At 37.9% G+C, this 257,332-nt stretch overlaps 1 protein-coding gene and 4 long non-coding RNA genes across 10 annotated transcripts; 2 read left to right on the forward strand and 3 right to left on the reverse strand.

Moving 5' to 3' along the window:
* Positions 1-13,399: 13,399 nt before the first annotated feature.
* Positions 13,400-16,649, reverse strand: LOC134756621 (uncharacterized). Its single transcript, XR_010129506.1, has 3 exons — positions 16,560-16,649; positions 15,831-15,884; positions 13,400-13,445 (listed from the first exon to the last, which is right to left on the reverse strand). It is a non-coding gene; the product is annotated as an uncharacterized lncRNA (long non-coding RNA).
* Positions 16,650-43,280: 26,631 nt separating this feature from the next.
* LOC134756647 (uncharacterized) lies at positions 43,281-65,037 on the forward strand. Its single transcript, XR_010129595.1, has 4 exons — positions 43,281-43,480; positions 62,936-63,082; positions 63,703-63,801; positions 64,566-65,037. It is a non-coding gene; the product is annotated as an uncharacterized lncRNA (long non-coding RNA).
* LOC134756648 (uncharacterized) lies at positions 44,892-109,109 on the reverse strand. Its single transcript, XR_010129596.1, has 3 exons — positions 108,952-109,109; positions 107,985-108,056; positions 44,892-45,368 (listed from the first exon to the last, which is right to left on the reverse strand). It is a non-coding gene; the product is annotated as an uncharacterized lncRNA (long non-coding RNA).
* Positions 85,696-184,748, forward strand: TANK (TRAF family member associated NFKB activator). Of its 5 annotated transcripts, XM_063694929.1 has the most exons (10): positions 85,730-85,862; positions 108,810-108,886; positions 109,245-109,349; positions 128,509-128,656; positions 152,084-152,192; positions 153,281-153,399; positions 172,514-172,590; positions 173,226-173,341; positions 179,558-180,138; positions 183,917-184,748. In XM_063694929.1, the coding sequence occupies exons 4-10, from the start codon at positions 128,558-128,560 to the stop codon at positions 184,091-184,093; spliced, it is 1,278 nt and encodes a 425-aa protein (XP_063550999.1). In that variant the 5' UTR covers positions 85,730-85,862; positions 108,810-108,886; positions 109,245-109,349; positions 128,509-128,557; the 3' UTR covers positions 184,094-184,748. The 5 variants fall into 5 exon arrangements, with proteins under 5 accessions (XP_063551001.1, XP_063550999.1, XP_063550998.1 ...); XM_063694928.1 differs by lacking the exon at positions 85,730-85,862 and having other exon boundaries at positions 108,814-108,886; positions 109,245-109,347; XM_063694931.1 differs by lacking the exons at positions 108,810-108,886; positions 109,245-109,349 and having other exon boundaries at positions 85,696-85,862.
* Positions 171,857-218,424, reverse strand: LOC115933772 (uncharacterized). Of its 2 annotated transcripts, none has more exons than XR_008677329.2 (4): positions 218,359-218,424; positions 199,555-199,781; positions 197,076-197,137; positions 171,857-172,082 (listed from the first exon to the last, which is right to left on the reverse strand). It is a non-coding gene; the product is annotated as an uncharacterized lncRNA (long non-coding RNA). The 2 variants fall into 2 exon arrangements; XR_008677330.2 differs by lacking the exon at positions 218,359-218,424 and adding an exon at positions 211,673-211,771.
* Positions 218,425-257,332: the final 38,908 nt, after the last annotated feature.

Genomic DNA, 257,332 nt, shown 5'->3' on the forward strand with positions numbered 1-257,332 from the left:
GACAGAGGTTGCAGTAAGCTGAGATCGTGCCACTGCACTCCAGCCTGGGCAACAGCTGTCTCAAAAAAACAAAAAGAGTAATTGGTAGTAAATACAAATGTTTCAAGAAGTCTGAGGATAAAAGCCAGAAGCCAATATCACAGGAGGAAACAGAGTCAAAAGAAAGATGACATGTTTAGGTGTTTGGTGCGGTTTTCTTTTCAGAATAAATGGTTATATTCCAATCAACATTTATTTAGTGCCTACGTTGTGCTGGCTGGCAAGATCCAGAGATGATTAGAACTTGATCCTTACTCTCAAGCAGTATACAATTTAGTGGAGAAAACAGAAATGTAACTACATTGTTCAACCTGAAGCCAGGTAACCAGCAGGCTACGGAAGCACTGAACAAGAGCATTTATTAGCCTGGTGGCCTGGTCTGGGGAAAGGGGAGGTGATGGGGCTGAAGGGCCTCCTAAACAGATGATACCTGTTAACTCTGAAGGGAGAACTAGAAGCTGGGCTGGCATATTCAAACAAAGGCATAGGGAAGAAAAGTACCACACGTGTTTTCTGCAAAGACAAAGAATCTCACCGAGGGAAAACATTGATTAGAGAGAAAGTAAGCAATGGCAGCTTGTTTCTGAGTGAGGTGGGAAAGGATGAAATCAGACAGACCAGTAAAGGTATTAGCCATTTTTAGGAGGATACAAGAGAGGAGACAAAAATTGAAGAAACAGGGCAGCAGTCAAGTAGCAAAGAAAATGGTTGAAGGAACAAGGTGTTTTGCCTCTTTCCTTTTTATAAAATGGAAGGTCAACCATCTGCTTAGAGCAGAGTCAGGGCCAGGAAGGGCAGGGAAGCAATGATTACTAGATTAACAGTCTTTCATTCTTTGAAAATAGAAGCATTTATTTAAATCATAGTTAGTCTGGGGCTCCGTCTCTTTCTAATGTATCCAGTGTGAGAGCCAGGAGGTGCAGAGCTTGGGCTCTGGAGACAGATTGCCTGTGATTGTCTTGTTTGTGTCACATATTAAGGATGTGATGCATGTGGTTTTATGATGTAAATAAGCTCTCTGTGCCTGTGTCTGCTCATCTATAAATCAGACAAATAGTATCTAACTCCTAGGTTTGCTATAAGGAATAAGAGAATTCACACATGTAGAATGCTGCAAACAGTGGCCAGCACATAAGAGGTACTCAAAAAGCTTTAGCTCTTAGCATTACTAGGCCACTGCTGGCCACTAGAATTTTCTGAGATGATGGACATTCCACTGTGTTGTCTAATACAGCAGTCACTAGTCACATGTGGCTATCGAGCACAGGAACTGTGGTTAGCGTAACTGAAATTTTCATTTTTATTCATTTAAATTCAAAAAGCCATATACAGCTGGGCAGAAGACAGAGCAACCATTTTTTCTTTTAAGTTCCGGGATACAAGTGCAGGACGTGCAGGTTTGTTACAGAGGTAAACATGTGCCATGGTGGCTTGCTGCACCTATCAACCCATCACCTAGGTATTAAGCCCTGCATGAATTAGCTATTTATCGTGATACTCTTCCTCTCCCCCCAGCCCCTACAACAGGCCCCAGTGTGTATTTTTCCCCTCCCTGTGTCTATGCGTTCTCATTGTTCAGCTCCTGCTTATAAGTGAGAATGTGTGGTTTTGGTGTTCTGTTCCTGTATTAGTTTGCTGAGGATAATGGCTTCCAGCTTCTTCTTTGCAGAAAGTAAAAGTTCCTTTTTACTGTTTCTCTTCTTAAGAAGTCATAAGTGTTAGAAATAATAGTTTCTTTTAAAGACTAACTTTATGCTAGACATGCTCACAGGCACATAGTACATTCTATGACCTTGTACTTTAACCAAGATATCTGTGCTAGACGTGCTCACAAGCATGTCCCAGCCCGCAGCCTATGCCCCTTCCTTATTTGGGAATGTTATTACTTTTCTAAGTCTTTTCATAAGAAACTTTCTCCTTTCCTTTGTTCTTCTCTGCCATTATCTCTTTAGGAAAAGTTTTAAACCTTTAGCCAATCGGGAGCAGCCTAGACTGTGAGGTCCAATTCCAGCCAATGGAATCAGGACACAGCAGTAGGGTACGGATGTGTCAGATATAAATATTTTTATGCCTTTGTTCAGTGTGCTCTCGTGGCAAGACTGCTGGCAAGCAGCACCCTTTCTGCAGAAAGTAAAGGTTGCCTTGCTGAGAGATCCTTTGTCTCCATGCTGACTTTTCTTGGTGACACTGATTATCTGCTTCTAACATCCATGTTTCTGCAAAAGACATGATCTCATTCCTTTTTGTGGCTGCATAGTATTCCATGGTGAATAAGTAACACATTTTCTTTATCCAGTCTATCATTGATGGGCATTTGGGTTGATTCCATGTCTTTGCTATTGTGAATAGTACTGCAGTGAACATATGTGTCCATGTATCTTTATAATAGAATGATTTATATTCCTTTGGGTATATACCCAATAATGGGATTGCTGGGTCAAATGGTATTTCTGGTTCTAGATCCTTGAGGAATCGCCACACTGTCTTTCACAATGGTTGAACTAATTTAAACTCCCACCAACAGTGTGAAAGCATTCCTATTACTTCACAGTCTCACCAGCATCTGTTTCTTGACTGTTTAGTAATTTCCGTTCTGACTGGCATGAGATGGTATCTCACTGTAGTTTTGATTTGCATTTCTCTAATGATCAGTGATGTTGAGCTCTTTTCATATGTTTGTCAGAGCAACCACTTTAAACAGGGTTTTATTGGTATACAAAAAGGCACAGAGTTCTATCCCCCAAAGACCCTGGTCCTGAAGTGCTGTAGAATAGGCCCAACCAATTAAAGATAGAGCTATAGCTCTTAGGACACAGCTTTATTTTGTTGGTGTTGATGATCAAAGATAACATGGAGAAAAAATGTGATCACAACTCCTGTACCTCCAGAGGAGGTTTCAGTAGCTGGTAGGATATTTGTTAGATACACAAGAAGCAAGTGGCATCTCCCCAAGAGAATAGAATGGAGATTCGACCAACTTTCTGCTGAAGTGGGCCAATTGAGAGATTAGGAAGGATGGCTGGAGTCCTAAGTGAAACAAGGAGCTGCTACCCAAATGTTTTCTTGAACCCTGTTAATGTCTGATGACAATGGAGTAATTTCACAACAGAGACACTGAAACAGCCAATATCACAGTCTGTGCAACAATATGAAATTCAGATGGTCTAGAGTATTGATAAAACACAAAGGGAGAGGGGAGAAAGGTTATCCATGAATAATACATTTCCTTTTGTGGAAGCAGGAGGAGAAGAAACAAATGGATCATTAATGGGCTTAACGCAATTAGGCTTCATGGTGGGGCGGGGGCCAGCAGAAGCTCTTGCCAGCAATGCCACCAGCAGAGGAGGCTGCTGTGAAGTAGAGGAGGAGGGCAAGAGTTGGTGGTAACATTATTTTGGAGTTGCTGCTTTTTCTTCCCAGTATCCAAAGCCTCTTCTTGAATTGAAGATTAGTTGTGTTATCTCTGTTTTTGTGGGGTGTTTTTTTTTTTTTTTTTTTGAGATGGAGTTTCACTCTTGTTGCCCAGGCTGGAGTGCAATGGTGCGATCTCGGCTCACCACAACCTCCGCATCCTGGGTTCAAGCGATTCTCCTGCCTCTGCCTCCCGAGTAGCTGGAATTACAGGCATGCACCACCACTCCCAGCTGATTTTGTATTTTTAGTAGAAACAAGGTTTCTCCATGTTGGTTAGGCTGGTCTCAAACTCCTAACCTCAGGTAATTCACCTGCCTCAGCCTCCCAAAGTGCTGGGATTACAGGCGTGAACCACTGTGCCCAGCCTGTTATCTCTGTTTCTAGAGCAAAATAGCCCAGTGGTGAAAACAGCATTTCCTTGAGAATATATGAAAAGGTATTATCACATTTGAAAAGCTTAATTAATATGATAATGTGGAGAAATTAAGGATAAAGCAACCTAAAAAAAAGGAAGTAATTAAGTGAAGAATAAAACATTATTGAACATTGCCAAGAAAACAGACATACAAAAGTTGCAAGTTGTAGCTTGCTTTATGCAATAATGCACTTTGCTGTAAAGTAGCATACCTTGATCTTTTCAAAATCAGACATTTGAAACTTACTAATAGATTTCACTATTTAGAGGCATTCTGTGTGTATATATGAAAAAAAAGTCCTTTATGGTATAAATAATCTATCTAATCATGATCCCATTGCAGGAATTTCTCTTTCTGTTCCATGGAGTAGTTGCAGACTTTGCAGTCCAGCAGACCTAGGTTCAAGCCAAGCTCTGCTTCATATTGATTATGTGGCTTTGGGGGAGTTACTTTACCTTGATGAGCCTCAATTTCCATAACAGTAAAATGGCAACAATATATACAGAATGTCATAGAATTCTATGCCTACAGAAAATACTTAAGAATGCCTAGATCATAGTAAAGGCTTAAAAAATGTTACTGACTCCTTCAGGAAGGGGTCAGGGTGTGCATTCTCCTAAGAGGAGTCAGATTCCACAGACGTTCAACATGCCAAGGGCGGACTTGACTCTGGTTTAGACACAGAAACCAAGAACACTTAGCTCTAGGAATCCTTCTCCCAGGGAACAACACTTATCTTGGTGGCTCTTTTAGGTATTAAGGATAAATCAGAGAACACTTGGGTGACCAGGAATAAAGAAGCAGCTACTACATCAGTCTCCAGATAAAACCCTAACTCCAAGGAATTTTCCATGAGGCTATTATGACCCGGGCTCCAGCTGGCACTGAACTGTGACCCACCCTGACTCCATCTACCATCCCAACCTCCAGCACCAGGCTACTGCCACAGGCCTTGCATCCTCACCTGGTCAGCTAAGCTTATTGTTCCCATCTAGAACAAGGAATGCTGCCTAGTCCATCGGATGTGAGGGTTTGATTTTCAAATATCATCTTTCTTAACATTGAACAACATGTGTTTGTACTATAGCAAAAGAAATATGAGTGTGTTCTGGAAAAGCAAACTGCTAGCCTCATCTGAGGCAGGCAATGGGGACAGACATAGTCAGTGTTGGCAATGAGTGGCACAGGGGTTTGGCAGAGGTCAGAGAAGGTTGGACACAGCGTGGAACAAGAAGTTGCCTTGTAGTCAAGCCAAGTTAGAATGGCCTGACACCAGAGCAGACAGAGGCCAGAGATCAGGCACTGGTTCATCAAGGAGGGAGAGCTCCAGGCAGAGACAGTCCTGTTTGTGTTCTAGATTTTTATTAGCAAAATTGACCTAGAAGCTTGTAACTTCTAGACTTCTAACTTCAGAGCTTTATAATTCCAGCATTAGCTCAGACTCCTCTTGGAGGAGAATCTCTAGATTCTAGAGAAACCATAGTCTTTGTATGCCAGCTGTAGAACTCATGAAATTGGAAAGCATCCTTATGCCCCTATGAATATCTGGTTCCATTTAGTAGGAAGAACAATTGTCTAGCCTGACTGAAGCCCCCAAAGAAACACTGTATCTTCATGAAATCATAACCTCATTATCCTTAGAAAATTTAAGAGAATTCAAATTTTCCCCTTCTATTCTTTTCCCCTTTCTCCTCTTCTAAGGCAGGAAGTTAGCATCAGGCTAAAATCCTAAAATATTTAGAGAATAGGCTATTAGAAGGGTGCTGCAAACTGGATTATTGATGCAAACTCATGGTCAGGATAAATACGGGGAATGTTTGAAAAAGATACAGATCTTGAACATACAAGACCTCTGTAACTCAGCCCTCAACACGTATCTGTGGCCATGACACACATGCCTCAATGGCATGTCCAGATTTTAGGATCTGGCCTTGACAAATAAGCACAATGTCAGTGGTGTGGATGCAGGGGAGAAATTCTACTGTCCACTCTCTTGATCCTTGAGGATAAAATGTAGTGTTCTCATGAGTTTCACTAAGGACAGCTCTATTGTAGTAAAGTAAATCATGTCACTTTCAGGCCTTGGAATTCACTTAGGGACAAAAATATATATTTACAATAATCTAGGAACTGTATCCCATTTCTACTCAGTGCTTCAGTACCCTTCATAAGCATCCACAGAAGTCCCTATCTCCTGCACAAAACCAATGAACAATACACTAAACATTCTAAGCCTCCTCTCACTCTCCACTTTTATCTAGAAAACTAACAAGAATTTAAGTCCTATGTTGACCCAACAATGAGTTATATGATGGGGCAGAACACACTTGTATCTCCTTTTCTTGAAATCCTTGTGGAAAATGCATATAATGTCACAGATGGCTTAACAACCTCATAAACAAGACCTGAGAATTTCTAAAACTCTTTAGTTCCTTGTAAGAAAGCCCACATTCCTGTGAAATACAAATAGCTACACAGACATGCCCTGAACCAAAACTTTATTTCCATTTCAAGGAAACTGACACAAAATATCACTCTGAAATGTAGACCTAAGAAAAATTGCAACCCAGATGTTCCATTTTCCTCTCAGCTGTGAATTCTTGCAGCAGGTCTTGCTAATCCTGAGTGCAGGTGAGAACCGAATTATAATAATGGAAAACACCTGTTGACTCAAACCTCCTCTACTCTAACTTTGACACACTGGCCCCAGGTGGGCCTTTATCAGAAAGCACTGGCTCTTCTTCTTTGCTAATAGAACAGCATCATGAACAGATATGGTCAGAGTAATCTCCAAGAAAGGATTACAATTAAAGCCTCTGGACTATTCCAAGGGTGTCTGTAATAGTTAATATTGAGTGTCAACTTGATTGGATTGAAGGATGCAAAGTATTGTTCCTCATTGTGTCTGTGAGGGTATTGCAAAGGAGATTAACATTTGAGTCAGTGGACTAGAAGAAGGAGACCCACCTTCATTCTGGGAGGGCATCATCTAATCAGCTGCCAGATCAGCCAGAATAAAGCAGACCAGAGAACATGGAAGGACCAGATTTGCTGTGTCTTCCGGCCTTCATCTTTCTCCCATGCTGGATGCTTCCTGCCCTCAGTCATCAGACTCCAAGTTCTTCAGCTTTTGGACTCTTGGACTTGGACCAGTGTTTGCCAGGGGCTCTTGGACCTTTGGCCACAGACTGAAGGCTGCACTGTCAGCTTCCCTACTTTTAAGGTTTTGGGATTTGGATTGATCAACCACTGGCTTCCTTGCTCCTCAACTTGCAGATGGCCTATTGTGTGACTTTACCTTGTGATCGTGTGAGTCAATTCTCCTCAATAAACTCCCTCTCATATATACATCTATCTTATTAGTTCTGTCCCTCTAGAGAACCCTAATACAATGTCTCTCTGATATCCCACCATCTCTGTTCCCTGATAAATTCTCCTTTCCACTTCTTGCAAAGCTTATCTCTGGCTTATTGATGCAAGCCGATGGTCAGGATAAATACGGGGAATGTTTGAAAAAGATACAGATCTTGAACATACAAGACCTCTGTAACTCAGCCCTCAACACGTATCTGTTTTTCTCTTATTTTGTCTAGGAATTAAAGTGAAATTTGTGGGGAAGAGGAAGCTACGGCCCATATTTCAAGGACTTGCAGCCGGAAGAAGACATCCACTGTTTTCCACCCTTTTCCCCAGCAGAAACCATCTCTATCTACCTCCCAGACCCTATTTATTGTATTTATTATCTGTGATGCACTTCACGCACTATATGTAGTAGAGTTCCCTAAGATTCCCTTTAATTCATTGTTTCAATAACACATTTATTGAGCACTTATTATGACAAATCAATATATTAAAATGTTTCTCTTCACATGTGGTTTTGTGGAACACACACAAAATATGAAAGACCTCTTATCTGAATATTCTCATCTCTGGGCCATAAGAACTCAAACAGCCACAAGAGCAATCAACGATTCCTTGTTCACTACTCACTTGCAAAATCTGTTTTAGAAATGAAACAGGATAATCTATCCAGCTGATAATCTAAAGTGAGTTATGTACCTTTTAGCAAAGTCTGGCCCAATGTCCCCCTTCTTATATTTCTTGGCTTTGGTTGGTTTTGTTTGTTTCTTGTGGGGTTTTTTTTTTTTTTGCCGTTTTCTTTTCTCCTTTAAAATAACAGACATGGTAATTCATTTGTGATGCACTGAGAATCTTAATCTGGCACCAGCATTACTGGTAAGTTGTTTGCTTTCAGCATGAGATAGGACAGCTTACACTTGCTACAATGTATAAGACAGCCATTTTCGTGCCTATACACAATAACAAGCTAAAGCTCACATTTTTTAATGTAACATCCGTGTTGCTTTCTCAGAAAAACAAGTAAAAACATGATGGTTTATTTTGGATGTGGAGGAGAAAGAATTCCAACAAACCACCATAGCAAAACACCCCAGTTAGCTTAAATGTTTTGGAGGATTTGGGGTGGGGAGAGGGGAGTACAGAAGAGAAATAATTACCTGTTTATTATCTCAGTGTCAAATTATAACAATTCACTAACTGAATCCAAGGATCACTGAATTCTAATTGACCTAGGATGCTGGGCAATGAAAAAAGGCTGGGACTGCTAAATTCAATGTTATGAGAGTATATCGTAATTTGTCATATTGTCCTTTTTCTTCCTTAATTTTCTAATAAGAACCCCTCTAGTTGAGCAATTTCTTTAGGGCCACTTAATGTTCTCATATAGGGGGCTTGGCTGTTGCAGAGTTTCTTGGTCAATGGGAGATTGATTGTACAAGCCAGCCCCAGAAGTCTGGACCTTCGTTGCTCTGCACTCATTTGCCATGTGGTGTTACACAAGCGAAAGAGCAGCCAAGTCTCTCATTTAGAGCTAGCTTTCATAGCCAAACAAAAGACAAATCTCCTATTAATCAAGAGCTGCACAGTGTTGAAGATGGTAACAGCTGTGCCAATACAAAGGAAAATATTTTCTGCATTATCTGCTTAATGTAAAGGCTGTGTAACATCTGTTCACAGGGCCGATTGCTAGAGTGCACTGCATTTTTAGCAAGGCAGCCAGAACTTCCAACAGGAATATGCCATTCAACCGGCAAATGCAGCAGAGCTCTTACATCATCTCGAATTTTCCCAAGAAGCTGACATTTTCAAATATGTAAGAGGCGCACCTTCAGCCCTTTCTACTTGTCACTTTTGATGTTTTGATTCTGGCTACCAAATCCACAATTAGACCAGCAAAAATCACAATTGCTATGATCTCCCTTCACTTTGGCTTGCCTGTTCTCAGCATTACTAGCTTTAAGGCTGCCAGACAGAAAGCTGTTGACTTTCCCTCTGAGATAGACAATGGCTTAACATGTAATCACTGGCCCCTCTTCTTCCCAATTCGATGTTTATTGCTAGCCTGTTGGCACACCCGCCAGACTGACTGTACCGGTTCTTAGTCTGAAAAGCATTCATCAGTCTTCACATTTCCAAGAGAAATGCCCCCTCTTGTGGTGTTTGCTGAATACTGCAGTCCTCGCTTCCAGCAAGAGAGCTGTGACACCCCACTTCCCACACATAGACATGTGAGGGGACTAGGAACTCCAGTCCACCCAGTATTGAAAATTTTTAGCTTTTTGCTGTGACAGCTGAATCCTCTCTAACTGCATCAGGCTTTCAGATATAGATTGAACCGTATGAAAGTGCCAACAGTCAACCATTTTTGAGCAATAAAGCAGCAAATTTCATATAGTTCAATGTAAGCTAGGGAGGGAACTTCTTAGCTGAGCCCTGTGAATGGCAGCCGAGAGTGGAAATCTTTTCTACTCTAGTAACTACATTGAGGCACAATAAGGTAGAAAGGCAGTTCAGCATATTATCTCTATAATAAATAAACGTTTTCCAAGCCCTATATGCTAGACACTTTGCCAAGTTATGAACATAACCTTGTTAAGTTTCTTGTTCAATTGGCAGTTGATCATAAGGGCAAACTTAGAAATTTGGACGTTCTAGATTTGTCATTTGTTTATTAGGGACCATTGGTAAAATAAATGGCAAAATTATTTCTACCCCAGCACAAGCAGCTAGTTCTCTGAGCAGTTTACTTATCTCAATGCAAATAAATGTAAAATGGGGTGCTGTAGTTCCATCTGTAGATGTAATTATTTTGTAAGTATCCTATTTGTTTTTAATATGAGACAATAAATAGTGTGATTATGTCAAGTAATCTTTTTCAGCAATGTCAATTCATCATGCTAGCAAATTCTAAAAATAAAATTTTAATTATGTAATATTTAATATCATTGATGTCAAATGGGAACATCTGTAACCTCATATCGGAGACTCTTTATAATAAATAAATAGTTCCTAGAAATCAATAAGAAAAATCAACAACTCAGTATTGCAAAGAATGTTATTAGATGATTCACACATTTTTAAAAAAATGGTTTTAAACACAGGAAAGATGGTTGACTTCACCCAAAATCAGAGCTATGAAAACTAAACTGACATCAAAATATTATATTTACCTTTCAGTCTGGCAAAATTTAAAACTTTGTTCACATCCTCTTGGCAAGGTTATGAAGAAACAGGCACTCATAACATTTCTACTGTAAGTATAAATTGACACACTTCCTAGAAAGTACAATTTAACAAACTAACCACATCACACATACATATACTACCAATGCAGAGCATTTCCAAGATAAAATATTTGGAGAAAAAAATAAAGGTATGGAACCATATGCATAATATGGTACTTTTTAGTTACAGCGAAGAGAGGATAACTTTTTTTTTTTTTTTTTTTTTTTTTTTTGACAGAGTCTCATTCTGTCGCCCAGGCTGGAGTGCAGTTGTGCGATCTCGGCTCACTGCAACATCCACCTCCTAGGTTCAAGCGATTCTTGTGCCTCAGCCTCCCTAAAAGCTAGGATTATACGCACGCACCACCACGCTCAGCTAATTTTTGTATTTTTTAGTAGAGACGGGGTTTCACCAAGTTGGCCAGGCTGCTCTCGAACTCCTGACCTCAGGTGATCTGCCTGCCTCGGCCTCCCAAAGTGCTGGGATTACAGGCATGAGCCACCAAACCCAGCCTAATATATCTATTACTATCTATTATCTAATAGTAATATACCTGTTATCTAAGAATAACATAATATGCTTTATAAACATAAAGAAACTTTAGAAAAATGCCCATGAAAGTAATAACATTGGTCCATGGAAATAGACTAGGCAGATTGTGGAAAGAAAACATATTACTGCATTCTTATGTGGGGCTGGAGGTGGGGAGAAATACATGGAAATAGCACATATACATTAAATGTAATAGAATCATTTATGTCAGTAGGTTAAAAAAAAATCCCTCTTCTATCTTCAACAGATTTAATGATTGTGTGTTGATGCGTAGGAAGAGTGTAAGTAAAACTGTTTAAGGGCTTCCTTAACATTATTCCTTCATGATGAAATTTTGTCTGGCCCCAAATAAGCTAAGGGTGTCACTTCTCAGCTCACTAGCAATAACAGAACTCAAGATCTAGTGGAGTACCTGACCCCAAGATAAGAGCTCTGCTTAGTGCCCAACTTTTCTTCAAGACCTCAGGCCACTTTTAGCTCAACAGCAGATGTCCGACAGCCAGCAAATGAGCCAGTGTTGCTTGCTGCCATGTGAAATAAATTTAACTAATACTTAAATAATTTAAAAGACAAGCAGTTCTCAGTCCTTCTGAGCCCTTTTCTTTCTGCTACTGTCAATATTCACACATTAATTCATAACTCTGAGCACCTACTATATGTTGCTTGCTGCTCTAGAAGCACCAGGTGGACCGCTCAAGAGTGACCCCAAAACACCGCAGCTTAAATGACATATTCCAGGGTCAAGACTTAGCGGTGGGACTATTTCACTCCTTGTTGTTGACGTCCAGGAAGTTGAAATTTAGTGATTCACAGCTTAAGGGGGAGAGCATAAATAAGCCCACGCACAAACCCAGAAAGAAATCGAGTTAAAGGAGAGGACAAGATTGTTGAGCTTGGCATAGTGATAAGTGGTGCATGAGCCTTTTGCCCCTAGAAACAGTGGATTTATTTTTAAGTACACACATGCATATACATCACTGACTAGACGTGTGACTGGGGCAGTCATTTCACTCTCCAACATTCCACATCTGTTCCCTAAAAAGTGAAAGAGCTTGAGTTAGATCAATGCTTCCTAACCTTTTTCCGTGATCACACCCCTACAGAACCTTTTTAGACTCTTTTCCCATGTCACCCTCCATCATAAAATATCAATGCCACAGTTAAACTGTACAGCTGAATATGCACTGTACGTATGTCTGCACTTTATACATAAAGAGTATTTTTTTTACCTCCCAAGAGAATGCATGAATTATATCCACAAGAAGGATCTACAAGATTCCTTCTTACTTTAAAACTAGGAGGATGGTGCAGTGTTGTGAAGAATAAGTGCATGTACTTTGGTAACAGATGGATTTAAGTTCAAATCCTAACTCCACCTCTTGCTTATCACATGACCTTGAATATGCTATTTAACTTCTCTGATACTAAGTATCTTCATGTGTAAAACTGGTGGAATGATACCTTTCACAGAGGGTTGTCATAAACATCAACTGAGGCAAAGTGGGTAAAGCCTGGCACACTGAACCCAGCACACTAAGCAATCAGTAATTGGTAACTTTTCACTTGGTTTATTTAAAATAAATCTGTACCTTACATCTGTATATCTAAAAAGTTAAGCACTGATCACAATATATGCAATAACTATAATCAATAAGTCAACAACCTATAATGTACTTTCATTTGTGCCTGTAATGTAGCCCCAAATGTCAGCTTCTATCATGACTTCAAAATTCCATTCAACTTTCAAGACCAAAATTAAATGTCACCTGCTTCAATGAATCTTTCCTCAGTTTCATTAAATGTAGATCTCCCCATCCTTTCAGCTCCCATGGTATACTCTGTTTACATCACTAGGGAGTCAAACATATTCCACTTTATAATTTATATTGATCTTAAGTGCCTTAAAGATAGGAAATCTGTTTTACTCCTCTTTGCTGCACACATGCACACACATACATACACACACACACAAACTCAACATAATAGATTTTCAGAAAATGTTTGCTAGACCAATGAATTAGTGCTGCAAATTTGGATCCCAAAGATCAAATGTCACATTAGTACGTTAACAACAGAAGGAAAAAGATAGTCTTAAATTAACATCTGTGTTAATATAATGACCTGTAAGAGAAATTAAAATATAGGTAGAAGCTTTTTAATTTTAAATCCTGAACACAAATCCCAAGTAAAAGCTCATCTTCCCATATTGTAGAGGTTGATGTAAAATCCTTCTGATAATAGTCAATTTATGAGACATATAAAATTTTTAAGAGGCTATTCCAGGGAAGGTAAGGATGCCCCTAATACATATCAAACTTGAGTTCTATGAAAAGTGTACAGCATGTCTGTGTATCAGCCAGAAGAGTATTCTAGATCTCTGCTCTATCACTGTTACCGCTGGTCATTTTTTGTCACGCTCTTGTCTCAGCTGGGGAAATTCTGTGATAAGAGAAACACATACGTCAAATGTAACAGCAGAAAGCAAAGAGAAGCCGGAGAGAGTAACTATGTGAAGCATTTGTTTTTTAGACCCTATGATGTTTTAAGCATATACCTAATGCTTTTTACACATGCTGAATAACCAGGCTAATTAAAAAGCCCATACAGCTCTTGTTAAAATCTGTTCAAATTTTTTTGGAGCACCTGTTATAACAGAATGCCCACAGACTTGATAGTTTAGAGCCAAGACACCTGCTACCTTATGTCTCACAGTATGTTCAGTTTTATACTGTTAGCAAAAAAATAAACACTTTTTGACATTTAGCAATCTTATACAAGAGATATGAAATTATCAGGAAGGAATGATAGTTTAACCCCTCCTGTGCTGCTCTGGGAAACCACACCCTTTCTTCTCTAGAAGGAAATGGATGTCTAATTTTGTCCCATGAAGTTACTATGGCTTCTCTAATCATCTGTAATTATGCAAGATTTTCTAAAGAGTACAAGTATCTTCTTGGAAGCTTAAAGCAGGGGATTTTCTAGTCTAAAGAAGTTCTCAGTGAGCTAACTTAGATACATGCATTTAAGTGATGGCCAATTTACAAATTAGCTTTTCAGTGAGCCCTTTAACAAAGCACATCACTGTTTTGACTTTGTCAACTGTTTATGAAACCCCAAGACAGGTTTGATGTGATTAATCCTGGTGATGTTTTTAACAGAACTTTACTTGAAAATGCATTCATTTTTGAAGAACTATTATTATAATGTTCTATAGTTAGGAGTTTTCAGAGTCCAGATGTATAAGTAGGAACATTTGAATATCTCTTTTAGATTCAATTATATGGTTAATAAACAAGTCTTTTAAGAATGACATTAAAATGGTTTTCAAGATATGTACTTTCTAAACAGCTGCCATTTTACCCATAGTATTTCAGTCCCTTGAGGTCTGAAATGATGACTCATTTGACTGTGTTAGCCCAAAGTTGGACAATTAAGGGAACAAATATTTCACAAATACTTCACCTTGGTTAAAAAAAAAAAGTCTTTAATTTTATTGTCACAGTTTAAAATTTAATTTATGCTAATGACATTTCTATAACAAAATCTGCCTTTGATCTAGCCATTCCACATCTAGGATTATGTCTACTGTAAAGTCACACATATATAGAAATAAATGTAAGAATATAATTTTCAGGATTGTCTATATAGAAAAAGATTTGAAACAACATAAATATCTATTGATAGGGACCTGGGTAAATAAATTATAATAGATTAAAATGATAGAATATATGTTGTTGTTAGGTGAATAAAGCAGCTTTGTATATAGTGACATGAAACAATCTCCAAGACATACTGTTAAATGAAAAACATAAAGTATAAGAGCAAACAAATAACCAAACCAAACACACACACACTTGAAAATTATAGCGGCCAGGCACAGTGGCTCATGTATGTAATCCCAGCACTTTGGGAGGTCGAGGCGGGTGGATCACTTGAGGTCAGGAGTTCAAGACCATCTTGGCCAACATGGTGAAACCCCGTCTCTACTAAAAATACAAAAATTAGCCAGGCATGGTTGGGTGCACCTGTAGTCCCAGCTACTCCAGGGGCTGAGGCAGGAGAACTTCTTGAACCCGGGAGGCAGAAGTTGCAGTGCACAAAGATTGCGCCACTGCACTCTAGCCTAGGTGACAGAGTGAGACTCTGTCTCAAAAACAAAACAAAACAAAACAAAACAAAAAACAGAAAAGAAAAGAAAATCATAGCAACATTGACTATCTTTGGAAGGAAACACAATAAATTGATAACAGTGGTTATATCTGAAGGGGAAATTTGAGGATTAGGGGACAGGGATAGGAAAAATACCTGTTTTTCACTGAAAAACTATTTTGTAACTTTAGCCATTTGTATTATGTATACATATTACCTACCCAAAATATTTTAAGATGTGAATTATAATAATGCATTAAATTTGGGAGGAAAGAAAAAAATGTGATGTATTATGGGCATAGTTTAATATAACATAATATTCTAAAAGTACTTCAAAATTTCCAGACTGCTACTTGGTTAACTCTAAATCAGTATTTAACAATATAAATCACAATTTAATGTCTAATTATCATGATGAAAACAGCTTTTAAATGTTGAATGTGTATAGCTGTATTCAAATACAAGCTGTTTTGACTTTTAACCAACATACCAGAACTGGGAGTGATTTTATTGCATAATTAGAAAACAAACTGCAATATATTTTAAGATGTTTTTAAAGATAATGGGAAGCATTTTTAAGTGTTCAAGAGAAATGATGTTTCAATTCCTGTACATTTATCAGAAGGGAAATTCTATTTGTGTTGGGCACCAGAGAATGTATAGTTCAGCATGTACCTTGTCATTTTGTGCTGCAAGCATCCCAAACCTGATATTCCTGGGGCCTATTTCCTAAAATGGAAAAGAATCGATTATGTGACTGCTCCAGGGCTTGCAACTGAGGAACAATATATGGTGCATAGCCCTATAAATCCCCACCCTGGTGGTCAGGACCTATTCTGGGAAATAATTTGAAGCAGATAACTTACTTTCAGACATCCTTTCTCCCCTTCTTCAGAGGAGATTCTAGTCTTTCCAAACTAACTTTTCCATCCTCAAGAACTCTGCATCAGCCAGCTCCCCAAAACCATCAGATGAACAGACTAAATTATGCTATACTTAATGTTTATATGCATTTTAAAAGAGAGCAAAATTATGCCTAGAATTCACATAAGGAGTAAATTCTGACAAAGAAATAACAGGCTTCAGTAGGAAATATTGTGGAGAGTGGATAAGGGAGATTGACACTGAGGCAGACTGAGACCGACAATCACACCACATCAGCCTGCTGGCCTTCTTGGGCAATGCTGGATTCACTTTAGAAACCCACATTACTGCTTTGTGCAAGCAGTAATGGCATGCCAGTCATTAGTAATGCTTACCATATAGTTCTAGTTCTCCCCTTTCTGGACCATGATAGGGTTCTATTTCCTGGCTCCTTTGTCAGGTGGGGCCACTTGACTATCTCAGCCAGTGTCTGGGGAAATGAGTGGTGTACAACACTTCTGAGCCAGAGCATTTACTTACTCTAGGCCAGTGTGAGAGCCTGCAGAGCTATCTTTCCTCTGCCATGAAGACCAGCAAGAGTCCATAGCAGGTGCTCTGTTGAGAGCATCCTGGAGGAGGAAATAAACCTATGTGAGCAAGAAATAAACCTTTGTTTTTTTTAAGTTATTAACACTTGGGGGTTATTTGTTACCACAATATAAACCAGCCTCTCCTTCCTGATACATATGGGAGATACAGTATACATGCACAAGTGACTAAGAACAGCCTTCAGGGTTACAAATGTAGTGATGACTGCTAAGTTATCACAACTGTAAGTTTGACCTTAATTTTATAAAAACATTTTCCACTTGCTCATTAAGGCCTTTTCCCAAGTACGAATTTTGAGTACCTGCCTGGAAGGTGGTAAATTACACAATTTGGAGACTGAGGAAATGAGACGCAATGTCTCTCTTTCTTTCTCTTTCTCCCTCCCTCCCTCTTACAGTTTGATGAGGAATTATCAATAAGAAAAAAACCCCTGAAAAGTGGATATCTAAACAACTTAGCACAAGATATTTTATTAAACTGCTATATAAAAAACAGTCTATTCATGAGAAAAGTTTATATAATTCCATGGCACTTTAAATTCCTCAGTTTGTCGCATTGACACTACAGAGGAGGTCACATAGTAAATTGTTATAGTCGGAGAAAATCTCAGAAAAACCGAACTTGATTCTTAGAATATCACCATCCCATATTTCAATAGCACTTTTGAATTTGAAGAGTACTTTCTTGAATATCACCTTTCCCAGGCTCATTGTTTATCTGGCATGTGGCTCCTCTTCATGTGTATATACCCATACAACAACACTCTACATTTTCTGGGACAAGTTCTCTTACCTCCATACTACTGGAATGAAAACTGAAGTTCAGTAAGTCCAAGTGATTAACTAACCCAAGACCTTATGATCAGTAAGTGAAAAGGTCTAGATTCACAATCAGATTTTCTTACCAAGTTCAGGGAATTCACTCACTGTTCCACGGAAATAGAAACCATTGAAGGAAAAGACCCAGAAGAGTATCAGCCTATGGTCAGGGAAAGCTTCTGGGAAAAAGTGATACCTGTGTACAAGCCTGTCACTGCCCTGCCAGGTGTCTGTCTTTGTAATAGTCAGTGATTATCTTTGTATCTTCAGTGTGGTGCTTAACGCATGTTGAATGAATGAGCAAATGTATTGAATGAGTAAAGATGTCATTTTAATGTTTTTATTTAAGTTCGGGGATACATGTGCAGAACGTGCAGATTTGTTACATAGGTACATCTGTGTCATGGTGGTTTGCTGCACCTATCAATCCATCATCTTGGCTTTAAGCCCCACATGCATTAGGTATTTGTCCTAAATGTTCTCCCTCCCCTTACCCCCCAGTCCCCAACAGGCCTCAGTTGTTGTTCCTCTCCCTGTGTCCATGTGTTTTCATTGTTCAACTCCCACTTATGAGTGAGAACATACAGTGTTTGGTTTTCTGTTCCTGTGTTAGTTTGCTGAGGATTACAGCTTCCAGCTTCATACATGTCCCTGCAAAAGACATGATCTCATTCCTTTTTACGGCTGCATGGTATTCCATGGTGTATATGTACCACATTTTCTTTATCCAGTCTATCATTGATGGGCATTTGGGTTGGTTCCAAGTCTTTGCTATTGAAAATAGTGCTGCAGTAAACATACGTGTGCATGTGTCTTTAAAGTAATATGATTTATATTTCTCTGGGTATATACCCAGTAATGGGATTGCTGGGTCAAATGGTATTTCTGGTTCTAGATCCTTGAGGAATCACCACACTCTCTTCAACAATGGTTGAACTAATTTACATTCCCACCTACAGTGTAAAAGCATTCCTATTTCTCCACAGCCTCGCCAGCATCTATTTTTTCTTGACATTTTAGTAATCACCATTCTGACTGGCAGGAGATGGTATCTCATTGTGGTTTTGATTTGCATTTCTCTAATGATCAATGATGTTGAGCTTTTATTCACGTTTCTTGGCTACATAAATGTCTTCGTTTGAGAAGTGTCTGTTCATATCCTTTGCCCACTTTTTGGTGGGGTTGTTTGTTTTTTCCTTGTAAACTTGTTTAAATTACTTGTAGATTCTGGATATTAGCCCTTTGTCAGATGCGTAGATTGCAAAAATTTTCTCCCATTCTGTCGGTTGCCTTTTCACTCTGATGATAGTTTCTTTTGCTGTGCAGAAGCTCTTTAGTTTAATTAGATCCTATTTGTCAATTTTGGCTTTTGTTGCAATTGCTCTCGACATTTTCATCATGAAGTCCTTGCCCATGCCTATGTCCTGAATGGTATTGCCTAAGTTTTCTTCTAGGGTTTTTATGGTTTTGGTTTTACATTTAAGTCTTTAATCCATCTTGAGTTAATTTTTGTATAAGGTATAGGGAAGGGGTCCAGTTTCAGCTTTCCACATATAGCTAGCCAGTTTTCCCAGCACCATTTATTAAGTAGGGAGTCCTTTCCCCAGTGCTTGTTTTTGTCAGGTTTGTCAAAGGTTTGCACAAAATCAATGTGCAAAAATCACAAGCATTCCTATATACCAACAATAGACAAGCAGGGAGTGAAATTATGAATGAAATCCCATTCACAATTGCTAGAAAGAGAATAAAATACCTAGGAATACAGTTAACAAGGGATGTGAAGGACCTTTTTAAGAAGAACTACAAACCACTGCTCAAGGAAATGAGAGAGGCCCCAACAAATGAGAAAAATTCCATGCTCGTGGATAGGAAGAATCAATATCGTGAAAATGGCCATACTGCCCAAAGTAATTTATAGATTCAGTGCTATTCCCATCAAACCACTATTGAAATTCTTCACAGAATTAGAAAAACTACTTTAAATTTCATATGGAACCAAAAAAGACCACGTATAGCCAAGACAACCCTAAGCAAAAAAACAAAGCTGGAGGCATCACACTACCTGACTTCAAACTATACTATGAGGATACAGTAACCAAAACAGAATGGTACTAGTACCTAAATAGACATATAGACCAATGGAACAGAACAGAGACCTCAGAAATAACACCACACATCTACAAGATGATATTTTTAGATATGCAGTCATCCTTGTTATCTGCAGGAGACTGGTTCTATGCCCACTCCCACCCCCTCCCCAGGATACCAAAATCCACAGATGCTGAAGTTCCTTATATAACAGAGTGTAGTATTTGCATATAACCTACCTACATCCCTCTGTATACTTTAAATCATCTCCAGATTACTTGTAATACATAATACAATGTAAATGCATTATAAATAGTTACACTGTATTCTCTTTTAATTTGTTTTATTATTTTTTTAACATATTTTCAACCTGTGGCTGGTTGAATCCATGGATGTGGAACCAACACACACACAGGGGGCTGACTGTATATTGAACTTTCATTCTCAAGAGAACGCACATTAAATTCCCGAACTCACAATCCCAGGTCTTGACCTCTGACATTTGCAGGACCCAGGGCAACAGTACAAATAGGAGTCCACATACCATATGTCCAATTGTTTCAAAAGTAGAAAGCAAGCTGCTGGTGATTAGATAAAAGATATTCTATTCTCCTACCCTGATAAACACATCTTTATAATGATAAAAAATTAAAGTGTGTGAAAAGCTATGATTTTTATATATAGTAATTGAAATTAAGCAAAATATCAAAAAGGAATAAATTGAATTTTATCATGCATGTCTGTTCATAGGTTAGTAATGTTTTGATGACAAGTACAATACATATAATTCAAAATTATATATTATTCCATAAAATGTTTCTATCTTGCTTTAATTTCCATAGCATCACACATGTTGTTATAATCAAGATTTTCACATTATTTGTGCTTTATTGATAGTAATGCCAAATTAGACAAACTTTCTTGAGTCACTGTTGTTTTTAAATAAATTTTTATTAATTCCTGTTTAAAGAAACTTGGCTCTGCTGAGGCAATAGGGGCAGGAATTGTCAAGTTATTAATTCAATAGTTAGATTTAGAAATGAGTAAGATATACTTGTCTTGCTCAGATATTGTAAAAGTGATATATTGATAAATTATTACAGAAAATATTGCAAAATATTTTTAACTTCACCATATGTATAGCTATTGCCTATATTGCAACTTTTATCATCTCTTAAAGCAATATGTAGATCTACTCATAACATAAAAAATCAATATCTTTTACATGCTTCAAAAATTTTAAGCTTAAACCTATATATATACATATATATACACTAATTTGAGTAATATAAACTAATCCTACAGAATTTCTACAGCTTTGTGCAACTGTTTCAAATATCGCACTAATTTATGAGTACCTCTAGAACCACAAATTGGAACAAGAAGTGAAGCAAGAAAATAGACATTCAGCACTGGGATACTTCACCATAACAAGAATCTATTTCATGCATGTTAATTAAGAGGGAGAATTTAACAAGTTAGACATTTATATTTTCATGTAGCTCAGTGTTTCCACTGCTCCTGGATTCCAAGTAGTGTGTGTCTTCCATACCAATAGTATTTCAACCCATACACTTTCATGCCATTTGAACGGGTGACTTTTGTTTTGAGGCCATCGAGCAGACTTGAAGAAGGATTTCTCTGTGGCCTGAATGGTGTTTGTCCTGAGACTGAATTTTTAGGATTACCAAGTGACAGAGGCACCCATGCATTCTTTAATGAATTCATTTTATGTGTGATACAAGGGGCCCTCTAAATTGTAGGACCTGGACAGAGACTCCTCTTTCCTGGGCTAAGAGCTATACTCATTGCAGCAATGCAGAGGGACATTCCAAAAGGAATTAAGTCACTTATGTAAATTCTTCAGGAGAGATTTTGCCAGCCTCCTTTTCACCTTACCTCCTGTTCATCATTAATTATGCATGGTTGAGAAGATGTAAGAAAAACAAAATAGTATGATTTAGCACAAGCTTGTCCAACCCACAGCCTTGATCCCACGTGCAGCCCAGGACGGCTTTGAATGTGGCCCAACACAAATTCATACTTTCTTAAAACATAATGTGATTTTGGGGGATTTTTGTTGTCGTTGTTCTCAGCTATCATTACTATTAGTGTATTTTTTGTATGGCCCAAGACAATTCTTCCAATGTGACCCAGGAAAGCCAAAATATTGGACACCCCTGATTTAGTACATCTTACATTCTTAAGCATTGATATAAGCACTTTATGTGCATTAACATATTTTTATCTTCACAACCAAAGAAATAAATAATCTTATTATTCCTTTTTTTTTAATGAGAAAATTGAGACACAAAGGTTACACAACTTGCCTCAGGTCACAGAGCTGGGAAGCAGTGGAGCTGGTAGGACAGAAATTAGTCAATGATTCTTTTATTCCGTGACTTCTTCCTTCTTCAGGTCTTCCTTTTGATTTGCTTTTTGATTAAAGATTTTCTCAAAACAGTGCTAACACATTTAACAATGTGTTAAAACTGCTTGGGTTCTAATCCTGACTCTACCACTTGCCAACTGGGTATCCTTAGAAGTCACACTCTGTAAAGCAGAGACGGTCATAGTACCAATCTCATAGTGTTAATGTGAGAAATAAATCATGTAATAATGTACAGCACTTTTAATATTAGGTGCCATGTAAATGTTTGCTTTTGTTATTGTTCTGTTATTATGTATGGTTTGTTTTCTAAGCTGCCCAATATGGAAAAAATTGTGCCTTTCTTAGAGCTCTGTTGTGTGGTAGTTGAGTTAAAATATGAAAGACACTTAAAACAATGCCAGGCCAGGCGTGGTCATTCCTGCCTGTAATCCCAGCACTTTAGGAGGCTGAGGCGATCACCTGAAGTCAGGAGTTTGAGTCCAGCCTGGGCAACATGGCAAAATCCCATCTCTACTAAAAATACAAAAATTAGCCGGGCATGGTGGCAGCCGTCTGTAATCCCAGGTACTCGGGAGGCTGAGGCAGGAGAGTCGCTTTGACTCGGGAGGCAGAGGTTGCAGTGAGCCAAGATCGCGCCACTACACTCCAGCCTGGGTGATAGAGCTCCATCTCAAAACAAACAAACAAACTTTGTATGTCCGTGTGCCAGTGGGGCTCATTCCAACATTTTGCCCCAGCACACTGAGGCGTGAGGCACGCTTCCAGAAGTAGCAGGGGCTACCGGGATATTTTGAGAGTATTTAAATAGTGAGCAGAAGGAACAGATAAGGGGAGAAAGTAGAGAATTAAACATGAGAGAGAACAAAAGAACAATGAAAAGTGTGAGGCCTCGGAAGAACTGTGAGAAATGGAATTCAAAGGGTTATTAAGGAATTAACCTCAGGAAGGAAAAGGAGCACATATTCGTGTGTAATACAGGGTAACAAAGAATGACTAGTGAGAATGAAGATGTTTACAGATTAGTTGGCAGAACTGGGGGAAATTTCTCTCTGGTGACCTCAATTTTCCCTATAAAATAGGAAGTGAAGTCATCTGTTGGACATAGTGAGAGCCAAATTTTGAAGAGAGAATAGAGGAAGTTTGAAATAGTAGCTGCAGAGAAGGGAAGAGATAATGGGACAGGCTTGAAGACCTAAATGACTTTACAATGGTTCAGAACACATGATGTGGCTGTGCGGTTTCCTTTAACACTGCTCAGAAATACTGTATGAGTTCAGGGAAAACAGCTGGGTTGGGGTTTTGCGAGGCTGTCACTATGGAAGGAAATACAGGTTTAAAGATACTGACAAAACAAAGGATGAAGTGATAAACCACAATGTCTAGACTCAGTTGAGAAGGAAGACGACGGGGGAGTTGGAAGCAAGAAGTGGGGTTTATTTGGGGACACGGGTGACACTGAAGGATTGGGTGGCAGTAGCCAAATGTGAAGGTCACAAGGCAATATAACTATGGTCAGAGATTTCCCAACAGTACAGATTTGAATGTAATATTTCAGAAGGTTCTGGATCATGACAGCATCAGGGTGCTGCCCTGGGAGGAGGGGCTGAAGAGAAACACAGTAAAAGTCCCTAGAGATGAGAAAATAAAGAAACTGAGAGGCCAAGCAATTGGATGGTATATTAGTTTGCTAGGGCTTCCCAAGTGCCACAGACTGGGTGGCTTAAACAACAGAAATTCACTTCCTCACAGTTGTGGAGGCTGGCACTCTGAGATCAAGGCGTGAGCAGGGTCTTTCTTCAGAGGCTTGTCTTGGCTTGTAGGTAGCCGTATTCTCCCTGTGCCTTTAAGTGTTCTTTCTTCTCTGTCTGTGAACTAATCTTCCCTTACAAGGACATGGGTCATATTGGATTGAGGCCAATCTCCAAAGACTTCATTTAACCTTCATTAACTCTTTAAAGACCCCATTTCCAAATATAGTCATATCCTGGGGCACTAGAACTTAGGACTTCAACATATGAATGGGGATGGAGCTGAAAACACAATTTTGCCCACAACAGAATGGTCATTCAGGAAGAGACAGAGGGCACCCAGAATGGTGGTAAAATGGGTAGAGATGATGAGGGGAAATGAGGTACCCAACTCTTCAGTGTTTAAGGTGGCTAATTAGCTTGTTGCTGTTTCATAGAGTTTGTGTATTCTTGCATATTATTTAGGATTCCAAGCCATTTTTTTGTGCAGTATTTTTTTCATAGACCCATAACCCATGTCAGTTTTTTTGTTGTAGTGTCAATTTTTGTCTTTTACCAAAGACAGGGATTGTGGCTTGTACAACCCTATCCATTCAGCTAAGTGTGAGCCCCTCATTGACTGTGTAGCTGGAAATCTGGCTAAAATGAAGAGTCCCTGGACAAACATTCGTCATATATGACAGCATAAGACTAACAGAGAATCCACTCTCACTCTACCCCACTCTCACTCCATGGCTAGATTCTCTGACACACTGAACATAGAGCATAAAACAAAGCCTCAACCTACAATGCACACACATACTCCTAGAACTCTTAGAACTTTCCCATTTTCTACCCTTGTCATAATAAAAATGCCTACCATTTATTGAACAAAGCATTGTACAAGGTACTATGCTTTGTGCTGTACATTCACTATCTCATTTAATACTAACAGCAACCCTAGATGAGGAAATTGAGTAGAGAGAGGTTAAATAACCCACTTAGAGTCACCTAGCTAGTAAGTGGCAAGTCTGTCTGACTCTTCAAGTACTACATTCAACTACAGTGCTTTATTTGTGGGGACCAAATCTCCCCAGATGCAATGGCATGCCACCAACCCCATTCCCTTCCAGGGTGTTTATGAATTGATGTGGAAAGTGGGAGTGAAGAACAGTATACCTCAAAAAGTACTTCTTTTGTCATCCATTTTTTTTCTTGATTGTTCTAAACCCTGGACCAATCAGCAGGGCTCATGGAGAAATACTTGGCTTTTTACCTTCTTTCAGCTTAGCTGTCCTGTTATATTTCAGGAGGCAATTATTAGCTAACTTAAAAATTGTTTTTCCTCAATCTGCTTTTATTTCCTTGAGGAAATGGATACAAATTTTTATAGGTTTTAGCAATAGATTATCTGTCAGTTTTGGTTTCAGCATGAGGTAATGTGAGGTTTGCCTTTTACCAGTATTTCATAAACATTTTAGTGGGCAAGTGGGAGAAATTGAATCAGTGGCTGCCAATTGCATGCCATTTTATTATAGGATTTTCTCCCTTTGTGTTTTTTATACCTCTTTCTCTCATGATGGTACTTTCTATTATCTCAGAAAACCATTAGGGTCATTGACAATTTAGTGTTTGAAGTTGCTGAGCTGAGAGGGACATTAACGTCGAGTCATAATGAGAATCCACCTACCCATTTATCAAGTAGGTTTTTCCTCTTTGTAGACCCTTTGGGCTTTGGCGGTTGAGACTAGAAGGACTAAGTTAGAATACAGAGGATAATTTATTGCTATGAAAATTTTCCAACTCTGCTCAACTTGGGTTCAGATTAATAATCAACTCATGAGACACAGAAGACTTCACTTAACTCCAAATTTACTTTGTTTTTAGAAAGAATCAAAAAGTAACAGCACAGTATGTAAAGCAACAGTGTAGTAGAGGTCTCGCAACTCCTAGGCACAGCTTCCAATGTCCAAATCCCACACACTTGGGAAATGTATGGTCATAATGACAGATGAAGCTGAGTAGACACAGCATCTCTAAGCTCAAGGAAGCCATATGTCTCAGTCTGTTTTTTGCTGCTGTTATACCACAAACTGGGTAATTTAAAAAGAAGTTTACTTGGTTCATGGTTCTGGAGACCAGGAAGTCCAAGACTGAGGGGCCATATCTGGTGAAGGTCTTCTTGCTGCATTATAACAGCAGAAAGCATCATATAGTGAGAAGAGTGACAGCACTCAAGACAGAGAAAAAGGGGGGCAGACTCTCACAATCACAAACCTATTCCTGAAATAATGTTGTTAATCCATTCATGAGGGCAGAGCCCCATGACCTAATCACCTGTTTTTTTTTCTTTTGAGACACAGTCTCATTCCCTCACCCAGGCTGGAGTGCAGTGGCACGATCTCAGCTCACTGTAACCTCCACCTCCCGAGTTCAAGCAATTATCGTGACTCAACGTCCCAAGTAGCTGGGATTATAGGTGCATGCCACCACGCCCTGTTAATTTTTTTGTATTTTTAGTAGAGACAGGGTTTCACCATGCTGATCAGGCTGGTCTTGAACTCCTGACCTCAAATTCCTGATCCGCTCTCCTAAGTTTCCCAAAGTGCTGGGAATATAGATGTCAGCCACCACGCTCGGCCCTAATCACCTCTTAACACCATCACAATGACAACTGAATATCAGTATTAGTTTTAGAGGGGACATTCAAACCATAGCACCATCAGTTCTGGCGTATCTTCACCTTTCATACCTCGCTAGCTGTGCAGCTGCATCTCATCAATACTGGTTACTCGCTACTTGATAAACAACGTTAACAGTAAGGTACAGGTGCTAGGTTTCATAGACAATAGAACTTGCATTTATTTTAGATCTGGCATAGGGAAACTTTTTTTCTGATGAAAAATATATTTTTATTTATAATACTTTAACATGTAGGGAATTGGATAAGTTTTTTTTGTTGTTTTCTTTTTAATTTTACTTTAAGTTCTGGGATACATGTGCAGAACGTGCAGGTTTGTTACACAGGTACACATGTGCCATGGTGATTTGCTGCACCTATCAACTGTCACCTAGGTTTTAAATCCCGCATGCATTAGGTATTTGTCCTAATGCTCTCCACACCGTCTTCCACAATAGTTGAACTAATTTACATTCCCACCAACAGTGTAAAAATGTTCCTATTTCTCCACATGCTTACCAGCATCTATTGTTTCCTGACTTTTTCTTAGATTTCTTTTTAATTACACTTTTAAGTTCTGGGATACATGTGCAGAACATGCAGGTTTGTTACATAGGTATACACATGCCATGGTGGTTTGCTGCACCCATCAACCCATCATCTACATTAGGTATTTCTCCTAATGCTATCTCTCCCCTAGCCGCCCCCACCCCTGACAGGCCTCAGTGTGTGATGTTCCCCTCCCTGTGTCCATGTATTCTCATTTTTCAGCTCCCACTTATGAGTGAGAACATGCAGTGTTTGGTTTTCTGTTCTTGTGATAGTTTGCTGAGAATGATGGTTTCCAGCTTCATCCATACCCTTGCAAAGGACATGAACTCATCGTTTTTTATGGCTGCATAGTATTCCATGGTGTATATGTGCCACATTTTCTTTATCCAGCCCATCATTAATGGACATTTGGGTTGGTTCCAAGTCTTTGCTATTGTGAAGAGTGCTGCAATAAACATATGTGTGCATGTGTCTTCATAGTAGAATGATTTATAATCCTTTGGATATATACTCAGTAATGGGATGGCTGGGTCAAATGGTATTTCTAGTTCTAGATCCTTGAGGAATCATCACACTGTCTTCCACAGTGGTTGAACTAATTTACACTACCACCAACACTGTAAAAGTGTTCCTATTTCTCCACATCCTCTCCAGCAGTTGTTGTTTCCTGACTTTTTAATGATTGCCATTCTAACTGGTATGAGATAGTAGCTCATCATGGTTTTGATTTCCATTTCTCTAATGGCCAGTGATGATGAGCTTTTTCCTGTTTGTTGGCTGCATAAATGTCTTTTTTGAGAAGTGTCTGTTCATATCCTTTGCCCACTTTTTGATGGGGTTGTTTTTTTCTTGTCAATTCATTTAAGTTCCTTGTAGATTCTGGATATTAGCCCCTTGTCAGATGGATAGAGTGCAAAAGTTTTCTCACATTCTGTAGGTTTTCATAGGGAAACTTTTAACAGTTCCTTGAGTTGTGTTGTAAGCAGCATAAGAACAAGGGCCAAACCCTCAGGCTTCCTGAGGCAAAAGAAGCAGATTTTAACCCTTTCTTTCAGCCTGCAAAGCCAACTATAAAAATGAACTAAAAAAAGGAATAAGTTCATTTAATTTACAAGGAGAACTTTTAATTTTTCAAAAGACAGGTGCACCTTTTTTAAAAACAGGAGGAAAGGGGAATTTCAATTCCTGAAATTTCATTTTCTTTTCTGTAAAAGCAAATAAGTATTTCTCTCTAACTCAAAACACTGTTGCATTTTACCTACTGTTCTATCCAGTGAACTTACAGAAATGTAATAATTTGAATAATGTTTGGGGGATCTAATTGATCCAGGAAACCTATCAAAAATCAGATACATACATTCATTGATAACTCATTTCTGCTATTTCATTGATACTATACAAAGGAAGATATTGCCCATGATATGGATTCTTTTATTTCCATATGCATGTAATGTGGGTATGTGCAATGTACATTATGTTGTACAATCTATAAAGTATGTAATAGCTTTATTTTATATTAATTAAAAATGTATGCACATATATAAACAAATCTATAACCTAAATTTAAAAAATCATTGGTAAAACTTTATTATGCCCTTTAAAATCCTTAGTATTTTGACACATTTCATTGCTAAAATAAAACTGTTTTAATTTAAGCTAAGAAAACTAATTGGTATCAGATACTAAAAGTTCTTGTAAGTTGCTGAAACTGTTAGTTCTGGGAATAGCATTTTTACATTTTTTTGTATTGATTTGCCTTTGAGACAAACTGCAACAAGAAAGCAGGTGATAAGCCTTTGTTAATGCCTCTGAGAGAAAATGCTGTAGCTACAGACTACTGTTGATAAACAGAATTTGAATTAATTAGTTCTACATAATTATGTGAGCCATCAAGTCTTTGAAACCAAATGTACTTGGTCTTATATTGCTTTATATATAAAGAAGAAAAGGAAAAATTTTGTTTTAAAATTTACCTCTTCCAGGGTATAATTTTTTACAGGTTTAATTTTTTAAAGCAATGATTGAAAGATTTAAATGGCATATGTTCAAGGCATATTAAATATTTATTCTTAGATTTATAAAATGAGATAAGAGGTTTGCTTTTTATAAATTGTTACCATTAGTGACAGAACTGGGACTCAGAGCATGTGACTATTCCTGCCTCATACTTCATGAAAGTCATATTTTGTTGCCAGAAGATGCCAATGTGAACATCTTCAAAAAAAACAGCCTGATGCTAAAAGGTCAGGCTTTCAATAAGATACTTTTAATAGTTTTGCCCAAACATTTACAATAGCAACAACAAAAAAAAATTTAAAGAAAAGCAGAAAAAAAAATCTTAAAAAGAAATTGGGAAAAACTAAAAATATTTTTGAGTGACATAAAAGAAGCCTTAATAAATGGAGTGATATATAAATAAACATAAGAAGATTCAATATTATAGAATTGTGAATTATTACCAAGTCAATATATATGTTTAATACAATTGAATCAAAAGCTCAATTAGTTTTTTTTGGAGTTTGGGACAATTTTTAAAGAAATTATCTAGGGAAAAAACATGAGGACAATTATTCAAAAGAAAATTTATGTGGAACAACTTGCTGTATTAGAAATTGACATATTATAAAGCTATTATAGTTTTCAAAAAGTGATACCAATGTAAGAATGGGCAGAAAGATGAAACAGAATAGATAGCCCAAAGACCAGCATAAATTAAAATTTACCCTAAGGATATAATCCAAGTTTTGTACCCAGAAATATTCATCTTAATATTGCCTTATGATAAAAATGTTAAGAAACCCCTAAAAGAGTCAACCAAGGTGAGTGGTTAAACGATGACACATTTATGTAGGGGATGGAATATTATACAATTATTTAAAAGCACAGTTTGGAAAAATAATTGCATGGAAATATGTTTATGAAAAAATATTAAGTGAAAAACACATGAGTCAAAGCTATGCATATACTTATATATTTTTATAATGTGTATCTTTATATTTTTATTTTTAAAAGATTGAAAGGAAATACATCAAAGTATTAAAATTAGTTATCAGTGTATAATAAAACTATGCATTACTTTTTACATTTTTTACATTTGTTTGTATTTTCTAATTTTTCTATAATTGTTAGCATCTGAGAGACTTTATGTCTACCCATACCTCAATAATTTATTTTTTTAAAAATAATTTTAAAAATTATTTTTAAAAAATTAATTATTTTTTTAAAAAATATTTTAAAAAATTTAAAGCTGGTTTTTTTTTCGTAGTTAATTTATGGGTTATCTAACTTTGTTGATACTGACTTCAGCAACTTAAAATGCAGTGAGGTTTCTCTGTTGCCTCAAATTCCAAAATATCAAATGTCATTTTTCCTTTGGGTACTGTATAAGCCACCAAACAACCCAACGAGAGCATATAAATAAGTTATATGTGAATGTAAGGCAAGAATAACTTGCTGTTCCAAGTTATTGGAACCTCAATTGCTAGGTCTGTTGTACAATTATATTATGCCTAGTGTTATACTTCCCAGTGGAAGAAAGCCTACTTTCTTATACCAGGAGAATAATTATCAATAGAACAAGGCCTATTTCTAATATATATTTTTATCATTTTATAGGTATTTGGCTACAATTAAAGGAGATCCCCAATTCAAATTTACTTCAACAATGGGAAAATTGATTATCCTACATAAGAAGTCTGGAGCTTGGGTGGGCTCCAAGAAGTATAATCAATGTTTATGCCGAAAGGGGCCCAAGTCCTTTCCACCTCTCCATTCAGCCATTGTTCATGTGTTGGCTTTATTCCCAGGCTGGTTCCCTTCATGGGAACAAAAATTCTACAGTGGTTTTTGTCATAAAAATGCCAAGAGAAAACAAACCGTCTCTTCCTGTGTCTCTTTCTTAGAAGCAAGGAAACCTTTCACAGAAACCCCCATCAGACTACTCCTCAAACCTCCTTGGCCAGAGCTGAGTCATGTGACCCTTCTTAAACCAACTGCAGGCAAGGGGGAGGAGATTAACATAATCGTCATAGACAAATCAGCCTTGTGGTCAGCTTCCCCTGAAACACTTGGAGGATGGATATATGAACACAATCTGGTTCTGCTGTGAAAAAGGACTGGCAGGCTGGGGTGGGGTGGGGCAGTACATATGGCGTGAATGTTGGGTAAGCAATCCTTTCTGTTCCAGTCCTCCATGTTGTTAATGATATGGAAAGAGGAAAGATTCTTTTTAAAGTAGTAACACCCCTCTCCCTCTCCCTCTCCCTCTCCCTCTCCCTCTCCCCTCTTTCCACGGTCTCCCTCTGATGCCGAGCCGAAGCTGGACGGTACTGCTGCCATCTCAGCTCACTGCAACCTCCCTGCCTGATTCTCCTGCCTCAGCCTGCCGAGTGCCTGCGATTGCAGGCGCGCACCGCCCTGCCTGACTGGTTTTCGTATTTTTTTGGTGGAGACGGGGTTTCGCTGTGTTGGCTGGGCTGGTCTCCAGCTCCTAACCGCGAGTGATCAGCCAGCCTCGGCCTCCCGAGGTGCCGGGATTGCAGACAGAGTCTGGTTAACTCAGTGCTCAATGGTGCCCAGGCTGGAGTGCAGTGGCGTGATCTTGGCCCACTACAACCACCTCCCAGCCGCCTGCCTTGGCCTCCAAAAGTGCCGAGATTGCAGCCTCTGCCCGGCTGCCGCCCCGTCTGGGAAGTGAGGAGCGTCTCCGCCTGGCCGCCCATCGTCCGGGATGTGAGGAGCCCCTCTGCCTGGCTGCCCAGTCTGGAAAGTGAGGAGCGTCTCTGCCCGGCCGCCATCCCATCTAGGAAACAAGGAGCGCCTCTTCCCAGCCGCCATCACATCTGGGAAGTGAGGAGCCTCTCTGCCCGGCCGCCCATCGTCTGAGATGTGGGGAGCACCTCTGCCCTGCCGCCCAGTCCGGGATGTGAGGAGCGTCTCTGCCCGGCCGCCCCGTCTGAGAAGTGAGGAGACCCGCTGCCTGGCAACCGCCCCGTCTGAGAAGTGAGGAGCCCCTCCGCCCGGCAGCCACCCCGCCCGAGAAGTGAGGAGCCCCTCCGCCCAGCAGCCACCCCGTCTGGGAAGTGAGGAGCGTCTCCGCCCGGCAGCCACCTCGTCCGGGAGGGAGGTGGAGGGATCAGCCCCCCGCCCGGCCAGCCACCCTGTCCGGGAGGTGAGGGGCGCCTCTGCCCGGCCACCCCTACTGGGAAGTGAGGAGCCCCTCTGCCCGGCCAGCCGCTCCGTCCGGGAGGGAGGTGGGGGGGCCAGCCCCCCGCCCGGCGAGCCGCCCCGTCCGGAAGGGAGGTGGGGGGGTTAGCCCACCGCCCAGCCTGCCGCCCTGTCCAGGAGGGAGGTGGGGGTTCGGCCCCCCGCCTGGCCGGCCACCCGGTCCGAGAGGTGAGGGGCGCCTCTGCCCGGCCGCCCCTACTGGGAAGTGAGGAGCCCCTCTGCCCGGCCAGCCGCCCCGTCCGGAAGGGAGGTGGGGGGGTCAGCCCCCCGCCCGGCCAGCCACCCCGTCCGGAAGGGAGGTGGGGGGGTCAACCCCCCGCCTGGCCAGCCGCCCCGTCCGGGAGGTGAGGGGCACCTCTGCCCGGCCGCCCCTACTGGGAAGTGAGGAGCCCCCCCCGCCCGGCCAGCCGCCCCGTCCGGGAGGGAGGTGGGGGGGTCAGCCCCCCGCCAAGCAAGCCGCCCCGTCTGGGAGGTGAGGGGCGCCTCTGCCCGGCCGCCCCTACTGGGAAGTGAGGAGCCCCTCAGCCCGGCCAGCCGCCCCGTCCGGGAGGGAGGTGGGGGGGTCAGCCCACCGCCCAGCCTGCCACCCTGTCCGGGAGGGAAGTGGGGGGGTCAGCCCCCCGCCGGGCCAGCCAACCCGTCCAGGAGGGAGGTGAGGGGGGGGTCAGTCCCCCGCCCGGCCAGCCGCCCCGTCCGGGAGGGAGGTGGGGGGGCCAGCCCCCCGCCCGGCGAGCCGCCCCGTCCGGAAGGGAGGTGGGGGGGTTAGCCCACCGCCCAGCCTGCCGCCCTGTCCAGGAGGGAGGTGGGGGTTCGGCCCCCCGCCTGGCTGGCCACCCGGTCCGAGAGGTGAGGGGCGCCTCTGCCCGGCCGCCCCTACTGGGAAGTGAGGAGCCCCTCTGCCCGGCCAGCCGCTCTGTCCGGGAGGGAGGTGGGGGGGTCAGCCCCCCGCCCGGCCAGCCACCCCGTCCGGAAGGGAGGTGGGGGGGTCAACCCCCCGCCTGGCCAGCCGCCCCGTCCGGGAGGTGAGGGGCACCTCTGCCCGGCCGCCCCTACTGGGAAGTGAGGAGCCCCCCCCCGCCCGGCCAGCCGCCCCGTCCGGGAGGGAGGTGGGGGGGTCAGCCCCCCGCCAAGCAAGCCGCCCCGTCCGGGAGGTGAGGGGCGCCTCTGCCCGGCCGCCCCTACTGGGAAGTGAGGAGCCCCTCAGCCCGGCCAGCCGCCCCGTCCGGGAGGGAGGTGGGGGGGTCAGCCCACCGCCCAGCCTGCCACCCTGTCCGGGAGGGAGGTGGGGGGTCAGCCCTCCGCCTGGCCAGCCGCCCCGTCCGGGAGGGAGGTGGGGGGGTCAGCCCACTGCCCAGCCTGCCGCCCTGTCCGGGAGGGAGGTGGGGGTTCGGCCCCCCGCCTGGCCAGCCGCCCCATCCGGGAGGTGAGGGGCGCCTCTGCCCGGCCGCCCCTACTGGGAAGTGAGGAGCCCCTCTGCCCGGCCACCACCCCGGCTTGGAGGTGTACCCAACAGCTCATTGAGAACGGGTCATGATGACAATGGCGGTTTTGTGGAATGGAAAGGGGGGAAAGGTGGGGAAAAGATTGAGAAATCGGATGGTTGCCGTGTCTGTGTAGAAAGAGGTAGACATGGGAGACTTTTCATTTTGTTCTGTACTAAGAAAAAATTCTTCTGCCTTGGGATCCTGTTGATCTGTGACCCTACCCCCAACCCTGTGCTCTCTGAAACATGTGCTGTATCCACTCAGGGTTGAATGGATTAAGGGCGGTGCAAGATGTGCTTTGTTAAACAGTTGCTTGAAGGCAGCATGCTCGTTAAGAGCCATCACCACTCCCTAATCTCAAGTACCCAGGGACACAAACACTGCGGAAGGCCGCAGGGTCCTCTGCCTAGGGAAACCAGAGAACTTTGTTCACTTGCTTATCTGCTGACCTTCCCTCCACTATTGTCCTGTAACCCTACCAAATCCCCCTCTGCGAGAAACACCCAAGAATGATCAATAAAAAAAAAAAAAAAAAAAGAAACTCATGGTGAAAAAAATAAATAAATAAAAAAATAAAGTAGTAACACACTGTGATAGATGCTAATGACATCAGAGTGGACAGAACTAAATCTCTCTCCTCCAGGAGCTGACAGTTTTAAGAGAGAAGATACACAAGTAAACATGCAACTACAACATAAAATGTTACATCCTGGTCCCAGGGAAGTTCCTTGAATGGGGCACTTAATTGGCCTTGATTCCCAAAGGAGGCAACATACAACTGGGGCCCAGAAAGATGAGGAGTCAGCAATTGAGAGGCGAGCATATCTGGAGAACCAGCAAGCTTTCAGTCTGGAGGTGAAAACATGATGGAGATCATGGCCTGAAGGCCATGCCAAGGAGTTTATATTATCCCGAAGGCAATGGGACTCCAATAAAGGTTTATAAACAAGGAAGTAACATAATCTGATTTCCTTTTCAGAGCATTTCTTCTATCTTCAGAGTGGAGAATGGATTGGAGGGGGTCAAGCCTAGATTTAGAGAGAAGACTTAGATGTTTTCACAGTAATCCAGGCTAAAAATACACAAATTAGAAGATGATTCAAAGTTCATGACTTAGGCAACTAAATGGATACTGGTACTATACACAAAGTTTAGTTTGGGACATTGTGAGTTTGAATTGCTTATGGGATACCTAAGTGGAAATATGCAGTAAATAGAACTCTTTGATTAGGCTTCTTATGATTATAACCATTATTAAATTGCTGCTAAACATCCTCCAGAAAATCTCAGCAAATAATATTAGTCATTGCCAGATTATCCAAGCAGTTTTTTCTTTCTAGCTCTGACATGATTTGAGTGATACGATGAGAAAAATCATAGCAAATGTTTTACATGCTGACAAGTTAAACTAATAGATATTTTTAGATGTTGTGTAAGAAAAGAGCTCTTGGTTAAAAATGATGCTGACATTTAAAGGCTCTCCATAAACTTCAGAAATGTGTAGCCTTAGACACGAAGCCTAGTAGTTTAGAAGTAATGCTTAGCATCTAACCCATGCTTTTTCAACTTTGCTTTCTGTCATGAATTGCCATTTCTTATGACCATCTTTCAATATCTTCAAATAGGCTTCAAGAACATGGTTTTTAATGGTTGAATTATTTTCTATCATATTGTATAATGGAAATGGTATTTTACCAAGCAACCTTCCTTTCTGTGACAGTTCAGGCAATTTCTAATTTTTTATAATATAAATAAATGCTGATTTAACATCACTAAACATAAATACTATACAAACATGTTTTCTTTAATATTTTCATTTTTCCCAATCAGCTTTGTTAAACTGTGGGATTGACTAAGAGGTTCTTTCTCTTATTCTGAAACTGCAACCATCTCAGAGGAAACAGCCTTGGATTTGGTACTAGAGAACCAGCTTCTAGTCTTAGCTTTTTTTTAAAAAAAAAAAACAAAAAAAACAAAAACTCACGGTATTGATTATGGCCAATTTAACTTCCCTAGCCATTGGTTTTCTCTGTCCAAATAACAAGGTTTTACTAAATAGATCTCTATAGGTCCATTTACTAAGTAGAACGGCAACAACAAACATTTTGCAAACAGTCTAATGATCTCAGCAAATAAGGTTGTAAAATCTGATCTCAGAATATGTCTTGGTGGTCTTCTCAAAGCTTGCTTTCTTTGACAAGCTAGCATCCTTCCCATCCATGCAGATAGATTCTGAGGCTTAGACAGGGTGGACCCTGGAGGTAGTGGGGTGGTGAGGTGGACCCTGGAGGTAGTGGGGTGGTGAGCTACCTAGGTGATCAGGTATAAATAGACCCCTAATTCTCTACCCCCACCTCATTTATTCCACCATTATAGCTTTATTGCTTACATCTTGACTTGCTAATAATTCTAGAAGAAAAATCATAATCACAGCCTTCAAGAGGTTAGTCCTCTAGTTGGAGTAGGAATCCTGGGTCCACATATACTACTCTGGATGTAAAAAGGCAAGAACCCCTTGGAAATCATCACAAGACAAGGTCTGTCAAGATGCAAGAAAATTAGATGGTACAACCATAAGTCACTTGACTTCATTTATTCCCCCTTTCCTTCACCATCACTCAGGGGCAATCAAAAGTGAGTTTTAGCCATTTTTCTTAATGCCAGATTTTCAAAACCTTTCGTTAATCCCCCATTTAAATCATAAGAGGCAATATATCTGTTGAGCAAAATACCTCAGCTATGTTTGATTGACAAATTTTGTATAAGACATCTTTTTCATCTGGAAAAAGCAAAGCAAAGTATTAATAACACACACACAAATGATTCAATGAAGTCCAAAATTATCTTACAGATAATAGGGTACCATAGGTATCTTCGATTCCTAAGGACCTTTGCTTTGCCCACTATTTACTTATTATAAGCCAGCAGATTTGCAATCACCAAGTATCTTGTGACTCTCATGACAGAACACAGCACTGCAGCAAGGATTTGAGGTGAAGGGCAGGCAAGCACCATCATGCTGAGGCTAGCCAGGGTAGGTCCCAGGGGAACCTGACCCTGGGATATTACTACATCTCAAATGTATACTACTCAACTCTTAAACCTTGAAAGGTTGTTGAAATATTTGAAATATTAGTGCAAGGTTAAAACCAAGTATTTTTACTTTTTTAGAGAAGGTGAATTGCAACATATTTACCCAAACAGACTCAATTTAGGTCATACGCAGTGGTTCACAGCCTTGGCTGTCCATTAGAATCACCTGGAGAGCTTTTAAAACTCCCAAAGCCTACACAGCATTCCTAACCAATTAAATCAGTATTTCTAAGAGTAGGAACCAGGCATCAGTATTTTTTAAGGCTCCCCAGGAGATTCCAATATATAGCCAAGACTGAGATTCACCGATGTAAGATTTAACTCAGGTAATATACCTTTGGGCTTATTGTGCTTATTTGACCAACACTGGGGCTCATTGTGTTTATCTGACCAATATAGAGCCAGAACTTATAGAAACCATTGACGAAATGACTCTCCCCAGAGACACCTAACTCTTTTTGGCTCTCACTTTCTTCCTAGGCTATCAGGCATGGTGTTTGTCATATCCCAACCTGAATCCGCAACTCCCTGCTTGACAGTCCTGAGGCTACCCCAAGGGTTCTGATGCACCTCATAACATCTCTTGTTTTTTCTCAGTCTACTGTCAAACCGCTTAGCTCAGAATTCCCAGAGGCCCCAAAACTCTCACTTCCCTCTGAAACACTAAAGTCAGCTAAGGTTGATGCATGTACGTTGATGTGAATCTTCTGAGTAGTTTTGGTTTTACAAGGCATTTAGGAAAGTCTAGGGCCTGGCAGCATCAAGGCATGGCTATGAGGTGTGGGGAATGGGAAGAATCTCTAGAACTCCCTCAGTTTTTAGCTCCTCTCCTTCCCCTATTCTTTAACATGTATAATTAACACTTTCTGTTTTATATATCTTACACAAGGTGCCATAAAAACAGTTTCAAAATGCTAAAATGATTTCCTGGGCAAAAAGGCAAGCACCCACTCTAACCTCCCCACTTAGTCACCTACACCTTTCTCCTTGGGTGTAGATAGGTGTCACAATTGAAAAATAACACATTTGAATTGTCTTGTTAGGATTTTTTTCATGACCAATTTATAAACATTCAGTATGATTTCGGCACAACTGGCCTCCCAAATTCAAAGCCAGAATTTCTTAAATGTTGCAGGTTGTTTTTAAAGTTAGAATGACTACAGCTACACCTACATATTTAGGAAGAAGATAAATGTTATTTGTGTGCTGCAATTGTGATAAGCATATTGAATACAACGATTGTCAAGCAAAATTTCCATGTGCAATTTCAGACAACAGACTCCAAAATGTGACCAGATATAATCACCCCTTTTCTACTGCATTATGACAAAACAGGTAGTTGAAAATCATGTTTTATTCCTATCTCAGACAATAGGAATCTTAGTAAAAAATCTATTTTGTTTAAAGAACAACTTCAGTTTTCTCAGAGAGTCACTGAACCCAGATTGGTAATTCAAACTCAGCAGCTTTCTATTTCTGTCTGGTCTTTCATTCTCTAGCTTTGTTTACAGGCTAAAGTTGCTGCAATTAGGTCTTCTCACTTCATCCCTTAGTTCTGTATACTGTATGTATCCTGAATCATCTAGCAATATAAGACCACATTGGTCCAGTTCCTGACAATTTACCTATTATGCCTGTGTGCTGAATTTTATTATCTTAGGGAATCCATGAGCTTCCATGATTATGACTTGATAAAATTACAGCTCAGTTCAGATCTCAACAACATGGAAAGAGGTTTGCAGGGTTTGTTTACAAGTGAGGATGCCATATGCTCCTCTAAGAAAAAATATACTAATTACCAAGGAAGAAATGAGGTAAGAACCTGTGCAATTGCTGCAGACCTACTAAGTAAACAAGCAAGATACTTTCTGTGCAATGGAAATAAATGTGGTGAATCCATCCCCTGTGTTTTTATGTTCAGCTGACTCTACACAGAAAATGTTGAAGAGCAAGAAAAGGCATTTTCTCATAATTATGTATTATATGTGTAGATTGACATATTTCATATTTGAGGTTCAAACTGGCCCAAAGCCTTATGTGGGTCCTTGTTTATTTATAAGGTTATAAAGCAAGATATTAAATGTTTAAAGCTGTATACAATAACAACCTGAACTGAGTAATTACAACTACCCAAAGTAGGTTTTTTTCTGCTTTACTTTATGGTTCTTGAACTTGCTGCTCTTCTCCCGGGTTTCATCTTCACACCAGCACTTGTTGCTGGGGGGAAATGTTAAGTTCATTCAACCATTTGTCTTCAAAATAACTGCAGGTGTTTGAACTCAGCTCTTGAGGGTTTTTTCTTCCCTCTAGCTGGTGTGTGAATATAGATAAAGCTTTAAGGAAAGAGAAAAAAATAAAAAAGAAACTATACAGCTTTTTCACCCAACAACACATTGCCAGGAAATGCTGGCTTGGTGAGTGGTGCCTCTAAGCAGAGTTTGCATACCAAGACACCTTCCTCCACACCAAACACGCTACCCGCGGATCCCCGCTTTTCAAACACAGGCATCCACATGGAACTTCCTCAAGAAGAAAACTCAGGCAGGATGTCTAATTACCCATTTATAACTTGATATCCCCACAAGTTAGGATCTTTACTGGCAATCTATAACAAGGGCCAGCCACAGCAACATTGTAAAGTAGGCAAATAGGCAAGTCAATTTTGCCTCTGTTTTCTTGACAGAACTAAAATAAGGAAGAGATAGGCTAGCCTTTAGCAAATGGCCCTTTGATGAGGTCAAAACGTTTGGGAGCCAACTCCACTTCTAGTCATTTTAGTCCAACATTACAAGAACTCCAAAGGGGCAAACACTTGACATTTAGCCATGGGGTACCCAGGAGACAGAGAGCTCTCCCAATCACCTTAGATCTCCATAATTTATCTACCAAGGACTCAGGAAGATGTACAACTTTGGAACCACATAGTTCAAATCCTATTATTACATAGCACATATAGGTCCCAGCCTCAGTTTCTTTGTCTTTAAAATGGAGATGATCATTTTCCAACAGCAGCATAATTATTTGGGGGATATTTTCTTATCATTTATTTACCTCTGCCCAGAGAGAGGATATAATGCTCACTAAGCTCTCTCCTTCCCAGATGGTGAGTGTTGGAAAGAACAAATACTGTCATTATGTTGGCAAATTCAACATGAGCATACGGGGTCTCCGGCACTAAAAATTTTGGTGGGCTCAGTGACACAGTAAAAACAAACAAACAAACAAAAAACACAGAAGTAGATAACTGTGGCAGAACAAGACTCAGTTTTCTATGACAATAGAGTGAAGCCTTAAAGGCTGCCATAAGGCCATCCCTCAATGCTATCTGACGTTAGGACAGATAATTCACAGCTCTGGGCTACTTTGACCTTGTGGGGTCCTCACTCTGCCCAGACGGTGACACCCCCAAGCTTCAGGCACACCTCTATTCTCTGGTTAGACAGTAAAACAAAGCAAAAGTGACCTTAAACAAGTTCAACTTATCACTCATGACAAGCCTCAAATCTGCCTGGATTTTGTGGTCAGATTGACAAGAAATTATACATCACTTTTGAGGCATTAGGTATTCAAACAAAAAAGAAATGTGGAACCAGGGTGTCACTCTCCATGAAACTCTCCATCCTGGTGACTAGGAGAGTGGCTCTATAATTGTCCCTTCTACATATGAAAAATGTGGCAGAAATGAAGAGGTCCAAAAGAGGCTGGATATTCACGAGACTGTAAGTTGTGCTTACTTGTGCTATTTACCACTGTATTTCCTGTGCATACCACAGTGCCTGGCACATAGTAGATGTTCAATAAGTAAGTATTGTTGAATGAACTAATTAACTAATGATTAAATGCACAAGCTGTCATAGTGTCATAGTCTGTTCAGGATGCTGTAACAAAATACTAGGTGGCTTATAAACAACAAATATTTATTCCTCCCAGTCCTGGAGGATGGAAGCCCAAGATTAAGGCACCAACAGGTTCAGTGTCTGGTGAGGGCTGTTCCTCAAAGATGGCACCTTCTTGATTCATCCTCACATGGAGGAAGAGCAAGGCAATTCTCTGGGGCCCCTTTTATAAGGCCACTAATCCTATTATGAGGGCTGTATCCCTAGGACCTGATCACTTCCCAAAGGTCCCACCTCTTAATATTGTCACTTGGGGATTAGGTTTCAATGTATAAATTTTGAAGGGACATAAACATTCAGACCATAGCACATGAGTTTCTCTCTTCTAATCTGGAGGAGGTGGTGGTGGAGTGGGATACTAGTAGCATTGAAACAAGAGTCTAAGGAAAGGATGCTGGACATCCTGGTTCCACATTTCTTTTTCCAGTTTGAATACCTAATGCCTCAAAAATGAGGTACAGTTTTCTTGTCAAGTAAAATATATATCTACATTATGGCCCAGTAATTCCTCTCCTAAGTATTTGCCCAAGCAAAATGAAAATACATGTCCACAAAAAGGCTTCTGCAGGAACGTCCATAGCTGTTTTTGTGCAAAAATGTTCACAGTAATTTTATTAAAGCCCAGGTTTATGTAGCATTTGCCAGTTTCCATGATACAAATACTCCCATCATGCTTAATTTCAAACTACTACTGTGATGTCACTGAATGTAGAGTTGGAAAGAGATATGTGCAATCAGCTGGTGTGAACTACTGCAAATGGACTCTAGCTGGATGGGGCTCAAAATCATTATGCTGAGCAAAAGAAACCAGAGTACACCTTGTATTATTTCATTTGTATAAAATTTAAGACATGATATTGCACATAACAGAAATATGTTCCTATTTTTATTGCTGAGTAGTATTCCTTTGTATGAATATACCACCATATGTTTACTCATTCACCTGCTGATGAACATTTGGCTTCATTCCAGTTTTTAACTATTTTAAATGAAAGTGCTATGAAAAAAAATTCAGAATTGGAGCAAGTAGCACATTTATGTGATGGAGGCAGTAATGGCTTCTCCATACTATAGATTTCGTATGTGAAATTGAAGCCTTCAAGAGTCACTAATGTTGTTAGGAGCTATCACAACGAACCAGGGTTGCCTCCCCCATACTGAGCTGTTTTACTTCAGTTTTGTCATCACAGTGAAACAGAAGTTTTAAGCTAAATGCTTCTATTCTGCCTTAATTTCCCAACACAGATAGTGCTAAGCAGTATTCCAATGAAACCTCATTAAGTTCCAGACCTCTGTCAAAGATGAGATTCTTTGCTGTCTATGATCTTCTGGACTGACATTCTTGGTTTACTCTTCCTACTTGAGGAAGCATTTGCTCCCAGGATACAGCAAGCTTTAAGGTAGCAAGTGGGCAACTGCTTCAAACGGAGAAAGATTCCATCCCCTTTAGTCACCTTCTCTGAAGCAGAAATCAGGAGATTGCAGAGGTCTTATCTTACATTATTTAAGCCAAGATACCTGGGTGTGGTGGTTCACATCTGTAGTCCCAGTCACTGGGGAGCTAAGGCAGGGGGATCGGTTGAGCCCAGGAGTTCTAGAATGCAATGAGCTACGATTGCACCACTGCATTCCAGCCTGGGAAACACAGTGACACCTCCATCTCTAAAAAAATAATAACACCACCAAGATGCATGGTAATATCCAATCTCAAATTTCTTGACTTATTCAATGCACTAAAAATCAACTTTCTCTCTATTCTCTAACAGAATCATTAGAGAGTTAACCAGCATAATTTCTTGATAATGAGGGACTTTTCATGATCCTTTTGCAAGCATTCTGTGATTCTTTCCATTGCTGTCATATGTGTAATTTGTCTTTGGGAAAGAGACTTACAGATACATCCCTGGTACCTCACAGTTATGGTGACAGTTTATTAAGCCCAAAATATGCCAACAGTCTTTAAAATGTACATGACCTATGACCCATTAATTTTACTTTCAGCATTTTATCCAAAGTACAAAATTAGTAAGTCAAAGTAATATATACATACATATATAAATTCTAATAAAAATTGAAAACAATTTAAATGTCCAATAAAAACTAATTTATCCATGTAATTATACAACTGTTGAAGATCATGTTTTCAAAGAACAGTTAATGATATAGGAATATGTGCCAAAATAAATGTATGGTATTTATTTAAATATTTGCAGAGTATTTATAAATGTATAGAATATTAAAAATATCAACATACAAATTCAAATTTCCCCTAGGTCCCATTGGCTTGTTTGTAAGGAAGGCCACTAAATCCAAGGGATCATTGTATCATTAGCTGTTAACTAAAAGGTTACAAACTCGAACTTCCTTCTGCTTGAGTATCTCTTTGGAAGTCCCCAAAAGGTACATGGGTTCTCTAAGATGAAAAATATAGGCAAATCCCAGACTGGGGTAAGGGTATGTGCTATCATACCTTACCCCTGCGATCAGCCTGAACTCCTGCTCCCGTCCAAAGAATCAGGCCCTGTGGGTGGGAAGGAAACAGAGGAACAGGCCAGGACAATCACCTTACAGAAAATGGGCAGAAATTGTACACATGACTTCTGTTTATGTTTCATTGGTGAGAACTTTGTCACGTAACCACAGCAAGCCTCAAGGGAACCTGGGAAATTTAGTTTTCAGTTGAATTGCCATGTGTCCAGGAAGAAAAGAAGAATGAATTTTGGGGACAACCAGTAGTCTGTCACATCTCATTTGGACAGATTTTTTTTTTTTTTAAATGCAGGAAGGAAATACTGTGGCTATCTCTAAGTTAATAGGATTTGTAAAGACTGTTTCCTCTACACTTTCTGAATTACCTAAACTTTGTGCAGTGATCATCTATTTCTTTCATAACAAGGTAAGTTGAAACATTATTAATTTTTTTAAAGACTGGAAATAAATACTCTAAAATGTTATCAGCAGTTATCTTTGGAAGATAAGACTCCATGTAACTTTTTTTTGTTTTCTTTTCTTATATTTGCTGAATTTTTATAATTTATTTGAAATTTTAGAAAGTAGTTCACCAAATGTCTTAGTTCCTGCAGGGACAGGTAGAAATATTGTTATGGCCTATATTTGGGTTTCACACATGGTCACAATTACAGTGTACTTCTGTCAGAGCCCTCTGTTTTCTTTGTTTTAAAATAGAAAGTAAGCCTGTTTATATATGACTCTCAGTAAGATGATGAACGACATAAATTTCTTCAACCTGCCCCCCAACGCAACCATTTTAAGTAACTCATCTGTTCAACTTAAGAATGGAAGCTGTAATCAGCGCTAACTAGTTCTCCTAGCAAGTTACAGCACTCCCTGGCTCCATAAAAGTTTCTCACCTTACTGCTGAGCTGTCCTCTGGGAACACGACTGTCCTCCCATCCTCACATTTAGCCTATATTACATTCAGGGTTTATCTTACTGAAGTGAGCCTACCCCCACCCTGGTTTCAGCCAACGGAAGCTCAAAGTATTAACTTTCCTGGTATATTTACATTTCACTGGGCCATTTTTGAAGACCTGAAGAAATCAATTCTGAATGGTTAAACCATAGAAACTAAAAGAGTGAGAAACTAAAATATCTTGGAAGAAATAGAACTCTCCCAATAACATGTTAATCCTACCATAAATATAACACCTCACTCATAAGGAAAGCTCTGTTGAGAAGCACAGAGAGAAATCAATTAAAGCAAGTTTTTAAAAAAAAAAGGCCTGCGTGGTGGCTTACGCCTGTAATCCCAGCACTTTGGGAGGCTGAGGCGGGCAAATCACGAGGTCAGGAGTTCGAGACCAGCCTGGTCAACATAGTGAAACCCTGTCTCTACTAAAAATACAAAAAATTAGCTGGGCATGGTGGCGGGCGCCTGTAATCCTAACTACTTGGGAGGTTGAGGCAGGAGAATCGCTTGAACCCAGGAGACAGAGGTTGCAGCAAGCCGAGATTGCACCACTGGATACCAGTCCAGGCAACAATGTAAGACTCTGTCTCAAAAAAAAAAAAAAAAATAGGCACCAGTACCTTGGAAATGCTACAAAATGTTTAAATGCTTTTCCTATCTTTCCCTTTTCTTACCTGTCTTTTTGTCTATCTTTCCACCTCTGTGATATTCAGAACCTGAACATCACACAGAATGAAAATAGCATTATAAAAATAAGTAATATAGAAACATCATTTTTCAGTATTTACAAGCACAAAAACTCCACCTTCACTTTTTCAGGGGACCAGTGATATGACTTAGTTCATACTATGGCATTTTACCTATGATTCCCACCAAATTATTTAGTTGAAATGAGAGTGTTTATTTATTTAAGCACATTTATCAAAATCACTCTGAATAAGGGATACTGACATTCCGGATGACTGGTGTACACCTTCGTGAGAAACAGCCCGAATTGACTCTTCTCACTGACCTTCAACATCATGATTTGGTGGGGAGGAAGAAAATGAGAAAGAGAATGACAGGAATACAGGTCTATTTGACTTCTCAGATTACATTAAGATTCCAAAATATCTTGTTTCTCACACACCTACGAATCTTCCCAAAACCTACAGACTGCTTTACTCTCAGTAATTTATTTTCTCGTTCAGTTGTTCTCCTGATACTACAGTTCTTTTAGACTTCAAAATATTCTAATTGCTTAATCACCTCTCCTGGCACAGTCCTTATTTCCTTCAGTGTTCTTTCTTTCTCCCATGAGAAACACAGAGTACACTGATTCCTGCCAGCTGTTCTGCATCTCCCATTGTGAAGACTGAAACAAAGAATGAGCTTGGTCTGATTACATTTGTCAGTCAAATTACCCTGGGATTTTGTATTTATAACCACTATTTTACTTATAATTTAAAAAGAGAAAGCTTTCATTTCCTTACTTTGAGCTTCCATTTTCCTGACATAGACTATCATTTATGAAATACAATAGACAATCAAAACATAGGTAGATAATTCACTTGTTTAAGAAAAAGAGGAGGAAGAGGAGGTGGAGGAGGCACTTTTCTGAAACATGTAGTAACTCAGGGTTTTGTAGAATAATCCAAAGATTATCAATGTCTTTCTGGACATAGCTTTTTTTATATCTATAATCCCCAACCCTTTATAATCCCCAGACCCTAAACCTTTTTGGCATTCTGAATTAATAATTTTTATAATGCTTTTATCCATACCAGTAATGTTGGTCTAGGTAAGGCTACATGTAGTGGTCTCAGCTATTCAGGAGCCTGAGGTGGGAGGATTGCTTAAGCCCAAGAGTTCAAGGCCTGTGAGTAGCCACTGCACTCCAGCCTAGGTGACATAGTGAGATTTGCCTGTTAAAAATAAAAGTAAAAATTCAGCCAGATGTGGTGGCTCACACCTGTAATCCCAGCAGTTTGGGAGGCCTACACAGTAGGATCACTTCAGCCCAGAAGTTCAAGATCAGCCTGGGCAACATAAGGGAGACCCTGTCTCTACAAAAAAAAAAAAAAAAAAAAAAAAAAAAAAAATTTGCCAGACGTGGTGGCACCCACTTGTAAACCCAGCTACTCAGGAGGCTGGGGTGGGAGGATTGCTTAAGCCCAGGAGGTCAAAGCTGCAGTGAGCCCTGATAGTGCCACTGCATTCCAGCCTGGATAGCAGAATGAAACCCTGTCTCAAAAAACGACAGCAACGACAAAACAAACAAAAAAGTAAATATTCAAAGAGCTTTTGTTGCAGTCTATGTGTAGCTTAAACTGACATACCAGGTCACTGCCAATTCTTGACTGAACTAGGCAACCTTTCCTTCTACAAATGGGTCTTCCAGAAGATAATGTCACATCCAGAATGAAGTATCTGATGGTTATAAAGCATATTTCTTTGTTTTAGTAGAGCCAACTTTTATTGTCTACCAAAAAGACAACTGTCCCTACCGGTTCCAAGACTGCAAAATGGCAGAGAATTAAGCCACGGAACAAATCAGCCATTTAAGCGGTGTGCTCCTTTCTAAAATGAAAAAATCACTGCTATTTGTTTTGTCATGGAGAGGAAGAGCATTTTTTAAAAATTATCATTATACTTTAAGTTCTGGGATACATGTACAGAACGTGCAGGTTTGTTACATAGGTATACATGTGCCATGGTGGTTTGCTGCACCCATCAACCCGTCACCTACATTAGGTATTTCTCCTAATGCTATCCCTCACCTAGCCCCTCACTCCCCGACAGGCCCTGGTGTGTGATGTTCTCCTCCCTGTGTCCATGCGTTCTCATTGTTCAACTCCCACTTATGAGTGAGAACATGTGATGTTTGGTTTTCTGTTTCTGTGTTAGTTTGCTGAGAATGATGGTTTCCAGTATCATCCATGTCCCTACAAAGGACATGAACTCATCCTTTTTTATAGTTGTATAGTATTCCATGGTGCATACGTACCACATTTTCTTTATCCAGTCTATCATTGATGGGCATTTGGGTTGGTTCCAAGTCTTTGCTATTGTGAACAGTCCTGCAATAAACATACATGTACACATGTCTTTATAGAATGATTTATAATCATTTGAGTATATACCCAGTAATGGGATTGCTGGGTCAAATGGTATTTCTGGTTCTAGATCCTTGAGGAATCACCACACTGTCTTCCACAATGGTTGAACTAATTTACACTCCCACCAACAGTCTAAAAGCATCCCTATTTCTCCACATCCTCTCCTGCATCTGTTGTTTCCTGATTTTTTAATGATCGCCAATCTAACTGGCATGAGATGGTATCTCATTGTGGTTTTGATTTGCATTTCTCTAATGACCAGTAATGATTAGCTTTTTTTCCTATGTTTGGCCACATAAATGTCTTCTTTTGAGAAGTGTCTGTTCATATCCTTTGCCCACTTTTTGATGGTTTTTTTCCTTGTAAAGTTGTTTAAGTTCTTTGTAGATTCTCCATATTAGCCCTTTGTCAGATGGATAGGTTGCAAAAATTTTCTCCCATTCTGTAGGTTGCCTCTTCACTCTGATGATAGTTTCTTTTGCTGTGCAGAAACTCTTTAGTTTAATTAGATCCCATTTGTCAATTTTGGCTTTTGTTGCCATTGCTCTTGGTGGTTTAGTCATGAAGTCTTTGCTCATGCCTATGTCCTGAATGGTACTGCCTAGGTTTTCTTCAAGGGTTTTTATGGTTTTAGGTGTTACATTTAAGTCTTTAATCCATCTTGAGTTAATTTTTGGATAAGGTGTAAGGAAGGGGTCCAGTTTCAGTTTTCTGCATATGGCTAGTCAGTTTTCCCAACACCATTTATTAAATAGGGAATCCTTTCCCCATTTGCTTTTGTCAGGTTTGTCAAAGATCAGATGGTTGTGCATGTGTGGCATTATTTCTGAGGCCTCTGTTCTGTTCCACTGGTCTATATATCTGTTTTGGTACCAGTACCATGCTGTTTTGGTTACTGTAGGCTTTTAGTATAGTTTGAAGTCAGGTAGCATGATGCCTCCAGCTTTGTTCTTTTTGCTTAGGATTGTCTTGTCTATATGGGCTCTTTTTTTGTTCCATATGAAATTTAAAGTAGTTTTTGCTAATTCTGTGAAAAATGTCAATGGTAGCTTGATGGGGATAGCATTGAATCTATAAATTATTTTGGGCAGTATGGCCATTTTCACGATATTGACTCTTCCTGTCCATGAAGCATGGACTGTTTTTCCATTTGTTTATGTCCTCTCTGATTTCTTTGAGCAGTGGTTTGCAGTTCTCCTTGAAGAGGTCCTTCACATCCCCTGTAAATTGTATCTTAGGTATTTTATTCTCTTTGTAGTACCTGTGAATGGGTGTTCACTCATGATTTGGCTCTCTATTATTGGTGTATAGGAATGCTTGTGACTTTTGCACATTGATTTTGTATCCTGAGACTTTGCTGAAGTTGCTTATCAGCTTAAGGAGATTTGAGGCTGAGATGACAGGGTTTTCTAAATATATAATCATGTCATCTGCAAACAGAGACAATTTGACTTCCTCTCAGAGAGCATTCTTGATGTAATTTTGTAAATCTATTAAACAATGATAAATTGTTCATTAAGGCTGAGATGTTTCCTTTTAAATGAGCTCTATGAAATCAGAATACAGAACATGTAGAGGACATTTAGTTGCTACTGCCATCTGGAAGGCAAACTAGGGAGGTCAAAGACATCTAAGGCCTGGAGAGATGTAGATGAGCTGATAGGATGAATAGCTGCTCCTTTTTCAAAAGTTGATTTTCTTAACAACTAGTAATTCTAGACTTTTTATTGCATGCTTTATTGATTATTGTTTAGAGCAGTATATGATGAAAAAACATAAATATGCAGACAGGTTTTGAACAGTGAATTTTAGAAGGAAATGTCAAATTTTTAAAGTAAATCTAAACAGGGAATATAAATGGGATAATTCATTTTGACATCCAAAAGTAATTTCACATTATGAAATAACATAAAATTTGCATTTGCCTTCATGTAATAAATGCTTCCCAGATTTGCATGGCCCTAATACAATAAGATTAAGAATATTCTATCATTGTTTATCCTTTGTGATCAGTTGTTTATCCTGTGTTAAACAAATATTGTGGGAAGAATAGATTGGAACAGGCTTCAAAACTATTCCTTGGATGCTCATCAACAGAAACACAGAGAGACAGCAGAGCTCAGAACTTGGACAGATAAAATCTAACAGGAAAACCAAAAGTAAACTGACTAGAATTTTAAATCTTCAACAATGAATAGAGTCGTGGGATTACTGGTATAAATGCAAACCTGATGCTGCAGAAAATAACTTTGAATTTTTGTTTCCAAAAAATAAATATATCAACTTGTCTTTCCAAGGAGATCCTTAATGATACATGTGCCAGGGTAATGTATGCATGTATATATATAATGTGTGTATTTTATATATAGTCTTTCTTGAAAAAAGCAAGAGGAAAAAAAAGCATGAAGAACATATAACATATGGCATTCCCTATCGCCTCAGCTGGTGTTTGCCATTTCCTGCTTGTAACTTTCTTAATTTTACATCTCCTCAATTTCAATATACTAGACATTTTAATCAGATTTGCAAGTTGGCCTTCCATTTCTTCACTTGCAGCCCCTGCTCCTATTAATCTTTTCAATTACATGAGTAGGCCTATTCGATTTAAAGAAGAGCTAATAATTACAATGCCTAGGGTGTCTTCATGAATAATCAATAATGTGCTCATTGTGATGTGGCTGTCTGGGTAAGCTATGCTCTGATGCAAGAGGCAATAAAATTCAAAACTATTCTAATATTTTAATCAAATATTATAGGATTGATATATGTGATATTCGGGAGAACAAAAATCAGTGAGTAGCATAGAGGCACCCTATGAGGGGGAAAACAAAAAAACAAAACAACCTTACTTTGAGTCACTCAAGCATTGCCCCTCAAAGCTGGGCCTGTTTTTAACTTCTACGCCCTGCCCAAATCCAGGCTGCATATGAAGCAGTTCTCTTCAGGAAAGTCAGGAAAACAAAACTGGTCATTAACCCTCAGGCAAGTAGATTGAATATCTTTCCTGAAGCAATTAATTAGGATTCCAGCATGTTAGGATCTTATCCTTGGCTGGCAAAACCTTCCTCACTAATTCCAAAGTCGGAAGTGGAAACAAAACAAAACAAAAAAAGTGAAAGCGCCTCCACAGATTCTAAAATAAATGCCTATTTGTTCTCAACTAGAAACCAATTGCTGGGAAATGTTGGCAACTCAAGATGATCTCCCATTCCAAGCTTCTCACTGCCATCCTAAGAATGCTGTGGTCCTAAGAGTTCTTGTAGTTTGCTTCAGCAATTAACTTTGTGCCTTTAGACACCCCAAGGAATTTTCCTGGTAAATGCAAAGAGTAACTTACCCAAAACACATTCTTTCACACTCTGGCAGCAATACCTAAGGTTAGGCAGTACCATTTAAGGAACTAATGCGACAGGCTAGAACTCAATGTTGACATCTGAGATGTTAGGTATGCATGAGGGCTAATTTTCTAAAAGTTTACATACATATGCAGGATTCCATCCATTTTCTCCATCACATTTTCACTAATTAAGATGGTTATTAAAGAGCTGGACTTCATATTATCCTTAATTTCCTGGAACATGTAATTGCAAACTCACTCCAGAAATTTCCTTGTATACCTCCCACAAGGTTGCCTAATGGTGAGTGTTACTGATAGACGTTTCTCACTATGATGGTAATCAGGTTTCAATGAAACTCTTAAAATACTCTAGAAGAATCCATAAAATTTGAGAAGAGGGAGATAAGAGAGAAAATTATACATACTCTAGGCAGCCAGTTTTGATGTGGTATCATTGATAGTCATTTTCTATTCATCACCTAGCTCTTAATATAAAACTTCATAAGTCAAAACATAAGTTCACAAATACAGAACCAGGACCCCAATAAAAAATAAAAATCAAAAGACAATCAGGCAATATAGCCATAGGGAGGAAAAAAACACTATGATCAGAAGCTTAGAACTATAATCTAGTCCCTTCCTTACCCTTGAGCCAATAGCCTAAAATGCACAATCATAGAAGAAATTTTTATTTCATACACATGAAAATGGCTAGTACCTATTGCTCATCCACATTTCCCATGTATCAAACAGCATAGACATACAGGGAAACTAAAACTCTCTTTGATGCTCATAAATATTCAGTTAAAATTTTTAAAAATTTACTTATAAAAAAAGAGCAGTTGTTACCTTATGTCTATGTAAAATTAATTTCTCTACAAAATAAAATCAACAAACTCTAAATTAAAACATCTCAGGATCTCACATGGATCAGAGTTCCAAAACTGGTAGCTGTAGTTAAGACTAGAGGTGTCAGAACAAAATTTTAAGTCAAGAGAATCTTCAAATCTGTATGAAATCATGTCTAAATAATGCTAAATATAAGAATTTACATTAACAAATGAAACAAGCACAAAGATAAAAGTTGCATAGTTAGGGAAGGTCAAAATTTAAGCCTGCCTTCACATAAAGTTTAACATTTTCATTCCTTGCCCTGTGCCTTACCCTAGCCTAGGGAATCAATAGGAAACTAAGGCCTAAGGCAATTAGGTACCACCATCTGTAAATCACCCAGAAAATGATTGAGAGTGTAGTATCAAAAGACTGACAAGAAGTAAACTCTCATGATGATAATTTACAGCATTCCAGAAAAAAAAAAAAAAGCAGTGAAGCCAGATGTCAAAATATGTATTTAGTGACTCATAAAATTTCATTGCCCCAGAGTGAAAAAAAGAAATACCACAGTTAGGCAACATTTTCAGCAGATGCCCCTAAAATACTTCTAACTTTAAAATAGTTCTTCAAATCTTCTTGAAGTGCTTCCTATTCATTTATAGTTCTCTTACTTTATTGATGTCTTTCTTACCACTGTCCTACAAGATTAGGAGTGAATCCAGGAGCAGAAGAAATTGAGAAAAACTGAATGTCAAGTTCACTATGCCCTGCTTAGCCTCATCCAACTCAAACTTGCTATCCATGTAGTCAGATGGGGTAAGCTGGGGGATAAAATGAGAAATAGAAATGGATCCATTTTAATCATATTCCTCTCCTCTACCTTTGTGAAAAGCAGTCTACAAGATACCCCTCTTACATTTAATGTTTTAACATTATTTTTAAAATCTCAAAAGGAAAATAACACTGAGTATTTCACACAGGAGAAACTGAAGAAAACTCCAGGCATGAAGACTTTATACTCAAGTAAAAGAGAAGAACAAAGGCCAAATCTGTCAACAGTGACATTTTGTTAGCTGGCGTGCCTTTCAACAGAGTTTCATTCTCCAGTTTGCCACAATCCCCATCACTACTTATATTGTATAAGCCGCTTCACACTTCACATTCACCTTACCTATTAGTTCCTGTATGCATTGCAGACTTTGACCCCTGCAAGTGAAGATTTATCTTCATCTACTTTTACACACTCAGCTTTGGCAGAGGTCTTTAAAGTCCATCTTCTAGAACAACCGTCCATTTGATAATTAGATCCTCTAATACATTTCTGGCTAGCTTTTTGCATGTCAGAAACACCAGAAGAACTAAAAAAAAAAAAAAAATGCCTGAGCCCCATCCCTGACCTACTGAATTAAAATATCGAAGGATGCAGGGGGTGAGGGTTGGGGAGAGTTCTAAGTATCTATGCAGGTGAATCTGATGAGCAGCTAGGGGTTACAAACTATTTATTATATCTAATCATGAAGAACTCACAGTTTTTAGATAACAATGTAAGAAAGTTCTTTCCTCAGGCAAGTCTTAGTGCTCAGACTAGAGATAGAGAAGAGTTACCCGCCTCTCAGCCCTGGGGTGGTTTGACAGTATATCAGAGAGCCTTGTCAAAACTCAGAGGGGTTTGTTATAGAAACGAGCCTTCACTTCTTCCACTGCCTGCCATATGTTTCATTCCCTGCTGGCTCGAATCTGAGAACATTTTCCATATCTATGTCCATGTGAAAGCTAAAGCTACCTATTCAGGTGTTGCAGCTGTCACCAACAATATCCTGGTGATGGGATGAAATAGATTTTGCTTCAGAAACTATGAAAAGAAAGTCGGTGTGCAGAAATGACACATTATGAAACGATGAAGTATAACATCTGGCTCAGAAGTGAGTCAGACAGGTGCCATTAATGAGACAAACAGGAAGCTTCTTTATTAAAAGCAAAGTTAAATTTTGAGGCTATTTTGGACTCTCTCTATATACAGGTCTATTAACCAATTCAGTTGAAATAGCTTTACTGTGGATTTGACCAGATGTTTGGCTGCATTAGCTGAAATCACTGGTTATTATAATATAGCAAAGATTCATCCCACATAATTGCCCACAGGAATTTAATAGCCATAGGTTAAAAAATACATCATTATTGGGCCGGGCGCAGTGGCTCATGCCTGTAATCCCAGCACTTTGGGAGGCCGAGACGGGTGGATCACGAGGTCAGGAGTTCAAGACCAGCCTGACCAAGATGCTGAAACCCCATCTCTACTAAAAATACAAAAATTAGCTGGTCATGGTGGCACACACCTGTAATCCCAGCTACTCGGGAGGCTGAGGCAGAAGAATCACTTGCACCCGGGCGGCAGAGGTTGAAGTGAGTCAAGATCGTGCCACTGCACTCCAGCCTGGGCGACAGAGCAAGACTCTGTCTCAAAAAAAAAAAAAAAATCATTATTATACCAGGTCAAAATTGTACAACAGTTTACACCTTTCAAAGCACTCGCTCACAAATAATCTCATGGAAACTTTAAAGAAACCCTTTTGTCAGGTGATAATAAACCCATATAACAAATGAAGAAACAGAGACTCCTGTCCCATGACTTGCCCAAACTTATTCAAGTAGGATCACAGCTGCACAGACCCCACATTCTCCAAATCTAAGGTCAAGGCTCAAGCTCTGAGGATCTTCAGGATTTTAAACTACAAGAGGAAGCTTTAAGAAACAAACAAACAAAAACCTTAACCAATATAAACCTAACCATGATTCTGGAAAACCAGGGGCTGAACAGGAAGAAATGTAGGAAAGAAAAATGTGAGAAACATCTAGCCCTGGATGCCAAGGCTGCAGACTTGCTGGTTTTCAGACTGAATCCTAACATACTGCTGGTACATACATGTCTGCAAGCTATTCCCAGGCCCATGAACAGCTCCCTATCAAAGTCACAGGTGTAGGGTAGAAAACAGCAGAATGAAACCACCTTATGGTTGTGCAGCACTTTAATCATCTACACAAAAGAGATAAGACACATTTCCCTGCCACATAAATATTGGCTAAGGAATACTGAGGCACAGGAATATTTTGAGAAAGAACATATGAAATGTAGCTGAAAGGGCTTTCTGAACATCAGCCCCCACGGTGCTTCCTGACGGTCAATCATGATAGGGGATGGAACCGAGAGGTTCAAAATAGGTATTCTACTCAGTAAAATAATAATAATAATAATAATAATAATAATAATAATAATAATAACTTTGAAAACATAGTGCAAAATGCATTATTTGATTCTGCCATATTTGGTTCAGCATGCAAAGTTAAATCATGGTAAAATGAGGAAGAATATCTCTCAAATATCAGGAAGATCTTCATGCCTTAAATAAGTAAACCCCTGAACCATGAGTCTGAAACAAGAAGAAATGGACAGTGAAAATAACAGTGCCTTTTCCATTAAAATGTAGAAGGATGAAATTAAAAGTGGAATGACTCCCTCTTCCTGCATAATTCCTTGCTTATTTAGGACATTTTATTAAAACTCTGCTATGAAGTCATTAGCAGATTGTAAATCTTTTTGGGGCATGAATCGCATAATTTCATTTCTTTTCAGTCTCTAAATTTTATTAGTTTATCAATGTTGATTTTAAGGATGATGGAATTTGACCCAAAATATTATGTATCCCTGTACTTATATGTCTTAATAGGACATATATATGCGTAAGCTGAAATATATATGTATATAATTAATTTGCTTTTCCTAAAGTCACGTATATATATGGCCTTAGAAAATATATAGGATAATATAATATATAAAATAATATAGGATAAAAATATATAGGATAATATGATAGGATATTAATGTGTGTCCATATATAGATACACATACATATCCTATATTATCCTATATACTTTCTAAAGCCATATATATGTGGCTTTAGGAAAACCTAATTTAATTATATACATATATATTCCAGCTTAAGGAAAAGCCAATATAATAGAGTTCAAAATAATAAAATGAACAATTAGGCATAATTATTTACCTTTATTAATTTGGCAAATATTTATCATGTACCTATCTTGCGTCAGAAACTATGTGAGATAAAAGGATGCGAAGATGTTACAGGGCCCTTCCCTCAAGAGGCTGACTATGAGAGGAGGAAGAAGGCTTAAGTACTATGAGGAAAAAAAGGTATTCAGAGTATGGTAGAGACACAAGCTAGTAGTCAAAACTCATATGATAATTAGCCTTATATACTGCACTAAGAAATCTGGACTTTTTATTGTAGGCCACAGGAGCCATTGAAATTTTTAAGCATTGAGTAATTATCAAAATCATATTTTGTAAATAGCAGCACTCTAGCAATAAGGAACAAGATAGCTTGAAAGGATCAAGATCAGACTTGGGGAAACAAAACAGAAGCCTATTGAGAGAGTTCACATGAAAAATGATCAGGGCTTAAACTAGAACTGCAGCAAGAAAAATGGAAGTTAAGTGGGGTTGGAGTGGAGAGCAGGATTGAGTGGATTCATATACTGCTTTGGGAGAATCTCTCTATATAATAAATCCTAAACTAGGGAACTAATCACCTTTTGAGTCAGTAGGACAATAGTCTAAACAAGTTATTTTGATTTGCAAATTCCAGGCTTTACTTGTGAAGCGAAACTTTACTTTTCATGAACTAGGTAGAGAAAACTGAAGCAGAGAGCTTTACAAGGAACTACGGTGCAGGAGAGATAAGACTATTAGCTATAGGAATTTCCTGACCCAAGAAAGGAAGACTTTTTCACAAGGTGGCAGGAGATGTCAGCAAAAGAAGAAAAGAAAAACAGTCAAAGAATTTGAATAGAAATTACTCCAGAGAAGACATACAAATAGCTAACAAGCATATGGAAAGATGTTCAACATTACTACTCAACAGAGAAATGCAAATCAAAAGCACAATGAGATATCATTGTGACTACTTGGGTAGTCACAGAAGATAGCTCAGGGTGTTGACTGTCAAGCTCATGAGAGGTTTACCAAGATCATGGATGAGATAACTCTTCAGCAGAAGACCACAAAGCAAAAGCTAAGTCAGGGATCACAGCCAGACCGCAGAAGATTTATCTCACTGCAACTACTAAAGCGAGGGCCAAGCTAGGAAACAAGAATAGTTTCCATCATAGTTCCCAGGACCAAGGGCACTTCAGAAGCTCATTCAGCAAGAACCCAGGCATCCCTCACAAGAACAGACATCCCTCTCCCATTGCCAAAAGGCTAGTTAGTATCACCTCTCACCTCTAGCTGCCACCTTGAGAAGGAGGGGGAAAGGAAGACACAGAGAAGGGGAAAGGGGGAGAATCCAGGTTTTGCTTTGCCTGAAGTTTATACAATTTATAGAACCCTCTTTAAAAAAAAGAATACAAAATTATAAATAGAAAATTGCTGGGGTCCCTCCCAGGCCTTGAAAGAGTCCTGGGCAAATGAGGGGCCCTGAAGTATAAGATTCCCATAAACTTGCCTCTGAGAAAAGACCCTGGAAAACTGAGTAATTACTGAAAAGAGACTGTTTGAACCTGCAGAGGTGAGGGTGTGCGTCATAGCCAGTGCATACTGCCATCAGTGGGAATGAAGTCTCCAGAGTACAATGAAATTGGTCGTAGAAAATAAAGTGAAAATAGGAGTCATAGTGTGTAAATTCCTACCACCTGCTACATTTTCTATGTTCAGAGATTTAAAAGTCACTTTGCAAATTGCTCAAAAAGGAACAAGCTGCTGGAAGTCAAATTTGAGTTTTATTACTACGTGAGTTTAACCTGATGCATGCCCATAACAACAGGGAGGTAAACCGCTGAAAAGTAATAAATGTGAAGATGATTAGGATCACCAGATATCTGGCTTCCCATGGAGATTTTTCACTTGTCCTGGAATTGCTTTACATACACTGAGTTAAAAGCTACTCTATGACAGTGGGTTCCCAGAGGAACATGAGATCCTCCCTTTTCCAACTATATAGCTGTGTGAGGATGGATTTTTTAAAAATATACACTTCAACCAAAACAACGTTTCATGACAGATTGAATGCAGGAGCAGACATGCAAATCCAGCTGTCTCCTATTAAGCCAGACAGTAAAGAGATTTGCAAAAGTGTAAAACAATGTCACTCTCCTCACTAGTTGGTTCTGTTTTAAAAAATAATTAAATATAAATCTATAATATGTAAATATATAGTTATGTTGCTTATGTTAACAGTAATAAAACATCACATTTTTCAATAAATATGTTAAAATTTCTCTAATTTCAAATACAGTATATCTTAATATAATCCACATAAACAACTGTTAAGAGTGTAAAGGTATCCTGAGACTAGAAAGTTTGAGAACCATGGCTCTATAAGAACCAAGGTGTGTGTTGAATAGCAAGCTTTATTCCAAAGGAATTAATAATTAAATATTGTTCTACTTTTGCAGCATGTGAGACCCAGTACAGATTAAGAAACACATAAATATGACAAATATCATTTTATCAACAACTTTAGGCCCCAGCTTCAAAGTCACCCTCTCAAAAGTCTTCTCTAATCACCTTGTCCAAAAGGACCTTTTTCAGTTCCTCTCTCTCTCTCTCTCCTCCCTAACCCTATTTCCTTAAGAGATTTTTTAAAAATCCCTAATTATCTTCTTTGTTTTTTTATGTGTTTATTTTCTGTAGTCCCATTCTTTTCTTGCTTATTATCTCTCTCTCCCCTTGAATATCGGTTCAATGCAGACAGGGACCTAGGATGTCTTGTTAAATGATCTGCCCCCAGCTCCCAGATAAAGATCTCACACATAGTAAGAGCTTAATTGATATTTGTCGACTGAATGAACTAATTCTATTAAATACTTGTTTCCAAGGTTATAACGATAAGCAAAACTGAGAAATCTAGAAAATACTTTAAAATGTGATATTTGCCCTTCTTTTCTGACATGCTAAACGTTTCTCAAATATGAAAGGACCCACTGTTCTCCCTGTGATTTTTCTTGCGGAACACCATGGTCTTGCCCGCAGCCAATTCTATTTGGACCCCCAACTAGGAATATTTCCATTAGTGGAAGATAATACCCAACTGCAGACTCTGAGGAAACCTGCTGGAGTGCATCTGAGACTGACAGAACTTTGTTACATATTTGTCTCTGACCAGATTTCCTGCTGCTTTTTATCTAAATTTGTTCTAATGACAGTAGCTCAGCCTCAGATTTGGCCAGCATATCAAAAAGTTTCACACATAAACACATACATATCTCCTCACACACATGCACACACACACACATACATATATATACAAATACATACACACACACACATATATTTATGACTGACACTGACTGTGATAAACATATATTTCAATCAAAAGGACAAATGCAGCCAGGCGCAGTGGCTCACGCCTGTAATCTCAGCACTTTGGGAGGCCTTGGCAGGCAGACCATGAGATCAGGAGTTCAAGACCAGCCTGGCCAACATGGTGAAACCCCCATCTCTACTAAAAAATACAAAAATTAGCCAGACGTGGTGGCACATGCCTGTAGTTCCAGCTATTTGGCAGGCTGAGGCAGGAGAATTGCTTGAACCCGGGAGGCGGAGGTTGCAGTGAGCTGGCATCGGGCCACTGCACTCCAGCCTGGGCAACAGAGTGAGACTCCATCTGCGGGGGATGGTGGGGGGAAAGGACAAATGCATGCTGGGGAAAGGACTTTTAAGTGTTTCATCCAGGCAAAGGACATTTGTTATGCATTTATAAAGAACATATATTATCATATATGCAACCAGCATTCCCTTAAAAAGAGGATCTAATCTTTTCCCACAAGTACCTTATGGACAGTGCTGTTTAGGTCATTAAATTACATCTGGGACCATGTCTGCATAGAGCTGAACAATGTAGCTGCTATAATGATGTGCTATAGTTATAGCACTTGGTATACATCTTATATTTCCCCTGGCTAACAGTGTATAACCTCTATAACCTCGCTTAAATAACTAAACTCTGTATCATGGTGTTTCTATTTGTAAAACATAGATAATAATACCTATCCCAGGCACTCACCCTAAAAGGATGTCGTGAGAACAGATGAGATTAGTGATGGCAAAGCTCTTTGTTTGAAATGTACTATTTAAATCTCAAGTACTATTATTAGGGCTCTCTGCAATTTCTCAGCTAATGGATTATGCAACAGATGGGCCCTAGAAGATGTTTGATATTATTGATATTTCCTGTAATTTTTTCTTCTTTTTCCCACCTCTCTTATTTATTATTTATTAAAATTCTAGCTCTGATCTACATAACAAGAAAAAGCAGAAGTCTTCTGTGTTTGGGTTGAATTTGCCAAGATCACCTTATCCAGGCAATTTTTAAATTATTACTTCTATGCATTTGTAAATGCATTGAGGTCTTCCCAGTAGGAACAACTGACACAGTTGGATTGAACAGTTACCCAATGTACCAGGATTTGATGCAGGCTAATAGATGAATTCTAAGTTCCTTTCCTTTCCTTTCTTCTAAAAATGTCCTCTTTTTTGGTGTTCATGAACTAAAACGGAAAGAAAACAATTTGACAGCCTCATCTGTACTAAAAATGTTTATCTGGGAGGTCTAGCATCAACACTATAGACTAAACTAGCAGAGTAGCATTAACTACTGACCAGAGATATACTAGTCATTTACAGTTTGACAGAGGGAAATCAGAAAGGCTCAATAAGGCAGGCACTAGCTGCCAAGAGACAGAAGACTGATGGAGGGTTAGATCTGGAAGGTGGAGGTGTTACAGCAGGGATAGGAAAAGTTTCTAAAAGCCTGATTCATAGACCTAACACATTGACAGTCTCGGGCCCGGCAGCCTCCACCTGCTTGCTTTCTGCTTACAATCACCTCTGGCCAAGCCAATTCCATTTTGAATGTGATTTAATCATCTTCCTTTTAATGCAAGCTATTTCAACAGTTAACTCACTGCCATGATGCAACTTAAAACTGAAAAAATATACCTAAGATTTGAGAGGAATGCCTAGCAAGGTATTTTTCCTGGCTCAAATTTGGTTTAATCCAGTCACCTAGAAGATGCCACTTCTTATGAAGCAACTATCCAATAAGCTATCTGCTCCTAGGCAGAATATGAAAGAAAGGAACAGGTTGTGCCTGTTTATTGCTGCTTGGTGTTGTTCCCAAATAAAGGGATGCTAATTGAGAGGGAGTGTGGCTTCATATTTTATGACACCCTGGGTATATGCTAAGAAGTCTCAGGAGAGCCGCTTTAAATTAAAGCTAATGTTAAACTCTGCTTAATTAGCATTGCTGTAGTGGGTTTCACTTTTCCCTGTGAGAGGAAGAATGTGCTATGTTACAGTTTTCCTGTTGCAAAATACTAAACTATATGATGGAGGTGAAGAAGTGATTTGGGAACTGAATGACTTTCTGGGCAAGGGAGAACCAGACAGGATGGCATTTTACTAATTAAGATGAGTGGTGTATTAACCAGATGGGAAAATACAGAGTGGAACAATGGAGCGAAATCCTCAGAATGACACCATTATTTTGGAAACTATTATAAATCAGCTGGGGTTGGGGTCCTATAATCAACTCCCAGTAAAAAATGAGTCAGTCACTCCTGAATATTCTGTGATAAGAAACACTAAAAATGCTCTGAGCCAAAATGCCTGAATTCCATATAGTTCATCCACATGGAATGGAAGTATAAAAGAATAGCAGAGATGGGGCCGGGCACGGTGGCTCACGCCTGTAATCCCAGCACTTTGGGAGGCCAAGGCAGGTGGATCACCTGAGGTTGGGAGTTCGAGACAGCCTTACCAACATGGACAAACCCCATCTCTACTAACATACAAAATTAGCTGGGTGTGGTTGTGCATGCCTGTAATGCTAGCTACTCAGGAGGCTGAGGCAAGAGAATCGCTTGAACCCAAGAGGGAGAAGTTTTGGTGAGCCAAGATTGTGCCATTGCACTCCAGCCTGGGCAACAACAGCGAAACTCTGTCTCAAAAAAAAAAAAGAAAGAAAGAAAGAAAAGAATAGCAGAGATGTGAATAGCCTCTACTTTTGCCAAATATCATTGTCTATCAGCACACCAATTGCTCTACCATTGGCCTCTTAATCTCGTGCCCCGACGCTTGCTCTTGCTTTCTTCCTATTTATACATAAACTGTGCAGCCTTTATGCAATAGATCACGTTCCTTTCTTGAGTGTCAAAGGAAGAGATGCCATGCTGGCTGCCAGTCACCCAATCTGGTGGCAACTTCATCTACAGCAGACTGGAAGCGTAAGAATATTTGTTTCTGGTGAGGTCACCAAACACACATCTCTAGCCATTGCATAAAGTATAAGAGACCAGAGGAGTTTTCACAGATTGATACAACAACAAGTTGACCAGAGAAATTCGAGCTTGTAGTTATCTTACAAATGGTTTGCTAAGTGAACTGTCCTGCTCACGGTCTCAGGAGAAAAATTCTAAGGTTGAACAGTATTTAGCTACCTACCTCTGCCAAAGAGGGCTATTATCATTTCAGAATAAAGAGATGATTATTCAGCTCTCTGACGCAAGTCAAAACACACTCACATCTCCTGCTCACAGGAGCCAGCATAAAATGGGTACCGAGCTGGGAGAACAGGTGTGTTTGTGCTTGGAGAAAGCAGCGAGGGATATGAAAATGACTTAGCAGCTGGTGGAAAGGAAGATTGAAGTTGTGCCAGGCAAAGGGTGTTTTTTCCCCTAATTATGCAAAAGCCTTAATTTCATTGATCATGTTGTTCTCTTCTTTCTCCATCTAAATAATATGAAATCTGTGTAACAACTCTTTTGGGAAGTCAAAAACATTGCCAGGGATGCTTATTAAGGGAATGAGGGTCAAGAAATACTCTCTAGTGGATAACCTTGCTATTTTCTCAGGGTTTGTGAACCATGGTAACTTTAATTAGAAAAAAGATAAAAGATGTAATAAAATGAGATGTAGTTATTCAAGCTGAAAAAAAATATGTCAATAGAAAGAGTAACCTCTGAAAACAAAACCCAGGAAATCTGAAAGGCTTTTATATTCGTTGTTATTCAATTGTTGGTATTCATTCTCTTATTTGACAAAAATTTATCAAGCACGTATTTTGTGCCAGGCACTGAGCTACGTTTTTAGAATACAAAAATTAAAAATGCAGTTTCTGCCTTCTGCAATGGCTCACAATCTAGGGGCGAAAAATATCTCACCCTAACTCAGTTGAGGCAGCTGCTTGGATAGAACTTTATTCTAACTAAAAAGCTTAATCTGTCCTTTCATTTCAGGTGCAAATTAAATTTTTAAAAGTTGAATCTTAGTTAAATTTTTCTGATGGTATGTGAGAAACTTGGTAAATGATTTGAATTGAGGACAAGAACCTTGCTTACCCATGTATGACCGTGTGTCATGTCCCAGAAGGTCTGTGTCTCCCCTTGCCTTGCTCTGTGATCGTATAAGTGGCCCTACATATAACCCAGATAAGCTCATCTTTCCCAAACCCAAAAGAAGTAAAAGATGGAAAATAACAAAATCAGAATACCCCAACATTCACACAAAAGAGAACAACTGCTTGAAAATGTGTTAGTGACATTACTGTCCTTTGAGTTGGTTCTCTCTCATTCCAGAAAGGAGCACGTGCCAAGCGACCGAAGAGTTGAGGCTACCTTCTGACTCTACAGCTTGTGGTTGTGAACCAACATTACACATCTCCCCATACTGTCAGAAACTGTATCAGCAGTCCTCAGAGCTGGAAACAGCAGTCACAGAATGAGGTTCCATGTCTCTCTGTTTGACTTATAAAATGTCAATCATTGTGTGGTCTCAGATACATTGACTTGCTCACTGTTTGGTAACATTGCAATGACAATGTGTTTTAAATATATGCTGGAAGGACAATTTAAACACTTGACAGCAGTGAGAGTCAAGACAGACCATATTTTCTGTTCTGAATCTAGTATGCAAGAGAATCTGCACATACTGCCAGTGTTTTATTGTCATTTACATAGTCTTCAATTGTAAAAGTGTTGGTTAAGCAGGCATTTTGCTGCTTGGTTTTACCTTGAGAGCCTGATACAGGGAGGAAGTGTTACTAGTTGAAGAGAACTAAGAGCACTAAAGCCTAAGAGACCAACTTAAAGGTTTTCTATTTGTATTGCTCACCCTCTGCATGTACCACCTCTTTCCTTAACTCCCCTCTAACTCCCAGGCTACTGTCCTAGAACTTGTACCTTTAAAACAATCCATGTAACGCTCCAAAAATGGTCACCCATTTTTATTTGGAAAAGGATTCAAGAAGAATATAAAGAAGGAAAAGATATAAAACACAGTTTAGCTGGATGATTTATTGAAATATTTAACTGTGCTTTATTCTCAAATTATTTTTCCTCTTCAGACGCTTTCCAGAAAAAGAGCCAAAACCCTTTGGACTCCTTTGCTCCAGGATGTGTTTCCTTCCTGATTTTGTTTTTCAAAAAGTATAAGCTCCTTGAAGGTATTATGTTATGTGTATAATGAGAATTTGTCCTAACAGAGAGAGAGGGTTTCCCCTCAACTGGAAAGAGAGGAAGGAGCCTGGGAACTCACTTCCCTCTCTGGGTGCAGCCTCAGTAGAGATGCCCGTGCCAAATCAGCACAGAAGCACAGAATCAGCTGCTTCAAGGCACCACACTGGCTTAAAGAGCAGATCAGAAGTGACCATAATGGACCACACTGGCTCTGCCCTCATTTTCGGGGCAAAATGCAAACCTCTAGATTGAAGGAAAAGGAGAACAAGGACAAAAATTAGGTTTCCTGCGAGCTCAGTAACTTTAAGAACATTCCTTATCCACACAAGTTTGTAACACCAAGTTCAATAGTTTCAAATACAATTAGATGAACCACCTTTGTCAGCAGTTATTCTACTCAAAATGGGTTATCTGTTTCTCCCCAGGGCATGTGTGGTTGTTACTACTTCTCTGGCTGCACTTTATCGGGTAGTACAGATTTCTCTAAGCACCCTGAATTTACAGCCAGAAGACTCAGACTCTATTATTTGAGTCTTGTTCATTTTTACAATCTTTAATTGAATACCATTTTGTGATTGTCAAGAACTGTGAAGGCTGTGAGATTTTACCCCATTGATTAGCTAACAAGTTAGCCTGTCATAGATTCATGGATGCTGGCTGATGACATAAGACTCTTGGGTCAAAGACAATGGACTTTATTACTGATGGCACAGCAAGCAGCATGAGTACCATATTTTTCCTTTGTCCCCAGGTCCTACAGAAGCAATGCAGATTGAGATGAAGGCCTGCACGTGCAGTGGTTTGCATTTCAGGAAAAGGACTTTGAATTTAGGGAACTTGAATCTTTTATACTGGACAGCCAGCATGCCCTGCCTTTGCACCAAAGGGAGACACTATCTCTGTCTTCAAAGACTGTTTGCTGTACAAACTTCATCAAAGACATTCTTGGGCAACAGACAGTTGATGTCTCTGCTCCTAAGATAGGCAGAAATGTGACAGATGCGTGGAAAAGTTCTCCCAGCAGTGCTAAGCCTGCTGTAGCACTTTAAAAAGCTAAAGAAGTATGACCTCAGCCCTCCAGAATTCAGTGGAAGATCAACTAGCTGATGTGGAACTACAAGCAAAACATTTCACTTTTCAGTGCTTTTCTTTCTGTGATTACAAAATAGGAATGATATCTGCCCACTCACTGCTTATTTTGAGAAATAAAGGAAAAAGAACAGTCTGACAAATGCTTTGAGTTTCATGATGGACACTAAAATAGGAGAACATCATATAAAAACATACTGGGTCCTAATCACACTTTTATTCTCCATTGACTTTGGGGAAAGTATGACAAATTTACATATATTTTATTCTGATAAGGTGGAAATACTGTGGGTTTTTTTTTTGTAAGTGCTGAACTTGAGTTTAAGCCCTTAGTTTTGTCAAACTATAAAGCTGACTAAATATGTTTAAACACTATTTTTATTGAAACTGCTGTTTAGATTTCTTAAGAAATCAAATAGGTTTGCTGTCTCTTTATCACATCACTTTGTAGCTGGAGAAGAGTACGGATCTATGATTCGTGAGTCCTCACATCTTCTCCAGACCTCTCATCATCTCAAACATGCAGCCGGCAAGTCTTCTACCCTTTCTGTCTTCCACCTCAGGGGTAGGAGCTCTCTTCTTCATTCTCCTGGCCTTAACTTCCTCTTTGCTGCCCAGTGAGTTTTGACATAAAGTCAAACTAGACTTTCTGCTTGTAGGCACAAGAATCATTAGATTTTACAAGCTGCCTTAAAAAGTTCTCCTAAATGCAATTAAAGATTTTCCAGCATTCTGTGGTTAATTTGACTAACGTTGTGCTAAATGATATCCTAAATTTCCGTAAAGACAGTGCTTACCTACCTGTGCTATATAACCCCCTACGTGAGAATGCCTCAGCCAGTACCCAAGATCTAGTTAATCAGAACATCTGAAGATAGAGCTCAGAAATATGCATTTTAACAAGTACCACAGGTGATTCTTATAGCCACTAAGGTTTGAGAACAGCTCCTTTGAAATTATCACCAATAGAATTTCAATAATTATGTTATTTTATAAATTGTCCCATAAAATACAAGACACAAGCATAAGCCATTTATTAAAAGGCAAACAAGCAAGAGATATAATATATACTTTTAGTTAAATAGGATAATTTCTAAAGAACAAGTATATCTTAATGATACACATAGTTTAATTTCCTTTATTAAAAGGCAAGAAGTCTAAAAGAATTTTTGAATTAAATATCCAACAATAGAAAAACAGTTAAAGTACAATACATCAACTCAATGGAATATTTTTCAGCTTTTATAAATTATCACTAAAAAAAATTAAGCAATACAAAAATATGCATTAGAAAATAGAAAAAAATGTACAGCACAAAATTGCGTGTACATGATTGCAACTAAATATCTTCTGTATTTGAAAGAAAAACTACAATAGAAAATGTCAGAGTTGTCAGATTATGGGAAAGTCGTCTCCCTCAATTTTTTTAAAGAAATATATTCAACATTGCATTTTTTCTACAATTAAGCTAAATAGATAGACTGTGACAGAGCTTGGAAATCCTAATTGCAGGCTCTGCCTAACAGTTCTACTAATTAAATTAACAACACCTATTTTGCAAGTATTATGAAACAAGAGAATAGGTGAAGGCGACTCATTCTGTTTACCTTGATTTCTCATGGGGCTTAGATTTCACTTTAATACATTATGATCTTTTTGTTTCCCATCATCTTCCCACTAATATGTAACCTCTTTTCATCAAGACTTCTTAATTCACTTCTCAGTCTAGAAATCACGTTCTCTCTCTCTTCCCTTATGGCCTCAGGTACCCTCATTTTCCCTCTCTGGAAATCCACGGGTTACGTGGCCAAACTTAGAATTCACAATACATTTTGCTTTGAGTGCAAAAGTTACCAACTGGCCTATTGGAATTGAATATATTTGTTTATTGTAGTTGTTATTCTTAGGGTTTCAAGTTAGGAAGAGATAATTTTTTCCTTCTACCTTGTAAACATATGATATAGAGGCTCTCAAGATGAAATACTCTTCTTAAACCACACCTTTATTTTATAAACAGCACCATATCTTGTGTCAGGAACATCATGAAATGTTCAGGAGGTGCACTACACAGCAGCTCAGGCAAGAGGTTGAGGACCAGCCAACATTCAGCCCAAACTCTCCTCACCCAGATCTGTTCTTTTGTTAATGTAAAAGCTAGAAGGGAGAACAAATCAGCTATAAGTTTGCCTATTTTAAAGCTCCTTCATTGCATGATTTTCACCTCATCAAAAATGTCCGCCAGGAGATGCTTCAATATAACAGATGACTTGTGGATACAGAATTGTTCCCTTTTCTTGTGCTTTTTTGACTGTACTAAGAAACAAAGGTTCCCTGCCAAGACCCTGCCAAGACCACTGCTAGTATTCAGTTTCTTCAGTGCACACAGACAGCTGAAAAGAGTATGGCTTGTATTTCTGTGACTTACAGAGAACAATCTCCAGCTCTAACATCTGCCCTACCCAAGCACAGCTCCAGGGAAGCTCAGTAACAGTGATGCTGGTGTCTCTGGAAATGGCACAGCATTGGAATAAAAGATGTCAGTTGACACTATTTAGCTACAGTAAGTTCTATTTATGAGCTTTTAACTTCAAAACTAATATATACAGGTATCTAGGACAGTTGTGTGTCTAACAAATCATAAATATTATCATCATTCTCATTACTCTCATGTAAATTCTGAGTAAAGAGGAAATCAGTCAAACATTAAGTTGGAGGTAGGAAGAACTCAAAGTAATGCACTAAGTTTCCAACTAGTTATAAAACTATTTTCCACTTAGCTAATCCTCACCAGATTAATGAGTGCTCACACTATGCTTAGTATTGAAACCATAACTTGTGACAATCACTTGCCCATACAGCTGTCCCAAACCAACACAGGACTGCTTCTGTTGTGGAAATCTCTTACAGCTATTATCAATTCACTGATTTTTTAATAGAATTACTCATTTCTAGGACATTGTCTAGTTCAGTTCCAGCAAAACTACAGCTTTCATTTTGGTTATTCAATATTTAGCACCCATTTTGTGGAGATACCATCAAAAAAAAATTATCCTGAGCTCAGCCTTAGTGATTCAAGTAGTCTTGAATACACCAAATCATATGGAAGAGGAAGCCCCAGAATAAATTTTTGAGAACAGTCTGTTTTATTCAGTCCCATCAATAATTCAGAAATATACAGGGTCTTAGGAATCCATCATGTTAACTATTGAAGACTTAACTAATCTCTAAATTAGAATGTAGTAGCTGTGTGGGTGGGAAGATTTCTTTCCTTGCCCATTGCAAGGTTCATGGCTAACACTTCTATAACAAAAGACAGTTTAACAAGAGAAAAGCATACAATTTATTTTATAAAAGGTTTATGTGACACCAGAGGTTTCAGAAATGAAGAACCAAAGACCTAGGAAAAACTGTGTATTTTTGTGGACAGTCATGCAGAAATGATTGGAGGACAAAAGGGTATGAGCTAATGGTAACAAACTGGGGGAAACTCCACAAGGCCTACTTGTTCAGATTCTTCTTGACCTTTCTGTGTGACATTCCTTCCCTTGGGGTATAGGTCAGGACACCTGTCACATGAGGATCTTATGACCTACTTTCAGGAGAAGGAGGTCAGACTTCTTTGATGGCTAGCTCTCAGGGGAGAAACGTGGAAGGAAGTCAGAGAACTACCTTATTGCTTCAGCTGTTTTCTCAGTTCCCAAGGTACTATGCTTTGGAGTATGTGTTCTGACCCCCAACAGAGCCTACAGTTTTATTCCATTTCTGTACCTGAGTCTAACTCATATCAAGGTTCAAGCACCATGCATCTGTGGCTTTTCTTGGGTACCTTCAGACCTGGGTCAGTCTGACCTTTCTACTATACTTCCAAAGACTGCCAGGCCAGGACCAGCAGCTAAAGGGAATCTGGGAGCTGGGTCAGCATTTGGCTCTTCAGCTCCACAGGGAGAGAAGAAGCATACCACAGGGTGGGAATAGTTGAAGAATTACCAAAAAGAGAATGATAGAAGATGAGGAGAAGTAAAGGGAAATAGAGTTCATGGCCATGGCCCACTGTCATGATGTAAGGCACAGCTGTAGACCTTCAGCTAATATATGTTTCATAAGTAAGTTGTTCCTTCTTAAATAATTAGCAGCCATCTATTTTGTGTGAGACACATCTTTATGGATATAAACATGCTAGGCAAGGCATGGTGGTTCATGCCTATAATCCCACTGCTTTAGGAACCCAAGGTGGAAAGATTGCTCAAGTGCAGGAGTTTGAAACCAGCCTGAGCAACACAGCAAGACTCTATATCAACAAAATGTTGTTTAAAATAGCTGTGCATGGTGGTGCACACTTGTAGTCCCACTTGCCTGGAAAGCTGAGATAGGAGGATGGCTTGAGCCCCGGAGTTCAAGGCTGCAGTGAGCCATGATCATGCCACTGCATTCCAGCCTGGGTGACAGAGTGAGATCCTGCTCAAAAAAAGAAAAAAATAAGAAGAAGGAGAGAAAGAAAGATGCTATAGCAGGCTCCTCTGTTCTCTGGAGAGCACAGCATGTGTGCCATAGAAAGACCATAGGCTCTGAAGACAGGCACACCTGAGTTCAAAAACTGTATCTGTCATTTACTACCTATGTCCAAGTTACTCAGTCTCTGAGCCTGCTTGATCTTCTGAAAAATATCTAAAGGGTAGTTGGGAAAATGACATGAGAAAACCTAGCCTGGCCCAGAATAGGCGCCCAATAAAAGTTAGCTTCTTGCTACTTCCCTTCATAGGAATTTGCAAACTAGGTGTCAAGGTAATAAAAAAGAATCTCCACGCTTCCAAGATTAGCCTTTTGTGGAGCTGCTCCACTTCAAGGCAGTCTAATTAACACTCACTCTTCACCTTCACCCACGCATTCATCAGTTTCAACAACGGTTAATCACTAGCAATAGGTCGCAGAGCAGATCCAGGCCTCCCGAGTCTTAATCCCTATTTATACTTCTGAGTATCTGTTTGCAACAGGAAATTTAAATAAGATGAAAACACAATACTTTGTGGTTTAAAATACCTTCAAATCCAAGCTCCCCCTCATCATTCCAGATTCTAACATGATTAAATAAAATTTCTAATTAAATGCTTACTCCAATTTTTATACTAATTCATATGGCATATATTTATGCTATAGCAGAGTTGCTTTTTTATGGATTGTAAATACTTACTATTTTTCCCTTTCAGGTCTTTAAAGCAATAACGTTTCAGAGTTTACAATGCAGACCACATATAACCATCAACTGAGGACATTTTTAAATTACTGATGCTTGGGACAGACCTCAGTCCAATTAAATCAGAATCTCCATGGGTAGCACCCAGGCACTTGGGGGTGGGGCATTTGTAAAGCTCTCTGGGTGATTTTAATGAACAGCCTGAGGGATGTAGGAGGAGGGAGATTTGACTACATTTTCCCCTCTTATTTACTGTATGTCAGAGTTTCCCATTGTGCTCCCCACTGATTATTCTGAGTCCCAACTCCAGCCAAAACACTGGATGGGATTATGGAAGAACCACATCATCTGTTCCCAAGAAGGAGCCCTGTGAGTTTGCCATGACTTTCCAGGCACATCCCAGCAGCATTTCCTATTAAGCAGCTGTTCCTTTCAACCTTCCTGATGTCTTAACCTGGCCCTGTGTGCCCTACCTGCCCTGGGCTCATCTCCTAATCTTGCCCTTAGATTATTCCCATTGTGGGGTCATAATAGACTTTGTTCTGTTTGCTGGTCCTTTTGGTCCTGGTTTTCCTCCACAAAACAAACAGATGTCCATAAGAATCACCTGAGGATCTTGCTAAAATGTAGGTTCTGATTCAGAAATGCAGGGGCAGGGCCCTGAGAGTCTGCATTTCTAACAATTGCCCAGATGATGCTGATGTCACTCACCAACCAGCTGACCACACTTAAATAGCAAGGATATCCATGGTCTTTTTCACCTCTAATTGTGGGCAGAACATAATTCAACTGTTTGCAGTTCTTTTTTCTTTTGTGAGACATTGTTTACCATTTCTGATATATTTGATGTTGAGTCTTTGGATAAAAGTATGTCCCATAATTAAAGCATTGCTCCTATGGAAAAACACAATCCACTTATGATAACCCACTTTTATATTCAGTGCATAGGAAGCACCACAGTGAAGAGAGAAACTTTCTGGATAAACTGAGTCTGGGGTTTGATGCCATTTTTGCCCCACCCTCTATTTGCCATCATTCAAAGAACATGGTCTCTTGCTAATTAGGTTTCCTTTTCCTTTCTCCATTGTTATATCACCGGATAGTGTGTGGCTTCAATCAGAACTTCCAAAATATTTGGATTTTATGAACTAGGTAATATTTTCAAAAACAATTTGGGGACTGATATAAGATTGCTAATCTTTAATTAGCTAAGCAAAGATATAAAAACAAATAACTACCATCCATTAACAGTGTTGTTTTATTTTTTAAAAGCACATGTTAATACCAAAACATAACTAGGAGGGAACTCATCTCATAATAAAAAGCAGTTCCTTAAAAGTGAATAAATTTAGCTTTATAGGAAAAATCACTACACTAGCCTTATCCTTCTCATTTCACCTGGTCTGATAAAAACTTCATCATAAACAATAGTCCATACACTCCACTTTAGGTACTACTGTAGGCTTAAGTAACAGGAGGAACTTTTGATAGCAAGTAATATTTTCTTCATCAATAACTAAGACTAGGGTCTTTGTGCAGAGAATGAATCTGGTTTGAAAATCAGTACCAACCTAAACCACTTCCAGGTTTATCATCCTTTCCATGCTCTCTGCAGTTGACACGAGCTGTTCCTAGAAGGCTGATATCTATTTGCCCCATCCCAGCTTCCTTCTCCTACCTGCTGGTCCATATTGATAGGTTCTATGATATCCTAGTTATGACAGTCCTCTTTCCTCTGTATTGAGGAAATGCCAGCCCTAAACAAGAGAACTTTGTTTTATCAGTTTTTCCAGAATATGAATGTTTGATTCCCACCAAGTTGCCACTGATTACTTTACATGGTATGGGCTGCATTTATGAGCAGCCCACACAGGATAAGTATCCAGAAGAGAAACAAGTTCCTGAGTCGCTGTCAGGATTTAATTCTGTAATCACTTTTAAGAAGTTGTATTGGATTTGTAGGGAAGGCAAAACTCTGTTTTCCTATGCTTTGAAACTGGCTTCAATGACAATAAAGAAGAAACCAAAGAAAATGCTTTTGAAATTAGAGAAATAAAAACTTCTGAAATCTTTACGAGTAGGCAAGCTGTGAAAGCAGTGGCAGGGTGCTTCCTGCTGAGTCATGAAATGGAATGATTCATAGTCAAGCAATTCAAGGCCACAGACAACAGAACTCAAGCAAGGGAGTAGCAGGAATCAAGCCCAGATTGTAAATCCAGGATTGGAAACATAATTGAAATCAGGAGTAAAGCAGAAATATCACAGGAACACAGGCTGTTTGAGTCTGGTGGACATGCCAAAATTAGGAACATGGTAGAACAGAATTAGGTCATTATTTGAGGATCAGGAACACAGACCAGAGATAGATGCATGCTAAGTGAAGCCCCTTGATTCAGGCTTCCTGGGAAAGAAGGCCTAAGAGACCTTAAGTAGATCTCTTGGAAATCTTCTTTGTCAGCCCTACCTACAAAATTACTCCCATTTACCCAGTCTATCCACTCACCTGTCTGGGAGCCACCCTGAAAGAATGATGAATGTCTCTGAGAATAATTCTACACACCAAACTGGTCCAACCACATTGACTGAAGCAATACTTTGAGAAAACAAGTCCACAAATCAAACCTTCTTGTTCTGTCTATAGATATAACCTGAATCTAAACTTTGAGTTTAAATTGTCTCAGTAGTAAAATTACTGATGCATATAGCAGTATATATAGGCTTTTCTCTGTTGCTTCTGATTTTCATCAGAAACCCTAGAACAGAGAAGATTAAGAACACACATTATGAATTTAAGAAGCCACCCAAACAGCCGATCTAGAAATTCAAATAGCACAGATAAAAGGCAGTGGTGAGAAAAGAAATTTAGTGCTTTCTGCATATATCATGCTTAGTTCATCCAATGTTATGGGCTAAAGTGAGTCCCACCAAATTCGTGTGTTCCATCCCTAACCCCCCTAACCTCAGAAAATGTTTTGGGAGATAGAACTTTTAAAGAGATGATCAAGTTAAAATGGGGCCACTAGGGTAGGCTATAATCTAATCAGACTGGTGTGCTTATAAGAGGAAATTTAGCCACACACAGTCACAAGGGACCTGCCTGTACAGGGGAACCACCCTGTGAAGGAGCAGAAGAGAATAGCTAACTGCAGGCCAAGGAGACAGGCCCGGAATGGGTTCGTTCCTCAAGGCCTTTAGAGGGAATCAACCTTGCCAGCAATTTAATTTTGAACCTCCAGCCTCTAGAACTGTGAGAAAATAAATTTCTGTTGTTTAGGCCCGCTGATCAGTGGTATTTTGTTATGGCAGCTCTAGCAGATAGCACATCAAATAAACTGGTTAATGGAAGGGGAAAAAAAATCTGCTACTTATAAGTTTAAGTGTTCTATATCTTATAGCTGCACAAACTTTCTGAACCATACCCCTAACAAATTTTAAATTAACCTAAAAAGTCAATTTAGAATTCTGTGTCTTTTATAAAGTTTTAACATCTTTCAAGAAGAGGAAATAAACTTTCATTATCTTCAAATGTTCTATCACATAAAGTCTGAAGTTTGTAGCCTGTTCCTACATCTTATCATGTCAGAAATAGAAACAATTTTTCTTCCTACATAAAGTAAACTTTCCTCATTAACATAAACATATGTTCAGACAAGAGCATATTCAGGGTTTTACCATGTTTCAGTGGATAGAAAATAAGAGAATACTCAGAGCTCATGAAGATGATTTGATACCATTTGTCAAAAGTTTCAAGAGAGAATGTTGATTAAAATACAGGGAGTCAGTTAAAGTCCTCTCCTCAGCCTCTTGGGGTAATTTATCACCTTCAATCATTTTAAAGTTTAATAGCCAATAACAGTATAATAGTTCTCATTCATGAGGTAGTTATATTTTAACTGGGGTCAAAGTATTATATTACAAATAAAGATCTAACCTATTTCAGACATCATTCAAGGAAGATTTGAGGAGCCCCAAGATGTTGGTGGGGACTACACCTGTAAAGACATTTTATAGTTAACATCTGCTTCACTGACCTTCATATAATGTAAGTAATATACTTAAACAAAGCTACTGCTGAATGTTGACATAACAGGGTATAATGAAAACTTATCCCCTGCATTCAAAAGTGTGCCAGCTAAGTATGTATTGCATCCCAGCTTCAAAGCCACCTTTTATTGACTGCTTGGCAAAAATGAAGCTGGAATGTTGAAATATTTCTTCTTTGCAGTGACAACAGTGTCAAGCTTTGTCTGTATAGGGAGGTGGAGAAACACGACAAGAGGAATAGGGCTTCTCTTCCTGGTGCTGGTGTTTTCTATTTTGTTCTTGTTCCTATCTCATGGCTACCAACTGTGCATGTAAGGTTGCTCTAGTGACACCCCATCAAGTTGCAGTGGCATACATACTGATGGCTCCTCATCGAGTTGCAGTGGCATTCCTATTGACAGCTTCCCGATGAATCTCACAGGTGTCCCGAAAGTCAGCTTCCCAGCCTTGGCCCACGTGCACTTTGGAGGGGTGGTTTACTCATTGCCCAGCATCTGTGGACCGGTTCTGGCCTGGGCAACCAAGCACACTTCTCTGGAATTTCCTGGTCTACAACCACACCTTTTCCACTGTGGTCTGAATTCCGGCCTTAGGAAAGAGGTTCTCTTTCCCACATTTGTTCCTTCTTTAGATACCCTCCCTAAGCCCCAGATATCCTTTTGAGTATCTTTACTCCTTTATAGATCAGCACCTGGTATAGTTAATAGTTATTTATACTAAACTTTCCCTGTTCTAATTACTATCTGATTTTGTCTCCTGATTGAACCTTGACTGGTGTAAGAGGGGTTGGGGAAAAAGGCCTTCATTCCTAAGGAATAAACTTTCCAAGCACTTATTTAAAAAACCCAAAGTATGCAAAGAACCAGAAGATAGTTTGCCCTTCTGCCAGAGTAGTCTATTTCAAATGACTCTAATATCCTGACTATAACAAATGACATAGAAAAAAACCAGTGAGCATTCAAATCCAAGAAAGATAGTTTCTCATATTAAACCCTCAACCAAAAAATCAAATAAAACAAAACCCTTAAACAAAAAATTCAAACTGAAATATACAAGGGACTTAATCAACTGTTAATTTGCGGTATGGTACCCAAATGAATATGTTCTGTGTTCAGTTTAAAAATTATCTGGAGGAAGCAGGGAAAAGGAGCCTGACTAGCTAGACTTTATACATCTGTTCTCTGCAAAAATATTATCTCAAACTAAGCCAGGTGCAGTGATGCATGCCTGTAGTCCCATCTACCCAGGAGGCTAAATAGGGGATTGCTTGAGTCCAGGAGCTCAAGGCTGCAGTAAGCTATGATCATACTTGATAATGGTCACTGCACAGCAGCCCAGAGTTTATAGATTATCCTTTCCATCTCTCCCTCTATTCCTTTCTCCTCTCTTATTTCTTTCTCACTGTCATTGGGTCTTAGACGTTAGATAGGTTAACATTTGTTATCTTCCTCATTTATAGAGAATTACAAGTATGAACTATTAATCCTATTAGAAATTGTATCAGTACTAATAGAGAGACCTCCATCTCAAAAAGCCACACACACACACACACACACACACACACACACACACACACACACACACGTAATCACAAAATAGGCCAAAACAGGTCATGTTGGAAATGCAAGATCTGCAGCCATGATACTTTGCATATGTTATGCAGAGTCCCACACTTAGAGTGCTAATGATTGAGAGTCATGATACCTGTCTCACAGGCTTGTTGTAAAGATTAATACTGACAGCAGTGTTTGACGCAGAGCAAATCTCCATAAAGGCTATTTGTTGTGGTTATTGTTGTATTCACGACTCCTTTTTGACCATATAGAGTATCATAGCAAGAAGATTTCAATTGCTAGTAACAGAAAATCTAACTCAAACTAGCTTAAACAATACGAGGGAACCTTGGGGATTACATAACTCAAAAGTCAAGAGGTAGAGGGAGCTTTAAAGTTGTTTGAGTCAGTGGTTCAGCAATATTATTAAAGACCCATGTTTTGACCAGTCACAGTGCCTCACACCTGTAATCCCAGCACTTTGGGAGGCCGAGGTAGATGGATCATTTGAGGCCAGGAGTTCAAGACCAGCCTGGGCAACATGGTGAAACCCCATCTCTACTAAAAATACAAACATTAGCCGGGCACAGTGGCATGCACCTGTATCCCAGTTACTCAGGAGGTGGAGGCATGAGAATTGCTTGGACCCAGGAGGCAGAGGTTGCAGTGAGCTGAGATCATGCCACTGCCCTCCAGTCTGGGTGACAGAGCGAGACTACATCTCAAAAGTAAATAAATTAATTAAAATTTTTAAAACACCAATTTTTTCCCCATCTCTCTTTTTGGCCATCTCGTGATGATGGTTTTATTCTGTAGTTGAAGATCCTTACAGCTTTAGGCTGTTTGTCAGCCTAAATAATGAAGGCTGTGCTTCACTTTTACTTTCAGCTCTGTAATCCAAGCAAGAGTCCTGGTATTCACCAAGGTTAGACTGGCTCGTATCATGCACTCCACCCTCAGCCAATAACAAAAGTAGGAGAAATATAATGTACTGACTGGTTTGAGCCAGTCCTAGCCTACTCATGGACAGTGGGTGGAGTTTGCTTCCCAAACAGTACATAGGCTACAAGGGGAAAAAGGAAAAGGCAATATAGAAGTTGCATAGACAAACAAAAATGATCTTGCTTAAATAATTTAATTTCTCGCCATCTAGTTTTCCTGCAAAACTTGTATGAATTCACAATTTTTTTTTTTTTTTTTTGAGACGGAGTCTTGCTCTGTCACCTAGGCTGGAGTGCAATGGTGTGATCTTGGCTCACTGCAACCTCCACCCTCCAGGTTCAAGCAATTCTCCTGCCTCAGCCTCCAGAGTAGCTGGGATTACAGGTGCCTGCCAGCATGCTCGGCTAATTTTTGTATTTTTTAGTAGAGACAGGGTTTCACCATGTTGGTCAGGCTGGTCTCGAACTCCTGACCTCAGGTGATCCACCTACCTCGACCTCCCAAAGTGCTGGGATTACAGGCATGAGCAACCATACCCAGCCAATTCACATTTTAATTCTACAGAGACAGTGAAGAAAAATACATCAATGAATAAAAAACAACAAAGAAACTGTCTTACGTAGTCTTACCATGTGCTCAGGGTTTTAAATCCTTTACATGTACTAATTCATTCAATTCTCAAAACTACCATAAGTTTTAGGCAAGACATTTGCCAAAGGTGAAGTCAGGATTTGGAATGTAGGCATTATGGCTCCAGCACCTATTTGCCTAACTCCTCTGCAGAGAGATGGGTGTTACTTCTGACGTGCTCCAGAAAGTGCCACTGGGCTTGGTTCTATGGCTCCCTCTCCCAAGAGCTGATCAGCATATTGCAATTGATGAATGAAGGGTTAAAGAATAAATAAATGAGACATGAGAAAGAGGTGTTTCTACAAAGTTTTTTTCCATCCAAACAATATTTTAAAATCTGAAACCCAATGATAAGAGAAGAATAAAACACACAGTTCTTTCACCAATTGAGTAATTAGAAAAAGTTCACCAATTCCATCCCACTCAGCTTCCAAACCATAACAGCATCTTCAAATTATAATGCCAAAGGTGATCAAGTACTTTGAAGCCAGGATCTCTAATGCCAGTGAAAAACTGTCAAAATTATGAGTCAGCTGTTTGATATTTAGAAAATCAATTAATCTCTTTGGGTCCGTTTCCTGCTCTTTGAAGTGATTTAACTTATAAAAACTTTTAAAAATAGCATGTCTACGCACAGAATTACCTCTACACTTTTAGAACTACCTCAATCTTTCCTCCTCAAACAATAGCTTGTGATTTTACTTGAAACCCGTGTTTATTGGATATTTTATCATGGCTCTGGCATCCCACCAAATATGATCAAATTAAAAAGGAACTGAACTGGTAAACCAAGGAATAAATAACACACAAGGAACTTTGAAATCTCTCTGCAAGCTTCAGCTAGTTAATCCTCCCAACATTCCCCTGGAGTCATGCTAAACAGTTTTCAAAGGTCAGATCTCATTGAGAATTTGACTTATTTTATTGAAGTAATAGAAAAACCCAGAGTTTATGGATTATTCTTTCCATCTCTCCCTCTATTCTCTTCTTCTCTTTGATTTCTTTCTCACCACCATTGTGTCTTAGAGGTTACAGACAGGCTGACATTTTTTATCTTTCTCATTTATAGATAATTACAAGTATGAACTATTATTATTAATCCTACTAATATTAGTAATTGTATCAATAAATTACTGTGTTCTCACATAGAAAATTATTGATGACAGGCATCTCATAGCAATTTCAATTTCATGAATTTATAATTCCAAAAGAAATATATTTCAGGTAATGCAAATTTGTTTTCTACAATTTATATATTCCTTACCTCTTTGAGGGGAGTTCAGTAATTTCTATTTTATCCTAATATCAAAACCACTTTTCTGGGTTTCTCAGTTTAGAAAGAAAATGCCTGTGAGGCTCATTCTTTTGGCTGGTGTTTCTCATCAACTTTAGAAAAGAGAAATCCCAGTGCATAGATCAAAATAGAAAGGTTAATTGGTAATAAACTAAATGTATTGCTATCTTGGCCAATAAAACAGAAAGTAGAATGTATAATATCTAAAACAAATTCTTCAATGGTGAGATGTCTCATTTTCTGATTAAATTCTGTCAGCTTACAGAGACTTTTTATGGAAACTTAAATAGTTCACCTTGTACCCTGTAGAAAGTATCATGTATTTTTTATGAGACATATTAAGCTATACATAACAGATTAGAAAGGAAAAATGGAAGGATGAGTAAAACTGCAGAAACAAATGTGCATTATCATCTTCCTTGACTAATTGCATTGAATCTGCTCCCAGGTTGCCCTATTTTTCTAAATTGGCATTTGAAAAGAGACAGCAAGTCTAATTTGCTCCTCCACTTCTCAACAAGAGCACCTGTGTTAGTCCGTTTGCGTACTGCATGAACAACTGCCCAAGACTGGGTAATTTATAAAGGAAAGAGGTTTAATTGACTTACGGTTCAGTATGGTTGGGGAGGCCTCATAAAATGTACAGTCATGGTAGAAGGTGAAGGGGAAAACAAAGCGCCTTCTTCGCCAGGGGGCAGGAAGGTGGCGTGCCAAGCGAAGAGGGAAGAGTCCCTTATAAAACCATTAGATCTCGTGAGAACTGACTAGCACGAGAACAGCATGGGGGAAACCCCCACCCACCATGATTCAATTACCTCCACCTGGTCTCTTCCTTGACACGTGGGGATTATGGGGACACAAAGCCAATCATATCAGCACCTCTTCTGCATCACCCTCCTTTTACCTTCCCATCCTCCTGCCATCTTCAATTATGCTATTCTTAACATGCCCATCCCAAGACCAAGGTAGCTATTAAGCAGGAATTGAAGGTGGTATATTCTCAGTTCATTAAGTTCTTCTCAGCCTGGAAGCTTCCACAACTAGGCATAAGAAGAAATCAGCCCGGGCGCAGTGGCTCACGGCTGTAATCCCAGCACTTTGGGAGGCCGAGGCGGGCGGATCATGAGATTAGGAGATTGAGACCACCCTGGCTAACACGGTAAAACCCCGTCTCTACTAAAAATACAAAAAATTAGACGGGCATGGTGGCTGAGGCAGGAGGATCACTTGAACCCGCGAGGTGGAGTTGCAGTAAGCCGAGATCTCGCCATTGCACTTCAGCCTGGTGACAGAGCGAGACTCCATCTAAAAAAAAAAAAAAAGGAAGAAATTGAAAGTGGTAGAGAATGCATCTGAATTTTTTTCCACCTCCGTTAAAATTTCATGTATCAATGAATGAGAGAATCTTCACTAGATAAAGTGCACTGTATTGGGCAATCCCAGATGCTTTAAAAGTTGTTAAGAGGATGGACTTTGGAGACAGACACTTCAGTTTCCACTTACATTTAATAGCTATGTTTACTTGGTCAAGCCACTTTACTTCCTTATGCCTCAGTTTTGAATCTATAAAAGAGTACCTCCTTTATAGGGTATTATAAGGATTAAATAAAGTGATACATGTAACGTACTTAGAACTGTGCCAGGACCATAGCAAATTATATACAGGTATTTGTCATTATTAACCCATCTGAGATTTTAATCTCTTCTACATTCCCAAACAATGGTCATTCATCATATGTTTCCTTTCTCCCGGGGAAGAAGGAACTCATTACCTCTTAAAGTGGCCTATCTCATTTTCTGACTATTGGAACGTTGATCTTCCCGTAACAAGCCAATTTTTTTTCCCTTATAGTTCTGGCTCACTGTCTGAGGCCTTTCTTGGAGCTGCATAAATGAATTTGATATTTGAATACAGTTCTCTCCTTCCCAGTTTCTCTAAGCTAAACATTCTCCATTCCTGCAATCATACACATGTAATATGGATGAGTATTTGATAACTAGTTTGTCTGTGGTCTTAAAGAGTGGTACCCAGAAAGATGGGTCAGAAAGCAGGACTAATGCGTCCCTCATTCTAGAGGGAATTCTAAGGTCCTACTACTTTGGGGATATTTTTAGAATCCCCATATTATCACCTCAAATAAAACTCAAGTCAGTTTTGTGTGACTGCTACTAACTTGCATCTCATCAACCCTTTCCGTGATTATGCAATTCCTTTCTGGTTTTTGTTCATTTGTGGGATGGTGGTAGGGAGGGGAGTAGTAACTGACAATTTCATAATTATTCCTATTGAATTTCATTTTGGCATCAGCCTATTACTTGAGTTTGTCAAGAGCTTTTTAAATTTTTAGTCTATCAATCTTTGTTTTATCACATATTAGTAAGTTTCCTCTTTCTTTTGATAGCCAAAAATACATACCTATCATATAAAGGAGAGGACAAGGTGCTGGGGAATCCAGGGTCCCACTTTTATTCTTGTTCTCAAAAATAATGTGCCTAAGTTGCAGAGAAAAAGAAACACTTATACACTGTTGGTGGGAGTGTAAATTAGTTCATCCATCGTGGAAAGCAGTGTGATGATTCCTCAAAGACCTAAAAACAGAACTACCATTTGACCCAGCAATCCCAACACTAGGTATGTACACAAAGGAATATAAATTGCTCTATCAATAAAGATACATGCACGTGTATGTTCACTGCAGTACTGTTCACATAGTAAAGACATGGAATCAACCTAAATGCCCATGAATGGTAGACTGGATAAAGAAAATGTGGCACATATACACCATGGAATATTATGCAACCATGAAAAAGAACGAGATCATGTATTTGCAGAAACATGGATGGAGCTAGAGGCCGTTATCCTTAGCAAACTAACGCAGAAACAGAAAAGCAAATACCGCATGTTCTCACTTATAAGTGGGAGCTAAATGATAACACGTGGACATATAGAGGGGAACAACACACACTGGAGGGAGAAGATCAGGAAAAATAACTAATGGATACTAGGCTTAATACCTGGGTGAAAAAATAATCTGTTCGACAAGCCTGCATTACACAAGTTTACCCTGAACTTAAAAGTTAAAAAAATTAAAAAGAATATGCTCAAGCTACTTCTTAACTACTTAGTCTGTGTACCTCACAGATTTATTTTTTAAGGCTAGATGCTAAGAACACTCAAATTGTGTCTAACTATCATCAAGACTATATGCTGGGTACAGTCACTTATACCTGTAATCTCAACCTTTTGGGAGGCCAAGGTTGATTGCTTGAGCCCAGAAGTTCAAGACCAGTCTGGGCAGCATGATGAGATCTCAACTCTACAAAGAAATTTAAAAAGAAAATTAGCTGGGAGTGGTGGTGCCCACCTGTAGTCCCAGCTACTCAGGAGGCTGAGGTGGGAGGATTGCTTGAGCCCAGAAGTTCAAGGCTGCAGCGGGCTATGATTGTAACACTGCACTCCAGCCAGGAGCAACAGAGTGAGACCCTGTCTCAAAAAAAAAAAAAAAAAAAAAAAAAAAAAAAAAAGAAAAGAAAAGAAAAGAAAAAAGAAAAAGTAAAGATTATAAATAATCCCCTACAATGTTAAAAAGATAAGATTTTTACAATTATTTTACTAATAAAGCTATGGAAACAAGCAGAAAACCACAAGCTTAGTCTAAAAAAAATCAGAGTGGATTTATTGAGAATACGGAGAAGGGTATAAAATAAATTTTTAACCCTTGATCCTTTCACTTGTTTAATCCGTGGGTATCTAGGCATCTCTTCATGCGTAGCTCGAGCTCTGAGAACTGCCTCTCTGCCCACACAGCCAGTACTTTGTATGCCTCACCACTCTTAACTTTGTCAATGAGCAGAGTTAAACGTTTGCACGTCTATCTCTTGCTTAAGAACATGAGCTCCTCAAGAGCAAAAAAACCATTTTAAGAACTTCTGCACCCAGCATGGAGCCTAACACATGGTAGATAATAAATGTTTATTGAATAAATACAGTTGATCCTTGAACAACATGAGTTTGAATTGTGTGGGTCCACTTACATGTGAATATATTTCAGTAAAAGTTAGACCAAGTGGGCCCACCTCCCCTGCCTCCCCTTTCACCTTCTCCTTCTCTTTGACTCCTCAAACCACTGATACAGCAAGACCTTCTCATCTTCCTCCTTCTCCTCAGCCTACTTAATGTGAAGACAACAAGGATGAAGACCTTCATGATGATCCACTTCCACTTAATGAATAGCAAATATATTTTATCTTCTTTATGATTTTTAAATACATTTTCTTTCCTCTAGTTTATTGTTAGAATATAGTATATAACATATATACAAAATATTCATTAATTGATTTTATATTATAGGTAAGATGTATTAGTAGTTAAGTTTTGGAGGAGTCAAAAGTTATACGAGGGGGATTGATGCAACTGTAACTGACCAAGCATGCTAACTAAATGTCCCTACAGGTATAAGGCCAATCATTAACTTAGGTAACAGCTTAAGTATATGAATTGTAAAGAGTAAGGACATTTTCCCTGCACCACCCCACTCCCTACATCCACTATATCCCTTTCATCCATTCAGTGTGACCAGAAGTTTCATTAAATGGGGATACCTTTAATTCCACAACTCGAACTAAAATGCAAATATCCCCTCTGGAGAAGCAAAACTTTGGCATAAATTTTTGTTGAGTTGCAAATAAGTCATATAGGTTACTCTGCCCAGTGCACAATTTATAGAGGTTGGGGTGGTCGTGGAAAAAGAGCATCTATCATCCCTGCAGGTCTCAATTCCCCTTAGCATCAGCCCTGCTGTGGCCACGGGCCAATAAAATCCTGAAGCATCAGCCCACCAGCAAGTAGAGCCTGGAAAACACGCTGTTTTCACAAATACTGTGCCTAGAGCATGAATCCTGTAGGTGTCCATGTGATCATCTGAACCAAGTTTCTCAATCAAACACCCACCCCATGCAGCCTGGCTACCTAACTAGCTACTTGGCCAGAGTCGCAGGCACCTGGGTCTCCCTCTGAAGGAGGGAGCCTATTTCTAAATCCTAGTTAGCAATTAAGAGACCTGGCTTTCTTGCTCTCCACTTTCACTTAAAAAAAAATTTCCAGGATTCTTCTTAGGGAGGCCTTTCGACCAGACCTGCCCTGAGAATCCTGCTGCCCCCGGGCAGTGATGTCCGCATTCTTTGACTAGTAACTCCCCTCAGCCATTCTTCTCTCCCTGAATAGGAACCTGACTTTTGCCTCCCACCCTCTAACTTGGGCTTGGAGCTGCTCATCCCACTCCTGCCCTGGTCATTATACCCTAACCCTTGCCAATCCTGGCTTAGTACCAGTTTGCTTCCTCCTCTGAAGGAATTTCTGCATTTTTGTCAGCCCTAGTCACTTGATTTATGACTCCGAGAGAAGGAAAAAGGTGGGGAGTAGGGAAATAGGAAAAGGAACTACTAGAGACGACAAAAATTAAAACTTCCATCTGCCTCACATATTTTGCCTAGTCTAGAACTGGTTAGTGGCATAGGTTTTAAATTTCATGTACTCAGAATTTCTTCAAAAAGCTTCTCTAACTGTAACTTCTCTGTCTTGGCTGTAGGACCCTCTCTCAAACAATGCCCCACCAGATTGAGGCCAACATACCCAGGAGTAGCCAGTTCTGCAGGAGCCTGGGTGTCAGCCAAGCTCAAATGCCAAAGTAAATAGAGGAGGGAGGGGGCACAGGATGAAGAGACCAAAGAAAGGGGCATTTCCCAGTCTAGACAGGAGCACTGCTTTTTTTAAAAGCTGTGTTTTTAAAACTCTGCTCATTCAAAACTGTAAATTCTTAAGAAGTAAGTTTTCCTTTCACTAGTGGCTATCTCACTTTTTTGTTGGTTTGTTTTGCTATATTTACAGCACGGGATAGGTTGGTTTTATTTTTCCATTGCACACAATAGCATTTAATATTTAGCATTTCATCAGTAAGATAGTTATAAAACCCATAGTTCCAAAAGAAATGTAATGCTTCATTGTATGTTAGATGAGTACGTAGAAGCCTTTAATCATAAGTTTATTCAGCATTTTAGATACTTTTGAAATTATTTTTTATAGAATAATTTCATCATAAGTAGCAATATCTCAGATTTATTTAACATATAAGAGAGGGCAGTGTTTCAAAGTGGAAAACAAACTAGACTAAGAATCAGAAGTTCTAAATTCTAGACCTTTTAATAACTGTTGAAGTTTAGGTAAAGCCTCATACTTCTCATCTGTAAAATGCAGGAGCTGAAAAAGGAGACTGCTTAATTCAGTTTTTATCCAGCTCAGTAACTTTATATGCCAAGAGTGTAGTGCAGTAAAAAAAAGAAATGCACTTGGATTCAAAAGACTCAGATTTTAATCTAAGCGCTGCTTCTAACTTTACTTGTGACATTGAGCATTTACCTTCTCCTGTTTCCCTCATCTGTAATAAAAAGGAAATGGAACAGATGTTGTCTAAGGACATTTCCAGCTCTAAAATTTTATATCAAAGAAAAATGTCTGTGGTGCACATGCTGTCTTCCGTTTGCATGTAAAATGTGATGTTTTGCTCTAAGCAACCTAAGAGAAATATATGTATTTGTAAAGCATTTCCCGAGTTTGCTGGAACACACTTTTATCCCACGAACAGTGAACCTTAAGTTCTCAAGGCAGAAAAGCTGTCTTAAGAGCCTTGTTTGCTTCACCTGTCTTCTGAGTACCTAAGCTCAGGCTCTGCAATTGAGCTTAAACCTTATTACTACAAAGCTTCTTCCAAGTGACTTCTGTAGGCCATAAAGACAACTATAATCAAATTTGGTTTTTACCTCCTGTTTATAAACATGCTTCTTAGGTCAAAAAGTGACTTCTTAAAGGTTAAAAAGCCACTTATCAAATAAACTGAACTTTTAAATTTTCTTACATAAAATGCTTAATCCAAAAATATTTTTGTGTTTACAATTCCTGGGGTTTTTGTTGTTGTTGTTGTTGTTGTTAAAATGCCTTAACTATTCACATAAAGTATCTTGCTTCAAAAGGAAGTCAGAGCTACAGTCACGAGTGGTTTACAGAATATTTTCTGATAGTCTTTGCTTCATTTCAGTATCGTGCCATGATTGGCTGTTGCTAGCTACAAATAAGGAAGTCTTCAAGTTGGGGGATTTCTCAGTGGAAGTTCCCACTTCAACATAAGGGAGAGCTCTGGACAGTTTGAGCAGCATTGTTAGAGCCTGTGGAAAACACTTTACAACTGTGTAACTGTCTTCATCTTTACAGAGGAATAGTCTACAAAGGAAGACTTGTAACCTGGAGAAGAGGTAATCTAATTTCAATAGTTCCTACTGATTCTTAACCTAGGAAAGTGGCCTGGATGTCTTAAACTGAAGTGTTGCAGATGTGTTACCCTCTTACTCTTGCTATGTGAGTAATTTATGACATGATTCAATACTGCCTTTGTAGTCAACATCATAGTTAGAAATTTGGCCTTTAAAAAATGGCTGGACGTGGTGGGTCATGCCTATAATCCTAGCACTTTGGGAGGCCAAGGTAAGAGGATCACTTGAGCCCAGGAGTTTGAGGCCAGCCTGGGCAACATAGTGAGACCCCATCTCTATTTAATAAATAAATAAATAAATAAATAAATAAATAAATAAATAAATAAATAAATAATGGGGTCCCTAGCCAAGACCAAGGAAAATTTTAAATTTTTTTTAATTTTCTTTCTAAATTTTAAGATAGAATTTATGTCTCTACCTCAATGATTTTTTTAAGTTTATATCTGGAATGAGAGCCTTCTCCAATGAATGATTTTTATAACATAATGTTGACATTATGCTGAAAGATATTTGGCTTAAGTTGTTCATAACTTACTAGGCTGAAAAGTAAATTAAAGTAAAAGTGTATTCATACTTTTTTGGTTATATTTTTAAAAATCGATCCTGGCCTGATCCAGTGTGTCTATACAAACATTAACTCAAGGCTGGGCACGGTGGCTCACTCCTGTAATCCCAGCACTTTGGGAGGCTGAGGCCGGCAGATCACCTGAGATCAGTAGTTGGAGACCAGCCTGGCCAACATGATGAAACCCCATCTCTACTAAAAATACAAAAATTAGCTGGCCATGGTGGCACATGTCTGTAATCCCAGCTACTCAGGAGGCTGAGGCAGGAGAATCGCTTGAACCCAGGAGGCAGAGGTTGCAGTGAGCCAAGACAGCACCATTGCCTAGGCAACAAGAGCAAAACTCCGTCTCAAAAAAATAATAATAATAGTGATTAACTCAAGTTTAGTATTTTTCTCATCTCATAAAAAGCACATGATAGTGAATATTTCATTACACTAAAGTGTTAATCTTATAGACAATGCTGCATCTCCTTGGACCATTTAAACTTACACAGTTATAGTAATCTAGTCTTATTCTATTATCAATTAGCCCTCATATTTTCACAACCAAAAATAAACATTAAATATCATGTAATATTTCATTAAGTTATTTTCTTAAGAATAATCATAGGAAAAATGACAGCTCAAAAAGATTAAAAGTCAAGAATTATTATCACTATTGTTACATTATTATAATAGCTGTCATATTCAAGCTTGTAAGTGGCAGAACCAGGGCTTAAACATAAATTCATATCACCTCTTTATCCAGGGCTTTCTGTTACTACTGCCCTGCATTCTTATAAGATTAAAATAATATTTGAGAGATGTCATATTCCAAAAGATGGAGATTCTTATGATAGAAAAAGGAAGATGACTTGGCCATGTTCACGCAACAACCAAGTCATTTTTAGAAGCTAGGTCTTTCTTCTCACTCACCCACTCCCATCTCTTCACTCCCTCCAGGATACACTTCCACATGCATACAGGTGGGAGCATTAGTGTGCCTCCAAGCAGTTAGCTTCAGAGCCGGAAGATGTGCGGTTGTATACCCAGTCTAACCTGCCTTGAGGTTCTGCCCAGCAGCCAACTGGGGACCTAGAGCAATGTCTAGTTACTTCTTTTAAACACTTATGACATTGAGTCATAGAGATAACTAACTAGATGATTAAAAATAAATAAAGCTCCCCTGAAAAAGTTCTGATTAGAATTTCATGAAACTTATGCACTAATTTTAGGAAAGTGATCATCCTTATAGCATAGAAACTTCCTGCCTGAATATTCTATTAATATGTCTCTAACGTATTAAGGCCTCAGTAGACATAAAAGTTCTTTATTTATCATTAAATGTATTCCAATATATTTTGTTTTGTCTTCTTGTGTGTGTAGTAAAGGTACTTGATAGGGATATTCTTTCCACTATATTTTCTAACTAATTATTGCTGGCTTCTTAATTTCACAATTTTATCTTTCATCTAGCAATTTTATTGATCCCTCATTTTTTCTAAATTACCTTAGGTAATTAATATGTGATGCCTAGACAGAAAAAAATACAATTATGTATTATCCCTTTTTTTCCTCACCACATTGGCCAGAATTTCTGGAACAGTGTTTAATAACAGAGAAGACAGCAGTCAACCTTGTCTTGTTTCTGATCTCAGTGGGAATTTCCCTAGTGGTTAACATTAAGAATGAGGTTGGCTGTTGGTTTGAGATAAGTACATTTATCATAAAAACCAAATAATTGCCAAGTACCTTGTTTACTAGAGGCTTATTTAAATAAAAACAAAATAGAGACTTCATGTTAAACTATACTCAATGTCTTTTTGATATCATTAGAGACAACTGTATGGTTTTTCTACTTCAAACTGTGTAGTGGTCTGCTGTTACACAAGACAGTCATTGCATTTTTAAAAACTCCATGTCATCAAATATTGTGATATGAAAATGATTGCTTTGGTAATAAAGGTAGATTTATAGTTATGAGCTATGATTTATTGTTGCTCCAATTAAAATAATAAATTGGTAGTTCAAAATAAACCAACCAAACCTACACATTTCCTCTTTTTCTCTCCAATCCACACGCTTAGACACCTCTTCTCTATTATTTTGGCTTCATAATTCTGTTCCCAACTCAAACTAACAGAAAAAGAATGAAAACAATGTGACATAAGCCAAGTAACCCTATCCAGGCAGAGCAGCCAAATAAACAAAGCAGCTATTCCTACGCTTTGTGCAAAAAGCCTTCTTCCTATTATGACAGTGCTAGCTGCAGACCGCAATTCAGTTACAACTGTGGTAAGCAAAATGTGTGTCCAAATTGATTAATCTTATATCCAACTTATATTAAGAAAATGTATGCTAAAGAGAAATGTTTGAAATTTGCTAAGAATTTTTAATATTCATATTCAAAACTAGAAGGTTAGTGTGTATTTTTGTTTTTATGTTCATAAGTCTGTAAAAATTAGTCTGTATTTTTATTTTCTAGAACATATCACTGATAGGTTTCAGTTTTAAAATGAGACTAGCTTAATAAAGTAAAATGATAAAAATACCAAAATGTTCCAAGTTCTAAAGAAAATTCAATAGGAGTTATCTGTTCCTTGAAATGTTTAAAGAAGAATCCATAATACTCTTGGGCCTTGGCATCCCCTTTTGAAAATAATTCTTTAAATGCTTACAATGTCTTCCATTGTTATTGATCTATTTGGGGTTTATGCTATTTTTCATGCAGCTTAGTTTACTTGCTTTTGCTTAGAAATTACTCTTTTTAAAAATTTTTCAAATATATTGGCATACATGGTATTCCCTTGAACTTTTTAAAATCATCTCCATAACTATGTGGATAACCCTTTTTCATGATGCATTTTGTCCATTTGTCTTTTCTCTCTTTTTTTTTCTGATTGGATGTCACAGAACTAATTTCTTGGATCTATTCCTTCTATAGTTAGCTCTTTGTAAAATTGTTTTTGCTTTATCTTTGTTAATATTTTCTCAATGCCTTTTTTAGACTATTTTAGTTTTCTAAGTTTGTGAGTTGAATTCTTAGTTCATGTATTGTTATTCTTTCTTCTTTTATAATGAAAATATTTAAGGCTAGGAGTTTTTTAGTACTATTTTAACATCTTACAACTTCTGATACATTGCTTTCACATTTCACTGTCTTAAAGTTTTTAATTGAAGTTTTATTTCCTCTTTGATCAGATTTATTTAGGATAGTAAGGGTTTTTTTTAATGAATAGTCTGTCTTTTTTAAAACCATTTTAGATTTAGAGAAAAATTCAGCGAACACTGCAGAGAATTCACATATTCCACCCTTCCTACCCCCACCACTCACAGCATCCCCTATTATTAACAACTTGCATTAGTATGGCACATTTGTAACAATTTATGAACCAATATGGGTACATTATTATTAACTCAAGTCCATAGTTTATTCGGGTTTTCTTATTTTTTCCCTTTTTAAAACTGAGGTGAAATTCATATAACACAAAACTAATCATTTAAAAATGAACAATTCAGTGGCATTCAGTACACTGACAATGTTGTGTAAGCACCACCTCTATCTAGTTTCAAAACATTTTTACCACCCCAAAAGGAAACAGTGTACTATTAAGCAGTTGTTCTGCATTTCTGACTCCCCTCAGCCCCTGACAACCACAAATCCGCATTCTGTCTCTGGATGCAAATATTCTGAATGTTTCATATAAGTGAAACCAGACAGTGTGACTTTCTTTTTTATTATTATTTTACTTTAAGTTCTGGGATACAAGTGCAGAACGTGTAGGTTTGTTACATAAGTATACGTGTGCCATGGTGGTTTGTTGCACCTATCAACCTGTCATCTAGGTTTTAAGCGCTGCATGCATTAGCTATTTATCCCTCCTTCCTCTTGCCCCTCAACCCTGACTGGCCCCAGTGTATGTTGTTCCCCTCCCTGTGTCCATGTGTTCTCATTGTTCAACTCACGCTTATGAGTTAGAACATGTGATGTTTGGTTTTCTGTTCCTGTGTTAGTTTGCTCAGGATGATGGCTTCCAGCTTCATCCATGACACTGCAAAGGACATTATCTCATTCTTTTTTATGGCTGCATAGTATTCCAGGTGTATAAGTGCACATTTTCTTTATCCTGTCTATCACTGATGGGCATTTGGATTGGTTCCATGTCTTTGCTATTGTAAATAGTGCTGCACGAAACATATGTGTGCATGTGTCTTTATAGTATAATGATGTATATTCCTTTGGGTATATACCCATTAATAGGATTGCTGGGTCAAATGGTATTTCTGGTTCTATATCCTTGAGGAATTGCCACACTGTCTTCCACAATAGTTGAACTAATTTACATTTCCACCAACAGTGTAAAAGCATTCCTATTTCTCCAAAGCCTCGTCAGCATCTATTGCTTCTTGTTTGTAATAATCACCTTTCTGACTGGCATGAGATGGTATCTCATTGCGGGTTTGATTTGCATTTCTCTAATGATCAATGATGTTGAGCTTTTTTCCATGTTTGTTGGCTGCATAAATGTCTTCTTTTGAGAAGTGTCTATTCATATCCTGTGCCCACTCTTTGATGGGGTTTTTTTTTCTTTTAAATTTGTTTAAGTTCCTTGTAGATTCTGGATATTAGACCTTTTTCAGATGGGTAGATTGCAAAAATTTTCTCCCATTCTGTAGGTTGATGCTCACTCTAATGATAATTTCTTTTGCTGTGCAGAAACTCTAGTTTAATTAGATCTGATTTGTCAATTTTGGCTTTTGTTGCATTGCTTTTGGCATTTTCGTCATGAAGTCTTTGCCCATGCCTATGTCCTGAATGGTCTTACCTAGGTTTTCTTCCAAGGATTTTATGGTTTTAGGTCTTATGTTTAAGTCTTTAATCCATCTTGAGTTAATTTTTGTATAAGGTGTAAGGAAGGGGTCCAGTTTCAGTTTTCTGAATATGGCTAGCCACTTTTCCCGACACCATTTATTAAATGGGGAATCCTTTCCCCATTGCTTGTTTTTGTCCCATTTGTCAAAGATCAGATGGTTGTAGATGTGTGGTGTTATTTCTGAGGTCTCTGTTCTGCTCCATTGGTCTATATGTCTGTTTTGGTACCAGTACCATGCTCTTTTGGTTACTGTAGCCTTATAGTATATTTTGAAGTCAGGTAGCATGATGCCTCCAGCTTTGTTCTTTTTGCTTAGGATTGTCTTGGCTATATGGACTCTTTTGGGGTTTCCATATGAAATATAAAGTGTTTTTTTCTAATTCTGTGAAAAATGTCAGTGGTAGTTTGATGGAAATAGCATTGAGTCTATAAATTACTTTAGGCGATATGGCCATCTTCATGATGTTGATTCTTCCTATCCATGAGCATGGAATGTTTTTCCATTTGTTTGTATCCTCTCTTATTTCCTTGAGCAGTAGTTTATAGTTCTCTGAAGAGGTCCTTCACATCCCTAGTTAACTGTATTCCTAGGTATTTTATTCTCTTTGTAGCAATTGTGAATGAGACTTCATTCATGCTTTGGCTCTATGCTTGTCTATTATTGGTGTATAGGAATGCTTGTGATTTTTGCACACTGATTTTGTATCCTGAGACTTTGCTGAAGTTGCTTATTAGCTTAAGGAGGTTTGGGGCTGAGATTATGGGGTTTTCTAAATATAGACTCATATCATCTGCAAACAGAGACAATTGACTTCTTCTCTTCCTATCTGAATACGCTTTATTTCTTTCTCTTGCCTGATTGCCCTGGCCAGAACTTCCAATACTATGTTGAATAGGAATGGTGAGAGAGGGCATCCTTGTCTTGTGATGGTTTTCAAAGGAAATGCTTACAGCTTTTGCCCATTTAGTATGATATTAGCTGTCATAAATAGCTCTTTTTATTTTGAGATATGTTCCATCAATGCCTAGTTTATTGAGAGATTTTAACATGAAGGGATGTTGAATTTTATTGAAGGCCTATTCTGCTTCTATTGAGATAACCATGTGGTTTTTGTCATTGGTTCTGTTTATGTGACGGATTACGTTTATTGATTTGTGTATGTTGAACCAACCTTGCGTCCCAGGGATGAAGCCGACTTGATCTTGGTGGATAAGCTTTTTGATGTGCTTTTGGATAAGGTTTGCCAGTACTTTATTGAGGATTTTTGCATTGATGTTCATCAGAGATATTGGCCTGAAGTTTCTTTTTTTGTTGTGTCTCTGCCAGGTTTTGGTATCAGGATGATGCTGGCCTCATAAAATGAGTTAGGGAGGAGTCCCTCCTTTTCAATTGTTTGAATAGTTTCAGAAGGAATGGTACAAGCTCCTCTTTGTACCTCTGGTAGAATTCATCCATGAATCCATCTGGTCCTGGGCTTTTGTTGGTTGGTAGGGTATTAATTACTGCCCCAATTTCAGAACTTGTTATTGGTCTATTCAAGTATCACTTCTTTCTGGTTTAGTCTTGGGAGGGTGTATGTGTCCAGGAATTTAACCATTTCTTCTAGATTTTCTAGCTTATTTGCATAGAGGTGTTTATAGTATTTGCTGATAGTAGTTTGTATTTCTGTGAGGTCAGAGGTGATATTCCCTTTATCATTTTTATTGTGTCTATTTGAGTCTTCTCTCATTTCTTTTTTATTAGTCTAGGTAGCCATCTATTTTGTAAACTTTTTCAAAAAAACAGCTCCTGGATTCATTGAATTTTTGAAGGGTTTTTTGGTGTCTCTATCTCCTTCAGTTCTGTTCTGAACTTAGTTATTTCTTGTCTTCTGCTAGGTTTTGGATTTGTTTGCTCTTGCTTCTCTAGCTCTTTTAATTGTGATGTTAGGTTGTCAATTTCAGTTCTAGCTTTCTGATGTGGGCATTTAGTGCTATAAACTTCCCTCTTAACACTGCTTTAGCTGTGTCCCAGAGATTCTGGTACATCATCTGATTTTCATTGGTTTCAAAGAACTTCTTGATTTCTGCCTTAATTTCATTATTTACCTAGGACTCATTCAGGAGCACATTGTTCAATTTCCATGTAGTTGTGTCATTTTGAGTGAGTTTCTTAATCCTGATTTCTAATTTGATTGCACTCTGGTCTGACAGACTGTTATAATTTCAGTTCTTTTGCATTTGCTGAGGAGTGTTTTACTTCCAATTATGTGGTCTATTTTAGAGTAAGTGCCATGTGGTACTAAGAAGAATGTATATTCTGTTGATTTGGGGTGGACAGTTTTGTAGATTTCTATTAGGTCCACTTGATCCAGAGCTGAGTTCAAATCCTGAATATCCTTGTTAATTTTCTGTCTCGTTGATCTGTCTAATATTGACAGTAGGGTGTTAAAGTCTCCCACTATTATTGTGTGGGAGTCTAAGTCACTTTGTAGGTCTCTAAGAACTTGCTTTATGAATCTGGGTGCTCCTGTATTGGGTGCATATATATTTAGGATGGCTAGCTCTTCTTGTTGCATTGATCCCTTTACCATTATGTAATGCTCTTCTTTGTCTTTTTTGATCTTTGTTGGTTTAATGTCTGTTTTGTTAGAGAGTAGGAGACTAGGACTGCAACCCCTGCTTTTTTTTTTTTTTTTTTTTTTTTTTTGCTTTCCATTTGCTTGGTAAATGTTCCTCCATCCCTTTATTTTGAGCCTATGTGTGTCTTTGCATGTGAGATAGGTCTCCCAAATACAGCACACTGATGAGTCTTGACTCTTTATCCAATTTGCCAGTCTGTGTCTTTTAGTTGGGGCATTTAGCCCATTTACATTTAAGGTTAATAATGTTATATGTGAATTTGATCCTGTCATCATGATGCTATCTGGTTATTTTGCACACTAGTTGATGCAGTTTTTTCATAGTGTCATTGGTCTTTGTTGATGTTGATATTTTGGTGTGTTTTTGCAGTGGCTGGTACCAGTTTTTCCTTTCCATAGTTAGTGCTTCCTTCAGGAACTCTTGCAAGACAGGCCAGGTAGTAATGAAATCCCTCAGCATTTAGTTGTCTGGAAAGGATTTTATTTCTCCTTCTCTTACGTAGTTTGGCTGGATATGAAATTTTGGGTTGAAAATTCTTTTCTTTAAAATATTGGCCCCACTCTCTTCTGGCTTGTAGAGTTTCTGCTGAGAGGTCCACTGTTACTCTGATGGGCTTCCCTTTGTAGTTTACCTGGCCTTACTCCCCAGCTGCCCTTAACATTTTTTCCTTCATTTCAACCTTGGAGAATCTGATGATTATGTGTCTTGGGGTTGATCTTCTAGTGGAGTATCTTAGTGGTGTTCTCTGTATTTCCTGAATTTGAATGTTGGCCTGTCTTGCTAGGTTGGGGAAGTTCTCCTGGATAATATCCTGAAGTGTGTTTTCCAACTTGGTTCCATTCTCCCTGTCTTTTTCAGGTACTCCAATCAATCGTAGGTTAGGTCTTTTTACATAGTCCCATATTTCTCAGAGGTGTTGTTCATTCCTTTTCATTCTTTGTTCTCTAATCTTGTCTTCATGCCTGATTTCAGCAAGGTGATCTTCAAACTCTGATATACTTTATTCTGCTTGGTCAATTCGGCTATTGATACTTGTGTATGCTTCACAAAGTTCTCGTGCTGTGTTTTTCAGCTCCATCAGGTAATTTGTGTTCCTCTCTAAACTGGTTATTCTATTTAGTAGCTCCTATAGCCTCTTATCAAGCTTCTTAGCTTCTTTGCATTGGGTTAGAACATGCTCCTTTAGCTCAGTGGAGTTTATTACCCACCTTCTGAAGCCTACTTCTGTCAATTTGTCCATCTCATCCTCCGTCCAGTTCTGCGTCCTTGCTGGAAAGGCATTGTGATCATTTGGAGGAGAAGAGACACTCTGACCTTTTGGGTTTTCAGAGTTTTTTTGTTCTTTCTCATCTTCACAAGTTTGTCTAGTTTTGATCTTTGAGGTTGCTGACCCTTGGATGGGGTTTTTGTGGGGAATTTTTTTGTTGATGCTGTTGTTGTTGCTGTCTGTTTGTTTGTTTTTCTTTCAAAGGTCAGGTCCCTCTTCTGTAGGACTGCTGAGGTTTGCTAGGGATGCACTACAGGCCTTATTCATCTGGTGTTTGCTCTTGCACCTGGAGACATCACTCAAGGAGGCTGGAGAACAGAAAAGATGGATGCCTGCTCCTTCCTCTGGGATCTCTGACCTTGAGGGGTATCAACCAGATGGCAGTAGGAATGCTCCTATATAGGGTGTCTGACAACCCCTGTTGGAGGGTCTCACCCAGTTGGGTGGCATGGGGAGCAAGACTTGTTTAATGAAACACTTTGACTATCCCTTGGTGGAGGGGGTGTGCTTTGCTGGGGGGAACCCACTCATCTGGGCTGCCTAGATTCCTCAGAACTAGCAGAAGGAAAGACTAAGTCTCCTGGTCCATAGAGACCGCAGCACCCCTCCCCCTAGGGGCTCAGCCCCAGGGGGATCAGAGTTCTGTCCCTGAGTCCCTGGCTGGAGTCCCTCCTTGTTGGAGTTCCTGCAGGGAGGCCCCGCCCAATAAGGAGGGATGAGTCAGGGTCAGGCTTGAAGAGGGTCTGGCCGCAGTTTGCCACAGCTGGTGTGTTGGGGTGGGGGTGTGGGAGTTACTGCTTGGGACCAAGCCATCCAGCCTCCCTGGCTCCAGCAGGGAAAAAGCGCAGCCTGGAGCTACAGAGATGGCTGTCGCCCTTCCCCCACCCTGGGAACTTAGTGTGTTAGGTGGCTATCAGTCCCAGTGTTGGCTACCATCTCTCCCCCAAGGAGCTCAAACAGCTTGGACAGCAGAGAGCTGCAGCTGTGGTGCTGACTGCCCCTGCCCCTGGGAACTTAGCAGGCTTAAGCAGATTCTAGCTGAGTGGCTGTTGAGAATCAGTGCAACTCCGTGCTTGGGAGGCTAGGCCCTGGTGGTGTGGGCTCACTAGTGGGATCTTCTGACCTGTGGGTTGCACAGTTCCATGAAAAAAGCATGGTTTCCCAGGCTGGGTAGCACACTCACTCACTGCCTCCCTTGGCTGTGGGCTGGGGGCTTCCCTGCCCCATGTGGCTCTCAGGTGGGCCACCGCACCATAATGGTCTTCCTTCCTCTCCGAGGGTCACGCCAGCTGCCTGGTCAGTTCTGATGACAGAACCTGGATACCTCCGTTGCCAGTGAAGGATTTGCACGCTGTTATAGTTCTTTTTGATGGGAGCCTCCAATCGCTGCTCCTTCTAGTCGGCCATCATGGCCTCACCTGTGACTTTCTTAAACTGTCTTTTTTTACTTAGCACAATGGTTTTGAGTTTCATCCATGTTGTAGCATGTATCAGTACTTCATTTCTTTTTGTGGCTGAATAATATTCTATTATATGTATATACCGCTAATTATTTATCCATTCGTCTGTTGATGGATAGGGTATTTGGTCTGTCTTCACTTTTGGACTATTGTAAATCATGCTGTTATGAACATGTATTTACATGTATTTGTTTCAGTACCTGTTTTCAGTTCTTTTGGGTATATACCTATCAGTGGAATTCTGGGGTCATTTGGTAATTCTATGTTTAGCATTTTAAGGAACTGGCAAATTATTTTCCACAGTGGTTGAACTATTTTACACTCCAACCAGCAATATATAAGGCTTCCAATTTTTCCACATCCTCCTCCACACTTGTTATTTTCTATTTGGGTTCTTATTACAGCCATCCTAGTGAATGTGAAGTGGTAATTCATTGTAGTCCTGATTTTCATTTCCCTGAAGACTAATAATGTCAAGCATTTTTTCATGTGTTTGTTGACCATGTGTAGATCCTCTTTAGATAAATGTCTATTCAAGTCAGTTACCCACGTTTTAATTGGATTGTTTGTCTTTTTGTTGTTGAGTCATAAGAGTTTTTTATATATTCTAGATTCTAGCCCCTTATCAGATATGTGATTTGCAAATATTTTCTCCTTTTCTATAGACTGTCTTTTCAGTGTCTTGACATCTTTCAATGTTTAAAGTTTTAAAAAATTATTAGGTCAAATTGGTTTGTTTTCTTGTTTGTTATTTTGGTATCATATCTAAAATCCATTGCCAAATCCAATGTCATGATGACTTACCCACTTGTGTTTGTCTAAGTGTGCTATTATGGTTTTATCTCTTATATTTAGGTAATTGATCGATTGGGAGTTAATTTTTGTATGTGGTGTGAGGTAGGGGTCCACCTTCTTTCTTTTGCATGTGGTTATCACTTGTCCCAGCATCATTTGTTGAAGAGACTACTTTTTCTCCATTAAACGGTCTTGGCACACTTATAAGGGTTTATTTTTGTACTCTCAGTTCTATTCCTTTGGTCCATATGTGTATCTTTATGCTAGTGCCATGCTGTTTTGATTACTGTAGCTTTGTAGTCAGTGTTGAAATTGGGAAGCGTGAGTCTTCCAACTTTGTTTTTCCTTTGCAATATTCTTCTGGCTACACTTGCAATTTAATATGAATTTCAGAATCAGCTTTTCGATTTCTGCAAAAAAAAATAGGCTATTGAAATTTCAATAGCAATTGCATTGAATCTGGAGATCAATTTGTGGAGTACTGCCATCTTAATAATATTAAGTCTTCCAATCCATGGACATAGGATGTCTTTCTACTTACTTAGGTCTTCTATAATTTCTTTCAGAAATGTTTTGTAGTTTTCAGTCTATAACTATTTTACCTCTTTGGTTAAGTTTATTCCTAGGCATTTTTTTTTTTGGATGCCACTGTAAATAGAATTTTCTTAATTTCCTTTTAAGAGGGTTCATTGGCAATGTATAGAAAAAACTGATTTTTGAGTGTTTATATCATACCCTGTAACTTTGCTAAATTCATTTATTAGCTCTAATAGCTTTCTTGTGAATACTTTGGGAGTTTTCATATATAGGATAATATCATCTATGGATAGAAATAGTTTTACCTCTTCCTTTCCAATTTGGATGGCTTTTATTTCTTTTTCTTGTCTAATTGCACTTGCTACTATTTCCTGGACAGTGTTAAATAGCAGTGGTGAAAGAAAGTGTCCTTGTCTTGTTCCTAATCCTAGGAAGAAAGCTTTTAGTATTTCACCATTTGATATGTTGTTACCTGAGGGTTTTTCATAAATGCTCTTTATTATGTTAAGGAAGTTCCCTTCTAATCCTAGTTTTCTGAGGAATCATGGAAGGGTGTTGGTTTTTTTCAAATGCCTTTTTGCGTCAGTGGAGATAATCATGTGGGGTTTTTTTTCCATTTTTCTATGATGTGGTGCATTGCCCGGAGTGATTTTCTTATGTTGAACCACCCTTGCGTTACAGGGATAAATCACACTTGATCATGATGTATAATACACTTAATAGGCTGTTGGATTTAGTTTGCTAGTATTTTGTGGAGAATTTTTGCATCTATATTCACAAGGAATATTGGTTTTTAGCTTTCTTTTTTATCACGTCTCTGTCTGGCTTCGGTATAATGTCAAGGCTAGCCCCACAGAACGAGTTAGTAAGCATCCTTTCCACCCATTTTCTTTTCTAGCAGTTTGAAAATTTGGTGTTATTTAAGTGCATGGTAGAATTCACCAGCGAAGCCATCTGGTCCTGATGGCTTCTTTGTGGGGAGATTTTTGGTTACTGATTCAATCTCTGTATTATTATCAGTCTGTTCAGATTTCCTATTTCCTTTTTACTTAGACTTAGTAGTCTGTGTGTTTTTAGGAATTTGTACAGTTCATCTAGGTTATCTAATTGGTTGATCTACAACTGTTCCATAACATAATATTTATAATACTTTGTATTTCTATTTGGTTGGTGGTAATGTCCTCACTTTCATTTTTGATTTTAGTTATTTATTTCTTCTTCCTCTTTTTCTTATCAATTTAAAGTTTTGTCAATTTTCTTGATCTTTTCCAAGAACCAACTTCTAGTTTCATTGATTCTCTCAACTGTGTTTCTATTCTCTATTTCATTTATCTCTTTTCTAATCTTTATTAGTTTCATCCTTGCTAGCTTTCAATTTAGTTTGCTCTTCCTTTTCCAGTTCCTTGAGGTATAAAGTTAGATTATTGATTTCAAATCTTCTTCTTCTTTTTTTTTTTTTTTTTTTTTTGAGATGGAGTCTTACTCTGTCTGCCAGGCTGGTGCAATCTTGGCTCACTGCAATCTCTGCCTGCCAGGTTCAAGCGATTCTCCTGCCTCAGTCTCCCAAATAGCCAGGGTTACAGGCACACGCATACCACCACACCGAGCTAATTTTTGTATTTTTAGTAGAGCCGAGGTTTCACCATGTTGGCCAGGCTGGTCTCAAACTCCTGACCTCAAGTGATCTGCTTGTCTCAACCTCCCAAAGTCCTGGGATTACAGGCGTGAGCCAGCATGCCCAACTCTCAGATCTTTTTTAATATGAACATTTACTGCTATTAATTTTCCTCTGAGCACTGTTTTTACTGCATCCCATATATTTTGATACATTGTAATTTTGTTTTTATTCTTCTCCAAGTAAATCTAATTTTCATATGATTTATCCTTGTGACTCATTGGTTGTTTAAGAATGTGTTGCTTAATTTGCACATTTTTGTAAATTTTTTAGTTTTCCTTGTATTAACTTCTAGTTTCATTCCATTTTGGTTGGAGAAGATACTTTGTATGATTTCAATCTTTTTAAATATATTAAGACTTTTTGTGGCCTAACATTTGATCTATCCTGGGGAAGATTCCATATCCACTTGAGAAGAATGTATATTCAGCTTTTCTGGGGTGGAATGCTCTACATGTCTGCTAGGTCTAGTTGGTTTATACTATTTTTCAAGTTGTCTATTTTCTTTTGGATCTTCTGTTTTTCTATTTATTATTAAAAGTGACATAATGTAGTCTCCAGTGACTATTGTAGTACTGTCTATTTCTCCCTTCAAGTCTGCCAATGTCTCATTCATATATTTTTGGGCCCTGTTATTTGATGGATATACGTGTATAATTGCTATATCTTCTTGATGAATTATCTTTTTGTCAATACATAATATCCTTCTTTGTCTCCTGTAACAGTTTTTTACTAAAAGTCTATTTCTCTAATATTAGTTTAGCCACGCCATCTCTCTTTTGGTTACTGTTTGCATGAAAATCTTCTTCTATAATTTCACTTTAATCTATTGGTCTTTGCATCTAAACTAAGTCCTTTGCAGATAACATATGATTTGATCATTTGATCATGTTGTATTATCCATTCTGCCAAGCTCTGCCTCTTGATTGAAGAGGTTAATCCATCTACATTTAAAGTAATTATTGATAAGGAAGGTCTTACTGCTGCCATTTTGCTATTTGATTTCTGTATGTTCTATACCATTTTTCTATTTCTCACTTCTTCCAATACTGTCTTATTTTGTATTTTAGCTTATTCTTAGTGGTATACCATTTTATTCCCTTCTCATTTTCTTTTGTGATTTTTAAAAAATATTTTCTTAGTCATTACCATGTGAATTACAATTAACAACCTAAATTTAAAACAACCTAATTTTAACTGATACCAACTTAGTTTCAGTAACATACAAACACTCTGCTACTAAGCAGCTTAATCACCCCTTATGTGTTGTTGTCACAAATTATATCTTTATAAGTTGTGTGCCAGATTGATAATTATTTTTAAGGATTTGTCTTTTAAATCATATAGGAAATAAAAAGAGGAGTTACAAACCAAAATACAATTATCCTAGCTTTAATATATTTACCTATGTAGTTGTCTTTACTGAAGTTCTTTATTTCTTTGTATGGCCTCAAATTATCTCCTAGTAGTCAGCCTGAGGTACTCCCTTTATCATTTCTTTAGGGTAAGTCTACTAACACCAAGCTCCTTCTGCTTTCATTTATCTCAAAATGTCTTAATTTCTTCTTTATTTTTGAAGGATACTCTTGCCATTTATAGAATTGTTGGTTTACACTTTTTTCTAGCACTTTATATATGTCATTCTACTATTTTCTGGCCTTCATAGTTTCAAAGCAAAATTGGCTGTTAATCTTATTGATGATCCCTTGCACATAATGTGTCACTTCTTTCTTGCTGCTTTCAATATTCTCTCTTTGTCCTCAGTTCAAAAATTGCCTCAAAAATTGAGAGTATCTGTACAATGAAATAATATATGAACAGGACCTGGCCTACAGAAGGAACTCAATAAATACTGGGTAATATAAATGATTCCTGTTATTTAGTGGGTGATTCTACATGCATTTGATTTTTAATTTAAATAATTAGCCATAATTATAACTTAAAATGTCTAAAAATTCACACTGAGAAGGTCTAGATATTGGACTTACTAGAAATAGACTTTCAGTCAATTGTCTTAAATATGCCCAAAGAGCTAAAGGATAATTTGATTATAATGCCTCAGTGTGGATTTTTTTGAGTTCATTCTACTTAGAGTTCATTGAGCAACTTGAATAAGCTGGTTCAGACTTTTAGCAAATTGGGAAGTTTTCAGCCATTATTTCTTGAAATATTTTTTCTGCTTCATTTCTCTCATTTCTCCTTCAAGACTCCCACAATGCATAGAAGGTAAGCTTGATGTTAACTATCTTATCACATTCTCTGACTCTTTCTTCTGCTTGCTGAAATCTGCTATTGAACCCCTATAATTAATTTTCCATTTGTTATTGTGCCATTCAGCTCCAGAATTACTATTTGGTTCTGTTTTATAATTTATATCATGTTTTTATATTCTCCTTTTGTTCATATTTCTTTTAGTTCTTTGTCCATGGTTTTCTTTAGTTCTTCGGGCATATTTAAGGCAACTGATTGAAAGTCTTTTTCTATTAAGTCCAATATAGAGGCCTTCTCAGTATGAACTTTTAAAGACATTTTAAGTGATAATTATGACTTTTTATTTAAATTAAAAATCAGGCTGGGTGTGATCCCAATTCACACCTGTAATCCCAGCACTTTGGGAAGCAGAGGCAGATGGATCTCTTGAGCTCAGGAGTTTAATACCAGCCTGGGCAACATGGTGAAACCCTGTCTCCACAAAAAATACAAAAATTAGCCAGGCATGATGGTGCATGTCTGTAGTCCCAGCTACTCAGGAGCATAAGGTGGTAGAATCACATGAGCCCAGGAAGTCAAGGCTGCAATGAGCCAAGATCCTGCCCTGCACTCCAGCCTGGGTGACAACAGTGAGACCCTGTCTCAAAAAAAAAAAATCAACTGCATGTAGAACCACCTACTAAGTTACAGGAATTTTCTATATTACCCAATATTTACTGCAGTCCTCCTGTAGGCCAGGTCTTGTTCATACATTATTTTGTTGGACAAGTACACTCGACCTTTGACAGGAAAAGAAACTGAGGCACAGGATTAGTAAAGTCATATGATTAGTAAATGGCAATACCAACATATGAACGAGGCAACTTTAACACAGAACTCTCACTTACAGTCATCATGCTTTAGCTTCTCTCAGCTGTAGTTTGCCTTCGTGGGGGCAATGATAACCTAGGACCCTGCCTAGTGAGTATAAGTTTCTCTGACATCAGTCATAATGGCCATCCTAAGCTTAAAAACATTCAAATATGTATCTTGAAATTTCAAGCATAATGCATGTCATAAAGAGGAAAGGACAGGGTAAAATAGGAGCCCACAGCTGAGCCCACAGTCTTAACCTAGAAAGGAAATCAAGTGTGGCCTAGCTTAGAATCAGATCATTCAGTAGAGGACTCAACAGACTAGGTAAAATATGAGGAAAACATGTTCTAGGCTGAGGAAAGCAGCAAATACCTGAAAAGGACAAAAGAGTGATCACTTAAGGTATTAAAAGAAGCCCAAAATCACCAGGAAGAAGAAGCAGGACATAAGTCTGGAGAGTTAGGGGGATGCCTCATTCCAGGATTAAGATTTTGGATTTTATCCTAAAGGCGAGGGGAAGACATTTAACAGTTGTAGGTGGTAAAGAAACATAACAACACAGAATCTGACAAGGGAGAAAGTGAGGCAAACAATTAGGAGGTTAGCATTGTAACTGTGAGTTGATGGTGGCTTGAACAACGGGTAGGAATGGAGATAGATAGTAGCAATGGGGATACAGAGTGTAAGCATGCAAGAAATACTGCAGAGGAGTACTCACATGATGTACCTGATTGGGTGACTGATTGAATGTTGGGAATTAAGATATTTACATCTTTATTATGTGGACAATGTTTTAATTTCTTTCTTCCTCTATTAACATAAAAATTAAGCATACACTTTTTTTTTTTTTTTTTTGAGACAGAGTCTCACTCTGTTGCCCAGGCTGGAGTACAGTGGTGCCATCTCAGGTCACTGCAACCTCCGCCTCCCAGGTGCAAATGATTCTTGTGCCTCAGCCTCCTGAGTAGCTGGGATTACAGACGTGTACCACAACACCTGGCTAATTTTTGTACTTTTAGTAGAGACGAATTTTCTCCATGTTGGCCAGGCTGGTCTCGAACTCCTGGCCTCAAGTGATCTGCCTGCCTTGGCCTCTCAAAGTGATGAGATTACAGGTGTGAGCTACGATGTGCAGCCAAAAACAAGCATACACTTTTAAATTCTACTTGTAGTTATTTATCTTCATATTAAAAAAACTAAAATGATACATCTTCAATTATTATACTTAGAATGAGATCCTGTAATTTTCTTATTTCTATATACAGATTAGAAAATGAGTAAAATAGCAGAACACATTTACTTCCTGCCACCTCTCTCACACCCACTTGCATATTTGTTGCTGTAATCAGAAAGTTGTAACCATATTATTATTATTAAATATTTATTAGGTAATGATTTGTATCTTATGTGTCGAAAATTACATTTTTCCATTGCTTTGTAGTTGCAACATGTTTTTAATTTATGTTTAAATTATTTCAAATGTTTTCTAATATTTATTTTATATCAAAATTTCACCTTTCTTGAGTTTTTAATTTTGACTCCTTCTCGAATAAGGGAAGCATATCTTCAATTGTTTCAGAAAATGGGTGGTATGATGTTTGAACCTTGAGGTATCTGAGAATGTCTTTGTTTTCCTTTTCTTGAATAAATGATAACTTGAGTAGGCAGACACTATAGGTCAAATCTTTCCCAGGCAACTGTAGATGTTATTCTATTCAGCTTTTGAAGTTTAATGCTGAAGACAAGTTTTTCTTCCTTTGCAATTAATTTTTTTTCCACCTGGATTCTTGTCGAACTTTTTCCATAACTTAGATACCAGAAGCCTTCCTTCACCCTCTCAAGGCTGGACGATGGACTTTCCAATGTGTTTTCAGAGTACCATATATTACCCCTAATGTAAAATCATAATACCACATTGTATAATAATTGCCTGATTCTTGCATGTATGTCACCCAGTATAGACACCAAGTTCTTTAAAGGTAGGACAGTGTCTTAGTGATCTTTCTATCCCTAATTCTTAGCACATAGCAAATATTCCCAAAATATTCACTGATTAAATTAATGACTTGATAGGGCATTTAATATTGAAATTTTTAACAAGATAGGTCATTAATATATTTCAAAACACATTGAGTCCTTTTCATTTTTATGAAGTATTGTATTGGTTCAAAGTATTACTTCAGATAGCTTCTGATATATCTGTGGTTGCCGTCTCTGTTCTATGTACCCCAATTTCTTCTTCAGGAAGAAGTTGGGGCATAATCTTTCTACCATTTCCTTTAATGGTTGTCACCTATTTGTACTTTCCAGTCATATTTTGGAAGAGTTTTTCAAGCTTTTACTCTAATCATTGATTTATTATTCTGCAATACTGATTCCATCTTTGATTATGTCCAAATTATATGTGAATTTTGCCATTGCATGTTGTTCTGTGTCCTTACAGACTTAACTTATCCAACTTTCGTTTTATTTCACCTTGTCTCTAGTTCCCTCCTTATCTTAGTCTAATAGCTTATCATGTATTTCATCTATTTTTGCATAGAAAATACAAAGCAGATTCTCTCCATATACTTCTGCTTCTGGTAAATAATTTTCCAAAGTATTCACTTTCTTTGTATTTTGAAGACTCTCTTTCAGATAGCATAATCTTTTCAAAGGGATGCTTTCTCTTGTAATTACTCGTTCCAAGCCTTGTGTCAACCTTACTACCTGAATGTGTGGATTTTGGTTCTTGGCTCCTCTCATTATCTCTCTGATGCTATTAGTTCTTCAGCATAGATGTTGAGCTGGAAGACATATAGACATGCACAGTCAACAGCTAACTTTTTGGCTTGAAGCTGACATTTATCAACTTTGTCACTGCGGGTGTTGGGCTGAGGTGAGATTCCTTACCTTTAATAGCTAGTTATTTTACTATAAAGAGAAGAATTCCTGGTTAATCAGAAACAATGATTTGTCTTTTTCTTGATAAGAACCATATATGAAAAAGTAAACCCCCAGAGAAACAAACACCCAGTTCTGTCTGCCCAACCCCTTTCATTATTAGTTTCCTAAGCTTGGACACAGAGCATTACACCTATCCACTCCCTTTGGGTTATTGCTGGTATTCCCTAGGCCGTAGCTCCAAAATGGGTCATAGAGTGGAGAAACTAATGGGAGAGATTAGGGCAAAGAGGTGTAAAATACTTCTTAGCCATCACACATAGTAGTGGAATTACTAGTAGGGGCCGTGAGGCAGGTGGCTTCCTTACTATCCTTCCATACCAACACCTTTGATTGCCTTCCAACAAAAAAGTACATGTCCATTTCAGCTTCACAGTTCTTGCAATAAGTCCAGTATCCTATCAAATTCTGGAACTAGGGTGCTTGTCAACAGGGTTATAGCTGCTCTTACGGTACTTTTCTGTGAGTTAGAAAAAGCACCTCTCTGAGAAGACACAGGCTGAAGGAGGCAAGGCTTTGCAACTGAGCACAGCCTGCTCAACCATACACAGTGGCCCTGGTTGTCAGTCTGCCTTCCAAGGCCATTGCGAGTTCTCATGTTTTTCTGATTGTTCATAGGCATTTTAGTTGGAGAGTCTGCAATATAATCAGCCAGTCCAGATGTCATCGTAAATCAGAAGTCAACCAGATTCCATTAATAGTGATATTGCACATCAAAGATTTGACTGAGAACATAACTGACATTCCAAGTCATAGTAAGTGTTTATATTGCCAGGTTTCCTTGTCCTTAGGTTTATATTCAGAATTCTCAATAAATTATTAAGCAGTTTTAAAACTAGGATTCAAAATATTTTTGAGACAGAGTCTCTCTCTGTTGCCCAGGCTGGAGTGCAGTGGCGTGATCTTGGCTCACTGAAATTTCTGCCTTCCAGGTTCAAGTGATCCTCCTGCCTCAGCCTCCCATATAGCTGGGATTACAGGTGTGCACCATCAAACCTGGCTAATTTTTGTATTTTCAGCAGAAACGGGTTTTCACCATGTTGGCCAGGCTGGTCTCAAACTCCTGACCTCAAGTGATCAGCCCGCCTTGGCCTCCCGAAGTGCTGGGATTACAGGCGTGAGCCACTGCACCCGTCCAGGTTCCCAAATATCTTTTAAAGGCCTGCAATTCCCTCATTTTCTTTTAATAATAATTAATTAATTAATTATTATTAGAGACGTGGTCTCACTATGTTGCCCAGGCTGGTCTGAAACTCCTGTGCTCAAGTGATCCTCTGCCCTTGGCCTCCCAAAGTGTTAGGATTATATGTGTGAGCACCACACCTGGTCAGTTCCCCATTTTCATGCCACCATACCCAACCTCCAATGCCACATCACTGCTCACTAACTTGAGGTATATAATAATATGAGTGAAGGAAAACTGGAATAAAATTATGTCATTATTTTAAAAGATTATTCCTCAAATAAATGTCAACTCAATTTCTAACCTTTGTAAAACATACTGTATGTGAATTCTTAAAAAATCATCATTATAGGAAAAGGAAAATGTTTGATGCCATTTTAGCATTGATTAGAAAATAATTCTACCAGCATTTATGCATATTTCACATACAGGGGAATTATGCAGCCACTTCTCTTCAAGACTACAACATCATGGAAGTGGAAAGAGAAAAATACATATTTAAGAAATGTGTATATCTAGCTTATTTCCTTATTCAAAGTTTTTAGCACCTCCATATTTCAAAATGCCTATGCATTCAGCTTTAGACTCTGAGTATATTACTAAATTCCACTATTTCAATCAGAAATCTTCAAATCAGCTTATTTAATTTGCTCAAGCAGTGCTGAATAAACTGGACTTCATCAAAATTAAGAATTTCTGCTTTGCAATAGATATTGTCAAGAGAGTAAAAAGACAAGCCACAGAGAAGGAGAAAATTTTTTGCAAAAGACATATCTGATAAAGGACTGTTATCAAAAATACAAAGAACACTTAAAACTCAACATTTGGAAAACAACCTGATTAAAAAATGGGCCAAAGGCCTTTACCCCCCCAAAGAAGTTAACCAGATGGTAAATAAATAGCCATATGAAAAGATCCTCCACGTCATATGTCATCAGGGAAATGCAAATTAAAACAACAATAAAATATGACACACATCTATTAGAATGGCCAAAATCCAGAACACTTACAACACCAAATGCTGACAAGGATTTGGAGCAACAGGAACTCTTATTCATTCCTGGTGGGAATGCAAAATGGTAGCCACTTTGGAAGACAATTTGGCAATTGCTTACAAAACTAAACATTCTCTTACCTTATGATCCAGCAATCACACTACTTGGTATTTATCCAAAGGAGATGAAAACTTATGTCCGCACAAAAAAACCTGCACGCAGATATTTATAACAGCTTTTTTTCATCACACTGGGGTGAGGGATGTTGATAATGGGGAAGGGCTATGCTTGTGTCGGGGCAGAACGTATATGGAAAATCTCTGGACATTCCTTTCCATTTTGCTGTGAATCTAAAACTGCCCTCAAAAAAAGTTTAAATAATTTTTTTAAAGCAGTACTGTATTGTGATGTTTAACTCAATTACTTATTACAAGAAAACTATTCAACTAGTCAAAACGTTATATATAAGAAGTTTCTGTTTGTTAAAAACATTATTTCAAATATATTTAGGCTTTGACTTTTAAAAGTATACAGCAACACTCAAGATAACTAGACAGAATGCACTGCAACTTGGCAGGTTTTTAAATCCTTGGACTTACTGGCCTAAGGAAAGATGTGTAAACATCCATGATTCAGAAATACAGGGAGAAATTGGGGCAGCCAGACCTCATCCTCTTGCCCTAAAGGGAAAAGATATCTTTCTTGCGGTATCTAAGATATGAATCTTAGAGAATATTCATGCATGGTTAGGAATTGGAATAATGGGAAAGTCTTAATTCATGGGAAATTTTCTAATAAAGTTCCACCTCCATTTCCAGCCATTCCTCTTTAACAAATACATTTACTGAAAAATACTACTAGTTGGGGAGAAACCAAATGGGTATGTGTATATGCAGTGTTTCTCAGAGTGTGGACTTTAACCACGTTTAATTACATAAATTTACGAGGATCTGTTGAAAATGCAGGTTCCTGGGCTTCACTCCAGTTGCTCTGAAATGAAAGCTGTAGGAGTCGGCTGGTGAAACTACATTTTGTTTCTCAGGTGATTCTTGTGTACTCTAACTCATATATAGGGTGATGTTATTTATTTACTGGTTATTTATTTACCGGTTATTTATCGTTTGGCAAAAAAATCCAGCAAAGACTCACAAGCGACCTTTACACTTGACATAGGATTCTCTTCCGCTGCTGACGCTTTTTCTTTCTAAGAGGCGGGGACTTGGCTGGGCAGGGCTGGGGGAGGGCGCTGGGCGGGGCGGGGAGGGCGCTGGGCGGGGCGGGGAGGGCGCTGGGCGGGGCGGGGAGGGGCGGGGCAGAAGAGCCTTGGGCTGGGTGGGGCAGGGCGGAAGGGCCCTGGCCTTGTTGGGTGGAAGGTGAAGAGTTAATGGCTCTGCGCGCAGGCACTGCCCTCTGAACTGGAACAAAAAGCAACTTCCGGTTGGAGTCACTCGGCCAGGCGCCGGCGACCTGAGGGGAGAGGGAGCGCAGCTGAAAGCGTGAACTGTGTGAGTAAGAAACTTTGTGAATTGGCGTGTCCGAATCCGTCAAGCACGACGTCGGAGAATTTGTATGCGTGAGCGAGAGGGACGCGCTGACAGTAGGCGCGCCGCAGGGAGAGAAGCCGAGGAGCAGCGGAGACAACCAATTTGCAGTTTGGGGAGGGATTTTGTGCGGGAGAAACCACGCGAGTCCTTCCCCCGGAGCGGACTCCTTGTGGGTTGGTTTCTGGGCCCGCGATGTCAGCATAGCATCGTCGGCGTCTGCCCCCACGGCTTCAAGGGAGGGACTCGTCCCGGCTGCTTTGCCCGGGAAATGGGGGTGGAAGGGCCTGCGGTGTCGAGATGAGCAGTGGACCCGCCAGGAACATTCCCGACTTCCCTTCGGGAGAGAGACTGCCTCCTAGAATCAAGTAGTATCGTGGTTACTCTTTCGGAAACTTAATTGGTTCTTTCTGTTGTTTTCCCAAGGTGGTTGCACAGTTCCCCTCTGCCTTCCTGTGGGGTGTCATCATAGCCTGGTCAATGAGAAGTTGGGTAACTTCCCAGAGGGTCACGGAGGGAGTGGGTGGCCAAGGCAGGAAGAACAGAAGCCAACCCCGCCCACAGTGGGAACCCAGGCGTTAGGTAGAGTCCTCACGCCGGTGTAAACTGACTAGCAACGAGTTACAGGCAAAAAAGCTGTGCTTTTCTAGAAGTAGAGAGGGGGAGGATAATCAAAGAAGAGCTGTGCCTTTATTGTTATGCTATAACGAGCAAAAGTAAAGCAGCCTTGCTATGTAAAGTGGTGTTTATCTCACCTCACAGGAGATGCTTTTGACAAGTTATAATAAGGGAGAGATGGTAGTAAAGGAAGTGCAGAAGCGACGTGAAATTGAAGGAAAAGAAAATGACCTGCCTCCTTACCGCTGTTGGAATACACACCCAAACGAGAGGTTGCAGAGAAGCAAGCAGTGCATTCTGTTAAAAATTATTGTGTCCTCGTTTGAGAGAGGAGGGATCCTCAAATAATACAACTATGTGCAAAGCAGGAAGTGAAATCCTTCTCAGTCCTCTCCCCAGTTGTAATCCAAGCCTTCCACATCTTTCCTGTATGTGCATAACCATGTTATTTTGCTTTCTTATGAAAATGAGATTATGCATACTGTTCGATAATCTGTTTCAGATTAAGTATATATATATATATATATATGGTGAAAGTCTTGCCATATGTAGCTCTATTTTATTGTAATGTTGGCGTGGTACTGCATTGTGTAGATGTACCAAATTATAGTTAACTATCACTGAATATGTACTGTCCGTATATATTGCCCAGTATTCTTCAAAATTATCTGTTTCTCATTAGACTACAGATTTCATTAATCCTTTGTGAAATATATGGCAAATATTTTCGAGAATTATCAATGCTTTGGTTTAAAATGCCCAGGCTTTTTATCTCAGGTAAGAAGGTAGTCCCCACTCAAAAATTCTTAAGATCTTCTCCTATATTGCCTGTTAATTCTCTTTTTATGATTTACTCATTAAAACATCTGAAAATGATTTTTGTATGCTAAGATAAGGATTTAATTTTTTTTCTTCGTTTTTATGACTGGGCAGCCATTTTTCCTGAAATCATTTGTTGAAATCATTTCTCTCCCAACTGACTAGAAATACCTCCTTAATATAGTAAATTCTCATGTGTACATGCATCTTTTCTTTAGACTCATCTGTTGCTTTGATCTTTTTGTCTCTTCCTTTAAAAGTACCAATCTGCTTTGATACTACGTTTTCTAGTAATTCATAGGACAAGTCCCTCTTCATTTTTCCTTCTCAAAATTTTCTTGAATATAATTGCATTATCTTTGAGATAAAATTTAACATAAACTGTTCGTGCTTCATTAAAGTACTCTTTTTGGGATTTAACCATTATATTTTCTTATATTTTGTGACTGGTATGTAGATGAGTGTTTATGTATCTGGCCAACTTTCTAAATTTATTAATTTTAATAAATTGTTTCACTTGAATTTTCTAGGAAAACAATCATCTAATTATAATTCATCTTATCTCTTTCTTTCTTTGCTTTAGTGAATTGCTGGCTTCCCCAGAATAGTGGTAAATAAAACAGTGATTCTGGCCATCCTTTATCTTGTTTCTTAGTTTGGGGATTTTTTTTTATGTCATCATTAAATATGAAGTTACTATTAATATCTAATAAATTATATTTATCAGGGAAGTTTCCTTTAATATTTCTAGCTCATTGTGATTTTTGCAGAGAACTGTTTGGATTGCATCCAAAGTCATTTTTGCAACTGGGGATGGGGAGTGTCTATTGTATTAGATAGCACTTTGAGAACAATTTTAAATAATAGATATTGGATGTTCATTTGGTGTGTATATTTCTTGTTGTGTTAAAATAATGTCTCTTCATTACTTCTTAACATTTTTATCAGGAATGGAAGTTGGATTTTGTCAAATGGCTTTTTGACATCTATCATAACCTTTCATAGGTACTTTTCATCTTTGACCTAACAGGATAGTGAATTACTTTAGTATATTTCCAGTTTGTGAACCAATCTTACGCTTGGTCATGGTGTAATATTTAAGTATATATTGGTTCCTTTGGTAGCATTTTTATTTAAAATCAATGATTGAGATTCATTTTATACTCACCTTTTTCTGTTATTTTTGCTAGGTTTTGGTATCAAGGTTATGCTGGTTCCTAAAAAGAACTGGGCAGAGTTCCTCTTCCTCTGCTCTGATGTAGTTTAAATAGCCTAAGAACTCTGCTCTTTGAAGATCTGAAAGAATTCACTCATGAAACCATGTGGGTCTGGGAGTTCATTGTCCTTAAGACAGCAACAATACTCAGCAAAATGGTTCAGAACAAACAAAAACTCCTTGGAGTAAATACAATTGAATGAAAGAGTCTGGGACACAGTAATGTCAAGAACTAAGAACAGCTGCTGTACTGATGCTGGTTATTTCCCCCGTACACACAACTTTTTTTTCATGGACAAGGAAAAATGCTGTCGGTAGGCTGAGGCTGTTAAGTAAAATGTCTTGCTATTCTTTCTCTTCTCTTCTTCAGTTATGTTACAGAAGCAAGGGTATTGCTTCTACATGGGCAAGTTTGTCTATGCCCTGAAAGAAACCAAGAGTGAAACTCAACTGGGAAAGCGTCAGTTTCACTTTATTGTCACTAGCTTCCCAATTTTGCCGGGAAATTTCTTACTTTAAAGGTAATAACCAAGCTGACATTTTACTGTAGCCAAATCCTACAGAGGGTTTCAAAATGAGTGGGTGAAAAAATATACAAGCTTAACATGCTTATGCTTATTTAACATGAAGTGAAAATCATTAGCATAGTTCAGGTATGTGCATGGTATGTGCACGCACATGGGGCAGTGCTGTCATCTAACAGAAGCCCACCTTTTTACTTGACTAATGGTTTACTGTTAATACCTCGATAATAGTGTAATCTTTGATAGACTTTTATAAATGATTATTTCAAATGCTTTTTGATCACCTTCAAGAACATGACCTGAGACAGGTAATGTAATTTAGCAGTTTGCATCTATGAACTGTGGAGGATACCTACAGACACTGAAGTGTTACTAACAGTAGGATGCAGGCATTATGTGAATGCGTGGGTATTTTATTTCCATTTATGGGCTACTATAGCAAAAATAATTGGGGAGTTGCCCTATGATGAAAGAAGACTGCATGTTTTTTAAAACCATACCTTTGTCCAAAAGGAAATGGTAAATAAAAATAGCCTGTTGACATAAAGCTTCGCTATTTCGATGCTATGCATTAGCTGATTGACTGTTACTGTTTATCCTTTTTGTTTTCTAACACCTTATAAGCATAAAATATTACTGTTTAATTGCAGTTCGTTTGTGTTCAGTTACGTAAAGCCTAGTTTTAGTTTCTATTTCCTGTAGGATTTATGCTGTGGCTGCCATTTCCCACCTGTTATCTCCTATGCTTGCTGCCATGGTTTTGAATCATAAATACAGGGAAAGAGGAGGCTATTATTTAGATATGTAACAAAAATCGCTTTATAGTTCAGAACCAAGATTATGATTATCTTCAGGAAGGGATAACAGAATATGAAATGAACTACCTTTTCAGTGAGTTGTTAATTAATTTTCAAAGTCTTTTGAACTAAGTGCAGTATTTGGTCACTGTTCAAATAAGTTGAGGGTAACTGGTACCAAGCCCTATGCAACTGAAAACAGGCTTTGGGACTTATGTAGTACATGTGTCACATTTTCCAATTCCTAATCTATAAAAGCTTGTTAAATTGTGGTAAAATTCACATAACGTAAAATTTACCATCTTAACCTTTTTTTAAAGTATATGGTTCAATAATGGTAAGTGCATTCACATTGCTGTGCAACCAAGAAAAACATTTTTAAAGGGACGTATTTTTCTTAAGGAAAAGAGTTTGGGAAGTAAATGATGGCAGTTGTTTGTCTCATGGAAAATTTCCTGGACAGTAACTTTTTACCTTCAGAGATATATTCTCTATAAATGGTAATTATCAGTAGTAAGTTATGAGAGTAAACAGTTTGAGTACTAGTGATCTATAATAGCTTTTACTTAACACCAATACTTTTTTTTTTTTTTTTTTTTGCAAAAGGAAGGGTCTACTGAAAATAGGTTGCTAACATCGAAAACGAAGTATTTTAAGTCATTGCAGTAAGGAATTACTGGAAATTGAGTAGACAAAGAAAATTAATATGAGTTCCATTTTGATGGTTACTTAGCAAGTTGAAGTTATGAGAGTCTTTGAAATAGTTGCAGTATGAGAATTGTTCTATTGAACAGCAAAACAACCCAATCAGGTAATAGTTTTTCCAGAGAGTGACTTGCTATAAGGGACAGAAGTTAGAGACTTAGATTCTTTCAAAATAAAGGATTTTTTTTTTAATTGCTTGAAGAAGGATTTTTGGAATCAGCAAATCAACTGTTATTGTGAGAGATTTAAGTGGTTTTACTATTCATAACCATTTATTATGTGGCATTTACAGGAATGTGGTTTCATAACCTCAAGTATTTGAAATCCCAAAAGTAGAAGTGCCTTTCCCTTGATATTGTTGTTTCTCAACCTTTAAAAATCCATATTTCCTTTCTGATAAACATTAAAATCTCACAAATCCTAGAGGATTGTAATACATGTTCCTTCCCATACAGTCCTACTCCTCCTCTACACCTCACCATACTGACTACAGACTTTCTCTTCTAGTTCCCTCATCTGTGAATATTATGCAAAGTCCTTTATATGATTTATGTAATAGATTTTTAATATTAACTATTTTAAAATTGTATATCCTTCCTCCCCCATCTTCAGATTTTAACATTGCCCGTACTCACAGGAGAGGATACCCCTTAAAGATTACTCAGTTCAGCACAGCCAACTGAGCAGTGCCATGTTTATGTTCACCTCAGAGGAGTAGAACATCACATGCCTGCTTTCCCTTTTGGTGTTATACTGTTTAGTTGTGCACTTAAACCCATAACATTTGATAAATAGTCTCAGAGAAAGAAGTATTACTGGAGAAAAAAAGGAAGTAAGGCAAAACTGAGACTCATGGGTGTGGTCTTTGACAGTGAAATCTTTTAGCTCTTGCAAGATCGCATAGAAAATTTCACCAAGTTCTAACATCCAGCAAAATGGAGAACATGTACTGGGGACCTTTGGGTTTAACCAGTGAGATTGTCTTGTTTATCCTGTTGCATTTAGCCTTCCAGCTTATGGAAAAATACAAAATTCAAATTCTAACTGCTGGATTTATGATATTTAAGGTTTCTATTATATCAGCTGCCTGGATGGAGCACAGAAACAGTGTAGTACAATATGCTATGGGTATATTCATGACCAAAGTTTACAATGTGGAAGGAGAATAGAAATGCAAGAGGTCAGTTGGGGAATTAGCTGCTTGTGTTATATAACTCCTTAAAAGTGGAAAATGATCACAAGTAAATTTGAGTAGTGACAGTTCTCTTCCATTTCCTTTCTTCAGGTAGGGAAAACACACTTAATATTTTTGAGTGTCTTTAAAGATCTTCCTAACCATCCAAAAGAGAAGATGTCTTATTTATGTGTATATGCCGTGTTGTTGACTGATTTTTTTGCTTTTTACTCCTGATGTGTTTTGTGGGTGAGAAGGCAAACATGTAACTAAGATACAGAAAAGACCAAGATGTAGCGGGGCACAGTGGCTTGACGCCTATCATCTCAACTACTCAGAAGGCTGAGGTGGAAGGATTGCTTGAGGCGAGGAGTCCAGGCTGCAGTGGGCTATGATTGCACCGCCACACTTGCTGCACTCTACCCTTGGGGGACAGAGTGAAGCTCTGTCTCAAAAAAAAACAAAAAACAAAACAAAACAAAAACACAGAATGTGTCTTTCATTCACTGATTCACCTCTTTATGTACTATAGTGGCAACTTTTCTGAAATAGAATATGAACTCCTCTTATTCATAGCCCAAGGGGTTGGGAAAGGCTGGTGGCTTTCTTTTCTAGGGCAAAGTGGAAGGAGTAGCAGTTATTCAAGGTGATTTCCTTTCCCCATCCTGAAACTGCTTTAGATTTGAGTTGGTCTCTCACCACAAGTGTGAACTCTGGCAGAACATTTACCCAGAAACAGAATAGGCTCAGCAGTTGGGGAAACCCAGCAGAGGGGCCTTGCCTGCCTCCCAAATTACTCACACTTGTCTCAACCACCTACAAAAAAGTAGACCTTACTAAAGAATGACTAATCATCCTGGGGTCAAGATGGTGAAAATCCTACCTTTAAGCCTTTGATTCTCTTCAAACGTGGAATTCCAATGTATATATACATAACTGATCAAAGCTCAGATGTTCTGGTTTAACAGGCAGTTAGAGGTGGAACATGATTTGGCTCATACACTGTCAGCCTCAGTGCAGCTCCAGAGGCACCACTACTTACCCTTGATTACTACTTTCTTTATCCAGGATTGGTTGGCTGTCATTTGGCAGGATAATGGCTGCCAAAGACAACAGACTTAAGATATTGTATCTATTGTCAACCTAAAGAAACGGAGGCATAATTAATATAGGGAATTTATTTGGGTAAAGGTTGATGACAGCTGCCTTGGACACACTTCCAGGTTGCCTTGGGGGGTTGCTCCATTCGGCCTTTGTTGCAACCAGGTTTTTTTTTGTTTCTTTGTTTTTGTTTTTTGAGATGGAGTCGCTCTCTGTCACCCAGGCTGGAGTGCAGTGGCGCGATCTGGTCTCACTGCAAGCTCCGCTTCCCGGGTTCACGCCATTCTTCTGCCTCAGCCTCCCAAGTAGCTGGGACTACAAGTGCCTGCCACCACGCCCGGCTAATTTTTTTGTATTTTTTAATAGAGACAGGGTTTCACCGTGTTAGCCAGGATGGTCTCGATCTCCTGACCTTGTGATACACTCGCCTCGGCCTCCCAAAGTGCTGGGATTACAGGTGTGAGCCACTGTGCCCGGCCGCAACCAGGTTTTTAAAGGCAAAAGAGAGCAAAGAATGGGCTGATACTAAGTTATTTGATAGGAATTCTCATTGGTTTACAGAAATAACATTGATTAGTGATTATACATTGTTGAACTATAGGGCATGAGTTTTGGTATCTAATGTATGGCATATTATGGCTACTTGGCATCACATAGTAGGTAGCTTCAAGAGGGTCATTTAGTTCACAGGGGAGAGTGAGGTGTGACTGCTGTCACACACATACATTTCAGTGCCTCTCTGGGCCTGATAATTAAAATGGGTTTGCACTCCTCACATTAAAAGTTTTTATTTCTCACTATGAAATAAGGAGGGAAGTTCATTTTAAAAGGAGTGGCAGAATAAGGAGAATTGGAGAACCAGTACAGAAGATTCAAAACCCAGATAGTAGAAGTCCCAGAAAGGAATACAAAAGGAAAGAAATTGCCCCAAAAAATTTTCAAGAAAACTTCTAAGAACTGAAGGAGGAATTTCCAGATTGAAAAGGCCCACCAAACACCTATTGCTATGATATAGTCCATGGCCAGGTATGGTCTTGAAATTTCAGAATCCTAGGGACAAAAAGAAAAAAAATCCTAATTGTTTTCAAAGAGAAAAAAATCGGTTTAAGGCCAGGCACAGTGGCTTATGCCTATAATCCAAGCACTTTGGGAGGCCGAGGCAGGCAGATCACCTGAGGCTGGGAGTTCAAGACCATCCTGGCTAACATGGTGAAACCCCGTCTCTACTAAAAATACAAAAATTAGCTGGGTGTGGTGGCGTGCGCCTGTAATCCCAGCTACTGGGGAGGCTGAGGCACAAGAATCGCTTGAATCCCGGAGGTGGAGGTTGCAATGAGCTGAGATCACACCATTGTACTCCAGCCTCGAGCAACAGAGTGAGAATTGTACAAGATCAGGAATCAAAATGGATCTGATCCTCAAAAAAAATAAACAGAAGCTAGAAGATAGCATAGCAAAGCTTTCAGAATTCTGAGGAAAAATTACTTCCAACCTAGAACTCTTAATCTAGCCAAAGGATCAGTTAAGTCAGAGGGTAAAGGTATTTTTAGTTATGCAAAGCCTCAAAAAATTTACTTCCCAAACACGTTCTTAGGAAGCTGCTAGAAGATTTGCGTCACCACGTGGGGATATAAAACAAGATTTAGGAGACTGAAAATGAGGGATTCAATTAAAGAAAGAGATGGACAAAGGGTATCCCCAAATTCAAGGTAAAGAAGGTCCCAAGATGAAGGCTTTCCATCAGGCATAGAGAGCAACTAGTCTAGATTGGAGCAAGCCAGAAAGCTTACAGAGTGATTCTTCTAAAGAGATAGAATACCTGACGTGTCTGAGTATATTGAGGAGTTGTATTAGTGATAATAGGAAACAAAGCAAACAAGAATTTTCAGGGAAAAAAATTTTCAGAAAAGGAAAAGTATCCATGGTATTGTTCAGCAGTGAATAGCATTACATAGTAATAAGAAAGTAAAAGCTGAATGCTAATCTAATGAAAAATTAGATATAACTGTATTGGGGAAATGGGGGAGAATAGGAGGTAGGGGATGTTTAAAGAGAGCTGAATCCTAATTTTCCATAATGAGACAAAAACTGAAAAATCAGTAGTGGCAGTATTACATGTTATTTAGGGATACAGAGATAAATACAAAAAAGAATTAGTCAAAAGAATTTGTTGCGAAGGTGAAGCAGGAAATAGGAAGGGGAAAGCAGAGGACTACTGTTTTTCTTATTTTGTAGAACTACACAACTCATTAAGATATAGGTACGTATAGCTCTGATTAAAATAAAAACTAAATTAGAGGGGAGAGAGCTAGAGATTGTGCTTTAGCAACAGAGACCTAGGTTTATCTGGTTCTTCCATTTTCTAATTCTGTGCTTTATGCAACTTATTTACCCTTTTGAAGCTCAGTTTTGAAGTTCAGTTTCCTCCTCTGTAAAGGGAAGACAATATATGCTTCTGCAGAGGGAAGATTAAAAATGAGGTAGTTTATGTAAAGCACCTGCAAATAGATCTTTGTTCCGACCCCAACCCCAGTGCTTCCCATGATCAAATAGGGAACCACCTTCTTCATTGTTGGGATGATTGCCATTCAAACAGAAGACTGAGATTGTCCTTCTTATCCATGACTCTTTGTGCCTCTTTGAATTAAAGGCATGTCTTTGAGGCATCTATCTTGTCTCTCAACTATCTGTAGATAGTTTGAGAATTTAAATAGAATTAAGATGATTAGAGTATTGATAGGGGGAACATCAAGTTAAAAGTGTCATTGCTACTTAGTGGGAGATGGGCTATGGTCAGTCAAATTTCTCAACAAGAACTTCAACAAATGCCATTAATAGAGAAAACATTTGTTTTCTCTATTAATTAATTAAGTTGATGAGTTGTGGAAGTTTTATGGAAGCAAGATCAACAAAGTGCTGTTGCTCTGGGCCATCTGCCAAAGTATCAAAATACCTTTATTTATTTATTTGAGAAAGTCTTCTACCTTAGCAACTGCTATTATTGTTCCTAAATTGTATATACTTCTTGTAGAATAATTAAAAAGCAGATCACTATGGGAAAAAAGGCAACTTTATGAAAGCCTGTTTCCCTGCATTGGTGCATATTTGTATAATAGTGCTTTCCAAGCTATGACTCGACCCCCTATGGCAGTAATTTTAAATCCATCTTACATCTCCCCCCTGTACAAAATTAGATCCAGGAGTCTTGGACAGGGTTTGGTAATGTATTTTTTAAAACCACCGTGGATGATTCTAATTTACTGACAGGTTGCGAACCAATGTCCTACAGCCTGACTCTACGCCAAGATTCTAAATTGGGAGAAATGGGGGAACAGAGGTCCATAGAAAGGTTAAATGATTTGTTTACTCTCACCCATCACCAAGCCTGTCTAGACTGGACATGTATTGTATACTTCAACTCTGATTTTATCTTCAGTTGACTAGGCTTTTTAATTTAGAGTATCTAATCTAAATTGCCTTAGCAGAGAAATTAGTACATTTTACACAAGATGTGGTATAGTTAAAAATATCATTTGCAATCTTTATTTTATAGTGTCTTTTTATTTTTTTCCAGAGACAAAAGGAAGTGAAACAGCAAATCTGAGTTTCTAATCAACTATTACTTCCCCACAGTAGGGTGGCACAGCAAGTGTTAAGATTTACTAGGTCTGAATATTCATATTTGAGGTAAACTGGTGTGGCCTTGAAAAGGGTAGAAAGTTGGGTAATTTTGGCACAGATGCAAGTTTGAAAGGTTAGTCTGTTGGGCTGCCCAGGGATTTTTGTAGCCTTCTCTTTAGGAATATTCAACAGTCTGAAGGAGAGAACTTGTTGCATGGTACTGGATTAAAAATATTAGATCTGGTTTTAAGCTAATATGTTAAAGTCATACCCTAAACATCTTCAGAATGGCTGAAAATGGAGATCCGGAAATCTCTGAAACCTTATTTATTTTTTCATTAGAGTTCTCACAATTACTTCTAATAAAACAAGTTGTGACTTGCAAATCCAGCAGCCTATGGATGTCCTCAGGGAAATTAAAAACAAGGGATATGAAGAGCTGTAGAGTCCTGTGCCAGTGGTTAAGAGCACAGAGTAAAGCTTTATAATTATGTAGGTTTTTGCCTGTTCCTATTTATCATTGGTAATGTTCTCAAGGCTAAATAGCTGCTCAGCTATTTTAAATTGTGATTTAAAGAGAAATTAGGCCCTTTTGTGAAAAGGTCCTCTATCTCTTGAAATTTCAACTCTTTTTTCATAGAAGAGCTCTCTTCCTCCATGGTGGTTTTTTCTGATACAGTAAATGACTCAGGGATACTCGAGGGGCAGCCAACCCGTTAACTCATAAGATTTTAACTACTTCTCTTTCGAAACAACTTTACCATTTATGAATCTTGTGTAGCCTGTGACTTCTCTTATGTTATTGTCTTGTGTTTTGGGGGACCTTTTTGAGATTACTGAAAATACTTTTTTTCAAACTTTTCTGGTTAAGACCAGAGGATAGATACAAACTGTACCACTCTTTTGAAAAATCATTAGTACTACCTTATTATTTATTTATAAATCTGGTAGAGTAGAAGATACTTAAGGAAAATCTTGCATTCAAATACTCTGCCAGAGTTATTTAACAGCATAGAAAGGTTAACAAAGCAGAGCATTAGATAACATTTCTACATATTGGATTAATAGTCTTTTTACATAAAATAACAGACACAAAATGTCATACACTATTTTATGCATTTCCTAGTTTTCCTTCTGGCCTCCTTCAAATAAATAATAAGTGGGCCTGTCCTCTTTTTTGGTTTATATTTGGTAGGAAAGACATGTACATCTTGTGCTATAAGGTGGTACAATAATGTGTATTGCTTTTCTCTATTGTTTTCTTTTCAAAAATGTAGCTTTTTTTGGCTTTTTTTTTTTTTGGGTAAAACGATTTTGGCCTAATTGGCCATCCAAGGATGTACTAGTATCAGGAGACATTAAAAACAGGACTTCAAGAATACAAACAGTAGTGAAGGCATAGTTGCCTTCATTTTTTTCCTATAGATAATTATGCAGGTGATGCTTTCTTCCTCTTTATTATGATGTCTTTTCTAGCACTGTTGTCCAAAATTGGATTCAGTATCTTCCCTCTCCTCCTGAAAATTTTCTTTCTGTCACTTTATGTCTGGCTATCACCACTTTCTACTGGGTGTTTTGAAAACCAGTGGCTGGTGAACCATCTGCAACAAAATCACCTGAGGCACTTTGCTAACTAGAATGTAGATTCTGAGGTCCCATTTCAGGCCAACTGATTTGCAGTCACAGGTACCTGAATTGCTGCCCTCTTGTCTATTGTGCACATCCAGTCGGCCACCAAATCCTGTTAATTCTACTCTTGAAATGCCTCTTGAATCCACTCATCTTTATTTCCCCTGCTCTAGTTCAAGCCCTCATCTTTTACCTAGAATACAGCATTAGTTGCCTGTGGTATAGCCTCACTTTGTCTCCCTCGCTAGTTTGTAGTCCATGCTGTTATCTCTTCTGTCTAAAATATGTCCATCATCTCCTTGAAAATCTCTCATTACTCCTTGTGTCAACATGTTAAAGTCTAAATTTCTTAGAGTGACATTCGAGATCTACTATAGTCTAGCCATAACTGAGTCTGCTGCATGTGGTTTATGCAGCCAGTGTACTCTACAGCTCTATGGGATGTCATTCCAATCATGGTCTTTATGTATGGTCTTCCCTAGGATTTTTGTAGTACAGCACAGTCAGACATGCTGACCCTGACCATAGCTTATCATGGCACCCTCACCTCGCTATCATCTCTGCACACATGCTAGACTTGCATAAACAGAATACTCACTCCCTTCACTAAAATGCACCATATTAATGACTTTTCAGGGCCTCTGCTCTTTCAGAATCAATGTACTTTGCCCACTCATTCTCTACTTGTTGAAACTCTTCTCATCTTTCGGGACTCTGTTTAAGTGTCAGATCCTCTGTGAAGCCTTCCACAATCCTTCTTATTTTGATTGTTCCTTCTATTGAGCCTTTATCTTGTTTATACCTTTTACTTAACAGTTTTCTTCTTCTTCTTTTTAGGTAAAACTGTGAATGAAATGCGTAAATCTCTAGTGAACCATTGGTTGAGGTCTACAAATGCTTATACCTGTGCTACCCAGACCTCTGTGAAGATGTGCCCAGACCTTTTTTTTTAAGCACTTATAATTGACCTTTTGGCTAATTATTTTCATGTGTGTCTGCCTCACTCAATTATAAGCTCTAATTGGAGAAAAAGGCAAAGACCATGACTGTTTTTCACTTTCCCAGGGAGAAAAGGAGTGCCTACTGTGTGTTCAACACTGAACCAGTCTTGAACATTGTACCAATCAGGATACAGCTCAGTTCCTCCTTTAGAAACCCACAAAACAGTGGTTAAACAAGGGTTGCCTGCATCACAGTGTTCTAGGTGGCTTGTCACTGTAACATTCCATCCAGCTGGGAAAAAAGGTGAAAGGGAAAACTTGTTATGGAAGTTACACCCATTTGCCAATGACTAGCACATAGTCACATGACCACACCAACTAAAAATCAGAAGTATTAGTACTGTAAGAGAAGGAGAGAATAGATATTGAGGAACAAATAACATATTTTATATATGGTCTCACTGAAGTTTTACTTAATTTTTACTGTATATATGGTCTCAATTTTTATTGTAACCCTACAACTATGTATGATATGAAAAGTGATGTTCAGAGTTCAGTAAATGGCTAGGAAATTGCAGATCTGGGGTCTGAATTTAAAGGCTGTATTTTTTTTCAGTCTATTTAGTAAAGTGTTTAGGAGGGAATATATAAATGTTATTGAATAAACAAAAGTCACAGTAATTTTCACAGTATTACTTGTAATCACATATTTTTCATATCACATATTTTTACAGTATCATATCATCTCTTTACTTCCAGGACACTTTATATATAAAGTTTACTCCTTGCTTCTCACCATTGTGAAATGAAATGCCCTAGCAACTGGTTTGCAATCAAGGCTTAATTTGTAACATAAATTAAGACAAAGCAGCTACTGTTTTTAAATATATGATATCATTTATGAGGAAAAATAAGTCACCATATTTGCTGAGCAAAAGTTTTTATGTTGTGTATAGTTTGGTAATGTTATACAATTATAAAGTTAAAGGAGATTCTATTATCCAAACTCTTTGTCTTAATAACAAAGAAAATCAAGGCTGCAGAACTTGCCTTTTCTTTCATTTCCACCTCTACTTGCTTTCAGGCATCATGGGAAAAGCTTTAGTGTAATCCGTCATGTTTATAGTAACCATCATTGTTATGCTTAAGAATTGTCTCAGGTTTGCATGGTTGTCCTGATCAGGAAAATCAAACTGAGCAGTGCATAAGAAATGCATATAATCCTGGCCTGTTTTAGTAAAGAATTGATATTATTTAATATTAAAAACATCCTTATCACAGTGGGAAACCTGTTTGAAAAAGGATGACTGCCGTTTGATAATTAAATAAAAGGAATGGGTAAGATCATTCCCACCTATATCTCAACACCCTATTCAAATGCCACCTACCTCTCAAAGCCTTTCCTAAACTTCATAAATAGATTAACTTTCCTCTCCAAACTCTAGCCTTTTGGATATCTTAGGATGCTCATATACTATATACTTCAAGTTACAGTTAATGGTACCTTCATGGGAGGAGATGTCATGTCTGTTTCATTCTCACTGCATCAGTGGTACCCAGCACACTTCTGCTCATAGTTGGCACTAAATATTTTATCAAATAAGCATATTTACCATAACACCCTGGGAGAGCACTTTGCAGCTGACTCTAATGAACAATCCTTGAACTAAGAATTTTAAAGATTTAATCTAGTTCATAACACAGCTTTATAGCTATAGATAAGGCATTTAGGCCTTCTGAGCCTTATCAGTCAAAGAGGAATGTTAATATGTAATAGGAAATGAAGAATTGGTGAAAATACTTTGTGAAAGAAACATAACTTTAAGATAGTACTATATCTGAATCCCTTGCTGTTCCCCATATGGTGCCTTACACATAATAAGCCAGCAAATACCTTGTTCTGACTGAATGGTAATGGGATATATTTTATTAAAATCAAAGTTTTGCTAGGGCTGGGAAGCTTTACCAAAGGAAGGGAAAATTATCTTTCTTGCTCATGCTGCCTCTCTTACTCCAGGACAGTTTCATTATTGAACCAAGGGATCAATGAAAGAGGAAGCAGGGATTTTCTTGGTGTTTCTTCATGGACAGGCACACCATGGGCAATCACTGGGCTGGAGAGGTGGGACAAGAACCGACTGCCCTCAGTTTTGCTTGTCTGAACCACTGGTCTGGGTAGGAAAAAAGGAATTACTGCTAGATTGACAACAGTGGGTAGATGAGAGTATCCAGGCTCCAGAAGAACTGCAGGGGACAAGATTGGGTTGGTGATTTGCATTGAGCTAGCCCTGCTACCTTCAGGGATTTCAGAATTTTTTTCTCATGTAATGGAAGGAAACCAGCAAACCAAATCCAGAAATAAAGCAAAACCCTAACTAGGAGAGTGTTTTCAAGGGAGAGATTGCTATAGCATCAGCCTCCTGGGTTTGGAGAATGAGCTTAACCATGAGATTTAGGTTTGAGCATGTTTACTATAAATGAAAAGCATTTTCCTGGAGTCTGGCAAATATTGCAGAAGGTGTACCGAAATGTGATTGAAATGTAGCTGCCTCTTAATTTTATACTTAACAAATGCTAAAAATAAATAAATAAACAAGTGGCTTTAAAGTTCAGGGTGTTAATATTTGAAATCTGTCCAGTTTAATTAGCTGAGTCCCAGAGACTTTCCCTTTTCTCTGGTCAGTGTCGCTGATCTAACACCTAATTATCTTCTTGGTTGTGAAATAGGAATTAAAAGTATCATTTACTTATTTGTATCAACCTGGAACTTATTTCTTCAGCATACATTCTTATTTCAGGAAATAGGATGCATCCGTGTGGAATTTACTCAGTAGCTCCTCTCTTAGTGACATTTGTGTGATCTAATTCAAGGACCTGAAGGGATGGCTCCACATGATTTACTTGCATATGATGCAGCTATTTTTAGTGCTGCATTTACATTTTTAAAAACAAGAAGGCACCTTCTCGATGGAACAGACATGCATTTTTAACTCACAAACTCAAGAACTGTAGAAAAAGGAAGTTTCTTAGAAATTGGGTCCAAACACCTTTTTGTACTGAAGAAAAAGAAACTTTGGTCCCAAAAGATTTAGTGGCCCTTAACTAAGGGTCAGTCAGTAATAGAACAAAGCAAGGGACTAGATGGATTTCCAGTTCGAGGCTCTTATTTGTCTCAGATCTAAAGGTACAGGTGTGGTTTATATTGACAATTTTTCACGACATGCAGCTTTTTAAGGCAGTGATAGATAACTTAGCCACTTAGCTACTTAAAACCTCTAACTTCTGTATTAGTTTATTATAGTATATTATAGTCCCTGTGACTACCTATACTTACTTTTTCTTTCCTCTTTGCGTATTTATTTTTAATCTCATGTATTTTTTGTAAGTAGCCTTAGTATGTTTTCGAATGAAGCACTGTCTAAAATACTCAAAATGATGCTTTATATTAATGCTAACTGCTTATGTTTCCATAGTGTCTATGTCTGGGCCAAGATCCTAGCAACATTAATTATCGTAACAGGATTTCAACTTTTTCATCTATCAGAGGTAGCAGTAGAAACTAACTTCCTAAGTGGAATGCATAAAAAGAATTGCCATTTCTTCAGTTTTTCAGAAAGTAATGACGTTGTTATCCAAAACCCTGGAATTGTTTTTATTGAGCCTGGTAAATTACTTAAAATATATTTAGTATCTTAAAATGAAAGACTTTGGCTGAAAGATTACTTGCATGTGGGTATTAAAAAAAAGTTGTGATTTATGATCAGTTGATTTTTGGCAAGGGTGCCAGGGCTATTCAGTGGGAAAAGAATAGCCCTTTCAACAAATAATGCCAGGACAATTGGCTAACCTCATGCAAAAGAATGAATCTGGACCCCTACCTCACAACTTATACAACATTAACTCAGTATGGATCAAAGACTTTAATATAAATTATAAACTTCTTAAAAAGAAACAATTGAAAATCTTCATGACCCTGGATTAGGCAACAGTCCTTAGATATGACAGCAATAGTACAAACAACAAAAGAAAAAATAGGTAAATTGGACTATATTAAAATTAAAGACATTGTGTGTCAGAGGACACTATCAAGAAGTGAAAAGGCATCTACAGAATGGGAGAAAATACTTACAAATCATATATTGGATAAGAGTCTAGTTTCTAGAATATATAAAGAACTTTTAAAATTTAACAATAAAAAGAGAAATAACCCATTTATTACAAGTGGACACAGGATTTGAATGGATAAATTGCCAGAGTTACAGAGATGGCCAATAAGCTCATGGAAACATGCTCATCATTAGGGAACTGCAAGTCAAAACCTTGATAGGGTATCCTTTCACACCCACTAGGATGGCTGTAATTTTTTAGGTGGACTATAAGAAGTATTGGTGTGGATGTGGAGAAATTGGAACCCTTATACAATGCTAGTGGAAATGTAGAATGGTACAGCTTCTATGGAAACTGGCAGTTCCTCAAAAAGTTAAAGATAGAATTACCATATGACTCAGCAGTTCCACTTCTAGGTGTATATCTGAAAATATTGAAAACGTGTTCACACAAAAATGTATACACAAATGTGCACAGTAGCTTTATTCATAACAGCCAAAAGGTGGAAACAACTCAAATGTCCATCAACTGAGGAATAAACAGCATGTTGCATATCTTACAATGGAATATTATTTAGCCATAAAAAGGAGTCAAGTACTGTTACATGCTACATCATGGATGAACCTCAGAAATATCTTTCTGAAAGAAGCCAGACACAAAAACCATGTATTGTATTATTCCATTTATATGCAGTGTCAAAAATAGACAAATTCATAGAGACAAAAAAAAAAAAAAAGATTAACGGTTACCAGGAGATGGGGGAAGAGGAGGATTGGGACTAACTTAATAGGTATGGACTGTTTTAGGGAGGGTGATTAAAATGTTCCAGAATTAGATGATGGTGATGCTTGCACAACATAATGAATATTCTAAAAAATACCAAAGTGTACACTTTAAAATAGTGGATTTTATACTATATGAATTGTATCTCAATTGAAAATGTGAAAATTAAAAAAGTGTGCCTGAAGATATAACAAAAGATGTTATGACAGATTAGAGACTGAAATTTTGAAGAATTTTCACAAACATGAAATAACTCGGTACCCAATATAACTGATAGAGAACTTTGTCTAGTCTGTGGCTTTTAGAGAATTAAGAGAAAGGTCCTGTGTTGTGATTTTTACAGTTGGACAGGAAGAATCAGAGTCATTAGTTAGCCTTCTGCTCAGAGCCAAGGAATGTCATTAAGAGATGTTGTGCAAACTGAGGTTATAAAACCAAATTACCTCCACTGAGCAAATCACCTGTATTCAGAAACAGCAGGGAAGTTGGAAAACTGGTCGGTAGTGGGGTTAGGACTGAAGGGATGTGATTTTTCTTTTTTAACGTACCATGCAACGGCGGCTCTCCCTAGATTTTGTGCTAAAATAAGAGCATTTTCACACATTTTAATTGCTCTGTGGTAACAACAGTGCGAACTCCATCCACAAACATTTATTATCTATTTAATTTTGCTCTAATTTCAGTGTAGCAAGAATTCACCTCATAAGTGGGAGTAAGAGTCCATTTAATAAAATGAAATCCCTTCCCACATTGCTGATCCTATTGTACCTTTCCATAATAAAGAATTTAAAATGGCCTTTTATATTTTCTCATTTTTAGGTTAAGTTTATAGATTAGTATTCCCAAAGTAGCATCTTCCTGAACCGGAACCCCACTTGCTCCTTGAACATTAGAATAAGAATATTTTAAAATTGTGGAACTTAAGGTTTCATACGATTTCTAGTCAGGATTTTAGATGAGACTTATGTTTATAGTACTTGGTGGTATAATGTTTGTGGTAAACCTTATAGAACTATCTTTAAGATGCATTTTTAAAATGAGGTTTATGTAACTTAGTAATTATCTAAATTGATCTCATTATTTTGCAGACCTGTCATTTACTCCATCCTTTATAGTGATGCTACAGGACGAAGAGGAATGGATAAAAACATTGGCGAGCAACTCAATAAAGCGTATGAAGCCTTCCGGCAGGCATGCATGGATAGAGATTCTGCAGTAAAAGAATTACAGCAAAAGGTGTGTGGTTCTGGTTTTGAAAGTTATTTCTTTATCTTGGTACATGGAATTTTAGAGCCTTTTGCATCTGAAAAATGTTATATTGTTAGAAATTGCCCTGAAGAACTATAATTACAGAAATGCAGGTATATATTAATGGATGAAATTTGAAGTTTTTGTTTGTTGTTTTTTTAAAAAATATTGCAACCCATAGGAAGAGTTGATTTGATGGGCTCCTTTTCAGGTGATTGTGAAAGATTGTGAATGTTGTCTTCCATAAATAATTTTAAAATATCAGTATTTATAAATGAGGAAATAACTATAAAAACAGTTTTATGACACAGAAGTATCACTGTCTCCGTTTGTTTGGTTTTGGTGTTTTTTATGTTGTTATTTGGCTGACAGGAAAACTTTTCAAATCTTAAAATATTTAAGAACTAAATTTGTTATTAATTTATAATACTCTTCCATTCTTTATAACAATTCAAAGTAGACTATTTCAATGAAATCTTTAATCACTTACTAAAGTTTCAGCTTTTACAATTATCCCTGTACACATAACATTTATTTTTAGTACTTTTAGTTTCAGAAGAAAGTAAATTGGAGGAAAGGCATATCCAGGCAAAAATTACTTAACCTCATAGTTCTTAAGCACATGTCTGTTACTGGTTCATGATGAGATTTTCACTGATCTGCAGCAAAATGAGAAAAATAAGGCTAATTATTAAACTTCTCATAATGCTACATTTATTTCATTTAAAATTCTGCCTTCTATTCTGATGTTATGTTCCATGTTTCCATACGATCAAAGTAAAGAGCAGAATTTTATTAACATACACTTTTGTGAAATGACGATGATAGGATTCTCTCCTTTTTATTATGTTTACATAGTAGTGTTTCAGAAGTCTCCAATTTCACCTACACGTTCTGTGATTCCCCAGAAGGATTCATACAACTCAACATTGGATCATACTCATAGCTAAGATTTATTACAGTGACATAGTAAAGATATATAGCCAGATTATTAATGGAAAAAGACATCAGGAGGAGTCTAGAGGAATCCATGTTGTTCAGCCTTCCTATACACCTTTCCTTCAACTTTAAAATTCAGTAACGTGTGCAGTACATCAGGAACTCCATTTTAGTTTCAGAGTTCAGGGTTTTTTTTTTTTTTTTTTTTTTGAGGATTGATCACATAGGCACCCTCTTGTCAACCAAAATTCCAGACTCTCTCAAAAGGAAAGGTGTTCATCGTAAATCTTATTGTATAGTCTTAAGTGGGCTGGCACAGCAGGCACAACATTATCATTTAGGAAAGGTTTTCAAAAGCCAGTTTCCCAAATGCCAGCTGTATTAGTCCATTCTCACACTGCTATACACTGCTATAAAGAACTACTTGACGGCCATGCATGGTGGCTTGCGCCTGTAATCCCAGCACTTTGGGAGGCTGAGGTAGGTGGATCACCTGAGATCAGGGGTTTGAGACCAGCCTGACCAACATGGTGAAACCCCGTCTCTACTGAAAATACAAAATTAGCCAGGCATGGTGGCACATGCCTTTAATCCCAGCTACTTGGGAAGCTAAGGCAAGAGAATCACTTGAACCTAGGAGGTGGAAGTTGCAGTGAGCTGAGATTGCACCATTGCACACCAGCCTGGGTAATAAGAACGAAACTCCATCTCAAAAAACAACAACAACAACAAAAAAAACTACCTGAGACTGGGTAATTTATGAAGAAAAGAGGTTTAATTGACTTACAGTTCCACAAGCTTAACAGGCAGCATGACTGGGAGGCCTCAGGAAACTTACAATCATGGCGGAAGGCAAAGCAGAACCAAGTACCTTCTTCAAAGGTGGCAGGAGAGAGAGAGAGCAAGGAGGGGGGGATGTGCCACACACTTTTAGCATCAAATCTCATGAGAACTCATTCACTATCACGAGAATAGCATGGGGAAAATCCGCCTCCATGATCCAGTCACTTCCCACCAGGTTCCTCCCCCAACATTGGGAATTAAAATTCAGCATGAGATTTGGGTGGGTACACAGAGGCAAACCACATCACTAGCCAAGGGAAAACTTGCACCTAAACCTTTCTGAAGATAACAGCCTCAGGCCTGCTGTGTTAAATTACTTCTGCACAGGCAGTTGAAAGTGAGAGATCTTATGTTGGTTTTCCTAATTAAAAAAAAAATTACTAGCCTGGAAACTCTGAAGTCTAATATGCTAATATTTTGGAAAAATTCTCGAACCTTGTTTTTCCTCTAATCTCACACAACAATAATCAACAACATAGAAGAGGAGAACAGGAGAACGTCAGAGAATTGAAGTTTAGAATTTGAATTTTTTTTTTTCCATTCAGGTTTAAGGCATAACCATTTTTATTAAAAAAAAAAAAATCTCAGAGTTTATTCTTATTTTGTGATTAGGTTCATTAAGAAAACTTGACAATTGTGACCAAATGTGTGTGGGTTTCTCCCCACATATTAAGCAGTGGACACCAGCTAGATGTCTTCCAATTCAGTTCCAACACCATCTACTCAGAGATAGCATCAGATCCCACAAGTAAAGGGCTCAGTCCCACAAGACCACCCTCTCCCCTCCCCAAGTTGCAAGTCCCAGCCTCCAGAACTTCTAACCAATTAGTTTCCAGTTGGAGTTCCCACAGTCCCCTCTTTGGGTTTGATTAATTTGCTAGAGTGGCTCACAGAGCTCAGGGGAACCAATACTTACTTGTACCAGTTTATTTTGAAGGATATTTTACAGGATATTAACATCCAAATGAAGAGACTTATAAGGTGAGGTCTGAAAGTGTCCCGGATACAGGAGCTTCTGTCTTTGGGGAGTTGGGGTGCACTACCCTCCCAACGTGGATGAGTTCTTCATCTTTCTGTCAACCTTCATATGTTCAGCTCCCCAGAAGTTCCCTGAACCCTGTCCTTTGGGGCTTCTGTGGAGACTTCATTGATTGTCCATGATTGAAGAATGGACAACCAGTTCAAAATGTGATTGCACAAAAAGGGTGTGATCTAAACCCAGCAGTTCCTGTCTATTCAGATTCTTCTTGGTCATTCTGTGCAGCATTCCTTCCTCCAGAGTATGCAGCAGGACCCTCTCTGGAATGAAGGTCTGATAACCCATAGTCATATTAGAGTCCTGTCTTCAGCAAGTGAGAGGAGGGCAGGAGAAGGTTAGAGAGAGAGACTGTTTCCTGAGGCGTGCTTCCAAGGCCTGAAGCACCTCAGCATTGTAACAAAAGACTATAACAAGAGTTGTGAGAGTTACGAGCTAGGAACCATGGACAAAAACCTAATCATAATGCCACAGCTAGCCATGCAATTATTAGCTTCTTCCTTAAATACAGGAGCTACACAATTTCCTTCTCCTTTCTAATTGATAAATCTATAAAACTAGCTGTCATTCATAACTCCCTCCATTCTTCAGAAATCATTGTTATTCTTTGTGAGTCTCCTCTTGGTTTACAAAAGAATACTCCATTATGGAATACCTATGAATACTTATGGACTGTAAGTCTTCATTAGGGGCAGATAGGAGGAAAGAGCGCACAGTATGAGAGAGGGCTTTCTAAGATTATTGAAATGAAGTTTAGAATTTGAATTTTTTTTTTTCAGTTCAGGTTTAAGACATAACTACTTTTGTAGAAAGCAAAAAACTCAACGTTCTTCTTAGATTCATTAAGAAACTGTGACAATTCTATATTTCTTCTAGAGGAGTATTAAGATATCTTTTGGATAAGACAGAAACAGGAATTCCTGTTAACTCCTATTCTTTTTGCACTAGCCATTGGTAAGCAATTGGGAGTTTAACCCCTTATCTGCTGTGGAAGAAGCCTTTGCTCACATTAGCATATATTCCAAAGAAGGAAATGGGAAAATTTTTTTACATTTAGTTTTCAAAGCTAATATTTGTTGAGTACTCAAGAATGGATGAAGAAAAAATGTATAATATATATTCTTATATGTTAAATTCAAAATATTCTGGTAGATTTATTTAAGAAACATTTATTGAGTACCTCCTAAGTACTGGGCCCTTCATGAAGTTTTGAGAATACTGAAATAAATAAAATATCATTTATATCATTAAGAAACTTTAAAAAGTTCAAATAAATCATAAATAAAATAGATATTTTACTATATAGTAGACTAAAAAAAGACAGTAGTTATTACTATAGTGTATTTTGTACTACAATAGAGATCAGTATAGGATAATACATGAGCACAGAGAAGAGACACTTGGTCTGTGAGAATCAGTTAATAAGCTCAATGTGAGTCAATACTTGAGCTAAGGTTAGGAAGAGTTTAGCAAACTGGGGAAGAAGCAGGAGGAGCACTATATATTAAAAAAAACTCAAAAGTGAGAGAGTATGTGATACATTTCATGTACCACAAGGAATCATATAGCTTCAAAGAGAATGATGGGACATTCCAGGAAAAGAACCTGTAAAGGTAGATTAGTATGGCTAAGTAGTTTGTACTATATCCTTTTCAATCAAAAGTTATTGAAGGATTAATTTGTGCTTTGGAGCAGTCTTCCTGACAGTGGGATAGAGATAGATAGGATACGGAACAATGTGAAATTGAGCTCAACAAATATATATTAAGAACCTATTTCATACTAAGCAATGTTCTAAGAGCAAGCAATATAAAATAACTGGCAACTATCCAGTTGCACTTTATGCACTTTAATATATGTATTGATATAAAATTATGTAGTTATATGATACATAAAATATCTATTAATATACATACTAAATGTATGCACATATATATTATACCTCAATTTTTTAAAAAAGTGAATGGCAATCATTTCAAGCCATCAAAATGAGGACATAAATTAAGCATTAGAGATGAGTTGGGGAAAAGATTTAAGGTTTATTTAGGAGATAAAATGGAAAGCGGGGGCGCCTGAATGCAGGCCACATCTGAGGCCTGGTGCCCTCTCAGATGGTATCCTGGTATCTGGAATAAATTACTGGATTAATGGTGGTGCTGATGACTGAAACCAAGGATGGATAAGAGGGTACAAATTTGGGGTAGGGAAATAAGATCTATAATTAGGTTTTAGTTAATAGTTGTAGTTACCTGTGAGGCTTATAGGTGAAAATGCCAATGGATGGTTGTAAATTTGGATCTAGGCCTAGAAGAAGTTCTGAATTGGAAAGTATAGATATGGAAGTAATGGATTTTATTGTATCCTTAAATGTGGATAACATCTCCCAGTTAAGAGTGTATAGGTTGAAGGAATATTTGAAGGACAGAAGTGGGAGACGGAGCAGGAAGGGAAGAAGATCAGTCACTTGGCCTCTGGAGATTCAGAACATAGGTTAAGCAATTTGAGACGCATAGGAAGAGAACTTGGAGAATACCAATATTTTACAGAATAGGCATAGAGAGGGAAAAATCATTAAGGAAACTAATAAAAACTACTCTACAAGGTAAGAAACAAATTATAGAAAAAGAGTGTAGTATCATAGAAGGCATTAGAAAAGAGCTTCAAGAAGGAAGCACTGGTTAGCAGTACCAGATATCCAAGAAATCTAGTAAGATGACAACTGAGAAGCCAATTGCATTTGGCTATGTGGAGGTTACTGACATTTATGAAGGCAGTTAAGTTGAGTGGGAAGGGCAGATTGTAGTAGGCTGAGGAGAATTAGGGAATGAAGAAGTAAAGACAATATAAACCACATGGTTAAAAGCTCGACTGTGCAGAAGATAAATAGAGTGATAACTAGTGAGGTTTTTGGTTTTTTGTTTTTTTCTTTTTTTGGATGAATGAAACAATGTGGAAGAATAAATAACATAGCAGAGAGAGAGAGGAGAAAGCCTGAACATAGAGTGAAAAAATAATTCATGCCTTTTTACAATCACATTACACAACAGCCAGAGTGATCCTTTTAAAAAGAAATATTTAAATGTTAATTATATCAGTCTCCTACTCAAAATTTTTCAGTGATTTCTATAAAATAAAAGCCAAAATTATGAACAAAATTAGCTGGACATGGTGGTATGTGCCTGTAGTCCCAGCTACCCAGGAGGCTGAGGTGGGAGGATTGCTTGAGCCCAGTGATCCTGGGAGGTTGAGGGAGTTTGAGGCTGCAGTGAGCTGAGATCACACCACTGCACTCCACCCTGGGTGACAGAGCGAGACCCTGGCTCAAAAAAAGTAAAACAACGAAAGTCCTTCCCATGGCCTACTAAGGCAGAGCCTAATCTGGCCCTTACCAGACAGTCCATTTATCTTCTACCACTCTATTCTCTCTCAGCCTTTCTACCACATGGGCTTCCTGTTGTTTTTCAAATATACTCCTATTTCAGAACCTTTGCATTTACTATCCCATTTGGTTGGAGTGGTTTTTCTTTGGATATTTTCATGGTTTTCTCCCTTATTGTTTTCCTCCTTTATTGCTTTCAAGGGCAGTCTCTTCAATAAACAGTGCTAGGAAAACTAGATAACCAGATACAGAAGAATGAAAGTAGACCCTCATTTCTCACCATGTATAAAAATCAAATCAAAATGTATTAAAGATTATATATAAGACCTGAAACTATGAAACTACTAGAAGAAAACATCGGGGAAATGCTTTAGGACATCTGTCTGGGCAATGATATTTTGGGTAAGATCTCAAAGGCACAGGCAACAAAATTAGACAAATGGGATTACATCAAGCTAAAATTACACAACAAAAGAAACAATCAACAAAGTACAGAGACAACCTACAGAATGGGAGAAAATATTTGCAAACTATCTGACAAGGGATTAATAAGCAGGCTGTATAAGAAAATTCAATAGCAAAACAACAAAAATCAATTTTGAAATGGGCAAAAGATCTGAATAGACATTTCTCAAAAGAAGACATGCAAATGGCCAACAGGCATTTTAAAAAATGCTTACCATACTAATCATTAGGAAAATGGAAATCAAAACCACAATTTGATATCATCTCACCTGAGTTAAAATAGTTTTCTTGATTAAAAAATTTGACAAAAAAAAACAGATGCTGGCAAAGAGGTGGAAAAGGGAGAACACTCATACAGTTGTTAATAACCAAAAGAGAGCAAGAGTGAATATATTAAATCAGAGAAAACAGACTTTAAATCAAAAATTGTTCCAAGCTGGGTATGGTGGCTCACACCTGTAATCCCATCACTTTGGGAGGCTGAGGCAGGTGGGTCGTTTGAGCACAGGAGTTTAAGACCAGCCTGGGCCAACATGACAAAATCCCATCTGTACAAAAAAACAAAAACAAAAAACACCAGGTATGGTGGTGTGCTCCTGTAGTCCCAGCTACTCAGGAGACAGGCAGGTGGATTGGTTGAGCCCCAGAAGTGGAGGCTGCAGTGAGCCATGTTCGCACCACTGCGCTCCAGCCTGGATGACAGAGCAAGAGCCTGTCTCAAAGATAAAAGAACAAAACAACAAAAACTACTACAAGAGACAGGAAAGGGACATTATATAATGATAATGGGTCAGTTTATCAAGCAAATATTAACAGTTATATATGCATCATATGCCAGAGCTCCAAAGTATATGAAGCAAGCATTGACACTATTGAAGGAAGAAACATTACAGCTCTATGATAATAGTAGGAGAATTAAAGTATTATACTTTAAACACTTTAAATAACGGATAGAGCAACTAGACAAAAGATCTATATGGAAATAGAGGATTTGAACAACATTGTAGAGCAGTTGGACCTAACAGACATATGTAAAAACCCCAGCAACAACAGAATACACATTTGCTCAAGGGCATATGGAGCATTCTCTGGGAGAGGCCATTAAAAATGACTTAATAAATTTAAAAAGATTAAAATCATGCTAAGTATATTTTCTAATCACAATGAAATGAAACTAGAAATCAGCAAAAGAAAAAGTGGGAAATTCACAACTATGTACAAATTAAATAGCACTCTTAAACAACCAGTGGGTCAAAAAAGAAATCACAAGGGAAATTAGAATGAATATATATTGAGACAAATGAAAATGTAGATACAAAGTACCAAAACTTCTAGGATGCAGCAAAAGCAGTGAATAGAGAAATGTTTAGCTGTAAATGCATGTATTGAAGAAGAGAGATCTCAAATCAGTAACTTAACTTTATGCCTGAAGAAACTAGAGAAAGAACTAAACCCAAAACTAGCATAAAGAAGAAAATAATAAAAATGGAAACAAATATAAATAAAAAATAGAAAAACAATAGAGAAAAACAACGAAAACAAGTGTTGACTATTTGAAAAGATCAAGAAATGTGACAAACCTTTAGTTAGCTTGACTAAAAAAGGAGGGAAGACAAATAACTAAAATAAGAAAATGAGGACATTATTACCTACTTTACAAAAGTTAAAAATATCATAAAAGAGTGCTATGAACAATTGTATGCCAACAGATTGGATAAGCTAGTAAAACATCCTAGGAACACACTAACTAGTAAGAATGAATCATGAAGAAAATGAAAATCTGAATAGACCTTTACCTAGTAAGGAGATTGAATCAGTAATCAAAAACTTCCCAACAACGAAAAGCCTAGGATGAGATAGCTTCACCAGTGAATTCTGCCAAACATTTAAAGCAGAATTAATACCAATCCTCTCAGTCTCTTCCAAAAACTTGAACAGTATGTAACACTTCCTTACCCATTCTATGAGGCCAGCATTACCCTGATACCAAAGACACTATTAGAAAAGAAAACTACAGACTAGTATCACTTATGAATATTTGCTATGGTTTGAATGTTTGTCGCCTCCAAAACTCATGTTGAAATTTAATTGCCAGTATAACAATATTAAGAAGTGGGACCTTTAAGAGATGATTAGGCCATGAGGTCTCTGCCCCCATGGGCATAATTAATGCTGCTCCAAAACTGTCAGTTTGGCTGCTGCTGCCCTTTCTCTTTGCTCTTCAGCCACATGATACCTTCCACTATGTGGAAGATGCTAGTGTCTTGGTTTTGGACTTGCCAGATACTGGTGTCTTAGTTTTGGACTTCCTAGCCTCCAGAACTGTGAAGAAATAAATTTCTGTTCTTTATAATTTATCCAACCTCAGGTATTCTGCTATAGCAGCACAAAACAGACTAAGACAATATTGATGCAAAAAATCCTCAACAAAACACTAGCAAATCAAATCCAACAGCGTATTAAAAGAATTACATACCATGACAAAGTGAGACTTATTCCTATAATGCAGTAATGGTTCAGCATACAAAACTAGTCATGATATACCATGTAATATACCACGTTAACAGGATTAAAAAGAAATAACATGATCCTCTCAACTGATTCAGAAAAAGCATTTGATAAAATTCAACACTGTTTTAGGATTTTAAGAAACACTCAACAAACTAAGAATAGAAGGAAACGAACTCAACAAAATAAAGATCATCCAACATAGGAAAAACCCACAACTAGCATCATACTCCAGAGTGAAAGACTGAAATCTTTTTGTCTACCATTGAAATAAGTCAAGGATATACTTCTATTCACCATAGTCCTGAAAGTCCTAGACAGAGCAGTTAAGGAAGAAAAAGAAATAAAAGGCATCAAATTGGATACGAAGAAATAAAATTATCTCTGTTTGTAAACAACATGATCTTAAGTATAGAAAGCCCTAAAGATTCCACACCCAAAAAAAACCCACCTGTTAGAACTAATAAACAAATTCAGTAAAGTTACAAAATCAACATGCAAAAATCAGTTGTGTTTCTATACATTAACAACAAACCATTTAAAGAAGACACAAATATATGGAAAGAAATCACATTTTCATTAATTGGACCCTTGCCTTTCTCCATATACAAAAATTAAAACAGATCAAAGACCAAATGCAAGAGGTAAAAACCATGAAAGACTTAGAAGAAATCTTAGGGGGAAAGGTTTATGACATTGGATTTGGCAGTGACTTCTTGCGTATGACACCGAAAACAGGCAACTAAGGAAAAAATAGTTAAGTTGGACTTCGTCAAAATTAAAACTTTTGTGCGTCAAAGGACACTATCAACAGAGTGAAAAGGCAACCCACAGAATAAAAGAAAATATTTGCAAGTCATATTTGGTAAGAAATTGATATCTAGAATATATAAAGAACTACAGCTCAACAACAACAAAACCTGGATTTAAAATGGGCAAGGGACTTTAGAGATTTCTCCAAGAAGTTATACAGATGGCCAATAAGCATATGAAAAGATGCTCAGCATCCCTATTCATTAGTAAAACCACAGTGAGATGCTACTTCACACCCATTGGTGTGGCTGTTATTCAAAAAAGCAAAATAAGTGTTGGCAAGGATGTGTAGAAATTAGAACCCTTATGCATTGCTAGTAGGAATGTAAAATAATGCAGCCATTGTGGAAAATGGTATGGCAATTCTTAAAAAAATTAAACATAGAATTACCATATGATTCAGCAATCCTACTACTCTTGGTTACATACCCAGAAGAAGTGATAGCAAGGACTCAATTGGATATTTGCACATTCAGGTTCAGAAAAGCATTTTCACATTAGGCAAAAGGTGGAAACAACCCAAGTGTTCATAAGCAGATGAATGGTTAACTGTAAGGTGGTATATACACACAACATAGTAGTATTTAGCCTTAAAATGGAAAGAAAATTGTACACGTGCTACAGAGTAGAACCTTGGACATGTTATGCTAAGTTAAGTCAGTCACAAAAGCAGAAATATTGTATGATTAAATTTATGTGAGACACTAAGAATAGTCAAATTGATAAAGACAGAAAGTAGAAGGGTAGTTGCCAGAGGTTGAGAGGGAGGAAGGAATGAGGAGTTAGTGCGTAATGGACACAGAGTTTTGGTTAAGAAGGTTGAAAAAAGTTTCTGGAGGTAGATGGTGGTGATGGCTGCACAGCAATGTGAATTTTTTATTTGATATATATTTTACCATATTTTTAAAAACTCTATTACAAAAAAAAGAATTGGTCTAGCCTAGATAATCTTAGTAGCCATGTTTTATTGCTATTCAACTGTCACTCATCAATTTATATAAACTCACCAGCCTTTTACCACTTAGCTGTCTATACTCCACATCAGTTCTCTCAGTGTTTCTTCCAGTTCACTGCAATTTGAGACTCAGAAGTTTTTCTTTGAGAAGTCAGTATGCTGTATCCATTAAGGAACATTCTGTTCAGGAAAGACATCTAAGTATTCCAAATTGATAAGGGAGGTAAAGACAAAACAGATAAGTGATTTTTAAAATATTATTGGCTTAAATTACAAAAGCACCACATGCTTATTTTTTTTAAAGTAAACAATTCAAGATGTACAGAATATAAAGTGATAGTCCTCTCCCTCACTCCCCAGGGCTATCCATTGTTAGTAATTGGGTATATATCCTTTCAGAGTATGAGAATCGTATTTTTTCAAAAATGCAAGCATGCTAATCTGAAAAAGGTTTTAAATGTTTTAATGTCATCATCTTCATCACTAAGATTTGTTGAGGTTTGTTTGCCAGAGAGCTTTACAGTTATTTAATCCTTGTATAAATCTTATGAGGAAGTATTTCATTTTTTGGATGAGGAAAATGAAGTGAGAGAGATGAAGTAACTTTCCCACAACCACATAGCTACTAAGTTAGTAGAATTAGTAGAGCTAGAATTTGCAAAAAATGTTTGACCACAAACTTCTTGTCTATAACTTCTCTGCCAAAAATTGTCAATAGTCTTTCAGGTTTGTACATATAAACCTACCTCATATCATGAATACCTGACAATACCTTGTACTACCCTTCCTTCTTAAAACACTATTTTTCTTTTTTTTGAGTTGGAATCTCACTCTGTTGCCCAGGCTGGAGTGCAGTGGCGCTCACTTGGCTCACCTCTGCCTCTTGGGTTCAAATGATACTCCTGCCTAAGCCTCCTGAGTAGCTGGGATTACAGGTGCCCACCACCACACCCAGCTAATTTTTTTATTTTTAATAGAGATGGGGTTTCACCTTGTTGGCCAGGCTGGTCTTGAGCTCCTGACCTCAAGTGATCTGCCCACCTCAGCCTCCCAAAGTGCTGGGATTACAGGTGTGAGCCACCATGCCCAGCCCTTACTTTCTATTCTTACATGAACCTTCTCATTTTTTCCTGTGGCTTGAGATATCTGTGACAATTAACTCATAAATTTATATTCCTAGTCCAGACCTGCCCTCTGAACTGTATACCCATTTGTATCACTGCTACTTGGAAGGCATATTAAACTGAATATCCAGACCTGAACTTACATATTCACAATTTTTTCTCACCTGTACCATTGCAAGAGAGTAATGAGTTTAATAAGCTGCTGCGTGGAATAATACTACCTTTTATTTACCCTAAATTTACTTCACATAAATTTCAAAGGATAATCTCTCCTCTTACCACTACTAGTGTCCTGCTACTGATCACGAAGTATATTTATTTTACCTGGCCCCTAAATTGTGTTTTTCTCTTTTAGTTCTAGACCAAATTTTCCATTGTTATGCCTAAGGCCCTCTTGCCACCATGCTGTTAAATTGTTTTTTTTTAGAACCTCTAGTCTTAAAACATGGCTCTTTTTAGCTTATCCTCTGGTACAGCCCTCATTCTAGACCATACTAAAATACCAGACAATTTCAGATACATGGAAGCAGTGCACTAATCTCAGATACACAGAAGCAATCTTCTTCCCTTCAACATTTAAATTCATATTACTTCATAAATCAGAAAGGAAAATTAACATTTAATGAATGAGCATATTCTACAGGTGTCACAGCCCTACAAAAGTAGACATTGTTAGCTTTATTTTCAAATGAAGAAACCTAGACTCAGAAATGTTGATTTTCCAATCTAAGTTGCAGAATCTGTACTGAAACTAGGTTTATCAGACCGAAGACCATATTCGTTATACTAACCTAGCTAGGTCATAGCTCATTCCAGGTTTTCAAACTGTTTTCTTCCCATTGCTATGAATAACTTAATATAGTCTCCTCTCTTCTTGGATGAATCCTTACTTTGTGATTTATACATCTCTTTTTAGCAAGAGAGGCTAGAGTATAAAGTTTGCTATGAATATTTTCTTTACTCATCCTTCAATTTATCATGTGCCAGTGACATCATATATGCTAGCAATTAAAAGATAGAGCATTCACTTAAAGGGTTCACAGTCAAATACTGCTTATTCCATATCTTGGCATGTGTAAGCATTCATACATACCCACACTAAGAGGTCTTCTGTTCATTCCAAGGTAGAGGAATCTTTTAATCACAATAGCCTCTGACCAGACAATTTTTACTATGCTTACAGAATAAGACAAAAGATTATTATGGAGAGTATAGGGTGGTAGAGTTGGTTTGGCCCCTGAATTGGTTATTATATAGGATAAGCTATTACAGAGAGACTAAGAAATACAGTGCGTAAATATGAAAGTTGACTTTTGTCTCTGCTTGGCACAAAGATTCATGTGAGTAATCCCAGCGCTTTGAGAGGCTAAGGCAGGAGGATTGCTTGAGCCCAAGAGTTCAAGACCAGCCTGGGCAGCATAGCAAGACCCTGTCTTTATTTAAAAATAAATAAATAGATAAATAAGTTCTCTCTTTTGTAGCAGTCCACAGGTGACTAGAACAGGGCTAGTAAGGCAGTTCTACCATTCTTAAAATATGGTTTCCCTCTCAAATCACAATGGCTGCTCTCCTCATTTCCTTGCCAGTGAGAAGGGGAAGAGAAGTGAAGAGCAGGCAGCTTTCTTTTAATGATGTTGTCCAGAATTTGTGCAGATGATTTCTGTTCACACCCTCTAGCCAGAACTTGGTCACATGATCACATCTAGTAGTGAAGAAGGCTGGTAAATATATCCTCTAGCTGGGTGACCATGTGCCGTGTTAAAACTCTTAAGAAAGAAAGAAAATGGATATGGGGAATAATTAGCAGTCCTTGCCACATCTTTTGGCTGACTACACCAAAATTGCCTGGAGAGTTTCAAGTATCACAAGACTCCATAATATGGAATTAAATATTTAATCAGTTTATTACTCATACCAAGTTACTTGTCATCAATTTCTGCCACTGTTCCATGAGAGAAATTTCTATTGCTTCTTTGACCATCTTTCCAAGAGTAGAATCAGTAATAAAATAATTAAAACATCTGAAAATGTTAAAACTGATTGCAATTTACAAGTCAGATTACCATAATCGTAAATGATTAGGTTATAGAAAACCTGCAGCTGGCCTCTCGTGCTTGTCCCAAGATTCTTTGTATTATGTAATTAGAAAATAGAAATCTCTTTGTTGAGAAGAGAAATTTGAAATGAAATTTTTCTCTTCTTGCCCCCTCTTGATTAAAAGAGAAAAACTGACAAAGTCTTACATAGAAAGGAAGCATTCTCCTTAATTCTAAAATTATTCAGATGCTATGATGTATTAACTGCTTTTTCTTTGTACCGAGAAGAAAAGTGAAGGATACATAATATTTAAAACCATGCAATTTGCTAAGCAAAGAGTCTTATTGACTTGCCAGTAAGGCTGAAGAGAAGGCCTAAAATAAGAGTAAATTTGACTGTGCCTTGTCTTTTTATCATAAATTACAGATCTTCTCTAATGTTTTTCTGACAATAAATGTTAAGCGATAAGGACCGTTTTGTTGTCAGATTGCTTTACTCAAGAGCTAGTCTTGACCCATGTGAAATGTAAACCTTTAGCCTAAGGCTTATGTTACCTCTGAAAGCTTGTAAAACATATTTTAAAGGATTGCAAACGGCATAAAATACCTTTATCGTAGGTACTGTGTTAAAAAAAATCCTTCATTTTCACATAAAATGTAAATGGCCTCATTATTGTTTACCACTCTTTTTTTCCCCAACAACATATATACTCTATCCAAAGTGTTGATGGGGTAAAGCAGTTCATTCTGGTTTTTTTTCCTAATGAAGCTACTGGTATTAGAATAAAAGTGCTCCAGGTAGTTTCTGATCAAAGCTTTATTTCTTTGTTGTACATTGTCAGTACTTTGCCAGTAGATTCATTTTCCACGTTATCAGAATGGAAGATACTTGTATCCTTTCTTCCAAGGTTTTACTTCCAGAAATATGTCGTGTTAAAACTTTTAGTCAGGTATGTAGGATATATGTTCAAGGAGATTGGTTAATAAAGAATTAATGATATTCATTCAAAAATATATTGAGCAGCTACTATGTATCCGGAACTGCACTAAGTACTAAATCTACAAGGATAAGCAAACAGACATGCTTGCTTCCTGCTTCATGGAATGGTGGCACAGTCTAGTAAAGCAGAGGCTAATCAAACAATCTCACAAATATAGCTTGAAACTCTGATCAAAGTATCAAGAAGAAAGGTAAATTGCTATTAGAATGTCTGTTGGGGACTTGACCTAATCCAGCAGGTCAGAGAAGATTATCATTATATAATGATTTTTGAAAGGGCAGGTTTGGAGGGCTTTTTAAGTTCAAGGACCTGCATTATAAAAACCATTGGCCCAAAAGAACTTAAAGTATAAGGGAAATAGTGCAATGAGAAGAGTCAGGGGCTCTTAGTAGGGACTTGGAGACCATATTAAGGACTTTCGGTTCTTTATTCTAGGAGCGTAAGGAGCCATTTAAGGTTTTTTGGGGGACAAGGGTGAGGGGTAGGGAAAAAGTATGGAGTAATATGATTACATGTGCATTTTGCAAAGAACACAGTGGCTACTAGAGAGTAGGCTATTGCAGCAGTCCATTAAGGTTGTGGTAATAGATTTAAGAGATATTAATAGTTGAGATTAAACTTGATACTTGGGGCCAGGCGCAGTGGCTCATACCTGTAATACTAGCACTTTTTTTGGGAGGCCCAGGCAGGCAGATCACTTGAGGTCAGGAGTTCAAGACCAGCCTGGCCAACATGGTGAAACCCTGTCTGTACTAAAAATACAAAAATTAGCCAGGCGTGATGGCGGGCACCTGTAATCCCAGCTATTCAGGAGCCTGAGGCAGGAGAATCACTTGAACCCAGGAGGCGGAGGTTGCAGTGAGCCTAGATCACGCCACTACACTCCAGTGAGCAAGACAGAGCTCCGAAAGAGCAAGACTCCATCTCAAAAAGATAAATAAAATTGATACTTGGTAATGGATTGGCTGTACAACAAATAGATGTCAAAGATGGTTATAGCTTTCTGTATAGATAAGAGCACCATATACTGAGAAAAGGAATACTAGCAAAGAACCAGACTTTTGGCAGGGTGGAGAGGAGAGATGAGAGGGAGTGGTAATTGGGGGAAATCATCAGTTTTGAATATTCTAAGTGCTTCCCCAGGAACAGTTGGCCACATAGATCTATAGCTTAGAAGAGAGATCTAAGCTAGAAGAAAAATTTGAGCTACTGGCATGGATGAGATTACCTAGGAAGAGAACTATATAGCAAGAGAGGGCCTCAGGTGAGCTAGAGGTACTAATACGATGTGGCATAGTGGTTAGTTAGGGGCTTGGGCTTTGTATTCAGGCGAGCCTAGATTCAAATCTTAGCTCTACTATCTACTGGGAAATCTTAATAATTAAGATTAAAATTGATACTTGGGGGCCAGGCGCGGTGGCTCACACCTGTAATCCCAGCACTATGGCAGGCCGAGGCAGGCGGATCACTTGAGGTCAGGAGTTCAAGACCAGCCTGGCCAACATGGTGAAATCCTGTCTCTTCTAAAAATACAAAAATTAGCCGGATGTGATGCGGGAGCGCTTGTAATCCCAGCTACTCAGGAGACTGAGGCAGGAGAATCACTTGAACCTGGGAGGTGGAGGTTGCAGTGAGCCTAGGCAGATTATTTTGTACCTCTTTAAGACTCAGTTTCCTCATGTGTAAAATGTGGGAAATAGTCTCCTGGGAAGGTTGGTTTAAGGATTAAATGAGATAAAGAAAATAAAACTGATTTTGGTACATAGTATTAAATGAAATTATCACATGATGATAATGTGTTGCTGAGTTGAAAAATTTGGTTGCAGAATAGTTCTCATTTGTAAAAAAGTGTGATACATATACACACATGTATACAGGAGTTCTGAAAGGGTATATACCAAAATGTCAATAGCAGTTACCCTTGAGGAAAAATGGAAGGCAAAGTAAGGGATGATACTGCCACGTTTTACTTTGTACATATCTGTACGTACTTGTACATTATTTTTGTTCTGTTGGTGGTAGTGGTCATTTTGTTATTTGAATTTTTCAACAAATGTGCGATTTTTATAACTCTTTATAACCATTAATCTTTAATCATTTAGTCCATTTTGTCTCTTTGTAAACTTCGAACAATCAGGTGTTGGTTTTTTGTTTTGTTTTCTTTGCTTGACAGAATGTTTTTGATTCAATGGAGATACCATACTGATTTCTCATGAAGAAACACCTGAATCCTAGGTTACAACGAACTAGAAAAATGACTGAGAGATCTGGCTTCGGTGATAACCAGAGCTTTTGTTCATAAACATGTGCTACATGCTCTGTGTCTTAGTCCATTTGCACTCTATAACAAAATACCTTATACCAGGTAATTTGTAAATAATAGAAATTTATTTCTCACAGTTTTAGAGGCTGAGAAGTCCAAGATCGAGGCTCCAGCAGGCTTGGTGACTGGTGAGGGCCCAGTCCCTGTTTCCAAGATGGCACCTCATTGCTGCATCATCTAGTGGAGATGAACACTGTGTTCTCATATGGCAGAAAGGATGGAGGGCAAAAAGGACTGAACTCCGTGTGAAGCCCCTTTTATAAAGGCCTTAATCTTATTTATGTGGGAGCAGCCCTTATAACTTAATACCTCCTAAAAGGCCCCACTTCTTAATACCATCACAATGGGGATTAAGTTTCAACATGAATTTTGGTGGGGACACACATTCAGATCATAGCATTTCACCCCTGGCTCCCCCAGATTTATATCCTCCACACATACAAAATATATGAGATACATGCACGTGATACACATTTATTCCATCCCAAAAGCCCCCAAGAGACTTACCTTGTTCCAGCATCAACTTTAAAATCTAAAGTTTCATCTTAACACTATCTAAGTCAGATGTGGAGATGAGACTCAAAGTACAATTCATCCAGAGACAAATTCCTCTTCAGCTGTGAGCCTATGAAATTATACAGTTATATGCTTCCAGAAGACAATAGTGGGACAGACATAGGATAGACATTCCCACTCCAAAATGGAGCAACAGGAAAGAACAAAGGGCTAACAGGTTCTAACCAAATCCAAACACTTCAAATAAACAACAAAAAACTCAGTAGGGCAAACATTAAACCCTGAAGCTTGAGTGTAGTCTTTTACTCCCATTTCTCATTTTCTGGACACACTGGGGTGGAAGTTGGGCCCCCAAGGCTCCAGACAACCCTACTTCATCACATTGCTGGCTGCATTTCTTGTGTGTTGGAGTTGCATGCCTTTGGGTCTCCCAGCCTGGAGTTGCACCCTGGTGGCTCTACTGGTCTGGGGCCCTGCCTGGGCAACTCCACTAGGAATTGCCTTGATGGTGACTCTCTGCATTGGCCTCACTCCCACGGTTTTGGATATTATTTAGATACCTTGCTCATTTTTAAAAACAGGAACTAATATTTCCAATGAGCATATCGTGAGACAAATACTTTATATATTCTGTGTCTTTCAATCCTTCAGGTAAGTATAATTTTCATTTACAGAGGAAGAAACCAAAGGCTCAAAGAGGCAAGTAAATTAATCAGGACCGAAACACAGGATTGTAGAATAAAAATAGTTTGTCATAGTTTACCATTTGGCATGCTGAGAAATTGGTGGCAGCACTGTCACCTAAAAGTAGATAATTAGATTGGAAATCTGATCTGTCAAATTGCAGATCTTCTAGATAAATCTTGGTACTGGAGGGTGGGAACGTACAGGGCTTATAACCTAGTAGGCAGAAAATGGTTGAAGAAAGACTTGTGTAAGCCAGGATCTCTGGGTTGCTGATCCTATTTGATCTCATACTATTTAAAGAAAACTCAAAATTGAAGTTGATTCTTAGCTTACCAAAATTTCAAGATGTATTTTAATTAGATTGTGTCTAATTAGTTTCTATCTAAAGTGCTATGTATTAGGATAATTAATATTTAATTATCTTCCTTCATGAACTGTAGAGCTTCCTATGGAGAGCATTTGTGGTAGCCACGCAAATCCTTTAGTAAATCTTTCATTCTCTTTATTAACCTTGGAATAATTTGAAAGGTTTTTAAATTGGGACTATTTCATTTTTTTTTCAATCCACTCAACATTTATTAAATTCCTTAATAAATCATTGGAGGAAAGCAGTGATATTTTTGAGAATATTGCAATTAATTATTGAGGATGAGAAGAAATGTTTGACTTAGGATATTATAGATAACTTAAGGGCACTTAAACTTTTTTTCCCCTATGTAAGAAATAAGTGCCTTGGAAAATACAAAAAAAAAAAATGTTCAATACCAGCAATACGAAACAATTCAATTTATGGAACTCTATTTTAATATTTATGATACTCATGAAAATTTAAACATCTATCTACAGAAAATTATAGGAAATATGCTGCCTTAGTTTTGAAGAGGAAATATTGAAATTTTGCCTGGATAAAAGGGCAATTTTTAAAATAAACTTTTTGCTTTGCTTATCATAATCCAGAGTATGGGCAACCATTTTTGATAAATTTAGGATGTGTGCTATATTTGATCACCAGTGTTTTAAGTTTTACTTTTGAACACTAAGAAAGAATACAAAGTTAACCTTATGGGCCAGGCATGGTGGCTCATGCCTGTAATCCCAGCACTTTGGGAGGCCAAGGTGGGAGGATCACTTGAGCCCAGGAGTTTGAGACCAGCCTGGGCAGCATAGTAAGACCCTGTCTCTATACAAATAACATAATAATAAAATGAAAAGCAAAGTACCTTATAGCACAAGTACCTAAGTACCTGTTTACCTCTTTAGATGCTGGTAGACCACTTGTTTTGCTAGTCTTTGAAATTGGAAGGAGTGTCAAATACACAGAAGCCAGAGTCATCTTGGCCAGATGGTGTTTGATACAGATGGATGGTTAGTTGTCATGCAGATCTCCTAGTTGGTAACTTGTTGCTGCCATCTGACTCAAAGAATCATTCACACACACTGGCTGTCAAAAGCATCTTCTCTTCTGTCTGTTTTAGCTGTCATGTCTGTGCTCTGTACAGAAGTGTTGACAAGACATTGCTGTTGTACATTTTCAATGTGGTTGTTAGTGAGTTTTCTGTTTCATGGGGTCTTTGATAGTGCTAGAATGTACTTGCTTTGTAATTGTATTTTAAAAAAATACTATGACTATGCAACAATAATCTGACCTTGTAAAAGGACTTTTCTGGTTTTAAGTTTAGGCAGATATGTTCTGTGAACAAAAGCATTTAATCAAATGAAGAAAAAAAGACTAGTTTCATTTACTTTCCAAATAGCAAATAAACCAAGTTCTACTGGTTATTTCCCAGTTTGATGTAATATTTCCTTTTGGACTTTCCCTCTCATAGTCTGTGGTCAAAATCTTTATACTTTTTTCTGAATATGCATTTTCTCAAATTACTACCTTTTTTCTAACGGTATAAGCTTCCCTTTTTTAAAAAAAAGAATCTTCAAACATTACCTATCTTTTGCATCCATTTTCTCAAACTTAGTTTCCCTTTGTCGTATTTACCTACTGACCTTGTTTCTGTTTTTAGTGTTTCCCTTAGAGAAATATAAGCAAAAGCATTCCTCCATTCCTTCAGATCATTTCTGAAAGCATATCTGTTCCTCTGATATTTCTTTTTTTTTTTAAGTGAAAGCAAGTTTATTAAGAAAGTAAAGGAATAAAAGAATGGCTACTCCAGAGGCAGAGCAGCAGCATGGGATGCTCAACTCTGATATTTATTTAACAAGTTAATTAGTTTGTTTATTCAACTAATATTTACTGAGCATCCTAATATGTGCCAGGCACTCTGTAATACTCTGGAGATATCAGGAGGAAATACTCTCTACCCTTGAGGAGTTCAGTCTAGAGGGAAATCAGACATTAGACAATTAGACTAGAATATTATAACTGCTAAATACAAGTATGTGAGAAGTGTAGGAGGAAAACGGACTCTTGCTGTTCTGTTTCCCTTACTATACTTCCAGAGTGTTGGTTTTTAAAATTATTGTAGACTTTGCTCGGCCTTTATAATACTTTATTAAGTAGCTTAAGAAGTAGTTAAAACTTCAATTTGAAATAGCCATTGATCCATTAATTTTTCCTAGCTATTGAATACATTTTCAGGATTATTTATTTATTGTAATATCTTATATGCAGATGTGCTAAAGTATGTTTTTTAAGCCAGAGAATAGAAGATAAAAATTAACTGGCAGAAGCTTTCTGAGTTGGTTTCAAAAGAAAATATATGGTTTCTTCATTAAGGTGGGAAAAAAAGACATAGAGACTTGAATAACATAGGCATTTATTCTGCGCCTGTCTCTAACTTGCTAAGTTTTTTGGACTGGTTACTTAATCTCTGGACAATATAATGTATATACCTATCAAAATAAAGTGAAAAAATAGGTACTTATTGATTGATGTTTGTGAAGAACTTTGAGTTCTTGGAGAAAGCTTTAATTAGCGCAGAAATATATAGAGAAGACTGTAACTTGTTTGCTGATTCTTCAGCCCTGGTGGTGCTCTGTAGCCCAAGTAAATCCAAGGTATTTAGAATTTGCTGTAGATTTTTGGATCCTTCATTCAGTCAGCTTACCACACTGTTTCTAGGGGGTTGGGTGTGAATTTATACAGGAATAAGATGTCTTATCCTGGGAAGCCAGGCCCTAGACTAGACTTGGGTATCAGTGATCAGTTCTGAGACGTATTCATTGGACATGCACTTCAGGTAGACCCACATGATTCATTCTTCTGTTCACAATAATAAAATGTAATTGGAATCCGTATTTCCTTTTTTAATTTTTCAGTGAACATATACTGAACATCTCCTATGTATAAGTTACTTAATCCATATGAATTCTGTGGGGAATGTGAAACTATGTAAGACTGCCTTTAGGCAATGTGCAAAGACAGTGTACCACATGGGTTGCTTATCAGCTTTGTCAGTTATTCATATCTGGAGTGTATTACTTATAAAAGTTCACCTTTTATTTGGGAAAATGTAGTATTTAGCTCTAATTTCTTTTTTTTTTTTTTTTTTTTTTTTTTTTGAGACAGAGTCTTGATCTGTTGCCCAGGCTGGAGTGCAGTGGTGTGATCTTGGCTCACTGCAAGCTCCGCCTCCTGGGTTCACATCATTCTCCTGCCTCAGCCTCCCAAGTAGCTGAGACTACAGGTGCCTGCCACCACGCCTGGCTAATTTTTTGTATTTTTAGTGGAGACGGGGTTTCACTGTGTTAACCAGGATGGTCTCAATCTCCTGACCTCGTGATCCACCTACCTCGGCCTCCCAAGCTTTAATTTCTTAAGCTAATTTATATTTGCTAAACTATGAACAGCTATGTAATTTATTAAAATTTTTAAGTTTATTGGTCTCTGAAAATAATAGAGCTTCACTAATTTTGAACTTTAAGAATCAGTTTAAAGTGAAATATCTAGTATCTACTGAAGATCATTCTGAGATTATTAGAACTTCATTTTCATTTTATATTTCAAGGAATTTGCAACTTAGTCATTATTTATTTATCCCTCCAGGGATAGAAATTGGTTAAAAAAAGAGTTCTCTGTTATTGTTTGGTGATACGCTTTTAAGACTGTGCTAATTTGGTAATTGTGATACAACAGTTTCAAATTTGCTTGAATGTTTGCAGCATCTGTATTCCTCAGTACAAACTTGTGTCTTTTTTCATTGCTTTATTCTCACAGTCATTGCAATAACATAGCAAAATGAATGGATTAACAATATAAGGGAAACTGGCATTTAAGACACCAGAGGTCAACTATATTCTCTTAATTTCTTAAAACTTAGTGGAGAAGTTTCTGGTCAGTATAATTTTATAATTTGCATTTGTCCCTTTGATTTGTATCAACACTTCCTTAGTGTTTGTGTACTCTAAAAATAAATTTAGAAGTGTGTTTATTTGAAAGACACAAAATCTTAATTTTTTAAGTTAGTATGTATTTTTAAAGAATCACTTTAATATAGCATCTGTTGTATCATTTGTGCTTTTTTTTTCATTAAGGAATAAATGCTAAATTACAGTTTTGATCCTTACTGAAGGATCAGGAAATCATAGATTGAATCCTTGACTGAAATGTCTTTAAATAAGTTAATCTTTAAAACTTCTACGGTGCTTTAAGTGTCTTAAATCACTGATGTTTGTAACAATTACAAGTACATTCCTGGAGCCAGTTTGTATCTCATAAATCACAATACCTGCAAAATGACAATGTGGGCAGCTCATATCTATTTATATTATCAATGCATGGTAAATATATGTTCATGTCTATCAGTGAATATCAGGCTAACTGGTTTTTATGTCAGCAGACTGAGAACTATGAGCAGAGAATACGTGAACAGCAGGAACAGCTGTCACTTCAACAGACTATTATTGACAAGCTAAAATCTCAGTTACTTCTTGTGAATTCCACTCAAGGTATGTTCATGTTAATTTTTTATGTATTTCTAGAACCTCTTGGTGAAAAGAAAGGTGTAAGTTGAGTTTTTCTATTTTATTCCTTCGTTGTTTCTCAATAGTTTTGATATTATAACTGTGGTACAATTATGTGTTATGTTTATTTAAATGAACACTTGCAGGATATGGGAAAGTGGACTTTCACATATACTATACTATATGGTAGAACTCTAAGTTTATAAAACTTCCTAAAAAGCAATTTGCCAGTAAATAGCAGCAAAAGCTTTTGAAAACATCTATGCCTTTTGAACCAAAAACTCAAGTCCTAAGACTATATCATAAGAAAATATTTGTTCAGGTACTCAAAAACTCAAAAATATATATGCGAGGATGTGTATCACAGTATAATGTCTAATCATGGAAAGCTAGAAACAAATATTCAATAGTTACATTGATCTATACGAATAGCTATGTAGCCAAGAAAAGTGATGATAATAGGTATTAACTTGTAAGAATATGTTGACGATATATAGCAAAATGAACAAAGCAGGATACATAAATAAGTGTTATTTTTCATTTATGCAGAAAAAGGTGATTCTTGTGTGAATTTATATGTATAGGAAAAGAAGAATTCTGATAGAATATATAAACCAAAATATTAACTGGGATAATTCACAGGTGATAAAAATTTGGGTAGCATTTACTTTTTATTCTTTTTGGCTGTCTGCATTTTCTAATTTTCCCATAGTAAGCATGGAGTCATAATACAAATAATTATCTTAAATAAGAAACGCATACCTGAAAATATGAATATAAAAGTTGAATTGTTGCTGACAGATGCAAAGAGCATATTTCTAGTTTTCTAAATTCTGCATATTTTACATACTGCTGGCTTTTGGAGAGCAGGGGTTTTGTGTGTTTGTTTAGTGGGAAGGAAAAAATATAAATGGACAACTTGTCAAAGTAACTATTACCTAAAGAATTTTCTAAAACTCCTACCTTAAAATGTATTCTCTTTATGGTTTTGAGTTTGTATTATTTTTTGCTTTTTCAGGTGGTACCAAAAATAAGGGTTTTCTGCTAATGTCCAAGAGGTTTTTGTCTTGCAGATAACAATTATGGCTGTGTTCCTCTGCTTGAAGACAGTGAAACAAGAAAGAATAATTTGACTGTTGATCAGCCACAAGATAAAGTGATTTCAGGAATAGCAAGAGAAAAACTACCAAAGGTAGACATTGCTTCTGCAGAAAGCAGCATTTAAATGCTGATGCGTAACATAGCTTCCTCATTTTATTTTTCTGAAGTGATCTGCTGGAATTCCAAACAGAAGTTCCATATATACAAATATGTGGCTTAAATATTTCTAAATAGAAGAACTATTTTCAAGTAAAATAAAGGCTGAGGTTTTGTATTTCCTACTGACTGTTTTTCTACATCACAAGCATTTCAACAAAGAAAAGATTTAACAAAGAAATAGGGCTGGGCACAGTGACTCACTCCTGCCATTCAAACACTTTGGGAGGCCAAGGAGGGAGGATCACTTGAGCTCAGCAGTTGGAGACCAGCCTGGGCAACATAGGGGGATCCCTATCTCTATAAAAAATGAAAAAATTAGCCACGCAGAATGGCACACGCCTGCAGTCCCAGTTACTCAGTAGGAGGATTGTTTGTGCCTAAGAAGTCAAGGCTGCTGCAGTGACCCATGATCATGACACTGCATTCCAGTTTGGGTAACAGAGTGAGACCCTATCTCTAAATAAATAAATAAATGAATTAATGAATGAATGCCACATACATATGTACATATATGTGTGTGTGGTGTGTGTATATATATAAACAAACAATGAAATAAAAGATTAAAATCAGGTAAATAATAAGACACAGATTAGATAATAGCTTTCTAGCTTTTTCTTCAATTGTCTGTGCTTAGTTTAAAAGAAAAATACACCCAACTAGCTTAAGCAAGACTCTATTGAAGTAATACAGAAAGAAATAGTACATCTCTGCAAGGAGACATATACAAGGACGTTCATGCCATGGGTTAGAAACAACCTAAATATCCACCAATAATAGAATAGTCCATCTTTAGAAACTCTTTAGAAAAATTAAAATATACTGAATATATATTAATTTGCCTAAATTTCAATAGCAATGTTGAGTAAAGATGGAAATTACAAAATGATAAAATGTGAATACTTTATGTAGTTTGTTGTTGTTGTTGTTGGTTTTGTTTTGTTTTTGGATTTTTTTTGGAAATGAAGTCTTGCTCTGTCACCCAGGCTGGAGTGCAGTGGTGCAATCTCTGCTCACTGCAACCTCCACCTCCTGGGTTCAAGCAATTCTACAGGCGCATGCTGCCACGCCTGGCTAATTAGGATACTTTATGTAGTTTTTAAAACATTAATGTTTGTGAAAACACAAATATGTAATAAAAGTATAAAAACCTGTACAGGAAGGGCACACATCTTCTTTAGAAAAACGATCACCTCTAGAATTGGGGAGAAAAGAGACTGTGATATCTGAGAAAGGAATAATGAGGGCTTCAGCAGTTATATCTGCAACTTTTTTTTTAATAGAAGAGAGCCAAGCAAGTATGCAAAATGTTAACACTTGTTAACTCAGTAGTATATGTATGTATATTATATTGTTCTCCATGTTTTCATAAGTCATTGAAATTTTAAAAGTTTGAAAAGGATATTTTTAATGAGATGAGTTGGCTTTTAGTGGGACGATACATATTTTGAATAAAATACGAACTCCTAGCAAATAAGGTTTCTTAACATCAACAAGAACAATTAAATCAAGAGTGCTATATTTATTTCTTTCCTTCTAAATAAAGTAGGAGATTTTCACTTTGTCAGGGTTATTCAGTTACTGATTGCATAACTAAGACTATCTTACTGTTTAACATCAAATCTGAGAAATCCAATTTTGAGAGCTTTTTTCTATAAATAAAAATTTTAGAATAAGAAGTTCTCTTGGTACCCCTTAGTACATATATTTTTATTTTAAACCATTCTTTGAGTCATTCAGTTTTCTTCACCCCCATTCGAATTTTCATTTATCTAAAAATGCTGATAAACACAGAAACCATGGCACTGAAATATACTAGGTTTATTTTGCAAAAGAGGAAATTGAGAAACAATGATTCTGACTTTTTGGAATGCGATTTTGTTACTAGGCCTATTGTAGTACATTATAAAATTGTTGAATTACTATACTGACATAAATTTAGTGCTTAAATAAACAATATTTCTAATCTTCCTGTTTCAATGTCTTCCAAATGCCATTACTTAACTGCAAATTTAATAATAATTTATAGCATTCCTTTGAAAGTAATAGAATATCTCCAGTTTAAAGTATGTAGAAGGTAGTTTTGAAAATAAAACCTTGGTTAGAACAAAAGGGATGATGTGAAAAGTTCTAAGATGTAGTAATAGTTTTGTTTTTTTAAATTTGGATAATTTGTTATTTATGCAAGTTTTAGAGTTTATTTTCAGTCAATAAGTATCAAAAGCAGACCTTCAGTGGAAGTCTTTTTAAAAATTGTATTTGTTTAAATTCTGTAAGCTAAGTATTTTATCTGTGAAATATATATTTGGATACCTGGGATGAAATTAAGTTTAAGTAACAGAAATCATTTCAGAGATAGCCTGTGTGCAAAGAATGAATAATATTACATCAATTATAACTATATTTTTGGGCAGACGGTAAGAGGAAAAGCTCCAAGTAAGGAATAAATCTAACTTCAGTTAGTTCTCTTAATTATCTTTACTAATAGGGGAAAGGTTTAGTTTTAGCCACATTTTTATACTTTGAATAGCTCATCAACTCAATTTTCTTTGTAACCATTTAATAAAAATAAAAATTAACTGTCTTGCAGTTCAGCTTTCTCTTTTTTTATGTATCTCTAGCCAAAGTGCTAATGAGCACTAAACATATAAGGGATTAAAGAAAAGAGAAAATATATTGTAAAAGAATGGATAAATTAGATTTATTGAATATTTGAGAGTTGGCTGTGTGCTTAGTGTAAAAAATTAGGCCTATGTTAGAAAAAATACTGGCCCATCAAGCAATGGAAATTAAAATATGTTCCATTGGCCTATGTGTTGATCTATACTTAGTGAGTTATAATTCACCTTTAGCTAATACAGGTGAAACCTTTCGTAAAGAACTCTGAATATATGGTTATATTCAAGCTTCTTCCACAATGAAAAAAATCCATGTCTGTTGCAGTTTTTTAAAAGTATGCACCCACATGGATGAGAACTGGAAGGCATTATAGAGAAATGGTTAAGGTGATGGTATGATTCTTTTTTATTCTATTTTTAATATACTTTAATGGTCTTCTGCAAAACTAATCTATTTCTGGAAATCACATTCCCAGTCAATTGGCCTAGCTTCTATAATGAATTAGTAAGTTAATAGAAATGCTTTGAACCAGTAACAGAAGGAAGCCACTACGAGCCACCCACAGTGCTTTCCTCCTTCTGTTTGGTGGGTGGTTTGAGGATTTGTTTTCTTTAGACTATTTGTTTTGTTTAGGATTTTGTTTTGTCAGGATGTTTGAGAAGGGAAAGACTTGTGGACATTTTGGCAAATAGCCACTCTGGCTGCCTTGGAAAAAAGAGACACAAAGTAGAGGCAAGAGGGATATTTGAAGGGGAAAGAGGCCCATTTAGAAAATTTTACTTAAGAAACATGAAATTTATAGTTCAGTCTCTATTCATGTTATTCCTACACAAAAAGAATGCAAAAATCCTTTGACTTCTAAAGGGACAGAAAGAGGTAAAGACAAAGCCTCTATCATTAGATGACCCTTAGTACTCTGCTTGAGACAGTAGGGAAGGAAATACTCAGTTTAATGGAAAACCTTAGTTTTGTCTTTTGTACACCAAAGTAATTTGCACAGTCTTTTGCATTATCTATCATATTATTCCAGACTTACCCCAAAACTTAGAGCTTAGAACAACAAATTTACCTGAGTTTCTATGGGTCAGAAATTCACCCAGTGACTTACCTGGGTGGCCCTGACTCAGGGTCTCTTATGTTGAAGTCAGGATGTGGACAAGGACTGCAGTCATCCAAAGGCTTAACTGGTTGGAGGATCCACTTCCAAGATGAGTCACTCACATGACTGTTGGCAGGAGGCCTTTCCATATGAGCCTCTCTGCACAAACTGATAGCTAACTTCACTCAAAGTAAGGGATCTGAGAGAGAGAAAGGTGCCCTCTGTGACGTAGTCTCAAAGTCACATTCCTTCACTTCCACTTAATTTTGTTCATTAGAAGCAAGTCACTAAGTAGTGGGGCAAGAAATTAAGCTGCACCCCTTGAAGGGAAAAGTATCAAAGTTTCATAGATATATTTTAAAAGCAACACAGGTATTGTAGATTGTGGTGTACAGAAGAGGATGTGAAAGATCAAGAGACAAGGGGGCTGATACTTAATTTACCTTATGACAAATATTGATGAAACGTAAGGGAACTTAATATTCACTTAATAGTGAATTAAATTCCTGAATCGTGTGATTATTAATCCTAAAGGGAAAAAAATCATAGCCTGTCATCTTAAGAACAATTTCAAAAATTCTAGTATGAATATACTTTCCAGAGGAGAATAATAGCAATGCTTAGAGAACTAAGAAATTGTTGCATATTACTAATTCTTTTTTATAATGTTAAAAACTGAAAATGCAGATAGGAAATCAGATAACAAAAATGCACACAATTATTCTTGACAAAGACTATTCATCTCTTGTTTACAGAACACCATTGTCAGACATAGTAACTTATGTCCATGTTAGCAGTTACTATTTAAATAACAAGTTTTGTATTTGTGTAACAAATATAAAGGCATTCTATAAAAATACAAAACTATAAATTGTCAGTTTAATTCACTTTTTTAAAAACCAGGATTGTAATGTACTGTGTCACTTATATAATCTCAGAAATGAGATTTTTATAATTTGCTTCTGGGAAATAGTTTGGTTGCCAAACTAAATACTATCTTGAGTGTCTAGGTTTTGACAGAAATTGTTTGCCCTCATCTTTCTATGCTACTTTTTGTTCCTGTGGAGAATTATACAAAATTCTCCGGTGGTTTGATGCAAGAAAATATGTAGAAAGCAATAATATAGAAGACAAAAAATTTGGTGATATTGGTAAATTATTTTTCTTCATTTATCCAGTAATTCTGAATTCATGATGTATACTTAACACTGCCAACCACTGGAGAGCAAAGAGATGTTGTCCCTGTCTTCTGGCTTAAAGTCTTGATTTAATAATTAACATTATTGAATGTTGAAAAGTTATTTCAGATTCTAGGATCCAAAATATGAAGTGAACATGGTATGAGTTCACTAATTAAATAGAGTTTATGTGTTCTCATGTCTATATATTTCTAATTTATTCTTTAAACATGTCTTTATTTTTCATCTGAGTTAATCAAAAACTCAAGTAAATGACGAGTGCAGTTACTGAAAGATGTCAGTTAAACAGTTTGCAGATTTCAAATATAGCTATCATTGTGATTAGATCAGCAGATATGGTGGCTTTGAGGAACAAGAAAGATTTTTTTAGGTTTAGAATAGTATAAACAGTGATATAGCTGTGGAGCTGGCAATTGCAAGCAGTAAGATGTGCTGTACCTGACAATTGCAAGTAAATATAGAAGCTCTGACATATTTGAAGAAAGCTGTTGTCTAAAAAGTCATTTGTCAGTCACTTACACAAGAAGTAGTTATTGAACTCCTATTTGCCAAGCCTTGCTAGTCATTAACAGAAATACAAAAAAACAAAACACAGCAATAGCAATAGTATTGTAATAGACAACATCTATCCCCTTTAAGGATATAGTCTGGTTGGGGAAATGACGATATGGAGACCTACAGCAATTAGCAAGCGTTATAAAATAATGTAAAGTCCTAATTATATAACAAAATGAAACCCCGTCTCCACTAAAAATACAAAAATTAGCCGGACGTGGTGGCAGGCACCTGTAATCCCAGCCACTTGAGAGGCTGAAGCAGGAGAATTGCTTGAACCCGGGAGGCGGAGGTTGCAGTGAGCTGAGATCACGCCACTGCACTCCAGCCTAGGTGGCAAGAGTGAAACTCCGTCTAAAAAAAAAAAAAAAAAAAGAAATTCTAACTATAATTTTATGGCACAGATAAAACATATAGGACCTTAATTTAAAAATTAAAATTCTCAGTGAGCTTAAGGTAGGCTTGATCAAGGGCCCAAAGTTTAAGTTCAAATACAGAAAAGAAGACAGGTTCTTACTTGCCTTTATCTTGGTTATGTGTGCATAGATAAGTAAAGTTAAATTTTCTACAAGACTTTGATGGAAAAAGGATAATTTCTAGACAAGAGCCAGAATTATTCTAGGTCACTTGGGAGAGAATATTATGTATGTAAACTGAAAGCTAAAACTGAGGGTTTTGAATGAGCCATTTCATTTACCATAACCATTTTTAGTTGACATAATCATGGCTTCAGAGGAGAAAGTGCTTTCTACCTTTTTCTTAACTTTATTCTATAGACAGTCCTTCAGTGAGCGGCATTTACGCATGGTCTGCTCCTTCAATTATGTATAGCAGTTTTGGCAGGCAGTACATGAACTTGAACTCTGTTTTGCTTTCTGATCTTCTGTAGCTAATAAAATCCTAATCTCACAGGTCTAGGTCTTAGATGGCATTCCCATCCTTACACTGTTCATATCTTATATACACTGGACTTCAAGTGCAGTGCCCACTTAGGGATCTTCGTCTGAGTTTTGGGCCCCTGTAGCTTCTCTCAACACTCCAGACACTTTCTGTTGCAAGTCCCTTAATCCACATTTGTTTGTTAAGTTGCTGTATGTTGTCCAGGTACCTGGTTTTATATTCATTGTAAAAGCTTTAAAATGGTTTATAGGTAAATGATAAATATGTTTTTCATCATTTGAACAAAAGCTAAAAATTAGGCCGTTAGTCAACATATTTAACTACTAAGTGATTTCTATGGAAAAGCCAAATCTCATTTACATCATCTAAACACATAGCACCTCTTCTAAGAGAGGAACTTGAAATAAATGTAATTGCATGTGTTTGTTACTCAACTTTTTAAAAAATTGCCCCTGAATTCCTTTAATGTTTAATCTTTTCTTTCCATCTTTTATCATACAGAAATGGTGATTATGCACACTGTACAATGGCACAGGCCAATGTAGGCTGGGGCTTAGAGAACTGGAGAAAAACATGTGTTTGTGTGTAGTACCTCAGGTACTCCTTGCCTTGCAGTCCAAAGCAAATGTGCCGCTTCTCCTGGTTTTCTTTCTAGAAACTGCATTATATATACCCTATTTTTATATATAATGCTTCTATATTACTCCTCTTTGGAGACTAGCCTTTTTTATAGACTTTCTGGTAGAATGTTAATTAGAAAGGAAAATAACTATCTTCAACCAATTTATTCATTAAAAGTTCAGTTTTTTCCAAAGAGTCATAATACATAAACTTTTTTTTTTTTTTTGAGACAGGGTCTCATTCTGTCACCCATACTGGGGTGCAGTGGCACCATCTCGGCTCACTGCAACCTCCACCTCCCAGGCTCAAGTGAATCTCCTGCCTCAGCCTCCCGAATAGCTGGGATTACATGCACGCACCACCACACCTGGCTAATTTTTGTATTTTTAGTAGAGACGGGGTTTCACTATGTTGGCCAGGCTAGTCTCGAATGCCTGACCTGAAATGATCCACCTGCCTCGGCTTCCCATAGTGCTGGGATTACAGGCGTGTGCCACTGTGCCTGGCTGATACACAAACTCTTAAGAAAACAAATATTGATATCCAAAACATTTTAATAATTACATTGAAATTTTCTATTGCAGAAACTGTGTTTCCAAATCTAAATTATTAATTAATCCTAACCCTTTCCTGCTCTGGGTTTGTGTTTTTGAATTCAATACATCATCTTACAGTTTTTGCTTTTGTTAAAATACTGGAAATAATTTTGAGGAAGAAAAGAAAATAAGAAGTGATATGTCACCTTCTAAATTCTCTTTCCTAACTTAGAAGCAAATTCGAATGTCTCTGGTATGGCTTTTCTCTCCTTATTTCCCCTCTCATCCCTTTTCTCACACTTCTCTTTATTTAAAACTTGTCTTCAAAGCACACAAAATAGAGTCGATAAGAGTCTATCCAGCCCTGATTTCTCTTGGCCAAGGAATGAAAGGCTGTTCTCTAAACTTCGATAGGTAAGGAATAGCCCCCTGTCCACCTCCATCTTAGTCTGTATTGCTGTAAAGGAATACCTGAGGCTGGGGATTTATAAAGAAAAAAGGTTTATTTGGCTCATGATTTTGATATCTGTAAAAGTTCAAGATTGGACATTGACATCTGGCAAGGGCCACAGGCTGCTTCCACTCATGGCCGAAGGCAAAGAGGAGCCAGCATTGCAAAGATCCCATGATAAGAGAGGAAGCAAGAGAGAGAGGGGAGGTGGCAGACTCTTTTTAACAACCAGTTTTCTCAGGAGCTAAAAGAGTAAGAACTCACTCACCTGCCATCCTTACCCCCACAGCCCCCAGGATTTCTCTATTCATGAGGGATCTGCCCCCATGACCCAGACCCCTCCCATTAGGCCCCACCTCCAACATTGGGGATCAAATTTTAAAATCAGAGTTGGAGGCGACAAGTATCCAAAGTATAGCACCCACAAACCATCTAGTTTATCTTATTATTATAACCTGTCATCCTAAAAGTTCTCAAAATCTGGCTGGGCGCAGTGGCTCACGCCTGTAATCTCAACATTTTGGGAGGCCAAGGTGGGTGGATCACTTGAGGTCAGGAGTTTGAGACCAGCCTGGCCAACGTGATGAAACCCTGTCTCTACTAAGAATACAAAAATTAGCCAGGCATGATGGTGGGTGCTTGTAATCCCAGCTACTCTGGAGGCTGAGGCAGGAGAATCGCTTGAACCTAGGAGGTGGAGGTTGCATGAGCCAAGATCACACCACTGCACTCCAGCCTGGGCAAGAGTGAGACTCTGTCTCAAAAAAAAAAAGAAAATTTCTCTAAATCTGTTTTGAAGGTTTTTTTTTTTTTTCAGTGTTATGAAATGCTTCTACATTCAACCTGCTGTGATTTTTTTTTTTTGGTTGAATTGTATGATGAAAATTCAGCCTCAAATAGATATTGTATTTGAAAAGGGGAAGAGTATTTTAATAGCTTTTTTAGCGATTGTGGATAGTCTTTGATACTGCACTACAACTTGGTAGTGTCTTAAAATGTTAGCTGCAATATGGAATCTGAAAGCGTATCAATGAACTTTTCTGCTACATTAAAAGCTGTTGGTCTATCTTGTACTTTGAGTATGTCTTTTACTAATGTATGATTCTTTAACATCATGAATCAATCATTTGGAAAATATTGGTTCATTAAGTTGTGTAGATCTTGCAAATGTTGACCTATTATATAATATTTTAAAATCACATTTAACATCATCACTGATTGCATCAGAAAAATCTTTCAAGTATTGGGCATCTGTCAAGCTTACTGTGACAGGTACAGGTCTTCCAAAATTTTAATTTTCACTTGAAAGCTCAAATTTTATCATTGGCAACAAATCTTGTCTGTTGCTTTCCTTAACATGACAGGCTAACTTCATTTGCTTTTGAGAAAATGTCTGAATAACCATAGCTTGTGTGTCAGTCATTCTTTCAAGCAAAAATGGCATTCCATTAGAAAAGTAACCAGTTTACTTGCAACTCAAATAGTTGCACAGGTACTTTTCCCCAAGACAATAATTGTACTTCAGTATGCAGCAGAAGTCCTTTTGTGTATACTTCCCATTTTGTCACACAAAATATTAAAAATATGTTGAGATCAAGTTTCAATAAAAGTAATCACTTTTACTGCCTTATTAAGGACATTCTTAATTGAAACTGCCTTTTTTTGCTGGTTTTTTTTTTTTTTTTTAACTGAGTGTGTGACATTAAAGAATACAGTGACAACAGTTTGATATGGCCTTAGTCATACTCGGGCACCAGCAGTTTTATTCATTGTTTTTGCATCATCAGTCTAAATGCCAACACAGTAAAAAATGCAAATATTAATAATATCTTAATTGTGACAATAGTTGATTTCAATTATGTCAGGCTCTGGGATTTCATTTTATTCTACTTACAAGCTAATAAGTTAGTCAGTTACTGTTTCATGGGTGGGTACTGGAGGAAAACAGAAAAGTGAATCAGAGAAAAAGGACTTTATTATTTACAGCAAAGCTGGTAGCCAAGAACATCTTATTTTCATTGGTCCTGCCTAGGAGGTAACACAGACACAGATGATGCTTATACATGCAATGGTTACATTAAAGGAGAGGCATATTGAGCTTGGGGAACCCACCATTTTATAGCAGGCAGTAAGCATGCCTGCTCTTTGTCCAAGAGGGAGACATTACCTAGTCTTTCAAATTTGCTCTGCAAACACAAGCCTAAGAAAAGGCTCCGGTAAAGAACAGTGAGATTCTTGTATTCCTGACATGAACAGCAAAAATGTGCCAGGATGCTCAGGGGCCATGGCAGATTACCTCTCCCAATAGTGGATCCCTTGAAAGGCTCTTGGGACCTTTAAGGATCCTGGACCGTATTTTGAGAACCACTGGTTTAACCAGATTATAATTTCCTGTTAGAAAAAAATCATATTGCCTTTTTCTTAGTAAGTTACTTTTCATCCTCCTGAAAAAATGTCATGTTCTAAGAATATTCCACCATCTCCTCAGGAACCTTTATTTGTACATGGAGGTCCTAGTGCTTCCTCATCAGTTCTTTTCACATACATTGGATAATCAATTGTCTTACATCTTCATACTTTAAATCGTGATGCTTGTAAATTAATCTATATTAAGTCTAGAGCAGACTCTGAATTTTGACTCTAATTTGTTAAAAGATAGTTTGATAGTAGATATCTGCATTTTCTAGTATGTTCCATAAAACCCTAGGACTATGAAGTGCTGCATACTAGGTACTCTGTTTGGTAATTTTTAAAGGCGCAAGACTGTATCTGGGATCTGAAATCAATACTAAGAAAACCACTTAGCTTTGTTTAAGTACAGGATCTTCAGCTAACACTCTTCCCAGTATTGTATTTTAACATCCTGTAACTGGATTCGTAGTTCCCTCTAAGATACTGCTAGATTTTGAGGGTAGAGGAGGGGGAAGAGTCACCTAATTTTTCATTTGCACCTGTACACTCTTTGAGCTTCTCTGCTGCTTGGTTAAGCAGTGTCTTGCTATGTTACGAAAGCTGATTTATTCCCTGAAAGATTTTCCTTCTTTGCCAGTTAGTCATCTTTCTATGTACTTATGCTCTAAGCTATATATCTTAGAATCCTAATGGAACTATTGTATAGCAGTTTCCACACATTCTGCATTATCATTAACCTGTGGTTTTTGTCTCCCTCCCTGATAAGTCCCTTTTGGAAACAAATAATTCTAAGACGAGCATCTTTTGTTGTCTCTTTCCTGTTATGTTTGTCAATAGTAGTGTGATTTTTGCATTTAAGCTTAGTTTCCTCTAAGTAATTCCATATTTGATGGATTTACTCATTGTTATTTCTACTCCTAATTTCTCTTGACTATTTAACATTAAAGACAGCATGTTTCCCTCTACATTTTATCTTAATAATATTATAAATAGGGAGCCACTGACTTGTCTGTATTCTCTAGAAGTTACATCTGGACCGTATGTCTGCTAGATGGCCAAATGGCCACAGTGAATCTCCTTGCTTTCCTTCTTGCTTCTGCTAATTGAACATTCTCTCCTGCTTTCTCTTTTTTACCTGTGCTGCAGCCTGAGACTCCTCACTTCTGTCCTCAGCTCTTGCTTCTCATCTTATCCTGAGCCGTAAGCATAAAGTGATAATTTTTTGATAAAGCTGAATCTAAAACTCTTCCTCCTACTTTTTTTCTTTTTGATAAATGTTCATTCCCCTTTGACATGAAGAATATACTAGGTCTTGGTAGTTTATTTTTTACTAAGTTCTTTCTTGGCCAAAAAAAAGAGAAAAAAGTTGGTGAGGCCCCCAGTTTGGAATTTTACTACTCAGGAAAGGCCTAGCCTCAGTTTCTTTAGGGTTTCTCCTGCCCTAAGATTTTTTGATGCTAACAGAAAAGAAGACAAGTTCTTATTTGCCTTTATCTTGGTTATGTGTGCATAGATACGTAAAGTTAAATTTTCTACAAGATGTTAATGGAAAAAGGATAATTTCTAGACAAGAGCCACAATTATTCTAGGTCACTTGGGAGAACATTATGTAAACTGAAAGCTAAAACTGAGAGTTTTGAATGAGCCATTTCATTTACCATAACCGTTTTTAGGTGATATAATCATGGCTTCAGAGGAGAAAGTGCTTCCTATCTTTTTCTTACTTTATAGACAGAATGCTGCTGTAAACATTTGTATACAGGTTTCTGTGTGAACATAAATTTTGAAGTGCCCAGGAGTGCATTCATTGGGTCATATAGTACTTACATGTTTGGAGTTTTTTTGTTTGTTTATTTTAAGAAACAGACAAAATGTTTTCTAGAGTGGTGAAGGGTATTGGTAGTTTTGTTTTTACAGGCAGTGAACTTGATTAGCTCAGGGTAAGTGTCACTCCTATGGAGAGGGGCAGCTCCAATCTCCATTCAATCCTTAGAGCTTTAGCTGCAAAGCTTTTAGCCTCGCCCAACCTGGGGACTGCCAGAGACTTGGGCTGAATTTAAACTCGGAATTTAAGGTTCTCAAATTCTCTAGGGCTCCTTTCCTTCACTCTCTGGTGACCATGGTTATGATCTCATTTTCCTTCTTGGTTCTTCCAGCCAGAATGTTAGTGGGCTTTGTTACTGGAATTTCAGCCACTACTGTGCCTCTACTGCAGTGTGGCCATCATCAGGACAAAACCATAGAAAACTGGGAATGCACTCTAAGCCAATTACTTACTACACAATTTTTACTCTCCTCCAATATATGCAAAGTTCGGTCTTCAATGTTTTCAGGTAGTTGGTTTGTGTGTGCGTGTGTGTGTGTGTGTGTGTGTTGTCCAAAGTTTGTAACTGTTATTTGCAGAAGAATGGTTTGTTAGGTGCTCACTCCTCCACAATGGAATCTGAGCTCCTAAAGTCTAGTTTTTTGGTTTTTTTCTGGCTGAGTATGGTCAGGATATGGTCCAAAATCACCCAACATATAAAGAACCCAGAAAATATGAGCCAGTTATAAGAGAACAGACATCAACCCTAAGATGATTCAGACACTGAAATTATCAGACAAGGACTTTATCAGCTGCTATAACTATACCCAGTCTTTTACTAAAAGATAGCTGGGGAGGCAGGAAGGGAGTTAAGCTTTCCAGAGAGGATAGAATTAACCAGTAGGGTACTCCACCCATTGTCATGCTTTGTCAAATGCTTAACTTCTATGCCAAGTTTGAGAAATACTATGAAATTTTGTCAAAGAAAATACTGCCAAATTGCCTATGTTAACAAGTGACTCGTTTGGCAAAACTTGAGTAAATCTATCCTAAGTTATTTTTGGATGTACATTTCTATTTGTACGATACATCCTTGAGAACGCAGCAAAAAAAAGGCTATACCAAAGGTTTCCCCTCCCACCCTGGGCAATATTTAAGCATCAAAACATGGCCTGTAACTGCTTCTCAGTGATAAATATATTTTTTATTGTATGACAGGAAGATTTTAGAATCTTAAAATTAGTTTGCCTTGGTGCAATATGTAAATGTAACCATTCTTTATCTCCAACCCTATGCTGGATAACTGTACCACTTAGCTTCTCCAGCAGCCAAGCATTATGGCTAAGTAGTTAAAGCTACTGGGGCAAAAAGGCTTGTGTTCCAATCACAGCTACTCCGCCTGCCAAACTATACACAAATTATTTGATCTCTTCAAAGCAAATTTAAAAATCATAATTAAATACGTAATTCAGAAGATTTTGTGGCTTGCCAGGTGCAGTGGCGTGCACCTGTAGTCCCAGCTACTTCGGAGGCTGCAGCAGGAAGACTGCTTGAGTCCAGAAATTTGACTCCAGTCTGCTCAACGTTGCAAGACCTCCATCTCAAAATAAGCAGCTTTTGTGATTTCAGTTAAATAAGTAATACATGCAAATTGCTTAAATAATAGCTATTTTCAAGAAGATAGCTTCTGTTCTTCATGGTGTAGTGGCATAACACTAAATTTGTGGTTAAAGGATTTTTCCAAATCAGTTCATTTTTTCTTTTTTGAGATGAGTTCTTGCTGTGTTGCCCAGGCTGGTTTCAAACTCCTCCCTCTCAGCCTCCCTAGTAGTTGGGATTACAGGAGCATACCACCATGCACAGCACAGATGAGTTCATTTTAAATGTAGTGTTTGGGGAAAGAGTGAAAGGAGTGTGAGAAATCTTAATTAAATTGCTCACTGAAGTTATGCAGTTTCTATTTTGCATTAAAAAAGCGTGTCCACAATTAAATATTTCTTCCCTTTAAAGAAATCAGAAAGATATATGCAAAAGGTACCTAATACAAAGTGAAAGACTTAGAAGACAGATAGTAGAAAAGTATTCATCTCATTCTACAAATTAACTTTGATAGAATTGAAATTACAGTAATTGTGGCAGTACTGGCAAAGGATTTTACCTTTTCTGAAACAATATGTTTTATTGTAGCATTGAATCAGTAGAGATTGTGGGGATGGGTTGTGTTAAACCACAACCCAATAAAGAACTTGGAAGTAATTAGGGTGTTTAATTTTATTTTTATATTGTTTATTTTCTTGCCACTTCCTTCAGAACTCTGGGATGGATCCCATTTTGCCCTGGAGTTGTTCCCACACTGGCAGTGGGTTTGCCTAGCACACTGTATCACACAGAACAGACAAGGCTCCTAGGATTTGTGTTTCTCTTGCTTTGCTAGATTTTCAGGAATGTTAATGAGGGTGAGAGAACCATAGATTTTATATGGCCGTAAGTTCTTTTAGATTAAATACAATATTCTATTTTTTTATCTTTTGTCCTCAAACTTTTATGTACTATTCTTTTATGTTTATTCTTATCAAATATCTTTTTGTAATTTTTTTTTTGGTCCTGTTTTATACCTTAATCTTTTTCTGTCTCAGCCCTTTTTTCACTTTCTCCCTGATTCAGCTGTATCCAGTGCTTGACTTCACTATAACATCTTTTGTCTCAGTATATGTAGACTGGTAAGGAAATATTCAACCTCAGCTCCTCCTTTAACATTTCATTCTTAGTTCTCAAAAATGTAAGTGACAAATGAATCTTTATTTTCAGTTTTTTTCCTACTACTTACTTTTCCTTTTTCCGTAGTGAATTTTATCAAGCTAACATTTTTTATACCTATTCCATAGTTTATATTCCCTCTACCAATCCATCCCATCCCACCTTGGCTTATTTCTTGGTTTACATTGATCCAAATAAGGATTCTCGTTTCTGTTTTAAAAGCATATTTCTATTTAGCCTCATCCAGAAACGAAATAAAACATTGACTACACTCAGTTGCCTAAGCTAGCTAAAAATAAATATTCCTTTGCATGCAAGGATCGTAACTAAAGTTTAAAGGGAGTCTTTGATATGAACACTGGAGTAAAGTGAAATATGTATCATTGAAAACTAACCTTCTTTACTTAATAGAAGCCTTTTAAAGTTTAGGTTTCTTACATACATATGAGAGAATATACATCTTGTTAAAGAGTTTAGTCAGAATTATCTTTAAAAATTCCATAACTCAGCTGGGCGCGGTGGCTCACGCCTGTAATCCCAGCACTTTCGGAGGCCGAGGTGGGCAGATTGCCTGAGGTCAGGAGTTCGAAACCAGCCTGACCAACATGTTGAAACCTTGTCTCTACTAAATATACAAAAATTACTCGGGCGTGGTGGCGGGCACCTGTAATCTCAGCTACTTGGGAGGCTGAGGCAGGAGAATCGCTTGAACCCAGGAGATGGAGGTTGCAGTGAGCCAAGATCACGCCACTGCACTCCAGCCAGGGCAACAAAAGCGAGACTCTGTCTCAAAAAAGGAAAAAAAAAAATTCCATAACTCAATTTTATTTTGCTGACTTTAATTGCTTAAAATTTTTAAGAAAAAATATGGTTTTGAATGACAATTTTTATTTCTTTTCTGTATCTTTCAAATTTTTTATAAAAGGAATAAAATAATTTCACTTTTAGTATCAACTATAACAAAAGCAGGTGTTAAGGAAAACGTACATTTCTTTCTTTGAGAGGTTGATATCTAACATATCCTAGAATGGGAAACAAAAACATTTTTGATTATTTTTGCATCAATAATAAAGCCTGATTTGGACTAATGAAATATTAACCACTTTTTTTCTCCTCCTTAAATATCACTGCATATTCAACTGTCCCTTGAACATATATTTTTGATATAATACCCATCTAGGGAGAAGCTTAAATTGACTTACACTAAATCAAAATTCTCCCAATTCACATAGGAAATTTAAGGAAACATTTTACATCTTCCAACTGTTTCAGATGTGTTTATCTTAATGGATTTAGTTGAATGACTTACCCAGCGACATACTGGAAGTGTATATGAAAAGTATGATGTGTAAAACTCTTATTTCAGCATTCATTCCACAAGTTCAGCATTTCCAAACTAGTACTTGGAACAGTTTATGATGTTAAGTATTTTAAGTTTTAGTACCTCAAAATAAATTCATTTTTTGAATGATTTAATGCTTAAAATCTCCTAAAATATAATGTTCAAAATTCCCTTGCTTTCTTATTTGAAGTTACAACTTCATCTTCCTGCAGTACAGAGCCCACTTGGATTATATTTGAGAATAGAAAGAAAAATACAAGTTATCTTACTCTCTGAGATGCTCAACAAACTGATTAATCTTTATTAAGATAATGCATTGAAAAAAAGTCTGAGTTTCTGGGAAAGTGTTGAAGTTGCCATTGATTATACTAATCCTAAATCCTTTGAAAAATTAATGATTGTTTTCAGAAAGTTGTATCAGACTGCTATAATGGAAAATAGCATTAACATGTTATGCCCCATTCTAAATAAACCCGACTTCAAAATGTCTGTCAGAAAACCGTTTACTTTTTTTTTTCCCCCCCAAGTAACATGTTAAGAGGTCCCTTTCTGAAAATTTTTCTTGGGTACTGGGAACTCAGAATTTTCATTTGAAATATATTAACAGCTTTATTTGGCATGAATGATAAAAGGTGCAGTGTATTGCCTAGTACAACCAATAATACTTTTTTCAATAAGAATAAAAACAAAAATAATAGTAAGCAGAGCTGTGTTTCTAACCCCAAAGAAGCTGAAGACCTTAGTTTAGATACGTCATAGGAATTCCTTAAGGAGTCCTCCTTTACCTCCTGCCAATACACCAAAGGAATCTTTTCTTGATAAATTCACCCACACTAGTTATCAAATCCAAACATCACAGAAGTAAGTTAGCATCAATTATTTACCAAGCGAGACAAAGGTTTGTCATTTTTTTCCTATCTTTTCCTTCAGCCCTCTTCATCCCCATTAGTTTTTAATACTTCTTTAATCTCAGAAGCAGTCATTCCTAGTTTATGTCAAAGTCAGGACTTTGGAATTTGGAGCACTATCTTTACCACTTTCTGTAACTATCTCCAGTTTTAGGCTAAAACTACAGGGCATTACTCTTTTTTTTGTTTTGTTTTTTGTTTTTTTGAGACAGTCTTGCTCTGTCGCCCAGGCTGGAGTGCAGTGGTACAATCTTGGCTCACTATAAGGAGGTCATTCCATTTAATATATAATCACTTATTTTATGATTTCTTTGACATATTAAATTATCAAATATAAGTATTCTCTTAATATACCTCTTCTCTGATTTTGTTGATATAGACTTAATGATAAAATCTTTTAAAAGTTTGTTTTCGTATTTGTAGTGTTCTGACTGGCTGGCTAGCTGTAAAATGTTGCCTTTCTTCCTAGTCCACGCTAAAATCCATTGAGTGTTCTAATTGTACAAAACACCATAGAAAAACCTTGTCTACCACTTTTAACTGTGAATGTGAAAATATCTTCTGATGTGACTGCATTGTAACGCTCAATACAGCAGTTTTAATCCAGAAGAATATATGACCTGAATGTTTGTCAAACACATGATATGCAGCAACAAAATAATCTTTATTTTACTTCAGTCTGACAATATAATGTATAAAATCACAAATTGTTTGTATTGGCAAGATTTTATTTTACTAATTCTGAGATTCTATAAAAATAATACTCTATATATTTAAAGTATTTATTTAGAAAAAACTGGGAAATAAATTGGAGAAGATATTAATTTTAAGAAAAACAAACTGAAATCAAGTCTTTGTCTTAGAGAACAAATAAGACTCTGAAGAAATTGAAAGAAATCTTTTGAAAAGCAAGAGTGAAGTACTTCAGTGATAAGACACAATGAAGTAAAATCTTCCATTTATAATAGCTACAATGACCTTAATTGAATAAAATCTAAATGCCACTAAAGACAGATATCCACTGGTTTGGATTTGAAATTTAAGAACTATACAATTTTGGATGAATTATAACTTATGATTCTGTATTAGGATTCTTCAAATCTCTGGGCTTTTCAGTTTATAAGCTTTAGAAAGTACACAACACTTTCTAGGTATGATGTAAAATTTTTTAAATATTTAAACCATAGAATACATTATTACAATATGTTCTTTAATGTTGATTTTTAAATGTCAGAATAGATGTAATACCAGTGTAAGCCACAGGGTGGGAGTGAAAGGCAAGAACTTGTGTTGAAGCAGCTTAAATACATAATTGCACCATCTTTATAAACCTTTTAAATGCTTGTTGAATTATAAGGAGCTGTAGCTTGGTTTTCTTTCTTCCTTTAATACAGCTGCATTCTTCAGCAAAGAATCTATAACAAAAGACAAACACGTTGATTTAAATATATAGGCCATTTTTACTGAATATCAAAAGAAGTAGACACATAGATTTTTTTCCCCCTAAGTTTCTGAGTGTATGAGGTGCTTGGTGAACAGAGCAGCAATTTTGATCAGTAGTTGAATTTGAGAAATTTCTTGAATTACCAGTACCGGAAATAGTAATTGAAGTTACCAGAAATATTTCATCTCTTCAGACTTTCCTTCTTCATTTTCCTTTTTCCTTGATTTTTCTCATTTAAAGAAAAAAATCAATTGTATATTACATATAGGTCTATAAGCTGTCTCAAGTTATTTTTCAGTAGTGAAGGTAAATAAAATTTCCTTTGTGTTTTCTCTTTACTCGACCTCATTTGAATTTGGGAACAATTTAAAGTAGTAATAGTAATCATTTTGTATCTTTAAGGTAAGAAGACAAGAGGTTTCTTCTCCTAGAAAAGAAACTTCAGCAAGGAGTCTTGGCAGTCCTTTGCTCCATGAAAGGTAGTTCTACATCCTTTTTTGCCAACTCTTAAAAATTATCAATACTGAAATATATTTTACATTTTTTTTTAAGCTTTAACAATTGCAAAAAAAATAGCCTTTTAGAATAAGTGGAAGTGACCAACCCCAGAATCCTACATGTTAAAGATGACCTAAACAAGTCATGCAGTTAATAGCAGAGCTGAATCTAAAACTTGAATTCTCTAAAGCTCTACTATTTCAATAGATCAAGTGTTAAGGTCGTATTTCTTTATATGGATGGCTCCTAATGTGAACCTTACCAAAATGAGGAATATTTAATATTCTATTTAAGATATTTGCAGAGAACAAAAGTCAATGCATTGAAATTTCTAATGTGAGAATAAGACAGCCAGCATTAGTGTATATATGAATAAGTAGATATGCTAGACTATACTATATTTATGTATTAAAACTTTTAATTTATCACTTACTTTGTGCCTGGCCCTCTACAAACACAAGCTGATTTTGGGGACATTGTCTAGGAATTTAAAATTTTTTTTTTTACTTTTAAATAATTATTTTGTGGCACATAAAATGGTACTACATAAGTTTGATTATTTAAAAAACTTGGAAGTTATAGCTTTACATTTTAAAATGTTGATTTTTTTTTTTAGGGGTAATATAGAGAAGACTTTCTGGGATCTGAAAGAAGAATTTCATAGAATATGCATGCTAGCAAAAGCACAGAAAGACCACTTAAGCAAACTTAATATACCAGACACTGCAACTGGTAAGATTTAATTTAATTTACAGTAATATTGATTTGCTTGATTGAAATTGATTTCCTTTTGAATGTGAAAATATTCCTGAATGCCTATTAAGTGTGTAGCATCTGTAATTTACCCCTCATCCACGTATGTTTGAATGTGTACATGCTGTGTAAGTTCTGTAATGTATTACATGTGTAATTGTTGGGTTTTTTCTCTTTGTTGTATATGGTACTATATAGATTAAATTGAAACACATAATTACTAATTATCTTAATGAGATATCCCACCTTAAAAAAATACAAAATAAATACAGACTATATCCCTGAAAGTTTTCAGTTGTTTTTTGGGGACCTTATTAAACATTAACTTTTATGTTAATAAGTGACCTTGAAGCCACACTACTATATTATATGAGCTAAGTAAAATTATAACATCAGGTTTGTAACTTCTGCCTGAAAGTTCATTACATACACTATGGATAGATGTTTTTTTCATGTTCTTTTTTTTTTTAATTAAATACAGAATCTTGCTATGTTGCCCAGACTGGAGTGCAGTGGCTATTCACAGGCCTGATGGTGCACTACAGCCTTGAACTCCTGGGCTCAAGAATTCTTTGAACTCATTTGGTTCAAGAATAAAAACGTGGCACTCAAATTTCCTGAGTGCTAGTTGTGTTTAATGCACAAAATACACATTTAGTATAAAATATAATTTAGAAGGAACATTTGTTTTACATGTGTGTTATAGTATGTTTTGTAAATGCCGTACCCTTTCCTAAAACCCCAGACTGGCTTCCTGGTGTTTGCTTCAGTAGTTCTATATGAATAGCAAAATATAAGGGATTAGGTCTGGCAACCAAACACTTCTGCAAACAAAAGGAAGGTAAACTGATCATTTATAATGATAAATTCTCCTTTACCTTTGTGATTTGAGCTATTCTGCAGACAATTCCCAAAGGATGTGATTTACAGTTTTCACTCTGAGAGATGTTGCAGTCTTGCTGACTAACACCCTTTTAATTAAAGATCACTTTCCATTTCTTGCAGCTCTTACATCTAGGCTATTTTAAATCATTTTATAGTGTAAATTCACTTTTTGCTACTACTACCATTTTATTTTCAGAAAAGTTACACAATGTGGTATTACAGAAACAAAATAATCTTTGTAGACAGACATAATTTGGTTCTTTCTCTCCCTTCCCCCACCTCCCCAAAAACAACTCTTTTCTTCACCTTAATTTTTGTCATTTTCATGAGAAATTGATCTTTTGTATGGACTAAAGATACTAGGTACCTCTGAAGTAAATGAATTATTTCTGTTTAAAATATGCTAGCTATGGAGATGTAGTACCTAGAATTCATAAACATGCTTTTTTGAACATCAACATCTTTTCAAGGCATTGTAATGGTGATATATTCTTTGTTACACAGAAAACTTACCTCATTATCAATGGCTTAATACTTTGACCATTTTTAAATTGCACAGGTCTAAATCTGAGTATGTGTCTGTCAGCTAGAACACTGAGTATTTAACTTCAATTTCTTCTCCACTAAAACTGCTTCCTGATGCCTTATTTTTATGCTTTATATTAACAGTGTCACAAATAATAAGTACATTATTCTCAAAATATTTTGTGCTACAGACTCTAGTGAAGTTTTGCTGGGGTCCAAAGAGAAACCAAAAAAAATATTATACTCTGACAGTAGTATATCAAAAGGAGAAAGGAAAAAATATTTTTTGAAAAGATGCCTATTCAGGGTTTCCAAGTATGTATGCTACACTGTATAAAAATATAGAAGAACTGTTTTGAATATGATTTGCACAATATATCTGGGAAGAGTATGTGTATTGTCCCTATGTTATTTTGTATTAAAATTTGATTTTTACTTTTAAATAACCAGATATGATTCATTTGAAAATACTGAGTTAGTAGAATTCTACATTTCCTATTTATTATTACTTTGTTTTTTCTACTCATCTACATATGGCAGTAGACTTAAGAAATGATAAAGATAAAATGTATGTTTATCCATAGGTTCAAATAAAGTACTGTTTGGTTCATAAAGGAGTGTCCAATTTCAGTAGAGATTAGGAAGGAAGAATATAGGATTACGGGTAACAAACATCCATGAGAAGGGTAATAAACAACCATGAGGTCTTTTTCTTTTGTCAATATACAATGTGATTATACTGAGAAGTAACTAAATGGATAGCCTGTATTTAAAATTGGGAAATCTAAAAATATTTCCCATTTTACTTTTTCCTTGCAAAGCTAAGTAGTCTTAAAATAGACAAAATAGAAAAGCTATTTGCTCACCTGATCATGTTTCTCAAATATGGTGTCAGGATGACAAGTGCTTTCATGCATCTCATTTGAGTTTTAAGTTGTCTCAGCTTAGATTTCTAGTAGCATTAGGAATGTAAGGTTTAAATTTTTTTAATAGATATTAACTCTCACTGCTTGAGCAGATTAACTCAGATTATTTTAATGTGGCTGAGTTTTATGCCAGCTAGCTTTGCTGAAAGAAAATATCTGTTTTTTTAGAGCTGTTTGATTTCTCCTCGTTTTGTTCACAGTGGGAATAGATCAACTGCTAGAAAAATAATTCAAAGCACATTTCTGTCAATTAGGGGACTTCTCTCTATATATAGAAACCAACATGTTCAATTTAGCCTAATGGTTCAGAGCACAAATCTACAGTTAGGTTGCCTGGGTTCCAGTGGCAGATCTACCACTTACTATTATAGTTGTGTGGCCTTTGAATTAACCTCTCCAACCAGTTTCTTCACATGTAAAGTGGGGATAATAATAGTGCCTGCCTCAGGATTACTTTGAGTATTATATGAATTAATGTACATACAATTATTATAATAGTACACGCCATTTGGAAGTGCTATTAATGTTAATAGTCATTTCCATTAGCAGCAGCAGCAGATTCTCCAGCATTCACCTTGTTCTCCTTGTGAAGATCATTTGATAAGTCTCTCCTCTTCGGGTGTTACAGAATCTGATTACCTCAACAGTTGGTTTTCCTGATTTGTTATTTGCAAGTAGCAAACGTCATCTACAAAGACAGTACTGTTTCCTAGACTTTCCTACCACTTTCAAGTCTACTGCCAGGGAAAATGACTACTCGAGAGTTAATGGACTTTAAGAACCTCAGAGGCTAAAGAAATCCAGATAAACAATTAAGCTTGGTGACAATTACTATAGCACTCCTAGTCATAGAGTATCTGGTAAATGTTGATTATTATAGTAGGCTTTGTAGGGGAGAGATTACAGATTCATTCAGAATTCATTTGTTAGGGGCATACTATGTGCCAGACACTGGGCAAGGGTCTGGAGTTAGAGGGAAACAAAACAGTTTAAGACCTCAAAAAACCTACTTTAGTGGGAAGAAAGAGAGTTATACTTGGAAATACAGTCATGTGCCAAATGACATTTTCAGTCAACAACAGATTGCATATACAATGATGGCCCCATAAGAGTATAATGGTACTTAAAAGTTCATATCAGCCCAGGCACAGTGGCTCATGCCTGTAATCCCAGCACTTTGGGAAGCTGAGCTGGGCAGATCACCTGAGGTTGGGAGTTCGAGACCACCCTGACCAACATGGAGAAACCCCGTCTCTACTAAAAATACAAAATTAGCCGGGCGTGGTGACGCATGCCCGTAATCCCAGCTACTCTGGAGGCTGAGGCAGGAGAATCACTTGAACCTGGGAGGCAGAGGTTGCGGTGAGCCAAGATCATGCCATTGCACTCTATCCAGCCTGGGCAACAAGAGCGAAGCTCCGTCTCAAAAAAAAAAAAGTTCATATCACCCTAGTGACATTGTAGGTAGCTGTTGTTACATTGTAGCACACTTTGTTTTTTTTGTAAATTTAGTGTAACCTAAGTGTATAGTGTTCATAAAGTCTACAGTGATGTACAGTAATATCCTAGGCCTTCACATTCACTCACCAGTAACTCACTGACTCACCCAGAGCAACCTCCGGTCCTGCAAATTCCATTCATGGTAAGTGCTCTATACAGGCATACCCATTTTTTATCTTTTATGCCATATTTTTACTGTACCTTTTCAGTGTTTAAATACACAGATACCATTGTGTTACCTGCAGTATTCAGTACAGTAACATGTTGTATAGGTTTGTAGCCTAAGAACAATAGGCTGTACCATATAATGTAGGTGTGTAGTAGACTATACTGTCTAGCTTTCTGTAAGTACACTCTATGATGTTTGCACAATGACAAAATTGCCTAAGACTGCATTTCTCAAAATATTCCGTCGTTAAGTGACACATAACTATATAACAGAGTGTTTCAGTTCTCAGGGCATCCAAGAGTCATGGGAGAGTCATCCAGAGAAACTTATGTCCAAGCCAAGATATGAAGGACAAATAAGAGTTGGGCAAAGAGTAATGGGAGGGGACACTTCAGGCAGTCTGCACAGCATGTGCAAAGGTGCAAAGACAAGAGAGTGTGGCTATTTTGGAGAACTATACAAAGTTCATTATAGCCAGAGTATGGAGTGAAAGATGAGCATGGAGAGATGACCAGGGGCCAGTCATGAACAGTCTAATAAGCCTTTTCTGAGATCTGAGGGGCTTGTAGAGCCATCAAAAGATTTTATGAGGAAGGTAACATGGTCAGATTAGTATTTTAGAAAAACTACTCTGAGAATGAGGGATGGAGGGGAAGTTGCAATGAAGAGAACAGATTGGATATGAGACAAATTCAGAGGCAAGGAAGCAGTTTAAAGGCTGTTATAATAATCCAATAAGAAAGGATGGTATGAAGAGAGGTATAAAGAGAGGCAGTAGGTATATAACAAAATGAACCAAAGAAGTTGGTTGCATTGTACTACACATACCCAAACAGAAAAAAATATATTGGAATGTGCTGTGGCAAAAGACAGAGAGGTGTCATGAGACTGCCAAGACCAAAGGAATATAAAGGAACTGACGTTTGTTAAGTGCCTACTAACCTGTACAGATACTTTGTATACCTTGTGTTCTGTATACCCTGTCTACCTAGATTTGCATCATTGGTAATGTCTCCATTTGTGAATGTTCAACAGTGCTGATGACAATCCTTAAAATACATACATTACCAACTTCAGTGCCTTCTTTAAGGGACATTGTGGAGCTTAATTTGGCCTTTCCTAGTGTCTCAGAATCATCAACATGGAGAGTACTTTGATGATTGTTTTTTTGTATTGAGCACTCATTGGCCCTATACTAGACTTTAGTGTTTTCTAAGTTCTTATATCAGCTTCTTTGTCTTTCTTATCTCTTCCTATGCTTTTAGCTCTTGTTGATATCTATGTCTGCCTTTAGCAACTCATACTCCCTTTTAATTTGCTGTTTCAAACCAGCTATGAGCTGTGGAAATACCACCAAGTTTGTTAGAATAAATCTAAAATGACAATAGGAACAAAATTCATCTATCTATGAACCTTGTGGCTCTAATTCTGGCTCCTCAGAAGCTCTGTTTTCTTTCTAGCTTTTGACTGTGTCCTACAAAGCTGAATTTGTTGGATAAGTGGTTCTAGATAAATGAGCTACAGAGGCGCTTTTATCTACCAGATATTTACCTGTTTTTTACAGAGGTCTTTTTTAAAAAAAGATATAAGATGATAAAATAATCTATTCATCCACAGTTTTCTTAATATGCATCACAATATTTCATCCTTCCTTTGCCTTCACTGTCTTCTTTTTCCCAACTCCTGCAACCACCAGTCCCTCACATGGATTATTGAGAGCAGACAGTGGCTAAACTGATTAGTGATATACTTAGTTAGACAGTGACATTAATAATAAATGACCTAATTTTAGATATACCTAGTAAGATTTTCCCTTTTAACAACTTATTTGTCTAAGCAAACTCACAGTTATAGCTTCCGTTACTGACAAAATATTTAAATGTATACACTACAAGCAAATGTTTTTCAAGTGTGGAGCAGTGTAACTGTGAACAAGATGCAAAGCTTACGGCAGAAGACCTAGGAAAAGACAAAGTAGTTAAATTGCAACTAATAAGCTATGTTTCAGTTCACCTGCTGGAGACTGCTAATATTCTGTGTAAGAGGGTAGCAAATTTTAAAATCCCAGTTGTCTTCATTTGCTATAAAAACCAATAGAAAAAATAATAATAATCTCTCCAAAGCTGATTGAACAGATTTTTTTAATGATTTGAATGCGGCTGTTTCTCTTTTGTGTTCTTCTCCCTGCAGAAACACAGTGCTCTGTGCCTATACAGTGTACGGATAAAACAGATAAACAAGAAGTGCTGTTTAAACCTCAGGCTAAAGATGATATAAATAGAGGTGCACCATCCATCACATCTGTCACACCAAGAGGACTGTGCAGAGATGAGGAAGACACCTCTTTTGAATCACTTTCTAAATTCAATGTCAAGTTTCCACCTATGGACAATGACTCAACTTTCTTACATAGCACGCCAGAGAGACCCGGCATCCTTAGTCCTGCCACGTCTGAGGCAATGTGCCAAGAGAAATTTAATATGGAGTTCAGAGACAACCCAGGGAACTTTGTTAAAACAGAAGAAACTTTATTTGAAATTCAGGGAATTGACCCCATAGCTTCAGCTATACAAAACCTTAAAACAACTGACAAAACAAAGCCCTCAAATCTTGTAAACACTTGTATCAGGACAACTCTGGATAGAGCTGCGTGTTTGCCACCTGGAGACCATAATGCATTATATGTAAATACCTTCCCACTTCTGGACCCATCTGATGCACCTTTTCCCTCACTCGATTCCCCGGGAAAAGCTATCCGAGGACCACAGCAGGTAACTGTTTTGCATTAACAAATATATTATTATGTGTGAAAACACATTTTGCCATACATGCACAGATATGCATCTCTTTTACGTTATCAAACATCCTTTTTAAACTACTGACTAGCCAAAGTTAAGGCTTTCAAAAAAACAAGTCCTATAATAAATGACATGAAATTAGAAAAGCTGAATATGGTAAAACTTTATTGGAAAGTACCTTAGAATTTATGTCAGATTTAAAAATACATGTTAAGCCTTATCCATATCTGTCGTGGTGTCACTTTCTTAGTTCCTTATTCAAAGCTTGTTTACTCAGGATTAATAAGATTATTAAATTTCATAGTGTGAAACAAATGCTGTTTTATTTAATAGTTTGTGTATATCATGTTCATCTTTATAAGAATTCATGATCTTTCATAAGTAAATAATTGCATCTTACATTTCTGTTTATCAAAATAAGTGAACTGTCTTTCAATGAATACTTCTACTACATCCTCAGTTATATAGTACACAGATCTGTAGGGTTTAGTTTGGTTTTGGTTGCTAATCTGGAAATGAACATGTAGCCTAGTATATTTTTTAAATAGTCTCTGCATGTGTATGATATCAAATATTTTATTTAATGTTTCTAAAGCTCACAGACTAATATCCCCCAAACCACTCCTGCCCTCCCTTTTAGATTCAAATTCTATCACAGAATGATTCTTTTAGTTAAAAAAAAGTTTAATGTCTGAAAGCAAATGAAAACTATATAATTTTTACAAAAAACAGAAGCTTATGAAAATACAGATTGATGTAAATGTCTATGTAACTTGCAAACATTTGTCTGATTTCTCTTTGCCTTGAGATATTTAATTTTTTAAAAAAGTTATTAATACCCTTTTGCTTTAAGTACACATATAGGTTATAGACTTAAATCAGCATGCAAAGAAGGCAGTTGTCAAGCTGTGGTATATTTTAGTAGTGGGAAGAACTAGGCATGGCTGACAATAAGTTTTAATTATAACCTCACTTATGTTCTTGTTCATTGTACTTTATTTCACGTCATAGTCTCAGTTATAGTTGCTACTAAATGAAACAAATTAAACAATTTCATTTATTGCAAGTAGAATTCCTGTGGAGCTGTGAAGTGCATCAGTTCTAATGCTTGTTACTTTTTTCTCTATTATATGTCTTGCTTGTTCTTTTACTAGTCTGTGCATTCATGTTTCAGTAGATGGCACCCTGCATTGTACATTTGCTTTCTATACTACAGCAAGGGAAACAGCTGGTATGTGATTACAACTTGATGGAAAAGTATTCAGCTTAAAAAATTCAGGAGAATTAGTGTTGAGTTGTCACAAGACATGGGGCATAACGTTAGATAATTGATATTTTGGCAGAAAAAGCAAAGAAATTAGTTTGTTTTGAAGACCATGTTACAGTTTAGGATGGAAAGAATGTTTCTTAAAATGAGTTTTTTAAAAAAAACCTTTTAAGCTATTTTATTAGTATTAATAAAGCTAGTATAAGTACAAAGCTAGTATAAGTACAAAATTCCTGAGTTGGGCCAGGTACGGTGGTTCATGCCTATAATCCCAGCACTTTGGGAGGCTGAGGCAGGAGGATTGATTGAGCCTAGGAATTTGAGACCAGCCTGGGCAACATAGTGAGACCTTGTCTCTACAAATACGTATAAATATGTAGATATATGTAGCTGGGTGTGGTGGCTTGTGCCTGTGGCCCCCAGCTACTTGGGAAGCTGAGGTGGGAGGATTGCTTGAGCTAGGTAGTTCGAGGTTGCAGTGAGCTGTGATGGTGCCACCACACTCCAGCCTGGGTGACAGAGCAAGACCCTGTCTCAAAATAATAATAATAATTTTTTTTTAAAAAAAATCCTGAGTTGTTTGTAGATAGTAGCAAAGACAAGTGAAATTTTTGGCTACATATTTCAAAATTTTACTTTATATCAATCATTACTACTAAACATCTATTTTATATATTCAGCTATCATAACCAAGACTAAAATATATCAGATTATTATTGTTCTATGTGATTTTCTTTTTCACTTCACTGAGTCAGTGAGTGGGATCCCAACTAAATTCTATGAAGAGATCAAATCTGAACTAAAAGTTCTTAATAGAGAAAAATGAATACGGACTTAATAGGTAAATTGGGAGTAGAAGATTGGCTTACCAAATTTAGAAGCTAAATTGCTTCTGATTTAATTTCTTACTATTTTATATAAATAAGAATTATCTTTAATAATCTTTTATTTTTGGCCATATCAATTTCCCATTACAGTGATTTGTACTTTTTTGTTTAAACTGAAAACATTAAAATTAGAATCAAGTTAACTCTAACTAGATTTTTGTTTGTATGCTCACAATTTTTACTACTTTTATCAAAGAAGTTTTTCCAGAGAGTTATTTTACCCTAAATTTTATAACATTTATTTTAAATATTACTATTTTTGTAATAAAATTGACATTTCTTATGAAAGGAATTGAGTCAGCATTATTATAAGTCCTCCATACTGATATTTGAATGTGTCTGGGTGCCTAGACAGACGTTGTATATTTACACCAATTGTACACAGCTGTCCAGTAAACTGTTTATAAGAAGACAGTGATGTCGTGAAACCCAAATGCTTCCATTAGTAATATACTGTTTATGTAAATGATTGCTTAACCAGAATGAAAGAAGTTAGGGGAAATAACAGTAACACTTGTCAGGTGCTAGACTAGGATGTGTGACTTTAAAAACATATTAGTAATAGGAGGATAAGGGGTCTCTTTAAATTTGACGTTATGAGATGATTCGTCTTAAAATATCAGAATTTAGCTGTGTAAGAGGAATTTACCTGTGTCCACATAAGAAAGAAATTTTAAAAAATAATTTGGTTTACACAATTCAGGAAAATATTTTCCAGTTAACAGACATCTATTGTGTAGCTATTATTAAGCTAAATGCTATTTCTTGTCCTTCTAGAAATTTAAAAAAAAGAATAAATGCAGTTATGAAAGGGTATTTATGTGCTGGTTATAGTGGAGGTGGTTCTGTTAGATTATGACTTTCCATAATTCTTTAACCAGGCAACTATTGACGAGTTTCACTTTATTCAGCCACAAGAATGAGTAAGGCCAAACTACCTATTATATAACAGAAGCAAAGTAAGAAGTCAAAACACTGCATGTGTTAGATTTTGTTGAATGATTAAATATTTGTGTTTTTAAAAACAAAAGATAACATCAGTGAAATTTGTTCAGTAGTTTAAAAGGAAAATTTTCTTTTTAAAAATCAAAATAATGCTGATTCATGTATGATGTATTCACTGTATTTGCTTATAAACAGTAGTGAAATTGATTTTGATTAAGATGCAACGCACACACACATCATGTCTTGTGTACTATGTAATTAATAAAGCCCCTATAATTTAAGGTTTTTATTGTAAAAAACAAAAGATAGAATTTAATTTAAAAGACTAGAGTATTAACTGTTGTTCCAAAACTACTGCTATTGTGATCATTGACTATTAAAAATTGCATGCTAAAGCTGCAATCTTTTTAAATATATAAAGATAAAATGCATGACTGTGTCCCAAGTGACTTTTAATCAAAGTTTAGTTGTGCCCTTTATGCAACCAAGAATTGAGTCATGTCATGCTAACTTTACGGAAAAGTAATTTGCTTTTATATTAGTGAATTAAATATATATGCCCATACATAACTCATTCAGAAATTCAAATTTGAAGTCCAGTGCTATTTGAATTTAAACATAAGTAACAGATATTTTTGTTTGTTTCCTGCAGCCCATTTGGAAGCCCTTTCCTAATCAAGACAGTGACTCGGTGGTACTAAGTGGCACAGACTCAGAACTGCATATACCTCGAGTATGTGAATTCTGTCAAGCAGTTTTCCCACCATCCATTACATCCAGGGGGGATTTCCTTCGGCATCTTAATTCACACTTCAATGGAGAGACTTAAGACACATTTGAAAACAGACATATCAAGTTCTATGTGATGATTTTGGGTTTTTAATACTATAAATACTTGATTGTAAACTAAATTCAAGATCATTTATAGGAAAATCTAGTTTCACAGCTATTTGAATTTTTTTCTGGATTTACTATATAACTCTTATTTTTTAAAAGATCATTCTGTTCTTTCAAGGAGAAATAAGCCTAAAAGAAGAAAAACAAAAAAAAATTCTGTATAAAACTGTAATCCTTTGTATTCATGTTTACAGTGCTATTACTATAATTCAAAATTATGTATGTGACTTAGAGTTATATAATCATAATTTATGTTTATTTCAAATATCTAAGTTTATTGCTTGGATTTCTAGTGAGAGCTGTTGAATTTGGTGATGTCAAATGTTTCTAGGGTTTTTTTAGTTTGTTTTTATTGAAAAATTTAATTATTTATGCTATAGGTGATATTCTCTTTGAATAAACCTATAATAGAAAATAGCAGACAACATAAACATCTTTGTAAATATCAAACCTAATACATTTCTTGTCCAGTGATAAAACAACTGGTAGAATTATTTAAACACTTTAGATTTTTAAATAATATACATGGCTTTAATTTTTACTGTGTGTATAGCTACATGATGAAATTAATTAAATATTAAGAGGTACTTATGTTGTGATCATTTGTATGTCCTTTGTTCCTGAGTTAAAAAAAAAAAAGGGAAGGAAGGAATCACATTTTTAGGGAAGTTTATAAAATTCATGTTTTCATTTCAGTAACCTAATAGAATGGTGATGACCAGATTTGGTGGCATTTATTACAATTAGTGAATCACTTTGAATTTTAGAATTATTTTTCAAACTAAACTTTCTAAAGAAACATTTGTTTTTAACGGGAGAAAATCTAAAACCCTGCAAGGACTATCTATATTTGTTAACTTAGATTAGAAATGTTCATATTCTTGTTGAGAAATTTGTTATTCATTGTTAGCAGCCTGATTGATGGCCACTGAAGACATTTGAGAGAGTGGATACCAAATTCAGAAGGCTGCAAAATTTGTTTAAAATGAGACTTCCCTTTCATTTTTATTCCCTATGATTCTCGCCTTTTAGGTTTCTGTTTTCCCCTGATTCTTAAAAGTGTTTAAGGCATGGCTTCCATTTTATGAAGTAAGCATTGATTTGCAACTCTCAGAAATTTAAGCCTTCTTGAAGCAAGTGCTTTAAACTAGAGGGTGTGGGATGGGGGAATTTGAGCAGGCCTCTGTGCCACAGTGAAGAACCTTAACTTGTGGAAGAATGAGAGTCGTGCCTCGACTTCTCCCAGTGCCAAGCACATGATATTGACATGTTCCTCACCAGGGTGACAGTAATTATTAGGTATTCACTGCGAAGGGTTCTGAAGTATGTACATCTTTCTTTCATTGCCACTAGGGCTGAATGGAAATGCCTAGACAATTATCCAAGTTTCTTCCCTTCCCCCCACTTCCCGCCCACCCAGCCTCCCCTCTCCGCGCGCGCGCACACACACACACACACACACACACAATTAAAAATAAAAACTTCCCAGAGTGTACCAGCCAGAATATACCACTGTACCTATCTCGTGAAAGGGGATTCTTTTTTTCACCTGTCCTTTTCTAGATGGGAAGACTCTCTCAACACAGTTGACATCTACTAGCTTGCTGACAACCAGAGGAAACTCTATGTCCCAGAAGGTGACTCAAATTAAAGTGTACCATTGACCTTCCTCCCCAGCCCATCCTTTCCCCGCCCCCACCACTTTTAGCAGGACTAGCAAACTCGGTTTTCTTCTGGGTTCCAGCGGCACCCTAAGCTCCACGTGGTGAGGGACATAGACCCTTTGGGGCCACAGGAAAGGCAGCCTGGAGAGCAGCCCCCTGCCCTGCTCTACAGAGGGAGCGCGGGTCACCGCTCTAAAGGTGGAGTGGGCACCCGCCAGGTCTCTCCCTCTGTCTCATGACTGAGTCGTGCAGGGTCTGGCTTTTGGCATCTGCTAAGCGTGGCCGGGTAAGAACAGCTCCCAGGTAAAAAAGCTGCACACGCGAAACGCCGAGTCTGAAAAAACCACCCCCGCCGAGGCGAGGCAGTTGTGAGCGGGATGCCTGAGAAGTGGGAGGTGAATGTCCTCGGGAGGGCCCCCCCCGGTGCAGCTTTCCCCGGAGGCTGAGGCTGCTGCCAGCGGGGACATCTGCTTTCTTACACTCCAGCCTGGCTCACCCCGCCCCCTCAGCCCCGGGTTGCGTGGTTATTTTACCAACACGGGGGGAGGGAGAGCTCGAGGAGGTAGAAAAGGGGTGGATAGAAGCCTAGAAGATTTTCTTCCCACTCCCCCCACGTCCCCTCCTTTCGTCACATCTTTTAACCTTCAAGGTAAAGACTTAAGGAAACAATAAGCGTGTCCGCCGGCTCGCAGGCCCGCCGGGGTTCTCGGGCGCGGGGCCTTGCCCCTCTCCATCCCCCCCCGAGTCCTTCCCCGAGTCGGGGTGCGCTTCGGCGGTTCGGCTGGGCGCAGGGGCCGGCCGGGTGCGCCCAGCCTGTGGCGCCTCCTCTCCCGGGCTGCTGCCTCGACAGCTGCTTGTAGCTACAGTAATTAGACTGTCAGTGCTTGTTAGAGGAGAGAGGGGAAAACACGCTTCTGACAGCAGATTCCAAGACTCCCCAGTTTGTTAATTTCTAAGAGATCTTTAAAGCATTAATTGAGGTCTCCCCAACTCTCCCCTCCCGTCCCTCTCTGCAACTCCTCCCTTCCCAAAAATATCTTTAGGAGAAGCGAGTTCTCTCGGCGTGGAAGCAGTGTTTCCCGCAAAACTGCCAGCCCGCCCCCCGCTCACGCACAGACACCCAATTTCCCATATACAGATAAATGCACACATGTATACGCGAAAGGTTAACTCGGCGGAGGACTCGCCCAAATAAGCACCGGGATTGCATTTAAAATAATAAAAATAAATAAATAAATAAACTAGGAAGGAAAGCGGGGGGAGGGAAGCAGAAGTCGGGAAGAAAAGAGAAAAGCAGCAGGCTGATTACGAGGTGTCAAAACTGCCAGGAGCAAGAAGGTGATAGCAATCAGGGGTGAGAAGAGTGCGGCATTCGTGCGGGGCAACTAATTATCCGTCTCATTTGAGAAGAGCAGCATTTGAGGCAGCAGCGTTCGCCTGCTGAACGGTGACAGATTGGCGCGGAGGAGAGGGGAGGTGTTAAAACAATGGAGCCGGGCGCGCGAGCGCTGCTGCATGCTAATCAGCCCTCCCTCCGCCTGCCTGCCGCGCTCCCTCCTTCCTCCCGGCCTCCCTCCTCCGCGCTCCCTCCTCCCGCCCGCGGCGCTCCCTCCTTTCCAGCGGGCCCCGCGCCGCCGCCGCCACCCGCTTCCTGCTCCCTCGCTTTCCCGCGCGTCCTTCCCGCCGCTGGCGAGTGGAACCCAGCCACCGCCACCGAGTCCCTAGCGGGCCAGAAGCCCCCGCGCGGCACCCCGCGCCGGCCCGGTGGAGTGCCGCCCCGCGCGGGCTCGCCCTGCGCCGCGCGCCCACTCCCCGGGGCGGTGGGGCGAGGACCCGCGCTCCGGGATCCACGTACTGGGGAAGCGACCGAAGAGCCTGCGTTCTCACGCCCACTCGCTTTCTGGTGAATCGACCGCGTCGGCCAGCGAGCGCGAGTGGGAGTCCAGGCGAATTCAGAAAGGGCTAGGGACAGCCAGGGGTGAAAAGAGTGACAGGGTCACAAAGGCCAAGAAGGGCTCCAGGACTGAGCGCAGATCTCCTGCCCTGCCCGAGTGAGGCCGCCACCCCGAGGCCTCCAGCCGCCCCCAACCCGCCCTGCAGTGACCGCGCCCCGCTGGCCTGCGGCGAGTCGGCGAGGTCAGCACCCCCCGCCACGCCTCGCGCGCTGCGGCTCTTAGACCCCTGGAGCCCCTTTTTCGCCAGAGCTACCGGTCCACGGTTTAAATGATCGCAGCGAAGATACATAAAGGGCCTTAGCATTAGCTGTGCTTCCAAGGCCTGACCTCCTGACCCCAAGACTAGATTAAGGGGCCGTCTGGGCCTCGAGAGTTCCCTCGAAAGACCGTCGCGGGGAGAGAAGGGCCTGGAAAGAAGCGGGCCGCGCTCCCCCCTGCCGCGGAGACTGCGGGGCAGATGGGGGCAGGAGCTGATCTGGAGGCCCAGCTCCCCGCCTGGCCGCTCTGTTCTATACTCTGGCCCGAGAGAAGCTGGTCAAAAACAGCAGCGCCCTGGCCGCCCCTCCGACAAAGAGCCCATCGGAACCCGAGTCTGCTGAAAAAAGCCTTTCATACCTGTTGATGCAGGCGGGGACCTGAGATTTCATACAACCTCCTGTTACTTTTTGACCGTAAAAGCTGATTGTTGCACTTAAAAGGCACTTTTATTCCTACCATTAAAATATTTTTACTGTTACGAGTTTACATAAACTACCCTTATAAACATCATAAAATTTCCTTCCCCGTCTAAGCCATAGATGGACCTCCAGAGTAACTAAAAACCTGTGCAGTGTAATTGTTTCTTCTGCTGACCCCTACCTTTGCATAACTTTATACACACCATTGTTCCTTTTTAAAAAATCAATTTAAAATAAGGTTTGCTAAAGCTCAGTCATATATACACAAAGGTTTCATTTATATTATTCTGCTTTGTAATATTTCCTGATAAAAGTACACAAAAATGAAATTAAAATGAGTAAATTTTGGTATTTTTATACCATCCTCATTGATCCTAGTCATGTGAAAAACTACACAAGTGCACAGAGTGAATCATTTTTCCTTTTAGAATATGCCCAGGCATACCAATAGAATAGCTGAATGCAAACTTCAGATCTACTAAAATCATACAGAACGTTTTAAAGTTTTTAAGTTGAAAAATCTTAGAAGAGTTACATAAAGGATTTTGTGTAAGTAAATGTTAATGCTTTCTGCTTTCCACTCTTTGGAAAACCACTAAGCAGGCCTCTGCCCTTGGCATATACAGACTTCTTGGTGCTACAGTATTAGCTGGCATTTGGAAAATTCCCTTGTGTCTGAATCTGTTAAAATAGCAACCTATCTAACAGCAAAACAAATTTTAACTTTATATTTACTCATGTAAACGTGGAGATTCAGATGTTCCATCAGCATCAAAATTAAGCAATTTATTAACTATTCACCAGCCTTTGCTTCATTAACCAATTCTGTAGAAGCAATGTCTCTCTAAAGCTGTGAATCTATAGAGCTCAAATAAATTTAGTTCAATTCCATGTTGTTATGTATCTCACCAAATTATTTATCTTCCAATAACTTGGTTTATACAGGCTTAGTGTAATTTCCTCTCAGTATACAGACCTCACAAATTTGCATGACTGTTTTAACGGTGTATTTACAGATAAGTTTTTATTTGCACATAAGGACAAAAAGGTGAAGTGAAATTTGGTCCCAATGGAAACCTGTTAGGTTCCCTGAACATATGGCTCATTGGGCTGTTACTTCCTTTTTGAGATCATTTTCCAAGATTTTTTAATATATACATCAATTTGACACCAGTTATAAAGAAAATATATTGGCTTTGAAGATTCCTCCACCTGGGGCATATCTCTTAATAACACTCCATGTAGTCAGGTGTACCTCTGAATGTACAGGTTTCCAGTCTCTGAAAACAGGGCATAATTTGAAATCAGTCAGAGCTGCCAGTTGATTTACACTGTCTTTGAAATTAAGTAGTTCTTTGGATTCTTAGAATGCCACATTGATTTGATTAATACAGTTTAGGGGTGACTAAAACTCTTTTTTGGAAGGCTGTGCATTTGGAATCCACAGTATTACAATGATTTCTCTCAGCAGATACAAGTGATGTAAGTCTCATTTGTTGAAAGTGTGTGGTGCCAGCTTAAGACTTAAGGGGAAAATCACAGCACTTTGAAAAAGATGTAAATGTTCAATTGGTAAAAAAGGGGAAAAAACCGTGCTAAAACATGTGCCTATTTCCATTATGCTTAATTTACTATTCAAAACAAGTTTTTCCTAATAAGCTCTATTGTTTCTTTCTGTTTTGTAAAATTTAATATGTGTGAGACAAAAACCAGATTCAGAATGTGAATGAAGTCTGTTTAGCGAAAGATTGTGGGAGCTTACAGTTCAAGAAGGCCTCAAATTAAAAGAAACATCACCTTCTATCACCGAAAAGATACAAAGAAGCAAGTTTCTTGGGTCATTTCTAGGACCAGTTCCTAGATTGCCAACTTCCTCCATCCTCAGAGCTCCTCATGGATGAATTCACACACTTTAAAGTGCACCAAGCACTAGAATATTCAGAATGATTATGCCACGTTTATTTACTGCATAGCTGTAGCTTTCATCTTATTGTAGTCCTCTTTTCTCTGAAGCATCAGTCCCCTAATAGGACTGAAGTAAGTTCTCAAACATGTTATCCCCTTGTCCTGACTATAGAGGGTTATGTCTATCTCAAAATCACTCACACATTTTCAGAGAATCTGTACCTGATTATGCAACCTTTATGACGTTTAACCCATCTCCCATGGTTGAATGTCCCCTTGGAATCTTAGAAGGCCTGGATATCCTGGCACTTGCCCATGTGTCCTTTGTTGTTTAGGGCTATACCATGAATACATTCAAAAACTATCTTGTTAATATCCTTTGGAAGGAGTGTAAAAATAATGACTTCTCACTTTAAAATAATTCAAGGAATAGTTGTTTTTAAAAGAAAATATTAAAGACTGCCTAATTCAACTTTCTTTTTGTGTGGACAAAACAAACAATAAAGAAACAAACAAAAAAACCCCACTGTATCTAAAGAGAATAAGTGAGTCCCTCACACCTACTCAAATAGTTGGAACTCAACTCAAGCTCTCCTGTCTTTTTCAAACTATTGTTTTTTCCATAACCAGCCCTTACCTCAAATAAAATATAGTTTTTCACTGACTTTGTACTCTGTTTCAGAGGAAGCCTAAGTCCTATCCAAAGTCTTTTTACACAAAAGAATAAACCACAGAGAGAGTAGGGGGCCTGACATTACCTGACACTGGAGTGGGGTTTATTATTTAAAGGTTGTCGGCCAGGTGAGGTGGCTCACGCCTGTAATCCCAGCACTTTAGGAGGCCGAGGCAGGCAGATCACCTGAGGTCAGGAGTTCGAAACCAGCCTGGCCAACATGGTGAAACCCCATCTCCACTAAAAATACAAAAATTAGCTGGGCGTGGTGGTGCATGCCTGTAGTCTCAACTACTCTGGAGGCCGAGGCAGGAGTATCGCTTGAACCTGGGAGGCAGAGGTTGCAGTGAGCCGAGATCGCACCACTGCACTCCAGCCTGGGGGACAGAGCCAGACTCCATCTTAATCAATCAATCTATCAATCAATCAATGTTGTCAGTTTATCACCACTCTAACAAGGGCCCCAGTCCATTTCTGCTTGGAAAAGAGGCACCTTAACCCACTGGGTGTTGAGCATCTCTCTGGCCTGCTCCAATGAGGGAAGAGCAAGTCATGGAACATATTTTTGTAGACACAAACAAACATGAGAGAAGATAAAAAATGATTTGTACCTCTAGAGTATGGAGTTAAACCATACCATAACTGCCAAACCACAGTGCTAAGTTTTTTAACAGTCTGAATTCTAGGTTAGAGTTTGTCTGGGGGAAACAAAATAGCTAACCAGCATGAACTGGAAGTGAGCTTATGTATTTTCTAAAACTATTGATCTGGAACTAAAACATTATCTAAACCAACCAAATACTTCATTTGGTTCCAGACCTGGCCTTCACTGTCTGGAGATGGCTGCGCAGCTCAGAAGGAAGTCTCGGCCTTATATTATCTTCCCCTGAGAGTATTGGTGAATCAACTCTGAAAACAGCACTCATTAGACAAATAGTTTCTCCATTTGCAGCTGTTAAATAGCTCTACCCGCCAGTGATAAAGGGGCATCCTGTGTGGGTGTATTCAGACCTCTTCAAGCAACTGGCTTAAAAGGAAGGCTAGCTCACTGGGGATCCAAAGTATCAGTAAGGGTGATAAAGCTTGCTTGAAAAAGGTCTCTCTAACTGGGGCTGGGGAAGCAACGCAAGCAGCAGGCTTTCTCCAGAAAGCAGCTTTCTAACTCCTCACCCTCTCACACACACTTCAATATACAAAGACCCACTGTTTTGTTGCGTTTTTCCTGAGGTTTTACCTTTGGCACTGCAAAAGCCTTTTCTCTCAGCATCTGCAAGACCCTATTGGATGAGATCTATTTCTAGGTTAAAGCCTTTGATACATTTCAAAGCAGACTTTGCCTTTAAAGTTCTCAACTCAACTCTTTTATTTTTTTTTCAAAATATACTAAATACCAATGGGTAACGTGGCTCTATAGTCAAGGTTTAGAAAAAATATATGCACTAATGCCGACATGGGAACCACTGTAACTGACATTCCACTTGCAGACATGCTAGGGTACGCTCTACCGGCTAGGGAGGGAGGGTTTCTGTGGGCCAGACCCAGTCAGCCAACCTTAGGAAAGGAACCCGGCTCCATTTCCTAGTGAAGTGGCAACGATGACTGTCATTTCCTCCTCAAATATAATGTAAGGACATTTCCAAGTCGCTTCAGTCATTTCTTCCTCCTCCACCCTACCATGTGCTTACAAAAGTATGCTGTAGGAGAAACTCAATTTCTTTTTCCAGGCAAGGTTCCATTAAACATGTCCCCAATAACCTGATTACATCAGACAATGAGCCTTCCTTCTTATATGATTTCTTCAGCAGAATATTTTTTAGTTAGACTTGCCTGATTTAGCCAATAAAAATACAGGATGCCCAGTTGAATTTTTTGAATTTCAGGTAGATAACAATTTTTTACTCTAAGAATGCCCCATGCAATATTTGGCAACCCTATTTTTAACATCACATAGACTATATAAATATGAAGCTGAATCTTAGCAGATTCTCTCCTAGTTTGGGGCTGGGGAAGTGGTTAGGTGTGGAGCTAATATTTACTCTTTTTCCGCCCGTAATTTTCTTTCTTCCGTTCTCCTTCCGTAGGGAACGTCTTGGGGCTTCTCGAACATCTCTCAGCATTTACTGTACGCCCCCCTCCCCTCGCTTTTGCTGATAAAATGGTTGGTGTTGTGTTTAAAGTGTTTATAAAGTCTCCTCCGTGATAACGCGAGCGTTTAAGAGAGAGAATTCTTGGCACACCTCTTCCTCCCCTCCAGAGTGCCCCGGCGTCTTTCTAGCCTCCGCCTCCAGGCGGGTGAGGAGGTGACACCTGAGAATTCCTCCCTCTCACCCCTGACCCTGCCGGAAAGCGAAACTGAGATGCGGGCATTGGGCCCTGGGAAGCGTGGGGAAGGGGAAAGGAGAAAGCCAGGTGGGTTTTTAGGTCCCTTCCAGTGCCACACTGCGGGGCGTTGAGGGGCCGCGCGAGGCAGGCCCTTCCATGAGGCCTGGACTGGAGGCCTTCTCTAGGCCCCGGCGCTGGCCTGGGCCGCCTGCCGCCACGCAGGGGCCGCGCGCCTGGGCCCCAGGGCCCCTTTGCCGGCGGGAGGCCGGGGGGGGGACCGACTGCTCTTGGCGCCCGGGGTCGGGGGAGGCCGGGAAACCTCGGCTCCCGGGCGACAGGCACCCAGGCCCTTCTCAGCCCCCCGGCCGCGGCCGCGCCGGGCCTCGCTTCAGCCGGGCGATTCTTCCCCTCATTTGTTGCATTGTTTGCATTAATATGAATATCTTGTTCTGTTTGTTTTGTCTCCTGAGAGCCAATAAAGCTGTGAGTTTTTTCTTTACACCAAATGCAGCTCTACGGGCGATCAATCAATGGGTAGTCTTCGGATAATCTGTGAGAGTGAGAAATCTAATAAAGCTAGCGACTAAAAAAGGAAAACAAAATCTATTTTTCTCTTAGGTTAACTATGTCAGGATTAATGTGTTCCACTTCTGCTGCCTGAGGTGGGTTTAACTCTTGTTCTTTCCCCCCGCCACCCACCCCAACAAATTGATTTAAATGTCAAGGTGGGAGGGGAAGAGGGCTGAGGAAAGAAAGAGAAAAGAAAAGGGATGTTTAGGAGCTTCTTAAATTTTCTGATGGTTGGCCGATTCTTTCAAGAAGAGGAAAGACAATACTTTCTAACGTCCCAGAAAATCAGAGAAATGGAGGATTCTAACAAAATGTAGTTTGGCAAAGAGGCCCTTCCTCAGTTTTCCCAACAGACAGGAAATGTAAATTGATAATGACGTAAATAAGTGATGATAATAAATCAAGTTATTATTAGTGCCCCCTGCCCCATCACTTGTTTGCTTTTGCTAGATGCTAAACTTAACTCCTCAAATGCATTTTTTGGAAGGCCCCTCAACCATCCTGAGCAATGCAGGAAATAAGAGAAAGATCATCTGCCTGGGCTGCTGCAGTTCTCCTCACAGCACAATGCAACCAAAATCATTTATAAACAGATCAAAATAACAATCTGAATTATCTAACAGTAGCAGCTGAACTGAAGAGCCCAAGATTATGTGATGAATTGTTAAATTGCAGTAGCATTGTTTTGGATTGCTAATTAAAAAAAAAATAAGCAAACCCCATGACTCTAGATATGACAACTGAAAATACCCACAAATTATTTAATAAATGAAGTGTCTAACAACTTTAACACTTCCTGGTCGCCCTGTTAATAAATGTAATTTGAGGTAGATTTTTAAAATCTTCAATCTAAACAGTGAATTCATTACGCGCCATTCAGATCTCTAGATGCCTATGGACTTCTTGGAATTAGGTGTTAAATAGACAAAAGTGAACCAAACTGCCTTTAAAAGCACAGCATGACCATGTAATTCTTTTTCCAGTTTGTGGTAAAAAATGATGAAACTTCTTTCCAAGTAGCTATCACCCAGATTTAGTGTGAAAAGTAGTGTAATTGTAATTCACGCCATCAGGGTCTATCGCTGATAGACGATCAGCTGTTCTGTAGAGGGGAGAGGCTTTCTTTTCAAATAGGAAAGCTGCCAAGTGCTCTGCGATACCTCCAGCAAGCTTATCGGATTGAGTTCAGAGCCAAAACAGCAGCTGCACACATATGCAAATTGGCAATTAATAGTATAACATTCTGTAAAAAAAAAAATGTTTAAAAAAATTTTTAAAGAAAGTAGAAAGAAGCTACCTGAACATTAACCTTAACTGTAACTGGGACTTCTAAGATGAATGACTAAGGATTAATTACCCTCTGGAGAGGACTTGCTGTTTAATACCTTCTCTTACAGATCAAGTCTTTGTTGTCTTGCTGAGTTTTGTCTGTTTCATGGAACACAACAATACACTCTACAGGAAGAACTTTAACTAAAAAGCCCTTATATTTCTATTCCAGAAAATTGAGAAATTAAGTCCTTTCCATGGATCATTCCTTCTGTAAACAGAGATCACAAAGCAAGAGCTTCAGCATCCTCGTGAAAAAGACATTTTGTTCTGGGTGTCATTATCTCCTTCCACTACAGCTTGCAATTGGAACAAGCTTCACATCCTGGGGGTGCTGCCTACCTCTGTCTTGATTTCTGTCTGTCTATTCCTCCCATTGACAGGAATGTCGTTTGTATCCTCCACGCAGCAGTTTGCAGAAATCCAGCAAGGTTTATGGTTTATGTTGCCCAGCATGTATAAACACAACGCTCTCAAATGCTTTTTAAAAATCTATGAATTTGTTAGATGTCTTCACATCCTGGTCCTCCTACCCCAATTCTCAAACACAAAGTACTCTGTTGCCCTATTATAGTCCTGCGATAGTTCTGGCTAGGATTAGGTTGACGGTCTAAGCCCCAAGAAAGGCCTGGCATTTTCATAGCAGGCTTTCCCCAATGCTTTGAGTCTTCCTCTCTCACTCCCTTTTTCTTTTTCCCTCGGAGGAGGGGGTGTTGGTGTTGGGAGGTGATTAGTAAATGTTTCAGGTAATCTGTGAATTCTTAATAGTCATATTTCCGTGGTGGAAGATCTCCCTATTTCTCTGATGTGACAGGTTACAGAAACCTTGGTGTTGGGGGTTTTACAGATATTTACAAGTTCTAGGAGTTTGAACTTTGGGTCAAGATGTTGATTCCTTTTAATGTGTGAGGGTGAAGGAAGTTTTATTTTGCTTTATTCTTTTGGATGTTATGAGATGAGATTGTATCCAGTCTTGGCTGTAACCTATACCATAAATGCAGAGCTGCAACCATTATTTCTGTCTCTTTCTCCTTTTATCACCTACACTTCTAGAGATATTACTTTCAGTTTTATTGCAAATCATCTGTCTTTAGTTTAAACCATTATTTTTCATATACCCCAGGCACATTTCCCTTATAATGAGACAAATTTTAGATTATTAATGTTCCACCTAAAAGGATACTGTACACTTTTCATTGCCAATATGGGCTTTGAAGCTTAAATATCAACATTTTTATAGGAAATTTACCCATGTCAAATTTAAATATATTTGCTTATATTTCTTGGAAAAAAGATTTTGGATAACTATCAATTAAGCAGCCAATTCCATTTGGGGTGCAGAAAATTTTGAGCACCTTGATAAGAAGGAACAAAATTTTTCCTCTAAATAACCAACTCTCGATCAGAAAAACTGAACTTTTCTAAATATTTATTATTAACAAAACTTTTTTTTGTCTGATTCCACTAGAAGCATTCTATGTTGTGAACACCATAAAGTTATCCTATGTTGTGAACACCATAAAGTTATGAGGGAAAAAATGTCAAATCTAAATTTTATTTAGAAGTAAGATATTGTTTTTCTGGACTTGCAATCCAATTCGAATGCATTGTTAGACTTTTCTGTTTTCTTATGATTAAATAACAATGGCTTAAAATGATAGCAAGTCAACTGAAAAGTTGCTTTGGAATAAAACAAAAGTGGGAATGCCAACTTTCTTTTCTTCTCTATAACTTCATTAACATGGTTGTATAGACATTTGCATGTAAAATGTAGCTAACAAAAATTACACAGAAGTAAATTTAGTCCTCTAGTGCCTACCTCTATGGTGAAATCAGACCATTTGGCATAGTTTGAAGTCTTCCAAGAAGCCTGGTTTCCACCTGGAAAATAAATTACTAAATTTGAATGTGTTACTTATACTATGGTGAGTTGTCTATCTGTTACATTTTATTTTAGTGCATATACTAGAAATTGTATTTAGGGTGTTCTAAAATTGTCATCTGTCAAGGTAGAGAATTATAATAATATAATTATACTCAGAAAGCGTTCTGATTTTAGATTATTTTGGCACTGTTACAAATATGATGAATTTTTTAAAAATTCAGAATGTTTATTACAAATTCATATGTTTAATTGTCAAATTTTGAGATTAATTTAGATAAGCTATAACCAAAGTTTATTTTCTTTGCATTTATTGGTACATAGTTAATGCTTATACACAGGCTTCAGTGTAACACCTATACACTATTACAATATTTAGCTGTACTTATTTGCTTTATCTTTGAATGGTACTTTGTCCCAAAATTTTCTGAGTTTGATAAATTATCAAACATTTATCAAATCACTGTTGCATTCTCTGTTCATCAATACATTCTGTTTTAAATCATAAACAGTTTGATTCTGAGTTATAAGAAATATTTTGAGTAATCAAAGATTCTATGTTGTATGACATAAAGTATAATAATGAGATTATTGATGAGATGTCATGATCAGTGAAGACCATACTCAGTGAATTTACCCAGATAAAACTATGTGTTATAATGCCACAAGTGTACACAGAGGTAGGAGATAAAGATGTGCTATCATGGCTCAGTAAAAACTCCTCACCACAGCTAGTGACAAGAACAAACAATGTTTTGTTAAAATCTGTAGGTTTTTCTTCATCTCAAAGGATAGTGCATTAATCTCCTAAAGAAAGTAATTGTTCTCTCTGAAATGTACAGTAAGTTGAGTTAAACAATTAGAGCAAGTATGGTTATGGAATTTTATTTTCTCAAGCTCAGAAACTTTTAAATTTACTACAATATACCCAAATATGTCTAATTACTATACTACTCTTGCAGTGATTACAATTTTGATGTTTGTCATTTTTTACATGCTAAAGTGCTTTGTGAATCCAGGTGATTATATAATGGATACCATCTTCTGTGGGAGTGAAAAGAAGAAAAACTTGATTCATACTTAAAGGTGCTATATTTGAGGAATGTGATGTTAAAATATTTTCTCTTAGCACAAGGCATTTGTTTTAAAGAATTTGTCTGGAGGACTCAGGACATTTTCTATATAGTAAACTGAATGATGAACATTATTTAAGGTGATAAATGGGAATAAATTTTAGAAAGTCATATCTCTAGAAAAATTTACTTGACCATTGGATTAATAGTCTAAGAAGTGATGGTGATAGAATAACAGTAGCGTCTTGGTGAAGCCCTTTCTCTTTGCTAGACACTTCACGTACATTCCCTCATTCAGTCGTTAATAATCACCTAATGAACCCAACATGATTTTGTTTTACTGATGAGAAAAATGAGGCTAAGTTTAAGTCACATAGCTTGTAATGGATGAGGCTTTATAGCTGTGGGACTCTAGAGTCCATCTGATCATGTGATGTAGTTCCATTCTGGTTTCTGAAGGACAGAGACGTGGAGGAGGTTTGAAAACTGTCTCTTTCCCCTCTTAAAATTCAGTTTTTCCTTTACTAAATCCAAAAGAGTAAGTGAAGTGGTCCAAGAATTTAGCAATGTAGTCAAGGTCCATTTGATTAGGAAGTCTTTATATGACTAGAAACAGGATTGCTTTGGCACATACATAAAGACTGGGAGATCTACACATCCATCCTCAAATTTAGCAATTTGAAGCAGTTAGCTACACGGACAGTTTTGTATGCATTGCTAAATGCAGACACAAAAACTGCATTTGCAAAAAGAGGAAACCCAGTTAAACTAGGTTGCAAATTTGGCCCTAATTTAGCGTAGCATTTGTGATACATATAGGTTAGAGTGACATTTATATAATGGTGTGAAATATGAGAAAGTTCCAATGCTAGACACAAAGACTTTTAAAAATTGCTTTTGCCTACTTTGGTTAGTTTAAGAAACAGGAGGAAGAATTTGGTTTTTCAAGTGATGGGAAGCCTTTAAGGATGTTGGAACACTGTTCAGTCCCCTGGGGTTCTGCCTGCTGTACAGTTTTAAATGTCTTTTAGCTAAAAAATTGGCCAACAAGGGAAACATAGAGATGAAATCTCTTCTTTCTTATCTGGAAAGTGAGAAACTATGGGTGGCTAACATAATCCAATTTTGATAGTCGAATAAATGGTCAGCTTTTGGGGTTAGAAAGTCATAATCCCCCTTGTTAATATGTCTATCTAACTGGAGTAACTACCTACCTATTAGAATTTATCTTGGAAATTTTGTCCTTATGCTCAGTTGTAGACGTGTTTCAGCTTAAGAAATACAGCCAAAAATGAGACTAGATAAATACACCATGTTTCATGTAAATGCTGCTATCATGGTACCTGAAACTATTTCCATTTCTTCATTGAAGACCACTGGAGGGCAGTGTTTTCTCCTTTGGGAACAGCACCTGGTTTCACATGGAGACTGCATAGATGTGTTAAAAAGGCATCTAGGTTACAGGAAATGAGTTGTACTTCTCATTCAGGCTGTGCTTGGAATTTACCCCCTCCTGTTTACGTGTCATTCAGATTGTTCCTTATCATACTGCCTGTCAAATTAGTTGTACCTGAAATCAGATTCCAAAAGATCATGTACAATACATATTTGCTGTTTTAAAGCTTTATATTCATTAACTATTTGAGGCATTATGTTAAGTTCATTTTGCTAATATAAATAGCAAATAAAAAAGGATATATAAGCAAGAGTAGACAGTTTTAACCAGATGCTTTGCACTTAAAATTTCAATATTTCATTGATTTTATTTTCAGTATAATTTTATTACATATAATATGTATACATACATTTGTCACCAAATTAGCAAATTCACATTTTCTGGAAAGAACAAATGAAGACTTTTCCTAGGAGCTTATTTGTCATATCTTATGATATGCCTTTTTCCCTAAGGATGGTATGTGGAAAAATGTTTAATTTCTTCTATTTTAAAAAATGATCTATTGCTGAGTATTAAATTATAAAATTATACTAATTTGTGTTTCCATTAGTTAAAAAATGAAACTGGATTACATATTAATTTGGTGTGTCAGGGGTCCATTTAATCTTTATTTAAAGGCATATAATGCAAATTGAATTCTTTTAATTATAATAGTCGTTTCATTGTTAAAAATGAAAATATCATATATTTTAGCTCTGTGACTTTGTCTAGCAAAATACTGCTACTTTTGCAAAATCAATATATAATTTTAGTCTAATGATTTACTTGATTTATTTTTTTCAATAAAGTGCCCAGAAGCTTACCTGGAACTTGGCCAAAATAAGGCAGAGCAACTAATCACTTGAGGAAAAACATAAATAACAATATCTGTATCATAAATGCTTTTTAAAAGTATTTCATTTTTATAACATTATTTCCGATTACAAAAGTAATACATGTTCATTGTGTACAGCCGCGTGCCACCACGCCCGGCTAATTTTTTGTATTTTTAGTAGAGAGGGGGTTTCACTGTGTTAGGAAGGATGGTCTCAATCTCCTGACCTCGTGATGTGCCCGCCTCGGCCTCCAAAAGGGCTGGGATTACAGGCGTGAGCCACTGTGCCTGGCCCCTTATACATATTTTTATGCACTAGTAAGTATTAAAAATAATTAGGATATATGACATTACTCATTGATGAGTGACACTTCCCTTAAAATATATCACATTTTCCCATGTCATTAAATATTAACTATAGTATTCCATAGTATAAATGCACCATAGTTTGTCTAACAAGTTCTCTAACACTATGTATTTGGTAATTGCTAATTTTTCCTTTTTTTGAGATAGAGTCTCACTCTGTCACCCAGGCTGGAGTGCAGTGGTACAATCTCGTCTCACTGCAGCTTCCACCTCCTGGGTTCAAGCGATTCTCCTGCCTCAACCTCCTGAGTAGCTGGGACTACAGGCATGTGCCACCATGCCCGGCTAATTTTTGTATATTTTAGTAGAGATGGGGTTTCACTATGTTGGCCAGGGTGGTCTCGAACTCTTGACCTCAAATGATCCACCCACCTAGGCCTCCCAAAGTGCTGGGATTACAGGCGTCAGCCACCATGCCCGGCCAATAATTGCTAATTTTTCTATATCATAAACAATGCTATGTGAACATCTCTGTGGACAAATATTTGCATACATTTATAATTACTTCCTCCAGATAAATTTCTAAAAGGGGAATTTTAGGGTCAAAAAGGATTTTTTAATGAGTTTTGATACACAGACTAAAGGGCCTTCCAAAATGGAAGTACATGAGAATGTCTGTTTATCCTAATCTTCACCAACACTAAATGTTAACAGGTTTTTAATGGTCTCGAATTTGATGTTTGAAAAAATAATTGTTTTTACTTTTAGTTATTTTGCTTACTTGAAAAATTTTAAATTTCATATATTGTTTGCCATTTATAATATTGCTTTATAGTGTACTTATTCCTATACAACACCCATTTTTTCTGTTGGGGTGTTTGTATTTTTTTTTATTTTTTATAAAGAAAGGTGTTTATGTAAAATTGCCATAGTAACACTATGCCATACATTTTACAAGGATCTTTCTAAGCTAAACTTTATCATATTTTGTTATTGACTTTTTCACTTTTAAATTGTCAATTTCTCAAGTGTTTTCATTAACATTTCTACCTTTACTTGTAGAAAATCTTCCTCATGGCCGGGCGCGGTGGCTCATGCCTGTGATCCCAGCACTTTGGGAAGCTGAGGTGGGTGGATCACGAGGTCAGGAGTTCGAGACCAGCCTGGCCAGCATGGTGAAACCCCGTCTCTAATAAAAAATACAAAAATTAGCCAGGCATGGTGGCACATGCCTATAGTCTCAGCTACTTAGGAGGCTGAGGCAGGAGAATCACTTGAACCCAGGAGGCGGAGGCCTGGGCGACAGAGTGAGACTCCATCTCTGAAGAAAAAAAGGAAAATCTTCCTCACAAAAGGTTAGATAAATATTCACTTTTATTATTTTTTATTGACTTCTTTATTTTTTTATTCAGACAGGATCTTGCTCTATCGCCCAGGCTGGAGTGCAGTGGGACGATCATGGCTCACTGGAGCCTCAACCTCTTGGGCTCAAGTGATCCTCCAGCCTCAGCCTTCAGAGGAGCTGGGACTACAGGCACGCATGACCACCTGCTAAAATATTCACTTTTGTTTTCTCCTACATATTTGATGATTTTTTTGTTTTTATTTTATGCATTTAATGCTTTAATATGTCTGCAATTTATTTTGGTTTATCATGTGAGGAGAGGATTGGATTCTTGTTTTTCAACTTGTCCCTGCAAGTTTATTGAATAATATAGTTTTTTCCTACTGATTTTAAGATTTTTGAATTTAGCTGAAAGGTTTTATCTTCTAGAGACCTCTCTTGAGATTAATTTCCACTCCACTGATTTCTCTATTTTTCTACCTTTATCACAATATTTAAATAATACAGTCTTATATCTAGTATTGCAAGTCCTTCAGTAGTTTTCCTTTCCAAAATTTTCTTTGTCATTCTTGACTATTTATTCGTTCATATTATTCTGAATTACATTATTAAGTTAAAAAAAGATTCACTTAAGAACATATGTTTTGCTGTGAAAAAATACTCAAGATGTATTAAGTGAAGAAAGCAAATTGTACAACAATATATATATTAGCCTTCTTAAAATTAAGAAAGTCAGAAAAAGCATAGAAGTGTGTGTGCAGGCCCATGTGTATGTGAGGCTGTTCCTTATTGATACATATAAACATTCTGGAAGATTGGCCAAAAAAAGTATTAACAATGGTTAGCTTTGGTTAATGGGAATGGACATTGTGGAGAAGAGGAAATTTTGCTCTTTACTTACAAAGAATCTTCTTAGGTAGTTTGGATTTTCTACTATGAACAAGCATTAGTCATAAAATTTTGGTAAATGTCTTTGAAAAAAATATTTGAAAAAGATTATTAAAAAGCTACTTACACACAAAAGGACAAATACTGCATAATTCCACTCATCTGAGGTACCTAGAGTAGTCAGATTCATAGAGACATCAAGTAGAATGGTGGTTGCCAGGAGCTGAGGGAAGGGGACAGTGGGGGTTGTTGTTAAAGGTGTACAGGGGAGTCTCAGTTTTGCAAGATGCAAACAGTCTGGATGGATGGTGGTGATAGTTGCACAACAATGTGAATGTACCTAATGCTACTGAACTGTACACTTAAAAATGTTTAAAACAATAAGTTTTATTTACCACAATTGTTTTCGCTCTGTCACCCAGGCTGGAGTGCAGTGGCACAATCTCAGCTCACTGCAACCTCTGCCTCCTGGGTTCAAGCGATTCTCCTGCCTTGGCCTCCTGAGTAGCTGGGATTACATGCACACGCCACCATGCCTGGCTAATTTTTTTATTTTTAGTAGAGACGGGGTTTCACCATGTTGGTCAGGCTCGTCTCTAACTCCTGACCTCGTGATCTGCCCGCCTCGACCTCCCAAAGTGCTGGGATTACAAGCGTGAGCCACCTTGCCTGGCCCTACCACAATTTTTTTAAAGCTATTTACAATGATTTACCTCTGGGGAGTTGGATTGAGGAGTTAGGATGTAGGCCAAGGACAATATTTTTCATTTAACACCTTCTGCATGGCCTGAATTTTTCAGGAGAAGCCCATATTATTTTCATAATAAAAAAATTTTAGGACTCTCTCTAGACCTATTCTGATTCAGAGGCTGCCCAATTAAAAGAAATTTAATGTCATAGCTAATTTTAAAAATTTATTGGAAATCCTACACTGAATTACATTAAATTTATAAATGATGGGACAGCTTTAAAATATTTACTCATATAGAAAGTTTTCAAAAATTTTAATGATCCTTTGAAAATTTTGAAATTTCTTCATATGGGTCCTACACAAGTTCTGTAGTTTATTAGTGTATCCCTGGGTTTTTTATATCTGTATCTCTATCTACAGATTGATAGAGAGAGATATATAATATTATATCAATTGCCTAATTGCTATTCTTTGTAAAATTAATTTGTCTCATTGAAGACTTTTTTGTAATTATTTTTTCCTCTAAATAACTGAAGGAAACTGTTGATTTTCATAATTTTCTTGACTTTAATCTTAAAAATAATCCTAAAGTAATTGGTCCATTCAAGTTGGTCAGTTCAAGTTCAAGCTAAAATTATTGGTTTGTGTAGAAATACTCTAATTTAGCCAATGTAACTGTTTTTTATTTATGTGATTTTTTTTGAATCATGTTAACATGGCTTAAGAAAATATCTATTATAAAGAATATGCTATAATATAAATGCCTGCAGAGTATAATACCTGTCACTCTCTGAAAAGGAATGCAAAGGAGTAATGAACGAAAAATAATTATTAGTACGATAGGATTTCCATGAATAATTTATGAGAACCTAGACAAGGAGTAAACAATAGATATCACCCATTTTGAGTCCTATAGACTTTTTCCATATTTGCAGAAGATATTGCTTGTATTTTTTTCATTTCTAAAAGGAAAGTGTTTTGCTTTTATTTCTGACTATATATTATCATTGTAGAAAGCATTCAATACTATAGACAAAAAGTATTTTCTTATGTGAAGATCAACCATAAACCTATCATCCAGATAAAACTACCATAAATAGTATTTTGCCTATTCCTCAAGAATTAATTACATTAACATATATTTCACATATTTATAAAAATGAGATCACACTGTACATACAGTTTTATAGCCTCCTTTTTTTCTCTTAATATATAATCACTGCTGTCTTTTAATGTCCATACAGATCTTCATAATTCTTAATGGCTATTGTTGAAACGTACATTTTATTTTATGGATGTTCCATAATTTATTTGATCAATCCCCTGTTGATTAACATTTAGGTAGTTTCAACTTTTTTTACTTTGAATATTGTAATACATCTTTTCACATTTGACAAGATTATTCCTTAAGAAATGTAAATGCTCAATGAGTCTGCATAATTTTAAGACTTTCGAGTTAAAATTAAATATTTTTTCTTAAAATTAAAATATGTGTTATTGCTGAACTGTCCTCCAAAAGAGGTCACAGTCATTTTGCTCTCAAGACTTTTCTACATTGGTTTTTCTTCTTTCTCTCTTTTTTTTAATTTTCAAACTCCGCAAAGTCTCAGAACATATCAGGTGTTAATATAATCTTAAAAATCATTTACATTCCAATAGATGGGAAATTTTATTTTATTGTTTCTTTTAATTTCCAGAATTTGATAAGTAATGAGGTTTATCTTGTTTCCATGCATCTATGGCCTATTATCTTATTCTTATCTGCTGTTCTTCTGGAGTATACCTCTTATTATTATTGACTTGTAAGCACCTCTCTAGGATTACAAATATTAATTTTTTGTTTGTGATGTGTATTTTTTTTAGTATGTCTTTAGTCTTTTTACCTTGTTTATGCCATTTTTGTCATACAAAGTTTTTATGTATTCCAATTAATGACTTTGGTATCACTCTTAGACATTCTTTACAAGATTAGTAAGAAAAAATTCAGTATTTTATTCTAATTATATTATCTTTATCTTTTCATATTTTTCATTTATATCTCTTACCAACTTACAGTTTCTTTTTTTAAAGTATACATTAGAGATTTAATATTTCTTCCAAGGGGTTAGTTACTATCCCCACACCACTTTTGAGCAATCCATTATTTTCTCCACTAAATTCTTGGATATGCTGTTATCTAGTTCCGGATTTTTGCCTCTATTTCGTTGACCTTTTTTAGCTGTGTGATTCCGAGGTATTGTTCAGGTTTTTCTGCAATAATGCTGTGTGACAAACACTTCCCCAAATCTCAGTGGCGTACAACAACAAATATTTATTTCTCTTTCATGGGTATCTGGGTCAGCTGTGACACTGTAGTGTTCTTCTGGACACAAATGGACTTTGCTCCAAGCTACAGGTCAGATTTGAGTGCTACACATTTCTGTTTTTTCAGGCTGTGATAACAACAGCTCCCTGGAACAAATTCTTCTTATAATGGATGGTAAGGGTACAAGAAGGCTGGCTGAAACTTGCCACACTCTTAAACCTCAACTCCAATACATTGTTTTTTCCACGCACACTGCATTGGTCTGAAGATCACACAATCAACCCTAAGTGAATGCGAAAGGAAAATGCATTGTCTCCACGGGGAAGGCATGTCAGGGACTTAGAGAAAATGAAGAACTGTAAGCAAATAATAATATCTACCACACTGAGCTAGTTATATTTTCTAAGTCTCAGTTTCCTCAGTGTCAAATAGAATAATTGTGAAGACTCAATTATACAGATGATAAGGCAGATTAGCTCCTACCCCTATCATTCTTTCTTTTAAAGGATTTTCTGACTATTCTCTACCGTTTTTTCCTCCAGATGAATGAATAGATTTTAGATTCCATCACATATGTTCATCTTTTTAATAAGTGAGGAAAATATCTTCTCAGTCATACTACTTTTAGACTGATGAGCAAGTTGTTCCAGAGCCTTACCAAGAGGAGGTTCAGGAATGACTTGGAACCTGTAATAATCAACATATTTTTTGTGTATTCAAAAAATTCAAAACTATACTGCACCAATTTGCAAATGATATTGAATAAATTGGGGTGGTTAGTATCCTGGAAAAATAAACTAAAATTTAAATTAGGATAATGATCATATTTTTAAAATGAGGCTCAAAAGAAGCAAATGTGAGGTGTACACATAAACAATAACGTATAGAATTGTGCAGGAATGTCTAGGCAAAAAGCACAGAGAAAAAAGACTTGAGGGCCTATCTAGAGTGCACGAACGGTCCCCAATGCGGATGAAAAAGAGTTTTCATGATTTATGAAATATCCCAAACAGGCAGGAAACCATTTTTCCTCTGTTTCATGTATAAATTATACTTTTATATATATATAAAAGTATACATATAAATATATATATATATTTATTTTTATTTTTTTGAGATGGAGTCTGGCTTTGTTGCCCAGGCTGGAGTGCAGTGCCGTGATCTCGGTGCACTGCAACCTCTGCCTCCCGGGTTCAAGTGATTCTCCTGCCTCAGCCTCCTGAGTAGCTGGGATTACAGTTGCGCACCACTATGCCCGGCTAATTTTTGTATTTTTAGTAGAGACGGGTTTTCACCATGTTGGCCAGGCTGGTACCAAACTCCTGACTTCAAGTGATCCTCCCACCTCAGCTTCCCAAAGTGCTGGGATTACAAGCATGAGCCACCGCACCTGGCCCTAATTATACTTTCATTTGAAAATTATTTCCTGCTTTGAACCACATTTTTAAAGGATGTGTAGAAATTGATGAGAGTTCAAAGAATAAAAAAGTAGCTAAAAAGATCTAATTTAGGTCCTTGAGACAAGCTAAGGGAATTGGCATTTTTAGTCTTAAAAGGCTGAGGTACTGACTTGATTAGTATTCATTTGTAAAATTTATTTCCAGAGAAAAAATACTGAGCATTGTTCCTCTATGTCTAAATAAGAACAAAAAAATTTTCATGAAAACAATTTATGACTATAAGGAGCAATGATTGTTGTTAAGTCATGGAAATACTAAAGATAAATATGAAGAAAGATTTAACATTTTCTATGTCTGGAAAGTGAAATAATTCTATGTTATAAGCAAGAGAATAGACAATTATGAATCTGGTTAAAACTGTCATTTGAAGGCCAGAGATAGACAGATACTCTTCTAACACTATGAGCTTATAAATTAATCTCAAGATAAATTGCCTAACATGTTAATCTGTAGTATTCATTAATAAATTAACTTGTGCATTTATTATGTAGTTCATCATAGCAAAATATCTGACATATTTATGCACATTTTTAATGTAAAATAAAATAGCATAGTTGTCCAATTTACTCCTTCTTGATAAATAGCAACAGATATATTAGGAATTCATTTGGTCAGTTTTGTTCTGTGGATCATTTTAGGCTACTAGGCAAAAGCATCCAATAAAATGTGACTCAAACTATGCCCATTCATTATTGATTATAATATAGAAATATGGGGTTTTAAATGTATTTTTAAACACTACTTTGAGCCTTAATTTTAAAGCCATATATTTTAAGTTATCCTCCAAAGACTCAAGTTTTGGAATGAAAATCCCCTTTTAAATATTATTTGTTAGTCCTAAAAAACTGAATTTTGAAAGGGGCATCTTCCATGCATTTTAAAAGGAGTCTGTAATAATTAAAAAAAAACATGCGAAATTCTCAGTAAAAAGGCAACTGGGAGGAGCAACATCCTTTGCTTTCAGTCTTATGAGGAACTAACTGCTCCATGTATGTGTGTGTGTGTATGTGTATGGGTGCATGCGTGTGTGTATATATATGTGTGAGATAAGAATTTTTAAGTGAGGATAAATGTCAGTTCTCAAAAATGTAGACCTGTTGATTAATTTATCTTTTTTTTTTTTTTTGAGACAGGATCTCGCTCTGTTGCCCAAGCTGGAGTGCAATGGTGCAATCATAGCTCACTGCAGCCATAGCCTTCTGGGCTCAAGAGATCCTCCTACCTTAGCTTCCTGAGGAGCTGAGATTACAGGCACATGCCGCTGCACCTGACTAATTTTTGATTTTTTTATAGAGATTGGGTCTCACTATGCTGTCCAGGCTGGTCTCAAACTGGTGGCCTCAAAAGATCCTCCCACCTCGGCCTCCCAGAGTGCTGGGATTACAGGCATGAGCCACCACATCTAGGCCTCAGTTAATTTAGATCCAATAATAAGAAATGTGTTTTGGTAGAAAGCAAGAATGAAGTAAAGTTGTTTTGTTTTTATTTAAACATCTGTCTATAGTTCTGTGAAATGTGTGTATATATGTGGAAAGCACAAATAGTTTATTCCCTACTCAACCCACTGGTATAAACTTTGTATAAGAAAGCAGTACATTTACAGATTACAAATGGGTCAATCCTGTCCCCAGATTTTTAGAATATTTCCAAACTACTGATATTATTGACTCTGATTTCATTTTGCCCCAAATGAAGGTCTGTTCTAACTTCTCTCTGCTTTGTTAGTTTTACATAATTAAATGGCCTTCACTGCTTGAAAGCCTTCCAATGGGTTCCACTTTTTTATTGTGTTATCTCAACTATTGATAAATTCATATTTGTAAGACTAATAGGCTGTCAAACTGTGTTGATGTCTGTGTTAGTTGTGAATATCCCTTAAAGTGTTCTTTGCATTGCAGCAAGAGAGATCAACCCATTTAAAGGAGAGTGTGACCAAAAGTGACAGCCTTGCTTTCTTAGCTATAGAATCATCAATGCATGGAAATATGCACAAGGTGGAAATAATGTAGGATGTCTATTTCAATTTCTAAAATTAATTTTTAATAATATTTTGTGTTTTATTTAAAACACTTTTTTTTGTAAGATAAAAAACTATATCACAGGACCCCACTGTCAGAACTGACTATGGTCGTAAAGGTGAAAATAGTGTTTATTCTGCCTTCTAGTTTACTTTTCCACCACTAAACAGCACCAGAGGCATGGCAACACTCAATATTTATTTGTTGTTTTGATTAACTGACAATGTAATATAATGGTAACACAATTGACCCTTCTCTGGTTTCTTTAACTTCTCCATAACTTTGCTGTTTTTAAAGCCACAGTTTAAAAGTATTTAGCTATTCTCAGGTGATATGGTTTGGATGTTTTGTCCCCTCCAAATATCATGTTGAAATGTAATATCTGATACTGGAGGTGGGCCTAGTGGGAGGTGTTTGGGTCATTGGGGCAGATCTCTCATGAATGGCCTGGTGTTGTCCTCAAGGTAATGAATGAGTTGTTGCTCTATGGGTTCACATAAGATCTGGTTGTTTAAAAAAGACTGGCACCTCCTCCCTCTGTCTTGCTCCCTCTCTCACCGTGTGACATGCTGGCTCCCCTTCACCTTCTGCCATGATTATAAGCTTCTGAGGCCCTCACCAGAGGCTGATGCAAGCACTATGCTTTGTGTACAGCCTGCAGAACGTTGAGTCAAATAAATCTATTTTCTTTATAAATCACCCTGTCTCAGGTGTTTCTTTATATCAAGGCAAAGGACTAACATATCAGGTGAGAAGTAATTTGACACACACAAAAAAAGTTTAGTTGGCATTTTCATTCACTGTAGTTGGAAATTTGGCAGTGTTCATCAAAATACAGTACACATGCATTTGACTCAGTAATTCCATTTCTTTAAGCCTATACTATAAAATACTCAAATGTACCCACAAAGGCTACACGTGCAAGGCTACATGTGGCATCATTGTTTTCAATAGAAAACACTTGAAAGAACCTAAATATTCATCATAGATGGTTTAATAAAGTAAGGTATATCTTCACTTTGAAACACTATGCAACAATTTTAAAAGAAGGAGGTATATCTATGTATATAGACATGAAAAGATCTTCAAGATGTGTTGCTTAGAGTTTAAACAAGCAAACCTCTCCAAACAATGTATGTGATGTAAATGCTTAAGGATATATGCTGAAATAATAGACATTGTCTTAGTCTGCTTGGGCAGCTATAACAAAATACCTTAGCCTGGGAAAATTATAAATAATAAAATTTTATTTCTAATAGTTCTGGAGGCTGGGAAGTCCAAGATCAAGGCTCCAACAGATTCAATGTCTGGCGAGGGCTTGTTCTCTGCTTCCAATATGATGCCTTCACGCTGCATCCTCACATAGCAGAAGAGGACAGAGGGCACTCTTCCCAACCTCATCTATAAGGGCATTAATCTCATTCATGAGAGTGGAGCCCTCATGACTCAATCACTTCAAAAAAGACCCTACCTCTTAATACTATGAATTGGTGGGAGGTGAGAACACTAACATTCAGGCCATCACAGATGTCAAACTTTTAATCATATCAACCTCTGATGATAAAATGATGTGTTTTAAGATGTGGAGAAGAGCTTTCACTTTTTACTCTAATATATTGGTGTGTTGTTTTAATTTTTAATGATGAGCATGCATTTAAGTATGAAATAATTAAACAAACCTTTGATTTTTAAAAGCAATTTTTACACAGAGAACCATTTCTCTGATAAACAATTTTTAAGTATAACATGAAATACTTATTCTCTAATTATTCTCTATTAATGTTTTTCTTTATGTACAGCTTATGTTACTTGAATCCCAGTAGATATTAGTATGTATTCATGTATGTTCTGTTTTGACATTTTATTTTCTATTTATCTGCTTACCTCACACAAGACATTATTTATTGCTGAGATTAAGTCTTGTCCATATAGACCTTTGTAATTCAAATATTAAAATTACAAAAAACATTACTTACCTCTTGTCATTTCTTAGGCTCTAGTTTTGTATATACTTGTTTACAATCTAAAACTTAGGTACACAATTATTTTTTGTTTTTACCTGTTTTATCATGAGAAATATTTTAAATAGTGAATAAGGAAGAGATATGCTGACATATATTGAGAAATTGCCTTCCAAAAAAAGTAAATTTTTAAAAGGTTACAAATGCTTAAACTTACTTGTTCACTCTCACTAGATTTCAGCTACAGGTTTTGATCTCCACTTTATAAAATCCTGAATATCTAAACCAAGTCTTTCATTATTTTCTCTGAAGCATAACTTAGTCTTAACAGAGGTCTTCCTTGAAAAGAGGAAATTTTTTTTTATGGTTGAAGCCTGTCTCATTTAAGGCCATTTTAAGCTGACTTCTAATATTAAGATTATTAAGGAGAAAATGTAGGCATAGCTTATCGCATATGGCCTCTACAGAATCTGATCTGGTCAGCAGAAGAACTGCAAATAAAAGCATGATTTCCTAAAGTTTACTGCTATTTTCTCCCCCACCCTCCCCTCCGGCTTTTTTTTTTTTTTTAGACAGAGTTTCATTCTGTTGCCCAGGCTGGAATGGAGTGGTGCAATCTTAGCTCACTACAACCTCCACCTCCCAGGTTCAAGCGATTCTCCTGCCTCAGCCTCCTGGTAGCTGGGATTACAGGTGAGTGTCACCACGCCCAGCTGATTTTTGTATTTGTAGTAGACACAGGGTTTCACCATGTTGCCCAGTCTGGTCTTGAACTCCTGACCTCAAGTGACCCACCCGCCTCGGCCTCCCAAAGTGCTGGGATTACAGGCATGAGCCACTGCACCCGGCCAAATTTATTTCTATTTTCTAAATGAAAAGGTATTATACTAATAAGATGGAACAAAATCTAGTGATAGTTACTGCTTTAACGATTCAGATTCAGAAATAGCCACTCATCTTCCTAGGAAGAAAAGTTTTTAATTCAACAAGTAGAAAATAAAGCTGCTTTCATACATTTTTCTATAAATGCATTCCAAGAAAGAAATAGGCAGGTAAAAACCTTAAAGCAGGAAAATTCAGCAATAAAGAATGCGGCTTTTTGTTTGGTTTTAATCATTCATATTATTTTCTTTGTTCTTTAAATCTACTTCCCTTTTCCTTTTATAGTAGTATTTCTAAAGTCAATGGAGAAAGGATACGTTGTTGAAGAACAAGCAACAAAAGACATGTTAATGATATGATACAAAAAAATGTTAAAAATCTTACTTAGGTCTTAACAGTCTTGCAAGACATTAGCTTCTCTTTATATTCTGTTTTGTTTATGTTTTTTTTCTTTTAGAGATTAGGTCTTCCTAGGTTGCCTGGACTGGGCTTTAACTCCTGGGCTCAAAAGGTCCTCCTGCCTCAGTCTCCCGAGTAGCTGGGACTACAGGTGCACACCAGTGCACCCAGCTACCTTCTGTTTTCTTCTCACTTCTCACCACCTCCATTTTTCATAAGCACTGTCATCTTAATTGAATATCAACAGAACGAATGATGCTATTGGGAGATACAACTTTCATTTAAATGTACAAACTTTTAAATAGTTGATGATCTAATAGAAGAGACAAGATAACCCTGAAATGAATTCACTTAAACTAATATGGATTGTTTAGTATTCTAGATATTTACTTGTAGGTTTGCTTATTATATAGATATTTGTATGCATCTATTACATAAATTATTACATATAAATACATATACATGAAGGGGAAGAAGTCATTAATTGTTCTGTATTAGTCCAGAGATGGTTTCTGCAAGAAAATATTGATGGCTGATAATTCCATGCTTTTAGAAAGCTTTAAGATTATAATGGACCAAAGGAGCATATGAACTTTTTACTTCTAGAAACTGCAATATTGTCACGAAAATGATTGGTCTCTACTGGACAACTAAAAATACACATATATAATATCCAACACATATATACACACTCATTACTATTAGTCTGTTCACCTCAAGGTGAAAAAAATTTCTGTCTTTCAAACTTTGTTTCGAACTGAATTTGGATGAACTGGAAATAAATTCATATATGAAGAAAAAAATTTGTTTTCCATTTCTATATGCAGTTTGATAACTGAATTCTATTTTAGAACTATTTTTCACACAAATATAAATAATACACATTGAAAGAAATGTCCATATTGTCAGCAGGAATGAAATTTAAAATCGCTTTGCTGGAAACATAACCAGTCCTCATGTAAACTTCACTCAAAAGAGCTAATAGTAGTATAAATGCATCCCGTTTACCAAAACCTCCATTTATCTAACTTGGATGACTTTAGTAATGTTATACTTTCTTAAAATTAATGAAAGTATTATACTTACCTGTATCTCTATGAAGGAATAAATGAGGCTATACAACTAATTTTATGTATTTGTTAGCTATCCTATGTTTTTACAGGGCCAAGCTCCAATATATCTGTTCTTAATGATCTGCTTCTTGTCCTTGGTAGGGTGAGTTGGAATGCCATTTCTGGTATTTTTCTACTGAGGATATTTTCTTAGTACATCCAAATCCAAATAACCTTGAAGACCCCATCTAGCACAACTTTGGTTAAAGATATATTACCTACCTGTAACTAAACAACAAAGATAATTTTTTCCTCAACAGCAAAGTGGGAAAAGTATTCCGAGTTCTGTCTGAAACTTGGTTCATTTCTTTTTAGGGTACACTGGACAATTAAATAAACTATTTTCCATTTTTTTGTTAAGTGAACTTCTAATAATAAAACAAGCCACCTAAATGGTTTTCCATTGAGATGAGAAGTTTTATAAAGACCTTGGGTTGTTTTACCCAACACTTTATTCTGTGAACAACTCATGGTTGTGTTGAGAACGAGGCTGTTACATGCCTTTCATGGTCTAATTTTAAAGGTTCTGTGGAATGGAGCCTCCACTACTTTCCTGGGAAGACACTTCTCCAGTGTAGCCCCTCTAATTATTTAAGGTAGGTCTCCATTGCTTTAAAATAGCTGAGTTATTCAAGTTTGAAAAGCAGCTACTCGCAAGCAGCCTGACTTAAACTGACAAAAGCAAGGAAATTCTGGATCCATAATTCACCTTCCACCCCTTGACCTCACAAACCGCCATATTAGCGTGATCACACCAAAATACCAGCTTGTGTTTACAGTTTCAGTCCTCCTGATGGCGGACGGGCGCGTGTACACGAGCACTCGCTCTGTGTGCACTGAATAGGATCACGATCCGGAGAGCTGAAAATGTAAACACAAGCTGGTATTATGGTGTGACTGGCGGTTTGTGGTTCTTTGTTTGAATACTTTAAAAATGGGCACCCTGGCAAGAACAAAAGAGGCAGAAAGCAGAACTGCTCTTAAATGGCTCCTCTCATCTTTGTCCCTCCTCAGGTAGACCCAAAATAACTTATCCACTTGACGGGGTCCCCAGGAACCATGTGTTTTTGCCTAGTTGGCTAAGCTTCAATGCAACAGTTTTGTTTTCAAATGCAGGCCGTTAATACTTTGCCTTTGGTAGTTTTAAATTATTTTCTGAGTATTTGCAAGCATTGTACTTCTCCAGTTATTATTTGTACCAAAATCTTCCACCTTGCAAATTCATTGCAATTTGATATGTTTAAGTAAGAACCTAAATGTCTTATATGGCCTTTTTAAAAAATTTGCAAATTAACAATGGTTCTTTCACCCTAAATGAAGATTGGCACCAATCTAACTCTATTAGACAACATATCTACCTACCACTCTTGCTTATGCAATTTTAGTCATTGATTTTGAAGTGCAGAAGTTGATCTCAAGAGAAATGTAAAGAGTAAAAAATTAAAAATTATAAGCTTTATTTTAGCGTAGCACCTGCTAGCATAGTTGGTCCATCCGTTTCCTCTGCAGCCGTTGTCATTTCTCCATTTATTTTTCTTTTTTTTTGAGATGGAGTTTTCGCTCTTGTTGCCCAGGCTGGAGTGCAATGGCATGATCTTGGCTCACTGCAACCTCCACCTCCTGGGTTCAAGCGATTCTCCTGCCTCAGCCTCCTAAGTAGCGTGTGCCACCACGCCCGGCTAATTTTTTGTATTTTTAGTAGAGACAGGGTTTCACCATGTTGGCCAGGCCAGTCTCGAACTCCTGACATCAAGTGATCCACCCACCTTGGCCTCCCAAAATGCTGGGATTATAGGTGTGAGCCACTGCGCCCAGCCCATTCCTCCATCTTAACACTACATAAGTTTGATCATTGGCCCCTTCACTGTAAACTTTGATTCTTAAATAGATTGACTTGTAGAGTGAAGAGATTACCATATCATTGCAAGGAGAAAATACAGACATATAAAGAAGAAAGTTTGAAAAAAACTTATTTCCTCAAAAATGTCAATACAGCACATGATATGCTTGACTTGGTGGTAAAGTACGCTGTTTTGATTTTTAAAGAACAACATTCTCCCTTTGGAATTAGTTATATCATTGTTGCCAAAAAAAGGTAACTAAAGGAACAGTGGATAGTTTGGCAGATCCCTTTTCTTAAATAAAAGTTACAAATTGATTTTACACCTATTGAAGCAGCCATTCGCCACTGTAAACTTATTTCTGACAACTGTTTCTTTTAGAATCCAGTAAGTAATTGAAAAACAAAAGTGATTTTCTCAATACAGTTGAAAAGTAGTTAATGTAAAGACATAAATACAAACAGCTCCTGGTTGTAGACAGTTTTGATGTAGACTGCAGTTCTTAATAAAGGAATAAAGAGGGATCTTAGCTTGGGATGTTTTAATGAAATGCCACTCAAATGGAAGCAGGTGATTTCAGAAGTGTTGTCAGTCACTTTAGACTGAAGAGAAATAACAAGAAATAACTTTTAAAATATCAAATAATTTGCACTAAAATGTTATACCGTAGCACCTCACCTTTGAATAGGCCAACAATTTACCTTGTTTAAAACATACTGTACTTGATCACTTCACAAAACTGCACAACTTGACTGACCTTTGTCATCTTGTATCTTGATTATCTCTCTCCATGTGAGATCCCCCACCAAGACAGCTTGCAAGCATTTCACAAATTATAATAAAAGAACCACCTATATGTACGTCAATACTGACATATCTGGATCTTGTTATTTTCACCTGGGGTATGGTTAGGCTCAGTTGAAAACCAAATTATGGAATGAATAGATTTCCTGGAAGAGTGAGTTTGGTCTTATTTTACATACACATTTTCAGAACAACGATATGAGGCTGTTTTGGAGATTCATTATCTATGGTAATATGTTCAGATATATAAATAATTAATATACAAAGAACTGAATTTTCACAAGTTTTTATCCCCAATATAACATAAACTCCTATCTTGTGTGCCATATTTCATATTCTGGAGAAAAAAAATTCTATGCTACAGGAATTCATAACTTTAGCTTTTCATTTTAGTGGTTTTAAAAAGTTTTTATTTCAAATATATGATTATAATTTTACAGATAGTTCAAAACATCTATGAGCTTGCAGACATCCTTATTACTCCTCATAATTTGCATTGGCCCATTCACTTTCTGATGTCATGATTTTACTTAGCTACCTCATCCTATTAGCATTTACAGATAAATGCGGCCTTTCAGATTAGAAGGTCTTTGGCAAATTTATCTTGTGGAAACTAGCTAAGAAAGGTAGAGTGGGTGTCACAAAAATGCTGCAACAATTTCCCACTTCTACATCTAACAATGAGGGTTTTTAAGAAGGACGAAAAAGTTCTAGAGATGGACGGCAGTGATGATTGCACAACAATGTGAATAGTTAAAATGGTTTCATATTAAATATATTTTACAACAATACAAAATAGAGTTAAGATTAATCTGAATGAGAAATTAGGGACTGACTCTAAGAACCTACTTGCCTCACAAAATGCAACTATAGTACAGAAAAGATGCGAAAATATCTGAGAGATTAAGCAGAAAAACCAAACATTCTTCCCAATTCATTGGAGCAAACACTTAGGAGTTCTTTGCCATTGGAGTTCATTCAAATTCAAATTAATCATGTAAAGTAGCCAAAAGATAATATTAAAGTAAGGCAAAATTTATTAAATATTCTTTATTCTCTCCTATATTTTTTAACTGGCCATTTTTATTTGTCCAGGTTGTTATTTTTTTAAGTCCATGCACATGAGCATATAAGTTATCTGTATGACTACTTCTAAAAATGAAAATGAATAAAGTAAAAAGAAGTGAAAAATAACACTGCCTTAAATACTAGTGAATTTTAAGTAGTTGAATTTTTTAAAGTAAACTCTAAGTCATACTTTAGGGCCTACTTTCCCACTTTTTAATAGCTTTCTAAAAAAATTCAAACCTTGAAGTGCATGCAATTAGAAACATGCAACAGTGAGGCTAGGCTTAGTCACAGTACTATTTCAATGCAAGCGGCTTCTATTTTTGTGTCCTACGGAAAAATAGGATTAGAATGTTCTAACCTCTGCTCATTCTGTAGGTGAGAGTATTAAGTTGGCTGTTTAAAAAATTTGGGGATTGGTTCCTTTTTAGTCAGTTCTTTCTCATGTTTTAGTTACTAGGTGATTATTTTACTAAGATTTGGAGCATTAAGGGCATACAATTAATTTTATATTCATAATCAGCTCCAAACTTTCCTGGATAGACTGCTATGGATGTGGCTTATGTATGAGTATTGGGACATGGTTTCTGCCTCATACTCATATTGTCCTACTGGTTTTGTGCCCTAGCTGCATGGTTTCTAAGGCACTCCATTATCTAAATCAGCACACTGTTATATAAATTTATAGAACCTCAGAGCTGGATGAATTTTGAACACATCTAGTTCAAGCACCCATCTGATGATGTTTGTACTTACACGGCCTTAGTATTAATAATTCTAGGGGTGGTAATACTTACAATTACTGGGGCTTATATAATTGAGAACAGGAAAACTAATAAGCCAGGAACAAGTTACTATTTCCTCATCTGCAAAAGATGTATAGGATTGAAGATTAAACGAAATAACCTATATAAGCATACCTAGCACAGTGCTAGAAATATAACACATACTAAAAATAGTTATACTTAAATCCATTTGCATCACACTTATTACTCTTTTTGTTCCCAAGTATCGAGTCCTATTTAATGTCACATAGTTTTTTTTGATACTTGGTTGTCTATTATGATGTTAAGGTTGAAGTTGTTGAAGTGTCATTAACCTAATATTATGATATAGAACCAGTTCACAGTTTTTTTAAATGAAAGAAAAATGAAGATACTTCTATTACATACTAGATTCTTGTGACATTAGGGCTTTGGATATGTCAAGATAAATTTACATAAATATTTACTTGTTCATTTAATTCACTTTCCTATTCACTCACTCTAATGCTAAAAGCTTCGTAAACATCACTAGAAATTTTGGAGTCTTTTGACAGCCTCAATGAATGCTTGTTTTTACAAATCCAAAGCTCCTCTTCTACTTCATTCTACATTTTGGTTGACTAGATAACAGGGGAGTATGAAAACCTATTAACTTCTGAATCTAAAATACCTCACATGTCTATTTCTTAATTTTATATGTAGATATAAGAAAACTGGTAAAAATTCAGATACCTACCTTCAGCTAAGTATTATAGTCTGTGAGCCATATTTTCAAATGTTCTTAGATATTTCTAGTTCTATGATTATTATTACAGCAATCTGATTATAAGCAGTTTTGGTAAAGGTAAATTAATTTAAATTATGAAGATGTGACTTAAAAAACCTTAAAGTAATTAGCAGCTCTGGTTTACCTGAAAGACATAGTTATTAGAAGCATGTAATTTAGTATCAGTACATCTCTAATATCAATATTATTTAAAGCTATACATTAAGAGTCATAAGCATCTGTAGTGACAGAAGAAGCATGCAGCAAAGTACTGAAAAACTGGAATAGAATTAATTGGTTTTGGTCTACCCACTTCAAATTAGAAAATAGCAACAGAAAAAAATTAAACACTAAATGTATTCGTTAGGCAGGATCAGCAATCATGCTGCCCACACATGATCTGCAATGAATTTGTAAATAAGATTCATCACCTGGAGGATAATAAACTCTAGTTTAATGGTCCAAAAGACTAGAAAAGTAAAAACTACTAATGACTGTACTGTATAAACACAGGAGTAAGAATGTACACTGGTTGAGCAAATAGGATAACAAGGAGAGTCCGTTTTGTTGTTAAAGTAGACCAAAAGATACGTGACATTTATCTGGAAGTTTTTCTAAGGTGTTAACACTGCTCAAAACAGGGTCACTTAAAGGGAATGGAAAAGTGTTACTACCAGGTAAAGACAGCAAAAGTTGATTTTTAGAAAGAGTTGGTATTTAAAAAAAATAAGGATCACTGTAAAAAAAGCTGATATAGTTACCTTAATTTTAGTTAATTTTTCATAATTACATATTAGAAAGTTTTACTAATAATAATCTGAAATGATTTTAGTTACACTATCTTCAGATGTCATTCTGACAATGAAGAGATATCTTCAAGTATTATCTATTGAGATAAGTATTAAATAAAATTTTAAGTATTACTTTAGTAGAGCCTTTGATGTGAACTACATTTCCTCTTGTAAGTTATAGCTCTATAACACATCTTAATTTTGAATCCAAAACAAAACACTCAACTTCACATCCATCAAGTGAGAATTTCTTCCTAAGGGCAAGCTAAGAACCTTGACAAGCACAGAGGTAAAAGAATTAGTTGCAGTGTTTATTTAAAATTCACAGTTCTGGTCTCTACCTCATACCAATTGAAACAGTCTCTGGCATTGTAACCCTGGAATCTGTATACAATTGTAACAAGATCTCTACTTGATTCTTATGCATACTAAAGCTTGAGAATGACTTTACTGGTTAATATTCATGCTTGTCCTAAGTTTCTTTAAATATTTCCCTTTTATAAACAAAATTATTTTTTCAGTAGTCACTGAAATACATTTACAGGCCAGGCATGGTGGCTCAAGCCTGTAATCCCAGCACTTTGGGAGGCAGAGGTGGGCGGATCACCTGAGGTCTGGAATTTGAGATCAGCCTGGCCCACATGGTGATACCCTGTCTCTACTAAAAAATACAAAAATTAGCTGGGTGTGGTGGCATGCACCTGTAATCCCAGTTGCTTAGGAGGCTGAGGCAGGAGAATCTCTTGAATCCGGGAGGCAGAGGTTGCAGTGAGCCAAGATCATGCCACTGCACTGCACTCCAGCCTGGGTGACACAGCAAGATTCAGTCTCAGACCAAAAATAAAGACTTAAGATTACTTATATAAAATAAGTAAGTTATCAGACCTGCAGTCACTTTAATGGAATCAATAATATTATTAATGCTAAAATTAAAAGGGAACAGAAGTCAAAGGGGAATCTTAATATAGGAAATAACATTCAAGTTTTTGAATGCTCTAGAACTCAGTTATTAATTAGAAATATAATCAATATTTAAAATATACCACTTTTAAGCAACTTTAACTATCAAAACATCTCAGTACTTCAAATGATCTAGATGTCATAGATCACACAAAACAGATTCCATAAAATATTGTAAAGCCCATGTAATTCACAAATAAGACTTGTATTAGACCCAATTCTAATAACTTCATTTATCTGGTTTATTTGAACACAGTACATGAAAGGTGGCAATATTTATAAATGAAAGTTGGGGAAAGAAGACATTTGTTATTAGTAGTTGCTTTTAAAAAGTACTATCTGGAAAAAAGGAAAAACATGTTTATTTAAAAACAAGCCTCAAATTACAATTCTACTAAAATACTGTAAAGAGTTATCTCAAAATGTATAATCATCTGGGGCCATTTAATGTAGGGTCAAATACTTCAGAATAATTTGTATGTCATTGTGTAGTATCATGATTGATGATCACTATTTATTATCAGCAAACAGGTTTATAAACCCTAGTTTAGGAAGGGAGAGAAATGTGTCACCACTTTTAGATGGATTGCTTAAAAGTAACAATTCTTAAGGAATAATTCTTTTTTTTTTTTCTTGAGCCAGAGTCTGACTCTGTCACCCAAGTTGGAATGCAGTGGCCTGATCTCAACTCATTGCAATCTCTGTCTCCCAAGTTCAAGTGATTCTCCTGCCTCTGTCTCCCAAGTAACTGGGATCTCAGGTGCCCACCACTGTGCCCAGCTAATTTTTGTATTTTCAGTAGGGATGGGGTTTCACCATGTTGGCCAGGCTGGTCTCAAACTTCTGACCTCAAGTGATCTGCCCACCTCGGCCTCCCAAAATGCTGGGATTACAGGCGTGCACCAGCATGCTTGGCCTCTTTAATTCTTAAAGAGGTACATTTCACCTATCATGAAAAGTCACCAGTTGGATTTACCTCAAAGGAAGACAAGGTTTTTTCCCAAATAGTTTAACTTAAAGAATAGGGATTGTTACTTAGACATAGGCGCCATCTAGTGGCAAAAAGTAATATGAAACTGGCTTTCATGTGGTACGTTGTCAATAAGCATTAGTTCCTTTAATTCTTTCACCCTTTTATTAATATAGATGAGCAAGCAAGACTAGTCAATAGTAAAAACTGAACAGGTACTGAAAGAAAATATTGTAGATGAAATATGATTAGACAAGAAAGGATTTAAGATGTTTTGAGTAAGAGCTGGAAGAGTGGCAGATATAAAATAATAAAGAAGGAGCAAAAGGCATATAAGCTGGGAGCATAATATCTAGAGGACTTGCTAAAATCTTTTTAAAAATTGTCTATTTTAAATTGCACAGATTGAACTGAAGATTGTTTATTGAAGTTGAAAGGAATAGAGATGGCTGAAGATAACAAAGTGAGGAAGAAGTCAAAGATGATGAAGATACTGTTAATGTAAATAGGGAAGATACAGAGCATACAAAATGAAAGTCAATACCAATAGAGTTTAAGAAAAAACTTCATTGGAGATTGATTATAGATATGTTTATTATGTACAGGCATCTTATGGGGAATAGTTTTCTTACATTTTATTATTTCCTTGTATTTTATTAATATGGAGTAGAATCCTCTCTTTGATGAGGGTGGTTACATGGGACATTATTATACATTCAGAAATTAGCTGGTCATAAGGCAAACTGGGTTTTCTGATTATAGTTAACCCACAAGTGTGTATTAAATAACTACTCTATATAACTAGACAAATTCTAGGGAATAGGTAACATTGAAAGAAAAAATAATCTTTGCTCATAATCTAACAAAATAAGCTGAAATGACAAGGGGTTAATTACAACTGATAATATTTCATAGAAAAAATAATATAAAAGGCATTCCAAACTTATGACTACCATCTAATCAAAGCTCAAGAAAGGGGGTTCCTGCTTATCCTGGTGCTTTGTGCCAGCCTAAGAGAAAGTAACTCTATTAAATTTTATAGTGTGGGCTTATTATTTGGTTTGACATATATTTCTATACTTTTGGACACTGCTATGTTCAAACATAAATACAAAATACATTTTTTCCAAAGTTAAAATTGGAATTCTTTTTTTAATCAGCCACCATTTTGGATTAGGAGGCAGTATACGAGATGAAGAGTAGATAGGGTTTAGAAATAGATGGCCATGGATTGAACCCCAGTTCTGCCAATTTTTAGTTTTTAGCCTGTTTGCAAAGTATTCAAATTCTCTGAGCCAACCTTTTGTTCTATAAAGAATTAATAATGTCGATTGTGTAAAACCATAAGTGGCATTGCCTGGCTATGGTAAGTTTTCAATAAGCTTTAGTTCCTTTAATTCGTTGACCCTTTTGTTACTATAGATATGCAAGTCTAGTCAATAGTAAAAACTGAACGGAAATATGTTAGATGGAATATGATTAGACAAGGAAGGATTTAAGATGTTTTGAGTAAGAGCTAGAAGAGAGTGACAGATATAAAATGACAAAGAAGGAGCAAAATGCATATAAGCTAGGGGTATAAGCCAGATGCGGTGGCTCACGCCTGTAATCCCAGCACTTTGGGAGGCCAAGGCAGGTGGATCACCTGAGGTCAGGAGTTCGAGACCAGCCTGACCAGCATGGTGAAACCCCCATCTCTACTAAAAAATACAAAAATTAGCCGGGCGTGGTAGTGGGCACCTGTAATCCCAGCTACTCAGGAGGCTGAGGCAGGAGAATCATTTGAACCCGGGAGGCAGAGGTTGCAGTGAGCCGAGATCACGCCATTGCACTCCAGCCTGGGTGACAGAGCAAGACTCCGTCTCAAAAAAAAAAAAAAAGATAGGAGCATAAAATTGAAATTAACATGCAATATTGATGCAGAGGCCAAGGTGGAGAGTAAAAAGAAGTAGCACGAGAATGGCATTAGGATTATGTAAGAAATCATTCCTTAAAGATCTATTTTATATGATAGACAATAGGGAACCACAGTATTTTCTTGAAAAATAGTGAAATACATTGAAAATTAGCTGGTTTTCCACCTTATGTTGCCATTGAACTGACTCAATCTAAATGCACAGTGATATGTGAGTCTAAGGAAGAAAGAAAAGAGGGTCAAATACCTCATGTCTGTATGTGGTCAGAAACCCTAAAGGAAAGTCTAAAAGAGTTGTTAAAATAGTTATTTTTTTCCTAGACTCCTGCAGTGCTCAATATGTATTTGTAGCATTTTCTGTTTCTATCTTTATGTTTTTTCTTTTTGTCTTTCTTACTCATTCATCATTTTTATTGTTTTAACAGTTTTTAAAACATTCATTTCTTTCTCATTCATCATTTTTATTGTTTTAACAGTTTTTAAAAAGGCAAAGCATAATAACATTTTAATTTTTATTAACAAGTATATCAAAATTCTTAGGGAAAAAAATGAATAAGCAGTTATTCAGCTTTGTTTTTGTTTTTGCTTTTTTGAGATGGAGTATCACTCTGTCACCCAGGCTGGAGTACAGTGGCACAATCTCAGCTCACTGCAACCTCCGCCCCCCAGGTTCAAGCAATTCTGCCTCAGACTCCCGAGTGGCTGGGATTACAGGTGCCTGCCACTGCGCCTGGCTAATTTTTGTATTTTTAGTAGAGACGGGGTTTCACCATCTTGGTCAGGCTGGTCTTGAACTCTTGACCTCGTGATCCACCTGCCTCGGCCTCCCAAAGTGCTGGGATTACAGGCGTGAGCCACCGCTCCCGGCCCGCAACAGTTATTCAGCTTTACCTCCAGTATCTGGAAACAAAATATTTAGATATGTTAATTTTCCTCAGCTATCAAAACTACTAATCCAGGCCAGGCACAGTGGCTCATACCAGTAATCCCAGCACTTTGGAAGGCTGAGGTGGGAGGATCACTTGAGCCCAGGAGTTCGAGACCAGCCTGGTCAAAAAACTGAGATCCCGTCTCCACAAAAAATACAAAAATTAGCTGGTCATGGTGGCATGGGCCAGTACTCCCAGCTACTTGAGAGGCTGAGGTGGGAGGATTGCTTGAGCCAGGGAGATCGAGGCTGCAGTGAGCTATGATTGCACCACTGAACTTCAGCCTGGGTGACAGAGTAAGACTTTGTCTCAAAAACAAAACCTATGAATCCATTCATATATTTCTAAGCTACACTATTTAAATTTTCTATATCAAATAATATCTATCATCATAAAATTCATTTTATAATTTTAATTTTTAACTTGTATGGCTACATAATAGTTGTACATATTTACAGGGTACATGTATTTTTATACAAACATACAATGTGTAATGATCAAATCAGGGTAACTGGGATATCCATCACCTCAACATTGTTATTTATTTGGGAACATTCAACATCCATTCCTCTAGTTATTTTGAAATATATAATAAATTATTGCTAACCAAAGTAATGATTGTTAACTATGGCTACTATAGTTAACAATAACAATCTAGTGTGCCACCTAACACTAGATCTTATTGCTACTACGTAACTGCATTTTTTGCACCCATTAACCAATCCCTCTTTATCCACCCTTAAAAGTATTTAAAGTATGTATTTCTACCTGAATATGGCCCTTGTCTTAGAAAAATAAAATAAAACGAGAAAAAAAACTATCTCTAGGTAAATGTTTTATAAATAGATTCTTATCATAAATGACAGTAGGTCCTGTCACAAGAATTAGATTATAGTTTTCTTCAGCAGAACACAGACATAACCGATCATTCAAAATCTTTTCCTACCTCTTATAAACTAAGCACATGGGCTCTCATGTTTGCATACTTCACACTTAATATTTTAACAATGTAAATTATGTAAGCCGCAGAGCTGTTGTTCTCTTTCTTTCCCTTTCTTCTTTCTTTCTCTCTCTCTCTTCTCTCTTTCTTTCTTCTTTCTTTCCCTCTCTCTCTTCTCTCTTTCTTTCTTCTTTCTTTCCCTCCCTCCCTCTCTCTCTTTCCCTCCCTCCCTCTCTTTCTCTTTCTTTCTTTTCTTTTTTTTTTTTTGAGACAGGGTGTTGCTCTGCTGCCCAGGCTGGAGTGCAGTGGTGTGATCACAGCTCATTGCAGCCTCGATCTCCTGCCTCAGCCTCCTGAACAGCTGGGACTGCAGGTATAGGCCACCACACTGGCTATTTATTTATTTATTTTGAGACAGCGTGTGATTCTATCACTCAGGCTGGAGTGCAGTAGCACCATCTCAGCTCACTGCAACGTCTGCCTCCTTGGCTCAAGCCATCCTCTCACCTCAGCCTCCAGGGTGGCTAAGACTACAGACATGTGCTACCACATCCAGCTAATTTTTGTATTTTTGGTAGGGACAGGGTTTTGCCATGTTGCCCAGGCTGGCCTCAAACTCCTGGGCTCAAGTGATCCTCCCACCTTGGCCCCCCAATGTGCTGGGATTACAGATGTGAGCCACTGCTCCTTGCTTTTTTTTTTTTTTAAGTCAGAGACAAGATCTGGCTATGTGCCCAAGCTGGAGAGCAGTTGTTCTTAACCTCCATGTTGAAATTGATTGGTTGGTGTTCCATGGTTGTGAGATTTGCCAAAAGTAGTATGTTACTAATAGAGAATAAACAGTATTTGATCTTAAAGCTTTACTGGTTAAAGATATAAAAGAGGCCAAGAAGTGGATGGGCCTGTGGCTTAGGCCTGTAATCCCAGCACTTTGGGAGGCTGAGGAGGGTGGATCACTTGAGTCCAGGAGTTCAAGAGCAGCCTGAGCTGCATAGAGAGACCTCATCTCTATAAAACATAAACAAAAAATTAGCCAGGTGTGGTGGCACACGCCTGTAGTCCCAGCTACTCTGGAGGGTGAGGTGGGATCATTTGAGCCCAGGAGTTTGAGGCCGCAGTGAATCGTGATCCCGCGACTACACTCCAGCCTGGGTGACAGTGTAAGGCTTTGTCTCAAAATAATAATAATAAAATATAAGAGGCCAGGAATGGTGGCTCATGCCTGTAATCCCAACAATTTAGGAGACTGAGGCTACAGGATCGCTTGAGGCCAGGAGTTCGAGACCAGCCTAGGAAACATAGTGAGACCCTATCTCTACAAAATAAAAATAAAAATAAAAAATTTGCAAGGGGTGGTGGTGCACACCTGTAGTCCTAGCTACAGAACTGCAGCTAGGATGAGTCAGGGGAGTTGCTTGAGCTCAGGAGTTCAAAGCTGCAGTGAGCTATGATCCCGCCCATGCCACTGCACTCCAGCCTGGGCAACACAGATCTCATCTCTAAAAAACAAACAAAAATAAAAGAGAAGAAAGGGCTTTTACTATGCTTGTGGTTGTGCACATTCAATTTTAATTCACAATCCATTTTAGAACGTTTTATCACCCCCGACCAGAGAAAAACCCTGTGAACATTAGTCACTCCTCATTCTGTCTCAAACCCTCTCCCTGACCCTCAGCCCTAGGTAACAACTGCATAGAGTGATCAACCCCATATGCATAGATTTCCATATTGTGGACATTTCCTATAAACGGAATTGCACAATACGTGAGCTTTGATGACTGACATAACACTTTTAGCACAATATTTTCAAGATTCATCCACATTGCAGCCTTACCCACAGGGGGAAACCATTTTTTTGGGGTTTTAGTAACACCGGGTGTTTTCTCCTTCCTTCCGTCCTTCCTTCCTTCCTTCCTTCCTTCCTTCCTTCCTTACTTCCTTCCTCCTATTTCTCTCTTACTCCTTCTGCCCTCTCTCTTTCATATGCCTTAGGTGCATCCTACGTTCTGCGTCTTTTTGGGGAATCCTCGACAGGTGCTGGAAAATTGTGTTATTGTAATTATTTACCGCTATCTCTCTTTCATGGTTCTCCATCAGTTGTAAGCATCTATTGGTTTATCCCAGGTCACTAAGTATATTTTAATTAGGCACACCTGTTTTTCTTTATACAGCTGTTTCTGGAGTATAGGGTCGCATACTCATAAACCCAGTGTAACTCAGAAACGCATCTAATATTCCAATAAACCCATCATAACATTGAAAAATCATAAACCAAACCATCATAAGTCACGGTTTGTCCGTGGATATGGGCTTCATCAATTCCATTGTATTCAATAATGCTGTACACCATTAACAATGGCAGACTGATTGGGCGTGGATATTGATAGCATTATAAAAATCAGTTATTAGAGGGATACTTTAACCTGACTGAAGAACTGATCTAATGGTATTAGTACAGTGCATGATTATGTGAGATGTTTTGAGACAGAGTAGTACATTTGTGAATGAAATTTTATGGCTTTTTTCACTTAGTAGAAACCTTTGTGTGTGGAAAACTGAGAAAATTGCTTTCTGCTGTAGAGTCTGGCATTCATTGTAGATTAAAGCTTATTTTTCTGTGAGTAAAACTTATTCAATAAAATACCACTCTTTGTAATAAAAAACAAAAACACTGGTGATGTGAAGTCATTATCCTCAGCAAACTAATCCAGGAAAACAAAACCAAACGCCACATTCTCACTTATAATGGGAGCTGAAAAATGGGATCACATGGACACAGGAAGGGGAACAACACACACTGGGGCCTTTCGGGAGGCAGAGCGTTAAGAAAAACAGCTACTGCATGCTGGGCTTAATACCTGGGTGATGGGTTGACAGGTGCAGCAAACCACCATGGCACACGTTTACCTTAGTAACAAATCTGCACATCCTGCACATATACCCCAGAACTTAGAAACAAAACGAAACAAAAGAAAACGAGAAAGCAATAGCAAAACGCTAACGGCAAAACAAAGTTTCAAACTCAGAAAGTGACAGACCAATTTTTGGTTCAAATCATGGTTCTCAACCCAGGTGCCATAAGGTCAGGATCAAGAATTTGATTACGTATTGTAAATAAGACATGCAGCAAATGACCAGAAAAATTATTCCCAACATATGTGTTCTTCGAATTCAACGGTGACGCTATCTACCGGGACATAGCATTAGATTCCAAAGGGCCGAGTCCCGCAAGACTGGCCTCCCACACTAATAATAATGGGAAGCCCTACGTTGTTTTACTTGTGCTTCTCAGCAACTGGCTATAAATCAGGTTTCCACCACTCCCAGTTTTAGCTGCATTCATTTGCTGGAAGAGCTCACAGCACGCAGGGACACACTGACATTTCCCATTGTATTTTAGCGGATATTGAAAAAAATTCAGAAAAAATTTTGGGCCCGGCACGTGGGGAGGGGCTCACTGCCCTCCAGGAAGTGTTATCCAGAAGCTCTCTAAACCCAGTCCTTTTGGTTTTTTATGGAGACCTCATTCTATAGGCATGATGGGTTAAACCATAGGCTATTGGTGATCAACTCAACCTGAGGCTCTCAACCCTCCCTGGAAATTGGGGTTGAGGCTTTGCCATTCTCAGTCTGAGTAAAAGAATTTACACAAACGGAATTTTAAAACAGATTAGCATAACAGGAAACTTAATTAGATGATTGAATTATCTGGAGCCACACCTTGATATTCCTAACCCGAGCACCCTCATCCAACGAATGCTCCACCCAACTGGCTCCCAAGTCTCTACGGGGTTCCAGAGCAAAAGAATGTTTATACAACGCATATCTCCACCTCTTCTTCAAAGTCTTTTCGCTTACACGGGTAATTCTTAAACTGCCACGCATCAGGGTCAGGGGGAGGGCTTGTTACAACACAGATCTGTGGATCTCCGGGGTTTGAGGGTTGCAAGGATGGTGCTGGTGTCAAAACCACAACGTGGGAACCACAGAACCACTAGTTGGTTTTCAGTGTTTCAGTGCATTTAATTCATAATATATTTGGCCAAGAAAACTTGTAAGTTCTTAGATTGTCCCAAAGGTGGCGCATGAAATCCAATCAGGAGAACGGTTTCCTACGAGGTGTAGCCTGGGAAAGCTGGGGGTGACTGATGGAAAGGAGGAGTGAAGCTCCGCCCTTTCCGCTGCGAGGCTGCGCCCGAGGCTATTTAAACCCACCCTGGGTGACCTGTACTCAGATCTTCGCAGAGCGGAGCAGCGGCCGGAGCGTTTGGCGGACTCTGCGTGGACTTGGAGCTCACAGCGTCTTGCGACTTGGAAGTGGATTCAGAGGACAGGACAGAACACTTGGGCAAGTGAATCTCTGTCTGTCTGTCTGTCTCATTGGTTGGTTTATTTCCATTTTCTTAAGGAGCACATACCTCACACCACACACACACACACACACACACACACACACACACACACACACACACTCTCTCTCTCTCTCTCTCTCTCTCCTTCATTCTGTGGGTTACAAAATTAGTAGGGGTCCCTGGGAGCTGCAGGTTTCCTAATCATGTCTGTAGCTAAGAACAGTAGGGTCTTGTCTGGCTCTTCTTATGAACGGTCCCCCAGCCCGGACTCCCGAAGATCCATGCTAGCCTCACCCAGCTTCTCCCTCTCCCCTCTCAGATACTCAGACTTAAGAGGAAGCTCCTCACCAGGGATCCGGAGCTACCATTCACCATCCCCTAGGGCTTCACCACACTCACCTGTGTCATCACCAGTATCCCACAAGCTCCCATTTCCCTGTCCTCTCCGTGATGGGCAATCAATGAAGCCATTGGGCTCTCCCGTGTCCTCCTCTGAGGATTCTTCAGAGTCACCACGTTCATCAATAATATACCACATGTTCCTACTGCCATCACCCAGCAGCTCACCCCCAGCTCTCGGGGAGTCTCCTATGTCTCCCAGCTACTCTCCAAACAACCCCAGATTTCAGCTGGAGTCAGCCCCCCACACCCAGGAATCACCTGCAAACTCACGAGCCTCACGGTGCTCCTCCCCTATGTCTTTCATCTCTTCACCCCCAGGCCTCAGGGACTCTCCTGTGGCTCCCAGTTATTCTCCAGCCATCCCCAGGTTCCTGCGGGAGTCAGCCCCATGCACCCAGGAGTCCCCCAGAGACTCACAGGTCTCGGGAGAATATGAGCGGTCCCCCAGCCCTGACTCCTCAAGATTCATGCCTGCCTTACCCAGCTTCTCCCTCTCCCCTCCCAGAAACTCAGACCCAAGGGGCAGCTCCTCACCAGGGATGTGGAAGTACTCTACTTCATCCCGCAGGGCTTCACCACTCTCACATCCGTCATCAACAGAATTCCACAACTTTACATTTCCCTTTCCTAACCAAGCAGGACAATCACTCATGTCATTGTGTTCTCCCGTGTCCTCCTCTGGAGATTCCTCACAGTCACCCCATTCATCAATAATATACCATATGTTCTTACAGCCATCATCCAGCAGCTCACCCCCAGCCACCAATGACTCTCCTGTCTGTCCCAGCTACTCTCCAACTACGCCCAGATTTCAGCGGGAGTCGGTATCCCACACCCCAGAAACACCTACAAACTCACAGACCTCAGTGAGATCCTCAACAGTCTCTCTCACGTCTTCACCCCCAGCCCTTACGGACCCTCCAGTCTGTCCCAGCTACTCTCCAACCACGCCCACATTTCAGCGCGGGTCAGTTCCAGGAACCCAGGGATCACCACCAAGCCCACCACTTTCACTGAGTTACTCCCCAGTCTCTAGCACGTCTTTATCTCCAACCCTCAGGGACTCTCCTGTCTCTCCCAGCTACTCTCCAACCACGCCCACATTTCAGCGGGAGTCCGTTGCGGGCACCCAGAAATCACCACCAAACTCACCAATTTCACTGCGTTACTCCCCAGTCTCTCTCATGTCTTCACCATCCCTCAGGGACTCTCCCGTCTGTCCCAGCTACTCTCCAACCACGCCCACATTTCAGCTGGAGTCAGTTCCAGGCACCCCGGAATCACCACCAAACTCACCAATTTCACTCAATTACTCTCCAGGCTCTCTCATGTCTTCACCAGCCCTCAGGGACTCTCCCGTGCGTCCCAGCTACTCTCCAACCACGCCCAGATTTCAGCTGGAGTCAGTTCCAGGCACCCCGGAGTCACCACCAAACTCACCAGTTTCACTGAGTTACTCCCCGGTCTCTCTCATGTCTTCAGCCCCAGCCCTCAGGGACTCTCCTGTGTGTCCCAGCTACTCTCCAACCACACCCACATTTCAGCGGGAGTCAGTTCCAGGCACCCAGGAATCACCTACAAACTCAGCAGTTTCACTGAGTTACTCCCCAGTCTCTCTCATGTCTTCACCCCCAGCCCCCTGGGACTCTCCTGTCTGTCCCAGCTACTCTCCCACCACGCCCAGATTTCAGCGGGAGTCAGCCTCCTACACTCCGGAATCACCTACAGACTCACAGACTTCACTGTCCCTGGTCTCTCTCAGGTCTTTGCCCTCAGCCCACAGGGACTCTTGTGTCTCTTTCAGCTACTCTCAAAACTTCTCTAGATTCCAGCTGGACTCAGTTCCAGGCACCCACGACACACCACCAAACTCACGAATTTCACTGACTTACTCCCCAGTCTCTCTCATGTTCTCACCCCCAGCCCTCAGGGACTCTTCTGTCTCTCTCAGCTACTCTCCAGCCATCTCCACATTACACCTGGGGTCAGCTTCCCACACCCAGGAATCACCTACAACTCACGGACCTTACTGCAACCCTCCCCCATTTCTTTCACCTCTTCACCCCCTGCCTTCAGGGACTCTCCTGTGTCTCCCAGCTTCTCTCCAGCCTTCCCCAGATTTCTGCCACAGTCAGCCCCAGGCACCCATGGGAACCCTGGACACTCACAGGCCTCACGAGACTATCTCCCTATGACCTGTATCTATACAGGGATGGCTCCCACGCATCCCTCAGTGACCCCAAACCCATCTCCACTTACACTCAGACACTCCCAGAGCCTGACAGCTACTCCCCGTTATTGTCCTTCAGTTCGAAGCCCTGGCCAATCTACTAGCCAACATGATGCAGCTACCTGGCTATTTCTCCACATTTCTGGTGGGGGCCCCACACCCAGCCGCAGAAGAGCCCCTCCTGCATTCCGTCCTCACACACAGGCCTGTCCATCCACTTGCTACTGTCACACTCTTGCCAGCAGAAGAGGCCCCTGTAATGGCCGATATCACCGCCCAAGTCTATCCTCACCCCACAGCTGTGCAGCGGGACCCTCCTGCTGGCCCACGTGGCTGCCAGAGCCCATGCTGGCACTACGCTCCAGCATGTCGGCGTCCCTGCGAGCCACACTGCCGGTGACATGGCTAGCATGACCCTCCTTCCTGGCAGTGACACTGCTGATGTGAACCCCAGTTTCACATCTGTCATTTGTAAATAGGACCATTTTCCCTTTTCTCTCTCCCTTCCATTCACAGGGCTTCTCATTCTCTCTGTTTCTGCCTCCATTTCAGATATTTACTCAGGTGTTGGCTCACACCTGTAATCCCAGCACCTCGGGACGTTGAAGTGGGTGGTTCACTTGAGGCCAGGAGTTTGAGACCAACCTGGCCAATATGATGAAACCCCATCTCTACTAAACATACAGAAATTAGCTAGGTGTGGTGGCGGGCGTCTGTACTGTAGTCCCAGCTACGCGGGAGGCTGACACAAGAGAATTGCTTGAAACCGGGAGGTGAAAGGTGCAGTGAGCTGAGATCATGCCACTGCACTCTAACCTGGGTGACAGTGAGACTCTGTCCAAAAAAAAAAAAAAAAAAAAGAAAGGAAGAAACGAAAAGAGCAGCAAAGTTTGCAAATAATTTTTCAAAAACTTATAGCAGAAATAAATTTACCTCTATAATGACATAACTCACTCATTTGAGTTCACCGATTATTCTTAAAAGAAAAACAAAAACAACAAGGGGAGGGGGGCACGCTAGAATAAACTTCTGTTCCCGCTTCCAACAATTGTGTGCATCCTTCAAAACAGGGCTGCGTTGTTACAGCACAGATATAAACTCTGTTCAAGTAACCTATGAAATAAATTCCTTCACTATCCGTCCTGCAGAATCTTTTTGTGGTTAACATTCATTCATTCATTTACTCTACTTCTTGAGAACCGAGCAAGATACTAGGGTTTTAAGATTAGGTTTCTGTACTGAAAGAGCTCACAATAAACTGGAGTGGGAAGTTTGCTGGATGTCCAAAATTACAACTTACGGCGACGGTAGGAACACGATTTTAAAGATAAAATGCATTGATCATCTTATTTTTAAATTTTATTCAGTTCAGATGTAAACATACCCATTTCCTGTTTTTATTCTTAAAGTTTTAATTTTAATTAATTCTAAAGTAATTTTTAACTAATCTTAGGGAAGACACACATCGTCCCCTAAATTGATTTAATATCCCAGCATGGTCCCCTAAAATCAGTGCATTTTTCCTAATCCTTATAACTTTCAAAGTGATTGTCAAGTGTGGTTGGGCCATGAAATTCCTCCTTAGATGTCATTTGTTGAGTTAATTTTCTAGAGCATGATATGTCAAGACTTGATGAGGCTTGCACTGGATGTTTTTTCTGTTGGCCCCTCTACATTTGTTCTTCACCTTCCCCACTCTGCTCTCTGCCCAGAGAGGCTGGCCTCTAAAGACTTCCTTGCCTTCTGGCTTCTGGTTGGGTTTGGCTAATTGCAGGAGGTAAGGGAGCAGGAAAAGAAGGAAATTAGCACAGGGGTGTCCAATCTTTTGGCTTCCCTGGGCCACACTGGAAGAAGAATTGTCTTGGGCCACATATAAAATACACTAAAACTAATGATAGCTAATGAGCTAAAAAAAAAAAAATCACAAAAGTTTGAAGAAAGTTTGTGAGTTTGTGTTGGGCTACATTCAAAGCTGCCATGGGCTGTGTGCAGCCCTCCTGGCTGCAGATTGGACAAGCTTGAATTAGTGTATTCATTTTTCTGGCTCTCTCCCTGCCAGGTCTCAGCTTGAGAATGTCTGGATTCCACTAAGGCCATAGTTTCTGTCAGATGGCCCAGAGCCTGTGGCTATGGATTTCCTCTCAGGTCCTGGTAACAACTACTTCCTTTGCCCTTTTAAGTCTAAGGGTAGTAATGGCTTCCTACCATTGAATGAACCTAATTCCTTCCTAACACTTTCCCTTGTTGAGTTCCTTTAAATTTTCCCACATCTCTTAATGAAGTCTTCATTAAACTGTCTTTTAAATACGTATCTATTTCCTACAGGGATTCTGAGGGATAGAAGGCTCCCAGTCAGAGTCCCAGCAAGAATATTTTAGAAAAGGGGGATACTAAGCAATATTTTAGAAAAGGGGGACACTAAGCAAGCCTTGGAGAGGCTAGGCTTATGTTGCATAACAAACAACTCAAAAATCTTAGCAGTTTACCAAACAAAAGATTATTTATCAACTGGGTAAGGTGGCTTGCGCCTTTAGTTCCAGCTTCTCAGGAGACTGAGGCAGGAAGATTGCTAAGGCCAGAAGTTCAAGGCTGCAGTGAAGTATGATCACACCACTGCACTACAGCCTGAATGAAAGAGCAAAACTCCATCTTTAAAAAAATACATATGACATACAAAATATGTGTTAATTGACTATTTATGTTATAGGTAAGGCTTCTGGTCAAGAATAGGCTATTAATAGGTAAATTTGGGGAGAGTCAAAAGCTATACACAGATTTTAGACTGCACAGGGCTCAGTACTCCTAATCCTTTCCACTCCCATTGAGCAAGGGCCAACCGTGTATCTCTAATACTAGTTACAGATGAAAGGAGTGGAGAGAAGTGGGGGGAAGCAAAGAAAAGAAGATGGCTGAGAATTTTTTTTTTTTTTGAAATTGATGAAATACTTGAATTCCTCAAACTGAAGAAGGGCACCGAAATCTGAAAAATTAAATTAAAATGAATATATTGCTAGATATACCTATATCAAAATGAAACTCCAAATACTAAATTCAAAGGCAAAAATCTCAAAAGTAAAAACAAACAAAAAAACTACCATGAAATCAACAACCAAAAAAAATGGAGTACCTACAAAAAAAATAGCAAAAATAAATGACTGAAAACAACAGAACAATATTTTTAATATTCTGAGGGAAAATAACCAATAACCTAGAATGTAGTAGCTAGTTAAATTATCATACAAGAGTGAGAGAAAATATATTTTCAAAGTCAACAGAAGTTTACTATTCACTGAAAGAACTAATAAATGACGTATTTCAATAAGAAGGCAATAAAGTCCATATGCAAGAAACAATGGTGAGCAAAGAAATCAGTAATCATGTGTGTAAGTCTAACATTGACTGAAAAAATCAATATAATGGCCAGGAGTGGTGGCTCATGCCTGCAATCCCAGCACTCTGGGAGGCCAAGGCGGGCGGATCACAAGGTCAGGAGATTGAGACCATCCTGGCTAACACGGTGAAACGCCATCTCTACTAAAAATACAAAAATTAGCTGGGCGTGGTGGTGTGTGCCTGTAGTCCCAGCTACCCAGGAGGCTGAGGCAGGAGAATCACTTGAACCCAAGAGGTGGAGGTTGCAGTGAGCCGAGATCATGCCACCGCACTCCAGGCTGGAGACAGAGCAAGACCCATCTCAAAAAACAAACAAACAAAAAATAAATATAATGATTAACCATGAGAGTTTCAAAAGCAAGATGGAACTGGACAACAATAATATGGAAGATAGAAGAGAAGTTTATTGGAGTTTTTAGCATCTTAAGGTTCCTGCTTAGGCAGAAATGAGAGAGATACCGATTAAATTTAGACATTGATACGTTAAATATGCATATTAAAAATTCAAGTGCAAGCCAGGTTGAGGTGGGAGGATTGCTTGAGCCCAGGCGTTTGAGACTATCCTGGGCAACATAGCATGACCCCAGTCTTTACCAAAAAATACCAAAAACAAACAAACAAACAAAATTAGCCAGGCATGGTGGAGCACACCTGCAGTCTCAGCTACTCCGGAGGCTGAAGTGGAAGGATCACTTGAGCCCAGGAGACCAAGGCTGCAGTGAGCTATGATTGCACCACTGCACTCCAGCCTGGGTGAGAGAGTGGGACCTTGTATCTAGGATAAAATAAAGTGGAGGAGGTTCCAAGATGGCTGAATAGGAACAGCTCCAGTCTACACCTCCCAGCGTGAGCGACGCAGAAGATGGGTGATTTCTGCATTTCCAACTGAGGCACCGGGTTCACCTCACTGGGGCTTGTTGGACAGTGGGTGCAGCCCACAGAGAAGGGCGGGGCATCGCCTCACTAGGGAAGTGCAAACGGTTGGGGGAATTCCCTTTCCTAGCCAAGGGAAGCCGTGACAGATGGTACCTGGAAAATCGGGACACTCCCACCCTAATACCCTGCTTTACCAACGGTCCTAACAGCACACCAGGAGATTATATCCCACGCATGGCTTGGAGGGTCCTATGCCCAACGAGCCTCACTCACTGCTAGCACAGCAGTCTGAGATCCAACTGCTAGGAGGCAGTGAGGCTGGGGGAGGGGCATCTGCCATTGCTGAGGCTTGAGTAGGTAAACAAAGTGGCCCGGAAGCGCGAACTGGGTGGAGCCCACCGCAGCTCAAGGAGGCCTGCCTGCCTCTGTAAACTCCACCTCTGGGGACAGGGCATAGCTGAACAAAAGGTAGCAGAAACTTCTGCAGACTTAAATGTCCCTGTCTGACAGCTTTGAAGAGAGTAGTGGTTCTCCCAGAACAGAGTCTGAGATCTGAGAATAGACAGACTGCCTCCTCAAGTGCGTCCCTGACCCCTGAGTAGCCTAACTGGGAGACACCTCCAAGTAGGGGCCGACTGACACCTCATACACCTGGGTGCCCCTCTGAGACTAAGCTTCCAGAGGAAGGATAAGGTAGCAACATTTGCTGTTCTGCAATATTTGCTGTTCTGCAGCCTCTGCTGGTGATACCCAGGCAAACAGGGTCTGGAGTGGACCTCCAGCAAACTCCAACAGACTTGCAGCTGAGGGTCCTGACTGTTAGAAGGAAAACTAACAAACAGAAAGAACATCCACACCAAAACCCCATCTGTACATTACCATCATCAAAGACCAAAGGTAGATAAAACCACAAAGATGGGGAGAAACCAGAGCAGAAAAGCTGAAAATTCTAAAATCAGAGTGCCTTTTCTCCTCCAAAGGAATGCAGTTCCTCGCCAGCAATGGAACAAAGCTGGATGGAGAATGACTTTGACAAGTTGAGAGAAGAAGGCTTCAGATAATTGGTAATAACAAACTTCTCTGAGCTAAAGGAGAATGTTCAAACCCATCGCAAAGCAGCTAAAAACCTTGAAAAAAGTTAGATGAATGGCTAGCTAGAATAACCAATGCAGAGAAGTCCTTAAATGACCTGATGGAGCTGAAAACCATGGCACGAGAACTATGTGATGAATGCACAAGCTTCAGTAGCCGATTCAATCAAGTGGAAGAATGGGTATCAGTGATTGAAGATCAAAGGAATGAAATGAAGCGAGAAGAGAAGTTTAGAGAAAAAAGAGTAAAAATAAACTAACAAGGCCTCCAAGAAATATGGAACTATGTGAAAAGACCAAATCTACGTCTGATTGGAGTACCTGAAAGTGGCGGGGAAAATGGAACCAAGTTGGAAAACACTTTTCAGGATATTATCCAGGAGAACTTCCCCAACCTAGCAAGGCAGGCCAACATTCAAATTCAGGGAATACAGAGAATGCCATAAAGATACTCCTCGAGAAGAGCAACTCCAAGACACATAACTGTCAGATTCACCGAAGTTGAAACAAAGGAAAAAATATTAAGGGCAGTCAGAGAGAATGGTCGGGTTACCCACAAAGGGAAGCTCATCAGACTAACAGCTGATTTCTCAGCAGAAACTCTACAAGCCAGAAGAGAGTGGGGGTCAATATTCAACATTCTTAAAGAAAACAACTCTCAACCCAGAATTTCATATCCAGCCAAATTAAGCTTCATAAGTGAAGGAGAAATAAAATCCTTTACAGACAAGCAAATGCTGAGAGATTTTGTCACCACCAGGCCTGCCTTACAAGAGCTCCTGAAGGAAGCACTAAACATGGAAAGGAACAACTGGTACCAGCCACTGCAAAAACATGCCAAATTGTAAAGACCACCGATGCTAGGAAGAAATTGCATCAACTAACGAGCAAAATAACCAGCTAACATCATAATGACAGGATCAAATTCACACATAACAATTTTAACCTTAAATGTAAATGGACTAAATGCTCCAATGAAAAGACACAGACTGGCAAATCAAATAAAGAGTCAAGACCCATCAGTGTGCTGTATTCAGGAAACCCATCTCACGTGCAGAGAGACACACATAGGCTCAAAATAAAGGGATGGAGGAAGATCTACCAAGCAAATGGAAAACAAAACAAAAAAAAACAACAAAAAAAGCAGGGGTTGCAAATCCTAGTCTCTGATAAAAGAGACTTTAAACCAACAAAGATCAAAAGAGACAAAGAAGGCCATTACATAATGGTAAAGGGACCAATTCAACAAGAAGAGCAAACTATCCTAAATATATATGCACCCAATACAGGAGAACCCAGATTCATAAAGAAAGTCCTTAGAGACCTACAAAGAGACTTAGACTCCCACACAATAATAATGGGAGACTTTAACATGCCACTGTCAACATTAGACAGATCAACGAGACATAAAGTTAACAAGGATATCCAGGAATTGAACTCAGCTCTGCACCAAGTGGATCTAATAGACATCTACAGAACTCTCCACCCCAAATCAACAGCATATACATTCTTCTCAGCACCACATTGCACTTATTCCAAAATTGACCACATAGTTGGAAGTAAAGCACTCCTCAGTAAATGTAAAAGAACAGAAATTACAACGAACTGTCTCTCAGACCACAGTGCAATCAAACTAGAACTCAGGATTAAGAAACTCACTCAAAACCACTCAACTACATGGAAACTGAACAACCTGCTTCTGAATAACTACTGGGTACATAACGAAATGAAGGCAGAAATAAAGATGTTCTTTGAAACCAATGAGAACAAGGACACAACATACCAGAATCTCTGGGACACATTTAAAGCAGTGTGTAGAGGGAAATTTATAGCACTAAATACCCACAAGAGAAGGCAGGAAAGATCTAAAATTGACACCCTAACATCACAATCAAAAGAACTAGAGTAGCAAGAGCAAACACATTCAAAAGCTAGCAGAAGGCAAGAAATTACTAAGATCAGAGCAGAACTGAAGGAGACAGAGACACAAAAAACCCTTCAAAAAACCAATGAATCCAGGAGCTGGTTTTTTGGAAAGATCAACAAAATTGATAGACCGCTAGCAAGACTAATAAAGAAGAAAAGAGAGAAGAATCAAATAGACGCAATAAAAAATGATAAAGGGGATATCACCACTGATCCCACAGAAATACAACTACCATCAGAGACTACTATAAACACCTCTACACAAATAAACTAGAAAATCTAGAAGAAATGGATAAATTCCTGGACACATACACCCTCCCAAGATTAAACCAGGAAGAAGTTGAACCCCTGAATAGACTAATAATAGGCTCTGAAATTGAGGCAATAATTAATAGCCTACCAACCAAAAAAGTCCAGGGCCAGACGGATTCACAGCCGAATTTTACCAGAGGTACAAAGAGGAGCTGGTACCATTCCTTCTGAAACTATTCCAATCAACAGAAAAAGAGGGAATCCTCCCTAACTCATTTTATGAGGCCAGCATCATCCTGATACCAAAGCCTGGCAGAGACACAACAAAAAAAGAGAATTTTAGACCAGTATCCCTGACGAACATCGATGCAAAAATCCTCAGTAAAATACTGGCAAACTGAATCCAGCAGCACATCAAAAAGCTTATCCACCACAATCAAGTTGGCTTCATCCCTGGGATGCAAGGCTGGTCCAACATAGGCAAATCAATAAACGTAATCAATCCATCATATAAACAGAACCAAAGACAAAAACCACATGATTATCTCAATAGATGCAGAAAAGGCCTTTGACAAAATTCAACAGCCCTTCAGGCTAAAACCTCTCAATAAACTAGGTATTGATGGGACGTATCTCAAAATAATAAGAGCTATTTATGACAAATCCACAGCCAATATCATACTGAATGGGCAAAAACTGCAAGCATTCCCTTTGAAAACTGGCACAAGACAGGGATGCCCTCTCTCACCCCTCCTATTCAACATAGTGTTGGAAGTTCTGGCCAGGGCAATCAGGCAGGAGAAGGAAATAAAGGGTATTCAATTAGGAAAAGAGGAAGTCAAATTGTCCCTGTTTGCAGATGACATGACTGTATATTTAGAAAACCCCATCGTCTCAGCCCAAAATCTCCTTAAGCTGATAAGCAACTTCAGCAAAGTCTCAGGATACAAAATCAATGTGCAAAAATCACAAGCATTGCTCTACACCAATAACAGACAAACAGAGCCAAATCATGAGTGAACTCCCATTCACAACTGCTTCAAAGAGAATAAAATACCTAGGAATCCAACTTACAAGGGATGTCAAGGACCTCTTCAAAGAGAACTACAAACCACTGCTCAATGATATAAAAGAGGACACAAACAAATGGAAGAAAATTCCATGCTCATGGATAGGAAGAATCAATATTGTGAAAATGGCCATACTGCCCAAGGTAGTTTATAGATTCAATGCCATCCCCATCAACCTACCAATGACTTTCTTCATGGAATTGGAAAAAACTACTTTAAAGTTCATATGGAACCAAAAAAGAGCCCACATTGCCAAGACAATCCTAAGCCAAAAGAACAAAGCTGGAGGCATCATGCTGCCTGACTTCAAACTATACTACAAGGCTACAGTAACCAAAACAGCATGGTACTGGTACCAAAACAGAGATATAGACCAATGGAACAGAACAGAGGCCTCAGAAATAATACCACACATCTACAACCATCTGATCTTCGACAAACCTGACAAAAACAAGAAATGGGGAAAGGATTCCCTATTTAATAAATGGCGTTGGGAAAACTAGCTAGCCATATGTAGAAAGCTGCAACAGGATCCCTTCCTTACACCCTATACAAAAATTAATTCAAGATGGATTAAAGACTTAAATGTTAGACCTAAAACCATAAAAACCCTAGAAGAAAACCTAGACAATACCATTCAGGACATAGGCATGGGCAAGGACTTCATGACTAAAACATCAAAAGCAATGGCAACAAAAGCCAAAATAGACAAATGGGATCTAATTAAGCTAAAGAGCTTCTGCACAGCAAAAGAAACTACCATCAGAGTGAACAGGAAACCTATAGAATGGGAGAAAATTTTTGCAATCTACCCATCTGACAAAGGGCTAATATCCACAAATTATAAAGAAGTTAAAGAAATTTACAAGAAAAAAATCAAACAACCCCATCAAAAAGTGGGCAAAGGATATGAACAGACACTTCTCAAAAGAAGACATTTATGCAGCCAATAGACACATGAAAAAATGCTCATCATCACTGGCCATCAGAGAAATGCAAATCAAAACCACAATGAGATACCAACTTACACCAGTTAGAATGGCGATCATTAAAAAGTCAGGAAACAACAGGTGCTGGAGAGGATGTGGAGAAACAGGAACACTTTTACACTGTTGGTGGGACTGTAAACTAGTTCAACCATTGTGGAAGACAGTGTCACAATTCCTTAAGCATCTAGAACTAGAAATACCATTTGACCCAGCCATCCCATTACTGGGTATATACCCAAAGGATTAGAAATCATGCTGCTATAAAGACACATGCACACGTATGTTTATTGCAGCACTATTCACAATAGCAAAGACTTGGAACTAACCCAAATGTCCATCAATGATAGACTGGATTAAGAAAATGTGGCACATATACACCATGGAATACTATGCAGCCATAAAAAAGAATGAGTTCATGTTCTTTGTAGGGACATGGATGAAGGTGGAAGCCATCATTCTGAGCAAACTTTTGCAAGGACAGAAAACCAAACACAGCATGTTCTCACTCATAGGTGGGAAATTGAACAATGAGAACACTTGGACACAGGGGCCTGCTGTGGGGTGAGGGAGGGGGGAGGGATAGCATCAGGAGATATACCTAATGTAAATGATGAGTTAAAGGGTAAGGCACACCAACATGGCACATGTATACATATGTAACAAACCTGCACGTTGTGCACATGTATCTAGAACTTAAAGTATAATAAAAAAAGAATAAAATAAAATAAAATATTTAAGGGTAGCAACTTTAAAAATATAAAATGTATCACTTATAAACTACATAAATTGATCTATAGATTATATGCAACAATAATGACATAATGCTTATTAAGTATCTTACAAATATTAAGTCATTTAATCCTCACAACAACCCTACTATTATAACTATCCCCATTCTGGCTCCAGAATTCAAGCTCTTAGTACCCTGGTAATAATTTATACATAGTAGTCCTCACTTATTGGCAATTTTGTGACTAACCATGGTCTGAAAATATTAAGTGAAAATTTTCAGAAATAATTCTTAAGTTGGAAATCGTGTACCATTCTGAGTGGTGTGATGAAATCTCACACTGTCCCACTCAGTCTTACCCAGACAGGAATCACCCGTGTCCAGCATCACCATGCTGTAAGCTGTTCATCACCTGTTCATTAGTCACTCAGTAGCCATACTGGCTATAGATGGACTGTTGTGGTATCACAGTGCTTATGTTCAAATAACTTTTATTTTATTTAATAATGGCTCCAAGATGCAAGAGTGGTGATGTTGGCAATTTGGCTATGCCAAGCAGAAGCCATCAAGTGCTCCTTTTAAGTGAAAAGATGAAAGTTCTCAACTTAACAAGGAAAGAAAGAAAATCATATGCTGAGGTTGCTGAGATCTACAGTAAGAATGTATCTTCTATCTGTGATATTGTGAAGAAGAAAAATGAAATTTGTGCATCATAGATGCACAAATATATATATATATATGGCTTGGTATTATCTGAGGTTTCAGATATCCACTGGAACATATCCCCCTTGGATAAGGTGGGGGGACCACTGTATGTCTTATGTGATTGCAAATGTAATAGATGACAATTTTTTTACACAGTTGGCAATAAAGAATGGTAAATGTGACATGCAAAGTTAAACAAAAAGCTAACCATTTGTGTACATAACGGAAAGTCTTCACATTAAAAAAAAAAAAACAGGACTACAAGATGTTTGTCCTTCTTGGTCATTGGTGAATGGCAGAATGGGGAGAGAGCAGAATGGGGAGAGATAATGCATTCCTAAAACTTAAGTACCAGAAACTAGAAACAGATTCCATAATATGGACAATTTTTTTTAAATTTTTTATTTTTTTCTGAGATGGAGTCTCACTCTGCCACCCAGGCTGGAGTGCAGTGGTGCAATCTAGGTTCATTCCAACCTCTGCCTCCCAGATTCAAGCGATTCTTCTGCCTCAGCCTCCCGAGTAGGTGGGATTACAGGTGCGCACCACCATGCCCAGCTAATTTTTGTATTTTTAGTAGAGACAGGGTTTCACCATATTGGCCGGGCTGGTCTCAAACGCCTGACCTCACGATCAGCCTGACTTGGCCTCCCAAAGTGCTGGGATTACAGGTGTGAGCCACCACGGCCGGCTGATATGGACAATTTATTACATGAGAAAGGTGACATTGCAAATCAACAGGATAAAGACAAATTGCTTAATAAATGGAGGAACAGCTAGGTAGAAACCTCGAAAAATGTGAAGTTGGAGCCCTTATACTAAAATAAATTCTAGATCGCTGAAGGATTTAAATATGAAAGTCTTTGAAGAAGGAAGAGATGTTTTAAAAGTTTTACACTATAAAATGTTTTTCTGAATATACACAACCCAGAAGCAAAAGCAAAGCCATTAAATGTTTTTTGAAACTTTTATACAGCAAAAAATAGCACAAACAAATCTGGAGAGGGCTCCAGGTTTTCCCACCCACCACCTTAGCAGAGCAGCTCTGCATTTATCTGTTTTATATATTGGTGCCCTATGTAAGATTCCATTTGACAAAATGTTCCATTGCTAGAATAAGAGTGAGAATAAGAATAAGAAGTTAAACAGCGTTCTCTCTGTACACTGAGGACCAAAGTAGTAAATGACTTAAAGTCACAAAGGTAGCAGCATAAGGTTTCCAGACTTTTTGTGCTGCCTTTTTTTTTTTTTCTTTTTACTACCCTTTTGGGAAGATTAAATGAAACATTGGACTAGCCATTGAAATAAATCCTTTTTTACACTAACCAAATAAACAGCATATTGGGTTTTTGTTTTGTTTTGTTTTGAGACGGAGTCTCACTCTGTCTGCAGGCTGGAGTGCAGTGGCGTGATCTCGGCTCAAAGCAACCTCTGCCTCTTGGATTCAAGTGATTCTCCTGCCTCAGCCTCCCGAGTAGCTGGGATTACAGGCACGCACCACCATGCCGGACTAATTTTTGTATTTTTAGTAGAGACGGGGTTTCACCATATTGGCCAGGATGGTCTCCATCTCTTGACCTCATGATTCACCCACCTTGGCCTCCCAAAGTGCTGGGATTACAGGTGTGAACCACTGCACCCTGCTGGGGTTTTTAGTTTGTATAGTTCTTGGTAGTTTTGATTGGTTTTAAATCTTTCTCATGTGTCCCATTATTATTTAATTACTTATTACAGCACTACAGAGTCCATACACATGCAGGTTAGAAAAAAACTGAATAGATTTAAAAATGTATATATAATATACATGATTTTTTAGAGTTATTTTTAAATTCCTCCAAGCATTTCAAAATTCATTAGAAACATTTTACATACTAGTGAAATCTGGCATAATGCATTGATGTCATCCAAATTTCCAAAGCATTTTATTATAAAGTGTCACCTTTGAAGCAATTCCATAGCATAGATACCATGGTTAGTATTATAACTCAAGCAAGCCTTTTTGCATTCTAGTCTCATTAAAGTTGCTTTATGAAAAAATATATAAATGTATATATAAGATTTGATGTTGTATTATTATATTTAAATGTTTTTCAGTCAGAACAACTAATAGCACAATTGCTCTTGTTAAGCATTCATGGCCCAATTATGTTTTTTTTTTGTTTTTTGTGTTTTGTTTTGTTTTGTTTTGTTTTGTTTTTTGAGATGGACTCTCACTCTATCACCTAGGCTGGAGTCCAGTGGTGCAGTGGTGCCATCTCGGCTTACTGCAACCTCTGTCTCCCGGTTTCAAGCTATTCTCCTACCTCAGCCTCCAGAGTAGCTGGGATTACAGGCATGTGCCACCATGACTGGCTAATTTTTGTATTTTTAGTAGAAACGGGGTTTCACCATGTTGGCCAGGCTGGTCTTGAACTCCTGATCTCAAGTGATTCACCCACCTTGGCCTCCCAAAGTGCTGGAATTACAGGTGTGAGCCACCACACCCAGCCCAATTATGTTTTGAAGCACAAAATAAAAAGTTATCTCTCATAAAAAAAAATCTTCCCTTTACTTATTAATCAAGTTTTTTGTAGTCTCAGAATTACCACTTTCGCTCCTTTTGATTCAACAGCTGAGATTTTAAAAGCTACCATTTATCTGTAAAAAATTCTTGTCATTTTGTGAATAAATATCAAATTGTCTCTATGAATAGGTTCATTTTCACTCAATTGTTTAGGAAATGACTGTTCTACAATAGCATCTTAAAGCATTAAGATTATTGCTTAATTTATTAAATTCACAATAATTACATAAAGAAATCACAAAATGCTCAGAAAACTAATACAAAGATTAGAAAAGGTTTATAGTGAACTAGTCTACAAATTAAATAAGTTCATTATAAAAATAGTCATACTCTAAAAATAGGACTCTTTATAGACTCAGTATCATCCAACAAAGATGATCTTGTTGAAACTACCTCATTAGGGGCTAAGAAGCTTTTGAAGTTTAACTAGAGCAATATTCTCTGACACCTAACAAATTTCTGTTTAATCTTCATGTTTGTAAGTGGATTAAGTTTATTTTATAAAAAGTTTAGAAACTTTATGTAAGTCCTAACCAATAAGTCACAAATATTTTGCTCTTAAAATGTGCTTAAAAGTATACTTAAACCAGGTGTGGTGGCTCACACCTGTAATCCCAGCACTTTGGGAGGCTGAGGTGGGTGGATCACCTGAGGTCAGGAGTTCGAGGCCAGCCTGCGTAACATGGTGAAACGCTGTTTCTACTAAAAATAGAAAAAGCCGGGCATGGTGGCACGCACCTGTAATCCCAGCTACACAGGAGGCTGAGGCAGGAGAATTGCTTGAACCCGGGAGGCAGAGGTTGCAGTGAGCCGAGATCGCGCCACTGCACTCCAGCTTGGGCAACAAGAGTGAAACTCCATCTCAAAAAAAAATACACTTAAAGTTGTTTTTTTTTTTTTTTTGAGATGGAGTCTCGCTCTGTCACCCAGGCTGGAGTACAGTGGTGCGATCTTGGTTCACCGCAACCTCTGCCTCCTGGGTTCGAGGAATTCTCCTGCCTCAGCCTACCGAGTAGCTGGGATTACAGGCATGTACCACCAGGCTCAGCTAATTTTTGTATTTTTTTTTTAGTAAAGATGAGGCTTCACCATGTTGGCCAGGCTGGTCTCAAACTCCTGATCTCAAATGATCCACCCCCCTCGGCCCTCCCAAAGTGCTGGGATTACAGGCGTGAGCCACCGCGCCCGGCCTCACTTAAAGTATTTTTAAGAGTAAAAATCCAGTTTGCGGATTTTATTTATTTATTTTTTGCTTTTTGGCTTTAAAGTATTTATTTTTAGTTTTGTAAATTATTTTTTTTTCTAACTTTTATTTTAGGTTCAAGGTGTACATGTGCAGATTTGTTACATGGGTAAATTGGGTGTTGAGAGGATTTGGTGTACTGATAATTTTGTCACCCAGATTATCAGCATAATACGCAATAGGTAGTTTTTGAATCTCACCCTCCTTCCATCTTCAACACTCAAATTGGCCCCAGTTTGAGGATTTTATGGAATTAAGAAAAATATTTTTTACTCCAATTTCTTAATAAGAGTGCAAAATTTTATGCAAACAGTAATTGAGCATGTTGAAGCAAAACCAAATGACAATACCATACTTATCTGAATCCTGCAATAAAAACCAGTTTGTTAAGTCATTCAGTAGTGATTTGATGTAGTTGTCTTAAGCAATAAGGCACATAAACAGTGTATCCAAGTGATCACTGATGTTAGTTCAAAAAAAGGTCTCCACGATGTATATGTGCCACATTTTCTTTATCCAGTCTTATCATTGATGGGCATTTGGATTGGTTCCAAGTCTTTGCTATTGTGACTAGTGCTGCAATAAACATACATGTGCATGTGTCTTTATAGTAGAATGATTTATAACCCTTTGGGTATATACCCAGTAATGGGATTGCTGGGTCAAATGGTATTTCTGGTTCTAGATCCATGAGGAATCTCCACACTGTCTTCCACAATGATTGAACTAATTTACACTCCCACCAACAGTGTAAAACTGTTCCTATTTCTCCACATCTTCTCCAGCACCTGTTGTTTCCTGACTTTTTAATGATCACCATTCTAACTGGCATGAGATGGTATCTCATTGTGGTTTTGATTTGCATTTCTCTGATGACCAGTGATGATGTATAACTATGTAACAAACCTGCATGTTCAGCACATGTATCCCAGAACTGAAAGTAAAATTTAAAAAAAATAATTTTTTTTTAAAAAAGGTCTCATGGTGGTGCACGTCTGTAATCCCAGCTACTTGGGAGGCTGAGGCAGGAGGGTCACTTGAGACCAAGCATTTAAGACCAGAAGGGTAATATAACGAGTCCACCATCTCAAAATTTAAAAAAAAAAGAAAAGTCAGTCCTGAGATACTGGGCTGTAAGGTCTCTCCCCTCTTCTACTTTCTTTGGCTACCCTGCATCCTAATAATTTTAGGGGAGGTACTTTAGCTTCTTTCATCTATACAACTTCTTGAGTAATAAATGGAAGATAGGACATTATTATTAAAAAATTGGTTACCTCCTCATTCATCTTTTTTCAAAGCTCTTAAGAACGAAAACACTTTTTTTTTTTTTTTTGGAGACAGGTCTCACTCTGTCACTCAGGCTGGAGTGCAATGGCACAATCATGGCTCACTGAAGCCTCAATCTTCCAGGCTCAAGCGATCCTCCCACTTCAGCCTCCCAAGTAGCTGGGACTACAGGCATGCACCACCATGCCTGGCTAATTACTGCATTTTTGTGTAGAGACAGGGTTTCACCATGTTGCCCAGGCTGGTCTCAACTCCTGAACTCAAGCGATTGGCCCACCTGGGTCTCTCAAAGTGCTGGGATTAGAAGCATGTGCCACTGTGCCCAGCCCTGAAATACTATATTTTATCCTTATAGTTGATAAAGCCTTCTTTATTTATAATTAATAAAGCTCTTCATAATTATCATTCTGTGTCTTCTATGGAATAGAGGACATTCAGCATTTTTCTTGAAATAATTTAGCATTCATTTGAATTCATCCCTTAGTCTTATTTTCTAGGTTAAAAACCCCAAATTATTTTCATCTTTATTCATGTGTTCTATTATTAAAATAATTATTATTGTGGCTTTTTCTTTGTGATAAAGTGTGATGATAAAAGTTAGATATAAGATTCTAAAAGAAGCCAGTGTGGTGGCTCGTGCAATTTGGGATGCTGAAGTGGGAGGACCACTTGAGCCTGGAAGATCAAGGCTGCAGCGAGTCGTGATCGCCCACTGCACTCCAGCCTGGACGACAGAGTGAAACCCTCTTTCAAAAATTTTAAAAAGAAAAAAAAAGAAATCATATCACAGGTCTGATATGTTCTTTTTGTATTTTTCTATTATACATCAAAATAAGTATATTCCCATCAATACAGAAAATGTTTATGAATCATCTGAAATTATCTTGTGTACCGCCTGTGGTACTCATGACAGACAATAAGAAATTCACTTTATTTTGGTTTTGTGTCTCAATCACTTTAGACAATGAGTAGATACATCCAAAGTAATGGACAGATCAGACTCATATGGGCATCTTTATTACACTACGCAGTTCCACACTCCATCCCCCAGATATGAGTTTCCAGGATTGGTGGAAAGTTTGGAAAATTTCCTTAGTTATTTGCCAATATAATGAACAGAACTGTGACTACTCAAGACTCACTCTAAGTGTAGCATCCCTGGAATAGCATTCCAATCTCATTGGCCTGCAAAGCCCATGTCTGTCTGGCTCAGAAAGGAGGTGATCATATGCAATCTTAAGTGTCAAACACAATCTTTCTTTTTTTTTTGAGACAAGGTCTTACTTTGTCACTCAGGCTGGAGTACAGTGACACAATGATGGCTCACTACAGCTTCAAACTCCCTGGGCTCAGATGATCCTCCTGCCTCAGCCCCCCAAGTAGCTGGGACTACAGGCACGTGCCCCACACCTGGCTAATTTTTGGGTTTCTTTTTCTTATTTTTTGTTTTTGTAGAGAGAGGGTTTCACCATGTTGCCTGGGCTAGCCTAGAACTCCTGGGCTCAAGCGATCTGCCTGCCTTGGTCTCCTTTGCTGATTACAGGCGTGAGCCACCATGCCTGGCAACACAATCTTAAGTGTCACTGAAACTTAATATTTCACTTGTGTTCACTTTAGAAAAAAATATGTAACACACAAGGAAATGATATTAGTTGCATATAAATTGCTTCCCTCCCCCAATCCCACATACTGGTTGCTATGAATTTTGAGTTCTGCTACTAACTACATTACCTTTCCCATGTAACATATCCTCACTGAGTTTCATTTTACTAAGCGTGAATGAAGAGTTTGAAAGCATGCAAAAAAGGACAGCTAACTCTAGAGGAAAAAATGTGCCCAAGTCATGAATTGGCATATCAGAAAAGAAAAAATATAAATGGCCAACAAATATGAAACACATTCAATCTTATCAGTAATTAGAAATATGCAAATTAAAACAATGTATCACTCTATTTTCATTAGATTGTCAAAAATAAACAAGTCTAACAACACTGTTAGTGATGGCACAAAGTAATGAGATATTTTGAACATCACATTGGAATACAATTTGGTACTATCTAGTAAAATTGACATGTCTGTCTTAGAATCTAGCCATTTTACTTCTAGGTATATATTCTTGAGAATCTCTTGATCTGACACACCAGGGGACACACAGAATATTCATAGCAGCATTCTTCACAATAGCAAAAAATTGGAAATAACCCAAATGTCCATCAACTGGAGAACAGATAAATAGTGACAGCCATGTTAACAATGAAAAGTCTGGAGAAGAGAGATGCACAGACAATAGAAATCTGCAAGTCTTCAGCACGTAGATGGTAATTCAGACTTTAAGCCTGAAAGAAATAATCCATGGAGCCCTGTAGCGTGAGAAGAGAAATGGGTGAAGAGTGACAGAGGAAGAGGGGCTGAGATATTCTTCTCAAAAAAGTAGAGTAGAGGAAATAAAGGCACATAAAACATAAAATCTTTGTTTTAATAATAATCTAATACCAGTTTCCTTTTCTATTGTAGATTGAATGCTATTTTCTGTGTCTTCCTTAATGTTTTTTTCATTCAACATCTTTTTGTAAAGAGGAAAATTGTTTTGTAATATAGTCACCCTCTTTTTTTTTTTTTTTTCTTAATAATATACTGGGCCAGGTGCGGTAGCTCATGCCTGCAATCCTAGCCTTTTGGGCGGCTGAGGCGAGTGGATCACTTGAGGTCAGGAGCTCAAGACCAGCCTGGCCAATATGGTGAAACCCCATCTTTACTAAAAATACAATACTTAGCCAGGTGTGGTGGTGTGCGCCCGTAATCCCAGCTACTTGGGAGGCTGAGGCACAAGAATCACTTGAACCCAGGAGGCAGAGGTTGCAGTGAGCCAAGATGGTGCCACTGCACTCTAGCCTGGGCAACAGAGTGAGATTCTGTCTCAAAAACACAACAAAAAAAAGAATATACTGGTTTCTGAACTTTAAGGCAAACCAATTTGTGATCATTTGATTTACTCTATATATTTTATTCACTTTACTAGAATATAGTAAATTAAATTCTAGAGCCTTCTTGAAAACAGAGGTTATGCTTCTTGCCCAGTAGTAACTTGAATATATACTCTGGATTCTGATTTATCCACTGTATGGTGTTCTTTCCTTGTAGATGCTAAGGCAACTCTTCATTGAATTATTGGATCAAACAGTTGAAGAAAACTAAGGAAACTACTTGAAGAGATTACATTTTATTGACACCAGGGACAGACTACATCACCAAAAAAAAAAAAAAAAAAAAAAAATTTATGGCAATATCAGTAGTGCCTTTTAAATTAAATGACAAATTGGAAGTGTTTAACAACATATGGTTGCTTTTCCTTGACATATATGATTAAGAATATATCTCTTTATCAAAATGTAAAATACCATCTGGCAGAAGTAACAATTATTCTATTGGCCTTATACATTAACTTAATTCACTGTACTTTAATATGTAAATATTTTCCTATTTTTTCTTTTTCTTTTGCTGGATCTATATTTATTTATAATACTCAAAAACTATGTAACTCAAAAAACATAATTAAATATGACAAAGCTGATTTTAAATTTTGAACGAAAACAATGCATTTCTTAAACATTCAGTTTCTTAAACATTTCTTAAAAATTCAAATGGCAACAGCCCTTTTTGATATTCATAATTGTAAATCTGGGTAATCTGAAAATTTACTCTTACAATTTCTTACTAGACATTTAGTCATACTTTGTATATGAAAGGAGCTGTCCTTAGAGCTCTTTATAAATAGGAAGAAATATTTACAGTAAGGTTGATGCATTTTAAGGTTTGTAACATGTATGTAGTAATGCCACTAGTCAGTCCTTCATTTAATAAACTTGCCAGATTCAGTGGATACCAAATGAGCAGGAAGGCTTCTCTTTGACACAACACAACGTACATTACATATTTAATAATGTGAACTCTTGTCATTTTATGATTTTAGAAAACTAAATATTTTAGAAAATTAAATATTTCACAATTCTGTGCACTGAGGTGGTTTCCAAAGCTATCTTGGGTCTAACCCAAACAATAATTGCTTTAAGCATTAGCATGTGGGCTGGGAGCTGTGGCTCACACCTGTAATCCCAGCACTTTGGGAGGCTGAAGTGGGAGGGTCACTTGAGCCCAGAGTTCGCAACCAGCCTGGGCAACATGGCAAAACCCTGTCTCTACTAGAAATATAAAAAAATTAGCTGGCATGGTGGTGCACACCTCTAATTTCTGCTACGTGGTAGGCTGAGGCACGAGAATCGCTTGAATTGGGGAGACAGAGGTTGTAGTGAGTCAAGATCGTGCTACTGCACCCTAGCCTGGGTGACGGTGTGAGACTGTCTCAAGAAAAAAAAAAAGCATTGGCATGTAATATTCGTATCAGTTATGTAGCTATATAAATTGCATAAATTTGCTTGTTTTTTTGTTTTTAAGGAATTGATTATTTCAAGAGGAGTTATATCTGGATTTAAAATGTTCCTGATCTTTTAAAGTATTCTTAGCAAGCAAAGTATCTGGACAAGTACCTTCAATATCCAACATTAATTGTAAATATCTACTATGACCAGGCCATGCTCCCCGCTGTTAAGAATTTTAAAGTTTAGATGGTAAGGCAGACAAATAAATCAAGGATTACAGAGTAGGGCTATAGGGCAGGATTATATGAGAGGGTATTGACTGATCAACACCCTCCAGCAAAATGTGGGAAAGAGTGTGGGGATAGCAGATGGGAGAAAAGACATTCAGAGTGGAGAAGCAATAGGTCTGAAGATTCTAAGGCATATGACAGCATGATTTAATAGCAAATACTTTGGTATGGCTAAACGAATGGGGGAAAATAACAACTTTGAGGTTTTTTCTTTTAAATCAACTTTATGGAGGCATAAATAATCAACCATAAATGCACCCATTTTTAGTGTACAATTTGGTGAGTTTTGACAAACTATCACCACGATAAAAATATAGAACATTTTTAACAAACCAAAAAGTTCCCTCATGCCCCTGTGCAGTTAATCCTCCCACCTAACTCTACTATGAACCACAAAGACAACAACTGATTTGCTTTCTGTCACTGCCTATTTGACTTGATTTGTTTACAGTCCTTTTAAGGGGTATTGTACAGTATGCACTCTTTCATATCTTACTTTTCCGCAGCGTGATGTTTTTGAAATTCATCCTTGTTCTTGCATATATTAGTAGTTTCCTTTTTATTGTTAATATTGCATTGTGAAGACATACCAGATGTTATTTATTCACCAGCTGGCAAACATTTAGATTGTGTCCAGTTTAGGGCTTTTATTAGTAAAGTTGCTATGAACTGTTGTGGTCAAGAGTCTTGGTGTGGGCACATGTTTGCATTTATTTTTGGTAAATATAAAATGGGACTGCTAGGTCAAATGATAATTGCATTTTTATTTTTTAAATGCCAGGACAATTTCTAAAGTGGTTGTGCTATTTTAGTGACTATTTAGATGGTACTTTTTTTCATCCTTTTACTTTCAACCTGTGTCACTGAATCTAAAGTGTAACTCTGTGGATAGATATAGCTAGATTTTTTTTTAAGTGTATTCTGTCAATCTCTACCTTTTAATTGGAGTTTTTATTCCATTTATATTTAATATACTGACTGATGTGAATCCTGAAACAGCTAATCTTTCAAGATGGATCCCGAGTGGCTAACTGGTCCAAAATTCAAAATGGAGCCAAGCAGCCATTTGCTGACTGGAGGTCACACATGATGTACTCTGTATTCTGAGAACCAACAAGCTTATGAGACTTTGGGTCATTCATGGCTGTCTGTTCCTGTTTACACTGCCTCAATCAACAACTGCTAGAAAGTCTCTTTTCACCACCTGGACCTAACTGATACACTGTGACCTGCATCAACCAATCAAAACTAAACAAGCTTTTATTCCTCATTTGCATAGCAAAGCAGAGGGGGAACCTGGGTGCGAACTTTCTCTAAAGAAGACAATCCTTTTTGTTTTCTTGAATAACACCTTGTTTGGTACAAAAGACTACAAACTATTCACTGGAATAAAGTCTCTTTTTTTTTTATGACAGGGTCTCACTGTGTCACCAAGGCTGGAGTGTAGTGGCATGATCGGGGCTCACTTCGGACTTGATTTCCTGGACTCAAGTGATCCTCCTACCTCAGCTGCCTAAGCAGTTGGGACTACAGGCATGTGCCACCACACCTGGCTAATTTTTTGTATTTTTTAGTGGAGATGGGGTTTTAGAATGTTGCCCAGGCTCATCTCAAACTCCTGGACTCAAGCAGTCCTCCAGCCTTGGCCTCTCAAAGTGCTGTGATTACAGGTGTGAGCCACTGCGCCCAGCCTCTTTCCTTTTTAAGGAAAATCCTTTGGATTGTTGATATCAATAAGGTAGAATTTACATTTGTCATTTTGCGATGTTTTCTTTATGTCCTGTGTCTTTTTTATTCCTCTATTTCTTAATTCCTGCTGCCTTTTGTTGTGTTAAATATATATTTTCAAGTATGCCATTTTAATTTCCTTGTCCTTTATTCATATATTTTAAAAGTATTTTCTTAGCAGTTACTCTGGGGATTATAATTAACAAGTTATAACAATCTAGTTTGGATTAATAACAACTTTATTTCAATAGTACACAAAGACTTGCTACTATATGGCTTCGTTCCTCCATTATTCTTTCCCTCCTTCCTCTCCTTTCTGTTACTGTCATATTAATATCTTACAATAAGCCCATACAGACTTATTGCTTCATGCAATAGTCTTTTAAATAAAATAGAAAAATGAGTCACAAATAAAAAAATTATACTTTTATATTTACTTATGTAGTTAGTTTTACAAGTGTTCTTTATTCCTTCATGTGGATTTGAATTACTGTCTACTGTCAATTTAATTCTGAAGGACTCCCTTTAGTATTTCTTGCAAGGAAAATGTCCTAGTGACAAATTCTATCTTTGTATATACATACATTTTGGGAAAGTATTAACACCGCCTTCATTTTTGAAGGATAGTTTTGCTGGAGGTAAAATTCTTACTTGATGATCTTTTTCTTTCAGCACGTTGAGTATGTCATCCCCTGCCTTTCGGCTTTCATGGCATCAACTGTAAATCTTATGGAGGATTATGTGATGAGTGGCTTCTCTCTTTGTGGCTTTTCTTCTTCAAAGTGGCCACTTTCAAGAGTCTCTCTTTGCCCTTGACTTTTAATCGGTTAATTACAATGTGTTGAGGTGTGGATTTATGTCACTTGGCATTTGTTAAGCTTCTTGGATGTGTAGATAAATATTTCTCATTAAATTTAGGAAGTTTTTGGCCATTCTTTTATTCAAGTATTATGCCTGCCCTTTTCTTTTTCTCCTCTCCTTCTGAAACTCCCATTACGCGCATGTTGGTGTGCTTGATTGTGTCCCACAGGACTTTGAGGCCTGTTCATGTTTCTTCTTTCTCTTTTCAATCTGTTGCCCAGACTAGATCATCTCAACTGACCTATATCGAAGTTTGCTGATTTTTTTTTTCTCCCTGCTCAAATCTGGGGTTGAGCCCCTCTAGTAAACTTTTCACTTTATTATACCTTTTTGTTATTTTATTTTTTAAAAAAAATTTAAAATTTGTCTCTGTCATGGCATATTATACTTTTTAACTCCAGAATTATTTGGGTTTTAAAAAATGATTTGTCTTTATCATCTATTTGATGAAACATCTCATACTTTCCTCTAGTTCTTTAGACATGGTTTCCTTTAGCTTTGTAACATATTGAAAATATCTGATTTAAAGCCTTTTTATCTAGTAAGTCCAGCATGTAGGCTTCCTCGGGTGAGTTTCTATTGATTAATTTTTATCCTGTGTATGAGCCATACATTCTTGTTTCTTTGCATGTATCTTAACTATTTTGAAAACTGAACATTTTAAATAATATGATGTGCAACACTGGAAATCAGATTCTACCCGCTCCCCAAGCTTCACTGTTATTTCTGTTTGTTGTAGCAGTTGTTGATTTCGTGACTTTTCTGAACTCATTCTTTTTTTTTTTTTTTTTTAGAGAAAGGGTCTGAGTTGGTGACTCAAGGGATCCTCTGGCCTTAGTTTACTGAGTAGCTGGGACTACACGTGTGCCACCGCACCTAGCTTATTAATGAATTCTTGAAAGTCTGCATTGTTTATTGTGTGTGACCACGCAGGTTTCTGCTCAGTTAGGTTAGTGGTCAACCAATGATTAGAGAGACAGGTTTTCTTAAACACCTTCAACCAAAAAAACCTCCCAGTCTTTCCTGAGGGGTTTAGTACTTACGTTGGGACAAGCCTTCAACAATCAGCCAAGCACTTTACATTAGGTTGGTACCAAAGTAATTTCGTTGAAATGACAAAACCGCAATTTTTTGCACCAACCAACCAAATAATTCTGCCTTAGCCTTCACTTCTTGCTTCTGTAGTGCCTCAGGGTCACCCAGAGGTTAGAGCTCAGGGCCTTCTCAGGCCTATCTTGAGTGTTCACATAACCCTAGACATGTGCACACCCTAAGCACCTTCTACAGTCTCAGGAATATGTTAGCAATTTTCAAAGCCCTATGGACATCTTATTCCCCAGCTAAATACTTTAGTATGGCTGGAGCAAAAGGT

This window comes from Gorilla gorilla, chromosome 11, assembly GCF_029281585.2.
Source record: "Gorilla gorilla gorilla isolate KB3781 chromosome 11, NHGRI_mGorGor1-v2.1_pri, whole genome shotgun sequence".
Lineage (NCBI taxonomy): Eukaryota > Metazoa > Chordata > Mammalia > Primates > Hominidae > Gorilla > Gorilla gorilla.

Excerpts from the sequence above, each read along its gene's own strand:
- TANK (XM_063694931.1), top strand. The coding sequence starts at position 128,558 with ATGGATAAAAACATTGGCGAGCAACTCAATAAAGCGTATGAAGCCTTC. Across the intron at positions 128,657-152,083 it reads TAAAAGAATTACAGCAAAAG|ACTGAGAACTATGAGCAGAG; the intron begins GTGTGTGGTTCT and ends TTATGTCAGCAG. Across the intron at positions 172,591-173,225 it reads AGTCCTTTGCTCCATGAAAG|GGGTAATATAGAGAAGACTT; the intron begins GTAGTTCTACAT and ends TTTTTTTTTTAG.